The sequence below is a fragment of the Apodemus sylvaticus genome, chromosome 11 (genome assembly GCF_947179515.1).
Source record: "Apodemus sylvaticus chromosome 11, mApoSyl1.1, whole genome shotgun sequence".
In the NCBI taxonomy this organism is placed as follows: domain Eukaryota; kingdom Metazoa; phylum Chordata; class Mammalia; order Rodentia; family Muridae; genus Apodemus; species Apodemus sylvaticus.
Genome location: NC_067482.1, coordinates 72,866,471 through 73,153,739, shown reverse-complemented (window position 1 = coordinate 73,153,739; position 287,269 = coordinate 72,866,471). Strand labels below are relative to the sequence as shown.

Sequence of the window (287,269 nt, the reverse complement as noted above, 5' to 3'; positions counted from 1 at the left end):
TAGTGTTATTTTGGGGAGGGTCTACAATCTTTAGGACAAGAGTCCTAATTGGAAGAAGTAAATCATCGGAGACATGTTCTTGGACTTATATTGCCCTCTTTGGCTTCCTGTATGCTCTGAGGGGAGTTGTCTCTGCTGCATGCTTCTGCTGCCAGGATGTTGAGTCTCACGGTGTTCCCAGAATCAATAGAACCAAGGTGTCAGGTCTCTGAAACCTTGAAGATAAATAAGTCCTTTCCCCCTTGAGTTGTTAGCCTTTGGCATTTGGTCACAGTCACACACAAGCTCACACTACCCAGGGTCCCTTTGCCATTCCTGCCTTGTGTCTGTCCCAAGCTGCCCTTGACACTGCCTTGTTTCATCTCACAAATCTTCAATGAGGCAGGAAGGTGTGTTCAGGGTCCCACCCTTGTCTGGAATCTGCAGTTCTCCCTGGCAATCTAGACACTGGAAGAGGTGTAGTCAGAGGCAAGGGGACTTCAAAGGCAAGGTCTAGATTCTTACTAACTGGCCATGCAACTTTAAGAATGTAACTTGGCCACTCAGACATTAGAGGATGTCATTTCACAGGCTTTCTCCTTAAAACAAGACAAGAAATCACCTCAGTACTGGCCCAGCCTTGGGAAGCTTTATCGTTCCATGAGCTGAGGAAAGAAAACCAACACACCTCTCGGTAGCAGGGAGTGCTGCGTGGCAGGGCACCTCGGCAGCATTGAGGTATCCTTGTCCTGCAGTTATGGCGGCTTCTACAGCTTAAGCAGAATGGCTTACCACCCTAGAAGGACTGTTTTGGCCAGGTTAGAGCTGCAAGTGGCAGGCACACTGAGGGAAGACCCCAGGCCAAGGTCAGAGCTGCTGGGACGTGTGGAGGGATCCTATGTCATCCACACTGCACACTCCAGAGGCCATAGCAGTCTATACTCACACTAGTTGTGGGCCTTCCTCTCAGCTGTACAGGCTATTCTGACCCCACACAAAGAACAAAGTTTTAAGTGCCCATGAACAGGCACTCCAGAAGTGACCTTTTAACTGGTGAGAAACTTGAGGGCAACTGGAGGGCAAACACAGCCGGCTCCTGACTCCCATGAGGCAACCCCAATGTGCCTCACCTGCCCCAGATGCTTCTGGAAGACAACGCCCACTGTCCAGGAGCCAAGGGCTGCTTGTCTTCCCTTCTCCTGACTGCTTGTCTTCCCTTCTCCTTCCCCCACCAGGGGTTGTCACCATACCAATGCTTCAATCCCATCCTTGTCTCCAGATCATCTTTGAGCTGTCTGTATACCAAGAGTGGCAGGTGTCTCCAGTGAAGCCCAATACACGTGTACTCATCAACAGCTTAGATTCTGACTGTTCTCTTTGCTGCTTCCTGCCATGGATTCGCCCAGTTTACAGACCAATGATAATCCCGTCCTCAAACAGAACAGCAGTAAGACTCTGGGTTCCCTATGATCCAATCAAGTTGGCAAAGAGGACTGGCAGACAAGCTGAGGATGGAAATGGAGACACACCTCTAGGCAGGTACACACATGGTCAAGCTGCGGCAGTGCCCACCTTAGATATCACACTGACATACTGTGGGCTCTCCAAGTTCTCAGGCCCTTGTGCCTGGGCATCACTGCATCCTGCATCTCTGACCAACAGGAGGCATTTTGTGGGATGGCTCAGCCTCTGCACTGTGAAGCTTAGTCCATCACAGTAAATTTATGTGTTTGTGTGTATGTGTATATGTAGATATGTGTGTGTGCTTGCATGTTCAGTGTGTGTAGTATTTGTATGAATATATGTCTGTTATATGTGCATATGTGTGTGCATTTTATGTGATACATATGTGCATTTATTTATTTGAATCTGCGTGCATATGTGTGTGTGTGTACAGGATGTAATTATGTGTGCTGGTGTATGTATGTATGCTTATGTGTGTAATATTGTAGTATTCATGTTTGTGTATACATGTGTAAGTAGTGTGTGAAATGTGTATTTGTGTATATATGTGTGTGCCTGTGTATGTGTGTTATATGCATATGTATATGTGTGCTTATGTATACATAATATATATATATTGTGTGTGCACATGCATGTGTGTGTGTGCGCGCACGCGAGCGTGTGTGTATGTGTGTGTGTGTGTGTGTGTGTATGCATGCGTGCGTGCGTGCATGTGTGTGTGTGTGTGTGTGTGTGTGTGTGTGTGTAAGATGTGGTACGTACACCAACAGCCCACTGGGTCTGTTTCCCTGAAGAAACCTGGCTAACACACTTTCCCTAGAAATTAGACTTTGGAGGTGATTCCATGTCCCCTCCCCGAGTTTTGCCTAGAGTCTTTCAGATGGGTTCTGTTCCCTAGACCTGACCCAGGCTCCTGCTTCCTTGGGGGATAGCCTTTCTGAGATAGAAATATGGGTACTGTTCCAACTATCTCTCATGAGTGCTTTACAGAGTATCAGCCTAATAAACATGGGACAATAAGGACAGTGATGTTACGTCATCAGCAAGATACCCGGATGCTACGGAGTTTGAAGCATCCGAAGGGTGCTCCACTGTGGCTGACCCTTTAGCTACACACAGCAGGTGGCTCTTCCTAGACTGTATGAGAATACCCCCCCCCTAAAAATCTCCATAACAGGCCCAAATGTGAAAGCCACAGCATAGTTTCATGGATGTGGACCAAGAATTCTTAACTTCATGGCTTCTGAGAAGGTACCATCAAGAGGCCCTGAGTGAAGGAATCCACTCCTTCTGTTGTTGGTAGGACATGGCTCTCTGTACCTGTAGGCTGATGGCCTTGGACACCCCCAATGCTAGTTGGCTAGAGGCTACCTTCCATTTCTTGCAGCAGAGGCTTCCCACACACCACGGGGTTCCCCCACCTTCTGAGGAGGCTTGTGGAGAAATTGGTGATGAGTGTCAGCTCCAAGAAGCAGACTTCTAGAGCAGCCACAGGAGTGACAGCTGTCCCAGTCACATTCTGTGGTTGGATATGAGGCACCAGGTCAAGCACACCCTTGAGGGGAGTGGGAACTCGGGTGTGAAAACAACATCCCAGGCTGTGCAACATACATGCTAAGCAAACACTCTGGGCACTTCTGAGGGCAAAAGTGGCAGAGGAAAGGGAAGTGATGTATGTGTGGGGAGATGGGGGAACATTGTCCTCTCCCATGAAGATTCTGGAAGCCATGTGCCACAGTGGTATTTCTTATCTTAGTGTCCCCAGAGGTGACCAGGACAGGGGTGGCTGAAAGCAGCAGTGGAGTCCCTTCCAGGAACCTATGCATATCACACTCTGGAAACCCCTTCAGTGAGAGGAAGCTGTCTGGCCAGCTCCAGAGTCAGCCTTGGGCTTTTGTGGATGGGCCAATATCTCACGACTCCATTCGCCTCTCCTAAGTTTCCATCGTCTCTGTCTCTTGTATCCATGTTTTAGCATGAAATCCCACATGGTGAGAAGTTGACCGAGGTCATTCATGTTGGATACCCAAGATCTGTTCCAGGAATATGCTAGACAAGGAGATTCAGAAAATAGGAGACACACGGGGATCCAAGATCCCTGGGGAAGAGGCATGGGCTCACACTGGGCCGTGGGCCAGCTATGAAGGTGTGTTTTCAAGGCAGTGAGAAACCCTGTTTCAAAGGAGGTGGGTGGTGTTTTTATGATACCCAAGATTGTTGTCTGGTCTCCACACGCATTTGTACACATGTGCTTATATACCTGCACACACGTGTGAACCTGTGAGCACATGTACACACACACACACACTCGGGGGCAGGGGGAGAGAAAGAGAAAATTTTCACTCTAACACAAACTAGACCAGGGCATAAGGTATGAATGGATTATGGCTTTAATAAGGTCAGAATGAAGAATAGGAATAGTTAGAGTTTGTCTTGGGACCTTAAGCACCTGCTAACACCGTGAGGGACGCTGACCACTTCCCAGATTTGCCCACATGGACTCTGGACATTAAAATGTACAGTCCACTTCCAAGCTTTGCCCAGGTAGACTTTGGTCATTAGAATGCACAGCCTAGCTGGACATTGCATATTTCCTTCTTAGAAGCCACTAACATAAAACACCAGGTACCCATACAAGCTGTATATACAATAAAATGAGGAAAGGGCACAAATATAAATTATCTTTTTCTTAAGCGTGTGGCTAGAAGTACTTTTGGTAAAAGAAACAGACCTACTTTATGAAATATTTTTGGGAAAAATTTCCCCTCACAACACCCTATAACACTGTTTTGTGCAATGGGGTACCAATGCGCCCTCTTGTGAGGGAACCTCAAAACTGCAGGACCTTCATCACTGGCCAAATTCACCCCTAGCATGTTTTATACAAAGGAGTCCATACTTGGAAAGCACCCTTCTTAAAAGCTCTTTGCTTTCAGCCACAGGTATACAGTGTTGAAATGGCTGAAAACTGGCTTTAGCCACCGGATCTTCAGTGGTCCAAAAAAGTAGAGAGATTTTTTCAAAACACCATGCATCAATAATGCCCTATTGATACAAAGTCACATACAACTACAGGAAGGGTTAGCTAAGGCCCTTTCTGGAAAGCTCTGGAAATGCTCTGTTTAAGCAATGTCTCCTATATGGGGTCAAGGTAAGAGGGACGTTTTCCAGGCTCCAAACTCTGTACAATCAGTGACACTGACATGGCCCTAGAAATCCCACAATCACAGCACCTAACTGGTTGGTTATAAATGGAGGGGGAATAAGAATGGGAGGAGCAGAGGAGGAGGAAAATTAGGGGGAAAATGGTAGAGGAGGAAGAATGATGAACATGAAGAATGGGGAGGAAGAGGAAGAATGGGGAAGAGGGAGAATGGGGAGGAGGGAGAAGAGGGAGGAGGGAGAGGAGGGAGGAGGGAGAATGGGGAGGATGAAGAGTGTGGAGGAAGAGTGGGAGGGAGAGGAAAAATCTCTTAGATTTGGGGTATCATTTTGTGATGCTGAGAATAAATCCCAGGCTTCCTGGATAAGCCCTGCACTCCAATCTCTTTAGAGGCATGGGTGGTGGAGGGAGTCGGGAGAAAGGAGTGCTAGCATATAATAGACTCTTATGCTCAAGAGTCTAAATTCGGAAGAGATGCTACGTAAAGGCATTTTTGGAGCTAAGTAAAGGCATTTTGCACTCCCCCCCCCATTTTTGCTCTGGAAGTCTAACTTGTGATCACACTCTGGTGGATATATAGACTGGAACATCCCTGCCTTGCACCATTTCTGCAGACTCTAAGATCTGTGGCTTAGCAGGACTGATCTCTAATTGAAAGGACTTTACTGCAGTCACCATGGTGCTGTCAGTGCTTCATGCTTGAGGTAGACACAAGTCCTAAGCCCCTGGGGAGCCACCCGTATCCCAATACCTGTCTGTACCCCAAAGTCTCACCTGCTTACAGAGTCTGCAGAATAAGGATTCCTAGAGAGATGAAACAAAGGTGATTGTTCTTATCCAAGTCAGTTTCACTGAGTGTGAGGAAGGCAGGATTCTTGCGAAATAAAAACCAGATAGAGTCTGGTCTCACACATACAAAAGTCACAGTTTCCAATGATGATGTTTAAGACAGGGAAGTAAGAGAGGCAAAAAGAAGGATTTTTTTTTTTCAGGAAAGAAAGCAAACATTACAAAGAATAAGATATAGAAAAGGAGAGGAGAAGGTGAGAAGAGTAAACTAAAGAGTCCTGAGCAGAGGCCCCCAGGGGCTCTTGAGGTTGTCTCCTCTTCAGGAGGCTTCCGCTCCAGGTGAGGACAACAGGGACCAGGACACCCACGGAAGGACCTTCCATTTAGAATTGAAAAAGAATCTTGCTCCCCACCCCCCACTTCCCACCCCAAGAAGGAGCAGCTGAATTGTCCTCTGTAAGGTTGGACAAGGACCTCTCTAAGAAGTTCTAGACATGTTCCCCTGAAGCAGGCTCGTGCCTGCAGGGGCAGGGCAGGACTTGGCATGTCTGAATGCCCTCTTCTCTCTAAGTGTTATTACAGAGGAGAGGAATCCATTGGAGTTTATTCCAGCTCATGGAGCCTCACCCCAAGAGAACCCCAGGAAAGCTAGTACCAGGAGCACACTGAAAGTCCCCATTTTGTATTATTTTGAGATATTTCTAGGGAGTTAATAAAGACATACAATTTTAGCTATTTTCTGTTTTTCACCCCATAGTGCTGCCCCATCAAATAAACATATCACTGACACATTGCCACACCCATCTAAACCCCAAATCTTCCCTTGTCCATGGCTGTTGGGAACTGTTAATGGCTACAAATATCCCTCAGTTATCCTCAAAGCAGATCCAAATGCTGTATGAAAGACTTTGGAGTTCAGGAGCTCCTCCTCCAGAAATCTTCCCAAAGGCCAACAGGATCACAGAGAGCCCCATCTCTCCCTGCCTGCCCAGGAAACAACTAAAGCAGGGTGGCCCACTGGTAGACCTGAGACTTCACAATATCAATGGGAAACATTTTCTTAACACAGCACCCACTGTGGCAGAGAGGTTGGAGGGAGCACAATCCCTGTGAAAAGACTTAGCATAGAAGACTCCAAGAGCCAGAGTCTGGAGTGTAGACTAGAGGACAATATAGACATGGTAAAGTGCTGCCTGAAATGCCTCTGAAAGAATAGATGGGGCTGGGAGAGCAGAGAGAGGTTGACAGATATCCTTATCTTCTTTTTAAAGAATCATTTATTTATTTTATGTATGTGAGTACACTGTTTCTGTCTTCAGACACACCAGAAGAAGCCACCAGATCCCATTACAGATGGTTGTGAGTCACCCTGTGGTTGCTGGGAATTGAACTCAGGAGCTTAACGGCTGAGCCAGCTCTCCAGCCCCCCATCCTTACCTTTTCATTCTGCTGTATCACAAATAATGTGTGAGCGGCTCTTGGGAAAGTGAAACTAGAAGTCATAGAATGGTTAGATGGTATCTTAGGGTTTCTATTGCTGTGAAGTGACACCATGACCATGGTAACTCTTATCAAGGAAAGCATTTCATTGGGGCTTGCTTACATTCAGAGGTTTAGTCTGTTATCATCATGACAGGAAGTGTGGTGGCATACAGGCAGACATGGCGCTGGAGAATTAGCTCAGAGTTCACATTTGGATCAGCAGACAGCAGGAAGAAAGAGAGGCACTGAACATTTGAGACCTCAAAGTTCACCCCCCCAGTGACACACTTCCTCCAACAAAGTCACACCTACTACAGCAAAGCCATACCTTCTTTTTTTTTCTTTTTTTTTCTTTTTTCTTTCTTTTTTTTTTTTTTTTTTTTTTTTTTTTTTGGTTTTTTGGGTTTTTGGATTTGGTTTTTTCGAGACAGGGTTTCTCTGTATAGCCCTGGCTGTCCTGGAACTCACTTGGTAGACCAGGCTGGCCTCGAACTCAGAAATGCCGCCCAGAGTGCTGGGATTACAGGCGTGTGCCACCACCGCCCGGCCTAAGGCCATACCTTCTAATAGTGACAATCTCTGGTGACCAAGCATTTAAATTTATGAGACTATGGGGCCATTCCTATTCAAATTACCATAGATGGATAGATGGAAAGATAGATGGAAAGATGGGCCATTCCTATTCAAACTACCATAGATGGATAGATGGAAAGATATATGGTTGATGGATAGATGGATGGGTGGATGGATGGATAGATGGATGGATGGACAGATGGATGAATGGATGGGTGGATGGATGGATGGATGGATGGATGGATGGATGGATGGATGGATGAGTAGATTCGTGGGTAGATAGATGGGTAGATGGGTGGGTGGATGAATGGATGGGTGATTTGAATAGGTGAGTTTTATTGGATGGATAAATATATAAGTAGATGGAGGTATGGATAGTCAGGTAAACAGAGTGGATAGACCACCAGACAACTGGATGGGTAGACTTATAGGTGGACAGATAGGTCAACAGGTGCATGGGAGGTATGTGTGTGTATGTATGTAGGTAAGTAAGGCAGTGAGTGAAAGCAAGGTCTATGTATGTATATATGTACATGTGGATATGTAGATGGGTGAATGAGTAGATAAAAGTGTAGGTGGGTGGGTAGAGGGCAAACAGGAGGAAAGGTAGATGTGTGGGTAAAGGGAACACACTTTCCCCGTGTTCCCTGTTTTATCACAGCATTCCCCCTTCAATATTCATAAGTCAATAGTCAAGGGTCTCACATTTTCAAAATTGCTGTTAAACACTGGTGTCATTAAGGTTTCTATTGCTGTGATGAAACACCATGACCAAAGCAAGTCAGGAAGGAAATTGTTTATTTGTCTTATACTTCCACATCATTGTTCATCACTAAAGAAATGAGGATGTGAACTCAAATACAGAAGGAAGCTGGAGGTAGGAGCAGAAGCAGAAGCCATGGAGGGGTGCTGTTTCATGACTTCTTCAGCCTGCTTTCATATAAAATCCAGGACCATCAGCCAGGGACAATCCGACCCACAATGGGCTAGATCGTTCCCCATCAGTCACTAAGAAAATGCTCTACAGGCTTGCCTACAGACTGATCTCATGAAGGCATTCTTTCTTAATTGAAGTTCCCTCCTTCAGACTGTGTCAAGTTGACACAAAACTACCCAGCACGAGCACTAAATACAATAAACTTAACCCTCCTATACCCAGTACCAGGAGGAATAGTCATGGGAAGGAAATTCTGGAAAATGCTACAGTCTAGGCAAGCCTTGAGGACAGCCTGCTGAGCAAAAGAAAAATAAAGTTACAGAAAGAAAGGAGTCCCAGGGCCTGGGTCAGGGGAAGAAGTTAGTGTTTCCTAGGGATACATTTTCAGTTGGCAAGATATGTGTGCTGGGTGGGAGCTGGCTGCATAGCAAGGTGGATGTGCTTCATCCACGGACTGGTGCACTGAAAACACCAAAGCAGGTGACTTTCATGGTGCATGCATGGTGTATGTGTGTGTGTGTGTGTGTGTTCACAATAACAACAGAAGAAGAAAGGAGGTGTTTTCTAATACCCTGCAAATATGTACATCAGTCCACCCTCAGTGTGCACCCATTCCTGAGAGAGTACCATGACCTAGTTAGCTTTGGCTGTCAACCTGACATCAACTTAGAGTCATGGGGGAAGGGGGAAGGAAGTACAATTAAGAATTACCTCTATCAGCCTGGCCTGTGGGCAAGTCTGGTGGACATTTATTTTTAATGGTCAATGTGAGAGGACCAAGTTCATGGTGGGCAAAGCTAAAAGTGGGCTAGTATTGTATAAGAAAGCAAGCTGAGCCAGGCAACAGTGGTGCTCGCCTTTAATCCCAGCACTTGGGAGGCAGAGGCAGGGGGATTTCTGAGTTCAAGGCCAGCCTGGTCTTCAGAGTGAGTTTGACTTGAAAAACCAAATAAATAAATAAATAAATAAATAAATAAATAAATAAATAAATAAATAAATAAATAAATAAATAAAAGCTAAACAGGCCCAGAAAAGCAAGCGAGTAAGCAGCATTCTTCCATGGCTCCTGTTTCATTTCCTGCCTCCAGGTTCCTGATAGAGTTCCTGTCCTGACTTCCCTCATTGATGGGCGGTGACTTGGAAGTGCTAAGATGAACTAAACCTTTTGCTCCCCCAGGTTGTTCTTGGTCATGGTGTCTATCACAGCAGCAGGAAACCTAACTAGAGCAAACCAAAACATCCAGCCTGAGAACTGGGATGGGAGGATGCTTCCTTTATACAAAGAATGATCTGTCTTGTTTTGCTTGTAGACATAAGAAAGGACATTTATAGGACTGGGGTGTGTCTCTGAGGTAGAATGCTTGTGGAATTCTATCCCCAAACACTGCAAAAGTGGAAAGGAGGGAGAGGGGGAGAGAGGGGAGGGGTAGGAGAGGAAGAAGGAGAGAAGAGGGAGGGGAGGGAAAGGGTGAGGAGGTGAAGGAGGAGAGAGAGGAGAGAGGAGGGAGAGGAGGAGGGAGAGATGGGGAGACAGAATTTTTTAAAAAGAATTGAGTAGAATGGAGAGATGGCCCACTGGTTAAGAGCACTGGCTACTTCCAGACCTAAGTTTGGTTCCCAGCCCTCATATGGTAGTTTACCACCATCAGTAACTCCAGTTCCAGGGGATCTAGTGTACACAGATTACATATGCAAATTATTAACAAACTCAAAAGAAATGAATAGACCACTGGGAAAAGATCAAACTATAACTGCAAGTGTCTGCATAGTGGGGAATAAACAGTAGCTTTTCAAACATTCCTGGAATTCTCCATCCCATGAGTGTGCTCCTATGACTGGGCAGTTATGCAAGCATTGGAAGGAAGAAGAGTGGGAATCCACTGCCTCTTTGAGCAAAGTAATTTTGAAATCAAATTGGTGCCAAGGAGGTGTGGTCTGCATAGGCACTGGCTGCAACCAGAAGGCTTCCTGGAATATGGGCCCGGGAATCATGAGAGGACTGTAAAGGAGGAAGGACATGGGTGTGGTCAGGGAGAGATGGGCAGGTCATAAGGAGTGAATATGGCCTACCTAGGACTAATACCACTTGCTGCTTTAAAAATACTTTATTTAACTGGGGCAGTGGTGCACCTTTAATCCCAGTACTCTGGAGGCAGAGGCAGGTAGATTTCTGTGAGTTTGAGGCCAGCCTGGTCTACAGCAAAAGTTCCAAGACAGTCAGGGCTACATGGAAAAACTCTATCTCAAAAAAGAAAACAACACACACATACATGTATGTATGTATGTATGTATGTATGTATGTATGTATGTATATAATCTTGACCATATTTACCCCAGGCCTCCAACTTTGGATGCTATAAGTCTCTGAATCAATGACCACCCACTGCAAAATGAAGCTTCTCTGGTCCAAGGTTAGGCGCAGTACAACTATGAATACTTCTAAGGCAATCCAACAATATGACCATTTAGCAAAACATCCTCCGTAGTGCCCTGCCTGCTGGGGCTGCTGGCCCCTCCAGCTGGGGATTTTAGCCAGTTTTATTCTATCAGGCATGAATTCCCTCCTGTGAAGCAGGCCTTAAATCCAGCTCAGAAAGTGGTTGGCTACTTCCACAACAGTTAAGACACAATTGTGAGATTAAGTTAGGCTCCCAAAGGGGACATGTCTAAGGAGGTTCATAGCAGCCTCAGACCAGAGTTTATTCATACAGATTCCTTCTTCCTGTGATAAACAGGATGGTCAAAAAAGAGGACCCAATTAAGTGTAAGACAACTAAGTTTTTCAGAGCTGAGTGTTTCTGAAATAATTCACTCACCAGACAGGGCTGTGGAGACAGACAGACTGACAGGGTCGGGAGCAGCTGCAGGGAGAACCAGGCAAGTGTTTTCTCCTAAAGGTGCCTGTGCTACCAAATAACTGGATAGATCTGCATGGAGAGCCTGTGTGAGCTCTGACCCAGTCTCTACTCTGGAATGAAGCAGACAGCATTGCCTGCCCTAGGTGAACTCACGTGCTAGTAAGAAACAGGCCAATATTGTAATACACATGTCCAGAGAGAGCACACATTTGTTTCATGCCTAGTGTGGTTCCATTGTGGGTTACTGTTCCATCTGCTTATCAGTTAACAGTGTCCTCAGTAGAGTCGAAGAACAACATTCTAATAACAGAGAAAGAGCCAGATGCTTAGAACTCTGCCCTACCCTAGTGCTTCCTGCAACTTGGTGGTGAGGTTTAGACCCCACTCAGGGGCAGCTGATAAGAAAAGCTCCTCGTGCCCTGGAGTGGGTAGGGAGCTGGAGCCCATCAGCCTGGCCTTGAGGCCACCAGCCCCCACTTACCCTCTGACAGCAGGTATTTATGCCTGGAGACCTGGAGGCGCTATTCTACTTAGAGTGACCTCGAGGGCTGGCAGGCCAAGATGGTGTTTGGAGGAGGTTGTAAATTAAGCCTGGAATTCTAGGGATAAACATCTTCAGGATTTATTCCTGCAGCAGATCCCAGGAGGGCTGGCTACAGAGTAATCACAGGCCCAGACAAGGGTCTGTACTCTGTTCCTGAAGCCAGGGTGCTGGGAAGCCCTCCCCAACATACACACCAAGAGAGCTGAGTCTGAGGGAGGTGTTTTCAATGCCTTCACTCCGGGAGGGGGAGGGAGCCACTCAGACCCTGCAGGGCTCCTGAGGCCTCTGAGCTTCTACTGTCTCAGATACGCCTGCACTCTCCTGCATGCTCCTGCATTAGTACCTCCAGCCATTATGTTCTGTATAATGCAAAGACCCTGGGCTGCAGAAGCTAATGGTGGGGGTGGGGAGGTTCTCAGAACCAACTGTAGACTATGGAGCATACTTTGTCTCTACAGCTCCGGGTCTTCATTTATAAAACCGGCTAAGCAGGAAATCCTCACAATCATATTTAGTATCTGTATGCGTTTGATAGGCTCTCATAATCAAGTACTGTAGCTGGGGGTTCATTTCCCCCTCAGCTCCAGAGGCCCCCAAGCCTGTGATCCCTAGGGTCAGAAGGTTTAATTTCTCTAGTAAGCTCTGTCTTTATCTTCTCCCAGGGTCCTCACCTGGTCTCCCTGCCTCTTCCCATGAGGACAGCAGAATTTTCCAACTTGATCTGTTCTGAAGACCTCGTCCATTCCATGACCTCTGTAAGGGCCCTGTCTCCAAACTGTCACATTGTTATCTATAATTAGGTCTAGGGGAGGCTCAACTCAGCACCTGACCCACCTGAGGCTATAGAAAGTAAGTTTCTAGGAAACTTACTCTGGGAAAGGCTCACCCAGATACCACTGTATGCCATACGCATATATGTCAGAGTCCCCATCACCCACCAAGCCATGTTTCGTGAGAACCAATAAGGAGTTTGGGGAAGAGTAGCCTCAATGTTGGTTCATGGGGATTCCTTCACCTACAAGGTCTACAGCAGAATTTCTGCTGGTTTTACCCTGAGCTGCAGGCTTCGGGCTAGTGAGATGGACAGGCAGCAGGGCACTGCTGGGAGAAAACAGGCATCAGACTCATCAGATAAGGCAGGACAGGGAAGCAGCCCTCTTTATCAGCTACTAACATACTCAAAGGCAGGACCTGAGGCCTCCCGTCTCTGTAGAAAGAAAGTGGACAATCTCAAGGGGATCAGCTACAAGATGTCAGTTTCTAAACACAACCCAGGCCAGACGCCAGGCATGAGCCCTGGAGCCTGCCTGCCTGCTGTGCGGCTGAGACAGGCTTGGGAGAAGGAGTTAGTGTCTGCGTGGGCTCTGACTGCCAGATGACAACGGGAAGAGGTCCTGGTGGGTTGACACCGAGTGGCACTCAAACAGCCAACCTAGCTACCATCATTCATTTTACTGTTCGCTCATTCATCCTTCACTCCGCCTGGTATGTTCACCGAATGTGTGGGCACTGGGAAACAGTGGAGGGGGGGAACAAAAAGCAGAGTCTAGTCTCAGGACGCAGGCAAGCAGAGTCAGGCAGCAAGCATCTTAGCAGGGACACTGCCCACACAGTGGTTCCAAGTTAGTAAAGGAAAATTGAGCAGGAAGGGTAACAGGGATGGGGATGGGAGTAGTCATCTCCCACTGGGGGACAGGGGTCAATGCTAGGTGCTAAAGAGCGAAGAGAGACACCAGTCCCTGGGCTAGCTAATGGCAAGGGGAGTGCAACTGCAGTGAGGCCCAGAATCAGCCAAGGGCACCAAATAAAGCAGGCCTCCCTGCTGAGGGGCACTGAGATCTCTAAGAGTGATGGTCCATTGAGACTCAGGGTAAGGGTGAAGCCAGAGCAGTGGGGCCTGGGCCCAGAACTTCAGTTCACAAGAAGACTCTCCCAGGCCAAGCCTCCCTCAGAAAACACCTGAGAAGCCCAGGAAAGGAGGTTTCCTACTGGTTTCTTCTGGGGCTACTTTCTTAGCTAAAATGACAATGAGGCCTCAGAGGAAAATGGACCAACTCAGGGAAGTTCATCCTCCAGCATCCTTCCTCAGTGACAAGTTGTTTCTCCACTGCTGCTGAAATGATCCGATTCAAACCAGATTAGATTATATTAAAGGCAGGTTTATTGGGAAGCTGCTCTCGGGAGAGCTCACTGGCCCCAAGGATTGAGGCCTGGGGAGTCAACATGGTGGGGTGTGGGGTGGAGAGAAAGGGCACCCACACAGAGAAAGAAAAGAAGGAGAAAAGAGAGACCCAAATGTCTGGATTATATAGGGAAGAGCCTCTGGGGGAAGGGCACCCCAGCTCCTGGGCTGGAAAGCTCAGGGGTGGGGACTGGGTATCCCAGATAGAGACTGAGGGATGCTGGGAGGATGTGTGTGTGTGGAGGCCAGGTCTGCTTTGATGTGTAAAATATGTGCCTCAGTCCCCTCTCCCAAAACCAAACACTCAGAAGTGAACAGGTTCTCTAAATGCTTCTCATGGAAGGTGAGTGCTTGGCCTGCAGAGCTCACCATCTCTGCTAGATTGTTCTTCCTTCCTTCATTGGGTTTTCTGGAGGATTAGATGGCTTCCCTTGTGGAGAAACTGAGGCATTAAAGGCAATCAGTTATACCCGGGTCTTCTCATCATGACTTAGAAGGCTGATTTTCACCTGGGACTACGTGGAAGGGCAGACTCCATCTCAGATTAGTGATGAGGGAGAAACCTTTTAAAGAACCAGAAGAGAGGACACTAATGTCCTTCTACAAAGAATAATGACCTTGTGAGGAGACAGGAGGGGCTAAGAGTCTCCATCACTAAATGCTCTCTGGCTAGGGAACAAGCAAGATCCAGGATCAACAGCAGCTGGAATGCCTGGGGTCTCACCTCAACAAAGCCATTTCTGGGGCCTGGACAGAGGAGGCCCCACACAGGGCTGGGCTCTGTTCTCAGAGTCTTTCTGATTGAGGTAGAGGTCTGGACCAACTATTTCCAGGTTCTTGGCTCTTTATTTAAGAAACTGAAATATTGGCTCACAAATTAGAAAAGGTTTGAGGAGACTTCATTTGAAGCAAATTTAAGGAACAGGTCTGAAGGCACTGAAGGGGAACAGCAGGCTTCAGAGTGAAAAGAATCAAAGTCCCTGTTGGTTACTCAGAATTTCCTCCTACAGTGTTGGAGAGTTTGTTTACTAAAGGCATGGTGAGAGTGGTTCTGTTCGGATTGATAGAGTAGGTCACATTATAATTTTCTCTGTACTGTATGCTGTTCGGATTGATAGAGTAGGTCACATTATAATTTTCTCTGTACTGTATGTATTATTAGGTTTCAAACACTGAGACAAAGGGCTGAGCTGCCTAGTTTACATATCAAAGCAGACAAGGCTAACAGGTTCTCCCAGTATCTATCCCTCAGTCCCCCCCTGTTACAGGGTCTCTGTGGCTGGCATACCCTGCCCTCTACCCTAAGCTCTGTGGCCCAGGGGCCTGGGCCGCTCTTCCCTATATAATCCAACCATTCTGGTTACCTCTCTTTGCACCGTTTGCCCTCTTGGTTACTGCCCCTGGTTTACCTGTTCTCCAGTCTCCCTCCCCACTCCCCTCCCCCTCTCCCAACTGGTCTGGCTCAGGGTCACATCCACTCTGGACTCTCCCAGATGTCCCTGCGTCTGGTTATGCTCTCCCATAGATCTACAATAAACCTCCTTCTCCTGCACCACACTTAGGAGCAGTCATATCCTTTCCCTTTTATTCCTTTTTTTATTCACATATCCCTTTCCATAATGCATCTGATTTTAATCCAATTCTGCATAGGTATAAGATGATAAATAGGGAATTCTCCTCCTAAAAGTTCATTGGCGGACACAGCTTTGCCCTAATGCATACACATCCCAAACCAGCTCGGGCTGAATTGGTTCCCCCCCCCCACCACCACCACCCTGGTTCTAGACACAAGTGCGGTGTCTAAATAGAAACTGTCCAAGTTTGATAGTTGCTAAAGGAAGGAGAATTATGCCGGGCCGTGGTGGCACATACCTTTTAATCCCAGCACTTGGGAGGCAGAGGCAGGTGGATTTCTGAGTTTGAGGCCAGCCTGGTCTACAGAGTGAGTTCCAGGACAGCCAGGTCTGTACAGAGAAACCCTGTCTCGAAAAACAAACAAACAAACAAACAAACAAAAAAGGAAGGAGAAATATATTTGTTAGCATTCTGTGTAAGTTCAGCCCCACAGTTACCTGGCAACAGCAGGTAGGCCCGACTCACTATAAAAGGGGCTGCTTGCCCCGTCCTTGCTCTCTTGCTCTCTTGTTCTGGCTCTGTCCTCTAGTCCCTGCCCCCCACTTCTCTCTGCATGCTTATGGCCAGCCTCTACTCCTCTACTTCTCTCCTCTCTCTCTCCCCCCCACCCCCTACCCTCACCCCCCCACCCCACCTTCTGTCTCTCTGCCTCTACTACCCTCTTAACTCCCTCCTCATGCCCTGAATAAACTCTACTCTATACTATACCATCCTGTGGCTGGTCCCTCAGGCTGGTCCCGCATGGGCACAAGGAGGCACCCCCTTTCCCCATACCTGACCACACCTCCATAGAACATAACCCCCCCTTTATCTTTTTATAAACATATCAATATTTCCATGTTCAGCATGTGTGGGTATTCATGCAACTTTATCCAGCAGGGAAGGGGTCTTACATTGCTAATGGATTGCTAGGGGCATTATTCTGAACGGGGTGTGTGTGTATAGTTTGTGTAGGTAGAACCTCTGGTTGCAAGTGCATTACCATCAGAAAGGAAGCCCAAGCCAAGTGGAGTCCCAGGTTTCTCAGCCATACCCTATGCTGCCTGCCCACTTCCTATTGTCGGTGCACACAGGGGCCAGTATTGGGCTGAGTGCTGTTGGCTCTGGTTCTGATGCCTTCATCAGGGTGAAGGTAGAATGCTGCTAAGCCTTAATTGCCCCAGGGAAAATATTAGTTTCCAAATAATAGTTCAGAGAATGTCTTCTGCAACCAACAGCATCAGGAAGACCTGGGTACTCATGAACATTCTCAAGTGTCACCCCAGAGGCAGAACCAGACGGGGGGGGGGGGGGGGGGCAGTTGCCAGCTGCACCTGTGACTCTTGCTCTGGGCATCCGACCCCAGCAGTGTTAGAAATAGATTCTCAGGCCCCACCCTAGTCCTCAAATCGGTCTTCATTTAGCCAGAGCCCCAGGAGGTCCCTTGCACATTAACATCTGAAAAGCACAACTTAAAGCCCGGGGACACAGAGATTTTGAGTGACACCTTGCAGTCATAAAACTCTATCGGGAACTCTTGGGAAAAATCACCCAACCTTTCATTTCTCTTTCTGCAAAAACTCCCAAGCGGGAGGGAGGCCTGTCGGGCTCAATTAGGGCTGTGAGTCCCTTTGATCCACCCCAAACTCGCGATAAGGACTCGGGGCAAGGGGCGCTGGGGGCAGACTTCTCCCAGTAAGGGGTGAAGGGTTCCCTCCAGGGGGGCAGGAAGCCAAACCTGGCTCCTTCGAAAGCACCGCCAAAGAATGCCCCCTTCTCGGAGCCTCTGGAATTGGGAAGAAATTCCTTGCAAATTCCATGGCCACCCCTGGCCAGTGAGAAAATGAGAGTGCAGCCCAACTCGACGGCGCGGTGCAGCCTGGCTTCATTAAATGAGTTCAAAACAATTACCAGGGAACATGTGTTTCCTATGAAGGGAGCAAGTGTTAAAACGGATTTAATTTTCTTTTGTAAATAAAGAGGCCTATCCAGCCCGGCCTGTTTATCTCCCTGAGAAAGATGAAAGTGTTTCATCTGCCGGTAGCCTCTGCGCGCCTCCCCACCGAGGCGGGCCGCTATCTGTACTCCATGTGTTGTCTGTCTGTAAACCCTGCCATCGCAGCGGCCATGTGGAACTGTTTGAGCACCATGAGGTCTCTTCTCAAAGTCTGATTCTTAGTTATCTACAATGGCGCTCCTCTCCCCCCTCCCTTAAACATATTAGTGATTCATAAACAGTAAAATTAGTTGGCTGGGGAGGGGTTGGTGGAGGTATTCATTCTGGCGGCGCCTGCTTTCCTGGGTTGGTAGTTAAAATAAATCATGGCTGTCACAATGGAATTCAGGCCTAAAAATCACCTGTAGGAATCCCCACACACACCCTGCACCCACGTTCCCCACCCCCCCACCCCCAGCATGGATGATCAAAGCTACTTTACTCCAGCTGGAGAAGGGGAGTGAGAATAGGATGAGATTTGGAGGAGAAAGACATGAGGCAGTTTCAGCAGTCAGAAAGAAACATCCAGAAGTTATGAGGAAGGAATCAGGAAATTAACATCTCTGCTCTGGAACTGCACAAGAATGAAGTTGATTTAAGATCTTAGTTTTTCTAATACAAAATATGATTAATCACTTCGTTCTGTGAAGTTGTGTTTCCACTTGACCTATCCGTGCTGGCAGCCAGAACTCAGGTTTGGTTTTTGTGTGTTTTTCTCCCCAACTGCAAATTTAATAAATTCCAACATGCCCAAACTTCCTGACTTACACTGTCCACCACTGGTATCTCTGGAAACTTCAATAGCTGGAGATAACTCGCACAGTCTGCTTTGCCTACCTTCGCGGCGCTCACAGTAATCCGGGATCAGGCCACGAAGCTTTCATCTTGAGAGCACTTAAGTTAATTACACGAGGCCAGCGAGGGGCCCGAGGAGCCGATTCTGCGCAGCCCTCCTGAAGCCAGACATCATAGAATCCAGATGCAAACCCTTGGCAACTTAAGCCCAACAAATTTCCTTTGTCAAGAAATGCAAACAGCCCAACATTGAAGCCCAGGCTACTACGGTGAGTCGGCCTCCTTGGGGCTAGACTACAGCACCCAGAGCCACCATCCAGGCCAGACGCCATTGAAAGGTGCAAGTGCCCAGCTAGTGGCACCTTCTACCCTCCCAGCTAGGGGTAGGGATTACCAAGGGTGGCTCGTTTTATTTCAAATGGGTTGCTGATCAGATCATGGCTGCCTCTTGTCAGTTGACCCAATCTAAGGCATTTTCAGGAGAATGCATTTACTGAGAGAAAGCAAGAGACTGTCTCTACTTAGTTAGTAGGTTTCTCCCTCTGGCACCAATCACTGTGTCCAAGCTTAAAATGACCCTCCTCTTGGATATCCCTCAGATATCATGACAGGGTCATCTGCCCCTGTTCTCCATCCTTACTGCAACCAGTTCCCATCTCCTTTGTCATGGGCGGGCTTCTTTCTTCCTGTTCCATAACAGTGCTATTCCCCTCTTGCGAGGCAGGATGTGTTGGACTAGGCAGCAACCCTGACTGACTCTGAGGCCTCCTGGAACCATCAGCTCCACACTTTTTCTGGGGTTCTACGAACAGCAGAGCTCATAGCTCCATGCTGCCCACTGATCACAACAAGAGTTTGATGTGGTCACATGAGAGAATTCTAGGATCAGCCTCCTGTGGAGTCGATCTCTCACTTGCGGGTACCTGACTTGGGAAGTGCGGCCTTCACAGATGTAGTGAAGCTCTATGAGATCAGGGTGGCTCTAATCCTACGGCTGCTGTCTTTCAGGCAAGAGACGCATAGGGAGGAAAACTGTAGTAACCAGAGTGTCCGCGAGAAGCTGGAGAAGGCATGAAACAAGCCCCTACTCAAGACACAGTAACCACCTGCTTGCGTTTCTCTGGCTTGACTCTAAGCGTGCAGGGAGAGAAAAATTGTGTCTTCACCCATTGAAAGGGTCGTGGCTGACACCCTACAACTGAGCACAGATTAACAAGAAAGAAATGTATAACAAATTTATGTAATAAGTTCCACATGGTAGCCTTCAGGAATGGAGGCCAAAGAAAATAGGAGCACAATTGGAGGTTTGATGGCATAGGAACAGTCATTCAGAGGGCATTGGGGTTCATGGGTGAGGGACCTCACTGGCCTAGTTCAGTTCTTCATGAAACTCTTTGTCTTCCTTCCTTCCTTCTCTCCAGGTGTGACAGGGCAGGCTCCTGTCACACAGGGACTGTTGGCCTGCTTTCAGGAGCTTGCTCATGCACGTGAGTTCTAGGTTTCTCATAAAAAGGTGGGGAAATGTTAGCATACCCTTCTGCCTCTGCTTTTCCTTGGTTTCCAACATGTTTGGGGTTAGTGTGTCCTGTTCCCCCACCTGCACTGCAGAGAATGAAGTCAGCATCTTCCTAGGCGCTGCTCATTCTGTCACCGGGACGTGGCAGGGCTCAGGGAACAGGAATCATAGATGGGTGCAGCTGGATGTGTGTGTCCCTGACTCACAGAGGCCACCCCTGGATCCCTGGGCATCTTCTGTGCCTCAGCCACAGAGAATCTTTGCAGGACCCTTGCCAGGAGCTAAACCTGCCTTGCTGCCCCAGTCCCGAGTCCAGGCTCTTTGCCCATATAGGCTATGAGTCCATCGTTCTTTCCTCTCTGACCAACTCAGTAGGAGAGACACATCTTGGAGGTCTTTGTTCTAGGGTTCATTCAACCTGGCTCGGGATCTTTTCTGTGTCCCCAACACTGTCCTTGGCACCAGTTGGAGTTCGATGCTCTCTGTACCCATGGGCTCCTAATGCACAAATTCAACCAGCTGCAGAAGGAACTGTCATGTGACTCATGATGTATCTGTACTGAGCCTGTGCAGGCTTTTTCCTTGCCCTTGTTCCCAAATAAATCAGGCATGAGGCATGGGAAGAATTGTACACATTATATTAGGATTCATAAAGCACTCCAGAGGTGAAAACATGACAAGTGGGGATGGGATGAGATAACTCTATTTTAGGGCGTTATCATCAACAGACTTTGGCAGCCCTGAAGACCCTAGCACCACTTCTCCTCCACGGCAAAGTATAACCCTGAAACAGCCTGTAAAGTGCTGGTGTTGTACGCCTCTCACCTCTGGCATCCAGCTTTCTGCCAGCCCTCAAGGTTCAGATGGGTGTTGAATGAATAAATGACTTCCTGAGTAGGGGAGTAGATCTCAGTGTGGTAGATCTCAAAATATGGGCCTCACACGCAGATCCCCTTCCTTTCCCTCAGGGATCCCACCCACGCTAGAAAGCTTTATATCAACTTGACATAAGTTAGAGTCATTCGGGAAGAGGCACTCTCAATTGAGAAAATGGGTACTCCGTTAGACTGGCCCGTTGTCAAGTCTTTAATTCATTTCCTTACATAGTGACGTGGGAGGGACCAGCCCATTATGTATGGTACCACATCCCTGGGCTGCTGGTTCTGGATATTATAAGAAAGCAGACTGAGAAAGCCATTAAGAGCAGCAAGCCAGTAAAGTAAGCAGCACGCCTCCATGGCTTCTTCATCAATTCCTGCCTCCAGGTTCCTGCCTTGCTTGAGTTCCTGCTCTGAATTCCCTTAGTGATGGAGTGTTGCCCAGAAGTGTAAGGTCAAGTAAACTCTTTCCCCCTAAGTTGTTTTCTCACAGCAACAGAAACCCTAAGACACCAGCTCTGCCCCTGGAACAGAAAGAAGAAACTGCTTGGTGGAGATTAAGTAGAGGAAGGCTCCTAAATTCCTGAGCTGGCTTCCACTTGAGCCAGATGCTGGTTTCCTGGGCTATGCAAGAAGAACATTGCTATGGTTTGAATGTGGAATTGTCCCCAAGGGCTGCTGATACAGCAGGTGGTGCTTTTTAGAAAGGTTATAGAACCTTTAGGAGGTGGAGCCTCACTGGAGGAAGTGTGTCACAGGGGGCGGGGCCTGAAGACTTGAGATTTTATAACTTGGTCCCACTTCCTGTTCTCCCTCTGTTTCTGGACTGCCACCGCAGTTGGACACGCCAGTTTCCTGCTCCTGTTTTCCAGCCTTGTCCACAATGATGGACTCCATCCCCTGCGGAGCTGTGAGCCATCATCACTGAGCCCTGACATCAGTACAGGGACAGTGACCGTACAATGTGGGACTGTGGTGAAGAAAGTGTGGGGATTGTGCAGGAACTTTGCGGAGACAGTGCTGGGACAGTGCTGGGACATTGCAGGTAAAGAGCAAGAACATTGCTGGGACAGAGTGGACAGAATGTAGTTTTTCTCCCTCACATTGCTCTTGTCAAGGTATTTTATCTTCAGCAACAGGAAAAGGCACTAACAGAACTTCCAGAGGAAAAAGATGGGGTCTGTGCCCTGAGGATGGACAGGGAAGACCCCCTTTGCAGCCCTGACCTGGAGCAGGAGCAAGGTCAGTCAGCAGGGTGGGTCTCAGAAATAACCAATAAGGAAGCAGAAAGGCAGGTATCCAAGGCCCTGAGGTAAGAGAGGGGTTTCTTCCTGTAAGGAAGAGCAAAGAAAGTGTGTGTGTGCTGGGGGAGCAGCCTGAGGAGACAGGAGCCCAGCAGAAAGGCAAGCAGGCTCTAAAGCTGGTTCCAGAGTCCACAGCAGGTAGTCCGGCTGTTAGCTCAGAATGCTGTAGTAATGCAAGTTGGCGGGCACTGAAACTGAGTTCCCTGGGCCACCATAATTGATGGCCACTCCAAGAGTGATTTCTAAGGACAGAAATGTATTCTCTCAAGGATCTGGGAACATCAAAATGAAGGTGCTGGCTGGTTCTCTGTTTCTGGACGCTGTGAGGAGAGATCCCTTCCAGGCCATCTATGACTTCTGGGAATTCCCTGACACCCTGACTCCTCTCAGCTTGAAGACACATTCTCTGGTCTTGACTTTCTGTTGGCTCTGGGGCCCACCGAGTAGTTCACGAAGGCCCATCTAGACCTCCCTAATGTACTTGCATCTGCAAAGAGACTATATATATGGTCATATCCACGGGTTCAAAGTGTAGACACTGCAGAGTCACAGAGCATGAGGGTTTGGCCAGTTCTAAGGCCACCATTGTCATCCAGGTATGTGATGGAAGTGGCCTGGAAGGAGGAGTGGGCTTTGGGAAAGATTCAGAGACATCAACAGGTACAAAGACAGTCCCCAAATGCCCAGGCACAAAGCCAGGTAGGAGGGAGAAGCTGAGGATGACTGGCAGGTTTGCCTCAAGCAACTGGGTAAAGCACGGTATAAAAACACCTTTATGTTATCTTATTTCTTACAAAAAGCACCCTTCTCCCCAAACTCAATTAGCCCAGTTTCCATTATCAAGGAACAACCCAACCTCTTCAAAAGGTCTGGTTCTCTGCAGACATTCCTTATAGCTGAAGAGCTCCGGGCAACATGAGAAGACCCATCTGTGATTGCTAAGTAATTGCTTTTCAGCTATAAAAGTAATTAAGAAATGGCACCAATTTCCCTAAGTGTAATGTGATTAAATCCACTGGCTTGGAAAATCATTTGCGATAAACTGAAGAAGCAGAAAGAGTGAAGCTTGGGACCAGTGTGGTATGAGGGTCTGAGAGCGCTCCTAGGCTTTCCCCTAGATGCAGGGTCAGGGTGGCCTCGGTGGTCTTGGGCTGTGGTGGGTCATAGAGGACAGAAAAGCCACAGCTGAGCTGGCTCGATCAGGCCAAAGCAGAGCCTGGCCTGTGGGGTTCACCTGTCAGAACTCTGGTCAAGGGCAGAGACACAGTACTTGATTCCACAAGATGAAAGGTAGCTCAGGCTTTAATGGAGATGACAGCAGGGGTGGGGGTGGGGCTGGAGGTGGGGGACAGGTGGCCAGCAGGACCCGAAGGATGAAGCTAAGCTGAGCAAGGACGATGTCAGGCAAAGCCCGAGTGATCTGTTGTTGTTGCCAGCTGAGAAGGCCCTGTGAGACTAAAGCCAGAAGCCCTTTTTGATGTGGACCTAGATGTCTACATAGTCTGTTGGCTTAGGGGAGCCTTAAGGCCAAAGAGACTCAGTCCAGTGTTCTATCAAACAGAAGGAACCTTCCCTTCCCAGGTGGGCAGAGAAAGAAACTCGAGAGTAAGGCAGAGCTCTGGGTTCGCGCTGTTATCTTGAGCAAACTGCTCAACCTCTCCAAGCAAACAACGGCCGGTGTAGTTCTTCAGTTTTATCAGAAAATGTTTATAATTCCACTTTCAATCAACTCAGAATATTTTTATGCCTACCATTTTATCTGTGTAATTTTCCATGATAATCTTCCATTTTAACATGTTATTCTATATTTTTCTACAATTTTATCAGAAATAGTTTCCACGTAAATCTTCAATTCTATCATAAAATGTTTCTACTTCCTTTTTCAATTAATTTAGTGATGTTCTTTATGCCTACCATGTACTCTTTAATTTTCCATGAAAGTTGTCCATTTTAACGTGTTTTTCTTTATATATTTTAATTTTGTTAGAAATATTTTCCATGTAAATCTTCAATTTTATCAAAAAATGTTTTTACTTCCTTTTTCAACAAGAAAGAAAGAAAGAAAGAAAGAAAGAAAGAAAGAAAGAAAGAAAGAAAGAAAGAAAGAAGGAAGGAAAGGAAGGAAGGAAGGAAGGAAGGAAGGAAGGAAGGAAGGAAGGAAGGAAGGAAGGAAAGAAAAAAAACAAAAAAACGAAACCCCAGAAGCTCAGAGTTGATGTTGTTTTAGTTTTCAGGAGCTCGCTGTTTGGGGGACCTGGTTTCATCCTGCCTGGCACACGATCTGCCACCATGTAAGTCTTTGAGATTTGTTGTACATCTATATTTCAGATGCATAACATCTATCTGCTAAATCTGTGGGAACAGAGCCTCACTAGGCTGAGCTGCTACTCCGTGGACCACCGGATGGACCTGCTTCTAACTTCCTTCTCACTAAGATTTCCCTGCTGAACTCTAGTCCAGGTTTCCCCAACCGCAGCGCTGCTGCCTGCAGATCCCCACCCAGTGACGACTCTTCCGGTTGCCTTGTCCCTTATCCCAGCCTGCTTTTCTGTTGTGATAAACATCAGGACCCAAAGCCACTGGGGGAGCCAGGAACTGAAGCAGGGACCAATGGCTTATGGACTTGCTCTCTGTAGCTTGCTTTCTTAGACAGCTCAGTGCCCAGGGATGGCACTGCCCACGTGGGGCTGGACCCTCCCACATCCTTCACCGCGTTAGTCCCTTCTCTGCTGCTGCTGTGATTCTACAGCATGGCCAAGGTGACTTGGAGAAGGAAGCGTTTATTTTGGTTTATACCCCAGTCTACCATGGTGGGAGAGCATGGCAGCAGGTAGGCACGTTGGCCAGAGCAGGAAGCTGAGAGCGCCCGTCCTCATAAAGGGAAGTGAACTGGAGCTGGGAGAGTCTTTAAACTCTCAACACCCGCATCCAGTGACACTCGTCCTTCAACAAGGCCTCGCCTCCTAACCTCCTCAAACAGTGCCACCAACTGAAGCCCAGGTGTTCAAAAACCCAAGCAGCCTACAGAAGATGTTTATACTTTAGTCACTAAAATTGCTAATTATGAAATGCTTCCGCAAAATACCCACAGGCCAATCTAGTGGAGGTAATCCTCCAGTTGAGGCTCCCTCTTCTCAGATGACTCCAGTTTGTGCCAAGTTATCAAAAACTAAAAAGGTGATGGCCAGGACACATTGGCTGAGGTGGCCCTGTAGCCCCAGCAGATAATTATGTAGCCCTAAGAACCATTCCCTTAAGGTTGGGAGCTACAGGGCCACCTCAGCCAATGTGTCCTGGCCATCACCTTTTTGAACTTCAGCACTGGATGACCATCCTTTGGAGTTACCCTTGGCATCCCAAATCTCTTGGGGAGTTCATTCAAACACCTCCATGAGAGCCCTGGGAGATACAAAGTCAGCGATAGGACCGGAAAGACGCACAGAGACCCTGTAGTCTTTTACCCGAGCTTGCCAGTCCAGAGGAAAGGCCGTGTTTAGTTTGAAAACAACCAACTTTATCAGCATCAAGCCTGCCTGCAATCTTCTCCTACAGCTGAGTAAACAGCTCTGCTCCACAAGCACCTTGGCTCAGCGCTGGCAACCCACTGGGCTTATCTGTCTTCCCCCTCCCCAGGCCAGCCGGCATCCCCTTCTTTGAGGTGTACTCCTTCCCCAGAATGGCCCCACGGCTCCTGAAGGCCTGCCCTTGGCCCTGGTTCCTTTCCTAATCTGATGCTCTCTCCTCATCAGCAAAGTGAGGATAACACAGCCTGCTTGTCCACATCAGCTGCAGGATTAAAGCCAACTGCATTATGGGAAGAGGCAGGGCCCAGAGAGCCTGGCTTCATTGCAGAGAAATAGCAGGGGAGGATTAACAAGCTTGTGGCCACCACCATTGGTTCCTACAGTCAGCGTGTCCTTGGGCAAGCTCACTAACTTCTCTGAAGTTGAGCTTCTTCACTAGTGAACAATGGATGACGGAGACTAGTGAAATAGCTCAACCGCTTACTGCTCTTTCAGAGAACCAGGATTCACTTCCTAGCATGCACCATGTTGAGAAGCTTGTAACCACCAGTAACTCTAGCTCTGGGGGGATCCATCCCTTCTCCTGGTCTCAGTGAACACCTACCTGGACATTCATGCTCATCATATACATAAATAAAAAGAATATAAAGGTAATTTTTTTCTCAGTGGATACAGATTTTTTCTTTCTTTCTTTCTTTCTTTCTTTCTTTCTTTCTTTCTTTCTTTCTTTCTTTCTTTCTTTCTTCCTCTCTTTTTATTGAATATCATCTTCATTTACATTGCCAATGGTAGAACCTTTCCCAATTTCCCCCCTCCCCAAAGACCTCCAACCCCTCCTCCTACCCTGCCTCCACATATATGCCCCTCCACCCAATACACTCCCACCTCCCGCCCCTCGATTTCCCTTTGTTGGGACCTCTATTGAGCCTTTACCTGACCAAGGACCACTCCTCCCACTGTTGCCCAACAAAGCATTCCTCTGCCACATTTTTGGCTGGAACCATGTGTACCCCTTGGTTGAAAGTTTAGTCCCTGGGAGTCCTGGGGTGTCTGGGTGGCCAAAATAATTGTTCTTCCCATGAGGCTGTAAACCCCATAAAGGTAATTTTTAAAAGAAGTGATGTTGGAAGCATGGCATAAGCCTTTAATGCCAGCACTCTGTGAGTTGAGTTTGAGGCCAGCCCAGTCTACATATTGAGTTCCAGGACAGACAGCCAGAGCTACATAATGAGATCCTGTCTTTAAAACAACAACAACAACAATAGCAACAACAATAATAAAATGTTCTTAAGGCAACTGTGGGGATTGGTGTATGGGCACTTTATCTGTGATGGTCATTTATAGAGTATTTCAGGGATGATAACGAACTCACTGCATTCCTGTAAGGAGGGCTGGGAGACTGTGCTTTATAAAGCTTGTATTTCTACCCTGTCACATAGATACAATGAAGCTAGTCAGCATGTTCACATGTAGAACTGTACATTTATGTGTGTATATGTGTGTGTACCTGTCTATGTATATATTTTCACATTATTGCTAATTTTTTAATTGCTATTTGTTATAATTTGATCATGCAATGTCTCACAGGTTCATGTGTTGAAGGCTGGGTCCTCAGCTGGTGGCGCTGTTATGGGAGGTGTTGGGAACTTAAGGGGGTGTGGTTGGGTCTCCAGCTGATATCTGTAATAGTCAATCCTGACTAGACTGAGAGTCGCACATCTCTGGGTGTGTCTGTAGGGACCTTTCCAGAAGTGAATGGATCAAGGTGTTGATCTAATCATTGGCTCCATCTATTTATGAACTCAAGACCTGAAGACCTAATCATGAATATGGTACATGCCAGGACCTCCAGAACTCCAAAGACAGGCAGGAAATGAGGGGATCGAGGTTGTCCTCAGCTACACCTGAGCTATCTGAGACTCTCAGGTGGAGGAACAATGGGAGATGGCATCACATTGCCTCTGTCTCTACTAAGACATAGCAGAGTGACTCTTAGTGCCACCCAGCTGGAAAGTGGCAGAACTTGCCAGTCAGAAAGTCCTGTCTTTCTGTCTCTATCACATATATGCATGCACGCGCATACACACACACACACACACATACACACACACACACACACACACATACACACACACACAAAACTTGTGCATTCTCAGAATTTAACAAATCACAAGCTAAAGACTCCAAACAACATGGATCAAACCATGAAATGCACCTGCTCCCTTGGGGACAGTAGTATCTCATCATCCTGGTAGGATTTCCATCTTATTGTGCCTGGGTATACAAAACTTCTGATCTTGTGCTAGAATCTGTGGTTAAAATGGCATTTCTAAACAAACTCTTTTTCTCCCTCCTTCTTTCCCTCCTCTCTCCCTCCTTCCCTCCCAAGATCAAAGGAGGCATTTGGGCCTTTAAGATAACATTCACTTGGAGAGAGATGGTAATATATAAGATTAATGAAAATGAACATAATCCCTCTGGGTAGAAGAGCTTTTGTTCAGTCGTTTGTCCTGCTGTTAATTATGCGTTAGGTGGTGATAAATGCTTTAAATCAAAGATGCCTGGAAAACCATTTAAATGATTTTCACCTAATTAGGTTCCCTGCCTGTTCTCCCAAATCCCTCCCCAGTGCAGTCCCTGCTTTTGACATGAACTTTGTAAGAGTCAGGGACCCTGAGCCGCACATGGAGCAAGGAACTATTCCAGCTCCCGGGCTCTGACCCGCCAGCAGATTTATTTTTTCAAACTGTAGATGGAAGATCAAAAGAAAGTTTATCAGGTCCTGTCTCCCTTTAGCCTGTCCAGCCAGACTTGGACAAGACCCTATCAACCTTGAGGCTGAGAGAAGCTCAACTCTGGGAAGGGCAGGGGAAGACATGGGGGAGGGAAGGAAGAAGAAAGAGGGAGGGGAGAGGAGGGAGGAGGGGAGGGGAGGAAGGGAGGGCAAGAGGAAGGAAAGGGGGGAGATAGAGTGAATGGGGGGAGAAGAGAGTGGGGGTTGAGAGAGAATCCCCAACAGGATATTGTTAGGTTAGATCCAAGAACTACCATAAGGACATAGCCAGGTTGTGAGAGAGCCCGAGGTCAGAGGTGCAGAGGCTGCATAGCTAAGAGAGCTGCTTGGTATAATCCAGAGACCCAGCGGTCCAAGATTCATGGAGGTTCCCCTCATTTGTTAAACTCTTTGAAATTGAGAAACCTGCACATCTTTAAGGAACTGCTAGGGATGGAGTGTGCGGCAGGGGCCAGAGGATGACAACAAGATGGGGGGAGGATAAAAATAGCCCAAGGATGACAGGGGGATGGTGGGATGAGGAGCAGCAAACTTCCCAGGATCAAGAATCCGTCAGCCTGGGGCTAGGGCTATAGATAAGTCATTACCATTTGCCTAGCAAGAAGGAAAAACTGAGTTTGATACCCAGTGTCACAAAAACAGGGCACCCTAACACTCTGGGGTGGAGGCAGGAGGATAGAAATCACACAGCGAGTTGGAGTCATCTTCCTCAGAGCCTCTGGGATCAGAACTCAGTCCTTTCCAGACAAGAGGCCTGTGTCCTCAATTCTCTTCGGTCTCCACCTACTGAGCAGCCTCAAGCCAGTCGCTCAGAAACAAGCGATGTTTCTGAGGCTCTTGGAAAGTGTGATGTAGCACAGCCCTTTGCCCAGAGTCTAGGAGGAGTCCCAGGCAAGACGCAATGGCTGTGCCACCTGCAGAGTGCCACATGAAGCCTTTCTCTTAGACTTGACCTTCCTGCCACCCGCTTGAAGCCAGAAGAGACAAAACAGAGAATGAAGGAAAATTCCTCCAGCTTTAATAAAAGCCAAGCCCGTCAGCTCACGTGCAAACTGGAGTCTTCGTCACAGCTTTTCTCTTGGTAACAGTGCCACTCCCTCTGAGCCTTGGGATAGAATATCCCAGACAATCCGTCCACTGACAACAATGTGAGGTTTGCAGACACCCAGAGTCGCAATTATTTGGACATTTACGAAACACGTCTGTTAATGATTTGGGGATCCTAAGGACTTACTTTGAATTAATTCCTTTTTTAAAAGGCGGTTTGGCTTCCCATGAAGGGGCAGACCCTGGATGCCTAGCCTCCACCTCGCACTAAATGAACTTTTTACAGCTTCCAGATGATGCCTGGCACCTGGCAGGAGGGAGGCAGCTCCCAGGGTCAGTTGCAACCAGAGTTCCTTCAGCCACCCCTTCAGTCACAGGGCAGGAGGCAATACCCTCCCAGGAAGGTATTTCAGCAATGCCTTTGAGGAGCCTCTGGGAGCCTCAGCAGGAACCATTGGGAAACTGAGTCCCAAACCTCGAGTCCCACATAGTATACTCCTGCTCCCAAGGGAAGACCGGCCCTTCTAGAAGGCCCTCTTTCATTCTTCCTGTGTGTGTGTGTGTGTGTGTGTGTGTGTAACATGTATGTGTACTGTGTGTTAAGATAACTGGACCAGGGAGATACCTCTATAAGCACTTTGTCTTTGTGATGAGTGGAATAGAAATGGCTTCCATCGCCTCATAGGGAGTGGTGTTATTAGGAGGTGTGGCCTTGCTGAAGTAGGTGTGGCTTTGTTGGAGGCTTTGTCAATAGCACGTGGGCTTTGAGGTGGGTCTCAGAAGCTCATACCTGGCCATTGTGTCACTGTCACTTCCTGCTGCTTGCAGGTCCAGACGTAGATCTCTCCAGCACCATCGGCACACTAACGTGCTTCCTGCCAGGATGATAAGGGACTGAACCTCTGAACTGCAAACCAGTCCCAATTAAATGTTTCCTTATAAGAACTGCTGTGGTCATGGTGTCTCTTTACAGGAATAAAACCCTAAGACAGTGTATAAAGTCTATAAAGTGCATTGCATGCAAGTGTGAGGATCCATGGTCAACCCCCAGAACCCATATAAAAAGCAGGCATGGTAGCCATGTTTGCATCCCAAGCTGTGGGGAGTGTGAGGCAGGTGAATCTCTGAGGAGCACTGGCCAGGCAACCCACAGTAATTGGTGATAGGAAGACACTGGCATCACAATTCTTAGAAAACCTGGCAGCTTACCTTCGGAGAGCAGAGTCTGAGCTCTGGCTCTGACTGGCAGCTTTGGCTTCCCCAGCTATACTAATCTGCTGGCCGGAGGTGTGGTGTCAGGTATTTAGAAGGGCAATCCACTGCCTTCCCAGATTTCAGGATCTCGGAATAAAGCACAGTTTTAAGATTCGATTCCTGTCTCTGCTCATTGGCATCTGAGTGACAGTCAGGCCAGGAGCTCTGGCCTCCCCACTACATCCCCAACTCTTGGGTCTCAAACGATACTTCATTTCAGAATGTGGATGCACGTGTCTCTTTGAGCGAGCCCAAACAGGATTCTTGGATTACTCGGGGATTCCTTCTTGGCTTGCTTTTGACAAAAGGCCAGCGGGTTCCCACAGTGGCTGGGTGATTTCACATTTTCACCAGCCGGGCACAGGTTCTCAGCCTCTGACGCCTGCTGCTGTCTGTTACTGGCTCACACCCATCCTGATGGGTGCACGGAGGTGTCTCCCAATGGTTCCTTGACGGAGAGTGATGCGGGGCCGCTCACTGAGCTTGCTCGTGTGTGTTTCCTCCCTGGAGAAACATCTGTTCCAGGTCTCTGCCAACTTCTTACTTGTATTAAGCTGTAGGCGTTCACTGCTCTGGATACAGAATTCTTGTTGGATATTTGACTTGTATGTTCATCCCTGGGTTTCCACTTTACCCTTTGGTGCCCCCAAGCCTTTCCTTTGGATATGACTCGGGGCTGCCCAGTGCTCTCCCTCTAGTTCCTGCGCTTGGTTAGCATCCCTGCCTCTACATTTGCTCCCTGGCTCCATCTCACAGAATGTTCCTTCTTCTCCCAGGCTCTGGCTAAGTCCTTTTTGCTCCCAAAAGTTAATTTAAGTGCCACCTCTGCTTGGAAACCTTCTCTGATAGCTCTAAACTGGGATGTATGCACTTCCTCTGAGGTCTTAGAAAGGAAGGGCTTCCCTCTGTCAGGACACTTCTTCACAATTGTCTGTTTACATGTAGGTCACTCCCACCAATACACACAGACACCCCTGACTGTGGATTTTTTCGCTACAGGGAATTGGATTTTCTGACCCATTAACCAAGCACAGAGTCTGGCAGATGGAAAGCTCTCGAAGCGGATGGATACAAGCTAATCCTGTGACTCCAGACATTTTTCATTATGAGACTTCTCACATAAAGCAAGGCACACATCTTCACCTGATAGAAATTATGTTTCCATGTGTGTCAGTCCAGACTATCTGTGACGAGACAACCAGGCTTTAAAATGCATGTGTCTGGTCTTAGCCCGGTGGTGACAATACTTTTCCATCTCTAGTGCTGGAGGTTTAGCTGGGAATTCTAGACTGTCTCTCCACCTGCTAGCAGGATCCATGGCCCATGGCATAGAAGAACTATCCATTTTAACAATGGGAAAATTAAGTGTCAAAGGCGGTTGTAATTGGAATGTGAAACATCTGTCGTAGGCTGAGAGAGGAAAAGCAGGACAGACACTGAACTTGGAGAGCTACACACACTGGTTCCTCCCTTGGTCACTGAAACAACACACCCCAAGTCCCCAGCTTTCTGGGTCTTCATTCGTGACGCTGAGAACTCAAAATTACCAACAGTAGGAGCATACCTCATGTTTCTGGAAGAATCTGCTGGTGTTTGTGACATCAGCACATGTTCTGGAAGTCTGGGTATCATCTTTTTTTTTTTTTTTCCAGCTCTGAGTAGGGATGGTAGAACCACGGGGGGGGGGGGGGGGGTAAGGGATGTTTCCCCACCAGGAGGATGAAGATGTCTGCACACCATCCTGTGTTGCTGTAATTTGGCCTGTTTCTATTTCACACGAGTAATTGAGCCAGAGCGCCTCCATCATTCCCCAGACACCATCCCTTGTAAAGGAAGCCAGAAACCCAAAGCCAGTGCTCTTGCCACCAGCTTCAAGGCTTTCCAAGCGCCCATCTTCCAGGGAGGGAATGCTTCATGGTAATGAGTCCTATATCTGTGCTTCGGAATGCTTTCCCTGGTATTTGCTTGCTGCCTTCCAATACACCTGTGTCTGGTGTCCCAGGTGTATATCCACCCCAGGCCCTTTGCACTTACTGAATGGAATGTTTTTCCACCAGACAGCCCCAAGGCTGGCTATGTCCCTTCATTTCTGACTCTACTCAAATGTCACTCTCCAGAGAAGTGACCTGTCCTACAAGAGACCTTCACTTTGTTTATTTTAGTTGTCCCTATTAATTGCTGCCTGTGCCTGATGTGTGGCTGTGAACCGGGTCTGCTTTCTGCTTCCCTTTGATGAGTTCACCTCTGCAGCAGAGATGCTCAGATGTATTAACTGCTGTTTGTCTCACACCGAGGGCAGCTCCGCATGTCACAGTACTTTTGGGGTGAAGGAATGGATGGGTAGAAAGAAGCCCAAGAGAGACAATGTGAAGGCCTTGTCACTGTTGCTGGGAAGGTCCTTCGTTCTTCTCCCTGGTGAATGACAGAAAAGCAGGGCTGGCTAGGCTCCAGCACAGGCGAGTTTGAAAAGAAACAGAGGGACTCACCTCTTCCTGGGGAGGCTGCCTCAGATCAATGGGCAGTTCACTCCCTCTACTCTGATAATTGAGCTGGGACCTTAATTTACTGAGTCTTTCCCTAACTGAGTTAGTTGCTCAAGCCTTCCTTGTGACATAAAATTTATCTTCCAAACCAGCAAGCCCTAGAAACCAGGTGGGCCTTGCGTTTGGATTCGGACACTCTGGAGGGGCTCTGAAGGGGCAACAGCGTGGTGCTCTGATCTAAGATTAGCATGTTTGTTCTGTCCTTTCCGTTCCCTTTCCTTTCTTTGAAAGAAGCCTGGAGTTTGGGCTGAGTAGGCTAGACTGGCTGGCCAGCAGAGATCACAACACGTGCCACCAGGTTCCGCTCTGTTTCCACATGGGGATCGACCAAGACACACCCGCTAGGGGAGTCGGCACTTAACCAAGCAGCTTCAGTGCTCCCTAGGACACACTTCCCCGCAGTGGAAGCCCTCATGTGAGGCTGGTGAAGCTGCTCATCATGCAACTGGATGAGCAGCAGCCCCCGAGGCTTCGTGGACAACACAGAGACCAGGCTGAGGATAATGCCCTGAGCCCACCGGGAGGGATTCTGCCAGGATGGGTTCCAGTAGGAGAAGAACACTCGCTGTTTCTCCAGGAAGCTCCTGCTCCACCGCAGCAAAGAGAAACAAATGGCTTTCAATTCAGTTAAATTGGAGGCAGCTTTTACCCTCCTGTGCCTGGAAGGTCTGTGTCGTCTCTTGTCTGGGCCCTGTGGCCATGGAATGTCAACAGCCTCACCTTACCAGCAGGACACTGGGGGACTGTAAAGAGCTCACTGTGATCAAATTCTTCTGTCCCAGGTTTATCTAATTAAGTGGATTCTTTTTCATTTTAACCAGAGCTGCATCAAACTGTAGGTGTTCCGTGTGGAAATCAACCTATGGGAAGATCAGTCCCAGGGTAAGTAAGGAATGGGTGCCTGAATTGCCCTGATGAACGAGGCTCCCATTACAATGGCACATGGGGGCAAAATCCTATTAATCCCAGCCCTGTTGTTTCCTCGGGATTTGAACTGCAGCCCTGGAATATGCTCTCCTGCTTGAAGTTCCTGCACACCAAGGACGCAGAGCAGCCAGGAGGCAGCTCTGGTCTCTGTAAATATCCATTTAGTTTTACGTTGTTGACTAATCACATGCTGGATGATACCAGGTATCATCTCAGTCAGCCTCAGGCTGGCCAGGAAGAGATGCATGGAAAGACAGTGGGGCAGATCCAAGAGAGGAACGCTCCAGTCTGTTGGGTACCAGCATGTACAAGTGTCTTCCTACTGAACCCTGGTGGCAAGGTCATATGCAACTGAAGGTTGGGCAACCTCTGTTCGGATTCTAGAGCCCACTCTCTTCCTGGCTCTGCTGTTGCTTGTGATATTTGTGACGTAGTATGTGTGACCACCATGCTGACAGCTGGACCGTGCCGTTTTCTAAGGAGATGAGCAGATGTCTATTCACCTCCGATCAAAACCAATAAACCAAAGAAATGATTCCACTTAAGACTAGCAAAGTCTGGGGCTGGAGACATGGGGCTCAGCGGTTAAGAGCACTGGCTGCTCTTCCAGAAGTCCTGAGTTCAATTCCCAGCAACCACATGGTGGTTCACAGCCATCTGCAATGGAGTCTGGTGCCCTCTTCAGGTTTGTCTGAAGAGAGCAATGGTGAATACATAAAATAAATAAATTAAAAAAAAAAAAAAAAAAAAAAAAAAAAGAGCCAGGCGGTGGTGGTGCACATCTTTAATCCTAGCACTTGGGAGGCAGAGGCAGGCAGATTTCTCGAGGCTGGCCTGGTCTACAGGCATGAAGCAGAGAAATGACCTCTCCTAATTTTAAAACTTACTACAAACTCCAGCCGTCTGCCTGAGGTCATTAGAGCAACCAAATTCATAGGGACCAAAGAAGAAGGTGGTGGGTCCACACGGGAGGGAGAAGTAGGATTTACTGTTTAAAGGGCAGAGGCCCGGTTTTGCAGCACAGTAGAAGGCTTCTAAAGATGGATACAGGTGATGGCTATACAATGGTGTGCAAGCACTTAATGCCACTGAACTTTTTAGCCAAAAATGACAACTCATAATAAATGGAAAACTACAATAACTGAGACTGTTATGCAATGTTACGCAATGTCAGCATGAGGTAGAGACACAAATCTGTGGGACAAAATTGAAGGTTCACTTGTTAACTCTTACACTGGTAATCAGATTTACCTTTGAAGAAAGAATTGTCTTTTCAGCACAAGACAACTGGAAATCCATGTTAAAGAGAATGAATTGGCTCTGCCCCTACCTCACATGTAACAAAAATTAACTCAAGAAATATGTATGGGTCAAATGTAAGAACTAAAGTCAGGAACTGTATAGAAGAAAACATAGCTGTAAGTTTGTGTGGCCTCAGATTGTATTGGCCTTAGATGACATTTAACAAAGAATGAAAGAAAAAATTGGTAAGTTGTATGTCACCAAAATGTAAGCATTCCTGCTAAAAAGAAAGTAAAAACACCATCCACAAAATGGGAGAAAAAGTTTGCACATCACACATCTGATAAGGGCCTTGCCTCCAGAGTACATAACGCATTCTCATGAGTCAGAAATGAAAACAGATCTTACAGCTAGGAAAGGTCAGAGCAATCAGTTCTTTAAAGAAATGGAAAGGGATAATTATGTCAGATGGTGGTGGCTCACACCTCTAATCTCAGCATTTGGGTGTCAGAGGCAGGTGGATCTCCATGAGTTCAAGGCCAGCCTGGTCTATAGAGAATCTATAGAGTAAGTTCTAGACAGTCAAGGCTACACAGAGAAACCCTGCCACAAAAAAAAAAAAAAAAAAAAAGGAAAAGGAGGAGAAGGAGGAGGAGGAGGAAGAGGAAGAAGGAGAAAAGGGGGTAATTAACACAATAAAGAGTACTCAGCAAGGCTACTAACTAGGGAAGTGTAAAGCAGGAACTAGCTGGCCCAGTTACAGAGGAATGCCTATTATAAAGAAGGCATGCTGGTAAGGATATAGAGAAGTGAGCCTCAATACACTACTGCTGGAATGGCCCCTTTGGAGCAGATCCTTTTGGAAATGATTTGACATTTCTTCAAAATTCAACTTAACATCAGCCACATGACCACATATTCTTGGGTGTGGGGTGCACTGCTGGTTCTATTCCTGAGTGTGCACTACCCAAAACTGACAGCTCAGGTTCTGTAAAAAGACATCTCTGTAAACACTTACTGCAGAGTCCTTCCTACTAGGTGCTGTGCTTCGGGTCTGTCCTGTCCTCCACAGTGCCACGTTTCAACACCAGCTCCCAGCTGCTGGTTCTGTTTCGGGAGGCTATGGAAATGTCAGGAAGTGATTTCTAGCAGGAAGAAGCAGGTAATTGGGAGTAAAAGACTTTTGTGGGTATTTTGTCCATAGCTGCTTCCTGTCTCCTTCTTGGCTTCCCGAGCTACCAACATGTGAACAAGAACACCATGAGCTTCTACCACCATGGACAGAGCCATTCTAGCCACCATGCCTTCTCCCCCATGATGGGCCATACTACCTAAAACTGTGCTAGCAAAATAAATCCCCCTTCTCTATGGGAACATCTTTCAGATATTCTATCACAATAACAACAACAATGACAACAAAAGCAACTAATGCACTTGACAAAGAGTGGATGCAACTTAAATTCAATCAAAGGTGATGGATGGACAGGGAAATACAAGATAGATCACAGGGAAATTCAGGAGAAGTGATGTAACAGTCAGACATAAAAAAGAATGTGATCCCAATACTTGCCCCTATAACTTTAATTTCTTTCAAAACCTACTTTTAATGATGATTCTTAAATGCTTTAGCCTCCCTTTTAGTCTACCACTCACCAGAGATAGTGGAAAAGAAAGGATATGGGGGACGTGGACCTCTTTAGAAACAGTTCTCTGAAGCAACTCCCATCTGTGTTGTCAGGGAATCAACAGTTCAGTTCACAGGTCAGCAGTGGCAGCTCGATCCACTTGCAAACAGTTCATGGACACACCAGCAGCCCAGTTTGGCAGAGTTGGGATAGCAAACATGAATCAGCAGTGGTGGCACTACCTAGCAGAGACAGCCAGACCTCAGCCTTGGCACAAGTCAGCAGGAGGGAGCAGGGCCAACAGGAATGTCAGGAAAAGTTCTCAGCTGTCCCTTTCTCAGCAAAATGAAGATCAGTGAAGACCATCAAATGTTTAGCTATGCAAGCAAGCCACGCTCAGCTTTCATCACTATCTGTCGAGTCTTCTCACACTCCCTTTAAACATCACTTAGCCTCCACAGGTCTTGCCTCAGTACATGTCTTGTCTCGGCCTGGACATCTGTCTCAGCTGATATCACTCTGCCAATCGACCCAGGTCCACAGAAGCAGCAAGAAACCACAGCACACCCCCAAAAGTTTTTTTGTTGCATTTCTCTTTATGGAGTCCCAACAAATTCAGCTCAACTATGCAATGTAAGGTGGAAAAATGGCTAAATGTAGATGCAGGGGCACCAACACCAATCACCAAGTCACCTCTGTAAATGATTGTGCCCTGTGCCTACAGCTATATGAAGTATATCAGGAGATGCTTCCACAGTAGCAGAGCTTGCAGAACAGGCATGAGGATCTGAATTCAAATCCCTAGCACCCATGTGAAAGGAAAAGTATTAGGCATAGCTACACACATGCCTGTAACTCAGCTTTAGAAGTTCGGGAACAGGAGCATTGCTAGGGCTTGCTGGCTTGTAGTCCAAGGTTCAATGAAAGATCTTGCCTCAAGCAAATAAGGCAGTTAGTGACGCAGCAGGACACATGGCATTCTCCTCTGGCCTCCTCTGCGTACATGGATGCACAGACCTGTACGAATGTGCATATAACACACACACACACACATCTTTAAAATTTTTTTTTCTTTAAAAAGTCATGCTCAAGCATTATTAATAAGTTTTGGGTTAGTGCTGCAGATAAATAAGACATAAAAATAAATTAAAATCGTGTTTAAGACTTTTGCAAATCCTTTCGTTTTTGAGGAAGATTTAGAACACTCAATCTGGTTCTACATAATGTAGCTATTATCCGTGCATAATTTATAGACAAGCAAGCACGTGGCCTGCATACCACGTTGCTTTGTGGTGTAAACATTTTGTAATGGGAGCCAACGGCAACGGAGGGAGAATGACAGATGAGCAGGCGGGAGTCTAAGGTGGTGCTGAGTGACATATGATCTGTCCTCACTGACTCAACCCTGATATTTCTCTCCGGACATCCACACGCTTGCTAAGACTGAACATTCTCCAGCCTCCTCTGCAGTGACAGGTCACCGTTTGACCCTTCTGAACAGTGACCTACACCCTCCTTGCCTATCATTAATCCATTGCAGCAAGCAACTGAAACCAGGTGACTCCGCAGAGAGGCAGCCATTGCTCATGTCTGTTTACCATGGGAATGTGGGCAGGGGTGGCCCAGCCAGCTCTGCCACAGCAGCCCCTGAGAACAGCTCAGAGGGAGCTAGCAGCTCCACCTCCAGGATAATCCAGTCGCAGGCTGGGGGATTGGTGGTGCACATGATCTTCTGGGTTCCTGTTCCTTTCTATGGGGAGACTCAGGTTTCCTCAGCTTGATGGATATAGAACCAAGAGGTAGTAAAGGAAGCTGCCTCTTTCCTAAAGCTACAAGCTTAGGCTTGGGCTTAGGGTAGAGCTTTGGGAAACAGCTGTGGGCTTTTAAGAGACAGAGCCTAGAAGAAGGTCTTTGGGTCACTGGGCATAAGCCTTCAAAGCAGGGCAGACCACAGCATCCCTACCTCAGAGCTTCCTGGCTCTGAGCAGTTTGTTCCAAGATATTCTCTGCCATCCCACCCGGAGCCACACCCAATGCTTAATTCAGTGTGGCTACTTGATCTTAGGAAGCCTTTCTACTTTATAAGCTAACTGCCTCTGGCGTTTCAACACAGTAACATCAAGCCTCCTGGAAGAACAGCACACACTTGGTTAAGGCCCTCTGGTGACATTTCGGATCAACGAAGCCAGCCTGCAACTCCTCTTCCTGGCTGCACTCAAAATGCACAAGATGGAAAGATTTCATGGAGGGGGGATGCTTGAGCTCAGTCGTGGAAGAGGGGTGGTCAAAGTTCTCATGAGCAAGGGCACAGAGGGCACTCTTCTCCCTGCCTGCCAGGGCACACTCACCTGCCAGAGCACACCTGCCTTCCAGAAACAGGCCACACACCTGAGTCTCAGGCTACCTCAACAACCCATCACATTCCGATACTTGCACCTTGCCTGTCCCACTGTGCTGTGGCCCTGGCAACCTGACAAGGACAGTGAGTGTGCATGAAGAAAGGACAGACATGCAAACAGAGAAGCCGGGACCACGCAGGCTGTGCTCCCTTTGACAGAGCTGCTCTGCCTTGCAACAACCAGGAACTCCGACATGTGTATTCTGTACAGCACATGGGGCGGGGGTTGGGGGGAGTTGGCTTGTTTTGGTGAACGGTCTTTGTAGATAAGCGTTTTCAGGTTGGGGAAGAGGAAGTTGCCACAGTTAGTTAGTCCCTGTACACGCTGTCAACAGTCACACTCAGAGCAAAGAAAGGCTTTGACATTCACCTCACCCTGGGTTCTGGGGGATCAGGGAGGGTTTGCCACTCTCACGCGTCTGAGAAATTGGGTATTTGGCATGGTCTATGTCAACAGTACACATTCCCTCAAGGCTTCCCTACCATTCTACACCTCTGCTGCTGGGCCCTCCTCCCTCTCCCCCTCAGCCTCCTCCTCACCTGCTTCCTCACCTCAAGCTGATTTTAGCAGTGTATCCATGAGATAAAGCCCCAGGGATATGGGGTCTGGAGAAGGGACTCAGGGAGTGGCTAGGGCAAGAAAATGCCATGAAAAGCCCCCATGGCCTTAAGTCCCTATAAGAGGCCCCAGAGAATTGTCTCACCCCTTCGCTGTGTGAGGCAGTCGCAAGACAAGGCTGTGAACCAGGAAGGAGCCTCACTGAATCATCCTTCTGACTCCCTAGCCTCTGGCACAGTGAGAATTAACAGTTAACAGTTACTGCACATTTGCTAGGCAGTCTGTGGTGGTTTTGTTATAGCAGCCAGAATGTACTAAGACAGACACATTTCTCAGAACCTGGCTGTGGACTTCCTGTTCCACACTTGGTTTTTGATTCTTAGAAGCAAAGTCCTCCTGAGTGAGGACTCTCAGTCAGGTACCCCCCAGGAGCAAGGAAACTAGAGGTTGAGCAACATAACCAGGCCACACAATGGCAAGGGACAGAGGTTGGCATGGAGAGCGAGCCTGCCTGCACCCTTCTAAGCATGCCTGGGTTCCAGCCCCCACTGCTCCTTTCAGGAACCTGGAGTTCAACTCCCAGCTCAGACACTTCTGCTCTCTTTGTGTCTAATGAATCCGTTTAACCTCCTTTGAGGCACAATTTATAGTCTTTAATATGGAGATTCTGACAGCCAAGTGGGAACTTTCAAAGAAGGCTTCTCCCTTGCCCGCCTTTGATGCCAGGCAAGTTCAGAGGGCATCAAGCCTTTTTTTGAAAAACAAAGAATAAAGTTCCAAGCAACATAGGCCGGACCAGGGCTGTAAATCCACAGGATGTCAACTCCAAGATGAATACAGTTCACAAGACTACGGTTCAAAACATCACTAGGTCGGAACAGTCTGAGCTTCCCAGTATTTACAAACACAGCTCACTCCATAAAGTCCCCTGTTCACGCCACACTGCATACACCCGGGAGGGCCCATTTTAAAACCATCCCATCTAATTTGATGTGGCTGAAGTGAGCTTTGCTGGAAATATGCTACTCATTTTGGACTTTTGTGTTTGGGAGGAAATGTGATTGAAGCTTAATCCAATTTTCTAATGCCCAAAAGCAGCTACAAGGAAAACAGACAGGCTTGAACAGACAATGGCAGGAGTTGCCTCCCCCGAAGGCTTGCCACACTAGCTTGTTCTGCTGGAATGTCCCACTCCAATACAGCATTAGGCCTCAGGCATGAGAGAAAGTCCAGCCAGGATGGCTGTTCATGCCCAGCCAGGGAGTCCCAGACGCTGGTCAGCTTATCTTGTCCTGCGGGAAGACAGTCCAGCTCGGCCTGGCAGCCGGAGGACTCTCGGTGCTTGTGGATGTGCACTTGCTTTAAGTTCCAGGTGGCCATGATGGTGGCACAGGACTGTGGTTTACAACTTCTTCCAAGGCTACTGCCACTCTGATCAACCCAGACCGGCCTCTGACTGCAAGTTCCCTAAGCAGTTAGCCTGTGAGGCAGACTATTTTTAAAAAGAAGGAAAAAAAAAAGCCGGGTGGTGGTGGCACACGCCTGTAATCCCAGCACTCTGGGAGGCAGAGGCAGGTGGATTTCTGAGTTGAGTTCAGCCTGGTCTACAAAGTGAGTTCCATGACACCCAGGGCTATACAGAGAAACCCTGTCTCGAAAAAACAAAACCAAATCCAAAAACAAAAAACAAAAAACAAAAAAAGAAAGAAAGAAAAAATAATAGAAATGACACCCCATTCTATACTTTCTTTAGGCAGTTCACACTTGAGTAACTTTCAGGTGACTGCATGACGGTTTTCAGCAGAAACTACACAAGGAATTGTGAATGCAGATCTTTTCTACCTAGTAACACACGTCTCAGGATAGTTTCTTGAAGCACTGAGAAGTTGATCACAAGGTTGGTCTCGAATTTATGGAGATCTACCTGCGTCTGCCTCCCAAGTGCTGGGATTAAAGGCATATGTCCAATTTTGACTTACATATTTTCAACTTACTATGGCTTGATGGTTAGCTTTAATTGTCAACTTGGCACAACCTAAAATCACGTAGGAAAAAGAGGCTCAATGAGAGATTATCTGCATTGAGTTGGCCTATGAGAAAGTCTATGGGGGCATTGTGTTGATTAAGCTAATAGATTATTTAAGTTAATTGATGTCGGTAGACCCAGCCCACTGTGGGAGGCACCATTCCCTAAGTTTAGTGAGTCTTAGACTGTCCAGGCGTGGGGAACTTGGCTAAGCACAAGCAAGCATTCATATGTTCACTTCTCTCTGCTCTTGACCATGGACATCATGTGACCAGCTGTCTCAGTCTCCTGCTGCTGTGACTTCCTGACAGTGACAGACTGTCACTTGGACATGGGGGCTAAAAGAAGCCTTCCCGTCTCGTTAAGATAACAGACAAACTAGGCTAGTTAATTTTATGAGAACCTGACCTCATCATTTGTTATGTTCGTCTGTATGCAACTTTGAATTTGGGTGGACTGGGTGTATGGCGAAAGAATTCCTTACAACTTCTGAGAGTGAGGTCATAAAGGAATACAGGTTCCACCTGGTTCTTTGGAAATACTCTGGGTTAACACAGCCATCATATTGTGAGAAAGTTTACATATCCCAGGGAAAGGTCCACACAGGAAGACCCAGGCCCTAGGCTCCCAGCTCTGGCCAAGCCCTGAGCCATGTGAATGAGTCATTTTGAAATGAGATTTTTTTTCCTAGCTGCTAGTTAACTCACCCATCTTATCATGGAGTACAATAAACTTGTTTTTACTCATTCCTACCCAAACCACAGATTTACAAGCAAAATAAAGGACAGTAGTGTTTACAAGTCATTGAATTTAAGGATATCTTGCTATGGCTTGACAGCAGATACCCAGAACAGCATGTGGTCTATTCTAATACAAGAAGCATGGTGAGGAGACTAACTGGGCTTCCACAGACTTCTTTTTTCTTCCTCTTTAGAGGACATGCACAGAGAGAAATGTTGTCTATCTGCCTTTGGACACAGACGTGAGAATCTGAGGCCTGGAGCCACAGCAGTCATTTCACAACCATGAGGACAGCTAGTCAATGCTCTGAGGAAGAAAAGGAAGCAAGGCTGGAAGGCCTGAGCCTCTGTTGACACTTCTGGGTCAGCCGAGTTCTGAAGGTCTGTACCTCTCTTTTATGCCAGCTAGCAATGATCATGGGCAGCCAGAGAGGGAATATATTTTCCTTGTTACCAAACACATCCTGATTCATTTGGTCACTGCTATGCACCTTTTTATTTATTTGAAAAAAAAATTACTAAGAGATAATATCACTTGTCCCCCCTTTTTTTCCTTTTCTTTTTTTGAAATGCTGGGGATTGAACCCAGGGTCTTGTGCAAGCAAGGCAAGTACCCTGTCACCGAGCCCCAGCCCCAGCCCCAGCCCCAATGCCACAAAATTTTAACTGAAGGGGGCAGGGCGGGATGGAGTGGAGCTAGTCAAGTTAAGCAAATTTCCAAGGTTATTTAGAAGTAGTGGGAGAAGCAGAATTCACCCCTAAGTCTGGCTCCAGTAATTCTCATCCTAAACATTACCCCTTGCCTCCTGGTCATTATTGAGGGAAACGAAAATGACAGCGGAGTCAGACCCTAGGGCTGCCTTCAGACTGCTAGCTAATTCACTGTGTGACTTTGAAAAGTTACCTCGCCTCTGATTTTCAACCCTCACGGGGTTCCTGGGAGCTCCTGGGCCCCTTTAATTTGCGCTAGCAGGAATGATTTGGGGATACATTATGCAGGCATGGTTTTCTTGTGTTCCTTGGGAGCCATCCTGCCTTCAATCCCCAGAGCACAGAGGAACAAGAGAGCTTGACCTGGGAAGTCTTTGCCAGACAGGAAAGGGAGTTAAATAAAACTTACTGACTCTCCAAGGAGAGGGAGAAGGGCGAGACAAAGAGACAGTGTGAGCTCCCACCATGACCCAGCACTAAGCTCGTGACCTTGAGGTAGAATTATCTAAGAATTTGGGACCTGCAGAGCAACGACTTAATGATCTACTGTTATAGGAGATGCAGAGGAGGCCATGAGCCCCCAGGAGAAGCTGCACAGGGCATGTCCTATAGCATCTGCTATGGGGCCCAGAAACACCAGGGAACGTGCCAGGGAGAGAACCTTGCCTCCCGCATCATGGAGCAAACTCTGGGAATGGCTGGTTTTTGTTTTAGGTATGTGTATGTTTATGCATGTGCTAAAGTGTATGTGTGTGCGCATGCTCACATGTGTTGGACCTGCATATGGAGGTCAAAGGTTAACAGATGTCATTCTTTAGAGACCATCCACCTTGTTTTCCAGAACAGGGTCTCTCCTAGGGATCTAGGCTTACCAGTTAAGCTAGACCAGTTTGTAAGCAAGTTCTGTGGATCCTCCCATCTCTGACTCCTCAGTGATGCGATAACAAGCACACACCACCAGACCTGGATTTAAAAAACAAACAAACAAACAAATGTGGATAGTGAGGAATCAAACTCAGGTCCTCACACTTGTATGGTAGACAATTTACCCACTAAACTGTCGCCCCAGCTCCCAGAGCTGGTGTTTTCTCTCCATCAAAATAATTACATCCTCCAAGGGACTTGGCTCAAGCCAATCAGTTAGAGTAACCTTCAAATAAAGCCTTCAGTTTAAACAGACTCAGAGGTACAGGCTTGAGATTCCAAAGAGTCCAATAGATACATGTATCTACTTCACTGGGATTCCACATGCGTTAAATATGGTTGTGCTGAATAAAGCACATTGACAGCTTCTTCAATCCTCTAAGTGATACAAGCAGGGCCTTCTTTCCACCCCTCCCCCAAGCCACAAAAATACAGAGCATGTGCGTGCACACACACACACACATACACACACACACACATGCATGCACACACATACACACACACATGCATGCATGCGTGCACACACAGATTCTCTTCTAATAGGGCTCCACATAAATTCTCATTATTGTTCAACTCAAGTAGCCATATGCTTGTTTGTTTGTTCTATGTCAGGGCGTGTGCTCTGGATAATCACACAGAAATCTGGTTTGTAAAAGGCAGAGAGATAGTCCGCGAAGGCGCGTGTAAGTCTCCCAGCTTTCCCCACCCCTGCTCGTGTTCATATTGTTTCCAGCTTTGTTTCACCACAAGCCTTGTCAGTAAACATCCTGTTCCCTCGTCCCTACCTTCTGGGGTTTTCATTTCCGAAGGATAGGTTCCCACAAGTGTGGCTTGCTGGATCAAAGAAAATGTGTTTCTCTACATGTCAATAGAAACAGATTATGCACCCAAGGGGCTGGGCAATCCAAATGGCCCCAGGGATTAAGTCTGGACCCCTTCAAGCAAAACACAAGCCAGAATAAGGCTCCTCTCCCTACCATTCTCCAATCCAGGCTGGGCAGTCCTTGGAAGAGGATCCCTTCAGACACTGTGGAAGCAAGAAGACCAGGTTTGAGTCTCCAGTGAGGGATGTGGGCAGGTTACTTGACCTGGATTCTTCTCCACACAAGTACCCAACTTGGCACAAGTCACTTCACTAACAACACTTGACTGGAGAAAACACAGAGAGACCAGATGAGCTGGGGATGATTATCCTGTCAGATGAAACCTGGCCAGGATGTTGGAGGATATGGGGCAGGTCCATGCATCTGTCCTTAGCCTGAACTGTCACAACACATCCTGACCTTCCCACAAGCCAGGTCTTCAGCCTTCCGAAGACCCATACCCTTCTCTTCTTTCTCCTCCCATACTTTCCCACGGCATCCCTCCAAAGTCGATGCTGGAGACCTGGGCACCACTACTTATCTCTTTCCTCTAGTCTCAGAGCTGGTGAAGTCTTAGACCAGGAAGATGATAGGAACAGTAGCCAGTGTCTGCCTGGCTGGGTCGCCATCTGTGGTAACCTGCCAGTGACCACTGACACCCCACTGCATAGGTAAGGAAGACAGCTTGGTAGCAGACAGGGATTCCTTCTGTGCCTGCTCCTTTGTTGATCACTTGTAAATGCCCCAAAGCCAAGTCCCTGTCCATGCATGTGCCCTAAGGGAGAACTGGCAGAATACCAGCCTGAGGGATGGTATTCTGGGTACACATGGGGAAGCCACGGTGAGTTGAGGCCCAGCATCCTAAACAACTTCGGGGCTACCCTATCTGTCCAAGCTGCTTTTCCCTGGCTCCCAGGTTATTTCTCAGCTGCAGGTCCAGGCTTTTGGGAAATCTTTAGAAAACACCCCCAACACTCTACCCATTTATTCTGCTGCTGTCTAGAGCCAATCGGATGCTGAGTGCTGGGAGCTGGGAAATAGCATTAAGCCAGTGTCCACCTCACAGACCATCTTGGGAAAGATGAGATACTGCCATGTGCTCAGCACTTCAGGTCAAACTTGGCCTATGCTGGGGGCCCATGCTATTTGAGGGAGGCAGTCTGAAGTCTCCGGAAAAGACCTTGTCTCAGAGGCCATGCTCACACTGTGTCAGACGCGTTGCTGATGCCAAGAGATCTAAGAAATGGCCCGGATCCTCCCCCAGGACCCTGGGCTTCCCACCCTGAGCTGAATTAGAATTATGGTCACGGCTGCATCTGACATCTGCCCAGACCAATTCGTTATCATTAGGAAATGAATCCCTAATGAATTTCTGTAGCCATTAAGTCTGATTTACAGTAATGGTAATCACCCTTGGATGCATATGCTCTATCCCCTTAATTAATAATCCTCACTTATCAGTTAGCTTAACAGTCGAGGCATTGAAAGCAGAAGGAAGTACCCCAGCACCAGCCCGGGCTCCCCACCTTATCTTGGGTGATGGTGAGAAGTAAATAGGCTATGTGGGGCAGAGTCAGGTCCCAGGCTGTCACATGAGCACACTCACAAACACCTCTCCATGAAACAGTCAGATCCAAACAGGCCGTCCTCTGCTGGTCTCTGCAGCAGTGCAAGCTCGGCCTCTGGTTAGAGCTCCAGCCATCTACACCCCATCCACCCCAAACTAGTCCTTCCTCTTCCCCTATCAGCATCCTGTTCATCAGGCCTCCCTGACATCAGCCTGGCCAGGAGCACAGCCTCTTACCATGCAGGCCTTCTGTCCTCCCTTTACACATTTGTAGCCTCATCCGATCCTAGGCTGGAGGCCAAAGATATCTCTGTATCATGCCAGCCAGCCAGCCAGCCAGCCAGTCAGCCACACAGGACCAAACAGAGAAGGGAAAGAGCCACCATCACGTGTAAGACATAGAGGAGACCAAGCAGAGAGCCAGACAAAGGGCCACTTGAGCTGTGGGCTGAAGTGAACATTTTATATTAATATGCAAACCCGCCTAATACTCGATTGATACTGGTCACATTTTCTAGAGAGACTCACACGGATTGTACATGCATGCCGAGAGCAAAGTAACAATTACCTCCATTTTACAGATGAGAAGATCTAGATGTGACAAAATTAAATAAGCTTATGACTTGGTCCCAAGGCCATGTCACAACGACATTAGTCTAAAGTCCATAGGTTTAACAAAGCCCTTTATTCTGAAGCAAAGCACTGTAAGACATTGCTGAAGTCTTTCTCCCTCTCTCACAAACACAGCTGGTACCAAGTGGCTTACTGGGTCCCACCACAGAGGCTGCTCCACTAGCAATGCGTGTCTCTCCCACCCCTGAGAGCTGCCAGACACATCTCTCTGCTTGCCCTTCCTGAACAGCCTGGGTGGTTAAAGCAACAGAAACATTTCTCATGGTTCTGCAAGCCAGAAGTCCATAGTCAGAGGGTCGGCATGCTGAGGTCCTGCTGGGTCCTCTTCCCATCTTGACAAATGGCTGCCTTCATGCTGCATCTCCACACGGTGGAGAGAGAAAACAAGTACGCTGTCTTAAGTGTCTTCTTAAAGGGACATTAACCCCATCAAAAAGGGACCTGCTTCATGAGCTCATTTAACCCAATGGTCTCCCAGAGGCCCCAGCTGCAAATACTATCCCAGACTTGGGGGAACACAGCTCAGTCCTGGGACCCATGAAGACCACTGCTGATGATGCCTCAGGATGATGTAGCTACCCTGGGAACAGCAGAATAATGGTGTGGGGGTGGGGGCGGGGCGAGTGCTACCACCATTTATTAAATTCAAATCCTGGTAGACCAGTTCCAGATCCAGATGCTGGGGGGACCTCTCTATGGCTTCAATGTTCCTCCTGAAAAATGGAGAGGCCTCTAGTAGCGGAAGGCTTGCCATCTTGTTCAGAGACTTGAAGAAATTAACACGAAGAGCAAACTAGCAAGGGGTGTATTCAAGAGCAACCTGAAAGCACAGAAGAGGTAACTGCAGAAGAGCAACAGGCTGAGAGAGATTGCTCCGGAGCCCTGGGACTTCCTGAAGCTGGGTGCTAGGGGTGAGATATGGGTAGGTTTCTCATTTTTGGTTGACAAGCTTGAATTATGGAAGCCTTCACTCTTTGGGCATGTCCTTTCCCATGATGCATTTTACTCTAATCATATCCATGCCCTGTTATGCAAAGGCATAAGATGGTAAATACAAGGTTTTCCTCAAAGTGCAGTCAAACAACATAGCCCACCCTTCTGCTCCTGCACCTAAACACAGACCAGGCTGCATTCATATATTGCCCCTAGCTCTAGGATAGGCTCCAGGTCTGTTTGTCCATGTCAGATAGGATGCTAGGGGTTTGCTAAGGGGTGCTAGAGGATGGGAAGGACTGCTTAGGGATGCTAGAAGTTGCTAGCGAGCTTTTAGAACAGAAGCTGTGTTGGGAGAGGGGTGTGTGTCTGCGTGTGTGTGTGTGTGTGTGTGTGTGTGTGTGCGCGCGCGTGCGTGTGCATGCATGAGTGTGTGTGTGTGTGTATGTGTGTGTGTGTGTGTGTGTGTGTGAATTCAGGTGTGGTTCCAGTTGCTAAGATACCCCTGCAGGCTACCAGTCTCAGTGATTGAATGAGTTGATTGAGTTTAAATGTGTAAGCTCTAAATACCCGTAAGAGACACTCCAAAGTGGCTTTTTTGATATATTAGCAAGAACATCTGCTCTCAGCCAAAACAAACAAACAAGCTATAAACAGGCCTTGGGACTGGAAGATGGAGAAACACTGTGTTTAATGAGAGGAAACGTATTCTGAGATAATGACTGTGGGAAGGCAGAAGGATGTCTTTGGCTCACGGCTTTGGAGACTGAAGTCTGTGGTTGGCTGGCTCCATTAGGCCTGTGGCGATGCAAGAACATCACATCACGGATGGCAGAAGTAAGCAGTTACCTCAAGACAGCGAGGAAATGGAGACATACAGACAGCGCTTGGAATGAGATGTGTCTGCCCAGGGCACATCCCCAACGGCATACCTCCATCTAGGCTCACCTTCCCCTCCCCCACCCACCCAACAACAGCATCTTATGAATCCTTCAAGGGGCTCCACCATTGGTGGCAGCAAAACCCTCAAGATGCGATCATGGTCTGGAGACCAGTGTTTTACACATGAACTTTAGGGACAGCTATACTTCATATCCAAAACAGCAGAAGCATAGTCTTTCTCCTCCCCCTTCCTTTCCTTCCTACATCTTTGCCAAGAAGCAGTGGGTAGGCTTCGTCCAGCTATGTATGAGTGTGCTCCAACTACAACCAGGAGCCCAGCAGGCTCATAACCTGAGAATTCTAGGTTCTGGTGACTCCTGTGAGCTGTGTCCATGCTGGGCTTCACTCTAGACTCCTGCCAGCTTCTTTGGAGCCGTCTCGCCCTCCCCCCCTGCTTCTACCCATGCTACAAGATCCAGAAACGCTGAACCCAGGCCTGCACCCCACAAGCCTGCACAAATGCCATGCTGTCTCAGAGCATGGCCACGGACTCATTCTCTGTGTTACCTGTCCTGGTTACAGCTCCCGCGTGGTGTCACCCCGCCTCTGAAGCAATGACCTGTTTCTGGAGCAGCTCTGTTGAGGTAGCCTAGGATGCTGCGGAGGTCATGAACTCTGGACCCTGGCTGCTGGATTGGAACCTGGCTGTCTACTTTTTAGCTGCACAATGGTGGGTAGATTTCTTTGACCTTTCTGTGCCCCATCTGTAAATGGGGATGCAGACAGCAGGCTCCCTCCCCTGGGATCCCGTTAGGATTATAAGGCTTCAGGCATACAAAGGTCTTAGAAGAGTGCCCAGCATGAGCCCATTCAAGAGCTCATTATTATTTACGAAGCTGTACCCCCCACCAATTCTTTCTTTATATCCCCACTCCCTAGCGTGGGCGATTAGGACTTAGTAGGCGCTCAATAAATATTTGTTGTGTCGAATTATCCCCAGAAAATGGAAACAAGATTTGGCTCAGCGATCCAAGGGAGCGATCACTCATATTACATATTAGGCAGTTTTTCCAGAGTGCATCAGGCCAAATATTGTACATTCTTTATTGCAGCAAGGGTGGTGAGATTCATTAAAGGGTAGCACGGTTTCATTAGAAACCCTTATTTTCGGAATTTTATAACTCAGCCACAAAAATTCACTCCGGGCAAAATGCAAACTTATGTCTGGAAGTAAATGGGTTTATTTTATAAATTTTTATGCATTTTCCACGCATAAACAAATGGCCAGATAAACCATCTTTAATGGAAGGACCGAGAGAGGAAAACTTGATATTCTGGCGTATAAGACTTAAATACCCAGAAGTTGGGAAACAGGTTGGGGGTTGGGGTGGGGGCTTGCTTGACTGGGAGGTATGTTTACGTTTTTCACACATGGTCTATTCTCTGAGCCTTCTCTAAGGTCTCTAATGTAACAACCAGAGTGATCAGCACTCTTTTACAAAGTGTGATGTGTTTATGTGGGTGAACATGAGAGAGAAAGGGAAGGAAGGAGAAAGGAGGGAGGCAGAGAAGGAGAGGAGACCAGTTTAGACACACGGAGGGGGGGACAGCCATAGGACACAGAGGCAGAAACTGTAGTGATACCGCTGTGTGCCAGAGAAATCGAGCACCAGCAGTCAGATCTGGAAGAGGCATGAATAACTCCTTTATGGAGCCCTCAAAGGGCCTGGCCTCTGCAGACACCATGACCTTCCTCCTCCAGAGACACAAACCTGTGGTGACTGTGTTAAGCTCGATTTGAGGTCACCTGTGTCAGCAGCCACATAGGAAACTGAGACAAGCTGAGGCCAGAGATTCTTCAGTAAGGTTGCTGAGCCCTGGGCGTGTCCTGCCTCTGTCTTTCCATTCCTATGGCTGGCTCTTCTCTTCCTCCCCTCCCAGCCTGGCTTCCAGCTGCTCCTGTGGGTCTAATCATTGGTCCTGCTCCCTTGTGTGTGGCTCTGCGCTTTCCTAGTCAATTCCTATCTTGAGTTACCTTCAGCTTCAAGGGCAGTACTGAAAGGCAGGCACCCTTTCTCACGTGGTGAGAAGACACTGAATTAATTCTCTGTGACACACTCTACCTCAGCTCAGTGTGCCTTATGTGTGCTAGAGACACTATTAGCCTAGAGATGCCCAAGTCACCTAGCGCTCTGTCTTTCACCATAATAGTGTTGACTGTCACTGCAGATATCTGAGTATATGTGCCAAAAATGCCAAAGATACAAGACACTGGTGAGCACTGGTTGTGCATCTTCTCTTACTGTGTGGTCCATAGGTTGACCTGTCCAGCACTCAGAGAAAGGATACTGTGCGGTATCATCAGCCCAGGTTAAGATGCAAATCCAAAATGTAAAGTGTGTTCCCTGTGCATCGGGAACCACTCTACACTTTCCTAAAGTGCTGACATTGTAAGCGGAGCCACAGCAACTCTGAGTGCTTTCCCAAATATACTTCACAGCATGGCAGGTGGGCTCGCCAGAGCCTGTACAAAGGGCGATGTGGTCTCAGCTCCCCTCTCTGAGTCTTCACCATCTGGACCAGGAAGGTATGTATGCGCCGTCTTGTGGTTCCTTCAGTCCCTACTGTGGGCCTTTGTATTTCTTTTTATAGAGATTTATTTTTATATTTTACTTATTTGTTCTGTGTTTGCTCGGGGCTTACACTCGCACAGGAGTGCCACAGTGCTCAGACTGAAGGCCAGAGGACATCTTGCTGAAGTCAGTTCTCTCCTTCCACCATGTGGCTCACAAGCATCAAACTCAAGTTGTCAGGCTTGGTGGCAACCATGGTGCACATGCCAGGCCATCTCCCCAGATGCTTTCTTAGATGTCACCTTACACTATTATCCCACAAACATTTACTGAACAGCAGCTCCTATGAGCTGTGGCCTGAGGCTGAGTGTGGAAGGAAGAACACTTCAGATCTTTTTTAGTCAGGATGACCATACCAAGGCCCAAGATTTTAGAGTGTGGCGCTTCTGACCCTTAAAGAGCTCTTCACTAATTCAACAAATAGTTCCACTGAGTCCAACTACCCAGTCCAGTGCTGGTGCCAGCCACCACATTTTTTTTTTTTAAAAAATCCTTTTAAAATGTATTAATGAGTCTCTCTCTCTCTATCTTTCTCTGTGTGTGTGTGTGTGTCTGTCTCTCTGTGTCTCTCTCTGTCTCTCTGTGTGTGTGTCTCTGTCTCTCTGTCTCTCTCTCTCTCTCTCTCTCTCTCTCTCTCTCTCTCTCTCTCTCTCACACACACACACACACACACACACACACACGGGACACACCCTCTTGAAGTGGGTGAGCCTGTCTCAATGGAGCTTCAAGGAAACCAGCAGGAAGATTTTGTTCACTGATAGAAGTCAGCCCTGGCAGTAAAGCAGGGCCTTTTGATAAGCCTCAGACAAGAGTGAGTTAGAACCCGAGGGTCCCAAGGAAATAAAGCCCAGGCCTAAGCCAGCTCCCCTCCCCAGGAAGGCCCTGGGTGCCGACCTTCAGAGTCCTGGATTTGATCTGGTAAGACAGGAGAAGGGAACCTCCCAGAGGCTTGCAGGCTTAAAACGACAGCAAAGCCCCACAAGCTAAGTGAGCTAAATACCAGAGAAAGTGCTTCTACTGAGCAGAAACAGAGCCAGGGCCAGAGCCCTGGGGAGCCGCAGTAGGAAGGGAATCACTTTGAAAGTGAAACCAGAGAGAAGGTGAAGGAAAGAGGCTAAGAGAGGATAGTCAAGCCAGGGCCAGTCTGCAAAGCTAAGGGAAAGGGGCTCAGAGCATGGGGCTGGGAGAGGCATCATCTGTAAAGAACTCTTCTCTACAAGCACTAGGGCCTTCATTCAACTCCAGAACACACATTAAAAACCTGGATGTGCCGGGTGGTGGTGGTGCACGCCTGTAATCCCAGCACTCTGGGAGGCAGAGGTGGGCGGATTTCTGAGTTCGAGGCCAGCCTGGTCTACAGAGTGAGTTCTAGAATAGCCAAAGTTATACAGAGAAACCCTGTCTCGAAAAATATCAAATCCAAAAAAAAAAAAAAAAAAAAAAAAAAAAAAAAAAAAGGATGTGGTGTCACACATCAGTCCCAGCACTGGGAAGGCAATCCCTGAGCTCACTGGCTGGCCTAGCCAAGTGGATGAGTTCCAGGGATAAGTGAGAGACCCCACCTCAGAGAAACAGGAGAGACAGAGAGATGGAGAGGTGGCTCAGCAGTTAAGAGTGCTTTCTGTTCCATCACGGGACTATTCTGTTCCCAGCAGCCACGCCAGGTAGCTGACAACTAGCTAAAGCCTGCTCTGGCCTCTGTGGCAATAACACACACACACACACACAGAGAGAGAGAGAGAGAAAGAGAGAGAGAGACAGAGAGACAGAGACAGAGACAGAGACAGAGAGAAATCTTTAAAAATAAGAAAAGAAAGAGAAAACAATTATACACCAGTACATCATACATGTACCCAAAGACACATGTACAAATACACATACACACGTGTGCACACACTCAGTGTGCCAGACACCCGGAGGAAAGGAACTGGTTTACTGAAAAAGAAAAGGAACGTCTGAAGAACCAGGGAACAGAAAGACCAGCTCCACTCTCCCTGTTTACCCGTCTGGAACCACAATGTCCAGATGGCCACCACCAGCCATCTCGCAACACACATCTCCCTGTCAGAAAGTCACAGCCATCACCTCATCTGTCTCCTGGGTCCCAGTAAGGCCCATCTCTAGATGTTACTGAATTTGAAGCCTCTGCAGAAAGATGGCTTCTGTCGTCGGCCTCATTTTCCCTTCCCAACCTGATGCTGCCTTTTGTCCGTGGCACTTTGTCTGTGTGTGAACATCGAGCTCCTTTTGAATGCTCCCCAAAGATGGACTGCACAGCAGCTCGGCCCAGTGTGCTAAGATGTCCCCAAGGAAATGCACAGTCATCCTGAGAGAGTGGAGGACAATGGGGAGGTGTCTTATTACATAACTGAAGAGACAATGTCTTTTATACTCTGTCTGGTTCACTTTTCACACTAAATTAATCTTAATAAGCATCTGCTTTGAGTAAAGGAAGTTTCGTGATAATTCAACCGTGACCTCTGTCAAAACCCAGTGATTTCACTCAAGTCTCCCGGCCCCGGGTATCCAATTGAGACAGTCGTCTCTATCCCGTGGTCATCAGCATGTTAACATGAGCTGATTAATCCCATCAAGCTAACTACACAAATCGGACGCAGCCCAGGGCTATGACATCATTAGCTTTGGGACTCCAGCATGTAGGATCCCAGACTGGGCCAGCCAGCTGGTCCCGTGGGCCATTTGATCAGTGTCCTTGTTTCTGACAATTAAAAGCAGACTGACTCTCCCCACAACCCCCCAGCTTGTTGTCTGGCTAAAAGATCCAGGTAAAAATGTTCCAACAGTGTGCCGCTGGGACAAGTGCGAAGTCCTGAGCCTGCACCCCTCTGCAGGGGCCTCTGTGGCCTAGACCCTGTGCATTCCACCAGCACTTAGCACCTGTCACCTCCACCCCTCGGGACTAATACCCACCAGGGTCTCAGCCTTGCCAGCCTTCTCCTGGTCTTCTGTTAGCACTCCTCCTCCTAGATAGGGTGTGGCCTGTTTCCAGAACAGAAGTTCCAACTTCCTGGCCTCTGGTGTCAGCGCTGTCTGCAGTCCTTCCATCCATCTCTCTCAGCTGTGTGTCCCAAAGCTGACTCAGCTTTGTTCTCTCCCTGTACAAACAGACGGACAGATGAGCTTTGGGAAAGCCAGTGGAGGAACTCTGCTTTATCTTACATCGGTATGTCTTCAAAATAGGATTCCAAGGATTAAAAGATATACAATATATAACGTGAGTTCAGGCGCCCAGTACCACCATAAAAGCTGGAGGCAAGATGGAGGAGAGTCAAAAGCACTGTCGCGTAAGCCTGGCAACCCGAGCTTGGTTCCCGCAAGTCCACACTGGAAGGAGAGGACCGGCACTCCTTGTCCTGTGACTTTGTCACATGCGCTGTGATGAGTGCTCACACCCGTACGCCGTGCTACTACTACTGGCTACCACACGAAACAGATACGGCTTAAAAACTGGGCACAGCAGTGTGTAGTCCCAGTGATGGGAGGGGAAGACAGGCAGGTCCCTGGAGCTCGGTGGCAGCCAGCCTAGCCAAATCCATGAGCTCTGGGTTCAGTGTCGGACCGTGTCTCGGATAAATAAATAAATGAAAGAAAGTCAGATGGAGAGTGATTGGAAAATTGTGTGCGGGTTGACCTCTGTCTTCCACCTGTACACCAACATGTTTTATATACAAACACCACAGAGAGGGGGGAGGGGAGGGGAAGGAAAGGGGGAGGGAGAAAGAGGGGAAGGAGGAGGAGAGGAGGGGGAAGGAAAAGGAGAGGGAGAGAGGGGGGAGGGGGAGGAAAGGTAGAGGGACGGGGGATTCCAGAGCAAACATATTTCCATCAGAATTTGTAAGGAATGAGCTCAGGCTGCTTCTCAGACCTTCTAGATTGACAGTCTGGACCCAGAGCCCAGAAGCCTGTATTTGAATCTGCTCTCACTGATTTAAATCAAGTTCACTGCCGGTCATGGCCATGTAAACTAATGTGTTCAGTAGCCACTGCAGCCTGAACAATAGTGACTCCCCAAGAGACCCATCCTCATCCCAGGGACGAGCAAGTCGGTTCAATCACCCACAAGGCTTAGCTGGTATGGTTTTTATGTAAGGGCGTGTGTGTGTGTGTGTGTGTGTGTGTGTGTGGTTTGTACTCCACGTTCACTACATAGGCCCAGCATATCCCTGTTGCTTGACAGAGGCAGGAGTGCCAGAAACGGGGATGGAAGATCCGAAGGGGGAGGGGAGGTTAGGTTGGAGGAGAGACTCCGTTAGCTTCACAGATAGAGAAATGCAGCCATGGACCAAGAAGTGTGAGCAGCATCTCGAGCTGGAGGGAGGAAGGAGTGGATTGTCACCCTGGTGCCTCTGGTGCATGCTTCTTTGACAACAGTTTAGGGAGACAACCATCAGCTTCTGCCCTCAGATTCGGTAGGGCAAACATTGTGGGCCGGCTCTCTTTCTCTCTCTTCTCCGTTCCTTTCTCCTTTTTTCCCCTTCCTTTAAAATTGTTTTGGATAAGTTTTTGTTTTATTGCTCAATATGGCTCTGAACTCCTAGATCACTGGTCCAGCTCTGTGGTCTGAAGAGTAGGCAGCTATAGCAAAATTGGTTATATTCTCCTGTCCTGGGCTTCTATCTCAAAAACAAAGCGTACATATTTAAGGCAGGGTCTCATATAGCTCACGGTAGCCTCAAATTCTCTATATAGCTGAGGATGAACTTGAACCCCTGACCATGTGCCACAGGGTCTTTCCCAATCAAGCACTGTGATGAAAGGTGTGCACCAGCTTACGTTGGGCTTCATGAGTATGAGACAAGCACTCCAATTGATCCATTTATACAGAGCTCTGACCCTGTGGCACATTGCTCTAAACTCTGTCCCTAAAACAACTGCTTTCTTCTTAACATCTTTTTGTTTGCTTGCTTGCTTGCTTTTCCAGAGAGGGTTTCTCTATGAGCCCTGGTTGTCCTGGAACTTGCTTTGTAGTCCATGCTGGCCTCGAACTCAGATATCAGCCTACCTCTACCCCTCAAGAGCTGGAATTAAAAGCCTGTGCCACCACTGCCTGGCTCGTCTTAAAACCTTGAAGAATATGTTACTTTCATGCTCACTCACAATGTGAAGGTGGGTTCATTAAGTCTTTATGGCATTGGGGAACTGCTATTGGGAAACTCAGCATTGGGGAAAACACACACACACACACACACACACACACACACACGCCCATGTGCACACATGCACACATGCATGCAGGCACTCACACACACACACACACTCACACACATGCACACATGCATGTAAGCATACACACACACACACACATGCCCATGTGCACACATGCATGCAGGCACTCACACACACACACACACACACACACTCACACACATGCATACATGCATGTAAGCACACACACACACACGCCCATGTGCACACATGCACACATGCATGCAATGCAGGCACATACACACACACACACACACACACACATACACACACCATCACAAAATGAAGCTGGGTAGAAGGGAGGGGAACGTTGGGACACTACAAAGCTCAGGCTTCCCAGGGTCAACGCTGTCTAGCGGCCTCAGGACCATTACCTACCCAGGCCTTCCAGATGACTGGGAACCCACTGCACAACCTGACTTACTCCTTCATCCTGATACATAGATTTAGACACAAATAGCCTTCAGAGGGTTAACCTGATGCCCAGACTAGCTCCTTACCTGACTGTAGCAAGCTGTGTGGGGAACCCAAGCGGGGTACCCAGGAGGTCCCAGCAGATCATTTGTCTACCTGGACCTCAGGATTCCCAGACAAATATAGCACTAAGCAGGGACCCCGATAAGGAAACTCTCCTGCATGCTCACTGGGCACAAGCCCCAAAGCAAATGGGTCAGTGGATCTTGTAACAAAGACACCAAAACTATGAGCCATCATCAACGTTTCCTCTTTTTAAGTTGACAATCTCAGATATTTTGTTATCGTGAAGCTAACTGGCACATTTTTAAATATAACAATACACTTATAAAATAAAATAAAATACAACAGAACTTTTAAAATCTTTTTTTAAAGAATTATATATTTATTTTATGTATTTAAGTACACTATAGTTGTCTTCAGACACACCAGAAGAGAGCATCTGATCACTTTACAGATGGGTGTGAGCCACCATGTAGTTGCTGGGTATTGAACTCAGAAACTCTGGAAGAACAGTCAGTGTTCCTAACCTCTGAGTCATCTCTCCAGTCCCAACAGATAGAGTTTTTACAGTATATATGATAGTAAGACAATATGTCTTAAGGGACTATTTCATAATATTAAAACAATTTAATAAGATTCTTTTTAACTGTCTGAATTTTTATGCAGCTAAAAATGCAGCCTCAAAAATAAAGCAACTGGGGCTGAAGAGATGGCTCAGCTGTTAAGAGCACTGGCTGCTCTTCTAGAGAACCCAGGTTCAATTCCCAGCACCCACATGTCAGCTCCTACCTGTCTGTAACTCTAGTTCTGGGACTTCTGACACCCTCGTGCAGGCAAACTTCCAGGCAAAACACCAATGCACATAAAATAAAAGTTAATTACGTAAGGTAAAATAATATAAAATATGACAACCAGGGAAATCTAAGCGAAGCTCAGGGACTTCATGGAAGAGGCGTCAGAAAGCTTGCAGGACCCAGAGGCGGGTGACATCCGGAGAACAGCGTGGTCTGATTACCCGCATGGCAGTTGCACACACAGACTCAGCAGTTGTAACAGCTTGCACAGAGCCTCAGCGCAAGCTCAGGTCAGGCAAAATTCCAGCATGGATGGGGAGAGCAGGTGTGAAATCTCACTTAACTGAGGAGCCATTGGTCTTTGTCAGCTGCTCAGGGCCAGGAAGCCGCTTTCCTCACTGGCGGGATGGACCCCTGGCAAGCTGACCACACTCAAGGTAAGCCTCAGTTCCCAGAGTGCTTCAGCAACACACACTGGACCTCGTGAGCACGAGACAGGAGAAGAAAACTCAAAGTTGGGTGGGAAGAGAGGGAGGGTAGGGAAGGTGGTCATGGGAAAAGACGGGGGAGGGGTAAACATGATCTGATACACTGTATGAAATTATTTGAGAATGAATAAGGCTACCAAATAACAAGAGAGAGAGGAAGTGAGAAATAACAAAATCCCTGGTAATACTAGCAATTTTAACATACCTCTTTGTTACTGGGGGAAAAAAAAGGAGACCAAACTTTGGCCAAGATACAGGATATTTGACGATAATTGGCAAATAGCAACAACTCCAGGATGTGTCTTCTTCCCAGGAGCACATGGACTGTTTACACCGTTTGTGCCATAGGGAAGTCCCAACATATTTGGAAAGGTCCTCATCTAGAGATGCATTCTAGTGCTGGAATGCTGGAAACAGTTAAGTCATAACCAGGAACCTCTGACTGTGTGGCGGTCTAGACAGACCCAGAATCATTTGTGAATTAAAAGAGTAGGCATTTAAAGATATTTTGAGATAATAATAATAATAATGTAACCATGACACAAAATAACTTGCTGAGTATAGGCGATGTGAGCTTGCAGGAAAGCTTAGAACACAATTGTTTGAAGGTTTTCTTATTCTTTTTTTTTTTTTTTTTTTTTTTTTTTTTTTTTTTTTTTTTTTTTTTGAGACAGGGTTTCTCTGTATAGTCCTGGCTGTCCTGGAACACACTCTGTAGACCAGGCTGGCCTTGAACTCAGAAATCCGCCTGTCTCTGCCTCCCAGAGTGCTGGGATTACAGGCGTGTGCCACCACCGCCCAGCTGGTTTTCTTATTCTTAAATAGGTGTACTTGTGTGTTTATATGTGCACGTGAGTGCAGGTGCCCTCACAGGCCAGCAGAGGGCAGTGGATCCCCTGGAGCTAGAGGCACAGGAGGTTGTGAGTTGCATGGTTAGAGTGGATCCCAGATTTGCTGTGAATCAAACTCAGATCCTCTTCAAGAGAGCAGCAGTGCTCTTAACTGCTGTGCTGTCTCTCCAGTCCCACCATAACATACATTTAACTGTAAACATTAGAAGGGAAGAAAAGCTAAACATAAGCTATTTAAACCAGGAGGCAGCTAACTGCACCCGTCAGCCAAATCCAACCACCATCTGGTCTTATAAATAACCCTGAGTCGAGACAGAACCCCACCCATTCGTTTATATGTTTATTGTCTGTTGGTAATTATACTGTAATACTTAAATTGGACAGGAGAAACAGATTATATAGTCTGAGAAAGAAAGTATTTACTGACTGACTCATTATTGGAGAAGTTTACCAAACTTTTATCTGAGTTTTCAGACCCCAAACTAGGAGTGAGGATGGAGGGGCGGAGCCCTGGCCTAGCAGGAGGGAAGCCTTGAGCCACATCCCAGGCATAGCAGAGCAAAGCAAACCAGCTATGGGTTTTTGATTTTGCTTTTTGTTTTCATGGAAATTGGCTAGTTCTAAACTTCCAAATAGAGACATAATCAGCCAATAACAGTGAGGACGACTTGAGGAATAAGTATACTATCTCACACCCACAGTACCAGGTAGCAAGTGTTTTTTGATGAAACTGACATTAGAATATCTTAGTAATTGTATGAAGATAGAAATTCCAATGGAGGAAAAAAGAGAATTCAGAAATAGACTCTTGTATATTGAATCTCTTGATTTAAAACATGATTCCCACACTGATTCAGTGGGGGAAGGAAATGCTTTCTCTAGCTGTCTTGAGCTTAATCAAAATGCCATAGACAAAGACCTGAACTGTCTCACCCCTACCATACACCATCCACAGAAATGGATTCCAGAAAGATGGAGACCAAAATGAGAAAACTGGAAGTGTTTCCTTCTAGAACTCTCTAGTTTTATGGCTGACATTTATACCCATTGGACAGTAACCTTCCAAAACAGACAGACACACATATCACCATCACCAGCCCCAACAACCATTCTTCTTGCTGTTTTTCCAAGTTGACTGTAGATATTGCTTTTTTTATAGAACACTTTGAGTTCAGTTTGTGTTGCTCATATATTCATGGGTGTGGAGTCATCTACGGAGCATGGTTAACCTACCATGAACCACGCCCTTAAAACTGACGCTGCCTCCCTCACCAGCTGTCAATCATTTCTCACCTAGGAATGAGGGCTCTTGAAATGAATTTTTTAAAGAGCAAGAAATAAATTTTATGAACTAAGGGTAGGTGAGCATTTATCAATAGCCTCTTGGACATTTTTATCAGGAAAAATGAAAAAACGTCATACAACCACGAGTTCATGAATGTTTTCAGCATCACTATCCTCCATAGACAGCAATGAGAAATTCAGATGCCCTCTGTTGGATAGGATGCTATGTAATAGTATAATGGAGCTGCGATGCCTGTTCTTGGTTGTTGACTTGACCATATCGGGAACAAACTACAATCCAGAAGTGGAGGGCACACCTGTGAGAGATTTTCTGCTTGGTTTGAAGTGGGCAAACACACTTCTAGTTTGGAGCTTTGCGTCAGTAAGAAAATGACACATCTTTGATCTGGATCTTAAGGCTGAAAGACGAAGGTTTTTAACTTGGATCTTGAGGCAGAAAGACACACCTTTAATCTGGGCCATGCCTTCTGCTGGAGGTGTATATAAGGACATAGAAGGAGGAAGCTTTTGCTCTTTACCTGCTTGTCCCTACCTTGCTAGCACATCCATTCCCTCACAGGCCTTGGAGCCTTCTTCAGGATGCCAGCATACACAGAAGCCCAGCAGAGATTGTCAGCCTTATGGAACTGAATAACTACCAGATTCTTGGACTTTCTGTTCAGAGCTAGCTATTGTTGGATCAGCTGAACCGCAGCCTACAAGTTGTTCCAATAACTCCCCTTTTTATATGAAGAGAATTATTCTATAAGCTTTGTGACTCTACAGAACCCCGACTAATACAGGAGCAAATGGTAGGTTCTTGGGATTAGTAATCGCACAGAATGCATACTGAGCGGAAAAAGTCACTCTCCAAAGCACATGTACTTCTGCATGCTTCTGTTCACTGAACGTTCTTGAAATAACAAGATCATAGACACGTGGAATTGGTTTATTTGGTGGCTACAGGAAGGAAATGTGGAGGGAGAAGAGTAGAAGAACAGGAACAGGCTGAGGAGTAACCCAGTTACTCTGAATGTTGACTAGGGTTACATCAGTGTTACTCACACACACTCATAGATACAGGTACACCTATGGGAGCCTGAGTAAGATAGTGTGTTGTATCAGAAAAACTGCTCCAGTTGTAATATTGACGTATAGCCTTTCAAGATGTCCCAATGAGCTAGGCATATGCCTTTTATCCTAGCACTTGGGAGGCAGAGGCAGGCGAGTCTCTGTGATTTTGAGGCTAGTATGGTCTACAAAGCAAGTCCAGGACAGACAGACAGACAGACAGACAGACACACACACACACACACACACACACACACACACACAAAACCAGCCCTGATGAGGAAAGCTGGACACAGGGCATGAGATCTTTGTACTGCTTGTACAAGCGTGTAACCAGTGGGTTTCGGTGTGGGTCTACAGAAACCAGGTAGGGTCCTGACTCCAGCACCTACCCACAGGATGACCTTAGGCAGGTCGTCACCCCAAAGCCACATCTCTCCATCACTGTTGAGCAGAGTTATGGGTCTTGCTCTGTAGGGTGGTGGCAAGGATGTTGTCACTGAGCACAATGCCCCAGAGAATGTAAAACTTCCACAAATGTCACCTCAGGCCAACTTGTCATCTTTACAAAGGAGGAAAGATACAGTGACCCAGGCAGGTCACTCTAAGCCAAGCCCAAATGCTGGTCCCCGAAGCCATCTTCTGTTTGGTCAGAGGAGTAAAGATCAAAAGTGAGAAACCTGGGGGTGGATACGCTGGCTTTTTCCTCCTGACCCTGGTGTGTGTACTGGGGGAGGGTGTAGCCAAGAACAAGGAGGAGATATATTAGCAGACAAAAGAGAAGGAGTCAGGGGGCAGGCATCACAAAAGAGTCTAAGGAAATCAAAGAGCCACTAAGCAACAATAGTTCATGGGGCTATTGTGCTCCAGCCTGGATCTTCTGACGGTACTGAATGGATTCTCAGCCATGTCCGCTTTACCCAGCAGGGTACCTGGAGGGGTCATCTGGGTTCAAGGATGTGACAGCTGCTCTGGACAGCAAAAATCTCTACACACACTTGTGACTGCTCATGCTGAACACCAGGCTGGCTTGTAACTGGGGAGTCAAAGGAGCCGGCTGAAGCCTCGCCATATTTTGTTCATCTTAATTTTACTGGTCTAACCTGGGCAACTCTTGCTTTGTGCCCACAGTTCAGAGCCTACCTAGCCTAGCTGCTCAAACATGATTCAGAGAAGCAGGAAGAACTACCTCAGCTGAGACTTGTTACAACTCTGCAACTGCTGTCCCCAACAAGACCCCGGGAGCTACTGCATCTCATAAGATTGTTCCTGGCTTTGCCTGAGGAACTTTGCTTTGGCTGTTTGTGTGGAGTCAGGATCTTCTGTAACCCAGGCTAGCCCTTAACACTCACAATATAGTGATGACCCCTCCCTGTTTCTGCCTCCTCAGTGTTATGATTATAGGCGTGCCACATGCTGGACTTTGCCACAAGACTTCATGCACACTAAGAAAACACTCTGCCCATAGAGCTGAACTTCCTAGCCCCAGCCTTCTGGTCTCATAAGGAGCTTGGAAAGGCTAAGAAGCTGGCTTAGAGTCACCAGGCACATCCGTACCCTAGCCAGAGCTTGCTCCCCATCTCCCAAACTCCCAGACTGCTGCTTTAATCCAGAGGCTTTGAGAAAATGGGTAAGAGGGCGAGTCTGGATTTTCTAAGTCTTCAGGCTCTGTCCTCTAAAGTTCTGGCAAAAACAATAAAACAAAACAAACAAAAACCACTCCAGCATCCCTGGGTTACCTACCACTGGCAGCTCCTGGTTTGGCTGCAGGTGAGAAGAGAGCCATCCAACCCACAGACTGGAAATTTTTTCCTTGAGCCAGCAAGATGGCTCAGAGTACTTGCCACCAAGATGGTTCCTTTGAGTTTATTCTGGGAATCCACACAGTGGACCAATTCCTGAATAAGGTCCTCTGAGCTCTATGCACAAACTGCAGAATAGCTCTGAATGAAATTAGCAAATTAATTCTATTTAGAAAATAAAAATCTCTCCTTGATATTCAGAATGTCACAACATCTGGCTTCGTTCGTATTGATCCAAACCCCACCACGCCTCCATCTCTCTCCTAGAAAGGACATTCCCCACCTGATAATCATTCACTGGGTACCTACCTACTCTGGGACAGGTATAGTGCTCTGGGATCACTTGGGTCACAATGGCTAAATATTCAAGGAAAAGAGAAGGGGGTTGCTGAGACCTCGGCTGGAAATGTCACAATAACAAGCTGCCTCTTCTGGGGTATCTTTTTTGACCCATTTGCTAAAGCAGGCCTTTAGACATCGTTCCTTCTCAAAGTGCTCATCCCAAGGACCCACATCAGAGATCTGGCCCATCTTCAATATCCTGAAGTGGAAGCTAAGGCCCAGAGAGGGACAGAGATTTCCTCAAAGACTGCAGCATCAGAAGCTCCACCATCATGTGGACTGAAGGTGTCTGCCTTCAAATTCCTACTGTCCTGTCAAATGTCTCCATGTAGTGGCATTTGTAGGAGGGGCTTTGGAGGTTTAGATGGGCATCGTAGCATTCTGTGGCTGGGACCAGAGTCTTTACAAAAAAATCAAGGAAGTGGCTCTCTCTTAGCAGGGTGAGGCCACAAGAAAAAAGCCCTTTCAAACACAGAGTTGGCTGGGTCATTATTTCTAGGTCTCAGCCTCCAGAGCTACGAAACGTGTCCGTTGCCACCAGAGGATGATGTTTCATGTTAGCAGCCCGAGGCAGGCACACCAAGGCTCCATACCCTTTCTGGGGTATTTTGTGCCCAATTCCTGTACCCATGAGAAGGTACGCTGAGCCTGTACCAACAAGAATCCTCACTCTGAGTCAAAGATCAAGTTAAGTTTTAGTGTCTCTGGAGTGCTCAGTCGAGCAGTGCTAAGAAAGGAATTCAGCTCACAGCTCAAAAAAACCAGAGGCATCTCACCCCATCCCCAGTGGGCTGGGATTGGCCATGGTGGACAGAGGCCTGGGCCCAGACAAAGTCTGCCATCACCCAACCGCTAGCAGGACTCGCCAACAAAAATGTTGGAGAGCTGGAAGAGTATTTTTTGGCTCTACCAGGAGAAAAGAAATCTACAAAGTCAGACTCAATAAATGTTTAATTAAATGTCCACACAAGGTAGCACCATGTCAACGTATTAAATTGCCCAATTAATTACACCTAAGAAAAAATCTCATTATAGGTAAAAGACTTAGATTTTCTCACTTTGCAAGAATTTCCCAGTAAGTCTGTCACTCCTAAGAAATCACAGCTATTGTAAATTAATGTATGGGCAAAATTAAAGTATTTTTCTGAAAAATCTTTTCAGATATTTTAGATACTGTGATGACCAGGCTCTCCATAATGCAGAGATATTGCCATGTTTCACAGGGTTTGTTGGGGGTGGGGCTGGGGGCTGGGCCCTCAAAACAAAAGTATCCAAGGCTGGCACTTACCAGCATTCTGGATGTCTTCAGACATTTTACCCAACATCTTTGAGCTCTGGTTATGTCCCATCCTGAAATATGCAGGGTGTCACTAACCTGACTGAGACAGTCACACCATACCCTTTCGTGTGTATTTTGTACCTCATCTCTCTACCTATGAGAAGGGGTGTTGAACCTGTGTCAAGAGTCCTTGCTCTACTACGTCAGGTAAGGATCTGGTTAAGATATTTGTTGGGGTTGAAAGCCAGGGAGGGAGATTTGAAAGTCGGGATAGGCAGTATAAGAATAAGGGGTTATCAGTGACTGACTAAAGAACTATCCAATCTTTAGTCACGTAACCACCAGTGGCTGTTCTGAAGAAGGCACTGTTGGATGGCTTTGTCCTAAGGGCAACTTAGAATGTACCTATAATCAACCTCAAGTTCCTCACTGGAGAGGATGTCTGCCCACAGGGGAGACTAAGCCTGGCTGGCATCGCTAGTCACACACCGTCAACAGGACACAAGTCTACATAAGCCACGGGTCCATCAGAAAAGGCTACCATCAGAGAAGCAGACTGGATCAAGCCCAGGATAAAACAAAGTTAATGAGAGCTCATGAAAAAGGAGATGAGGTTCACTGCTAATATAAAATGTTGCCCGTTACAGAGAGCTTAGTTCTAAGAGAAGAATCCTATAAAATAACAGTAAGAAGTATAGTATGGCAGTGGGCTGCGGGGTCATGGCTGGTAGCAGGTATGCCAAGGATGCAGAAAGCCATGGGGTCCATGCCTCATTTACACAAGCTGGGCCTGGTGTTGTGCTCACCTATTATAATCCCAGTACTTGTGTGGTTGGGAGGCAGAAGGAATGAAGTTCAAAGTTATCTATGATGTGGGGTTCAAGATCCGACTGGGGGTTGGGGGATGGGGATATAGCAAGTACATCATCAACAAGGCTGTTTACTACTACTCTCCAGTGTGCCGAAGGCCAGTGCACAGGCTAGCTCTGCATCTTCATATGGGCTGCCTGTGCATCTTTGCACAGGTTAGCTATGCATCTTGGGCAGCACAGACCTACTTACATCAGAATCCCACAGTGGGTTTGGGACAGACACTGAGACATCACTTGTTGGCAATTTCTAGCTCCATTATGCTTTAATGCATAATGCTTTTATGGGATGTGACCCCTTTGGGACTCAATGACCTTTTTAGAGGGGTTGCTTATCAGATGTCCGATACATCAGATATTTACATTATGATTCATACCAGTAGCAAAATTACAGTTATAAAGTAGCAATGAAAATAATTTTATGGTTGGGGAACACTACAAGATGAGTAACTGTATTAAAGGGTTTCAGGATTAGGAAGGTTGAGAAACAGTGCTCTGCTGGAATTATCATCCAGCAAACACTGAGTGGAGAAGCCTGTAACATTTTCTTACCCAGAAAAGTAAATGTTCAAAAATGATGAGAACAATGCAGCAAAGCAGAGACATACCTGGACATTTCTGGAGATATAAACACACAGAGAACAGGAAACCAGGACATAGGGTGATAAATAGCTGAAAAATACAATCTGATGAGGAACAGAGTGGTTGCATAAGGATGATTATCCGTTTCAGACAGGAAGGCAGTAAAAATACTAACGTTCAGTGGAAAACCTGGTGAGCTGTCCTGGCCCATCCATGAGCATTGTTGGTAACAGGAAATAGTGTGCTGCCCAATAAGATACGAGAAGAACAAGCACGTGTGTGCGATATTTCTGCAACAGATGCATCTCCTAAATCCAACCAACGTGGAATGGCAACCAGAGCAAATGGAAAGATGTATTAATGTATTTTCTCATTGCTGTGACCAATATCTGACAAGAAAGAAGCTGGAGGGAGGGAAGGTTTGTGTGGCTCACAGTTTGAAAGGATACAGTTTAGTGAAGTGAGAGATGGCATGGCGGTGGAACAAGAGAAGGCTGGTCACGTTGTATTTGCAGTGGAGAAGCAGAGCAAGATGGACTCTGGTGCCCAGAGGCCTTTCTCCTTTGTACCCCATGCAGGACTCCAGACCATGGAATGGTGCCACCAACATTTATGGTGGGTTTTCTCTCCTTGATGAACCCAATCTAGAAGTTCTCTTACAGAGGTTATCAGAGGTTTGCTTCTATGGTGATTTCAAATCTTGTTAGTTTTCATCAACTCCTCCAATTGCAAACCAGCCCAGAGTCTCTTCTGGTTCCTCTCTGTCCATCTCACAGCTTCAGTCTATAATAGTGAGACACCTTTCTTCCCAGGGGAGAAGACTTAGGCTTCATTTGCTCCAAGCCCCACATGATACTATTGGTACTCAAAGGATCTCATTCCCAGAGCCCATTATCCATCACAAGGGACACTATTTAAAGTGCCACGCGATGTTTAGAAAGGCCAACGTCCTGAGCCACAAGGACAGAGTGAGGAATTCCAGATTAAAGGGCACTAGTGGGATCTGACTTGAAAGGCAAGGTGAGATTTTGAACAGGATCTTTCTGTGACAAAGAACTTCGCTAGGATATATGAACATGCGATGCGACATGATTTTGAGAGCTGACCTTTTACTTCTTAGATAAACATGCCAAATAAAGCATCTGGGGGCAGCAGGCATCATGCTAGCAAGTTACACTCAGGTAATTCAAGAAAAGAAAATTCTTTGTACAACATCTGAACTTTCTCTGTAGGTTTGAGATTGTGTTGAGCACAGGCGCACATATGAATAGGTGCTTATCCCTCAGGGGTTAGAACCACAGACTACTTCTCTGCCACTGTTAGGGTAACCATGTCCAGTACTGACTGGTCCATGAGAGCTGCATGATCCCATCCAGTCCCTCTTACTTTCCTCTCTTGTAGCCATTTTTGGCATCCTGGATGTTTCTGAACACGCCCAGCCCTCGTCCACCTCTGAGTCAGTGCACCGCTGTCCCTTTGCTTGGAGTGTGGAACCTGCGTTTCTACACATGACACTTCTCACTGCCTATAGACTGTCTGCCTTAATGTCCCCATGTGAACCTTCTAGAGCAGCTCCTCACCCAGGCCATGTGCTCAGCACCTGCTTTAACTTCATTCCTTCATAGTTATGATCTAGGAAGCTAGTCCCCTGATGTGACCCATCCACGGGCTGCTGTTTCTACCCCTTGCGATTTTAATTCAGTTTTCCTTAGTGTGTGCTTCTTACTAGAATCTCAGCTCCTATGGGTAAGGACTCTGTTTGATTTTCCCTTCCCCCCTATGGTCTAAAACTCCTGTGTGTATGGGGTTCAGTGACCATTCCTTAGTGAGGAGCATGTCCTACTACAGCTGCACAGAGGATAAGTGATTTACACACTTACAGGGAGTACTCCTCAAAGGCAGTGCATTTGGATTGTCAAAAGCTGTCCAAAACCAAAAGGTCCCTGGACACTTGTGAGTGGCAAGAAGGTAGTTCTCAAGCCAACTCCTGCAGAGTGGAGGGGAAGGAATGGGACCAAGACAGATCTCCCACTGACTCCTGCAGGGGACGGAGAAGAGGATCCAGACAGACTTAGCACTGCTTTAAGGAAGGCAAAGGGGACTGGGGATTTGGAAGAAGGATCTGCTTCCTTATATTATCCTCCCTCCATTGCTTCCTTCCCATTATCCTAGATCAGCCTAGGACTCAATAAATAGTCTAGGCTAGCTTCAAACTCAGAACCCTCCCACCACAGCCTCCTGAGTATTATACAGCCATCTAGTATTATAGGTATGTGCCACCACACAGTTAACGTGCTGCCTTCTTGAACCAATACTGGCTAGTGAACTGGAGTCACTGTTAAGAACCTGGTCTAGTCACAGCACAGAGTAGGGACATGTCCTTTGTGCCACAGGGCAGGCCAAGCCTTCAAGCTTTAGAGCAAGTGACAGGTAGGAGGATTCTGAAAATTGCTTTTAAAAGTATCTCGTTCTAAAGAAGAAGAAGAAGAAGAAGAAGAAGAAGAAGAAGAAGAAGAAGAAGAAGAAGAAGAAGAAGAAGAAGAAGAAGAAGAAGAAGAAGCTCATTCTCTTCCTCCAGCCTGAGGTGGTAAATTGCAGCAAGGAGAGTCACCCGTCACACTTCCATGCTCAGGGTCATTGGCAGCACTTAGCCACCAGAAAGACATGGGTGCTGGCTAGGACATAAAACCAGTCTAGGAATCAGGGACCCCCAGAATTGATGGTTAGGAAAACAAGACCAGCCTCTGCTTGATGACTGCAGAGGAAGCTGCAAGGATAGAGGCCAGGTTTCATAGCCTGGTTGCCAGTCCCTGACTGCTTCTCACTCCCCACTCAGGTTCAACCCTCTCTGCACCATGGAAACCAGCTTTCTGAACTGGCCAATGCGGCCACATCCACGAGGGCATGACTTAGACCCCAGGCTGCTGGCTCAATGGTAAGTAAGGAACACTGAACCATCCTGTGACTTTCCCAGCTCCTTGTTCATAACACACAACATAAGCACAATGCCAGTGCCTGCCAACCAAGCCCTTCTCTACTGATCCAAGCTTTTCTCTGCCACCCAAGCCTTCCTGTGTATTAGCATCAACCCTAAAAGATGGTCCCCCCCCCAACACACCCCAAGGTAGAGAGTGACTGGAACCCTCTGAAGCCCACAAGGCATTCATAACAGAAAGAAGGAGACTGCAGAATTCATATTTGGAAGGGGTGCGTTTTAAGACAAGGTCTCTCTGTGTAGCCCTGGCTGTCCTGAAACTCACTATGTAGACCAGGCTAGCCTTGAACTCACAGAGATCCATCTACCCCAGCCTCCTGAGTGCTGAGATCAAAGGCTTGTGCTACCATGCCTACCTTATTAAAATATGTTTTTAATTGAAATAGAATTATGTCACTTCTCCTCTGTCCTTTTCTCCCTTAATCCTCTCTCAGCTACTTTCACTACAACTCCTCCCTGGGTTCTCCCACCCCAACTTGATAGCCTCTTTTGATTATCATTGTTACACCTATTGTTATATGCATATGTATATGTATATATATATATATATATATATATATATATATATATATATATATATATATATATATATATATATATGTATGCACACACACACACACACAGTGCTGTCTTAGTTAGGGTTTTACTGCTGTGAACAGATACCTTGACCAAGGCAACTCTTTTTTTTTTTTTTTATGTTTTTCTTTTTTTTTTTTTATTCGATATAATTTCCAAGGCAACTCTTATAAGGACAACATTGAATTGGGACTGACTCACAGGTTCAGAGGTTCAGTCCAATATCATCAAGATGGGAGCATGGCAACATCCAGGAAGGCATGGTACAGGAGGAGCTGAGAGTTCAACATCTTCATCTGAAGGCTGCTAGCAGAATACTGGCTCCCAGGGAGCTAGGATGAGGGTCTTAAAGCCCACACCCACAGTGACACAGCTACTCCAACAAGGCCACACCTCCTAATACTGCCACTCCCTAGACCAAGAGTACAAACCATCAGATTCCACTCCCTGGCCCCCATAGGCTTGTTCAAACAGGAGTCTGTGGTGGCCACACCTAGCCATAGCATAATTAAAAAAAAATTGTAGTCCACCTTCCAAACTCCTCATAGTCAATAGCAGTCTTAACAATGTTAAAAGTCCAAATTTCAGTCTCTTCTGAGATGCATCCAATCACTTAACTGTAATTCCCAAAGCAAGACAGGAAACCAGCTGGGCAAACTCCAAACTCTGCATCTCCATGTCTGATGCCAACGTGGTCTTAAGAGCTCCAACTCCTTTTTCATCTTTGCTGACTGCAACAAACTTCTTTCTCTTGGGATGGTTTCACTCCATTAGCAGCTTTCCTCAGCAGATAGCCCATGGCTCTGGCATCTCCAACATCTTGAGGTCTCCAAGGCAAGACCTCTTTAGCTTTACAGCTTCTTGTTTCAGTGTCTAGGATCCACACATAATCATCTGTGCCCCTGTGCTCTTCCTACTTGCCTTCCTACTTTCCTTGCTTCTTTGCAGCAAGAGGACCAGGTTCTGATGCTTGAAACCTAAACAGAAATGGTCTCATAGAGTCCCAGGAAAGATCGCTTCTCAGCCTTTTGGCTAAGATCAAGTGTAGATTCCCAAGAAACCTTTCCATTCCCAGTCAGTGATGTCAGAGGTTGCCTGAGAAGACATTTCTTGTTATGTTAAACAAAGATGCAAAGGCTGGAGTTATGGTAGCCCTTTTGTATCGTGAGAGAATGACCAAAAAGCATTTCAGCAATATTAATCCTCACCTTCTTTGAGCTGCTAGACAAATATCTATAACACCCAATTCTAGACAGCCCTCCTCTGTCTAAGCTTTAGTCAAGAGGGCTTTGGTTGTGTGTGTGTGTGTATGTGTGTGTGTGTGTGTTGTGTTTATTAGTTAGTATCCTTAACCAATACAATAGCTAACAGTTATAGATGCTTGCTAGAAGCCTGGCATTGACTTAAACATTTCATACCTGTTATGGATTTGATTTCTCTTATAATCCTTTGAAAATGGTATTCTACTCAAAGTGTTTTCCCCCCAGAGGCCAGATCTCTAAAGATTCCATTAGCACCATGCTACCCAACTGTTGGCTCAGATCACAGAGAAGTCTCTGCCACACAGCACAGTATTCTGCTGGGTAGAGGCAGGAAAGAGACCTGAGCCATGGTCCTTCCTTCCTTCCTTCCCTCCAAAGGATACGAGAGGAAGTTACCAGTGGAAACCAATGACTTAAAGGTCTAGCTCAGTGGTTCTCAGGTTTCCTAATGCTGAGACCCTTTAATACCGTTCCTCATGTTGTGGTGGTCCCAAACCATGAAATTCTTTTTGTTGGTACTTCATAACTATAATCTTGCTGCTGTTAAGTATCACAAAGTAGATATCTGATATGCAGGTATCTGATAGGCAATCCCTGTTGAAGGGTCATTCGACCTCAAAGGGGTCACAACCCATGGGTTGAGAAACACTGGTCTAGGAGTTGTGAGGCTCCCATGACTTTTTTTGTGCTAAGTGTTATCCAGTGGACATTTAGAAGGATCAGAAGGTATGAGGAGGCCCTGGGTATTTCCAGGTCATAGGGTGAGCTAGTCTCCTTATAGGTCTCCTTCAGAGCTGGTTAAATGAGTACATTCACAACAGGCCTCTGTGAATGCCCAATACTGTCAATCACCAAGAAGTTTAAGAAGTGAGCACCCTTGGGGCCCTTTAAGAGTGGGTAAATATCCTCTATGATAAGTTTGTTTGCCTCAATTTTCTTTGTGGTCTCTAGGTTTTGCTTGGCAATATTGGGTAAATGGTACAAAATGAGTAAGTGTGTGTATGAGTGAGTCTAGCTCATGAAGGGCTGTTCAGTAATCCATTGGCAGGCTCTTTGGGGTGCATTCAAACACTCATGTGTAGCACAGTCTCCATGCCAATCCCCCTCCCATTCCCCCTTCTTCCGTCCTTTCCTCTCTTCTTCCCTTCCTCCCTCCCTCTTTCCCTTGCCTCTGCCTCCCCACAACTATCTGTGTCTGTGTATCTTGTAGGGCATGTGGGACCTTGTAACCAGGCAGGCAGGAGAAATGGGATCTGAGAAGTAAGAGCAGCAGGAGTGGAGCCATTCCCTAGCTGCCTCTACCTGCTCTGGAACATGTAACCAAGGTACCCGGCTGAGGACCATGGATACTGGATCACAGGGCATAAACACCTGGAGTTCTGTGTGCTAATGAAGCGTCTAGGTAGTGTTAGGCCAACGAGCTTCCTTTCTGGGCATTCCTTCCCCCAAAAGGTATTTAATGCCTGGTTCTCCCTGAGTAAGGTATATGTATTCACATCCACCATCACATAAACCAGTATGAAAAATCAAGGATCATCTCTTCATTAAGGACCACCTTGGGAAGGCCTTTGTCTTAAAGCACTGCTTCTAAGTCTCCCGAGGCCTTCTCTCTTCCAGCCCCTCAGAACTCTTGGCACTCACTCAGATTCAGACTGGTTCTGCCCCTGTCCAGGGGCTCAACGCCCTCAGTGTGGATGTCCTGAGGGGAAGCATCGGGGACCACCATTCCTGACTCCCAGCTGTATACTGGTAGTGCCCAGGTACTCAGGAGACTCAAAACCACAACAATCATCCCAGACTCTGCTGTTTCCCACCCAGGAAAAAACAGATTGAGGACCCCCCCCCATTACAGACTACATTCTGCCCTCCTTATCTGCATGCCAGCTAAGGCCAGACACCCCAGTGGCGAAACTGGGCACAGTACAGCAGTCCTGTCTTTGTCCTCTCTTTCTCAGAGGAAATATGAAATTACTAGGTCTTCTTAAGCTATATAAGCAAGAGTCAAAAGACCTGAGAAGCTAATATGGGCACTAATATCATAGCCATCCCAACACAGTACTCTGCCTGGTAGAATCTGGGGGGAACACCTTAAGAAACAAGTTCTCATCCATGGTTCTTCCTGACCCCTAAAGCAAGGTAAGAGGCTATGTGTTGGAGTAAAAGCTTGAGGGCCTTGGGGTTCTGAGCCCCAAGTGGCATTTTTGAGCTGGTTATCAAGGGCAGGTGTTAGACTCTGAACATCATTGAAAGTTGTCTCAAGTGAGAGACAGAGAGATGAGAGAATGTTTCCTAAATACGTACCTGTATAGCGGCACCAGGTAGGCATACTGGTGCATGCCTTCAATCCCAGCGCTCAGGAGGCAGAGGCAGGTGGATCTTCTGAGTTTGATACCAGCCTAGTCTACATAGCTAATTTCAGGACAGCAGGGCTACAGAGAAACCCTGTCTTGGGTGGGTAGGTGGGGGGAGGATGTGTGAAGAATGGGAGGAGGATCTGTGGGTGTCAACCCTGTGCCTTGCTCGGGAATGAGGCTGCCAAAACCATTAACAGCTCCTAGAGCCTCGTTATATGAACACAGTTTTTAATAATGGGCCCACAGGAATAGGAGTCAGACCACACTTGAAGCCCGGGCTCAGCTCTGGAAAGGCATGGTCCCTGCCTGACTGGTAATCCCACTGAGAACCGCTCAAGAAGAAAAGGTATAGCACAGAAAAATGAGATAAGAGGTGGCCTCTAAGGAGAAGGACCTCTGGAGAAGCTGTGTCAGATTTGCCTGGGATTCATGATGTACGGACCTGCTCGCAGCTTTGTAAGGATTTGCTGAGCCAAATAATTGGGGGCATACAGATGTTTAAAAAGCTTTCTATGAAGGAGTGAGTCCCTGCTAGGTCAGGCCTATGATTCTAGCACCTGGGAACTAAGGTCCTAGGCAGGAAGGAATATCATGAGTTCTAGCCCAGCCAGGGGAAGTTTCCCATCTGTGGGTGTTAAGAAACCCTTGTGTCCAACTAGAGCTTGAGTTTTGTTCCACACGAGCCTTCGTTTGGTGTTTATTCGTTGTTTCCAAAGAAAAAGGAGGTAAGAAGAATGAAGAGAAGAAAAGGGGTAGGATGAGTGGATGGGGCCAGGGCTCTTAGCCTTGAAGCTGCTCCCCACCCCGCAACCCAACTGAGAGGACTTCTACTTCAGGCATTCATTCATTAGGGTGTTCCGTTCCTGGAGTCACGTCTGCACCGGTTGCTTGCCCTTTGCCATCTAGTCCCTAACACACAGTGTTTGCTGGACCTGTTACAGGGCAGTTGTTGGCAGATGGATGGGTGGGTGGCAGGATGGTTGGAGAGATGGCAGATGGATGCTGCCCTCTCTCAGGGTGTTGTTGTTGTTGTTGTTGTTGTTTTTAAACTGTATTTTCCAAGCTGGGCACATGGCTCATGAAACATTTTTAGGTAGAGTTTGTGCGTACTGTTTCACTGGAAAGCAGTCAGATAGTCAGGGAGGTGGAGCCGCACTGCAGAAGTGGGTTTCGCTGATGTCTGGGATCCTGCGCCTGGAGCTGAAGCATCAGGTCACATTTCCTTCTTTCCGTAAACAGCTTATGGGTTGCATACAAAATGAACCCTCCAAACAAGCAACGAAGCTTCTCTCTGTTTCTGTGTTGCCTCTTTCCGTGCTCGGGGGAAGGGGCAATGAAGTCCCGTGAGCCCCTGCCCCTGAGATTCTGGCCTTCCTGTATTTTCTTTTATTCAGTTTGGCTCTCTACAGTTTAGACAAATTGCGTAGTGCTCTTGTATCCACATAAATATTTTAGTGAAAGAAAGGACTTCACTGATGCCAGACGCCTCCCTCCATTTTCTTCAAGCTCCTGCAGCCAGAACAGTGTCTACACATAGTAGGGGTTCAGAAACATCTTAGCATGAATGACATCTTGTCACGGGAATGTTACTCATAATCACTCGTCAGTCCACCAACAACCCTAGCATCAAGTGTGATTCTGATCTCACAAAGAAGAGGCCAGTCAGCAGTGACAGCTAAATGAATTGGAATTCAAAATCTGCTGAACCAGGACATGGCGCTGCATGCATAGAATCCTAGCACTTGGGAGATGGAAGCAGAAGCTTCAGAAGTTCGAAGTCCTTCGCAGCTGCACAGGGAGTTTGAGCCTAGCCTGGTGTAACGTGAGAGACTTTGCCTCGACAACAAAGAAACAAAGGCAGTTGCTGCCTGACTCCGGAGCCAGGGCATCTTGGTCAGTCAACCTCTGACAACCTGCTTCCTCTGCCCCTGGGAACAAGGAAGGGACAAGCAGCAGATAGATGGCTGGTAGATACCAGGGTACATTAAAGGGCAGAGGATGATGTCCACCACATCCAATGGGGGACAGAGATAGCTCACCGCTGCCCACACCCACACTCTCAGCCTGCCCACTTCTGTTTGCCAGCACATGGAAACTCAGATCAGTCCCAAGTTTTCCTCGTCTGTCTTGCCCCAGCCAGGATGACAAAAGCCCTGAAGACTTGAATATGGTGCACATTCTGGGCTCCAGCCTCTGCCAGACCTCATTATTTCAGGAAGATGATACCCCAGCCAGTGGAAAGACACTGAGTGCGCAAAACTCCTTAATTGTGGGTTTCCTTTCCATGTCTGCTCCCCTAATACGGTTGGAAACTATTTTATGTAAATTATATTCCTTGAGGGGGATGGTTTCTGGAGCTGGGGAGGAAGTAGGAAGGTCAGACCCAGGGAAGCCGCTGCCTCTTGCTCAGGAGACAGTCCTGGTACCTGATCAGTTTTTCTGTTCTGAGTCAGATCCTAGGAGATCTCGGGTGTGAACGTGAGCTCCCAGGATGGTCCACAAGTGCACAGTAGGAAGGCAGGAATCTTCCCACTGAAGGTAACTCTGGAGCAGGAAGTGTACACCAGACCTGGAGGTGCCTGTGGGTGGGACAGGAGGTTTAATAGGGACATGAGAGAGAGGTATGGGGGCGAGGGGGACCCTGACTGAACTGGGCAAGCACCCTCACAGGGAGGTGTGTGCGCTCGGGGTGGGGGTTGTCTAGTCACACAGGAGTCTAGAGGACAGATGTCAGAATCCCTCTAGCTCCTCTATATTTCTGCCTGGGTGACCCTCATAGATGCTGTCCTGATAGTTCCTCTTGAAGCGTCTTTTAGACCTTGGAGTTGAGCTGGTCGTTTTCTGTTTCTGATCTTTTACTTCCTAACTGTGTGACCTTAAGCAAGTATCTTAACTATTCTGTCTCAGTTTCTCATACCTATATGGGAATGACAAGAAGGGCCACATAACGGGGATGGACTGAAGACTGTGTTTGTAACCTGGGAAGGATTGCCTAAGGATTGGCTACTACCCTCATTACCCTCTTTCTGCTCCTTTTGCTATAAAGAAAGAACTTTGTGTTGTACTCTGTCCCTTAACTCCCTGGAACCTGCACTTCCCAAGGCCAGGACAAATAAATGACAAACTGGGAGGAAAGGAGCCCTGCTGTCACAGTTGTAAGGGGACGGAGGCCCTGGCTGTGGCTGACTAGTGGCAGTAGGTAGTGGGACAGAGAAAAGTCCACTTGCATCCTCCCAGAAGCCATAGAAGCAGACAGTGATAAGGAAGGAAGGTAGGAGAGCTTCTAGGGGAGAGCTGACCAAGAAGAAGAGGTAGGACGAAGGCTGCGGGAGGGCTCTCTCTGTAGGCTGAGGTTCCTGCTGGCTGCTGAGTGCTGGAGGAGGTGGGTTCTAGAGCCACAGCTGGTTCTAGAGTGTCTGCCCTTCCACCCCCAAACCCCACACTTTGTTGGCCCAGTGCAGAAGTGAACCTGAAGAAAAGGAATGCTCTCACCTTTCCCTGACTGCAGGGTTTGAGAGCCATCACTAATCAGTTGTCTCCCCCCCCCACACACACACTCCCCAGGAACTATAGAGTGCATGTGTGAGGTGAGGGTAGGGATGGTCTATTGCTATCTGAACTCATCTGTGGTCAGCAAGTGTCCTGTGCATCACCAGGAAACAGTCGACACGGGAAAAATCTATTAGTGATGAAGGGGTGCTTTGTAAATGCAAAAATAAATGAAAGTCCTTGGGCAAAACAACACAGGCACATTGGGAATGCAAATGCTATCAGCCAGCTCTTGAGCTCTTCCTTAAAAGCCTTCTCCGGAGTGGAAGCTGCTGAATGTACAATAAATGCAGCCTGCCATGACCTACTTGCTTGTTGGGTAGGTGGATAGAACTCTTCCCAAGGAAGCTCACAGCAGCAGCCTTTTGGAAGAACAGTTATGGAAATAGGTAGCTCTCTTAAGAGCATCCTAAATGAGTGGCTAGAAAGTTGCTTTCCTGGGAGGCCCGGGAGAAGCCCAGTAGGTGCTCACGACCTGGTTGTCCAAAGCCTCTGAAGTCTTGCTGTGCTGACCCGCCCAGAGCTTACAAAGCAAAGTGAGGCCCAGCAATAACCGAGGCCTAAAAATATATCAACTAAATAAGTGTGTTGTGAGGAAATTCCAAGCTTTATTAAATGCACTTTTGGTGAAAGAGGCCCTACAGAGAATTTCTTAATAAATTTCAAAGAGAGATGTTGGTCACTGGAGGAGCCTACATAAGCAACCCTGGCATCTGTGGAATGTCAGGCTGGAGATGGCCCGAGGCAATGATCTGGCCTGCACCACAGTCAGTCTCCTTAGAGTGGATCCAGGTCTGGAACCATAGGGCAGACTCAAACAGGCACAAGCAGAGAGTTCTAAGAGTACCTAGGATCCCCCAGTTTAGGAGGAGCATGAGAGCAAAGCCACCCCAAGGGCTCCCAGGCCACAGCCAGAAGAAACACTGCCCTTATTTCAAACACCTTGCTAACTCGTTCCAAAGCCCAACAACACCCACATTCAGGAAATTCTTCTTAATGTTTAGCCTAAATCCTTCATGCTTCAGTGTAAACTCATTACCTCTCATTGTGTTTAAAGCAGAAATGGGGAACAGCTGCTCTCTCCCACGGGCTCCACCGCTCAGGCTCTTTCCTTTCACCCGTCCCCTGAATCTTCTGCTCTGCAGAATAACACTCCAAATCTCAGAATGTTCTCCGCAGCTTACCAGACCACAGAGGCTGAGCATGTTCCCAAGAGCTTCCTTTAATTCAAGACAGTGACCCAGTGTGCCAGTCTTGAGTGCCACCCTTTGGTTGGGGGAGATGGAAGCCTGGAAGTAACACAAACATCTTTCTGGAAGGATGTTTTTGGCCACCGCCAGTAGCTGCCCCAGCATCACCCATCAAACTTCTTTGCTACACAGCTGCACAGTATCCTTTACTAGTAATTCTAGAGCAGAGCCTGTGGCATCCTCTTTATGTGTCGAGGCATCTCATTTAACACAACAACTCCATTGAATAGATATTTTTTGTAGGTTTTTGGTTGGTTGGTTTTTGTTTTGTTTCGTTTTGGGGTGCTTTGTTTTACAAGACAGGGCTTCTCTGTGCAGGGCTTGCTGTCCTGGAACTCCCTCTGTAGACCAAGCTGGCCTCCAACTCTGCTGGGATTAAAGGCATGCAACGCCACACTTGACAGTTTTATCTGGGTGAAGATGTGGCTCGAAGAGTTCAGGACTAACAAATGAGTGAGATTTGAATCTAGAGCTGTCTGACACAGAATTCCTGTGACTCAGAGCTTCTGCTCCAATATCAGGCTAAGATCTGCTTCCGGTGCCACCAAGTTCCACCTAGCCTGGGATGCCTGAGACAGCCCTTTCCCACAGTTCTATTGCTGGAGTGAGGCTTCTAAGGCACATGTAATTGCACGCACATGTATGTGTTCTTGTGGGATCAGAGGACAGCCTCAGGTGTGGGTCTTGCCTTCTAAGTTGTGAGACAGGTTATCTCTGCTGTTTATCCTGACTTACGCCAGAAGAGCTGGCCTTCAAGATTCCAGGGCCTCTCCTGTCTCCACCTCCACTGGGATGACAGACATATGTTACTACTCCCAGCTTTATATGAGTTCTGGGGACTCAGACACTGAGCTATCTTCCCACCCTCTAATTCCTGCTCACAGGTTTCCTTCCCCTTCAGAGCAGGCTAAGATCACAGAACTCTTAAAATTTTTCTTTTCTTTTTTTTAGAGATGCCATTAAAAAACAACTCAAGCTGGGTATGGGGAGGTGCCCTTGTAATGCTAGCACCCTAAGGCATGATATAGGATGATTCTGACTTTGAGGCTAACCTGAGCTACACAGACTAGGGAAGAAAGGAACAGAGTAAGTAGGGAGAGTGAGCTGCCTAAGATGACAGCTTCTTGTTCCTGGAGGACATTTGGGCAGAGAGGTGTAGAAGGAAGTATCCCCCAGGGGCAGACAAACAGAATCAAGAAGGGAGGAGAAGATCCAGGGTCCCAGAGGACCCACCCCCTATGACAGACTCCCAGTTTTGGGCCCCTCCCTTTCTGAAGGGGGGGGACTATTCTCTTGTTCCAATTAAGTTGGTGCTTTACACTTATACCCTCTCCCTCTGAGGGCCTTCTTTCTTCCATGACAGTCAATTCTTCCTTGTATCACAGAATGAACTTGGCAAACCCCTAGACGAACACCCAAAGACCTGCATCTCAAAACAAACAAAGACTCAAACAAAATTAAAAAAAAAAACCAATGAAAACCTGTAGGCTTTGATTTTTCAAAACCCTTACATTTAATACGGGTTTTAAAAATGCTTTAACTTTCTTTTTAGCCTGCTTCCCCATCAGACATAGTGGAAAGGAAAGGTTAATAGAGCAAAGTAGGATGTGGACCTGTTTAGAAATAGTTCTTCAGAGCAAATCCAATTGTGTTGTCAGGATATCAGCAGTTCAGTTCACATGAATCAGCAGCAGCAGCAGCTCGATTCTCTCACAAACACAATTCATGAATCAGCACGAATTAGCAAATGGCTAGTTAATCCAAAAGAAATGGAGAGGCTCTGCTATATGCTGTTTAGAAGTAGTTCCTTGGGGGCAATTCCAGTCTCTATTTGTCAGGATACGGATACCAGCAGTTCAGTTCAGCAGTCTTAGGAGAGCAAGTATGAAACAGCAGCAGTGGCAGGATCCAGCAGAAACAGCTAGGCCTCCACTGAATTTACATGAGTCAGCAGGAGCAACCAGGACCAGCCAGGATACTAGAAGATGTCTGTCATGTGTCTCTCAATGAAGTGAATATCAGCACAGGAAGACATGAGACCAGTGAAGTGTTGCAAAGCTAGCTATGGAATGCACCAGTCACTGTCCGTTGAGCTCTATTTATACTCCCTCTAAACATCATATGTCCTCTCACAGGTCTTGCCTCAGCAAAACTCCCTGTGAGTCTGTATCAGCTGACATATCCAGAAACTTCCACTTTACTCTGCTAATCAGCCTCAGAAACAGCAAGAAGCTGCCAGAACACCACCAGAAGCTTTTTGGTGTGTTTCTTTAGAGTCACAACAGACGATGACCAGCAAGGAATGGTAAGGTATGCCAATGCCACCTAGCATTGCTCACTGGCTCACTGTCTATCAGGTTTAATTTATTTCCTTCTAAACATCATTTGTCCTTTCACCTGGGTGCCCCAGCAGAACATCATTTGACAAAACTAACTTTGCAAAGAAACCAGAAGCTTCTACTTCGAAACCAGTGTTAGATTTTAACATCCATTGTGAGGTATTAAGGAGTGGGAATAGGCATGGTCTTCAGGACAGGAGTGGGTCAGAAGGCTCCACTCTCACAAAGGGGTTAACCCATTACCGGTTAATGAGTTACCTGTAGAAGGTGTGTTAAAAATGCCAGCAGGGCTTTTCCTTGTACAAACTGCTCTCATACCTGACTTAGCACTGCCCCAGGATTCTGCAGACTCCTCTGTAGGAAGAAGACTATATCATCTGATGTAGCCCCTTTGGACTTTGGACCTCAAAGCATCCAGGACTGTGAAAACTGTGATGGTTAGTTTTAAATGTCAACTTGCTATAACCCAGAATCTCCTGGGCAAAAAGCCTGAATGGGAATTGCCTAGATCAGGCTGACCTATGGGCATGCCTCTGGAGACTGTCTTGATGGCCTTACTCGAGGTAGAAAGGGTCAGCCCATTGTAGGCAGCACTGTTTCAAAGACTAGGCCTTGACCTGTGTAAGAGTGAAGATGGCTGAACAAAAGCAGCAAGCAAGTGGGCACATGAGGGCATCTCCTCTCTGCTCTAGACTGTGGATGTTAAAAAAGCTGCTGTTTGATTCTTCCTTGACTTCCTCTCAGTGATGGACGGTGACCTGGAATTGTAAGCCACATAAATCCTTCCCTCCCCAAAGTTGCTTTCTTATCAGGGTATTTTGTCACAGTGACAAAAAATGAAGCTGGGATAAGAACAAACCTTTATTCTTTATAAATTATTCAGTCTCAGACATTCTATTATAGCAACAGAAAAAGGACTAAGGGATGTTTTGTGATCACATTTAGTGATAATTACCTCTGTATGCATTCTTCTGTTAGTTCTTGACCTGTTACAATGCAGAAACTTAATTTTTGTTTTATACTTTCTGAACCCTGTCTAGTGCTGTGTATTAGATAGACAATGGAGACATTTTAATGTCTCACTAACCAGATATAGAGTTAGACACAACAAGCGTGTGCACATCCACACTTACCAAGTATTCCAGTTCCCAAATTAAAAAGGTTTCAAAGATAAACAGGTCTTTTTGTATAAAAGCTATGCTAGTTACCCCTACTTCCAGCATACAGCTGGTTCCAGGTTATTCAATAGTCGGGCCACCAAGAATCACACTACCTTAACATGTGACCTTGGACGAGTCACTTGTGTTCTCATCTGAGAAGGGAATAGTGTTGGTCTAGCTAATATTTAATCCCTTTCCAGTCCCAAGTTTCCATAATTCTGTGGCTATCTATAGACTTATCTAAATAATCACAAAGACTACTTCATGCAAGAGAAACACAGTCATAATAAACTAAAGCAAAACCAAATGCCCTTCAGTATCCTGTTGTGAACTATAAAATGTCCCTAAAATCACATTTTCTCCTTGAAACAGGATGTAGGAAAAAATATTTTCCTATTAAATCCTTTTAAAGTGCAAGGGAAAGCATTTATTCTGTGATTCGCCATCCAACTCAATAAAAACAAGATGATTTGGCTGTCTTAATTACAGAAGACACCGTCCAAAGGCAGAGCACAGAAACTCAGGCAGGAGACCCTGGTACCACACCAGCAGCACAGTTCTCAAGTTTTCTGGGGGGACTCTTCAAGGGTGTCTTGAGCAGTTTATTCTGCTATTATGTCAGGGGAACCAGTAAATACGTTTTTATGAGGTGATTTATGAAGCTCCTGGGGTGGAGAAAGCAAGCGTCGGGAAGAGGTCACATCAACTTCCAAGCCTGTGGGGGTAAGGAGAGGGGGACTTGAGTTTCAGTGACTTGATTACATCATCGTTGGGAGCTATGTCCTCTGACACGGAGCAAGCAAAGCAGGGTGAGATTGTGAAGTGAGGGAGAAAGGAGCAGAAACTTTAGAATGTTCCCGTGAAGTTTGGGTACCTAAACGTTTCTGGATTAAGCCTTTCAAGGACAGAGTTACTTGTTTCCTCATTTCTGCAGAATTAGAATGCTATGTACATGGGGGATGGGAGGGGCAGATAGGGATGCTTTCAAATTGTATTATAAAGACACCATACCTTGATTTGTACAGAGGAAACAGCACAGGCGTGTTTCAAAGGCACACACTTCCCAAGTTAGTTTGTTCTGTGCTAACTCCTTCCCAGCCCAGATGCCCTGAAAGGGGCACAAGCCCAACATCAGGAGCAACTATCAGACTCAGCATTCCTGTCAGTGTCTGATCCGGACACCCACTGAGGGACGGATGCAAGGGATCACCATGAGACTCAGACACAGATAATATCAGCGTGGCTGACCACCCCACAGAAGGATGAGCCTGTGCTCCGGGGAGACTAGTATCTTTGCCTCTCCCCAATTCTCCCTCATAACCTCCTAGAAGATGAGAAGGGAAATATTTTTAAGATAATCTTTAATCTAAGCAAGTATCTTAGACTTCTGCTACTGTAACAAACATCTGAGGAAATCATCTTTGAGAGAAAACAAGGTTTATTTGGGTTTGCATTTGGAAGATTCAGTTTACAATAAACTAGTCTATCGTTTTGGGGGCTTTGTGGAAATGTATGTCACAGCAAAACTGCTTACCTTAATAGAGAGCAAAGTGATAAAAAAAAAGAGACTGGGGTTCCCTTTGAAGGCACACCCCCAATGACCTATACACTAGAGCCTTTTGCTTAAAGATTCCATTACCTCCTAGTAGTGCCAAAAGAGAAGGCTAAGCCTTTACATTATGGGCCTCTGGAAGAAGTCTATAGAATGCACCCCTTTTAAGGCCAAGACAAAAAGTTCCAAGTTCAGTCGATTAGAAGTGATGATCTGTCAGATCCCACAGGTTTGAAAATAAGAACCTGCATATGTGGCCCAGCAACCCAACGACAGCTTCCAGAAAGGGTGAAGAACATTGAGGGGTGCTCCTTGCTCAGAGAAGTCACACTGGTAGGCATGTCCCTGAGGGGGAACTGGGGAAATCTCTTGCCTGAGGTCAAACAGCTAATGGCTCAGTAGGGATGCAGATCTAAGTCTTTCAGTTTCTGCTGTTTTGTGTGTGTTTCCTGGTGCCCTCTGGCAATTGTTTCTTGTACTTCTGAGGTTGTTTAGATGTCCCAGAAAAGTTTGCTAGGTATTAAAATCCTTGAGGTTCCTGCTGTCCAGAAAGACAGAAAGCAAGTATGGGATCCTGTGTCAGCGAGCTGGCTAAGATTTCAGAGTCTGGGCACCACAGACTTGGCAGAGGATGCTAGCTACAGCAGTGCTTCTCTTGGGTTCTTCTGAAACTTTTTGTTGATCAGGATCCACACATAAATGTGCCTAGAAGTGGACTCCATCAGACAGCGTGTGTTCAGTAGCCCTTGGACACTAGCTAGTCACTCCCCCAACTCAAGATGTGACTCTCAGCATTAACACTTATGGAATTCAAGAAGTCACAGTAAAGACTTGTGAGTCCAAACTTCTGACCACTTCTGAAAGATGAACATCTTCAGGGCTGAATTCCAAGCTGGTTAGGTTGTATGTGTGTGTGTGTGTGTGTGTGTGTTCCACAGAATCCTATCCTTGCAGGGCCTGTACTCCTGACAACTTTCCTGTAGTAGGAGACTACAGGAGTCCCCTGAGAAGGAAAGGGAACTTTCCTCCAGGGCCAATGCTAATGACAGGAGCACCGTGCTAAGAACCAGTTAGTGGGCCTGTGTCACCTTATATCCTCCTTGTCTTCCTACATGAAAATAATAGAAGACAAGGCTTAGTTGGAGTAACTTTTGAGATAAGCCAATATCCCCATAACGATTGCCTAACATATGACTGGCAGAATTCAGATCACAGGTAATGCTCCACCATATACGCTGTTTGTAACTCTATTTAAAACCTATCCATATAGCCCTGGGGTGACAAATGAAGTATACCCCAAAACACAGAACCCATTTTGCCCCTGTGATGAGACTCTTGTGGAATGCTGCTTTGGTATTGTCTCACCTCCAGTTCTAGGGGAAGTTTGTCACTGACTGACCTCTGGAGTACTTGTGAATATGTGGCAAGCATTTCTTCTTTCTTTGAATGCTTATGGAACTCTCATCTTTCCAGAGTGAGAAAGCCATAGCCTGGATAATGCAGGCAGTTGAAGAACTTCTAAACATACCCTCCTCCATCCAAGAAATTCCTTAAGGGAGAAGCTGGGAACCAGAGCTGTGACACATTGCCAGTAGCACATGGGCCCTGTGCTGTTGGCCGCTGGATGTGCTATCCACTGCACACTGGGTGACCGGCGCCCTTGCTGGCATCCTCCTCACAAGATCAGGCTTCGTTCTTTCTCTATCTTCCCCTTGAGGGTGGGGGTCCTGGTCACCTGCAATTCTCTGAGATCAGAATGTAAAGTCAAGAAAAGACACAGACCCAGGGCAGCTGGGGATGGCTTGTCTGCAGGAGATGTGTGCCCAAACAGGGACAGAGGATTCAAAAGGAGAGTCTCAAACTAAGTGAGACAGGCATAGGAGAGCCCAGAAAATGAAGCCTGGGGGTCAGGGGTGAGGAGGGAATTATGGTGTGTATTTGTTTCCTGGGGTTGCAGTAACAGGCAACAACAAATTTTGTGATTTAAGACAACAGATATCTATTTCCCACAGTGCTGGAGGGAGAACAAACTGTTTGAAGACCCACCCATCCTTCTGAGGCTCTTAGGAAAGAATAGCTCCTTGTTTCTTCAGCTTCTAGTGACTATCAGCATTTCCAGGCATGCGGCTACATCTGCCCGTCTCTTCACATTCTTTTGTTGGCATCTTTATATAGGCACTGTTACTGACTTTAGGTCCTATGTGGTCATCCACACATGTAACTGTAACTTGGCTATATTTAAAGTTCTGCTTGCAAGTAAATTTTGGGTTCTAAGAGCCACTAGATATAGGGTCTGAATATAAGGTGTAAAACGAAAATCTAGACATGGACATAGTTCTTGAACACACATCATTTAAGTCATTACAGTGTGGGAGAAATCCAAAGGAGAGTGAAACCAGCAATAAGGTGAGGGCAGGCAGCCTTTTCTTTGGAACGTGTCAAAGTCCATGTGTTCATTCATCTGCCAGCATGTGAGGCTGCATGGCCTGAATGGAGTTCACTTGGGTCTCATCTACCCCGCAGCTTTCTCTGCATTTACGGAGCTGTACAGAAAACTTGAAGGCGGGTGCCCAACCTTCCGCCCTCTCCCAATTGCACTGAGTACCTGGCTCACACAAGGCACCGCCCACCACTACCATATTTTAAGGAGCTCAGCATTCCTCCCACACAAAACCCCTTCCCACTTACCTACTTTCTAATTTCCTGGACCCCACCAAGGTTTGGCTTTCTCTTTTGTTCCCCTAATTCAACTCCTCCACTTTGTTATGCAATTGAATTTTCTTTCCATTTACTCTGCCCCAGGCTTACCTTTGCCAAAGACTCATTAATGTCTGCATAAAACAAAATGCCATTTATGCAAGATGCAAGGCAGAATCACTGGTATAGATTTTGTTCTCTTCCCCTCCCTCTCTCCTTCTACTCAACTTATATGGATAGTGTTCTTCAGGAAGGGTAAAGTGCTATACGCTGGATGTCAAATAATCGTTTCCTTCTTTTCTGTTAAATGAATATTTCCTTGACATGTACTTCTTTTAAACATGTCCTTAACACTGTGGTTCTCAAACATTTGATTTCAGAAAACATTTACATCCCTACAAAATTATGTAGGACCTTAAACAATGGTTGCTTGCTTGGATTTTATCTATTGATAGTTACTATATTAGAAATAAAATGGGAAACTTAAGAAATATTTATCCACCTAAAGTAATCGGGATACATCTATTACATATTAACATAAACATCTTCATAGGGAAAATAGTTTTCAAAACCATAAAAGACTCGGTAAGAAGAACTGGCACTTGCATCTTTGCAATTCTCTTTTAAGTCTGGCTTAATGGAAGACAGCTGCTCTGCATTTAGCCTATTGTAAGATCAGTGTCTCTTGGAAAACTCAACCCTACAGCTGATTAGAACATGCAAGTGTAAAGGCAAATATGATCCTGGGATTATAATGAAACTAGCTTTTCATCTTGATGACTGTTAAAAGCCAATTTTAGCACACATCATAGTGTGCTTCCTTTTATAAGGAAAACAAAACCCAGAAAAGTTGATATTGAATTAAAACTAAACCATGGGGGGTCACACTCCTGGACAAGAAACTAGAGGCAGCTATAGCTGCTGAGAGAGGGAAAATTAGCCTATCCCAGGGAAGAACCCTCTAATTGGTTGTTCGATACATGATTATCCCTGAAACCATATACACATAAACAGTAACAACAGTTTTAGCAGATTGTGCTTCCATATCCATGGATACTTACACATATATGCAACACTGATAACTAAGGAAGAAGAGGCTATCAATTGGAGACTGAATGGGGAGACAGGGAAGAAATTGGAGTGAGAGGACTTGAGGTGGCTGGAGGGAGAAAAGGGAAGGAGGGAAAGTGGCATACTTGTGTTTTTAATTAAAGGTGTAAAAAAAAAATAAAATAAAATGAACCATGAACCAAGCACTCAGAGACATTTTATTAGCTGAGTTTAGGAGACAGCTTACTCTCTTCTTCTCCATTTCCTTCTTTCTCTATGATAACTATGATTCAAGAGAGCGCTCTTCAAAACTATGTATTGAGGAGGAACATAACATGGTATCATCAAGCTCAGGATGCTTCACTCTTGACTGGCTCTGTTAAGTTCCTGCTCTCCACATCACCGCTCAGAGAACTCAGCTCTAAGTCTCTTCTACATTATAAAGAGATGAGGACAATCATATTATCAACAGCGGCAGCATCTACTGGCTGCACACTAAGAGTTAAACAGCATGAGAACGTTTTATATACACGTTCTGTTTAACTCTCTGTGCATTCCAAGGAAGGCGCTGGTTTCACTTTACCGAACTGACTGAAGGTTGAGAAGGAAGGCCTCTGGCCTCTACCTCTGTACACTTACCCTTTCCTAGCTCCTGCACTATCCCAGATGGTCATAGTTCATTGCTGCTCCCTTGCCGACAAAGGTCAAAGGTGTTACACCCCCCCACCTGTCAACCAAATCGCCCGCCCGTCCCCTAAAGAATCATAAGGGGGGCGATCTTTCTAGCTTCCGATGCTTTCGTTCCTGAAGCCCAGACTGGGAAATTTCCAAGCGTCTGATCCTGCTGAAGTTTGCAGCGAGGAGACTGTCTGGAACGGAGATTCCCTTCTCTGGGTTGAGGACGGAACCTTTCTCCACTCGCCGGGTTACCCGGGCGGAAAGCGGAACCTCTCTTTTCTGCTCACAGTTTCCGGGCGGAGGAGTGCGAGTCGGAACATCCCTCAGCAACCGAGTTTTTGCCGGGGTCGCTTGCTGCTGACGTGTGCCTGACCGGCTTCAGGCCGAGGTGCTGGTCGCTATGGCGGTGGACATCACACTGCTCTTCCGGGCTAGCGTCAAGACAGTGAAGACGCGGAATAAGGCTCTGGGAGTGGCCGTGGGTGGTGGGGCCGATGGCAGCCGGGACGAGCTGTTCCGCAGAAGCCCTCGGCCCAAGGGAGACTTCTCGAGCCGGGCCCGTGAAGTGGTAAGCTGGTTGCTATGGGAACGGCGGGCGGGAGATAGGGGCGGATCTGCTCCGCGGACCCTGGACCCCAAACTGGGCCCTGCCTTGTTAGCTGTCGGTGAAGAGAGGGAGTCTCTAGCAAGGCAGAAGAGTCTGTCTCACGGAGCTCACAGCTGGTTCGGGGTGGCGACAGGTTTATTCTCACGAAAGGTGACGCGTGTCTGGGCACTGAAGGCAGCAAGTTTTGAAGAGATGCTTGGATATCCTTGAAATCAAGCTAACCTCTAGAGGCAGTGAGTTTGCCGTCGCTGATGACTTGAGTGCCTTGGAAGAGTTCCTACAGTTTTACACTTCCTGTCGCAAAGCTCACCTCTCTCTCCCCTCGCTCTTTCATGTATTTGTATCCCTTCTTGCGCATAGGGTTTAATAAAATCCCCGCCCAGCTGAACTCTCCTTTATCCTTGCCTCCAGTAATAGGTAGGACTCAGTACTTCCTGAGATTGGTTTAGGACATCACCGGTGTAGGGTAAAAACTTTTCCCCTCAGAGCTGCAACACTTAAGCAACACCTAGTGTTGTGATTGTCCTCTAAACTGCTTTCTGTTCTCTGGGCACAACTGGCTTCTGTGTCCCCAACATAGAAACCTTTTCCATAAGGGTAGGAACATGTTGACAGTATTTCTGTATGTGTGACCGACAATATTGCTTAGTAAATATTCATCCATTGAATGAATGAATGAATGGATGGATGAACAGATGAACAGATATTGTTTCCACGAAAACAGGAAAAAAAAGAGATTGTTTGCATTATATCCCTTTGTATCTGTGACACTAAGAGTAAATGTTACTTTTGTAGTACTAGGGGGCGTATGCAGTTTCTCTGTCCTTTTAAAGAAACACACACACACACACACACACACACAGACGAGACACACACACACACACACAGACGAGACACACACACACACACACACACACACACAGACACCACTGGTCCAAAGCATTGAAAGGTATAAGTCAGAAGGACCTAAACTTTAAGTTTCATTGGTTTTCCAGTAGCTCACCTCTGCTTGGCATATAATCCATTGCTTGATACTTCTCTTTTTGAGACAGTGTCTTTCCATGTAGACCAAGCTGGTCTTGAAGTCACAGAAAGGTGGCTGCTTCTGTCTCTCAAGTGCTGAGATTAAAGGCATGGGCCCCCATACCAGATGGCATTCAAATATCATTGAATTAAATATATGTATGTATATATATATATATATATATATATATATATATATGCACAAGTTAATGAATGGCTGTTTACAGATATGTCCAAACACAGAAGGTGGTATGGACCAGATAAATGCCCCTCCCTCCAACAAAAAACCTCTATTTAGCATTTACCTTCAGTACTTAACAGCACTGTTTGAGAGCAACAGAATTCTACTGTTGATAGAGTTACAATGGTGGAGGAGATAAAATATAAGCAACCTCCCTGCCATGAGTCCTGCAGATGTTCTGTAGGGCACAAGGGAAACTGGTTAGTTCCACTTGGGAGACAGGCTTCATGGGACAATCATGTCAAAAACCCATTCTAAGGAAGGGCATCACAGCTAAGACCATGGCATGCTGGCCATACTCTTGGATGGCCACACACCCAGGAGTACGTGGACAGTGCAATTAGACTTGATGGGCCTTAAAAAAAAATAGGTGTGTGTGTGGGAGAAGGGAACATGAAATTAGAGGAGGTAAAGAGGTAGGAGTGGATTTGAGAGGAGTTAGAGGGGGGATGGGTGAATATGATCAGAACACATACAGAATTTGCAATGAATTAAGGAAATATCTCTTTTGAAAAGAGACCAACGTGCACAAAGGCATGAGATAGTACCAGCTTAACTTAAGTTGGGTTTGGTTAACATAAGAACGTGGGACACTCAGAAAAATAATAAGACTGGTATGGTAGCCAGAGGGAAATATAGAAGGATCTTGCAGATCACACTACAGAATTTGAATCTTGTCTTCTAGACCAATGGTTCTCAATTTTCCTAATGCTTTGACCCTTTAATACAGTTCCTCATGTTGTGGTGACTCCACCCCTACCATCATAAAATTATTTTTGTTGAGATTGCATAAATATAGTTTTATTACTGTTATGAATTATAATGTAAGTATCTGATATTCAGGCTATTTAGATGTAACCCCTGTGAAAGGGTCATTTAACTCTCCCCAAAGGGGTCACAATGCACAGGTTGAGAACCACGGCTCTAGATAGTTCAATATTACGTAGACAGTGAATCCCTGAAGAAGATCCAGGAAACTACATTGTTGTCTTAACCATGTTAGCTATTAGCCAGACTCATGCTGTTAGGCAAGGTTTATTTTCCTATAAAAACAGTTCATCTTTATCCAAAACAAACTTTAAAACTGATATATATATATATATATATATATATGTCTCATGTCTTATCATACCATGTATCATGTTGAAGGAGGCATGTCTCAGGTTGAAATAAGAGGACAGGAAAATAAGGTGTCTTCCCAGCTCTATTCTGAGTCTGGCCAAGCTTGTTGTCACATGTGTGGATGTCACAGTTTTGGTGTGTGGAGGCCCTTCCTGAGTGGTTTATTAATGCTGCACAGATTTTCAGTCCTCAGAAATAGAGGGTTTGGGAACAGTAGAGTTAAGATGCACAGTCCAGCTAGCAACCCTGTGAGGAGAGAGCCTGTGGTCAATTGGACTGTTCCCCAAGTACTGAAAATACATTTTTGACTGTTTTCTTTTAAGGGCCTCACAGATGAAGGTCCCTGGAAGGTTCAGGCAGCCCCAGTAGTGGAAAGACAGTGGCACTTGTGAGTTAAAGGTGAGATATCAGCTATGGCAGACACATGAAACCCGTTCTCACATGCTGCCTCTGACCACAGAAGCCAGCACTCATTTCTCAGTAATTCTGTAGCTCAGAGCCTCTCACCTCTGTCCCCTACGAGCCATCACTAACTATAGGGCCTGACATTAAGTTGAAATCTGCTTGATATTCTACTGGGCAATTGGCTAAAAATCAATTGTTTACTTAAATGGTACCATAGACTTTTCAGAGTGTACTTTTAAAGGTCCTGTAATTCATCTTATTTAGACTAATTATTTTAATAGATATGAAGACTGAAAACTCAGACTAGTGTAGTGATTGGCCCCATGTATTTGCAGCTAAGGTCATGATCTAAAGCCAGAGGTAGAAATATTTTTATTCCTCTGTTCCTGTATCTTAAGTATCCACCTAAATTTTAAAAAAGATTCATTTTTATTTATGTATGCATTGCATATGCCTGTGTGTCCTTGTGACTGTGGGCTATGTATGTGTGGGTGCCCTCAGGAGGCCAGCAGAGGACATCAGACTCCATACACTAGAATTACAGGTGGTTGTAAGCCGACTGACATGGGTGTTGGGAACTGAACTCAGATGTCTGCAAGACATCCCAATGTTAAAATGTTTTCTTCTTCAGTTCATAGTGCCTGGGACTTGGAGCAGAAAGGCTTGGGTTTGAATCTCTTTCCAGCTTCATGAAATCAGGAAGTTACTTAACCTCTTTTACCTTTATTTTCTAAGAAAACCACTTCAGAACACCACATGACTGGTGAATTGTGAAATGGCGTGCAAGTGCCTTTGGGTCTGAATTTTTTGGTTACAAGTAAAAGTTACTTTTGAACCACCCACAACAAAATATGTATGGTGGCTCACATAATGTCTTGATGTGTCTCCCTGTAGTTCCCATCCCTAAAACCCCAGGAATGGGCCTGATCCTGCTTGGACCTCAAAACCTTTGTTGTGGTCTTAGGAATAAGGTTCTTTAATTGGCTAAGTTATGTGTCTGCTCTAATCTGTGGCCAGTATGACCTTAAGAGGGGAGTGCTGTGTCCAGGAGTTGGAGCAAAGGGTGGTAGACAAATAATTTCTCATGGTACCTGCCATGCCTGATAATCACCAGCACACTGAGTATCCACCCATTACTTATCTAGTAGGATAGATGCTTCCACCTTACTTGCCTGTTGTCTTGAATGGCTTTGGGAATGGACTGAGCCTGGAGATGCCATATGGGGACAGCTACTCATCCTCACGAATTTATAGAGTTTCAGAGCCAAAGGAGCTACCACACAGGTACTTGGAGCTGAGCTGCATGTCCAGAGTAGAAGGGGCTCCTGAATAGCTTGGAACAGGAAGCCAGGAAACCTTGGTTAGTGCTAGGTCTTCCAGGAAGTCACTACAACCTCTCAGGTCCAGTTACCACATTTAACAAGACTGAGAACTTAGATTAGATGGTAATGGAGCATAAATCACAGATGTTCTGATTCCAAGTCAGGTTATAGTGATTCTGAGTTGGCAAAGAGTGATGTTTTATTCTTTATTATACCTTGACTTTGTGAAAATTGAATGTATTTGTTGGTATATTGTTCATCTATTTATCCTTAGGAATTCATTAGCTTCAGTTCTTGGCTGAAATCCAAAGTTCTCTTAAAAATGCTTATTTTTCTAAGAGTAGGGTGTGTGTGTGTGTCTGTGTGTGTGTCTAAGGAGGCCAGAAGTCGGTGTGAGATCCCCAGGACTGGAGTTACAGGTGTTTGTGAGCTGCCTGATGTGGGTGCTGGGAACCAAACTCAGGTATTCTGAATGAACAGCAAGTGCCTTTCACTGCAAAGCCATCTCTTTGCCCCCTAAATTCCTAGAATGGCCCTAAGCCAAGTACTGGTCTCACCTCTCACCATCCTCACTCTGTGCTCCCCTTGCATTCTGCTGCTGCCATCCCGTCGTCACGCTGTTCTCTCACATTCCTACCTCTGCATCTTTGCGTCTGTCGATCCTTTACATGGAACACTTCTCCCAGAATCCACATGGCTTGATCTCCGTTAACTTACGTGGATCAGAGGTTTTCTATGTAAGAAAACTGTTTTTGTACAATGTGGCAACAACCTATTTCTCTTCCTTGTAACATTTTGTTGTCATTGCTAATGTATTGTGTATAGTTTAGTTAGCATCTCTACTTGACTATGTGCTCCCTAGAAAAGAGATTATGGTCTGTACTGAAACCATAGCTTCTAGAACTTTGCAGGCACATAGATTCACGGTGTCCATCTCTTGAATTAGTAAGTACTAATTGGCTGTATCTCTTTGCTTTCCCTTTTGAGCTATACAGGCTTCCTTCTCAATCTAAAAATTGCAGCTTAATAGGACCCTTGACTGTTTCAGATGTTGATTTATACTTAGCCCAGCATCTGTTATAAATAGTAGCTTTAGCTTTATTAATGAGGCTCAGGCCTTCTCTTAAAGAGAAGCAGACACAGTGTAAGTTGCGGGTGACTGACAAGTGTAACTGTCCAGCATCAAATCCTCAGGTCCTCTTTGGCTTCCCTGTTAGGAGCTCTGATATTATGGCCTAGTAAGTGAGTTGGAACCACCTGGATTATTATCTGGAGGGGCTGGAAATAGATTTTACCCAGAAATTGGCTGCAATCCTAGTTGAAAACACATTTCAGAAGCAGCATCTGGTAGCAGAGGTGCAAAAAGCCAGAGAGAAACGGAGGAGGCAGGAGATGGGGCCGGACTCCAGGAGCAGAGGGAAAAATGGCAGCTTATAGCCAGCAGGAGCAGAGCAGGAGTGTGTTGAATCATACTGACTTTAAAAAGTACAGGGCAGAAGCTGTTTTGCAAAGTGAGGAGTGGTTTGAGTAGAGCTGGGATGGGAAGGGGGCATGAGAAAGAGATATTCATTAGCTTCTTTTATGTCTTTTCCCCTTCTTCTTTAGGACCCTCAGGAAACCAACAAGAGGGCCCAGGGACGCTAACTGGCCTTTTAACTTCACATCGCTGTCCTTAGTTTACAATAACTGATGTTTCCTGTATGTAGAACTCAGTGCCAGAGACTCTCATGATATCAACTGTGAGCTCTTTCTGTGGATTGCCCTTGTGGATTTTTTCCCAGGACTTAGGAAGACTACAGCTTTTGAAATTTTGTTTTTTAGTAGTTTATTCTATTACCTGATTGAACATCTGATTGTATGGGCACAAAGGACTTCAAAAATACAAGTAAAGGATACCTAAGTCTCCTGGGGGAGAATTAGTGGAACCCTCAGAAAGTAGTAATTTAATTGGGCCATCAAGGTTGAGAACCTTCATATCAAACTTAGGAAGGGCACCTATTGTGTCAGCTAAGACAATGAGGCATAGCAAGGCCAGCAGAGCAGAAGCAAGACAGGGATGAGAAGGACCATGTACTGGGGAGGCCTGAGTGATGGAGTGTCCCTAGATATGAGGATGTTCTGGATTGCATGGATGAGGATACAGCCTTTGGTCTGTAGGCCAGATCCAGCCTACTCTTTGTGGTTAGTGAAGCAATAGTGTTAATTTCTTTCAAACAGGCTTAGAATGCTTTTATGCCATAGAAACAGCCCTGTAGCCTGCAAAAGCCTGTAGAGCCGGAAGGCTGTGTTTGCTGTCAGGCCTCCCTGAGGAGTGTGCCAGCTCTAGGGCACACACAAGGCTTTTTAAGCCTGTAACTAACTAACTCTCTCTCTCTCTCTCTCTCTCTCTCTCTCTCTCTCTCCCTCTCTCCCTCCCTCCCTCTCTCCCCTCTCTCCCTCTCTCCCTCTCTCCCTCTCTCCCTCTCCTCCTCTCCCTCCCTCTCCTCCCTCCTCTCTCCCTCCCTCCCTCTCATCCCTCTCTCTCCCTCCCTCCCTCTCTCTCGTCTCTCTCTCTCTCTCTCTCTCTCTCTCTTCTTTCTTTCTTTCTTTTCTTTCTTTCTTTCTTTCTTTTCTTTCTAAGATTAAATCTCTATCTGCATTTATAAAGAAAAGCACATCTTAGGGTTTTACTGCTGTGAACAGATACCATGACCAAGGCAAGTCTTATAAATGACAACATTTAATTGGGGCTGGCTTACAGCTTCAGAGGTTCAGTCCAGTATCATCAAGGTTGTAACATGGCAGCATCCCAGGCAGGCATGGTGTAAGAGGAGCTGAGAGTTCTACATCTTCATCTGAAGGCTGCTAGCAGAATACTGATTTCTGAGCTGGACGTAGGTGGCGCATGCCTGTAATCCCAGCATTTGGGAGGCAGAGGTAGGCAGATTTCTGAGTTCGAGGCCAGCCTGGTCTATAGAGTGAGTTCCAGGACAGCCAGAACTACACAGAGAAACCCTGTCTTGAACCCCCCCCCCCCAAAAAAAAAGGAAGAAAAGAAAAAGGAAAAGAAAAAAGAATTCTTACTTCCAGGCAGCTAGGGTGAAGATCTTAAACCCATGCCCACAGTGACACACCTACTCAAACAGAAGAGACTTTGAACTTTGGACTTTTAATATTGTTGATACTGCTATAAACTACAGAGACTTTGGCAGTTGGAACTCTTTTCTTAAAATTGTATGTGAGTATGTGTGTATGTATGTGTGTGTGTGTGTGTGTACACGCGCGCATGTGCATGCATACGGTGGCCAGAAGAGGCTGTGTGTGTGAGGTATCTCTTTTATCATTGCCTGGTCTCTTGAGGCATAGTTTCTCTTTGAACTTGGAGCTTGCATTTTCTCAACTAGTCTGGAAGCCAGGAAGCCCCCAGGATCCTCCTCCTGCTATCCTTGGAGCCAGGGCCACAGGCATGCATTAGACTCCGTGCTTGTTACAGAGGTGCTGCGATCTGAACATCATTTCCCAATTATACAGCAAGTTCCTTAACCACTGAGCTATCACCGTAGCCCTTGTGACCCTCTTCTGCCTAGAAATCTTTTACACAGCTTCAGGTAAATAGGTTATAAATTAGACACACAAAGTAAATGTTCACTGATAATCATACATTTTGAAAAAAGTTATTTGGAATACATATTAACTATCAATTACTGGAAATGAAAGCAAGTTTTCATACTAATGTGAATGTTTATTTTTGTATAAATGAACTCTTGGCTAAGTATTTCATACTGAAAGATATTGAACATTTTCAGCTTTTCTCAGTTAATTGATATTTTGATTTTTAAATTGTCAATGTGGAAAATGCTGCTTTACTACAAATGTATAGTACAAAAAATGTGGCAGAAAAAAGTATGCTTTGGGCATTTTCAGAAATTGTTGCAAATTAAATTCTAACCTAAAGCCAAAAATGCATTGAATGACTTTTTAAAAGTGAAACTTAATTTGGTAATTCAAACAGGATTTACCAAAAACAAACATTCTAACAAGATACATTCTCCAAAGATAAACTAATCCAATATTTCCATGCTAAGCAGTGATGGTATTGGAAGTCTTTGTTTTCTGTATTGAAGCCATGGCTCCTGTAGAAGAAAACTTTGTTCTGTAGAATCGCTACAGTTCATAACATGCCTTGCCTCTAAGCCTAAAAGGTGTTCAGGCAGTGCTGGCTAGCATCACAGGATGTGACAGCATGCCCAGTGCTGTGCGTTTAGAACCAAGGCTGCAGTGACATTGCACACCGTTATGAAGTAGGGGGGTGAGTACTGCCAGAACACTTTATTACGAGTTAGAGTTTGAGTCAAGTTTTGTCCACTTTGCATTCAGAAACTGTTCATTGTTACCACATTTTTGGTCTCCTCCGTTTCTAGTTTTTTGACTAGGAATTTGTTTTTGCTTGGATATGAAATGCTTCCTTCCTCCCACAGGCTCATATCTGGGAAACTTAGTCCACAGTTGGTGGTGCTGTTTGGAGACATTGCACAGCCTTTGGGAGGTGAAGCTTAGTTGGAGGAAGTTGGCCACTGGAGGGCAGACCCTGGGTTTATCCCTGCCCTGTCCTGGCCTCAGTGTGTTGCTTCCTTATCCACCAAGATGTAGGCAGACAGCTTTATGCTCCCGCTGTCCTAGCTGGAGCTGCCCTACATCAGACCTTCTTCTCGGATGCTCAGCAGCCTCTCAGTCTGTGAACTGAAGTAAGCTTTCCTTCTCTAAGTTGTGTTGTCAAGGCTTTTGTTCCCAGTGATAGGAATGTAATATAGGGGTACTCACCTGTGTTTAGTTTGCTGTTGGTGATCCCAGCACACTTTGTAATCAGTTCTCGAGAAAAGGGAAGGAGACAGGGGAGCAAGTAGGGGAGAGTGAGAGAATACCCTAGCTTTCTGGGTAGGAAATTAAGCAATGCTAGTTTACCTTAGCAATCCTTCAGATCTAAGAAAAGGTGCTGGTCACTCATGTCTTAATTCCACACAGGAGAGAATAAATCCAAGAGATACATGGTCTTTAGACTTAATTAAGATTACAAGTGGTAGATGTCTCCTGGTGGTATGTTTCCTGGTAAACCTTGATTGAATATTGCAGCTGGGACCAGATCCTCCAACCTTTCTGTGCTTAGATCTCAGAGACTAATGAGTACTAGATAGATACTTAGTTCACACATCCAGCTAACAGAACAGGCTAAGATCTGTCTTACTAATCCAGAACAAATACAGAACCAGAACTGGGCTGGTCCTTATATCCAGTCAGCCTCACTGGGGTGCAGACAGGGACTAAGGCTTAGGAGCTCTGTTTGCCTCATTGTTTTGGTAGTGATGGTTGTGTTCCATGCCTCCATGGCCAGTGCGTTGGTGATACTCCTCAGCATGATAAGAACAGTATGAGTGGAGAGGTCCCTCTTTCCTCATCTTTAACTTGCAGAGTGCCAACAATTCATGTCACCTACTAACTTAGACCTAAAGTCATTCCTTCCCCTATGACAATTTTCCTGTCATAAGATTCTTCCTGTCTAGACCCTGGTTTCACCTTGGAGAACCAAGAATCAGTTTTGTTTGCACACTACAAATATAATCATGTCTGTTGGAACAGATAATGAGCCAGCCTTGTGCCAAGTTGTTAAGTCAGAATATAGTTGGACTTCTATTTTGTAGGGTTCTTTTACAGAAACTGGGTATTCATTCAACTGTGGATTGAAAATTTAACTGAACATGCACTGATATTTCTTCTTGTCACTCTTCTCTGAGTTATCCAGCCTAACAACTGTTTACCTAGCAGTGAGCTGTATTGTGTTATAAGCATTAAAGTATGTAATATGGCATATTTTGTGCCATTTAATGTAAGAGACTCAAGCTTCTGTGAACTGCGTGCATAGGGACTCTAAAACTTGTCCCCTGTGTCACTGAGAAGGTGACTGTGCCAGGTTGTTGATTTATTGCAAACACTGTAACATATACTCAGGAGAGCCCACATTTTCAAAATGTAGTCAATTTTGAGTGGCTTCTCTAGGCAGGAGGTCTTTGATCTCAGTGTTTCACTTTTTAAGGGTTAGACCTATGATGCCAAATGTATAATGCTGATTATGTTGTGAGTAATAAATATAGTTTTAGGATTTTCAATCTTGATGTTTGAGGTTTCTTGTCATGTGGAAATCCATATGGGCTCCCTCTGGTGGGTGAAAGATCAATGAGGTCTATGAATGCCTGTCATTCCTACAATAGGAACGCCTTCCAATTAAAACACAGATCAGGTGTTGTGGTACACATCTTCAATATCAGCGCTCAAAAGGCAGAGGCAAGTGGATCTCTGAGGGCAAGGCCAACCTGGTTTATATATCCAGTTCCAGGCCAGCCAGGGCTTTGTAGTGAGACCGTGTCTTAAAAAAACAAAACAGAATAACAAACAACACCCCACCAAAACACAAAATAAATAAGTAAAGTCATCTTAAAAAGAAACTCCTTGAAAATTCCTCTTAGAGAGTTCATAAACCCCAAGGAATAAGAGGTGAACTTGTTGAATGAAACCTGGTAACTTACACACAGAAAGCTTGCAAGATAGTCAACATGGTAAATGCTGAGAGCTTTTTCTGTCCTGGCTTTCAAGTTATCTAAGTCTGGAGATTCTTGCGTGTGTTTCTTCCTATATATTGTGGTCTAGCACATGTCTTTGTCAAAATGTTCTCATCCTGGAACTGGCAAGCCAGGCTCACCTAGTCAGTTTTTCCTTCCTTTTACAAGATGTTTCTACCTACTTAGAGACAGTGATAAGAAGGCTACTAAAACAATCTGCTGCCTTTTAAGGGGCACTGTCTTCAGCTCTGATTTTATAATCTAAGTAGAAGAGACAAGCAACAAGGCATTGTGACTCATGAGAAATGAGAAAGGAATTAAAAGTGTATGTTTTGAGTTAGAAGTCCGTTTGGCCCTAGGCAGTAATTAGCTGTCTGGTCCTGCAGACCCCTACTCTGCACTCACTGTTCTTAATGAAAGGCTGTGAGTAGATGGTCCTTGGGAGCCTTTGCAGTAGGAGAGTCCCATGGTTTGTTCACTTTCTGTCCTGAAGTTCTAGAGTGTATTTTAACATTCTTCACGATGATAACCGTTCATTGCCTTGAGATATTTTCCCCAAGTCCCTCTATGCTTAGAAAATTTCATCCAGATTTAAAAAAAAAAAAAGATTCTTTCCGAGTTGGCATTTTGCAAGTTTTTTTTAATAAATGAGTTGAAATAATGGTATGTAATCTCAATGAACTACTTACTGTCAGTAACATACATAATTGAAGCTGGTTGTTTTATCATAAAGGTAGAATATGGTCATTAAACACAAAGACAAACAAGAATGGGCATTATGTATAACTTTTTAGACCCTTTTATTTAAATGAGTATAGATTCTCCTACAGTACATCCCGGGTGTTGTTTTGCCTTTCCTGTATTTTCTCTATTCCACTGTGTTGCCCATGATTTTTCTATGTCAGTATGCATTGCTATATTTCATTAATTTATTTGGCTACTTGCCTATTAGAAATGTCTCATAACTGATTTAACTGACTACCTGTTGAAATATTGAAACTAACTTCTTCCAGCTTGGCACTGTTTTAAACAAAAGGAACATTTTTACTAAATTTGTTTCAGATTTAACTTCTTAAAAGACAGCAATTAGAAATTTAGTCTGTTTTATATTTAATTTTTTTTCTCACATTAAAAGTTTGTAGTCCTGATATTGATAAGAAGAAAATGATTACTGGATCATTTGATAGTATGAAGTTACATTAGAACTTCTTATGAGAGAATATGGAAAAGGTGGTAACTAGTAACTAGGCCTGGACACTCAAGCCCATAATTCCAACTCCTGGGCAACTCTGACAGGAGAACTGCCACAAGTTTGATGCTGCCTGGGCCATGTAAGTCCGTGGGTGATAACAAGTACAGAGGCAGGGGTGGCCAGGGTGACAGTGGCTGGACTTCCTAGGCCGGAGGGTGCTTGGAGCTAGTGCTGTAAACAAGTAGGGGTGGGTGGGTGGGTAAGGTTTATGGCCTGATCATGGAAGTGTACAGACACTTGAGGTAACCCTGAATCTATTTAATGGCCACTTAAAATAGAACAGAAGCATTTAAAGTGTGAAAGGACTAGAGATTTAGTTAGGAAAGGAAAATAGAAGAAAATGGGAAGCAAGTGTCAACAAACCTTGCTTCTAGAGGTGGAGAGGTATTCTTGAGTCTTCGAGTTAGCAGCACCATAATGATACTAATGATCCTGGCCCTGATGATAGAGCATAGGGGAATTATTAGTCAAACATGTCATGCTAAAGAGTGTATCAGGGTCCAGGAAGAATTCCTTCACTGTCAGGTTAGGTTTAAAGGTCAGTGTCTAAAGTCCTTACAGTTAAAACTGTGGGGACAAAACTCCACACTTTAAGCATGGAGATACCCACTAGCTGGAGAAACCATAGCAACTAGGCTGTTGCTGCTTGGGTGATGAACTGTCTGCAACCTTGTTTCTGCTTTTGTCATTCAGAATTTCTTTAATGTGCACATGCTACTTTTCTATAAAAAGCAGAATAGAAGTGAAGTGTCTAGAAGATGAGATTTTACTTGCAGTAGGAATTGAGGAAGAATTAAAAGCTTTTTATTAGAAAAATGTATAGTAAGTAGTATGTATGTATGTATGTATGTATGTATGTATTAAATGTGCTATGGAGGGACCCCTAGTTAAAGGATGTCTGTCTGTGGTAAAGCCTTTTGTAAAGGGAGTAATTTTCCTGTAGCTCAGCTAGAGTTTCAATTCAAATTCTTTTAACAAGAAATGTTGTACTGACCTCTTAGCTTCCTGGCTGTCACTGTAAAAATAAGCTTTAACAATAGCCACTATCACTGAGCACCTACCATACCTGGCCTTGTGTAGCAACTGTCATTGACTGCCCTGAAAGCTAAAGGCCTATTCTGTGAAGAGGATGAGGTTTACCTCCCTGGCTGGTGTCCTTAGCACTGGAGCTGTGAAGAGTGGTGAGAGGGTCCCTGGCCCTGGCTGGCCTGCTGTACCTGAAAGCTCCCAGGTAGACATTTTCTCCTGAGGTAGCTGCACTCCATGGCCCTCCATGAGCCGGGTGGGCCTCTTGGCTCTGCTCCTGGATGTATTGCCACATCAGTTGTCCTTACGAACATAATTTGGCCTATAAGTCACATAAATTTGAAAGTACTTGACAGTTTGGGAGAAATAAAACTACTACTGCTGAACTAAGCTTTTTGGGGGGTATCTTTAAATCCCTCCTTCCCTTTCCTTCTTCTGTTTTCCTTGCTGGCTCTTTTTTGAAATAGTTGTCTAGCAATGGCTTATATCTTATAGATAATGTTGCTGTTGATATATGTTCTGGGAGAATAGGAAAAAAAATTGCTAAGAGTATCCAGTAGTTGAAGCAAAGGATCCCCAATCCTGAAGGCTCAAGTTTCCACACTAGCATTGTGTTCTGGGATCAGATTAAGAAAACCACCAATTTCCTGGCATCTGAAAGGAGACATTTATTTAGCCTGTGATTGTGCCATGCTCATGTATTTGGTCTTGAGAACCCAGCAAAGAGAAGAGGTGAATTCTCATGAACTTCTAACCTAATGGGAACTTAAAGTACGCAAATACCCACGAGACTTTGGCAGGAACTCAGAGTTGTCTCAGGTACTCTCAAGGTGCCTGTAAATGATGAGGCAAAGTGACAGGGAAACTTTGGGGGTTCAGGGGACAAGAGATAACTTCTGGGAGAAATTGAAAGGCAGTTTTGGGGAACAGGTGATGAGTAGGTCTTAAAGGCTCATACATTTTCCATGTGTGGGAATGAAGAGGAGAGACAAGCTAGGAGTGAATGGTAGACTCCAAGGTGGGCACTCAGGATGATTAACCAGGGCGAGGATGAGGAGGCTGTGGATGTGCTGTGTACCCCTTGGCCCCCGAGATCCACTCTGTGTAGGCCCCCTCCCTTTGTCCGGGATGCTTATCTTAATGGAGAACATGCTAGGATACCCTTGCTTCTGCTGTGGGATAATAGAAGGCTGAATGACAGGAGATGGCTTGGCACTTGGAGCCCAGCTTTGTATCCACATCCATGATTCCATTTGGTGTCTGCTCACCACCTAGAGCCTTCCTTGTGTATGTCAAACATCTCTATATCAGGATGGGCTTAGCTGATGGCATGATAGCAGCCAGCCATTCTCAGGGCTGCATTACAGTCCCACTCAAGGTGACAAGGGGGAAACCCCGTGGTGACTAGCGCTTTGGACAATTCATCTCTGTCTCTCTTTTTAAGGTGAGTTTTGTTTGATCTCTGTTTTGCTCCCTTCCTTTCTAGCTCAGCATTGCAGAGGAAAAGTCAAGTACTTTGAGCTTCAGCGTGCTTTTTCTCAGTGATATGGCCATTTATACTTTCCTTCCAAATACGACCTGAAAGGTTAGAGGTGGTAAATGGCTCTGCAGCACACTGTCTGTAAATTTGAGCTGAAATGGAATCTGTAAGCCATTATCAGATTCCAAATCAAGCTGCTGTGGCCTTCTCCAGTTTTTGTTTCAGTGAAAGTGTGTTTTCATTCTGTCAGTGGACAGTTCACACACCTACTATTAAAGGAGCATTCACAGTGAATACTTGATGTGAAAGAGACTAGTTAAATACTTCAGTTCCAAGGGATTCCATTAAAGTAATAAGGAAATTACATTTAATTTTGAATGGAAGAAAGATTTTTTAATGTCATTGCCATTAAGCATTTATCATCTACATGCCATGCTGGGTTTTGTGAGTGAATTCCTAAAGCACAGTTGGTCTCTATATAGGTGTAAGGAAATATTCCTGCTGAATGCATAGTTTGATGTCGCCTTTGTAACTGTGGAGGAAAGCATACTTCTTCAAAGAATAGAATGTGATGGTTGATTGGAAACTTTTGGAGCTGCAGTTTTTAGTTCTACCTCCTGAAATAAGAAAAAAATATAGAAATGACTCCCCAGATGAAGGCGTGGTGGGGTACTTCACAGCCCTAATTGACTCCAGACACAGGCCGTGATTTGTTAGCAAGCTGTGACAAGAGGAAGTAAAACTAAATTAAGAGTAGGAAGGGGAGAAAGATATGGAGGAGAGGTGATGAATTTTTTGAAAGCTTCTAAATGTGTGTCTTTGAGTAAGTGATCGGAAGTCTGAAGCCGTGTGTCAGTTATGTTAGAAGGGGAAACTTGGAAACATCTCAGTCCAAAAAATAGACCCTCTCTCTTGTTTAAGAATCTGTCTTGATCTCATTGCTTGATACAGTCTAGAGAGTTCAGGTGCTTGCTTCTGGACCATTTCATCAGCGGTGAAGCAGAGGACGAGGTGCCTTGGAGGACAGCCTTTTCTGCTTACACTTTGACATTGTGACATTGTTGTAGATCATGTAAATAAATGTCCAGGAATCAGCTGTCCTTAGTGACTACAGCTATCCTCAGTGACCCACATCTGTAGTTTTCTCAATTATTTTTCCCTTTCCTGGTCATCCCTGTCGGCTTAGTAACCTGGGCCCAGGGGACAGGCAGGCCCTTTGTCCCACTTCTGTTACAGCATAGAGCACATGGTTCAGTGTATACCTGGAAGCAAAAGAAGTTCATTAGCCACAGCTCGTTTTTCCTCATGTCCATTTCCCTGTGGCTGTATGAGTTCAGGCCCTGGCCACCTACAGCTCGAGCTTGTGGAAAGCAGCAGGCTTTCCTCTCTGTAGCCAGTCCACTATGCAGAAATGCAATTTTCATCATCTTTCTTTTAACGCAAAGCCCTCCATTATTGCCCATTTCCCACAGGACAAGCTCTCAGTTACTTGGCTGGCATCTAGGAGGCTTTATAAAACTAGCTATGTCCTTCCAGGGTGAGTTCCATGCTTCCCTGATGGCTCCATCAGCTTCAGCCAAGCTTCCCGTTCATAATCCCACCTGCCTTCCTGCCTTCCTGCTTGACTGCCACTCTTTCTCCTGTCTGGACCACTCTTTCTCCTTTACTTTCTCAAATTTGGCTTACCTGTAAGACTAGCCATACTCTAAGCTACACTGAAGTGGAGCCCATTGCTGTCTGCTTTATTTATTAAGTGAGGGACTCTTTCTGGCCTGAAACACCTCTTTAATTATTGCTATATGTAATTTGTTGATGACACAAAAGTTAACTTTTAAGATGAAACTGGACAACTCCATTAACCAGAGTAACTGTTGTATGAGTTACTCTGGTTAATGGAGATGCAAGGAGAAGTCAGGACTCTGCCTTCATGTTTCTCTTTCCTTTCAGAGGCTGTAAACATCGAATGGTCCTTATACCTCCTTATACAGCCATAGCCTAGCATAGTCTGGCCTATAATATGGTCTTATTACATGGCTATAATTATCAATGAATCAAAGGCTCTCCCTGGATATTTGTTTACTGTTTGGTCAACAGGGATAAGTTCCCCTCTTCAGAGCCATACAAGCTCCTTTTCATTTTGCTTTTCTATCCTCAGCAGTTCTTCCTGCAACATGGCCCCATCTATTGGCTTGGGTTCAGACTGAAATTTAAATCAGTCTTCTGTCCTCCTCTCAGGGAGGCTGGCGAGCATCTCAGTCCTGTCCTCACTGGAAGCCCTCCAGCATATCAAACTGCCTCCAGGAGGAGCTCCTCAGATTAAGTTAGCTCAAAGCCTTTCCTGGGCTTCATAAAACCATTTTGTTGTTAAAGAAGCAAGCATTTGTGTTTGTTTTTAACTCCTTCCAACTCTTCATAAAACTTAGTTCTTTTCATAATACCACTAAAGGGTAACTCTACAGGGGCCTGATAGACATTGTCAGGAATGGAAGGCATTCTTTTTAAATCTCTTCTATTTGTAGTATGCTGTTAGCTGCCTGCCTTTAATCTTGTCAGGTGTAACCTGGGATCTACTCTGACCTCTCAGTGTTGTTATCTCTACACCCCCACTTCAGTGTAGGTTCCAATATGGCTGGCCTTATAGATAAGTCAAATTTGAGAGAGCTGAGGAGAGGGAGTGGCCTAACAGAAGAAAGAGCAGCAACCGAGCAGGGGGAACAGGAAGGCAGGTAGATTATGATGTTCTTTAACACATACCTTGATTCTTTTCTCACAAAATAGCTTATATTATCAAGAGTCTTATGGTTATAAATTACAAAGACCTCAACACAAATCAAATTGGCTTAGATGATTATTTTATGGATTTATATTACCGACTGGCTGGATTCAATTGACCTAACAATGCCACTGCATGGTGAGTTTCCTTTGTTCCCTCTAGTCAGCCTTTCAGTGGTGATACTTCTCTGTAACAGTTTTTGTTTGTTTCTGTACTCCTTTTTCAGGTCACATGCGCCTTTTGTTTGTTTTGTGTTTGTTTGTTTGTTTGTTTTTGAGACAGGGTCTTTTTATGTAGTCCTAGCTGTTCTGGAACTCACTATGTAGACCAGGCTAGCTTTAAATATACAGAGGTGGACCTGCATCTGCTTTCTGGTGCTAGGATTAGAGGCATACTCCTTCGTGCCTGGCACCGTGGGCCTTTTTAATCCTGCCATAAAAACACAAACATTAGCTTGGCCACCCTCCTTAAAGACCCCCATAAGCCCTTGCTTTGTGGTAGCTAAACAAGAGCTGCTCTGTCCGTGTAGCACCCACACAGATGCTAGGGGCTCAACTAGTCGAATCAAAGGCCTGTCCTAAAAGACTCCCTAGGAAATGGAGAGTATGTGTGCCTACCATTTAGCTCACATTTAGCTTCAGCTGCAGTCTGTCACTGCTCAATGCTGGGGAGGTTTCCAAAGGAAATGTGAGAGCTCCTCTGAAGGAACCTGCATTACATTCAAAGTTGTGCCTCCTCACTCCTAGTCAGACACATTGTTACTTCACTCTGGCCTGAGAGTTATCTCTGAGAACTAGGTCTGTTGTTTCTCACCTCTGAGCTCTTCCTTTTGAGCATCCACTATGGCTAACAGGCTAACACTAGCAGTATCACTTCTGATCTTGACAATTCTGAGTCTTATGAAAGGACAGACAGGCATTAAAGTACATAAGAAACCCTGTTGTGGTAAATGCTGTCACCACAGTAGCAGGTGGCAGAATGGGAAGTGAAGCACTCACACAGAGGAGCTGACTTCTTAGCTTGACCTTACAGGGTACTATGGGATTCCAATTGTGAAAGGAACAGCTTTCTCCTGAAAACTGATGTGAACCATCAACCATTTCTGTCAGGGGACTGACATGGGCATATATAGTTCGAGAGCACATTCTGCTGCCTCTTGTGGGTCAGGCTAGTGCAAGGATGATGACCTGGTCAGCCACCACAGTAACAAATTTAGCTAAACCCCATAGAGGCCTGAACTAAGTCAATAACTCTAGGGACAGAAGATTGAGTCAGGACATGTTTGACAGGAAGTGAGCTCCATTGGATAGAAGACATGACTTTAAAGATGCCATTGAGGTTTGGTTGGAGTTGGAAGTGACTCAATGGGTGCTATTACATTTTGTGCCTTTTTCTGAGGTACATGGCCAACAATCAGGTGACACATTGGTCAGGTAGCTGCCAAGACAAATGTGTACTTCAAGACTGGTTTCTATGCTGGGGACAAAGACCCAAGTGACATGAATATAAGTGGAGATTAGACTTTGTAGAGTGAAGAAAGGACTTGGAGTAAATTGTAGGAAAAGACATTTGAAAGATCATCAGTGCATATGATACCCGAGGCATCGGCATCTGGATCAGGAAGGCATGCTGGACCCTCCACATAATACACAGGTTAGTTCTTATTGAAGGTGGTGTCTCCTAAGATGGCTTATAGCATGAGGATAATGGCAGGGACCCTGGAGTCCTCTGTTCCTGAAGAGTGATTTGTGGCCAAATTACTTATTAGCCCTGCTTTCCTCCTTAGTGATAGGTGAAGAAAGTAGTTTTTAATTGAGGGAATTAAAATGAATAAAGGCTTTGAAAGCGCTCAGCCTAGACAACAGGTGTGTGTGCACACTCCTTTCTCTGCATTGGATTACCAATCTAAGTACAGAAATAGCTTATTTGGACTTAAATGTATTTGTTGCTCTGAAAACTGGGGTTTCCTGTGCAACTATGCAAGCACCTGATGCCTTGAAGGCTTTTCAGATCATGTATTGGTTTTTTTTCTGCTTGTTATCAGTTTGACCACCGATGTAGATGTGATCATCTTTTGTTTCTTCTACATTTTATGTGTATTTTTTTTGTTCCTAATGCTTCATAGTGTACAGTTTCCTGTCTTTCCTTCCTGCCCCCCTTCTTTCTCCCCCTCCCTTTTCAATTTCCTTCCTCAGAATCTTTCCTAAAACTGGCATGCTCCATTAGTTGCCCACATTGGGCAGTTTGTGGTGTATTACTTCAATCAGGCTACTTTCCTCATCCATCTGTAGAAATTGGCAATAGTTTTGAGTTTTCTCCATCAGGGTCCAGAATCTGAACTTTCTGTCTTTTCTTCCTCTTCCGTTTTCACAAATCGATGTCTTAAACCACTGCCTGGATCTGTGTGCCATAGCAACCTAAGCAGCGCGAAGCTGGGATCCAATTTAAAGGAGACTCTTGCACCAAGTCCATCACGTTCTGGTCTTTTTTTGAGCCTAGATTAAAATAGAATGGTATTCAGAGTGTGACTATGTTGCCGAATCCCTAACACTCATTGAGCCTGGCATCGTGTGTGTTCATTTTTCAGTAACTGGGTGGGTCACTTTTTTATTTATTATGAACACAAACACTGATGCTAACAGCTGACATGTGAAAGGAAAGACGGCGCTGGTGATGAAAACCATTTAATGATTAGTGAAGAAACAAATATTGTTTAATGAAAATAAAAACCATGTCGAAAGGGCCTAATGCTGACTTTTGGAAATATAAGCATGTTGCGGTCTTTTGTGTACCCTCTGTCCTGTACAGTAGATATTGTTTAAAATTGCTTGGGAACTGGAGCTTGCAATTGTGAGCCTGGAATGTCCTGCAGATAATTAAGTTGTGGTCAGGCTTTGGAAAAATAAAAAGTTCTCGAACTATGATTTTATAAACATGCTACAATAACATTTCTTTATATTTAACAGTTTCTTATAGAAAGTTGATACTCTCATGAGGCATTGATTAAAGGTAAAACATCAAGAAAGAAAAAATATTAAATTAAAACTTCACTTAGGATGTTGACAGTTGGCTTGTAATATTAAACAGATGTGTGTGTCCCTGGGATAGTCTTCTTTCTGAACTGAATTGCTAAGTTGTACTTTTTTTTAATGACAACTACAAATTTTTGATCAGTTAATAATTTTAAATACCCGTTCTACAATCTTCAGTATCTAACTTCATCTGTACTTTGAGCCTTCTCAATGTAATGACTGGCGAGACCTTTGAGCCTCTTCTAAAGCCTTTCATTTTCTCCACCCCACCCCCAGCCCTGAAGCTTAGCCCGGCTCTTCTGATTTCATGATGTAGTTTTGGAGATTGATTCCTTGAAATAATTTTAGGATCATTGGGTGGAATTCTACCCTGGCAGATTTATGTCTGTAGTTTCCTCCCATGTAAGCTTTGCCTTGGCATTTGAGCACACAAGCTGACCTACATTGTGGTATTGTGTTTGTGTGGCCAATTGTAAAGGCTTCATAATATGTCTGTAGAAGCAGCCATGCAGATCAGCCCATACCCCACACTGGGGCCGGAGAAATGCCAGTGAGGGGACCTAGAGGAGACCTGGCCAGGAGTGAAAGAACTGCAGTTACCTGGCTTAGGAGGGCTTTGCCTTTGCACTCGCCAAGGCCAGGGTCTAGTAAGGACAGTGAGCTTGGGAGGAAAAAATGTGGTGGTGAGGGGTTGCCTTCGATGGCATGAGGTGAAAAAATACTTGGTGACATCATAGAGTCTTCAAATTTTTTTGTCTGACTAGAAAACTCTGTATTGTTGTGTTTAGGCCAATACAAATTTTAAATGTATACATTTTTGTTGTGTAGTCCTTAATATGCAAGCATCTTAAGTTTTCTGAAAGGTGTCTGGTTACACTGGACACAGCTTTGGAGCCGTGGATACACTTATTTATCTTGGAACCATATATTGTTCTCACAGTCTTCTTTGGGGATCAGAGCTTTGTTTTGTTTTGTTTTGTTTTTTGTCTTTTGTTTTTTTGTTTTTCTTTCTTTCTCTCTATAGATTGCATTTGGGGCCTTAAGTATATGGGAGACATTTTTAGTAAACAAAGGCTTGCTAGATTACTTTTGAAAAATCTATTTTATAATACAAAAGTGTATCTTGCTCCAAGAATAATGAGTTCTCCTTAAGAGCTTGCTTCTACAGTGTGACTCTTCTTTGTTTATATGAGTATGTACATGTATGTGATGTATGTGTTATCTATATGTGTGTATTCATGTGTGTGTTTATGTATATGGTATGTATGAAGAATGAACTTTTGTGTCTGTTGTTTTCACAATTTAATTCAATCTGTCAGTTCTCCTGAAAGTGAGACCCACTGGTTAACTGCACCCTTTTGGAAAGACTTGGAACTTTGAGCTTTGTACAAAAATAAATTCAGAATAATTTGTTGCTCGAGAAAGAGCCACCCTGTCTTAACTTAAGACTCTGAAAGGCAATAAAATATATCATTAGGGAGTTGTATGTATTGGTTTTTCCCCCAGTCTTTATTCTGCTGCATTCCAATTTTCTTCCAGTGTTTTGCTATTAAGGACTAATGCAAATATTTTGGATAGTTCTCTCTAACCAGGATTCATAATTATTAACAGATTTAAGTAGGAAATTCTGTTCACTTTGCTATTCTTACTGCATCATACGATAACTCTGTAAATGATATTCACTTATAGATCTGTTGGCTAGCTCACAGATCCTAATTTTGGTATTACGCTTGACTGAGCAACAAGCTGCTGCGATCAGTAAGGGAACTGCATTAGGCAGGCTGTAGTTTCTGTGTCTGTAGTTTGTGGTGTCTTCCACTCCACAGAGAAGCACAGCTTTAAAAGATAGTTTTTCTGTTTTCAAATTTACTAAGGGCAGGGGAAAGCGAGGAGTTTGTTGGAGCAGGTGATGACAGCGTGCTTGTACTGTGAGAGTCACACACTGCCATCCCTCTAACACCTCATTTGGTCCTCACTTTTCTTCATATAGTGTTTGCCTTTTCTTAGCTGTTTTTCAGATAGTGAAGTTGGTATGTTAAGGAAGAAGGAATACAATGTTCCTTCCCCAGGATGTGAGTTCTTGAGTCTCTTCCCCTCTCAGTTACAACTTGGGAAGGTGTTTATTGGTCTCTAGTGGTCTGAAATGGAAACTGCATCTCTTGAATTTTCATTAGCCTTCTTGAATTTTCTTGAACCCTTCATGATTTTGATCAGAAAGAAAGATGTTAATAATAGTAGCCAGGTTATCTTATTTGAAAATGCTCTTTAGGGCCCAGCTTCGACACTTTTCGTGCTTGGGCCTAGGTCTTCCCTCTGAGGTCCTGGGTGCTAGATTTGCACCTGTATCTTAAGCCACCTAGGAAGGAAGGACAGACAGCCTGAATATCCATGTATGCTAAGAAGGTTGAGGAGCTCTGTCTGGGACTTGCTTTTGTCATCTTTTTGTCAGGTTTATCTTACTTAATTTTCATGAAAATGATGTGTTTGTTACTGTGGTCACAGTGTGATTAAGCTTTGGCTGATGTAGGATATTTTATTGTCCCTGTCCTGGAAAATTATAGCAGTTTTTATGAGGAGTGGTTTGTGGGTTCACACAGCCCACTCGGAGTGCCACTTACTGTAATTCTCTTCTAAAAGAACCATAAAACTCATGTAAATTGTTTAAAAAGGGAAAGGTCTTTTCTGAGAAAGACACGACATCTCTCCAAGCTTCAGGGCTTTGCCCGTTTATCTGGGGCAGGAGAGTTAGCAAATAGAGTGCGTGCGACTGAGGCCAGAGAGGCTGTGAGCTGTAGCTGCTCAGTTCTAAACTAGGCATTGATGGAGTATAAAGATATGCATTCTGGGACTTTGGATGAAGTTAAGGAAAGGGGGAAAGCAGAAGTTAGAAAGGAATTAAAAACATCTTTTTTTACAAGTCCTCAGCACTCATATAAGGAAGCTATGTGCTTATAATCTGTATTAAGACATGATTTTTGATGGCCAGTCTTGTAAAGCTTGTATTGAAATTCACATGTAGACTGACCTAAAGAAGCTCCGTTCCCTTGGCAGTTTCTCTATGCCAGTTGGCTTGCTATGCTCAGTTTATGTGCAGCGCATGAAGAAAACATAAAACAGCACAATCACAAGGCCAAAGTTCTGTCATGGTTTTGTACAAATGCCTTATTCTGATCCTATCTCGGATTGAGCATGAGCCTTACAGAGAGCAAGGGCGGAAATTGGGAATGATTTTCTACAGTACTTACATGCTGCTCTGCTTCTGGTCATTCTATACAGGTCAGTCTTAAGCTGAGAAAATCGGTATAAGAAAATCTGTATACATGTGAAGTGGGAAATCGGGTAGCTGTTCATTTTCCTTGAAGATATAACTTATGGTAGATTTAATTTTAGAGACACTTCCTGGGTCCTATAACTTACAGTAGGCTTAATTTTAGAGCTACTTTCTGGATCTGTGCAAGATCATACATATTTGCAATGACTTCTTTTAGAGGCAAGAATGACCAACCATCTGTAGTGACAGTAACAGTCGCTTCTGTAAAATGTGCCTCTGTTCAAATTAGTGCTGTTAAAACATCATTATCTTTGTGCCTTAGAAACTGTCTGATTTTGTGACAAGAGGTGACTATTAATCACGTTTGCGTGTCTTACTAGGAGTGTTCGTAAAACTGCCAACTGTGACTGTGAAAACAATCTGTTTTCAGCCAAAAAACTTCTTACATGCATGTGATTTCAAGAATAGCAACTTAGGTTTTATTCTGTGACCATAAAATCCCCTTTGTTGTAAAATCTGAACATGCACAAAAGCAGCTTTGGAAAATGGAGACCTTGAGACGATTCTACATTGTGTGCTTTCTGTTTTCACTCTTCTGGAGTTAGGGCATTTCTACTCTATCAGTGTGACAGCAAAAGGGAGTTTAGGGAATAGAAAATGAAGCTAGAATTGGAATGGAGATTGAACAAAAAGGGTGTTCCTAATGTCATGATATGGTGGGAAAGCTATGAGGAATGCACAGACTGGCTACAAGGCAGCCCTCATCTCGAGCTGTTTTCCCCAGGGTCGTCTGACAGGGTTGGGGCCCCTGGTCCAAAACGTTAGACTGAGAAGTGTCTGCCTGTGTATCTAGCACACCAAGCAAAGGCAGTGGCACTTAAGCAAGGGCTGGGCATCCGTGCAGAGTTCCACAGGGATCTGGAGCCATGCATCAGGGAGTGTGCTCTGGGGATTTATGTGGTGCTGTGTGGTGATGTCATGGTTGTCCTGCTGGATAAAGAGTGCAGTGTTTGTGGGGGGATGGCTTCCTTTTTAGGTTAGGAAGTAGTTTTACTTGTTTTGTTTTAGCACAGACAAAATTCCTGGTCATTTGCAATTCTTAAAAAACCATATGCAAGGGTTTAGTCAAGACTTTGCTTTATTAGTTATCGGGCTGGAAGATAACCACATCACTGTTGCTAAGGACTTGTGTCCAGAAGAATGTTCGCTTTTTCTGTTTTTCACTTGAGCCCTTTAGGAAGTATTTTTCATGGACTTTGAGAGATACCAACTCATTTATCAAACAGTAACATTTGTATGTGAAAATCTTCATCGTAAGGCAATTTCTGCCAGAAGAGAGACAGGGTCTTTGCATTTCCCCCCAAAACTGCAACTTCAGAAAATATGTAAGAGATGTAGCAATTAACCTACATGCAGGTTTCTAATACTAGAAAATGGGCAGCTAGTTACATTCAAAGACGGGATCTGATGGGCCCAAATTGCTTAAAACAGCACAGTTACTGAAGATCTTCCCTAGGGAGCTTGAGAAACCATTTAACAGATGAAAGTACATTCTGAAAAGTCTGACCTTACAGGCAATCATAAAATGAATCAAAACAGTGCTTTTTTTCCCCCTGAAATGTACAGAGCCCATCTGTGTCTAATCCAGTAATTATAGACTGTGTTCAATTACCTTTTCAAACTTGGAGCAGACTGGAGACTAGGCAGTGAACAAACATAGGGTTTTGTCTAGACCTCAATTGACCACAGTCTAAAACGTGAATTTATATCTAATTTTATTTTTTGTTTGGTTTGATAGTTCTTAGAGGATTCATTTTTGCTACTTGGTATTTCAGCCTCTTGATCTCAGACACTGCCTTCTCTCATCACAAAAGCTTTTGTATCTGCTGTGGCTTAAGCTTTAAGGAGAAGTTTAGTTTTGTGAGTAGTCACTGTTGCCTGCAAATCAATAATTTGTGCTAGAGAAAAGGCTGCACTGGGCTGGGGGGGGGGATTTTGCCAGTGAGTAGCATTTTTTAAAATAGCCCTTTAAATGTGTGGCTGCTGACTGTAACTCTTCGTTATATGGTAAGGAAAAACAAAGCATAAAAATCTCTTGATAATTTTAAGTTGCTATGCTCATTTACCATTTTAAAAAATACACGGAGATGACCAGAAGAAGTCTGTCTTTCCCTGTTCTATCAGTGGTACAGGTTCAGTGTATATTCATTTTTATTGCGTTTGCTGACTTTGTTATAAGATACAAACTGACTTAAATAAGTCAGTTTATGCTCTGATGAATCAGATTGTTACATTTTGTCCAAGAGCCTCTTCAGTTCAAGTGTTTTTGTTTTTTGTTTTCCAAATGCAACACAAAAGATTACCATAACTTGGCAGTGGGATAGCCTTTTTGTTGATGGTGTTAAGTACCACTTATCTCATGCCAGTCCTGTTGCAAACACATGTTTTGGTGAAGTATTATTGCATACCATCCAAGAATTTTTCTAGAAATTTTCGGACCATTTTTAGTATATGATGTTTAGGTAGCTGTGTTCCTTTAGATTGTTTCCTCCTTTGGAAGCCTTAAGGCTGACAGGAGGGATAGACTAATTTATTTGGTCATATAGATGCCCTTTCTGGGAGTCACCTGAAAAAAATGAAACTTACAACAGGTCATGTACACCCTCTCTGCAGAGTAGGGTGAGCTCTGTGCTAAGAACATATGGCACTGGGCTTCCTCTGTCTCCTTTGTTGGCACAGTATTACTGTAGGCTTCCCTGTAGGAACTGGAGACACTGAATCTTCTGCCATCTATCCCTCTTTTCTTAGAGAGAGCTTTCTCTGCCCATCTGTTTACTGGGGCAGCTCCTTTCTAGCTCCTACTCATTGCCCAATGTGGGAACTTCTGTGGTTGTGTGGGTTTCATATTAGTTGATTAACCGTACTCACACAGCTCCCATTCAAATATAAGTGCTTTCAGATCAAGGCTGTGTGGGTATATGTTCTCCCATTGTATCCCAGCTTTGTGTAGGTAGTCTGCTCTTGCTGACTGAGTAAGGAAAACGTGGATCTTCCATTGAATTCTTAGTATTGAAAGGTCAAAGTGAACGACTCTTAAAGTTAATAGAACTTATATCTGAATGACACGTAAGTACACACTCTTTCTCTGTAGCTTTATTTTTGTATACACTCTTAATTTTTAAGTGATGGTCATAAAATGAGTTTTATCAGTGGAGTCTGTTTTTTCTTGAAGCTTCCTTGCTTTGCTGACTCTCTGATGGCTAATGGCAGGTTTTATGCAATCGCTTACCCCACCTGCAGTGAGAAAATTGAGAAACCGTTCTCTGGTTTGCACATCTGTAAGTCTTCATGATTCCTATGGAAACTTTACAGGGATAATCACCTAATAGAATTGAGACTTACTACTTGAAAGATGCTGCTAAATGTGGTGCTGTCATAATGGAGGAGTCCTGGCCTTTGTGATTTTGAAGGGTGAGATGAATGGTGATGTCTCCTTTAGGACTACCCCACAGCTCCCTCCTTGCATAGTCTCCCTCACCCTCAGTCCACAGTGTCCTGACACTCTTTCTCTCAGGGAATGAAAGCATGTTCATATATAGGCGGTGATGTTTAGTTTAAACAGTCCACAGTTCTCCAGATACACCTCAGACCACTGGCTCTTCCTATTCTTTTCTGTTTGGTTTCAATTTAAAATGTAGAATGTGATTCTTTTTGGGGGGGGGGAACAACTTTGGAGTTTAGAGACATACAATGTGTCACATTTAAATAATCCACTTAAGTACTGAAAATACTACTTTTTTGTGATCTGCATACTGGTGAGTGTGGCCCCTAAAACTAACTAATACGTCTTTAAACCTAGAAGTAGAGAGGACCATAATCATTAGACCCAAGAGAGGTGGAGGTGAGGGGAGGTGGGTCTGGAGATCACAGGGAAGGTTGAGATCTTCAGCAGTTGGCTTCATGTCCTCAAACCACCCACTTTGTGCTTTGAGCTTGACTCTTCTCTGACTAGAGGAAGAAGGGCTGTTTCTGTGATAAAGGAGGTTTATTGAAAATTAGAGACTCAGGCATGGGGGGGTGGGCACAGCTGAGAGTGGCCTGCACCGCGCCTGATCCACAGAACTTAGTTCCCAGGTCTGTTGGTGAGTGTTCTGGACATCCTGGCTCTCAGCTACTCTTATCCTTGGGGAGTCTTGAGCCTTTTTTTTTTTTTAACTTTGCTTCTCTTAGCATTCTGATTTGGGTGCTTTCATGTCCATTTGATATGTATATTATCATAATCTTGAATTTTATTTTTGAACCAAGTTGGAAAGTTTCAAGGCAAACATTTGGTTTTCTTTTAGCCCACAAATTGGGCCATGGTTGTTCAATGATGGCCTTGTGTTAACTGAGGCAGTATCGCATGTTAAGTGTATTTTGTTAGGAGCCCACAGAGCACACCAAATGTCAGCCCTTTGTCATGTCTGACTGTGAACAATATTCACCAAGTTTTATCTTCATGTACCTAATATATCATCTAGAAATGTAGAGTCTTGTTGAGAAGCCCTGAAAATGTAGCTGCAGTGTACCCTGCTGGCCTCGTGTCCCAAAGTTAATGGTAGTTTTCAAATGCACCTCGGAGGACTCCACCTGTAAGCTTGTCTCAGATGGAAAGCTGTTCCAGTGTTGTGAGCTGCTAGACTGCAGGCTGCTTGCTGAATGTGGTGCTTGTTAGTCAGTCAGCAAAAAAGAGATGTATGTGGTGGGTTCTTGTGTTTCCTTGCTGTCAAAGAACCCTCTGTCAACCACAGGGCCACCCTCCTTTTGGAAGCTCAATCTACCTGTGACCGTAGCCAGGAACCTACTGCAGATCTGCTCCATTCCCAAGTGACTTGTGTGCCTATCAGGTCACAGACCGACGGTAGTTTCAGGTTGTTTAGAAGCCTTCTTAGGATCTTTTTTCTATGAAATTAGAAAGGAGTGCTTCTTTGTGTGGAAGTCTGGGTCTCACACACAGCTTAGGTGCTAGAGGATGAGTCTCACTGCAGTGCTGCAGTGAGAGACTGACAGCTGAAATGCAGAGAAAACACTGACTAGGAGTCGGCAGTTCTGGAGATTTTAGTGTTTGGCTGCAGTTGCCTCAGAGGGCTGGGCGAATCGGCATCTTTCCTGTGGTTGGATCATGTAAGCCAGGGATGCTAACTGGGGAAATGCTGCCTCCACAGAGCTTTTGCCAGCATTTGGATATGTCTCTCTCTGCTTGCTTTAAGTGCTGATAGTGGATCTTGTAGGTAGCAGGGATGCTGTTAAATATGTTCTGCTATGTAAGTTTTTCCCATAAACACTACCTCCTCCTGACCCCAGGCAAATTATAATGAAACTCCAAATTTTAGCAGAAATGAGGTGGATAAACCTGAATATTGACCCACCCTTTATTTGTGATATTTATGGTGTATACTAACATCATCTTCCCTTCTCTTTTCAGAAGCTAATTACAATTTATGTCTGTTCAGGGGGCGTAGCTGATCTAGGGATATACATAAACTAGTTGTAAGTGTTGTTTAGTGAGTGGTACACACTCTAATCTCATACTTCTGATCTTCCAGCATATAGCTACTGCTTTGGAAAGCTGGATTCCTTTTCTCTCTGGGTCAGACTTGCAGGCTGTCTTAAGCACTTGGACACCAAAATCAAAAGCACTAGAGTGATGCCTGTTTATAACTTGTCGCTAACACTGCTTCAGAGTTATGCCACTCACCCCCAGATTTTTTCTGAGAGTAACATTCAACTACATAGGAAGGAGACAGTCACCATTTAAAGAACAAGTGTCATTTTTAAAAAAAGCCAAATGTACTACATGAAACAGCAACAACAAAAATAGCTTTCAGGGTCTGCTGAGTGGGCCGGCAGACAATGGGCCTCCTTGAGTCTTTTCCGAGCACACAGTGCTCATGATTCACCTGCCAGCTCCCCTTCAGACACGGAGAGGGTTGTCCTAGTAGAAAGCTTGTAAGTGAATGGAGGAGGACTGGAGCAGGGGCAGGGGCAGGGGCAGGGGCAGGGGCTGCTGTTCCCCACTTAGACGAAGAGCTATCCCCAAATCAGCACAGTTTATACAAAAGCTTGAGGATTCTTTTAGATCTTTTTCTCTAACAGTTTTTATTTTTAAACCATGACCTGTGGTTATCTCTTTGGTTTCCCGCCCCCCCCCCCTTTCTGGAACTCCCTTATTGTTCCGAGTAATCTAGACTTAAACTACAGGATTTTGTGAGGATGCATGAGAAGCCTTCTCCCCCTTAGCACACAGTTGATATTTAGTACCCATCCCTTGTTGGAACAATAAACAGTGATTTCCTCCAACTCTGGAGATCTAGATATTGTCTCTAGCCCAGAAACTCTCAAGTTTGTGCTTGTACTCTAGAAAACAGTAAGTGCTTGTTGTCTGTCACATACACTAGGCACATGTCTGACTCAGGGAGCATGCACTGGTTGTCCCTTCTGCTTGGAATGCTTTACCCAGGTGTCTACATAGAGATGTGCATGTGCCTGACTCTGAGCTCTGCTTCAAACCTGCCCTCATTCTCAGAGGTCTTCATGACCACGGTGTTTTAGTGTAACTCAGCTCTTCTTCCAGGCTCTACCTCAGTTCCCCTAGCTTGCTGGGCATGTGTTCCTCTATGCCTATGCTCATGCAGAATGTTAGTAACCAGTTTCTTCATTGCTGTTATTTTGTTTCCTCAAGAATTGTGTAACTGTGATTGCATTTGTGACCTTTTGAAACCATTCTGTTGAGTCTGACTAAAGGAGTGTGCTCTTGGGACTGACTCAGGGATGAACCTGTGGCTGTTTCCTTCCTGCCTTATCACACAACAGACTCTTTTTTCTTTTATTCGATATAATTTATTTACATTTCAAATGATTTCCCCTTTTCTAGCCCCCCCCCCTCACTCCCCGAAAGTCCCGTAAGCCCCCTTCTCTTCCCCTGTCCTCCCTCCCACCCCTTCCCAGTTCCCCGTTCTGGTTTTGCCAAATACTGTTTCACTGAGTCTTTCCAGAACCAGGGACCACTCCTGCTTTCTTCTTGTATCTCATTTGATGTGTGGATTATGTTTTGGGTATTCCAGTTTTCTAGGTTAATAACCACTTATTAGTGAGTGCATACCATGATTCACCTTTTGAGTCTGGGTTACCTCACTTAGTATGATGTTCTCTAGCTCCATCCATTTGCCTAAGAATTTCATGAATTCATTGTTTCTAATGGCTGAATAGTACTCCATTGTGTAGATATACCACATTTTCTGTATCCGCTCTTCTGTTGAGGGATACCTGGGTTCTTTCCAGCATCTGGCAATTATAAATAGGGCTGCTATGAACATAGTAGAGCATGTATCCTTATTACATGGTGGGGAATCCTCTGGGTATATGCCCAGGAGTGGTATAGCAGGATCTTCTGGAAGTGAGGTGCCCAGTTTCACAACAGACTCTTGTTATGTGGAGCACTATAGTTACCTGTCACCTATGGATTAGGTGCACATATGCTTTTTGGTAATTTTGAATTGAGCTACCATAAATATTTGTATGTAGGTGTTTGTGTCAGCATAAAGTTTTCATTTTTCTAGAGTAATACTTAGGAATGGCATTGTTAGATCATATGGTATTTGTTAACTTTCTAAGAAACTGCCTATAAACAAATATTCAAAGCCACATTTTTTATGGTGATAATATATCCAGGGTCCATTAGCACTGACTCCTTTGATTGAATTTTGGGTTTTAGACTGTGATGGGAGTTCTCTCTCAGTTTTACCTCCTCATTCCTTCTCGTATTGCTCTGGTTAAACTAGACTTGGAGGATTTTGGAAAGATACAAAGATACATAATACATACATGCATGCATACATACATACATATATACATACATACATACATATATACATACATTAATTATGTAGCAGTAAGAGGAAATGAAGAATTGATACCTGCTATACCCTGGCTGTACCTTGAAAACATGGTCCTAGCTGTCAGTCACTAAGGACCACACAGCATAAGAATCCATCTATATGGACTGTCTAGGGAAATACATAGGGAATCAGAAGTTAGAGAAAGATGTGTGGAGTTACTGATCATGGGGTTTTAGGAATAATGCAAAGGCAATGGATAAGAACAATGCTGGCATAATTTGTAAATATGGTAAAAACATTAAAATAAGTACTTTAAAATGAGTAAATTGTGTACTGTGTAAAATAAATCTCAAGATACTCTTTAATTTGACTTGCTTTTCAATATACCTGTCTCATTCTGTATTCCAGCAGCAATGAATTTAAATTATGTCTGTCAAACATCTCATTGACACTTGCTATTGTTGTCAGTTCTTTTTGTCTGTCTATCTACCTATCTATCGATCTATCTATCTATCTATCTATCTATCTATCTCTGTGTTTAGGATTGAGCATATCAGGCAGTACTGTCCTACCAGGCTCTCCATGGCTCTGTGTCAGTGGTCTGTTGGGAAGTTGGTACCATCTATGCTAATGCCCACAGTTCCAGTGATGCTGACACCTTTCACACACTTCTTTGTCATCTTTGTAAGCATTCTGTTCCAGTCTTTTGCTCACTTTTAAATCAAACTGTTATTCTTGGCTTGAGTGAAAATCTTTCATATATCCTGGATATAAGCACCTTGTCATATATACGATATGAAATACTTTCATAGTCTCAATATGTGCTTGTCTTCTTGGCTCTTAAAGATACTTGTTGATCACTTTTAGGGTTCATCTGTTGACTGAATGCATAAGTGGGGTGTCTGGTACAAAAAGAGGAGAAACTCAGTGTTTAATGACTGGATGGATGGACTCCTTTTATCATGTAGCAGTAGATTTTTTTTTCTTCCTGACAGACAGTATGCTGGAAAATTAGAAAAAGAGATTAGGTCATTTTCTGATTGCAATATTTCTTTCATCTTACTACCTCAGAAGGGTTAGCAATCTTTGGAGATTAGAGAACTGGTGTGATGCTGGCTGACTTTTAGATCCTTCCTCTTCTGCCTCCTAGTTTCCTGTTCTCTCTGTTGACCCACCTTCCCTAACCAACTGTCTTTGCTGGGCCATCTTCATCTTAACTTCATGTTTTAGTTCAAGAATCAGACACATGCATTTGTTCTGTGTCCTGAGTGTACAGGAAGAGGTAGCTGTGCTCCTGACCTCTTGGACTTCGCATCAGTGCTATAAACTCTGTCCTCTTCCCCAAACTAGGTTTGATGCCTCCATTTTATGTTCTTTTACCTGTGGCTTTGCTTCAGAGGATTTAATTTATTTGTAAATTCTATTAGTGTTTTTCTCTTTGGCTCACTGTAAGCCAGTGACTTTAAATATTTTTGTTCATATATTTCACAAAAGAATTTTGAAACAACTAGGTAACCTCTCTCACTTGCAAAGGATATCATTTCCAGCATGCTGTAAAACAGTATAGTGCACCTTGCTCACCTGTCGGTGCACTTGGGCACCTCTGCTGTGTATCAAGTCCAGCTTTGACAGCCCTTACCAGTTCCAGCCTTGCTTCTCCCTGATAAACTCAAACTTCTGCCTCATATGCCATCTGTGTTTGCGCCTGATTTTGCACTGGTCATGCTGTTGGGAGGGTCTGTCAAGCAAAGATGAACATGTGAGTTGAAATGAAAGTCTGACAGTCCATTTTTTGGTCAGTGTTGGGATCAAAACTAGGGCCCCATGCATGCTGGTGAACGTGAGATTTAAAGTGTTCCAGTGGTGACCAGCAGTCTTTCAGTGCTCTGTGTTGTTTCCTCTGTGGTTATTATTGACATATGGATTAGAAAAAACATGCAGGTTTCACTGGAGGGGCCTGTCAAGGTCTGGGAAGGGCCCCCGTTGTCTTCCTAAGTAGCTGTGCACAAGCTGATGACAGCATAAGCTGGTGGTGAGCCAGTGTTCAGGACCTGTTCCAGTCTTAGGTTGCATGGCTTAAAGACAGGAAAAGAAGACAGTGGAACTTCTTGGAATTATGAGCCCAAACTGTCATTTTTTTTTAAATCTGTCAGATAACAATTCATTTTTCATTCCTTTTGTTGAATGGGGGGGGGGGGGGGGAAGTCCCTGAATTGTGCAAATGTGGTTGATAGGTCCTTAGGACCACTCCTGCTGCTAGGTGTCTCTTTGATGACACTAGTTTGATCCAGTGTTGTCTGAGACTGGTATGATCTGCCCTTGTGTCTGTGGGAGGCCAGCTGGTGTGCGGCCTGTTGGGATGGAGCCCAGTGGTGTGGTGTTGGGAAGAGGGTAGAGGAAAGATGGGAACAAGTGTGGATCCTAACTGTCAAAACCACAGTTGGTTTTGCTTTGCTTTGTTTTTATACCAGTTTCTACAACTGGTATAAAGGCACGGATGGAGTAAGACCTCAGTTAAAAAAAAAAAAAAAAAGAATCGGTTGATACTGAATGTTGGAAAAACTTTGATGTAAAATTGGATTTCAAGATTATAAATATTTTCAGTTTTCTTTGAAAATATTTAAAAGAGACAATACTTTTATTCCTGAAAATTCTTTATGTTGTTAATTACTTTTGTTGAATAGAGGGGAAAAGAGGGAGTCCCTGAATTGTGCAAGTGTGGTTGGTCTGTCATTAGGGCCACTCCTTGCCCAGCTTTAGCCTGCTGCTGGGTGTCTCTTAGATGGAGAAAAATACTCTATGCAGCAATTCTTTCACTGATGTGGTAGCTTCCATTCACTGACTGTCTTAATGTCCCTTCGGAGAGCCTTTATTGCCTTTGAATAACAAAATTCTTTGCAAGTGCTCTGTTCTGACAACATGTAGGTATCTTTGATGCTAAAACATCAGTTTATACTAATATGGTATTCACACAATTAGTGATGTTGGCATTTCTTGTGCTTTAGAGGCATCTGATAAGATGGTATGGGGTATTTCATATCCCGAGGAGTCTTGGTGTGCACCAGATGAATTATATGGTGCTATGGTAAGGAATCTGGCTGCAGATGGCAGCTTCCCCTTCTGCAAATGTGTGGACTCTGGTGCTGAGGAATATCCTGGATGTCTTTGTTTTGCTGCAGAAAATCTAACACAGATTTTTGATTGCCTTTTAAAACTACACTTCTCAAGGAAACCTTATCTTTACTTTGGCATCTGGTTTTCTGTGAAGTCATAATTTTGGATCAGAATTTCCAGCTGTGGCATCTAGTTTTATGGAGCCCGAACTGAGAATTAAAAACTAGGCTATGTGTTTCAGTATGTGAAGTGAATGTTATCTCTGTGTAAAACAGTGTACGCTCACTGTGTTTGAGGATTTTAATTTGCAATATTATGCTAAGAGAAGCAGCTTGCACAACAGTGGACATCTCAGAGGAATGGGCTGGGTTTGCCCTTCCTCCAGTGTCCCATGACATAATGTGATGTGCACATCACCTTAAGGGGGGGGGAGCATAAGAGGGCAAACTGCCAGCAGCTAAGGTGAGGAAACTGACATCTTCACTTCGTTCTGAGTGAGTGAGACAATGCTCACTAATTGGAGGTGAAAGGAGTTAGGGTTAATCTTGTTAGGGGAAATCACATGGCCTGCTGTTTGAAAATGCATGGGTCCTGTGCAGAGGAAGAGCCCTCTTCCACGGTTGCTCAGAGGTTGCCTGTGCCTAGGACTAGGAGGGCTACAAGGCTAATGAAACAGGAGATAGGTTGGCAAAACTTTTCAGTATTCAAAAATGTTTTCACTCTCTACTCTCTAAATCTGCTCTTCAATTTTTGTCCTAATGAATTTCAAAAATCAACAGTTTGGAATATAAGAATGCTTTCAGGTAGCAAATTGGTGCTTGTTATAGCAGGCTTTGTCTTGCTGAGTTAGATGCCTGGTGTCTAGCTATGGAGATATGATTCCATTGTCGTCAGTGTAACAGATGGGTATTAGGCCTCTATTAGAAGCTTTAAGAAGTTTTGTGCCAAGTGAAATAAGTAGGCTATAGCATATGATCTCATTAGTGTGGAGGATGTAGATATACACAGAACAGTGTGTTTCAGAGTGCTGGCGGTGTGGCTTGATTTTACTTTCTAACTCTGCATAATTCGTAAACTGTCTACCATAAGCAGAAAATAAGCCCATACAATTTTAAGGCAACCAAATAGACAATTATTTTTATAATATAAAGTTATAAAGTCATATAGAGTCTCACTGAAAGTGGGCTTCCAGATACAGCAAATGTGAAGATGGTGCTTGGCTGTACTCTCACACACTGCTCTGTCTCTACCCCAAGCTGGGGACCCCACTGGGAAGGGATAGCACATCCAAAACAGAGGCAGGAAGGCACAAGGACCGGTCTTAAAGAGCACTCAGGGTATTTGACCCAAAACAAAAGAGCACATACATTAGAAGAGCTGTTGTCCAGTACTGAAAGACCATTGCTTTATTCTTTGAGAGTGCCTTCTTACTAGTTAGTTCCACTGACTGGAAGGTGATATTCTGCCACTTGTAATGCTTTGGTTGGTGACTGGAAATTTTCATAAATCTGCTTCCCAGAACATTCTATTATATGGGTAACTTGACCCAATTCCTCTTCTTACCTTGTTCTGGTTTAATAATTAAATTGAGTTAGCCATTAAGTAACAAATGGCTGTGTAGAAGCCAGTAGTGAATACCTGGGAGTCTGAAAACATACCTTTCATCAGGCCAGGCAGAGTACTGTGTTCTCGGACTACAGCACTGGTCAAGCAGCTGTGCAAATGAAGCTGTTTTTCTAAAAGGTAAGCTTTCCCAGAGCATACTGTGGTTTTCTTTACTCTAAGAATTCTTTGAAAAAAAAAGCTAAAAATATTTTGAAGCCCTCAATTCCACTTTATAATTTTGAATTAATAACTTCTTACTACTGTAATTTCATACGTTTTATACTACCCCCAGGAAAAAAGTATTTACTTACTTCACATTTCTTATATTGATTTCAGTTGGTCTCATTTTGCATTACAATTATGGCTTTCCATTCCATGAAGTATGGCTTAGAGTTGTGTTTCAAATTTGAAATGGCTCATGCATTAATAAAGCTACTGTTTTTAATTTGAAAGAAATGTTCTCTTAAGAAAAGTTGTTAGGCCCTGGGATGCAGTTTTAAAATATTTGTCTCGTGATTGTCTCAAGTCATTATTCCCCCAAGAAAAGTGGCATCTTTAGCCCCTCGCTTGCCTGTTAGGCCAACTACATTGATGTCTTTGCAGTCTCCAAGGGGACACAGAACAAGAGGGCAGTGCTATGTAGATGAGCCTTCTATACAAGGCCTTGGGACAAAGGTGATATCTTATGCAAAGGAAGTTTCGAGTGGATCCAGTGCCCAGGCAGCCAGCCTCTTTCCACACTCCCTCCCTCCCTCTGCCTCTGATGGAAAACCTCGGCGGTTCCTTAAAGCTCAAGCTGCTTCTACTTGCCTAATCTGGGGTTGTGAATGGATGCCATGTGGATATAAAGTGGTTTTATGGTACTCTTAAACAGCATGACTTCCTGTATTTGCTGATAATTTTGTTCTGACAGTGAATTGATTTTTGGGGGCTTTTGTTTTGTTTTGTTTCTCACAAACAGAACTGTTTTCTTTGGAAAACTTACAAAATCTTTTATTTTGAGTCGGAGCAATAGTGTAAACAGTTCAAACTCATGCTTTATTATCTACTTAATGAATATTCTTAAAGCCCCGTCTTCACTGATGATTGAAGGTACACTGGAGACATTACCACCATTTTTGGCCTAATGACACAGTACTCTTTTTGCAAGAAGTGAAACATCCAATATTGAAAATGTTGCTTCATTTTGTTGGTAGTGCACCCCACGAGTGGTGGTGGTGGGACAATAACAAACATTTTCAAATTTAGCAAAGACATGTGAATTACTTACAAATTTCTGATTACAGTATGTACCAAGAATTCTCCTTTTTACAAAAGAATTATTCTCTTTATTTCTTCATTAGTTCATTAGTATTTGTGAAACTCATCTGAGCTTGTGTGTGTGTGTGAGTGAGTGTGTGTGTGAGTGTGTGTGAGCACATTTGTGTATAGTAATTAGTGATCTCTTTGACAGAGCTGGCGACTTTCATATGTAAACACTTGCAAGTACATCTGTCTGGCCCAAAACCCGTTATCTCTTTATGTTTTTATGCTTAGATGATAAAGTTGATATTAGTAAAATAATAACAACACCTCATCCCAGGCACCTTTGATGTATCATCTCAAGAGAAGGCAAGGGTGATGGAGGCGCTGTGAGCACACTTGAATTTTATTTGTTTGGGCTGGTGCAGCATAATAGGCAGTCCCAGCAGAGTAGGGGCAAAGGCTGTGTAGCCACATCAGCTCCATTTGAATCCAGTTCTAGAACTTAGAAGCTGAGTGCATCAAACAGCTTCTGCGCCTTCTTGAGCCTTGGCTTCCTGTGTGTGAACAGGGATAATGTATCTCCTCATGTGCAGTAACAGCATCTAAGGTCACTAATCAGGATCAAGATGAAACTATACCCAGTTTACAATGTTCTGTGAGTACAAGTGATAGATTTGATATTAATCATAGAATAGTAAAGCCGTTGTTATGCCTATCTCCCAAGCTTGGTCAGTCAATGCCAATTAAGTTAAATGATTATTTTTTCTTCTAGTTCCCCCACCCCCAGAGGCATGTTGTAAATACATTAGCAACTGGAATACGTTTTTCCTCTTGGTGGGTTTACAGTGTTCCTAGGAATTAAGCTTGAGCTCTAAGAAGGAAACTGGGTCCAAATGGGCAGAGTGGAGGTGTTCATTATCTCTGCATGCCTACATCTGCGTCAGGCCATGCCCTCTCTAATGCCAATCCAGTACCTAAATTCTGGACCTTTGTCCCCAGAAACTGTTCTGATTGACATGCTTGTTTTTGTGGAATTTGATTCTGTGAGCAACATAAAGAAGCCTGTGATCTTGTGCTGGGTACACTGGGGGATCCTACCTAGTACAGGGTATTTGGACGCCTGAAGAGTTCTGCTTCCTCAATGGCTGCAAAATTACTCTTTAATTTAGCTTCTTGAGACATTTGTTCTATTTTGCATCTTAAGTTCTTAAGACCTTAGCCTCCTTACATAACACTGCAGCAAAATATGACTGTTAGTAATTTCTGTTAGACCTGTACCCAGGCTCTGGTTCAGTGTTCTTTAGCAAGGGCAGAGGTCTGGATAACATATATCTTTCTACCCACATGTAAGTAGGCAGCCTTCTGAGTCAGCTTGGGAAGGGTATGCAAAAGCCATTGGTTTAAAAATTGTCAACATAAGTATCCTAGGCTTCAACTCTACCAGGAAGGTCTGAGCAAGTCCAGTGAGACTGGAGGAATGTGGACATTGTCCTGGAAGGAGAGAACAGATGAGACTGGAGAGTCACTAGGCGGGGGCACTAGTAAGGATCAGAGCCTAAGCCTAGCAAATGAGCCAGGAAAATTATGGAGGACCTGTAGAGCTGAGTGTCCAACCGGCTGTCGCAGTTTAGTAGGAGACAGTGATCAGCTATGAGGCCTGAACCTGAGCAGGCAGCAGTAACCTCACAGCGTAGGCGGCCTGACATGGGAACGCTAAAGACAAGGTTGTAAGGTTGCCCTGGGCACAAGACAGAGATAAAGATGTGAGAGTCCCAGCAAGAGACAGGGATGAAGGATGAGGATGGAAAATCCCAGCAAGATACCTGGATGAGGGCAGGAGAGCCCAATGTAGTTTTGGATGAGGATTGATTTTGCATGTGTACCTTTTCCCTCTCTTACCTTATTGGCTACCCATGTTGCTGTTTAAGGAGTCAGAGCATTTTTTATGTTCATGGGGCAAGTCTCTCTGATTCTTAGTGCCTTCCAGTTTCAGCAGAAGATAATAGATTGTTCTACCTTTCTCTTAGGAATGTAGAGAAAAGGTGAAGGGGAAAACAATCTTGATTTTGCAATTGTATATAGCAAAAAACTTTAGAGGAAGGTTCCTTGTGTAAGAAGTGTGATATAGCCACAGGGGCCTTGTTCTGTGCTATCTAACCATCAGTTGTTCTTGTTCACATTCCCAGCACAGTACTTGTAGTGCAAACCCTGACTGGAGTCAGAGCACCAAAGGGCTCTGCTGTCCACCTTAAATTCTCATGTGCACTTTGACTTGTGCTTCTTTGTGAGAGTCATGGGACACCCTTGGAGAGAAAGTACTATCTTCACATTATTCCCAAGTTTCACTATATTTACCTTGTGCCAGGCACTTTTCTAGTTCTTTGCATCTCACCCTCCGTGAAGTACGTGCCAATATTGCCCCATTATACAAATGGAGAAACTGAGGCAAAAGTGGGCTAAGTCTTTGGGAAGAGCCATGTACTTCATGAGTATAAGCACTGTCTTGGATGCAGATCTGGCCCCAAAACGATTCCTTAGCCTCATTCTTGTGCTGCCTGTGGTTCTTAGCTCTGGTGAAGCCATTACCCAAGAGCTTGTAGACACCAGCCATCTTCCTTCTTCTGCCTCAAGGTCGATGCCTCCTTATTTGCTAGTTCACTAGTAAGGCTCCTTCCTCTGATCTTACGGCACATGTGAGACTCCTAATGGCTTTTTGCAATTAAGGACCTAGTGGCTTTAGCCCTGTAAGATAGGCACTGTGGACACAAGAACATGCCTCCTACCTGCACACCCAGCATGGCCTATGCTTGCTGACATCTCTGAAGGTTCCATGTGTTGTTGTTAGTTTGCATTCTTGAAGCTTCCAGAGGTCTGGAAGTAGTATGGAGGGTTAATTGGTTGGGTCTCTGTTTGAATACCAGCTCTAGTCTCTGAGCCAGCAGTAGACACTGTGGATAATGTTCACTGAAAAGCTTATGCGAACATCAGGAATGTGCTTCATGATGGACAGGCATGAGGGCTGGGTCCTTCCCCTTAAACTGGCTTTGTATTCCAAGACTGGCTGTGAAGAACCACCTGAATATGCTGTAATTTTCAGTCAAATGCAGAAGCTGGACTGGACTTTAGGGATCAGGGAGTGTAATCTGTGTTCATAGCTCTCTGCTGCCTCTCTGCTTGTGAGGGTTAAGATTGGGCAAGTTTAAGCTCAGCAGCGATATGTCCAGAGGTATTCTGTAAAGGATTTACTCTGTACCATGTGCAAATAAGCTAAATACTTCCTTAACTAGGTATGGCAGCACCAGCCTGTAGTCCCAGAACTTGAAGCTGAGGCAGGAGGCTTGCTTGAGACTAGCATAGACCTGTCTCAAAAACCAAAAAAAAAAGCAAAAGACCATCCTTGCTCCTGCACTGATGGCTGCTTTTGCCTACATGGTGTTGGTCACCTAGGGCATATTCTGTATGGTATGATCCTCAGAAGAACTGCCCCTAAGCCGAGTATAAGGTTTTATTGCTTTGTAACTGTGACCACCATATTGGCAGGGTTAGGAGAGGCTGTGGAGGAAGCATACAGACTCTACTTACTGTCTGTGTGAGAGGAAGAAGTAAGAACACACTAGGGTAAAAGCCAGTGAAGCTCTCCTATTCTTGTTTCCCTTGGAAATGGGGGTATTAGCTCTTTGCTGCCTTGCTGCCTGTGAGGGTTGGGAACGGTGGGCAAGTTGAACAGTGACAACCCTGCTGCCACAACACTGGTTCTGAGCTGTGCTGAACTCATACTGGGAAACTATAATGTGCATTATGTTTAGAGATGATTTCTAGATAGTTAAAGTGCTGTTTTTATCAACACTTTATAATAGATTTTTTATGTTACTACCATTTGTAACTATTACAATTTGAATGAAAAGTGAAATCTCATTTACACACAGTGAGCATTACTTATCTGGAGAGATCGCCTGTGGAAGGCTCAGACTGCAGTTGAGACTGGAGGAAGCAGCCCTTCCGAGAACCTCACTGCTGTCTCCCCATTCCAGTTAAAAAGATTCTTTCTCTTTTTGCTACCACAGAGGATTAACTTTAGCACAGCAGAGGTGAACATGCTGTGGTGTTGGCTGAATCCCAGGGGGACTGCCTGCTTTTAATATTTAGAATGCCTCAGTGTAGTCTGTCTCTTGTTGTACAGATCAATTCATTACAGACACATAGAGGACTTTTCTTAATCGTTTGTTAAAGTTTCCCTTGCAGGATGCGAAGTGGAGTGGGAAGCAAATGCACTCTGCCTGCCGTGAGGCTACTTACAGAATGAATGAGTGTTAAGCTCTCCTAGCAGCTCACAGACTTAAGCAAAGAAGCATCTTTCTGGCTTCCTCAGTTTTGATGATGGAGAAGCTCAAGGATTTGTTGCCTGAAGGTTCTGGTGTTTACACTCTACTGTGTGGCCACTTCACATATATTTAATATCTAATTTATGACACGATCAGCAATATCTTTGTTTCCAAATGGCAAGTTTAAAAGTAGTAATGAGAATCAGAATGTGGCTGACTTTCAAAATTATGTATTATACAGAGAAAAACTTGAAACTACAAATTTTAAATCTCATAAAAGCTAATCAAATTTTGTAGTATATATACTCCCTCTGCATCTGAGTTTCATAAGCCCTAAGCGCTGACAGTGCCTGAGGAATCTGTTTCCCACCCTCAAGCATACTTTCCTTCGCCCACTCGGGAAGAGACTTCCAGAGGAGCCTGGAGATTGCCCCAGCCATCTCCGGCTTCCCAGTCAATAACCAGCTTGTCTTACTCTCAGTGACCAAAGAGTCCACAGCATGCGTCATTGTTCTATGTGTGAAATAGAAATGGCAGAGTGAAAGTTGACTGGTGACACGTGGATGGGCCTTGTGTTAAGAAAAAGTGAATGATGTTTTCCCAAGAGAAACAAAGTGACTTCTGCCAGGAGGGATTCTCTCCCCCATCCCCATACTGTTAGTGCTGACTTAAGGGTTGAGTTCTTCAATCTTCAATCTTCAGTTTTTTCTGCTGTCTTACTCTCACATTTTTTTGGATGTTACCTGTTTCACTTTCTCTTCTGTAACCATGGTCCTGTCCTGGTCCCTGGCAGAGCCTTCCGACACAGTTTGACTCATGGTGCACACAAGTTCAAGAGTTAATGAAATGTGTTTGATTAATTTATTACAGAGCGCTGCCTCAAGTTAAAACAGTTTTGCTCTGTGGAAAATTCTTTCTGTTCAAAAGAAGGTCCTTATTTCTAAGAGCAGAGCTCTGATTTTAATTAAATAACATTTTCTGCAATTTTTTTTCTAAAAGCTTAAGACTAATTTCTATGGTTACTAGGGATATAAATCTCTAGATTGCTTTAAAACAAAGATTTGTGTTCAGGAGAGAGTTGACAGCTCCCTTTAAGAGAAGCTATTACTTAATTTTACTTTCCTAAGTTTAAACACATAAAAATATTTGTAATGATACCCCAAAGGCATCATAAAAATGTAAAATAATTGTACTCTAAAATATCTAAAATTACAGGAAATAGGCCTCATTTTAAAAAATGAACTAGAATTCATGGCTAGGGAACTAGGGTGTGACACACTTCAAAACCAGGTCTCTTATTAGAAGTTTTTTTTTAATTATTAAAAAATATTTTGTTAATTGTACAGACCTTAAAATATGTCTGTTCAGTTGGGAAATAATTCTTTTTAGTTTTGTTACTTTCAATTTGTTCTACTGTGTGGATGCCTTAGTCTTCTGTGAGATAAGTCATCTGTGTATAGAATTATGGGGAGCCCTGGGTTTGTGTCTGATTCTGAATTAGCCTATTCTAAGTATTGTTGACAAAGGGCCCATGCTACGGGCACCAACCCTGCTGCCGCATTTCTCTCCCAAGGCGTCCTTTCTCTTTCAGTGCATAGTGGGAGCTAATAAACAGCTCTGCTTAGAGGTGTGTTATATTTTAATAAGCACTCTATGAAATGTTTGGTAGAAAGACTGCAAAAATATTTTCCACTCTTTAATAAATAAAGCTAATCCTTTCCTTCTTTCCCATATGATATTGTGTTTTTTCTCTTACTGTTTTTGTTTACCAAAATGTTAGCTGGGCCATATATAATAAAACAGCCCCATTTCATTAAGAAAGCGACATATGACTTGTACAGTGCTTATGCTGAAGACTGGGTATTCTACGCAAGACGCTCCGGGCCGGGAATGCTTTGCATTAGTTCCCATTTATATTTTCACAGCAAAATGGGGGAAAGAAACTCAGTACCTTCTTTTTTTTTTTTTTTTTTTTTTAAGAGACAAGAAAATGAAGTTGACTGTGGGTATTGAAATGCTGTGAGCTGCATATTTGAACCGACATAAACATCAATCTTTGCAAATGTACAAGGAATCAGCTTTTATCTTTCAAGCAAAGCATTTCCCATAGTTTTTGTGGGTTTTTATTTAAGATGGGAAAACTTTGGAAGTTTGTGTGAAAGTATAAATAAATTTAGGAAAGTCATGATTAGAGTTTGATAGTAAACACTCAGCAGCAAATTGGGAAAGTCTATTAAAGTCAGATGTAGCTTTTAATAATGTTTGCTCAAAAAGTTACTCTAAAGAAGAGAGAAACAGTGACTTATGCGGGTTTGGAACAAAGGCTTGGCCGTGGTTCAGAATAAAAGTTGAATTCAAATTTTCTACATGAGGTTTCTGGTGTTTTAAAGAGCCTTAATGATTGTTACAGGATCTCCACAATGCCCTTTCCTAATTTTAATAAGTACCGAAATCACTTGTATATCCATACGTGTGTGTGTGTGTGTGTGTGTGTGTGTGTGTGTGTGTGTTCCAGTTTAAAGACAAAACAATTTCCAATAAAATTTAACTTTTTTCCCCCTGAAATAAGCCTGTGTGGAGGTTCGCAATTTTGAGATGAGGGAAAAAGTAAATGTGTTTTGTTTAGTTATTAAAATGTCCTAAATAAAATACAGATATATAGATATAAATAAAAATAAAATTTTAAACTTCGGATTTGTTTCAAGTTCCAAATTTGCTGCGAGCTTGATCTGGAAGCCAGTCCACCTTCTGCCCCTTGCTTGTGCTCTCAGGCTGGGGAAGCTGCTGCATTTCCCCAGGGTAACTCCACAGAGTAGGACCCGCAGCATGCCGTGCCAGTCGGCACACGGGGCGTGAGATAGTGCTCAGGCTAGCATCCGGTCAGAGCCGGTTGACGGGGCTTAAAAACCGTGTGGCTCTTCTTTCTCTGAAACAGGAGTGTGATCCTTAAAGTGTGTGTGCTTATTGTTGAGGGCTTATTGTTGGTGCTACATTTTGATAAGTTTTATTGCTAACAAATTGAGACATGATTTTAAAGTGAAATTCTTTGTTATAAGAATAGAAATGTTTGCATTTGTATTCTTTTAAACATCTTAGTCATCTGAAAAAAATTGCTCAAGAAAGTACAAACTTGTCTTTACTCAGTTTACTGTGAAAGCTTTTACGCATAAGTTTAAATATTAAAAAATCTAAGTAGAGACTTTAAATAGTTTGTGTTCCAGTAAAATCATTCTTGAAAGTACAGGATTTGAGTCTCGTAGTTAAGGTCTAGTGTATACCTTTACTTTCTTAGCTGTTCTACTCCACCCTAGAAAGCTATGTCAGGAGCCAAGTAGTCTATACTGTTTGAACATTTAAGTAAACTCATTTTTATCAGGCAAGTCTTCACTTTGTAACATTTAGCAGTTGTTAGTTTGCCGTAGTTACTTAAGTTCTAGAAACCATGGGTTTGTTTTTGTTTTTACATTTCCACTTTTTCAAAGAAAATGTATTAGAACGTTTTGTAACTTATCCCTTGAAACAGAACTTACTGCAATGTGTGTGAGAGAGACCATAACAGGGAAAGGAATCTTTTTTTTTTTTTTTTTTAGGACAGAGAATGATTAGGCAAGGCCCTGGATTTCCATGGAATGCCGGCATCGGTGCTGTTGGCAGAGGCCAGCATACTCGGCATTTCATTTCCATTCACTCAGCTGAATGAGGACCGTGGAGCCAGGCTGTGGATCTTGTTACCAAACCCTCTCTCCAGAGAGAAAGTGCTTGCTCCTCCTTTGCTTGCATTTTGCTAAAGAAGTAGGCTAGTGCAGAGCAGAGCTCTTCTGTTATCAGAACAGGGTTTCTGTTGAGTGTGAATGATTGGCATCTGTCAGGCAGCAGAGACAGTGCATGCCTGTCCCCCCTCTGCACTGCTCACAGTTGCTTTTGCTGGTCCCTTGCTGATGTGAAGCAGAAACTGAACAAGGTAACAGTTTTGATGGTGAGATTAGAGGTAGCCAGGCAGACTGTCTCCTGGCTTTTAGAGACCCTCATAAGCTCAGGCCACCCCCTCCCCTTGTTTAGATATTATTTGCTCTTTTGAGTTTCGGATTACAGGAGCAATTGATCTGCATGACCTATCTTGAGAACTTTAACTTTGCAGTGGAAACTTAAACCAAATGTGTATCCTCAAGAGACAAATCATCTTAGGACCAGGCTGCTGTCACTTTGATGTACTGTGCTGCTTGTAGCGACCCATGCGGTAGAGAGCGCCACCTAGTGAATGCAACTTGTAGTTGCTACTGTGGGTGATGAAAGGCTAGAAAATTGGTCTAATGCTTGTTCTTGGCTCATAAAGGAATGAGTTTTTATGTTGTTCTTAGCAAATAAATTTAACTTGTGGCCAGAATTCTAAGAGAATGAGATGGAGAGTATTTGAATCTTATCTGTGGTTTTCCCACTTAGATTTTAATAATTTAATAATGTTTATTATTGCTGTTTACACATAGTTCCTCCCCTACTATTGTGATCTATGTTTGGTGTGTGTGTGTGTGTGTGTGTGTGTGTGTGTGTGTGTGTGTGTGCGTAGCAGTCTTTAGTCTTCAAGGACTTCATGGACCAGATAAACCCATTCTGTTGCTGCAGATTCCCTTTGTCCCGAGGATGAGGATGAACTATTGATCACAAGTTGGCTCTGAGGTCATGTGCCTCTGGTGTATGCTAATATGTTTACAGTAACCATGAAAAAGTCATATTTTTAAAACCCATTTATACGTTGTAACTGCCAATTAACTTTTTAATGCTTTTTTTTTTAATGGCAAGTTCTTGATAAAATAGCTCTCTCTCTGATTTGTTGAATAATTATAGACATTTGTTGAGCTGAAACTATGCTAGGCTTTCATAATTCAAAGTGAACAAGGCACTGTTCTTCTGAGCTTTTTAATCCTTGACACCATGTAGGATGAGCTGTAATGGATATTGGATGCTTATCTGCTAAGTATTTTCTACTGTGGATAGGAAAAATACCTTTAGCAAATGTTTTTGAAGAAACTATTTTACTGGTTAAGTAAAACCAGTGACTGGTTTTTATGAACTTGGTGCAGGGCAGTAGTAGTAGGCAACATAGCAGCTTCTTTCTGCCTTGTCTTTTGGGCTCAAGTTTATTCCACAGAGTCCAAGCTTGGAAATACATGGCAAAGAATTCAAAACAGCAAGATGTTCATTCTGGGCTTGATTCTGGAGTCTGGATCCTGGCTTTCCCATTCACTAGCTATATAACCTTGACAGGTCTCCTCATCTGTGCCGGGTAGTAAATGTGATCATCAGTGCAGGGTCTCTTTCACAAGAGCAGGGCAAGTAATGACTATGCATGGAGGTCAGGATGAGCAATGAGCCCCGGGACAAGTGTGTGGGCAGTCTAGAGGGGATGCAGCAGGAAGAGAGAGGCCTTGAGGGCAGAGGAAAGATTCTCAGGAGATTGTACTGGGCAGGACAGGCTGGTTGGTGTGTGCAGCCCGTAGAAATTTGCCTGGCAAAAGCCCGTTGTCTACTTGCTGTGGAGGGTCTTGAACTATGGGGCTGTTGGTTTGGTTTCTCAGGGCCTCATCAGGAAGGGTTTCTTACCTCATCACTTGCAACACTACCATGAAGTGTACAAGGCTATCCTTAGCATGACTCCCAAGGCTAGTATCCATAGTAACCAGGGCCTCTGCTCCATGCCTGAAGGGGCCAATCTGTGCCTTTACTTAGAATGGCTAAGCTGCTCTGAGGTTCATGTCATTGTAGTTGTGTGTTCTGGTCATCTTATACTCTGTTCAGTAGAATTACAAGAGACAATTGTTTTTACTGAACTTCTGCATTTGGCTCAACTGACAGAACAAACCAAAATGGAGTCATTCATGCTAAATGCTGCTGAATCAAACGAACATTTTAGTGAAGATAAGTGTTTGTTTCTTTGGATGCAGGAGATACTAGTTTATCTGAGTTAGCATGACAAGGTGACTCCAAAAGCAGTGCCAAAAGGCTCAGTGTTGGTTGACCCAGACCTATAGCTCAGGCTTCTGTTGCTGCCCTGCCAAAGCCCATTGTCTTACTGAGGAGAGTAGAGGCCAGCTCTCCTTGAATAGCAGGCCAAACCAATGGAATCTGGGGCATGCACATGGGTTTTGTGTGTGCATGTGTGCATGTGTTTGCGAACAGTTTCCTTTTCCCTTTTCCCAGTCCTGGGCACTGAACCCAGGGTCTTGTACTTGTGAGGCAGATGCTTTGCCACTGAACTAAATTGCTGCCTGGGTCTCTGGAGTGCCAGGATCACAGGTATGTGTGGCCATGATGAGCCCCCAAGTTCTTTGTTGATTTTTTTGTTAAAATATAATTACAACATTGATACTTTTTAATTATAGTTGTTTTCAGTGGCAAAGTGGTCAGAATTACAAATGGCAAGAGGCCAGGAAAAAGCATGAATGTAATGAAGACAGAATTTATCAGCAACACTCTTGGGAAAGTCATCTTAGCTGATATAAGGTCAGCCTGACTCAGTGGCTCAGGGGAGGGCGTTCCGAAGTGTCATCAGTAGGAACACTAAGCCCAGACATGGAAGGCGGAAGTTCCTGCAACACAAGTTTTCCAGTCTATTCTGGATGTTACAGTGATTTGTGAGGCTCCTGATCTATATATTTAAGATAATAAATGTGGCCAGAATCCACATATATTATGTCAGGTAAATAATCATGAGAATTCTGAGAGTGTTTAGCCTAGAGAAAGGGAATACAATACCCATTTTTTTTCCAGCCCTGAACATTGAGCATGGGACCTACTATATGCTAGGTATCTATCTGCCACCTAGCCGTGCTTCAGCTCACTGAACTTGATTGAGAGGAAAAATTATGTTTTCTGTTTGAAATGGAATAACTTCCCAAGAGGAACTAGACTCCTTATGTGCTGTTCTTCACAATTAGGTCTCTCCCAGCACTTTCTAGGCCTGAGGATCCAGGCAGTGGACAGTCAGTGTCTTCTTTATGCTTTGGTACTATGCAGCTTCTGCTAAGCAAATAGAAAGGTCTAGCAAAGTAGCAGTGCCTGAGCTTTGGAGGACCCAGAGTGCACTAACCGTCACCAGAGAGATGCAGTGGGGGTCTTTAGAGAATGGAGGTGAAACTCCTCTGTCCTGAGAGCATGTGGGGAGTGGAGGTAGTCTGCAGTTTGCCTTATGGCAGGTACTGCCTCAGATCCGTATGGCTGATGCTGGGGGTGGGGGGGTTGCCCTCTGTCTCTGCTATATAGCACTAAGGCCTTTTGTTTGGTGTTCACACTAAGAACACAGCATGTTTGTTTTCTGGGGGCTGTTTGTTTTGTTTGGGGGTCAAGAACTTACTAATAGGAAGGAAGCTTAACAACTTTTCAGGTTGTTAAGTCAGCCGCTAGTTCCCTGAGCTCTAGGTCACCTCCCACAGAACACACTACTCATCTTTGTTCAGTTTCAGCCAGCCCTACTGTCTGCCATTCAAGACTCTGGGAAGGTACAAGGGTGAGACTAGAAAAAGTAATCTCTGGTATACATTCTGTCTGTTTCATAGAAGATGCATTGAATTCTGGGAGCCATTCTCTAGTTAGAACAAACTGGTTCTCAGTCAGAGTCCAGACCAAAGCTCCCAGACCAACAGCACTTTACACACAGCCCATGAGGATCAGGTTCAGTCAGCTGGCACCAGGAAGACTTTCGAAGACACAGAGGGAGGAGAATCACAGTGCCACACGTAGAGCCCTGTGGACCCAGGAACTTTGAGTAGTCAGTGATGAGAAAGACAAGGCTATGAGCAGGAGCCTGCTGAGAGTCAGGCACTGAGGTGTAGGAAGGGGCCAGCTCCTATAGCAGATGCTTAGCAAGGTGAGTGGGCAGAACTCACAGGTATGGTTTACTGGTGGGCATAATGGAAGCCTGTGATTTTCTGATTTGGGACTTGAAAGCGAGGGAAAGGGTATCAAGTCTTTAGGGTGATGGGACAACTAACTGTGAGTGAGCCACGAGCCAGAATAGAGTGGAGTGGTTGCTCTAGCGTCTCTCCAGGGCGTGCTTCTTTTGATGCAGTAGTGAAGTGTCCAGAAGACAACTGGAACGTAGAGAGAGGTGGGTCTGAGTGGATGCTTTATGGACTTGTGAATAAAGTTGTGATCGGAATGGGTAGACCCAATGGAAAGTGTCCAGCCAAGTGCTGACCTCTGGAAGCAGATTCTACAGCTTAGTGCAAGCAGAGGGGCAGCCCTCGATGGTAGCCATGCTGAGACTGGACCTGAGGGCAGGAGGTGTGCTGTGAGGACTGTAATGGAACCACCCAGAAGCCTCTAGTGCAGTAGTTCTCAACCTTGTTAATTTTGTGACCCTTTAACACAATTCCTCATGCTATGGTAACCCCAGCCATAAAATGTTTTTCATTTCAACTTTATAACTCTAATTTTGCTACTGTTATGAATTGCAATACACAGAATATCTGATATGTGACCCCTGTTGAAAGGGTTGTTTGACCCCCAAAGGGGCAAGTCACAGGTTGAGAACTGCTGCTCTAGAGACTGCCACCCCTCCAGACTCTGCCTAGTGAGCTTACTAGGAGAAAGTGGAAGGAGGTAGGCCAAGGCCAGAATACTTGCTTACTCAATAGTTGTTGGAAGAAAAAAACCTGTTATAGACTGCTCCTAATGAGCCAGCTATCAGAGCACAGTGGACAGGCAGGGCAGAGCCAGACTCTATAGGTGACTTGTCTCCGAGCTGGAAGCTTCTCTCCTGGGATCTAATCTCCCAAGGTGACTTCAGCAGGGTCCATGCACTCCAAAGGCATTTAGTAATTGGTGGTGATTTCCTTTTCAGTTAAGACTGACATTAGACCAGGGAACCAATCCTAGTGAAAATCACTCTAGTTTCTCAGAAGCTGGCAAGCTCTCATACACAGCATCAGCCCTTCTGGCCATGCTGCACACTAACTGACAAGGCAAGCTGTGTTCACTGGTGGAATGAAAAATAAATAACTAATGCTTTTGTGCTAAGGGGACTTTTTACAATATGCCAGGGGATCCTACTGGAATCTTTTTAATCTTGAACAATGCTGGCTTCTTTCAGAGGCAGATTATGCAGATCGCTACTTAGCTTTCTGAGCTCCATCAAGTCTTTGTTGGTAGTATTGTGTGTGCCTGCACAGCAGAGTTCCTACCTTCTTGGGCAGGGAGAAAGCTATCCGGAAAGACTCTGTCTACTGCTTTGAACTGCCCAGCAGCAGCAGCAGAGCCGCCACTCTGATGAATCCCACTATTTGGCTTTTCTTTTAGTTTATCTTGCTTTCGGTGATTTGCAGAGTACAGAGCAGCAGATAGCCAGGCTGTTCAGGAGGTGACACGTAAACAAAGCTGGGGCTGCCCAGTGTCAGATGGCAGCCACCGGCCTCTAAGCACCTTCTAAGCACCTTCTGTGTCCACTCTGCCCAATGCCATATTGTAAGAACTTTCTAAACTCACCCAGAGTCCATGTGTAGGTGTTAAACAGTGTCCTTTAAATTTCAACCAGTGCATAAAAGTTAACTTGAAGGAATTCTTTGATCCCAAACTAAAAGAATGAACCAGAAAAGTTTAAAAGCCCTTGGGGGCAAACTGGTACTTTTGGATGAACTTCTGGTATTGCTGCTGCTTTAAGGCTCATGCTGCCATCTAGTGGATGGGGGAAAGTGTGCAGTGACTCCCTGAGAATTTTCCTACTCTGTCTTCTTGAATAAAAATAAAAGTCAGTGTGTTCCTCTTTCTCCACATCCTCGCCAACACCTGCTGTCTCCTGAGTTTTTAACCTTAGCCATTCTGACTGGTGTGAGGTGAAATCTCAGGGTTGTTTTGATTTGCATTTCCCTAATGGCTAATGATGTTGAACATTTCTTAAGCTGCTTCTCAGCCATCCGAATTTCTTCTGGTGAAAATTCTTTGTTTAGGTCTGTACTCCATTTTTTAGTAGGGTTATTTGGTTCCCTGGGGTCTAACTTGAGTTCTTTGTATATATTGGATATTAGCCCTCTATCAGATATAGGATTGGTGAAGATCTTTTCCCAATTTGTTGGTTGCCCTTTTGTCCTTTTGACTGTGTCCTTTGCCTTACAGAAACTTTGTAATTTTATGAGATCCCATTTGTCAATTCTTGATCTTAGAGCATAAGCTATTGGTGTTCTGTTCAGGAACTTTTCCCCTGTGCCTATGTCCTCAAGGATTTTCCCCAGTTTCTTTTCTATTAGTTTCAGTGTGATTGGTTTTATGTGGAAGTCCTTGTTCCACTTGGAGTTGAGCTTAGTACAAGGAGATAAGAACGGATCAATTTGCATTCTTCTGCATGCTGACCTCTAGTTGAACCAGCACCATTTGTTGAAAAGGCTATCTTTTTTCCACTGGATGTTTCCAGCTCCTTTGTCGAAGATCAAGTGACCATAGGTGTGTGGATTCATTTCTGGGTCTTCAATTCTATTCCATTGGTCCACTTGCCTGTCCCTGTGCCAATACCATGCAGTTTTTAACACTATTGCTCTGTAGTATTGCTTGAGGTCTGGTATACTAATTCCCCCAGAAGTTCTTTTACTGTGGAGAATAGTTTTAGCTATCCTGGGTTTTTTTTTTGTTATTTCAGATAAATTTGAGAATCGCTTTTTCTAACTCTGTGAAGAACTGATTTGGGATTTTGATGGGGATTGCATTGAATCTATATATGCTGGTGGGATTGTAAGATGGTACAACCACTATGGAAATCAGTCTGGCGGTTCCTAAGAAAACTGGACATGACACTTCCAGAGGACCCTGCTATACCTCTCCTGGGCATATACCCAGAGGATTCCCCACCATGCAATAAGGACACATGCTCCACTATGTTCATAGCAGCCTTATTTATAATATCCAGAAGCTGGAAAGAACCCAGATATCCCTCAATGGAGGAATGGATACTGAAAATGTGGTATATATACACAATGGAGTACTATTCAGCAATTAAAAACAATGAATTCATGAATTTTTTTAGACAAATGGATGGAACTGGAAAATATCATCCTAAGCGAGGTAACACAATCACAAAAGAATACACATGGAATGCGATCATTGATAAGTGGATATTAATTAGCCCTGAAGCTCTGAATACTGAAGATACAATTAACATATCAAATGATCCCCATGAAGAAGGAAGAAGAGGGCCCTAATCCTGGAAAGGCTTGATCCAGCATTGTAGGGGAGTACCAGGACAGAGAAAAGGGAGGGGGAAAGATAGGAGAATGGATGGAGAGAAGAGGACTTATGGGACATGTGGGAAGGGAGGAACTGGGAAAGAGGAAAGCTTTTTGATTGTAAACAAAGAATATAGAAAATAAAAATATATATTAAAAAAATGTTAAAATAAACGAGAAAAAAAACAAAAAGTCAGTGTGAAGGACTAAATTGAAGAGCTGGGAATGATGGCCATACCTTTAATCCTTCTTGGGAGGAAAGACAAGCATATTCCTCCTGTCACAGGCTAATCAAAAGAATCACTTCATCAAATCTTATATGTTGTGTGATAGACCATGCTTGTGCAGCTTATAATTTTTCCCCAACAGACTTAACAGTGAGGTTTTATGATACAACTTGGATAAGAAATAGGAAGAAAATGAGAAATCAGCTGTGGTAACTAGGAACCATGCCCAGTATAGACTCAGACCTGATCTTGAGCCTGAGCTCTGTATACTGAGTATCTGACCTGAAATGTGTTATCGGAACAGTGGCAATCAGCGCAAATGGCAGGGCCCTTGGAACAAGAAAGAGACTGTGTTTGAAGGTGGATGCCAAGTAGGTGCCACTGCTCAGTGTTGGACAGACTCCATCAGTGTTTGTTAAACTCACTTGTTTATCTTTGTGCTTTATAAGTGACCTAGAGCACCTTTCTCACCTGCATTTGTAGGATAGTCAGGACTGTATGGGAAGCTGAACTAACCTTTCCACACATCTCCAGACAGATGTGATATGTTGTCAGTGAGTGTGCTGGTCATCTGTAGTGCCTCCTGTGCATAGAAATGTGAGAACTACTGTGCAGGCCTCCTGGGCAGCTCATGATGAATCTGAAAAGAGAAGTGTATAAAAGCTAAGTCAGCATTTACCAGCATGCCCATGGGAGGTGTACAGAACAAAGTGAAATCCTCCTGAGTTGGTCTTTACAGAAAACCTTACAGAGAAATGAAAGCTCAGCAGATCTGTCAGCAGGAGCACAAAGGCAAAAGTCAAGGTCTGCGTAAGCAGTAATCACAGGGCCCAAGCAAGCCACTGCCAGCTAGTCACTCTTCCTCTCAGAACACTCGTCCCAAAGGACATACATTGGTGCTCTCAAATGGTTTGGTGTGGCTTCTGGTACCGTCAATAGAACCAGGGCCTGAAGGATCCTAGATGAAGGCTCGCATGCCTAGGCCACACTATATGGTATAAAAAGTTGAGGGTGAAGCTGAAAGGGGGATGGGTAGAATCAGGAAGCACTTCATCTGACCATGCCCTGCAGCTAGGAGGAGCCTGGAGCCTTCCAGCAAGCAGTTCCAGAGTAGGCCTTTAAAAAAAATCTTGAAGTCATCCATCTCACAGTAAGAGTTACACAGCCCCTTGCTTCTTGCTCATCTGTGAGGTACCTGTGAAGAGGGTAGGCATCCATTGTCCAAATCTCATCGTTAGATCTCTAACTATACTGCTCCCACAAGCCCTGATTCTATATCTACAACTTCAGCCTCTCAGGATCCATCCCCTACAACACCCGAGAAAAGAAACTATTGTCTGGGAATACACTCAAAAAGATACTATTTCTTATTGGGCTCATGGTGTGTACTTTTTGGTGTAGTCTGTACTTCCCTCAGCATCTTTACCTAGCGTCGTAAGTCGCCATAGTCAGAGGAAGAAGCAGCCATCGGTAGGAGAACAAGACCCATGAGAGGCAGCACGACAGTGACTGAGGTCATAAACTCCAAGTTGGGTGCGGTGGCTCATGCCTGCCATCCCAGTGCTCCATATGAAAACAGGAGGACCGTGAGCTCAAGGCTGTCCTGAGCTACACAGCAAGACCTTGTTTTATCATACACCCTTCCCAGCAAAATTAGAAGCTAAGTTTCTGAGTTTGCAGCTTCAGAAACTCCTTGAAGCTATGCTCTGTTGTGTGGAAAATAGTGTGCTCGCTCAGTCTCCACCTGTCTATATAAAGTGTTTGGTGTCTTTTCAATTGTAGATTTCTCACATCGGGAAGCTGAGAGACTTTCTCCTGGAACACAGGAAGGAGTATATTAATGCCTACAGGTAAGTGGGTTCTTATTTCCATGACTTTGGTGGCTGTGCTGCTTTCTGTTGTACAGTCTGCTCCTTTTTTGTCCCCACTCTTAAGTCAGACTAAGTCAGTGTCCTTGTTTTCTCTCTGTTGCTGTGATATACCATGACCAAAGCAACTTGGGAAGGAAAGGGTTTATTGCATCTCACACTTCCATATCAAGGTCTGTGGTTAAGGGAAATCAAGATCCTGGAGGCAGGAAATGATGCACAAGCCACAGAGGAGCACAGGTCACTGGCTTGTTTCTGCTCATCCTACTTTCTTATGCACTCTGGACTACCTACCAGGGGACACCACATCAGTCACTAATGAAGAAAGTGGCCTATAGCCTTGCCTGCAGACAGTCTGATGGTGGCATCTTCTAAGTTAACAGTCTCTTCCCAAGTGACTCCAACTTCTGTCACATTGATAAATGCTCACTAGCACTTCAACTAGGCACTGGGAGGATATCTGCAGAGTAAAGCAGAGCACCACGGCATGTCTGTGCCAGCACACTAACTCTAGTCACATGGCACCAGCGGGCTCTCCCAGTCTCTGTGCCTCCGGGTTTTCTGCTTTGGAGCATTCTTGTGAACCTATTTCTAGCCCTTACCACTATGTCTGTCACTGGGTCATGCTTTCTTCTTCTCCTCCTCCTCTTCCTCCTCCTCCTCCTTTTTTTTTTTTTTTTTTTTTTTTTTTTTTTTTTTGCCAGTTCTCTTCCTGATGGCAGTCTATCTCCCTGACTTGCCCTTTGTTTCTATGGCACATCTCATGAGTGCTTTCCTCAGCCCCTCATATATTTATGGTTGCATTCCTGCTGGTGCTGAAGTTTCTAGTCAGTAGCCATTTGCTTACGTCACCATCTGAGTAGATCCACTGTGAAGATCCACTGCACTGGTACTGGCTCCTCTTCTCTTAAATCAAGCCTCCGAGATTCCTTTTACCATGCTGTGCCAGCCTTGCCAGCCTTGCTAGAAGGCTCCAGGTTCCTCCTAGCTGCAGGGCATGGTCAGATGAAGTGCTTCCTGATTCTACCCATCCCCCTTTCAGCTTCACCCTCAACTTTTTATATCATATAGTATCTGGACGGCAGAGAAGAGTCCAGGCACTGCTGAGGCTTTAAACTGTGTCCTCTCGTATCTCCCGCCCCACACAGATCTCTCCTATTAGTGTTTATTTTTCCATCATGAATCTTTATAACCCGAATCACAGTATGTGATTATTTAATCAGTCAATAGGTTTTTGTCACTTTGTAACTTTTGTGAGGTCAGAGACCTTATCAACCTCTCATTTATATTTCTATAATGCTTCAGCAGTGTGTTGCACTCCTCATCATTTCTCAGATAGCACGTGAGTGATCCCTCATATTTATGAGGCCCGTGACTAGCTCACTCACCGTGGGGGAGGGGGGCTGGCAGCGTCTTAAGAGACTTTGTTGTAGCAGTAGGAGGAGTGCTGCTGGCACTAGCAGGTGTGAGACAAAGGCATGCCAAGCATCATTCTGTGTACATCTCCTTCTATAGCTGCAGGGCAGCTGACATCAACCCTGAAGGGGCTGCCTCATCCCTGCTGGCTGTCCACATGTATGGGGCTCTGGGAGCACCTGCCCAGGGTCTTCTGAAATTGTAGATGCTTAGAGCACATCAGGAAATAAGGTAGAAATCTGTCTCTTCCTTATAAAGTCTGTATGCTGGAGGGTTGGCAAAGACTTTCTGGTGACAGGCAAAGGCACAGCAAGCCACGGGGTGGGTGTGCTAGGGATATTACCAGTTTTTATGTAGTGTGGTTAGGAGAGGCCCCTTGAGGCATCCTCCTAGTAGACTCCTCTGAAGCCTGAAATCCCTGGCAAGATCATGTCTGTCCTGCCTTGCCTCATTGTCCTTCCTTTCCATCAACTGCAGAGATGACAGTCCTACTTGTGCCCTCTACCCACCGCCGCCCCATCCCCAATCTTCTGAAATGAAGCAACGCACAAGATTCCCAGTGGTTTTAATGATATAACTCTCTCCTTCCCTTCCATTCACATATGTACCTGCTTCCTCCCTAAGCCACAGTTTTATGTCACTGCCTACTCTGGAATGAGGGTTAGCACCTCAGACTTTGTGGGCCATGTGTGCTTTCCGTCACATGTATTATTTGTGTGTTTTGCTTATTATCTTTGAAACACAGGAAACATTCTTAGCTTTTAGATCACACGAAACTGGACCTGAGGGCTGGATTTGGCTGTAGCTTGCCGGCCACTGGTGCATGCCCATCATCCTCACCATTTACTGTGCCAGACTCCTCTGAGAAGAGCTCTGCTGCCTTCTCTGTTCTCTCAGGTTTATACTCTGACTTGCTCATCATCAAATCCAGTGGCTTCTCTTGAGTTGTGTGCAAATGGTATAACAGAGAGCACACCTTCTAGTACACAAAACACTCATTTATTCTACTCTTTCTCTTTTATATTCTGTTATGCTGAATTATCATAATTCAGTTATCCATTTGTATAAGAAATAGATGTTTCCAGGAGCTGCTGTGACTGAACACCTTCTAAAGTCCTTGTAAACATAAATGTTCGTAAATAGCTAGGAGAGAGATTTCTAGGTCCTTCACATGGCAAATGTGTGTTTAGCCTTAAAACAAACTCCCAAGGCTGGGCTGAAGAGCTCAGTGGGCAATATTTCTGACTGTGGACTTGAATATTCAAAATCAGCTATGACGCAGTTTTGCAAGGCGATTTCACACAGCCTGCCACAACAGAGTTGTCAGTGGTCCACAGCCACGCCAGTGTCTGGTGTGGGCAGTCTTTCATTACAACCATTATTAGTATGAAATAGCATCTCATCATGCTTTAAATTAGCTCCTAAAATGTCTTACACCCTTGTCTTCATTACCGTGGGGTTGTCCACAGGACACTGATCCCACATCATAAAGGTGTTCAAGAGCCTCACAAAATGGCATAGTGTTCATATGCTGTGTGTGCTTACTGAAATCATCTCAGATGGCTAATGACATCCGGCCTGGGGCCAGTGCTCTTAAAATACTTCCTGCTGGAGCATATGGGAGGACAGAGCCCATGTACTGTCAGTGAGCACAGTCATTGCTCTGAAGTTCCAGTCTATGGAACCTTCCATTAGAATGCACTGCAAATGCATAGGACTAACTGTGTTTTCCCTTCCTCTGACTAGTCCAGGTTTTGTTTCTTTATCCTTAACTCATACCATAGAACTTTGCATGTTTTTTTGTCTCTGTTGTCTTATTTGTCTTTATTTTATATCTGAAAAGTACCATAAATATTGTGTTAGTCTGATTTTCATACCTGAGAAAGCAACTTAAACATAGAGATGATTTGTTCCTGATTGCATGTTTCAGGTCGAGTTCAGTTTGGTTTATTACTGTAGGCCTGGTATGGTAGAAAGTCATGGTAGAGAGTGTAGTGGGGCCAAGTTGTACACCTCTCAGCAGCCAAAAACTGAGGGAAATGGGACAGCTACCCCCTTCAAAGACATGTCTACTGACATGCTCCCTCCAGACAGGTGCCACTTGCCAGTAGCTCCTCGAAGCTGCTGTGGACTGACTCAGGACTCAGTAATAATCAGCTGGGGACCAGGCCTCCAAGAGAGGCCCTCGGGGGCCATGTCATAGTCAATTCTCTCCCCACACTGCCCTTGCTTGTCCGTCTGTGAGGTGCACTCCGCCTCCTAAGTACTCATGCATATTTTTCTCCTTTAGTCCTTGAATTCCCTCTCTCCGTTTTTACTGAGTGCCTGCCATGTGTCGCATTCTGTGCAAAGCCAAAGACAGACATTTGCTCCTTGTCACACAGGCAAGCAGGACTGTAAATAGGAGGGGTACTACAAAAAAGGGGGGGGGGGGAAGCAGGGATTTGGAAGACCCTGGTCTTGTCAGGGAACATGTCCTTGGAGAAGTGACATTTGAGCTGAGGCATAAAGGCAAAGGAGTTACTTAGTGACCAGAAGAGAAGGAATTGGTGTGTGAGGATCTGTACTAGCTGGCTCCTGGGAATAGTGTCTGTCCTGCTGTGAAAGAGTAGCAGTGCTGAGAGGAGCCTCCACTCAGTGTTGACCCCATAGCTAAGAGGCACTGGGCCTCCTAGAAAGAGAAGAATGTGTTTGGCCAGAATACCCAGAAGGGCTTCTGGCCTGGAGTCTTGTCATCAGCACACAGGAGCACTGTGGTGCAGGCATCTGGACCAGGTACAGGCATCTGGCCGCAGCGTGGTTTACTGTGAACTCACTATATCATCAGAATTTGGCCATGACATCACCAGGAGCCTCTGTCTTAGGCTGTGGCTCTGTCTCTACGAAACAAGTGTCTACACTTCAGTACTCTACTTTAAAAAAAAAAAAAAAAAAAGTCCTCTATACAAAATGGCAATAGTGCAATAGTTTACAAACATTCCTCAACAAAGAAACTCACATCCCAGGTGAATATAAGCAGTCCTAAACACTTCCCAAATTTAACAAGCAATTTTATACTTTTAAATGTCTTTCATTTTGGTGTTTCAAAATATCCTGAGACATCATCCTGATGCATAGTTCTGTTTTAAAGTCTGCTGTTAACTGGCTGATGAACACTAGATGGCAGTATAAAATTTTGTTTCTGAAGGTGTGCCCCTGTCTGTATCAGGTACTAATTCAATAGGTCACTCTCACAACTGAGGCTGCAGTCGCAGTTTTATAGACCTTTCATGAAAGCCTCTTGTCCTGCCATTGAGCCTCACACAGGCATGATGATCATTCCTGAGGCCTTCCAGACTTCCTAGATGTACATGGAGCACTGTGATTGTGTTGCCAACTGATGGAACCCTGAATCACCTAGGAAATAAGCCTCTGGGTACCTGTTGGGAGCTATCTGGATTAGGTTAACTGGGATTGTGAACTGGGCAAAATAGAAGGAGCTGAGCACCGGCTCTCATTGCTCCCCGAGTCCTGATTGTAGACACGGCATGGTCATCTGCTTCAGGCGTTTGCTGCCTTCCCTTCCCTTTCATAATGGAACCTTGAACTGAGACTTTCACTCTTGTGCTGCTTTTGTCACAGCAACAGGAAAAGAACTGAAGACAGGCTCCCCATAAAGCATCCCAGTACAAGAAGAGCAAGGATTCTTATATGCCCAGAGTAAGCCCATTTTCCAGGAAAAACTAAAACTATAAAGAGCATTGTGCTGAGGCTTGACTGTGTTGAGTGTAACTGCAAACGGGAAAACATGTTAACTGTTAATGCAAGATTCTGAAAGAGTAAAAAGAAGAGAAAGGACGGAGAGGTCCAGTTACAAGCCACTTTCGTTAGAAAGACAATAAAATCCTGAGGTTTCGTTCACACTAAACCATAAAGGCTCCTTGTTAATACTCCCATTGTCTGGAAAGCATCTGGTCAGGTAGATGATGAGTGCTATGGAAGGTGGCCTGGCTCAAGCCACCCCTAGCAAACGGTAAGAGTCTACAAAAAGCCATCTTATCTCTAAACTTCAGTGTCTCACTCCAGGCTGGGTCCTGCCCACTGCCTGTTTCTATACAGGCTATTAGCTAAGGTCAGTGTCAGATGTTTAAATGGTTGGAGATGAGACAAAAGAAGATAACGTTTGCCACATTTGAAGTGATGTGAAATTCCAGTTTCAGTGCTGTTGGGAGAATGGTTCTGTTATAGCGGAGTTTGAAGTCGATCATGACAAAGGAAGGGACATAGCAAGTTTCCAGGGTTCCCAGAACCGCACAACTGTTTGGCAATTTAGTTCAGCCAGCCACAGTTGGCAGAGCTTAACTTTAAGACTGTAGGTGAGTTGGTGTGTGATATTATGGTCCTAAGCTAGGCTCAGTCAGGTTAGTGCCACTGATCAATCATAGTCCCTGGCCCCCAGCTAGCACAACCTGGTCCCTTTGCTGGGAGAGAGTGGAACAGAGGGAGCCTCTGCTGTCTGTGGGCAGCCAGTCTAGGAATGAGGGTAAGATAGGCATCGGGGCTCGCTACATGCCCAGTTCCTTTGGCTGGAGTACCCACTCATCAGGGAAATTCCTACTCCTCTCTTGGGATGCAGGAGGGGGATTCCAGGGTTCACTCTGGGGAAGCCAATACACAGAGAAATGCCAGGACAGAGGAATAGGTGTCACCATACTGTGCTGTCCATGAAGATGGGGTACTCCATCTTCCCACCTACCCATCATCACTCCCACCAAGTTCTCCTTCCCTAACATTGTAGACCATTGCCAGCCTTTCAGCTTTACAGCCCTCCCTCCCAATGCAACGTACTGGCCTTGGCCTGCTTCTAGGAACAGTTTATAAGCAGTGTAATCACAGAATTGAAAGAGTATGGGTTGAAATACTGCCTTCAGACCATGAGGCTTTGTTAGGTTGACATAATTAGGAAGCTATAATTTTTTCCAGAATGTAGAGCTCAGACTTTATTGACCCATTTAATTTTTTTAATAATGGCATTTTACTAGAGCAGAACAGCATGCAGCCTAGTCAGCCTCTGGCTGGATCCTAGAATGACCTTAATTAAAATAATTTCTCTACTCTGTACCTTTTTCATAATACCCTGGCAAGAAAACAATGCCACTTGGGAAAACAACTTTGTTGGTTTCTGTTATTGTTACTAAAAGAGTAACAACACTGTCAGTTTCCAGTATCCAAGGTCATGGGGCTCTGTATAATGTATCTGAGGACTCCCCTCCTCCCTGAGTAATCAGTATTCTCAGATTAGCCTTTAGACCTTTGCTCTTACTGAGCTGGGCTCCTTAACTGGGAATATGGAGCCAGAGGATGTTAATCCAATGTTTGTGGAATCAGTGTTGTACAGGTCCACCTGGTAGCTGGTTGCATGTTCTTTGAGAAGCCAGCACCTTTCTGACTTGGGAATGGGAATGTTTGACCCTTTCACCTCACTACTCCCGGAAGAGCCATTCAGACTGCAGAGGAGGGACATGTGACAGAGCTTGCCCCTCATCACCTGGAAATAAGGAGTCACTTATTCAGACACCTGGGAACAAACTTTCCAGGAGAACCAGGGCTTGTAAGGTCCATGTGCAGCATGTATGGACAGTGAAGGAGCAGAAAAAGGCTGCTGAGCCTGGGTCAAGGGCCGGGGGTGAGATGGGCTGAGATGAGCCCAGAGAGCTCCTCAAGAACAGCCTTATTTATCCGAACAGGCTTTGCTCTTAGATGCCTTTGGAAGGCTTGGCAGGATCCAAATCTGTGAGAGCATCCATGTGGCTGGCGTGCCAGAGCAGATGAGGGGAGGGAGGATGGAGTCAGCTCCAGTCACAGACTGGGTGGGAGATGGTAGTGGATAGATTCTGAGGAATGTTTGAAGGTAACGCCTACAGGATATGTAGATAGATCTATACAAACTGAGGGAGGCAGTGGGAGCTAGGGGTGATGTCAGGGTTTGGGCCTGAGCAACAGGAAGGAATAGAGTCACTCCCAGCACAGCCTGGGGAAAGCTGCTGGAGAGCGTGTTTGAAGAGAGAAGTCAGGGGCTTGGTTTTCGACCCAAGTGCACTACAAGAAAGATGTGAGTAGGGCTGCCAAGGGGTCATTAGATGTCTCTGTCCAAGTTTAGTGACTTGTTCCTTGCACTGACTTGTAGCACTTCAGACTACCCATCATTCTTGAAGACCTTGTATTCTTCAGGATCGTAACTGCATAGTGAAGAGCCCTTGCCCTGGTCAGTCCTTCAGAGCACTGTGATGGTCCGAGGTCTGTCTTCACAGCATTGCTTTCTTTCTGCTGAGTCATTTGCCCTCAGTTCCCAATGCCTCCTGTGTTCCTTGTGTGTTCTGTTTCTTCTTGAGCACACAGGCCCAGATCTCAGGGTCTGAAGTATTGTCTACAATAGCCATTCTGTTCCAGGCACTTCTGCATCCCTGGTTCTTCCTTTTCGAACCTCCTGCCATCACCTAAACCTTGCCATTCTTCTCCCTCCTTTATGTCTGCCTCATTGAAACAGGAGCCTTCCTATGTAGCCCAGGCTAGCCTTGAGCTCTTAGTCCTCCTTCCTCCCTGGTCCTGGGTTCCAGGGGGTACTCTGCCACACCCAGCAGCTCCTTTCTGAAATGTAAGTTCTATAAAATTTTATCCTACCTCTACCCTTTATAGGTGCTAGGGAACAGAGAGATGAGAGAGGCTGGGCATGCAGCTAGCTCAGTAGAAAAACACTTTGTTGCCATACCTGAGGCTGTGGGTTCAGGCCCAGCATTAACTGGGGAAGAGGTGGTAACAATCAAATAAATAATACAAACAAATGGATGTGGAGATGAATAAGGCCCGATTCTTAGCTTAAGGTCAGTAGCCCCAGGCCTGACCGACCTTCTACCACTGTTCCATGTGACATGTCACCTCATCTCCCCTTTATCACACTTAGCCACGTAGGGACATTGGCTACAGAGTCCCTGAGCAGCTCTGGCAGTCACTAAGGGCAGCATTCCTACCTGTCGTGCGTTCCGGCCAGTTTGAAGTCCTCACCCTTCTCTTCTGCCTCCATTGTTATTCTTGCTTCCTTCAGCCATGCCCGCCTCTCAAGAATGAGTTTGTAGAGTCCTCTGTCCCCATCCACTGTACACACACATGCATGTGCACACACATGTACACACCTTAGTCTGAAGCCTCCAGCCTCACTGGCCATGGTGACACACACCTGTAACCCCAGCACTTGGGAGGGGGAACCAGGAGGTTCAGAATTCCAAGGCCATCTTCAGCTACCTAGTAAGACTGAGGCAAGGTTGACATACATGAGACCTGGATCCAAAAAACAAAAACAAAAAAGTATTCTAGGTATTGATGAAGTCTGAGACTCCGGAGCAGGCTGCCTTGGTCAGACCTCATCTCTGCTAATGACTGGCTATATGACCTTGACAAGTTAGAGGGCCTCTCTGTGCCTCAGTTGCTTCATTTGCAAAATGGCAATAAAATAGCACCTATTAGAAGAATGGTCAGTATCAGTGCTAATCAGTAGCCTGTATTGGGTGATAGAACATATCTATATACACAGCCCTGTCATTGTCTCCTGCTTGATAGTTTATTGAAAGCTGGATCTATATTCAGCTCCTGTGTGTAGCCTAGGCATTAACAATTTAATTTCATAATGTATATTCACCATGCATATTATATGCCCAGTATATCTCTAAAGTTGCTGTGAATCTAACATTCCTAGCAAAAACAAGGTTATAATCCAACTTTCCACATCCTTCAGCACATGACACAGTAAAGCATTTGCTATGGTTTTTGACTCTTTTTTACCCTCAGCTTGTGTCTGCTTATAAATAAAACTAATCAAGACAAGGTCATTCCTGTTTTGACTCTGAACTAGCTATTTCTTAATGTACCAGGCAACCAAGTCAGAAGGAGAAACATAGTCATTTAAACTTCTGAGCCAGGCAATAAATGTGCCTTTTTCACTTCCTCCACCTTTCTTCTGAAGTAAATTGACCAGTTCAAACTTGTACTGCATGTAGTCTTCACTAACTGAATCTACTATTTAGATGTCGTGACATCCATAACACAAGTATTTCTTTATATAGTCAAGGAAATAAAACTTGATATTTATATATGCAGATCCCATGAGAATAGTTTGGAATTATTTACAAGATGTTTAATCTGTTCAGAATAGTAATGATTTTGTTACTGTAACTTCAGTTGTGGCCTTGATAACTTAAGCCTGCTCTGCTTCAGATGCACACTGTGTGTCTCATGCTCTTTACACACAGTGGAGCAGCAGTGTGGGGAGTACGCTAGCTCCCCACATTGTAAGGCCCTAACTTTGGCCTGGCAGCTTTGGCTCAGTACCATTGTCTCCTTCCCCTCAGCCTGGGCTATTGAGATGTCTGTCTGTACACCAGATCCGCATCCTAGACATCTCCATTGCCTCCATACCCAGAAAGGCTGTATTGCCTGTCCAAACCTCTCCCATCTGTCACCTTCAACCCTCCACGGACACTGTACCTGGCCTTTCTAGTTCTCTTGGACAATGTCAATGGTTTCTCCATTGTGATTGAAATGCCTGGGTTAGGATTCTTCAGTCTTGAGGCAGTATGCTATGGAGAAACCATGCAAAGTACAAATGGCTTTGTCTATAGTCCTTCTGGAGTCATCCTGTTGGAGAAGCCAGCACTGGAAATGGAGGGGGGTGTCTGTGTTTGCGTTTAAGTAAGTGCCCACTGTAACACTATCTTAGGAGGAATGGTGCACCATGTGCCAGGCACATCAGTGTGGAGACACAGTGAGTGTGTGCCATGTGCTGCCTTCCCTGGGTGCCTGGTTGACACAGGACCAGCATAGCTGTCCCTTTCCTTACTTCATCTGCATGTGCCCAGGTGGGCAGTTGATGTTATATGTTCACTCAAATCATCACCCACAGGGTGGGGAATGTATCTGGCCTTCGTCTCCATCCGCTGTCAGGACATGCCTTATATTCTGTCTGTCCATCCCGGCACCTCATCTCACACTAACTGACCATGCTCCACTCTGAGCCCTACTGTCCACTCTGCTTCTTTGCTGATCTCTCCTGTAGCTGAATGCCTTTTGTGGAGATCAGAAACAAGCCTTGCTTGGTTTTGAACCCTAGCCTAGTACTTGTCCTAAGAGAGAATGAATGACTTGTGAGAGTCACATAAAGGAATCAGATGCATATAAAGCACTGAGCCTATGCCTGGCATATGCTCAGGGCTAGTCAGGCACTCTACTCTCTGCTACGTGCTTTTCCTGGGGAAGCAGACACAGGCACACAGTCCTTATTTCCATATAGCTTCAGAGGAGAAAAACAGACTTTTTGTTGTTGTTTGGGGGGAACAATAAATGCAGTGGAGAAAAGCAAAACAGGGTCAGAAGCAGATAGCCGCACGGCAGAAGCAGATAGCCGCATGGCAGAAGGAGGGTCAGAGGTGGGCGCAGTTCTGTCCCAAAGCAGAGAACAGAGGGCAGCTTTGGAGTGCAGGCACAATCATCTCCTGACCAGCATGGAAAAGTAATGTTGGCTGAGGACCATGGAGGCCATTGTTTCTGGAGTGAAGTCAGAGCCGCTTACCATAACAGTAGAAACCCTGTGGCCTGGGTCGCAGGTGGAAATAGCATGGCCAGGACTTTGTCTTCGGTCCTCATGGCTAGATGAACTGAGTGGAGATGGGGTGGTTTGCGCATCTGCATTACATGAGTGCCCTTTCAGGCCGCAGCATGTGAGCCTGCAGTTCAGCTATACAGTGCAGAGTATTGACCTAGGCTGAGAGGTGCTACTGTTGCTAATTCTGCTATTCTTCCTCCTGCCCTCTGGAAGGTGAGCGCGGTGCTCTGTACTGTGCTATATAGTCCTGGGCTACTGAAAATGGATGCCCTTACCAGCCTGGTCACTTCAGGAGGTTTAACTTAACATTGGGGATGTGGAATTTGTTTCTGCAGGCTTTTTATTGTGAGGTTTGAAAACTGCTTTTCAGCATTACAAACAAACAAACAGAACAACCCACAAACGTTTCTCATGATTCAAGATGATGTCACTACAGCATGTAGGGTGAGTGACTTGCTACACTAATGGAGTGATGCAGTCCTCAATCAGAGCCTCTGTTCCTAGCAAAGCTGTGCACTGAGGCCTGCTTCCATGGAAACCAGGTAGAAGACTGTACCTCACGGCCTTCTGCTCTACTCTCCAGACCATTCTCACACCTGTTGGTCTGGCTGCTCCACTCAAAGCCTTATTTTCAGTGTCACTTGGTCAGGGAAACCTTTTTTTTTTTTTTTTTTTTTTTGGTTTTTTGGATTTGTCTTTTTCAAGACAGGGTTTCTCTGTATAACCCTGGCTGTCCTGGAGCTCACTCTGTAGACCTGGCCTTGAACTCAGAAATCTGCCTGCCTCTGCTTCCCAGAGTGCTGGGATTACTGGCGTGCGCCACCATCACCCGGCGGAACCTTTCTTCTTGACACTCTACCCAGACTGCATTATGTTCTCACTGATACCACTCTCACACTTTCCTCCTCTTTTTTAGCCACACCATGTCTGAATATGGGAGGATGACAGACACAGAGCGAGACCAGATAGACCAGGATGCTCAGATATTCATGAGGACCTGTTCAGATGCAATTCAGCAACTCAGAACAGAAGGTGAAGTGCTCTGAAAGATGCCAACAGATCCTATGAATGTGCCAACCAGTTCAGTAGCTCATTGTGCAGCCACGTACCATTTCTTCTTTCTTTCTGAATGACATTTAAGACTTAAAATTTTATAATCCTTCTGGGCTAAAGTGATTGAAGCCCTAAAAAGACCATCACTCAAGTTTTTAAAAAAAATGGAAGGCAGGAATGGAAAGGCCCTCTCTAAATAGACTCCATAACCTCCCAAAGGCCAAGGTCAGGGGGAGCAGACTGTGTGTATAAGCATTTGCATCTGTCGAATGTGTGTGCATGGCTGTGTTCTGTGGAACACAGGACGAATGCATGTGACTAAGGGCGGAGCAGTATTCCCTAGGATCTGCTTGTCCTGTTAAAGTCAGCTCCCACCTTACATCATGACTGAACGAAGGCTCTGCAGCCATGACTATAAGCTATGTACCAGAGCTCTGCCACATGCTAGCTCTGTGGCCTTGCTCAAATCATTTCATCTCCCTGGGCTCAACTTTTACATTGAAACAGTACAGACGATAATTAGGCATATCTCTTAAGGTTCACTTAAATTCTTACAGTGTGCCTAGAACCCTGCCTGACACTAGGAGCCTCGTACTATCTCCCCTACATGGGATTTCATCCCTGTTGAGGAGCTAGATGGCTTTCCAGTCTTATGTCTTCCTTTATTCTTAAGCATATACATCAATACACAGAGGGCAAAGTTACCAGGTGCCATTGAGCCCATGGCAGAGACTGGTCGAGAAGGTTCTGAGAGACCACTGATCAGCCACTGGGGAAGTCTGGTGAAAGCTTGCCAGAAAAAATATGCAGCATACAAAACTCAAAATTTCTGTGTCCAGCATTGCAGAGCCTCTGGATGATTGTGTGAGTCCCAGGTTATGTAGTCCTCTGGTAAAAACATAACCTGTGCCCCATACTCTTAAGGACACTAGTCATGTCCTTAAGCGTTTATGTGGCTGTAGGCTACTCATTGACTCTGAACCTCAGCTGGCTCCTCCGAGGTAGCTCTGTGAAGTTCTGTCATCATGCCTGCACACAGGGCACCCAGCCCCTCCACCAGCAGCAGTATCTGACTATAGGAACTGCCACAGGCTTCTTTGTGGTAACTTGTCCTTGTAACTCATTAACGTGAAAGAGCAGCATAATATGGGTAGTGCACTCCGCGTCTAAAAAGCAGCCACTGTAAGCTGAAAAGCAACGCAGGCGGAGGCTGTCTGGGTTTCTAGCATGTGTGATTTAAGCATGTCACTTGAAGGTGAGCCTGAGTACTGGATGCTGTTATTACAGCCAGGTCAGCATTCCGGAAGGCGCTGGATCAGCTCGGCTCCCCCGGTGCTGTAATAAGCTATAAATTATTTGACTGCATTTTCTATGGGTTTAATCTCTCACCTGGTGAACCCTAATAAATCTTACTCTTAAAAATGTAGTCTCACTTGACATGAGGCTGTTTTATAGCTGTGCTTTTGAACATGCTTTCAATGAAGCGCTCTGGGGAAGCTGACTGTTCTGTAGGGTCCTTGAGCCCAGACCTGAGTGCTGTCCTTTTCTCTTACAGCCCACAAGGAGATACATTCCCAGCAAGTGAAGGAACACAGGACTGCAGTTTTGGATTTCGTTGAAGATTACTTAAAAAGTATTTCATTTTCTTGTAAAGGTCAAATGCGGTATTTTCTAAGAGATGCAATTTAGAATGGAGCTTTTCCTAGCTGAAGACCATAGTGTCTCATTAGTTTTAATGATACCTTTGCCTGAGAAGCCATTTTAAATGGTCTCTATTCTGTTTTCTTCTGCATCAACAGGAGTGTGTAAGCTTTACTCTGAACAAAGAGCCATCCGGGTGAAGCGCGTGGTGGATAAGAAAAGACTGTGAGTATCGCCACCTCTGCTCCTCCTCAGTTAGAACAGGGCCGACAGCAATGGCACCCAGGGCTCCTAAAGCTCCAGCTCTGTGGGCTGCTCTGTGCGAGTTCTCAGCGAATGCTGTCAGAGGAGCAGAGGACACACGCTGTACCGGGCGGTGTTGGCCAACTCTGTAGCCCACAGCAGCCCACAGTGAGGCAGACTCTCTCCTTCATTTCTGATGACCTGAGGTTCAGTGGGTTATCAGCCCCCCCACCCCCACCCCCGGTCTCAGGACAGCTGAACTGGTGTTGAGCACTCACCAATTTCTCTGTCTGTGTTGTTGTGAGTAGTAAGGAGACAAGTGGCTCTGTAGTCCACAGGCTTTCAACTGCCATCAAACCCATAGTTTTGTGCTTCCTCATTCAGAGTGCAGGGGTTCCAGGTGTGTGCCACCTACCTAGCTTTCCATCCTGTTCCTTAATATCCCTATGAAGTGGGACACTTGGAGCTGTTTGACCTTGGTCTCTGCCCCCATACCTCCATCTTTGGAAGTTTTTCCAAAAAAAGGATTTCACAGTGCCCATTGTTTCCCTGTGTGACAGTATGACAGAATGTATTCAGGATGCCATGTGTACTGAACCCACCCCTCCTTCTACTCCAGCACCCTTTTAACCATGGTGGCTGCCAGTTTGCCCAGGCAGGACCCAGGGGAGCAGGCCTGACTCTGATGATGTATGTCCGTCATCTGTCAGAATGGTAAGGTGACCAGTCACTGGCTCTCACAGCCCCCTTGTGAGAGGGAGGAGAGGCATTTCTGCCGTGCTGTTGCAGGTACAGACAAAAAGAGGCCTTAGTCTTGCTTTTAAGGAGAAGTTTCCTCTGAAGTCCACACTGGTGTCAGTCAGATGAGAAGGGGGAACAGCCCTCTGCTCTTAGGATTTTTGAGACAGTCTCTGTATCTCAGGTAGACCCTGAACTCAGATCGTACCACTGCAGCCTCCCAGATGTGGGGACTGTGGGGGTTGTAGGCATTTGTCACCACTCTGACTTCTTTCTAGTTTCTTACTCATCTTTAGACACAAGACATCTGCTTAAAACATGCATGCAGTTGTATATATAATTTTATGCCCCCTTACACTCTGTCTCACAAAGGTCAAATATGGCAGAGTCAAGGTCATAGTGGTTATATCATAGCTTTTGTTTCTAAATCAGTTCCCAGTTCATCTACTCTGGCAGGCCTATGAGCGACTTTGTTCTAAAGAAGCTTTGCTTTTCCTGTGCCTAATTCTCGCTGAGTTCTCTTCCCATGGAACCTTTTATACAGCCTGTCTTGTCTTCTTGTGAACAAAATTGTACTCATCCTTCTAGCCCAACTCAAATGTCACCTGTCCTGTGAAGTGTTCCAGCTACTGCCAGGAGTGTTGTGCCTCCCTTCTTAGTAGGTTTCCATTGTGTTGGTGACAGTCAGGCTACACACACACACACATACATGGGGCGGGGGGCAGCCACCGTTGTGTTTCAGCCCATGGTGCCATCCCTGTCCTTTGAGGAGGTCAATGGGCAGAGTGTGTGCCATTGTCACAAGGGGGTGGTTGTTTCTCTCTACTGTTGTGCTTGGGTTGCTGGAGGCTGTTGTTGAAGTTGATCTGAGGAGTCCAGCTGCTGCTGTTCTGCAGCCTCATTGTCACTATCCTGTTTGGATGTTGAGGAAAACATACCTGCTGAGGTGCACTTGGTTGCCCACTGTAATGCTTAAAAGTATAGATAGTATTATGTGGTAGCTTTTGTTCTCACAGAGTAGAAATGCCACATCTCTTAAGGGCTCTTATTTCACATTGCTGAAAATACTTTGCTCATTAAGCCAGAAGTATTCCCAGCAGACCACTCTGCACTTCCCTACAGTGACTATATTGTCTGTAAATGATAGCACTGTTATTAGAAGTACCTGTTTCCATCTACCCGGATGGCATTTTTCATTCTGAGCTGACATTGGTAACTGTTCCATGTTGCCTCAAGCTAGAGAGGGATAACTGCCCTTGATATCCCATCTCTCTGCTTTTTTCTTATAAGAATATAAGTTCTTTAGAGGTGGAAACCACTCTCTTTTGTCTTTTGTTTGTTTGTTTGTTTGTTTGTCTGTCAGTGCATTGATCAGAGCCTGCTACAAAATAGATTCTCAGCCATGGGTTCCTGACTGAGGAGACATCCCAGAGAGCATGGCTGCTCACTCCTGGCTCATTGATTCTACAGAGTGAAAGCTTACAAACTAGAAAAAGTGCAACAATATTGGATGTAGCGTTGGCACAAGTGGCTCCATCATCCATCCTCAGTGGGTTGTAAATCCACCTCTTTTCCTCCTTAAATCTCTGGTATTTGGGGTGATTAAGGCTAAAATGGCCATCACGCACTCTGGTGGCATGTACTCTCATGAAACATCTGAGCTATCAGAACCGTGTTCTCTCCAGAAAAACAGCTTGTGAATCATGAGAATCAAGACTAGGCTGATACTCTTGTCTTTTCGTGCAGAGGTGCCTGTCATATGGGCCAGCAAGTGTGAGATGCTCTTTGTGCTTTCCAGCTGACCTGGCTCTGAGGTTTGCATGGTCCAGACCATCATTGAAACCCTTTGCTTCTCTGGGACAGTGTTCCTATGAGTAGAAACTTTTGGGGGCATTCTGTGTCTCTAGGGAGGTCTAAGAATGAAAGCTATTTGTTAAAGATTATAGCTTCTTCAGATACTGAGCTGATTACAAAATAAGGGCAAGAGTGAATAACTCCGTAGACCCTGCTAACTTGAAGCTATGATATTAACATGTCTCACCAGCATTGATGCTGAAGATGACTTCCCTAAGGTATTCAGAAGATGTGTTAGTGGCCCAAGTACAGCTTGCTCAACCAGTGCAGTCTACTGTTGGACTGGAGGGATGCTTTCTTTCCAGATTTCTATTTACATGAGCTCTGTGCCATGAGGATACCTTCCTACAGGAAGCACCAGGCCCTTCTCCAGTCCAGGCCAACACATACCAAAAAGCAGGGCCATGGTCTGCAGCCACACAGGCCCCTTGCATCCTCTGCTATGTGTTCCCTGTTATCAGTAAAAGGAGGAAGACCAGGCTACCTTTCTTGTCTTTTATCAAAGATGGCAGTTCTCATGTGATACATGGCCTCATGTACTGAACTAAGATTTAAAGAGTCTGTCATTTATGACTCCACCCTCTCTCCTCAGCAGGATTGTTAGCCTGCTGCCAGCCCCTGTCTGTATTTTTTGCAGTCCACCAGAGACTGATGTATAGTCTCCTGTGCATGACACAGTCACAGCTGTGCCCCAGGTGGCCTGCCACAGCAGTCAAATGACACCAAGCTACTCTATACCCTGGTCAGTGAGACAAAGGCACTGTTGGAGTCCTGTGCATCCTTGCTCCTTGTTTTGTGCTTAACCCTGTGGCAAGCCAGCAGTAAGTGGCATCTGGCTCTATCTGTGGGTCACACCGTGGAGCGCCTACTTAAGAAAGAACTTCCCTAGACTGTGGCGGATGCCCAGTAAGTGCTATCAGGTGAGTATGGAGGTGCTTCAGGTAGAGTGAGCTGACGCTGCTCTCCTGTGACTCAGAGGGCGCTGTCACTCCTAGGCACTGGGCTGCTATAGCTAGTGTCTCTGCCCTCTGTGTTGGTGCATAAAAGACAGAGAGCAGCCCTTCTGGAATGACTTTTCTGTTTACAAAGTGTGCTTTCACACTTTTTTTTTTTTTTTTTGGCTTCAAAACTAAGAAAATCTGTCTCTTTCTTTCTTGTTCTTTTACAGTTTCAAAGCCAGGGACCTGTGTTGATCACAGTTAGACAATGTATGGCCTTTAGTTTGAAAAGTTCACTAAAGTGAATCAGGCATAAATGGATCTTTGTGGCAACTTTTTTTTCTTTTTTACAAAAAATTGCTTCCCCTCCCAGGTTGCCTTTAGCTAACTAATTTGTAATTTTCCTGAGGATTTCAATAAACATTCTGTGTATAATTAGAATCTGTTTTTATCACCTTCAAAAAGTGTTCAACTTTGTCTCTGTCTGCTTCTCTGCAGCCCTTTATTTATTTTACATTAAAAGCTGGCACTGCCATACTCCAGAGTGATGCGCATTAAATCAAAGGTTCAGTCAAGAGGCAGTGCAGCCATCCCCTTCCTGAACCAAGCAGTCCTGAAACGAGGCGATGGGTAGGGTAAGGTGCGAGTCTGTACTGGTGAGGAGCCTGCTGCCCAGGGCGAGGTATCCGAGAGGGCGTGTGGTCAGAGAGGCAGTGAGAGGTGTGAAGATGAGTTATCCTCTCCAGGAGGAGGAGTGCTGCTAGAGCTGATACACAAGGTGCAGAAAGCCAGGTTCTCATGGTATTGAAAAGAGAAAAGGCCAGGGCGCTTATAATAGGGGTTAGAATAGTTTTCAGTTCCCGTAGTTCAGTGTGGAAGTCAGTGTGGTGTGTGTCTGTGTGACCATGCACAATATGGGTTTTCTAGATCTGTCCACTGGGAAGACCTCTCTCTCTCTCTCTCTCTCTCTCTCTCTCTCTCTCACACACACACACACACACACACACACACACACACACACATTGGTTTCCAAGTACAACTTCTAGGTTAAAGGGACCAGGCTTTGTGGAGAAGTGGCCTATTCTTAGGCTAGATTAAGGAAACTGAAATGAGCCAAGGACATTTCTGTACTGTATCAGGAAACAAGGGAAGGATTACAGAATGGCAGGACGTGTCTGGAGGTGACAGCAGCTGCTCTGAAGGGCTTTCTACGGCCACACTGAAGACAGCGGAGCGAGAGCTGGAGGAGGGAAGCAGGCTGTAGCCCAGTGAGTGGTGATAGCTGCTGCTGTTATTTAATCTTTGCAACAAAGTCTGAGTGATAGGAGTGATCGCAAGGCTGTTAGGAACCAGGTTGCTCACTGTTCCAAAAGCTGAAGGGGAAAAAGAAGCCAGAATGAGCCCTGGGTTGGGGATTGGGGTGAAAAACAGGGTAAAAAAGTAGTTTTATCAATGAGGAGCCAGGTAGGAGCTGGGTCCTAGGGACTTCCTACTGGGAGATCTCATTTCATCCTTAGAAGTTTCTTAAAGGCAGGGTTTTCCCCATTTTCTAGATGCTAAGAATGAAATATGTATCCACAGTCACACACAGCAAGTACGGGGCAGTCCACACCTCATTTCCCAATGTCTTTTTCATGGTTATTCAGCTTATGACTTCAGGACCCAGACTCTTAAACTAGGATTTGTGGTATTGTGTTACAGATTGCCATCTCCAGAGGTCCATGGATTCAGCATCTGCTTAGCAATTAGTAAGACTAATTTGACACAGAATGTTAATCAGTATTTCATTTTATAATTTGCTAATACACTTAATGTTAAATACAGACTAATCCCTGTCTGTTTCTAAAAGGTCTCCTTTGAGTTTGTTTTGCAGTACTGGGATCAAGCCCGGGACTGTAGGCATGCCCACTCGGTGAGCACTGCTTCCTGCCCTCAGTGGTTTTATGTGGCCTTCCTTTTTCTTAACATGTCTTACAAGCTTAACCATGCTCAGTGTTTGTGGGTTGCCCTCTGCTGCTGAGGACACTGCCCTGTGTGCACACCCCATCGATTTCCCCATGGTGTTGGTCTGCGTGGGTTGTCCTGAGTGAGTCTTTTCTGTAGAGTAAGGCTGCTGTGACTGCTGACAGACAGTTCCATGTGGACAGACCTTCCCTTTCTCTCTGGGAAGCTCCTCCACATTGGTTTACTGCGTTACAGTGGAGACACTCTAGGATTCAGTCAGAAATGGAGCCAAGCTTTCCACGGTGGCAGCAGTGTTTGCCATCCCATCGAGTTCTGCGAGGCTCTGATTTACTCTCACCCTCCTGAGGACTGGTGGGGATCGAACATACTTTACCTCTGGCTGTGGGCATGCAGGACCATCTCACGGTGGCTTTGGGTTGTGTTAAGCAGCTGTTCACATGTGCTTAGAGATGATTTCTATATTTTCTTCAGAATATCTATTAAAGTCTTTCCCACACTTTGTTATTCGTCATTTGTTGTTTGCTGATTTGTGTAGGAGTTCCTTCTGTGTCCTGACACTGGTCCTTTATAGGGTTTCTGCTGTTGACAGTTGTCTCCTTCCTTGTGCTTTGTCTAGTCAGAATCTGGAGGGCATTAATGAGCGAGCATCTGTTCTATGGAAATATCCACTTGTTCTGTTAATGTTGGTTAAAGAGACTGTCTTCGTGGAATTTACACAACATGGACTCTGGAGCTGGGACCCTGAGGCCTTGTTTCAGCCTGGCTACATGTGGCCTCAGTTGCCTTCTTTAGAAAAAGGTCATTTAATACTAGTACCTTAGAGAGAGAGGTTTGGAATTGAATAAATTTGTCTACATTTACCCTCAATAAGGTAAGGTGCTTAGAGAAGAACTTGGTGCATCCTACACGCTCAGCAAATACTACGTGGTGAGCGTGAGCCAGGCCCAGTCAGCAAGCCTTGACTTCATCCTTTCACTCACAGGCCACCTGGCCTAGAGGTGAAGACCAGGTCAGAGATCTTTTCAGCACTCTGCCTATAATTTTTATATTTTCATATAAGTTTTGGTAAAGGTGTTATGATGCCTATTGTTTTATTTTGGTGATTGACTGATTGATTCTTTTGAGAAGGGCTGTACACTGTAACTGGTTGTCACATAACTCCTACCTGCAATCCTCCTGTGTCTGTTTCCTGATTGTTTGGATTATACTCATGCACTGCTTTGCTTGGCTCTAGAGTACCTTATTTTATAATCATTTTTCTCCTCTCTTAGCCTTTTATTCATATTTATAAAGTATTCATTCATTCAACATATGCTTATTGAACTGTGTTAGATTCCCATCTCTCTAACAAAATTCCCCTGACAGTCAACTTAAAAGGAGGACAGTCGCGGTACGCCTGCCATTAATCTAGCACTCAGATGGCAGGAGCAGACAGGTCTCTGTGAATTCAAGGCTATCCTAGTCCCATAGCAAGTTATAGGCTAACCAGGACTACATAGTGAAACCCTGGCTCCAGAAATTAAAATAAAATAAAAACAAAAAATAGAAGTCAGAAGGGGAAATTCCATTGGGGTCAAAGTTTCAGAGGTTTCTGCTTATACTTTGCTTGGCCCTGGTGATACAGTGCATGGCAAACGAAGCCTGTTTTTCTTGTGGCTACACAGTTGGAGAATAAAGAGAAGGGACGGACCAAAGTCCCCATGGCCACTTCAAGAGCCTTCCTCACACTAGCCCTACCAAAAAGGTTTACTCGTTAAAGCCATATACTCAGTAAATGTATGGCCCCTTTAGGGGTCTCTTTGTAGATCTCAGCAAGCACTGCGTGCAGGCACTAATCTAGCTAAGCAGCACCCAACTCACACAGACAGACCTGCTCTCAGGAGGAATATACATGCAGAAGAACAGGGGAGTGCTTGTTATGTAAGCTGGGGCCTGGATAGATGGCTTGGAGGTAAAGTGTTTGCTGTGCAAGTATAAGGACAGAGTTCAGGGGCTGGAGAGATGACTCAGTGGTTACGAACACTGACCGCTCCTCTGAAGGTCTTGAGTTCAAATCCCAGTGTCCACATGGTAGCTCACAACCCTCTGTAAAGAGATCTGACGCCCTCTTCTTGGAGTGTCTGAAGACTGAAGACAGATACAGTATGTTTACATATAATAAATAAATCTTAAAAGAAAAAAAGGACAGAGTTGAGTTCCTTAACACTCATCTATGACCCAGGCTGCTGCTCACGGGCCATCCAGGAAACAGTGAACTCAGAAAATAAATGGGAGTCAGGTGTGGTGACACCTTTAATCCAAGTACTCAGGGAGCAGGGGCAGGCAGATCTGGCCAACACAATGAGTTCCAGAACAACCTGAGCTACATAATGAAAACAAGCTAACAACAATAAACATATGGTGGAGAATTCTAAAGGAAAATTCCTAACATTATTATCTGGCCGCTAGACATGCACATATGGGTGAATCCACCTGTGTGCAACACACACACACACACACACACACACTCTCACTCTCTCACACACACACACAGGAATGGGGCAACAAGATGGTTTAGTAGGTAAAAGCACTTTCTGCATCAGCCTAAGAGTTTGATCCTCAGAATCCATGTTTTAAGAAAAGAAAGAAAAAGAAGAGACTGTAGCACACATGTCGTCTCAGCACTCCTGCGGTGAGATGGGAGGTGGAGACAGGAACACACCTGGAAGTTCCCAGAGAAATGAGAGGGACCATTGCCTCAACAAAGTGGGAAGAGAAGAAGTATATACAAAAGTTGCCTTCTGGTCTCTGCAGGTGCAGGGCGTGCCTGCAGACACACATGTGCACATACTAATGTTAAATAAAAAATAAAACTTAAGTTTAAATTTTTAAAACGTTAAGAAAGCCTGTGAAGATCTCTAAGTAGCAGGGGTGAATATGCCCCCTATGGGTGGAAAAGGAGGCTTGTGGGCAGAGGAGCATGGCAAGAGGTGAGAAGAAAACTAAATGCAGAGCTTCCTGGCTCAACTAGCTGTTAAAGACTTGTACTTTCATAGTGTGTGTGTGTGTGTGTGTGTGTGTGTGTGTGTGTGTGTGTGTGTGTGTGTGTGTTGGCAGTATTTTTGCATTGGTGTAGAGCTATTGGATTACTGTACACTCACTTCCTGGTGTGGTGTCCTTCTCCAGGGCAACCTCAGTGCATGCAGACACTAAGCTCTGCGCTGTGGCTGGAATGCAGAAGGCCATGTACTGTCAGCATGGGTCCTTCACACTAAGGTCTGATGGATCTGTGTGACTTTTAGACCCCAGGAGAGGGGCCAGAGCAAAAGTGCACAAGTCACACTCGACCCTCTCTGTTGTCTGACAGGGATCCTGTTCGGGAGGTAAAATAAATAACTTCAAGTGTTTGTCTTTAGCTCTAAGCTGGAACCTGAGCCACATCCAAAGAGGAAAGATTCCGCAGCTGAGAAAGCCTCTCGGAATGCTTCCCAGGACTCTGAAGAAAAGCCTGCTGCTGAGGAGTTGCCAGGTAGGAATCAAGATAAAAAATCCTGCTTTGCACTTATTTCTCCTGACCTGTTGGCAGGAATACAGGGCGGGGGAGGCAGCAGTTCCTGCCCCGTGGTGGTAAGCATGGCTGCCCAAAGCAAAAGAAGCTTAGAGGTGGCCGTGCTTAGGACGTCTGAGGGTCACAATCCACATGACTCTGAAGAGGGCTGCTTTTCTCTGTACCTTCTGGGTGGAAATTGAGGAGGCACCATTGCACCTGCCTGCTAAAGAGTGGTGTAGCCACTGCACTTCACAGTGCAGGTTTGCCCTGGCGGCAGGCAGCTACACTACCCCAGGGTGGAGCAGGCTTTCTCAGGGGTCTCCACCCACAGCCAGGCAGGCCGTTGGGAGAAGATGCAAGTATGGGTTTATATTTCTTGTCATCACAGACACAGTGATGTTCCTGACAGTACATGCCAAGGAAATGCAGAGTCTGCATCAGATCAGAATGTCATGGACTACTTCATTATGTGTACAGCCCATGGACCTCTGCTAGGAATGCACTGCATCCCCGCATACAGTGGAGCAAACGAGCCAGTTTCTTGTGGCAAAACTCACTGCCTAGCAGCTCACTAAAGCTGTGAGCCCTGACCCTTTCCTCTGCCGTGTCTGTGACTTTGCCAGCACCAGAGGGTCATAGCCTCTTTTCTTTAAAAGACCCTGAAAGGCTCAGAGCCCAGGCTTTTCCAAGGTGAAAGCTCATAAATACTAGAGGCAAGACTCACCGGTACGTGATCTGGCTCTCAAGCCCACCTCTCTCTCGTGATTCCCTGCATTTCATAAGTGTTCCACGTGTATCATGGCTCACACCCTGGAAGATGCCGAGGCCCCATGTGCAGTGGGAACAGCACTTTTGGAGCCTTTCATTGCTCCATGCATCCTGACTGAGTGACAGGCCTGACTTGCGTTGGGAGTGTGCACTATTGTGAGTATTTTAATAGGTGAGGAAGCTAAGGGTCAGAGAAGTTATATAACAGCTCAAAGTCCAGCGCTGAAGAAGTGCAGCAGCCTTCCTTGTGGGCGGTTCTGTTTGCACAGCCTCAGCCTATTCCTGGCGCCTAGCTGCCGAGGTGCAGTATGCAGGGGCTCTGCTTATCTCCCGTGCCTGCCCAGGGATTCCCCACAATGCCATGGGCAGCTCCTGGGAGGACAAGATGGGCATCATAACTACATTTCCTGAAGCTGGATGCAGCATCCACAGTCAGCAGACTGGTGACAGCAGGGAAAGCCAGTGCTAACTGAGGGCCTAGAGGTAATGCATCTCGTGAAAAGGTACCCTGTTGTACTGCTGACTTCAAACCTACATTGCATGTTGTGCCAGGCTGTGGGCTGGGTGGTAGGAACTCCATAGTTAGTGGAAATGGCTCTTCTTTGGGCTCACAGGGAAACAAGCGAGGTCGATCTGCCAGCGCCCCTCCACTGTGGTGCCTGTGAGGTGAGGTGAGGAGAGCAGTGGTGTTTCTGTGCTCTGCCTTAGAGTCCACGTGATCAAAACGTTGTCTTCTGACTGGTTGAGCTGTGCAGTAGTGTGCTGTGTCAGGAGGCGGAGCTCATATGGACAGGAGTACCTGGGCCCTACACCCACCCAGGCCCACTGAGCAGCACTTCGACTGCTTAAACTCGGGGAGGGGGGTGGGCAGGGGGGCAGCACGAGTCACTGGGGCTTACTTTCAAAGGAGAACACCAAGAGACTGCAAAGACTGCCCACAGAATAGAAAACTATTTACATGGCACTGCATGTCTGATAAGGCACAGCTATCCATGTGGGCGGACACACAGACTTTTCAACTGAAAGCTAAAAACACACCCAACTGGAAAATGGGCAAAGGATCGGAATGTTTTTTTTAATTGAAAAAAATTCTAATGCAGTATATTCTGATCACGGCTCCTCTCCTCTAATTCCTCCAAGCTCCTGCTCGCCTACGCAACACCACATCCTTCCTCTCTGCATGTCTGTAGAAAACAACCAGGCAAAGAAACAAACAAACCAAAGTTGATTTGAAAAAGTTAAGAAAACACACACACACACAAATGCAAACTCCCTAAAACCAGAGTGAATGGCAGTTTCTTAAGGACATCTGTGTGTGACAAATAAGCATCCTAAAGGACCTAGCATCACCAGTGTCCAGGGGACGCATGAAGCCTCAAGATGCCTCTCACCTCAGAGGGGTCAGTGTGGAACAGGCAACATGGTGCTGGGGAAGAGAGGTGAGGAGGCATCCGTATGAAGCTCACAGCCGAGGCATGGTTTGCCTTCGGACCTCACATGGTAGGATCCACTGGGCATTCCAAAGCTGCAGTGTGCCAGGGCATGGCTTATATCTGAGAAGTGCTGACACTGCTGAGAGGTAGCACGGAAGCTGGCAGATGGGACAGGAATCTCTTGCCACAACCCAGACACAGACCCCAGCCTCTGGTGACCGCCTCCCACAGGCACACTCAGTCACCCAAAGAGCAGAGTGATGAGTGTTCCGGCACACTCTGGACTCTGCAGTCATTGGAGTGTGTGGGATGGGAGCTTGGTAGAACCTACAGCCTTGAGGCTGGAGAGCTGGTGGAAGGGGCCTTGCTGCCTGAGGTGGATGCAGCCCCACATACAGTCTGACAGCAAGGGCGTCCACACACGTAAAGGTGTGGGGCTTTTGGTGCTGGCTTGCTAGGTGTTGAGGTGGAAAGAGGGTGTTGATGGGTGACAGGAAGAGCTTAGGCCTAGGAGTTGGCAGGTCTCAGGAAACAGGCAATGCAGAGCCTTGGCCTGGGTACACCTCTGTAGGACGTGGAGGGGAGAGGAGGGGAGAAGCAGGCCAGGCAGGCCAGGGAGAGACCTGCACCCAGCTTTCATGTGCTGTCTGTTTCCCGGCTACGCTCTTCTTTCTACCTCAGGTTTGTTGTTGACAGGGAAAATCCTCCTCTCCAGGCAGCTGCTCTCCTTCACATGGTGTGTCTGCCCTTCCCACCATGCCAGGAGAAAGTGTTTCTTCCTGTGCGTGAACACCTGTTAAGTTTTCTGCCAGTGACAGTTTTCAGGCCTGGCCTGTGTGCATGTGTCTTTTGCTTACTTTGCCTTTCAGTATTTATTTTCTTTTGAAACCTGAGATGTCGCCCACATAAGCATGTTCTGGCACCAAACAAGGTGGTAGGATCTAGGCAAGGGATGGTCTCCTGTCTGTCGTGCTCCTTCTGCCACTTGGCACTTGTCATTTAGTCAGCAAGTTCGCACATCTGCTCCTGGTTGGCCCACCTCCTCCAGCATTGAGGCCTTTCCTTTAAACACCCTGCCTGGCAAGGCTGCATTCCTCATGTCTGCAGTAATTGTTTTCCATCTTGGTTTCTGGGTATTCGGATGTGTTCCTCTAGTGAGTCAGGCCTCCGGCCCCTGCGAAGCTCAGTGTGGCCAGGGGAGTGTCCTAGGAAAGAAGTGGGACAGAGGGCAGCAGAGTGTCCTGGGGACCTCAGGAAGGAGTAGCTTGAGCGAGTTAGTCAGCACCTAAAAAAGAAGCTTGGACCGCTTTAGGCAGAAGGAATAGTTAGAACACATAAACCACTAAAGCCAGAGTGATGGAGACCCGTGTGGAATGTAGTCAGTAGGCCCTGGGGGTTAGTGAGGAGCACAAATTACAAGAAAGAAGGTTGTGGAGGCTGGCTGCGGCAAGACCACAGACAGCCTGGGATGCAGGAGGGCATCTGGGTCTGACTGGTTGGCTCAGGATGCTGTGAGCACTGCTTCAGGCTGAGTCCTCAGGCCCAGATCAGAAGAGAGCACAGACCTTCTCCGTGCTGATGTAGCTAGTTCATGGTTGGATCTGTGTTCATGATGGGCTTTATGGTTCTGGTTTTGTTTTGTATTCAAAGGGGAAGGGAAGAGAAATCTGAGATGAGGCCCATACTGAAGCCAAGTAGGAGACAGACGTCACAGGGGTGTGAGTGGGCTGGGTTCACACCCAGAGTGTGGCTCAGAACAGTGCCACTCTGCCTGAGCATGCTTTGTGATGTGGGTGTTTTCTCATGTCTGAGGCTCTGGGTCACCTGCTCTCAAGTATAGGTCCCTGTTGGATGAAGCTGTGTTTCTAATAGTAGAAACTTCCATGCAGATTGGGCCTATTCCACCTCCTCTAGACTCTGCTGTGGCAATGTGTTTTCCCAAACAAAACCCCTTGAACTCTGACCACCCCACAGGCCTAAGCTCAATAGGAAATTCATTGAGGCTAAGGAAAGGAAAAGGATGTAGCATTTGCCTTTGAGTCCCTGTCAAAACAGTGATGGAGCCCAGGGACAGACACTACAGCACATAGGGACCTAGAATCACCTTTGGAATCAGGCTTGTCATGGTCTCCACTGAGCAGCCCTTCCTTTCCCCCAGACAGCCCTACTTCTATGTATAGACAACACCCATCATGCTGGGCAACAGTTCTCTAGGCACCTGTGCTGTTGAAGGGGTGTTGTGTGCTTGCCTTGTCATGAGCAGGTTTTCTAGATGAAAATGTCCATGTTTTACTATGTGTGGCTATTCTGGAGGACTTACTAGGCCATGGGCTGGGGCATGAGCTGTTGCTGTGCACTAGCTAGTTCGATACGGACCATGCCGCTGAACGCCACTCTCCTAGGGGTCTTCATTTGCCTGTTTCTCCAGCTCCTATTCTGAGTAATTAGCTGGCTTTCTAGTTTTGTCCACTTTACTGTTTCCTTTCTTAACAGAAAAGACTTTGGCTGAATCACAGCCCGAACTGGGAACCTGGGGCGACGGCAAGGGTGAAGATGAGCTGTCTCCAGAAGAGATACAGATGGTAATCCTAACTGCTTCTTTTTAGCTGTCTGTCTCAGACTTTGAGTAAGTGGGAGCTTGTGCAAATGTCCTTTCCCTAATTTGGTACTGAGCTTTAAAAGCATAAACACATTTTAGATACACTTACCCACTTAATATCCTACTTCCTGTTAGGCTTTTCACGATGTCAGTTCACAGTAGCAGAATTTCAACAGAAGTTAGCTTGGATGGTCTTGCTAAGTGTCTTTACCAGCAGGATGGTAAGCATGCATTTTAAATGTGGCTTTTACGTGTGCAAAGATGGTGCCTATACTCTGTTGAGTCTCTGGTATTACAGAAATGAAAGGAAGCATGTTGATGGCTGGAGGGTGACAGGACAACTATAAGGACAATGATGATCTCCTGGTGCCCCCCCCCCCCCCCCCCCCGCTTGTGCTAAGTGCTATTATTTGTCTTTTCTGAGTGGTTTCAGGGGACAACGTTTTGGTGATAGCTTCCCAAATGGCAGCCTCCTGGCTTAGCAGTATTGACAATGAGCTTTTTAAGGTTCATCTCCCTGGACCTTCTTCAGGCCTGCAGTATTCGTCATCTCCCTGTCCTTGGCAAAGGGCAGAAAAGGCCTTGCCGGCTTCCTCAGGACTACCTTCCACAGTGCCAATGGTGACACACAGCATGATTTTAAGACACTCCTGTCATTATTAGTTGTCAGAGGGAATACAGTCTGTGTTGAAACTCATTTGTTATTTTCTGCCTCTAATGTAGCATTCCCGGGTAACACATGACCCTGCCTCATCCCTGTCTACAGTATTTCTAGAGGACCTCCTCTTAGCCCTAAGGTGCCTCTAGCCCAAGCCTTAAACCCTATGGCAGTCTATATCTTCCACCATGTCCATGGCACTTTCAAGATGTCTGATATGGAATTGTCAACTCCTGCTCTCAGTGCCCCAGTACCCAGATCCATGACTGCCCCCATCAGAAATCTCCTAAGTGTCTGGTCCTCTCACATCTGTCCTTAAAGGGATAGCTCTCCATCATCAACCCTATGCAGCATCCTTATTGCCTTACTAAGAGCAGTCAGTCAGAGTGCATAGAAGTTCCGGATGAAGGCAGCTGTGGGCTGCGGTGGGCTGAGTCCATAGCCCTTTCTTTGGCCTTGAGGTAGTGACTCCTTAAGCTTCCCAAATCTTGGTTTTCACCTGTTTATGCTGCTTTCTAGAAGAAAAACTTTTTGTTTCAAGCAAGGTGAAACAGGAAGTTGAGTAAGAGACTCTGAGCCCGGGCCGGGCAGCTAATTCCGAGGAAGCAGAAATGTGAACTGGCCTTCTGTACCGTTGACAAGAACCTGAAGCATTTACACTACACTCATCAGTCACTTACCAACTTAGCAGCCATATGCAGTCACTGACCTGGGGCTAAGGCAATGATAGTGAGCCACGATTCAACTCACTGATGACAGCATAGTAGAGAAGGGGACAGAATACAGTAGGACACAGGGGCAGCTGGCTGGTCAGAGAGGACAAGAGGTTACACTGGAGACATGATAGGAGTCAGACAGCAGTGGGGAGAAGAGCCTTTTCCAGGGATATAGCCAGTAGCACAAGCAGCTTTCTGAAAGGCTGAAGGCTATGCTAAGGCCAGAGCCTATTCTTACTAGATGGGAGGGCTTCTGTTTACCACAGGCTCTCCTGTCTCAGAGGCTGGGAAGCAGACAGCAGGGTGTCGGCCATTTATGTCATAGTCTTCTGAGACGGTGGAGAACTAGAGCTGGGGACCAGGCCGTCAGCTGTGAGCCCTCCCCTCACTAACCGTGGAACTTGGGAAGCAAACGAGCCTCCGTGGGAATGAAGCTTGTCAGAATGGATGCCCTGCAGAACTAGAGAGTCATAATTGAGATCCACTCAACACAGCTTGCCACACAACTGAAGACAAGCATTAGGATGAGTCTCTCTCCCAAGTCTGTGGTCTTTCATGTCCTGCTGTCCCAACCAGACCATTCACCAAAAGACTGGTATTGTAGCCTGCGGTACTGGCGCCATATAACCAATGTCAGGGGCAGAAGGATGTCACAAACTTTCTATAACCAGCTACTTAGTGTTCGCCTAATGACGTTCTTGTTGGGGAGTAATTGCTGAGAATCATATTGTAAAATCTGACTAGCTAAGATTCAAAGGCCCAATCCTGAAAATGATAGGCAGGAGTACTATATTATTGGTTTTATGATGAAAGTAGTTTAGCAAATTGTGGTCATAATTCATAATGAGTTTTGGAGCTTTTCCTCAGGGTGGAATAATGAATTAAGCCCTATACTGGCAATTTAATTGTTTAATTGAAACAAAAAAGCTGTTTCTAGGTGTTGCAGAATGGCTGCCGGATGTCGTTTGCATACACGATCACTCTCCAGGTGGACGTTATAGTACAGGTGGATGGGACCTTGAGCCAGCAGAGGTTTATGGCAGGCTCAGTGAGACTCAGTTGTTTTCTAATGTCAACATCAAGAAGATTGCTCTCCTCCAGAGCCCACATTACTCTTACAAGTGCCCCATTCATTGTACTCAAGCAAACTCACCTTTATTTATTGATGTGTTCATTGAGGTAACTTTGAAAGACACAACTGTGACCTCTTTCTTAAAACTGTATAAGATGAGTCTGCAGCAGGTGTCCCCGGAGGCAGCTCATGGCCCCCAGGCAGTCAGCTGGCACGGATTTCATACTGAGGCCCAGCACAATTCATATATCAAGAACGGAGGTAGTGGTAGAGTCTGAGTCCTCCCTTTCCTCTCTGGACACCTTGAGGTGGGAGCACTTCATCCTGCCTTATTTTTTAGTCAAAGGCCTTGGCAGTAGTGACTTTCTTTGTAAAACTTAGCAAAGGGGTAGATTGAAAACAGGGTTTCAATAGAAAGATATTACTAATGGACTTGTGTCTTTTAAACCAGATGAGAAGCCCTTTCTAGAGGCCAAGTAGAAAGTCTAGTTGACCACTGAGTCAGATAGTAAAGGGAGCTTTTGCTTAGCGCACTGTGTTTGCACCATGGCTGCCCTGAGTACTTCCACCTGGGGTATGTTACTTAGCCTCATCCAGGAGGGCGTATTGCAGATCCCACTGTGTGGGGAACCATAGACACCTGTTTGGGGGCACCTGAATCTCAGGTCCTAGATCCTTAGGTGATGCTGATAAACCAGTGGTAGGGGGTGCATCTGAAATCTGAGCACGTACAGGAAGATCCTCAGATACATAGTTATAAGGCAGCCTGGGACAAGTGTGAGGCCGTTTAAGAGAAAAAGACTGCTGCTGCTTAGCCGTTCTTGACCATAACAGATCCCTGAGAACAGCTCCTCAAGGGAGGAAAGCTTTACTCAAGTGCTCGGTGTCAGAGGCTGTGTGCTGGGTCTGTGATGAGACAGTAGCATGGCAGAAGGGCATGGTGCTAATCTCCCAGCTACCCCAAGGATAAGCCCCTAAAGGACCTACCTCTGCCAACTGGACCCACCCTCAGGTACTTCCTTCATCATTCTGAATCAGTCACTGAATAATTCAGTGACTCGGCCAGAGCCTTAATGATCTGATAATCTCTCATTGGCTGGATGCGCCAGCTGGAAACCAACACCAAACCAGCCATGAGCATTTTTCAGGAAAGAACTCATATCTAAACATAGCACATTAATTGATAAATATCTCTTAGACTGTGGTCATGTTGTATCTCTGGGCATACAGACATCCTGCTGTGGTGTTGACCTCGGAGACCAAGGCTTGGTTCAGCCCTGTGCCTGGCAAAGTCTCACCTATGTGAGGCAACATTGCTGCACAGTCAGAATGACCTTAGAAGGACTGTCCATACATTTTCCAGAGCCTGACAGAGTGAAACAGCAAAGGGCCACAGCTGCTCCATGAATCTGAGGTGAAAGGGACCGCCAAGCATCTCCCTGCTCACTTTAAAAACCTGTTTGGAATCTGTCCCAGAGAGTACTCAAGTAGACAACATACATATCTTAAAAACCTCACTGCCTAAGTCCTACTCTTCCCATTTTGGTGACAAAGGCAGAAGGACAGCAATTGAATTACTCAAAAAACCTGCCCAAAGACATACAGTTTCAAAGATGAAAGGACTAGGATTCCAGCTGCAATGTCATTCCTCAGGGTCAAGGAATGATAAGGCTCACCACTGTCCACAAGGAAACTGATGGCCACCCAAAGGTGCCCTAGCTAGGGACCGCCTAACCACGGTCATGGGCTCTCTCACCTGGCTTCCATGCCAGGAGGAAGATGGCCATCATGGCAACCCTGCCACTCAAACTTTGGGGCAGGCCTGCCAGTGAATGTCCATGCCTGGGCCGTGGGAGACTTCAGTAAATGGTGACCTTACACTTGCTTAAAGCAGTGGTTCTCAACCTATGGCTCATGACGCCTCTGGGCCTCTAACAATCCTTTTACAATCCATCAGAAAACACAGGCATTTACATTTTTTTTTTCTGAAACAGGGTTTCTCTGTGTAGCCTTGGCTGTCCTGGAACTCACTCTGTAGACCAGGCTGGCCTTGAACTCAGAAATCTGCCTGCCTCTGCCTCCCAAGTGCTGGGATTAAAGGCATGCACCACCACTGCCCAGCTACATTAAAATTCTTGACACTAGCAAAATTTGTTATGAAGTAGCAACAAACTAATTTTATGGTCTGGAGTCACAACATGAAGAACTGTATTAGAGGGTTGCAGCATTAGGAAGACTGAGAACCACTGGTTCAGGGTTTGGTCTGTCTGTCTGCTTTTATTCCATTCCCTTTTAACCGGCCCTGTAGTGGGAGCTGCTCGACTGAAACTCCTGAGCATGTCCGAGCCCTCGCTTCACCCCTTACCACATGGGATGGCTTGCGCAGCTACTTCTGTGCCTTGATGGGCTGGGTATTTCTGAGATGGCATACAGAAGTCCTGGGGTCAGGAAACCTGTGCCTTTGCCTGACTGCTGAGGCCGGTGTGATGCTTTCAGAAGTGTCAGCTGCTAAGGCTTAGAAAGGCAGCACAGCCCTGTATCTCATGCATGGGTGTGAGGAAACTAAAGGGCTTTGTTCCAGTAGTAAGTCACCTAGACTGATAGTTAATCATGTTTAGGAACAGTTTCAAAGCATCTAAGGACAAGATTTAAAAGGGCAGGACCATATTTTATCATTAGGGGAAAAAAGAAAGAAAGGAAATGCCTCCCTGGAAAACAAACCTGAGCATACCTGAGGGAATTGGCGCATGTAAATTAGCACCTACAACTGAAGTAATTACACATGCTCAGGAAATACTGGCCTCCTAAGTCACTGCTGAGCGGACAGTTAAGAGCTGATGCCTTCAGACTCAAAGTGAAGTTTTTCTTCTTTTAGCTGCTCTCTGTGAGGCCTAATGACAAGCCATTAGTAATCCTGTCTCCACAGTCTGCAGGGCAGCCTGCTGTGACTCCAGCCACCCCATCCATCTTCCAGTCCCATTTTCTGAGCTGATGAGTCGAGGGGAGAATGAGGCCTCTTTGTGTTCTGATGGGCAGCAGGGTTTGTGCAGGACTTAAGGATAAAGAAGAAAAGTGGCTCTGCCCCTTGAAGAAGATGGGCCTTCAACAAGTTAAGAAATGTCACAGTGAAGCTGATGCAGGGGGATCCAGAGAAGGCGCTTCCATCTGCTATGACCAGGCCTTAACATGGCACCTGTGCTGGAGTCCCCAGCCAGTCAGAAGAGATGGGATGTGACATGCTCCTGTGTCCTGTGGAAGTGGCTGAGGCTGCTACCACAGAGGTGAACATCGGCTGGATCACAGATCTATGTACCTGAGGCCTCTTCTGCTGGGCCAGGTAGAGCCAGCAGGGAAGCAGGGAAGCCACCAGGAAGACTGGTGTCATGGGCAGTGGGGTACTGAGCCCAACATGAGGAGCCATGTGTTGCCTGAGTTCTTTTCAGACTTTATTCCATAGAAAGAATGTTAGGATGAGTCAGTATAAAGTGGGGTAAGGTTTACTCTAAAAAGGCAGTGTTGCTATCTCTGGGCAGTGGGCAGCCCTGGTGCTGTAACACAAGACTCTTGGGGTCACAGGTCTGTCCCTGTCACAGGCCAAGGAGCCTGCCAACCTCTGCCCCACAGTCTTCCCCACACCAAGTTCTCTGCCTAAACTGCTGCACCTGGAGAGAGGTGGCAGCAGGGAATGTGAGCAGAGAGCGAGTGTGAAACTGCACAGGCATGTCCCTCTGCCCAGCCGCTAGTCCAGGTGTCCGCTGCTCTGTGTTAGACCCAGGAGGACTCGGAAGCCAACATAGCACAGCTGGTCTTTGGGCTGGCTAGCATTTTCTTCCCAGAGTATGGTATTTTTCAGACAATCTGCAGGCAATACCCTGTGCTGGCCAATGGGGCTGGGCAGTGATCCTTAGACGGTGGGTGGAGGGTCAAAGGTTCCTTCTTGCCCCTTTCTTGAGCCCCATCTGATATCATGCTGTGTGTGCTTCTTTGCAGTTTGAACAAGAAAATCAACGGCTCATTGGTGAAATGAACAGCTTGTTTGATGAAGTGAGGTATGTATGGAGCTGGTTGCTTGATGACAGCTTTCCCAGATACTGGGGGCTTTTCCCTCTTGCTTTGCCATCCATGCACCCACGTGCAACAGGGCAGGGCTGGTCCTGTGGGAGGAGACTGGCTGCGACAGTAAACAGCATGCAGAAAGAGCACACACAAAAGACAGTCTGCCCCAAATGTGGAACCATACCACTAGCACAGGGCTGCTTGGGTGGGGTGGCTGTGAATGTGAATGCAGGGCGGGCCTTGTTCCAGGAGCGCCTCTTCCAGGTGACCAGGCTCATATCCACTTGTCAGTGAGCCTCAAGGGCCTGTGTTCCACAGGAGTGTTGCTGTGCTGTGGAAGCAACAGCTGAGTCTTTGCACAGCCCTACTCCATCCAGGGCGTGGTCCCTCAGGGTAGGGGTACTCCTTGGGACAGCCCCAGGGGTATTTTGTCACAGAGGTGGCTCTCTTAGGCCTCCTCTGCCCACCCACCTTGCTGTTCTTCTCCATGCCCTGATACTGTGCCTTCCATGTCTCCGGTCTGCCCTTTCCATTTGTGTGCTACAGGGAACCCCAGCTCCCCTCACACCTTTCTCCTCCAGGCCACTCCCTCATCCCCAGCTGTGCTGGAGTAGAGAAGGTCAGCCTAAGCCAGCTTCCACTCTAGACCCTCAGCCCAGCCCTCCCCCTGGTGGAAAGGGCTCACCCCATGTTTCAGGTCAGACAAGCACTTAGTTGCTAAACCAGATGGGGTGATCCCAGACTGAACTGGAGCATTTTCTTGCCCCGAAGAGCTGGCTTGAGTGGCAAATGTACTTGTTTAAAGATGGGCTTCGGAGTGACTGTGCCTGTGGCTCTCCAGCATGTAGCACATGGAGACCAGGCTATGCAGAGGACTTACCGTGCCTGCCCAGCTCCTCCCCGTCTGGCATGCCTGCCCTTCCTCTCGTGCCATCACTTCAATGTTTCCTTCAGAAATGTGTACCATTCATCTTAGATTACCAGGAGCTAACAGCTAACATGTCACCTGTCAACTCTTTTTTGAAGGCAAATCGAAGGGAAAGTCGTTGAAATTTCCAGACTCCAAGAGATATTCACCGAAAAGGTTTTGCAACAGGTAAAAGGACCCAGAAGAGGCCTAGCAGTTTTGAGTTTTGTCTTAGGACTGACAGAGAGCTCGGAGCCCTCTTCCAGAAGCCTCTGAGTGATGCATATTAGACAGTGCCATGTTCTATTAACCCCACTCAGAGCACCCTGGCATAGCTTCCAGTCTCCCCACAGCAGTCCTCTGGGGTACAGCTGGGAGCTCTGTGTGTGGCACAGCTTAGGAGCAGTGGCCCCTCGAGCTAGAGCATGTGGAGAAAGTAGGGTGCAGTCCAGGACTGGGAGCCAGGCAGCCCCCCCCCCCCACACCATCATTACCCATCTGTAGAAAGGTTTGAGACCACGGGACTGCTATTCTGCCCACGGGTAAGCACAGAAAGGAGGCCTGCACGGTGCAGAATGGAGAGCTGCTTTTCAATCCACTGTGCTCCAGAAATTAGGCACAGCCTCTCAGTCAGCCCATGCTGCCTGCTGGAGCACAACTAATAGGGGTAGGATTGCTCCCGAGTGAACTTAGGACTGAAAAATCCCTTGCTCTTCTCTCTGGCATATTGGCTCACTCACACCTGCCTAAACCTCACAGCAGAGGTGAGTCAGCATGGAGTGGGTAGAAGCTAACAACAGTTGGGAGTTCGAGGTTATAAAAGTAAGATTCACAGGGATCTTTTCTAACAGAAAAAAAAAAAGATATCAGTACACTGTAGCTGTCTTCAGACACACCAGAAGAGGGCATTGGATCCCATGACAGATGATTGTGAGCCACCATGTGGTTGCTGGGAATTGAACTCAGAACCTCTGGAAGAACAGTCTGTCCTCTTAACCTCTGAGGCAACTCTCCAGCCCTATTCATAAGTATCTTAAAGATCTAGCCAAGTCACGTGTGCGAAGACCATGAGCCCTGGAGATAGACTTTGCACAGACCCTTGGCCTAATGGCCGTGTTGCTGCATAACAGATGAAGCCATCAAAGCAAGCTCCTGGCACAGCAGCTTCCTTTGGGGAGAGTTGCCTTGGCTGAAGCATACAGCTTTTAGGGTGACCAGGCTGCAGTCTGGGCAATCCACCGTGTGCTGTGGCCAGTACTTTTCCTAAGCCCGTTATGTGAAGTACAGCTGGTGCTCCAGGCCTCACTCTCAGAGCCAACAAGTAGTACCACTGATCTACCTGGCCAATGGCAGGCCTTTCCGTGGGACTCTGACCAAGCCAGATGGTGCCCTCTAGTAACATCACATGTGTCACCAGAATATGTCCTCTACATGGTACTCCAGTGACATATCCTGGCTAGCCATACAGGAAAGGGAATCACAGTGTTTTAGGTTCCAGTACTCTGCCTTCTACCAAGCGACATCAGCTGCCGCTGCAGTGACTGCCCCAGAGGCCTAGGCAGACAGCCCCACTGAGAAAGAAGAGAGCTGCCCTAGGGGAGGTGTGGTGTGTTAGGAGGTTGGTGTCTCTCTGAGTCCACCAAGGGCCCCTTGAACTGTGAGGCCTTGAAAACCATGTTTATGTTGATGCTTTGGGCTGTTTATGGTAAACTCCTCAGCTCCTGCTCTGATGCTCTCTACAGTGTCACTGCCCACATGCTATGTGCACTCTAGTGATGTCTCTACTGGGAGCTGGGTGATTGAAGCCTGCCTTCCATTCCAAAGCATTATACCAGAAAGGGCTCCCCTTGGCAGGAAGTTCAAAACAATATCACATGGCTGGTATGGTAGGGTCTTCAATAGCATTGTCTCATGAATAGAGACCAGACCCCCTACTTCCAAGTTCTCAGCATCTACACAGGGCATTTGCGGCCAGCAGGTCATGTCTTGTTCTAACTCTTACCCATTTAGCAATGTGTTCAAATACGCTGCTTGGATGGCTAATGTGTTTCAAAGCCTGTAACATCATGAATCTGGCTTCTAGACCTTATAAAGAATAAACAATGCTGGAGGGGAGTCCAGAATCAGCAGTTCATATTTGTCCTTGTCACTTGCTGAGTAACACAGGAGAGATAGCAGATAGTGTGAGTTGTACAACCTGAGAAGAGCCTTATCCTAGTCCTGCCACTCAGACAGTATGTGACCCTCTCTCTGTAAGCTAGTAAACATCTCTGAGCCGTAAATTTCCCTCTCTTTGTATTGGGTGAGGCCCACCTCCCAGGCTGTGTGGGTGCAGCCTCTAGACCTTAGAACTTGGCAGCCAGTACTTGCAGAAAAATGTCTTCTTTATGGAGGAAAGAATGGCTGAGTTTCCCTGATAATCTTTCCTTCCACAGGAAACAGAGATTGACAGCATTCACCAGTTAGTCGTGGGGGCAACTGAAAATATTAAGGAAGGCAATGAAGACATTCGAGAGGTGGGTACCTGGTGCTTTCCGGCCTGGTGTGGCCCATCACTGCATCCCAGCAGCCTGAATCTCACTAGTGAGGCTGTCCAAGAGTACTGCGTAGTATTCTGGGCCCAGCTTACAGCTGTCGCCATGGGTTTATAGTCAGGACCAGCCTAGGAGCATGTGTTCATAAGACCTGCTGGCTAACTCCAGCTGCAAGGACAGTGGGTGGGGGAACATCAAGTAGGGTCATGACAATCTGAAACCAAGGATGAGGCCACAGAGAGTAGGAGCCCAGAAACTAACTGTGGAGGGCAACTAGCCTTATGAGCCAGCTGTCTCTAAATCCCAGACCTCCTGGTTGTCCCTGTGTGACCAGACAGACATCACTGGAAAACCCAAGCCCTGGTTCAAATGGGAGTAGTCCCTGGGGATTGAGTCCTGGGAAGTGAAACTTTGCCCAACAGAAGAGCTTGAAAGACAGAGTAGGCAAAATGGCTCAGTGGATAGAGGTGCTTGCTGCTAGGCGGGTCAACCTGATTTTAATGTCTGAACTCCACATGCTAGAAGCAGAGAATTAACTCTACATTTTCCTCTGACCCTGTCCCCACATACACTATGGCATGCATTCCCACGTACCTACCATCGAGACAAATGTAATTTTAAATGAAATGCAAGGCTTTTCTTCTCTGTCAGGTGCTATGCACAGTGGCTTTTTGTTCTACCCATCTAAGGAGAGCGTGGGAGTCAGAGGTGTGTGCGGACACCTAGGGCTTCTGCAAGCAGTCCAGGGTGGTGCTGACACCTGTGCTTCCCCGCCAGGCCATCAAAAACAACGCAGGCTTCCGAGTGTGGATCCTCTTCTTCCTCGTCATGTGCTCCTTTTCCTTGCTCTTCCTCGACTGGTATGACAGCTAGCCCACCAGGGCCAGGCCTGCGCCATGCCTGGACACACCATGTGCCAGCATGTGTCTCATCTGCCGAGGAGCTGTGAAAGCTTGTGGTCCAAGGGCTGGGAAAACATGGCCCCCAAGCCAACCTTTGGAACCTCTCAGGACCTGGAAATACATGGAGTGCAAGTGCCCTGTATGGTCTTCAGGGTGGAAGATCAAGGCAGCCAGAAGCTGCACCTTCAGGACAGGCCACAAGCATGGTGGGGGCTGGGCAGAGCAAGGATATGGCAGGCCTCCTGCCCCTGATACAGGCTCGGGGCCCCATCTCCTGCCCTTCCCACACCAGTAGCTTCAGGGGAGAACATGCCTAATGTTGCTAAAGTTATCAGGTCTTGGTTCCTTGTGGCATCTAATGTGTGCTGATACATGGCCATTTTGTCATAGAAAATACTTCACCTCTGCCTTGACAAGCTAATAAACACAATTACAGCCACTTACTGCAGTCAGTGAGTCTCCACTGAGGCCCTTTGGCCACCACCTGGCTGGACAGGCAGGCTCTGGTGTCCTCTACTAGGCCTCTCCTGACCTGGCTCCCCAGCCTGGTAACAGCAAAGCTAGGGCCTAGGGGCATGTGAAGCCTCATTTCCTGCCACTGGGTCCCTGATATTTGTGTCCTCAGAAGAGCGGGGTGTCTGCCTTTGTTCCTGCATACTTGCCACAGGCTAGCCTGTTGAGAACTAGAAGTGTATGGCACATGGCCTACATCTGTGTACAGATGTATCCTGGGTCGCACAATTCCCGTTGAAGCACTTGAGTCCAGATAGTCAGCGTGCGGCTCAGGTCCCACCAGCTCTTTATTTGTCGAGTGAACATGAGAAGTTACATTGGGAGAGTTCACAGTGGGTAAAGGGCTACGTTAGAAAACATAACGGGGCCTGCCCACTGCACGCACACGGTCCGCGGTCAGGCCCCTCTACAGACAAGTTTGGCACATGTTTATTGCTCTGTATCATTCCTCGCAGCTTCCCAGTGCACTTGAAGCTCGTGACTGTGTGCCCCCTCCCCATGCTGGGCTCCTGGTCTTTGTTTCAGAACACCTCAACAATAAATAATTTTCTCTCGGTAGCACACCTCAGGAAACAACAGTGGAGCTGACAGTGGTCACCGTGCTTGTTCACAAAGGTCTCAGACTATTTGCCATTTATTTCTGACCTACTAAAGAACTGAGACTTCTGACATGCCCACCAGAAACAGCACATTCTGAGAACATGGAAGAAAGCAATCAGGAATGGCTTTTTCTATTTAATTGTCTTATACATTTAGTTTACCTACTGGTGATTTTGTAAACATATACTTTAATGTCAAGATTCAGATTGAAACATAAACGTACTTTTCTTACAAAGATTGTGGACTTAGATATTCTATTTGCAAGGTGCCACATCAGCCCTCCCACCAGCCATCCTGCCCCTTCCCACAGCACAGCAGTTACATCTGTTCACAGAAGAAAAGCTAAAGTAGCCCTGGCTTACCCAAAATTACATTTCACTTTGCCCACTGGCTAATAAAACAAAAAACCAAAACTCCAAACCGCACCTGCATTCAGGGTTGTACGTGCAAATATATTCCTAACAGGAAAGAAAAGAGCCAGTGGGCTTTCTTCCTATCTAGCACATTACCAACAGACAGCCCACCCACAGAAACACAGGCTCGGCAACCCCTGGGCCAGAGCCAGCTCCTCCCCACCCCATCCTTGTGCTCTGCTCAGGGGACACACCAAAGAGAACCCCCAGGATTGCCTGGCAGGGCTGCGTCGTGGCGCCCACCTTCCCTTCTCTGCGCTGCTCAACAGTGCATCTTGGCAGTCAGCACTGCCACCAGCAAAGCACGGGATCACTCTAGATATGGCTATGGAGTAAGGTCTGCAGATAGCAAAGGGGCAGAAAAGAAAACAGGAAACCACCAAATGTACTTGTTCTGATGGCCAGACCCCTGGCATAGCCAGCATAAATTACCTTTTGACAGTATCCAGTGAACCCCAGTGTCGGAGCTAAATGAAGACTCCTCAGCGTGGGCAGTGGCATCAAGCTCTCTAAGCAATGCTGAGATGCACTTGTTCTTAGGCCTGGGGGTGGTCCGCAGCAAGTTTTATTTGCAAAGCAGCATTAGCAAACAGAAGCAATTGCACCGTAAATGAGTAATCTCTAAATTATCGGTAATAATATTTAATGAAATGTCCCTCAAAGTCCCCTTGTTGCCTTCAAGTGACACATTGTAAGGAACCTGCCCCGCTCGCTAAGCTGACTTCTCTGCAGCTTCAGTTTCCTGTTCCGACAGCTTCTCTTCTGACAGAACTGACATCCATGGCGAGACTGAGCGGGTGATGCTCTGCTTGGCCAGGTTGTAGTGGTTTATGACAGTGTAAAATTTCTCCCGGGCACTGGAGTCTTGCTCCGTGTAGTAGCTCTCCAAGCCTTCTGGGATGCACTGGGTGTTCTGTAAGACAGGAGGCCATAGAGATGCGGTAGACACAAGGACACGCCCGTGTGTGTGTGTGTGTGTGTGTGTGTGTGTGTGTGTGTGTGTGTGTGTGTGCAGTTACTGTGCCCCAGCAGCTCCTAAGCATCTCCCCTGAGCTTGCAGGAACAGAGACAGAGGGGTGGGGCCTGCCCTTAGAGGGGCAGCTTTGTAGAAGATGGCTGTGCTACATTGGGCCCCGAGCTCCCAGGACAGGGAACAGGCAGTGTGCTTCCCTTCGCACTCATCTATTAGAAGCAAGACCACTTTTGACACGCCTGCAAACAATCCAACCAGAGAGGAAGAGCACTGAGAAGGGCTTTCTTTGGGGGCAGTGAGATGGCTCAGTGGGTAGAGATGCTTGCTGGCAACCCTAGTTCAATGCTCAGGAGCTCCCTGGAAGGAGGAGAAAACTAGCTCCTTCCACAGGTTAGCCTCTGAGCCGAGCCATGCAATTAGCAGAGCAGCCAGGGACTGCATTTCTGACCTACCTTATAGCCCTGTAAGGTCATGTAACTAATGCCAAGCCAAGAGAATCTGAATGGTTGTAACAAGTGGCTTTGGGGCTGGCTCCCAAAGAACAGCTGTCCCCACCAGTGTCCGCATCTCCCCTTCTCAGCCCCCTGGCTGTCCAGAGGACAAAAGCCACAAAGCAGTAAAAGATGGGCCTGGAATTCCAGATGACAGACTCCCTGTACTGCCTTCCATTTGGACTTCTGAGACCAGTAATAAGTATCCCATCCTATTGAAGACATTATTCCTCATGTCCATCCAAAACTTGTCACACCAAGCCTGCACAGATAGGAATCTAAGACTCCACAGTTGAGTCAGAGGTGGAAAACTCAGCTACCACTCACTGGTCATTTGGGAGTTTTAGACCCAGGTATAAAACTCATCTTTTTAAGCCTAGAGTAGCTTAGCAGATCTGTGCTGAGGCCATCTATGTTCCTAGTGTCTCACCGTGGAGTCTGAGTTCAGCATCTAAGCCAAGGCCACAGCCTAGGCAGAAGAAAGCCCTTCTGGTTTTTACCCATTACACACAATGCTGAGTTTCTCTCCACTCAGATGACCTGGTTCCTGAGACAACCCAATTGCATGTCCTGCAGATCTCAAGCCTTCTTTCCTTCCTCTTGCAGCGAAGGAAGGGACTGCAGCGTGCACCCACACACAGGTTTCCTTTTTGCTCCACCTAGGTCTTTAGAGTACTTTTAGGCCAATTCTCTCACTGCAGGGTTCATGCCACTTAGTCCATTTTATAGGTGGAAAAGTGGAGCCTAGAGAGGTAAAGAGGCTTCATGAAGCAGAGATGAGACCCACATAAGCAGATATGGGAACAGCTCCAGCTGGGACCTCCTGTCATCATTGTCCACCAATATAAGTGGGCCACCCATCCAGGGTGTTACAGAATCAACTCAAGGCCATATAGAATATGAAACAGACCTATCATCTCTACCCAAGTGGGTCCAACCTGTTTTCCAGAATCTGCCACCGGCATCTTCAGTCCAACCAACGTCTGTGAGTTCCTGTCTTGATGCACATGACCTCATGTGTGCAGACCACTATACTTCCTGGTGCAGCAGCCCCTGTACTGGCAACCCCTCACAACCCTCAGAGGTAGATAAAGCACTCAGGGTGGCTCATTCCTCCTCAGTGGGAGCATGAGATGACACACCTCAAATCCCCAACTGCCAGGTTCAGTGAGACACCCTATCCTAAAAGAGGACAGGGCAAGCCAACTGAGATATAAGATGCAAGACTTTGACATGGCCTCAAGTGTGTGCACATGCACTCGTGCATGTGTGCCATGTGTGGGTGTGAATAGAACCGGGATGCAGGGCGCTGTCTGCAGCGTGGTCCCTGCTCAGCAAGAGGCCACTGGAGCTGGAATGTAATATCACCCTCTGAATCCAGATTTCCTTGACATCACTCTGCTACTGCTTGGTGTCACAGGGCTGAGCCTGAAGGACATTGATGGAGAAATGATGCCATGGCCATGGAGAGCAGCCATCTGGGCAGATCTGGAAGCTACTGATGGAGGGAGGGTTCTGTTCTCTAGAGTGAGCTCTCTCCTAAGGACCTCTTCCACACAGCCCTGGGACTGTGGGGAGTGGTCAGCAGGTGGCTAAGAACCTGGCACAGCCTAATCCACAGGCAATGATTAACTTAACCCTGCTGGCCACTCACCAAAGTCCGACTGGCCGCCTCCTCAGGAAGTGTAGAGGGTGGAATGGAAAGAATCCTGGTGCTGCTGCCAGCATGCAGGACTTGCAGGCCATCAATGTGGGGTCTAGAAAGATTATGAATGGTAATGGTGCAGGGCCCAGTGAGCACTCAGGATCCTCTGAAAATACAACCGTGGTTCCAGCCTCAAGGCTATCCCTAACAACTCAGACTGCCCTGGGTGTCCTTTCTGAGCTGTCATTCCTGGAGCCTCTCTCCTCAGAAGTGTTTCCACCCCTGGTGAGGTAGCTAATGATATAAAGGATCAGCCCTTGCCTGTGGAGAGCGGGTCTCAGTAGCTCACTAGACCCTAAAGTATAAAGCTTAGAATTGCCTGCAGGCTCCTGGGAGCGCTGAGAGCTGGTTCAAGAGACCACAAAGCACTAGAGGGTACAGCACCCCAGGGGCTAGCACTGCTACAGTGCTGAGGCTGAATGCTACAGACAAAACCTAGCTGTGGGGTCAGACCACAGTCCCAGCTGAGATCTCAAGTGGTCTTTCCAAGCCCTTCATCTTAAAAATAGGGCTAATGGGCCCTACAGCCTGGCTGCTTCTCCTGTAAGGATGAAAGTCAGAGTGGGACAGCACCGAAGCCAGGGTGTGGCCAAAGATGATAAAGAGAAAAGATCAAACACTCCAAGCACCCTCCAGAATAGTCTAGAGTGTCGTGATCCTAGCCTAGCACAAGAAAGCCCCTACGCTGCAAAAGAAAATGCAACGTAGGCCAGCTAGGAGTCTACAGCTGACTAAGCTCCTCCAGCTGCAGCGCCACCCTCAGCCTGTCCTGACACACCCTGTCCAGTCCTTGGAGAAGAGGGAGAAAGGCTGCAGGAAGGACCCCTGCCCAGTCTGGCACACACACACAGCACAGGACCCTGCTAAAACTTTGCAGTCATCCAAGACCTAAGAAGCAAGGCGTCGGGGGCGGGCATGGGCATCCAGGGGCATCTGGGAAATGGCCCTGCCATCCAGGTGCCTGGCTGAGAGAACAGCAGGTATTGTCTGACACCTCTCACATAATGTAGCTACCAAAAGATACTGAGAGGCCCTCTGAGGGGCTGATGGTGTCCAGAACCTCAAAAGGAGCTGGGGACACAGGTCAGTCAGTACCAATGTGGAGAAAGGTTTTCACACACCCTTTTGGTCAAAGAAATCAATTGCAAAGCCTCAGTCACCGATGTGGGTGTCTTGGAAGGAGCACAACTGTCACATGGCCTGGGCAGGGATTACTCTGGAGTAAAGGTCTCACTATGGCCCAGGTTGCTTCCATCTGAGTGCTGCTAGACCAAAGGCACACACACACACACACACACACACACACACACACCACGACCCTGGCTCTGTCTGCCTTTTAGCTGCCCCTGCACACCTCTCAGCATGGCCATTTGGCTGCTTGGTTAGGACTCAGGCTTCTGGGGTTCCCCCGCCCCCAGGCATCCTGTCTAGGCAGATTCCCAGATCTCAGCTGGTAGCCTCACAGAGGCCCCTAGATAATACAGTAAGGGCATGGCCTTGAGCATGACAAACAGCCTCTGAAGCCTGTTTCCCATTGGTAAAATGGAAGAGGCAGCCCCCCCTTGGGGTCTCTAGGTGGCCATCTAGGGCGAGTGTGGCTCACAGACCTTGTGACCAGCCCTCGACCCCAGGTAGATGTGGAATGTATGTGTACCTGAATGCAGGGAAGGAGGAAAGCTTCCCCCAACCACCTAGCTGTAACATCCAGACCACCACTACCCCCTGCCACCATTAAAACACTGGTGGAAAACGTACACACCCACAGCAGTGCACTTCCAGAACTGCCTGTGTGTGGTGGATTCCCGAGGGCATGTGGATAGCCATCCCTGGAGGGCCTTTTATCCATGAAGATCCCCAGTCTCCTCCCACACTGCTAGGGATCTGATCCACAGTCAGCCTGGGACCAGACCTCCATCTTCTTCATCGTCTCTCTTCTGCAGCAGCTTCTCCCGCAGAACTTGGGTTTGCTGAGTGGGACCAACAGTTTTAGCTTCCCTCTGTGCTGGGCAAGGAGCCTGCCCCAGACCAGAGACAATGGGCCAGGCAGAAAACCCAGGGCAGCTCTGTGGTTGGTGAAATGCTGGCCTGTCATCTGTGATGGTGGATACAGTAGGGAGCTATCTATCTCCTACCCATCCTATTTCCCAGAGAGGTGCCACTGCCCCCTGTGATGTCACCTGAGTCACCCAGGTGGTGCTGGTCTGTCCCTCCTGGCTTCCCTAATTCGGTCTTCCTGTCTTTGCATGGTCACACTGCTGCCTCTCCATTTCCCTTGTGTCAGCCATCCAGACCCTCTCTTCCCTGCCCGACTTCAGCAGCCTCTTTTGTCAGCACAGTCTGCCTCTCGCAGTGTCCAGGTGACCCAAGCGAGCATCCTCATCACACCCCCTCTTTTGGGGCTTTTGCTAGGAACTCAGGGTGCCAAGCAGTGTGCCATCTTGCTGTCCTTTGGCCACTCTCCCAAATGCCACTAAGCATACCCCAGTCCACCCGCTACTCTCTCCATCTCCTACTTTGCCCTGTGTGGACATGTTCCAGAAAGGGCAGACTCCCCATATCCCATGCCAGATCCTCCTCACTCAGTATACACATGCCTGCCCACCTGCCTGTCTCATGAGTCTTGACCCAGAAGGCGTTGGGAAGGTGGGACCTGTGCTCCTGGGTGTAGCTTAGCACCCTGAGCAACCAGAGTTGTCGTGCGGCAGGTTTCCTACAATCGCTGCCCGAGGAAGGAAGGGAGGGAGGGAGGTAGGAGGGAGGGAGGGAGGGAGGGAGGGAGGGAAGGAAGAGCTGAGAGGCGGAAGAGGCAGAGGAGGTCCTGTCTGCAGACTTGAACTCTCAGCTCTTCTGCCTTGCTCTGCCAGGGCACTGCAGTTTCATCTCAGCAGAACCCAGACACATGCGTCCAGCAAGGATCCAGCAAGCAGTGCAGGCTAGCACACACTCTCAGTGCCCGCTCTGTTCACATCTCGGCAGTGCCAGAGCCTGCACAGGACCATTTCCCATCTGCTCTGGAAAGTTCAGAACCGGAGTGAGTGAGTCATGGAAGCCTCTAGCAAGTGGGTTTCCCCTCCGCTCTGCTCCATCTCCCACCTCTGCCCTCCCCTCCCTTCAGTTTTGCTTCCTTAGGCTTCTGTGTAAATGCATCCGTGCCAACAGCAGGCTCATGGGAAGGAGACAGAAACAGAGCATTTCCATGTGTGTGAGTGCCAACATGGCCCCTACAGCAGAACCCACAGGGGAACCCAAAAACAACCTGTAGGCAGGTGGTCCCCTGTGTGTGGCTTGGGGCAGTGTTTCTTGGTTCTTGCACCCTACTCCCGCCTGGTACTGGTGCCAAGCTGGCACTTTCTGACCCGCCCCAGGGGGGCACTCTTCCCCAGGGACAAGACAGAGGTTTCCTTTGCCTCCTTGCCTAGCTGCCCAGGGAGGATCTTCAACAAGGACCCTCCCACTGAAGGTGCACAGCCTGCCCTAGGATTGGGGGTCGGGGAGAGGTTCAAAGGTATCCTGGGCACCAGGACTGGGGTGGATTTGCAAGGCCTTACCTTCAAGACAAACCCATCAGGGCAGGCGCGGTCATACTTGTACACTTTGTAGACAACCAGGAAGACGACACAGGTGAGGAAGGCCAGGGCAAAGAGGACCAGCACGGAGACCTGGGAAGAAGCAGGGAGAACATGCTGGGACTGGGAAGACGGTTGACTGACAGGTGCAGGCAGTCATACACACAGAGGTATGTGCACTGCGCAAAGAGCCTGGGGAAACGTCTGCCTTTTCAACACATCCGCATGTCGGCATGTGTTCCCAGCATCCCAGGCTACACAGCGAGCTCTGTGCAGACTCAGGGAAGCCCATGCCACTTGGGTCCTTGGCCGAGAAGTGGGGCTGGAGCAGGATCTCAACCCAGACCACCTTGCCCAGAAAGGCTGCCTGGCAGGAATCCACCCTACCAGGGAGCCGGCCGCCTGCCTCTCCTCTCACTGTCCCTGCCCATAGGGCTGAGTCCTGGAGGTGCTGCACACCTGTAACCCTTCAGGAAGATCAGAAGTTCAAGGTCATTCCCAACTACAGAGCAAATTCAAGGCCAGTCTGAACTTCTTGAGATCCTGCCTCAAAATAAAATAAGATAAAAATCTTTAAAAATACAGCAGGGCTGGGAAGGTGGCTCCGTGGGTCAAGGTGCTTGTCACCAAGCTTGGTGGCCTGAGTTCAGTCCCAGGAACCCACAGAGTAGGAGAAAACTGACTCCTGAAAGCTGTCTCTCTGTCTCTGTCTCTCTCTGTCTCTGTCTCTCTATCTCTGTCTCTCATCTGTTTCTGTCTTTCTGTCTCTGTCTATCTCTCTATCTCTGTCTCTCACAACACACAGGTAATTAATATTGTACTAATTTTTTATTTTTAATAATCTTAATGTTTTAATATTAAAAAAATTATAAAGCCAGGGGACAATGGCTGTCAGTCTTACAGGTATGGGAAACAAGACAGAGGACTTGGAAACATGCTCCCAAGCCCACAGGGAAACACAGTGTGTCCATCACACGTGTCTGTGTCTGGAGCCTCATTTGGAAATGAGCCTTTTCATATGGATTGTGTTCAGATGAGGTCATTAGCTTGTCAAGTCTGAAGTGTCCTTACCAGAGAGGGAACCGTGACAGAGAGACACACTGGAGGGAAGGTTGTGTGAAGGTGGGATCTGGAATAAGGCATCTCTACCACGTAGCAGCCCCGGAGATGGTGGTGACTCCACAGTGGGACTCTGAGACAGCTTTTCCCACAGTCTCTTTAACTTCAGGCTTCTCTTGCCTTCAGACCTGAGATCATCTGGGGTTCCCCCCCACTTTGGGGTGGTTTGTTGAGGCAGCCCCAGGATTTGTGCTAAGGAGCACAGGCCTGGGTCACCTTCCTTGAAGACAGGTCCCACACACATTTCTTCTACAGATTCCCCAACCTTTTTCAAAACTCATTTTGTGTCTTCTCATTTTCCTACCCTTCAAAGCCCTGGCCAGTCTCCGGACCCCGGAGGGGGGGGGGCGGGTTGGAACACCCCAGCCTCGTGCTGAACACCAGTTATATGGGCAGGCACCAAATTACAAATCACAAGCTCCTTCCTGACTCTAGAGAATAAAGTGTGTCCCAGTTTGAAGACCTTCATGACCTCCTCCCCTCCCCCACATATGCATACCCATGAGACAACTGGTAATATTCTAGAACGCAGAATAAAATGACTGAGTCAGTGTACTGGCTTGTTTTGTGTGTCAACGTGACACAGGCTGGAGTTATCACAGAGAAAGGAGCTTCAGTTGGGGAAATGCCTCCATGAGATCCAGCTGTGGGGCATTTTCTCAATTAGTGATCAAGTGGGGAGGGCCCCTTGTGGGTGGTACCACCTTTGGGCTGGTGCTCTTGGGTTCTATAAGAGAACAGGCTGAGCAAGCCAGGGGAAGCAAGCCAGTAAGGAACATCTCTCCATGGCCTCTGCATCAGCTCCTGCTTCCTAACCTGCTTGAGTTCCAGTCCTGACTTCCTTTTGTGATGAACAGCAATGTGGAAGTATAAGCTGAATAAACCCTTTCCTCCCCAACTTGCTTCTTGGTCATGATGTTTGTGCAGGAATAGAAACCCTGACTAAGACAGTCAGACATCTGTAATTCCTCCAGGTTTGGGGAGTCTCCCTGAGGCCTTCTCTACAAGGACAGACAGACAGTCCACCTCCAGGAGAGTTAGACCATTCAGTCACCTGCAGGAGAGAGGAACCAAAAGACACGGGTGAGCCAGCCCTTCACAGCAGGGGCTGGATGAGAGACGGCCCGAGAAGGGCACCCTTACGATCCTCAGTCTCTCATCTATGAAAGAGATGCTCCAGCCTCCATGCTATTGTTTATGATGAGATCTGTAAGAACTCACAGGCAGGCACACACTGGGCCCACCAAGCCCTTTTACCTAGTGTTATGGCCTCCCTGCAGAAGCTGAAAAACCATCATGTCACACTTGGTTCATGACCTCGATAGCAAAGCAGAAGCACCTTCATTTGGGCCATCAGGACACCGGGGAGCTAGGGACCTGGGAAGAACCATGAAGGAAGATGGAAGCTTCTCACAGTGACCCCACCCAGGCACACACCAGCCTCAATCACGTCTGTGTGTTAACATCATGGAAGCCCCCCCCCCCAAAGCAATGACAGCGACTCTCGGGGATGAGAAATGGCCATCAGGATTGCTGAATGGTGCCCAAGCATTCCCTGGGTTGGCCTTAGTAGAAGCCATGGGCACAAACAGAAGGTCCCACCTATGGGCAGAATTCCTGTAACCTGGGGCTACTGAGCCGCCATTTAGGTTTGAATATTAAAGTGTTCTTCTAAAACACTTATTATTGAAGACTTGGCCAGCAGCTGGTAGAGCTACTGAGGCTAATGGGTGCCAACTTTATCAGTGAGTTATTCCGTGGACAGGTTCATAGCTGAATAGACTCTCAGGAGGTGGGGCCTGGGTAAAACAAGTGAGCGCTGGGGGGAGGGGATTTGAAGGGGCATCTGTCCCTGGCCGCTTGCCCCACCCCAACTTCCTGGCTGCCGTGAGTGAGCAGCGAGGCCTCACCTGACCCTCCATTGCGATGCTTTGCCTCTGCACAGCAATAAAGGTTTTCCACATTAAAACAAACAAACAGAAGCAGTGCTTGTAATGCCAGCACTGGGAAGACAGAGACAGGAGAATACAGCCACCCAACCTAGCATAGTCAGTGACTTCCCAAGGCAGAGAGAAACCTGCTCTCAAGAAAAGTGTGGCCAGGCCTGAGGAATGCCACACAAGGTTGCCCTGTTACCCTCACACATGCGCAAGAAACAAATGACAGCCAGATCCCTGGGGTTGTTTGAGGAACACAAACTGACTGAGAACCTTGGAACCTACCAAGGATCTTGGGATGGGAAGGCAACCTGGGTTATCCAGGTGAACTTTCATCACCTCATGGGAGTCTTCCTGAGAGTGTCGGGATGATTCAGGGACAGAGCAGAAATGGGGACGTGGGGGAGAGTGGAGTGAAGGGACAGAAACAGAAAGACACGGAACAGATCCCTGGTGCCCACCATAGCCTAGGCTGGCACACAGCCCACCTCCAAATGAGTAATTCCTAGGTAGGCCTCTGGCACCGAGAACCAACCCAAGAATTGTCCACTCAGCAGACACAGCTTGAACATGGCTTGCAGGGGTCCAGGTATTCATTCAATTAATATTTAATTAAATATTCTCACACCCAGGACGAAGCCTTAGCCAGGATAGCTTTTTCCTTCACATCCTGAGGAGGCCTAGAGAGCCACAGGTTTCCAGGCCAGGCTGACCCCTACCCTTCTCAGCCAGGGACAAAACCCAGAGATTCCCTTGACAAGAAAGGAGTTAACTCACAAAGAGCTGCCCTCTGAGCCACTTCTCTCCCAGGAACAGGGGATATAGGGCCTGGGTCCACTTTTTATTTTGAGACAAGGCCTCATTAAGTAGCCCAGGCTGGCTATGAACTGGCACTCCCCTTACCCCAGCCTCGCAACTGACTGGAATTTCAGGCCTTTCCATGAAGTTCACTTACTGCAATAATTTTCAAATTAGACAAGTGTGTGTAAAATCAGAAGGAAACAAATTACTACTACAAGGAGTACATGACAGACTGACTAGACTTGTCTCTAGACCAAGCCTGCAACCATTTGGTTTTCTCTTCTCTTTATGAAGGGGCCTGTGAGACCAACATGCCTTCAGCCCAGAAGGTCCTACCTTCTCCCACCTTAGAAATTCCCAAGTAGTCCGGGAACATCCTCAGGTGATCTGACATGAGCTGCCCAAACTGTCTATCTCAAGAGTTGTCGGAACAGCCCACAGGCTCCACGGCATCACCCTGGTGTCGACTGAGCACAGGCAAATAAGAAGTGTCACCAGAGAGGCAGGACACAGAGGCAGCTCTGACTACTCTGGAGACCTCCTTGAGAAGCGTAGGTCTCAAGGGATAAAGAGTTCATTGGGAGGTGAGAGAAATGGAAGGTGAAGATCAGAGAGGCCTGCGGTATCAAAAACATGGTGACTAGTTGCGTTATGACCCGCCAGGAGTAGGGAGGTGAGGCAGCTGACTGAGCTGCCCACTGACTGAGCTTAGACAAGTCCTCAGTGTGGCAAGACCCCAGGAAGCAGGTTGATGTGGCTAGGCATCAGGGAAACACAAATCACACCACAAGGAGATGCCACACCACACAGGCTGTAATGGCGTACCAAGAGCTTTCTATGTACAGAGGAGACCCTGGAATCCTGATAGTAATGAAAAATGATGGCTCTGATATAAGAAACAGTGGCAGTTCCACAGCACATAAACTGCAAAATTACCATGGCAACCAGCAATCCTACTACTCTTGGGTATTCACCTACAAGAATGAAAAACAGGCCTTCAAGCAAAAGTTTATACAAAGAAACACTATGGCTGAGTGGATAAATAAAATGTGGTATGTCTACAGAAAAGCACATTACTTGGCCTTCAAAAGTTGTAATTCACAATATAACAGATGAACCTTGACCTTGTGATGCCCAGTCAAGTCAGACATGAAAGTGTATGGTCCCACTTCTGGGATGGGTCCCAACAAAGGAAACTATGGGAGCAGAAAACTGATCTGTGGCTGTTGGGGGGCTATAGGGAGGCTCACTGCTTCACATGTCTGGGTCAGCTTCCAAGATAAGGAAATGTTCTGAAACTTGACAGTATTGGTAACCGTCCAATGTCACTGTTGAGATGGTAAGTTTTGCATCTGTATTTTACCACTATTTTTAATGGACCAGAGGAAGAAAGCAAAAGTCTGAGAGTGTCCCTGGATGCTAGTTCCCCAAGTCAGAGCAGCCCGTGTAGGAGGCCAGCAGGATCTGAGGGGCGTTTCCTGGAAAGGAACAGTGAGGAACAGACCGTGTCCCTTGGCAAAACTAAGTAGGAGATAGGGCTTAGGGTGTGATCCAGTGAGGATGAGGAGGAGAGGAGGCTCAGGGTGATCCCAGTGAAACAGGGAAAGGTGCTCAAACCCAGCGTGGTGGCCAAGTCCTGCTCAGCATCTCCCCCACTTAGCTTTCTGCCTTTCAGCCAAGTATCAGTCTATGCATGGGTTACAGTCCTCCAACTGCCAAGGCACTGGCTCTCGAAGCACTTCCCACCAGGCAAAATCCAGCAGAATCCCAGCCAAGAACAGCAGGAGAGACCCTCCTGACCACACTGACACGGGGTGGGTGTCCTAGGATGTGGGTCTGAGTCCTGTGTTCATCCCTGTTACAGCTGACCTTCGGACAACTCCTTAACAAGAAGATCAAGGGCAAGAAAAACAAGGCTCACGAAGGGCCCAGGACGAGCAGGTTGATGGTGTTAGGTCACTTACGGTCTCTGTCCTCCATCCCTCAGGGGGAAGGGAAAGGAAGGAAACCTTTTGCTGACTAATGCACTACAGGAACGGGAAGAAAAAAATCTCTCAGAGAATGAATCTTGAAACCTCCAAGTGCTTATAGAACTAAATATTTTAGGTATCACAGACAAGAGAACACAGACACATACCCCAGGGTGATTCAACCTATGTCTTATTAAAGTTGGGAAGAAGCTCCCCCCCCCCCCAACTCCATCGCTAGACCCAGAATCTGTGGATTCTGCAGCTGCAAGTCTGAGTGGTCTCAGCTGCAGGTCATCAGGGCATTTAAACAAGTTCCTAAGGTCTCTCTTGCTACTCTGAGTGAAGACCACACACACCCCCACACGCACACACTACTGGATGTAGAAAAATTGCATCACCGGTTTATAAGCAGGTAATAAGTGTGACTTAGAACCTGCCATGGGGATTATTAGAGAGTGTGCAGAGCAGGCACACAGGAAGCTCAAGGTCATTAAGGACGAGAGAGAAAGAAACAAACCACCCACAGCATCATTTACAACAACATGCCCAGGGACGCCTGCACTGCAGCATTGGCTGCCAGTTTTGAGGACCATCCTTGAGTGGCCTCTCCTAAGGTATCTGTCCGGCTCTTCACTGACCTTGAAGGGCGGCCATGTGCAAGGCTGGCCTTAGAGTTTCTCAAGGTGGTGCCAGAGAGGGCTGTGGCTCCATCCCAAAACCCTTAACTGGATGGGAAAGGATGTGGCCCTCAGAAGACTCAGCCACAAAGCACAGGGAGCAGAAGAGAACCTGGCGGACCCTTCCCTGAGTCTGCCTCATCGTGGAACACCCATCTTCCAGGACATTAAGAAGCAGCCCAACAGCCCATTACACACTGCCTGCACACGTGGGAAAGCACAGTGCTGTTGTGTTTTTAATGTTTAGGTTTAGCTCATTTGAGCAACATCCTAGCCTACATTTACGCTCAGTGTAAAAACACCTCTGATTAATTAAATGGCTGCTTTCCCCGTTGACTCAAGCCTCACTGGAAGCCTAGGCTTTTGGCTGCCACGGGGTGATTCATCCTGCTATCCCTGTGTAGCAATCTTAGGAAGCCTATTCCCCCCTTCCCCTGCACCTGCTGTTACCTAGCAACCAACCTAGCAACCGTGCAGCCAAGAGATTAAATCACCTCCAGTGATAACCACAGTATAATATCCAAAAAGACACTTGGTTTCAAGAGTGTCCTCTGAAATTGACATGGGCACACCTTAACCCATAACCTTATACAAATAAAGGACAAAGAGGCTCACACGTGCACACAACTTATCTGCTGCTTCAAGGTCTAAAAGGCAGGATCTCCTTCCCTGGATTTGCACACACAAGAAGAAAAGATCCAAACTATCACCGTCAAGATGGTAGGCTGTTCTCCTGGTGGGAGACTAAGAGGGTAGGTCCCTGATTCCAGATATCCTGTTTCTTCCCCAAGCCCCCATGTTCCAAAAAGGCCCCCAGCTGATGCCATCATACACAGCAGGCACGTGACCTATTGTATGTGTGCACTCGGGGGACATGGAAAATATCACTATGTCTTAAAGGCCAAGAGAACTTTCCAGAAGGGTGGACAATCTTAGCATCTCTAAAGGGCTCCGGCCCTCCAAATGTCTCTGCTGCTGTGCCAGACTGTGCCCCCCATTAGGAAAAGTGCAGAACCTCAGGAGCCATTAATCCGGCTGTAGAGCAGACTAAAATGTATGTCAGCTGGGTCGAACCTTAGGGAACTCCCATGGTCCTAACGGACCCCTAGTGGCCCATGTAAGGAACTAGCTTTCTGGTTTCGAAGCATCTCAGAGCTGACAAAAGCAAGAGATAGCCTAAGAACACAGGTCAGTCCCCTAAGTCAGCCCTCAGTGCCTCAGGACACTGCTCACCTCAGTGTGCTCAGAGGAACCAGCCCTCTCAGCTGAGTTGCTGGGATCCTACCCTGCATCTGCCATTTCCTGACTAAGACTGGTCATCTGCTGGCCCTGTGACAAGTGTCCAAGTGTCCCCCACAGAGAGCACATACCTACCCATATCCCAGTAACAAGGCTAGATCGGGAGAGCTACCTGGTTGTTAAGGAGCCCACAGGGACACCCTAGAAATCATGCCAAACCCCTTCCTCGGGACTCTACCACAACGATGGATGAGTCACTCACTTAGCCAGCTCTTACTGAGAGTGCAGTAAGCGCCAGAGAGATGGTATCGAGGACTCTGACAGTGCTGGCACAGGCCACTCGGAAGGCCTGTCTGCACACACAGGCCCTACACTTTCATTTTTGGCCAGTATTCCTATCTCAGGGGGCCTATGGCCTGGTTTCCTTTTTCAAGGTCATAAGCCAGGTCAAGAGGACTCTGCTTCATGAAACCAACTCTTTAGTGCCTGCTTGGGATATCAGATCACAGGGCGCATGCCCAGAGAGAGGTATAGACTAGTCCAGCTTCTTAAAAGAGGACAGCTGGAGGGGGTGGGGCTGGGAGTTATGGCACAGAAACAAGACATCAGAGGAAAAAGGACACTTGTGTGTGTGTGTGGGGGGGGCATCTGGCTCAGGAAGGAGACCCGGGTTCTGTGGGGTGCAAGGCCACAGTAGTAGTAGGACAGGGTCTAAGTCAGCAGAGGAAAGGGTGTGGTGAATGACACTCTTGCAAACCTGTGCCCTCCAATGCCACAGCCCAAGAGCAGGCTTCCTGAGCACAGGCTCTGTTTCAAGTTCTCCCTGATTAACGTGGGGAGAGAGAGAGAGATAGCATCCTACTTCCTGACTCATTTGTGGCAGCAACAAGATAAAAAGCTTGCTTCTGTAAGCACTACCTCCTGGCAGAGGGCAATAGGAACTTGGGGTAAGCTCATCTCTGGGAGCCTCAGTATGAAAGGACAGAGAGGGGGACAGATTTCTGCCTGGGGCTGGATGGAGCTTAGAATCATGGGCGTTCATAATGGAAGTACTGGTTTTAGGACCCAAGATGAGGGGAGTCCCAGCCATCCTGGGGTGAGTCATAAAGAAGACACGGGAAACACTGACGGCCATGTGTGAGACCAGGCCATCCTGCAGTGCAGAGCAATCCTCTAGTGGGTCCCCGCTGGATCCAGTATCTTCCCAGACACCCGGGAGAAAGCAAGAGAAGTAAGGAAGGCCTCCCGAGACCAGCAGCCTGCCACGGGGATGGTGGAGACCGTCTGAGGCCTTCCTGGGTCTTCTGAGCCCTAAGGTTCTGGGCAACAGAAGCCAGGCAACCATGCAGAGGCCCAGCCATGACTGCCTAGAGCCCTGGGGCCAAATCTGCGTCACTTGTGCCTTAGGCAAGGGACCTAGGGACCAGTCTCAGGTGAGCATGTGAGAAAAACACAAACCACGAGCACCAAAGGGGACAGAGCCTGGCACACAGAGACACTCAACAGACGGAGGAGAGGACATTTGGCTACCATACTACTCTCTGACATGAAGTGTGATGGGGACAAAAATCCAATCAGACACAAGAAACCAGGACGTGTTCAGGCAAGATGACATTCAGACAGTACAGCTTTGACATTCAGGACTGCTCCTGTACCTGATCCCAAGTACCCATGATGCTAATGGGCAAAAAATATGTCAACAGATGGCAACAATGCTGATCCCATAGTTAGGACAGTGACACTGACCTCAACCAATTCTTCTTAATACTGGCCATGAACATCAAACATGTTAAGAGCCACCCCCTGATCCAGGAAGAACTGCTCAGCATACATGACACCCTTCCATACCCACAGGGATGCAGACACAGACCTCTGCACCTCTGTGTCTCAGCCCCTATTAGAAAAGCATACCTGTTACTAGCAGGGAAGAGGAAGGAGGCTGGAAAAGTCAAATGCATCACCTGTGACTTAGGCAAGGGGCCTAGGGACCTGCCTCAAGCATGTGAGAAAAACACAAACCAAGAACGCCAGAGGGAACAGAGCCTATCACACAGAGACACTCAACATATGGAGCGACTACCCAGGTACCATACTACTCACTGACCAGCATCACCAGGGACACAGAGGATAATGATACTCGTGGAACCCACTGTACCAGGAAGACCCAGGCAGCAGTGAGAAGCAACAGGAAGCAGAAGGGACTTTGTATTACAAAATCCATGAGAACACTCTGCTTTTCTGGACTCCCTTGCAGCTATGAACTAGGTTGGTACCCAAGCCTGTCTTCTGTAGCTCCCATGATCACCCAAAAACTAAACAAGAGATAATATAGATACTCTACAGTGTGCCAAGAGCATGGCTCTGCATGGGCACACCCATGAATAAACTGCTCATGCATCCTAGTGGATGGCCATCCATTCATCCAAGACTACTTTTATTAAAGTCTGAGGATGGCTTCCAACTCACTGCTCTGAATCTGGGTCTCGGGCACCATTTTTATTTTCTCTTACATTTTTTCTGAAGAGTGAGGTCATCAGAAAACCAACATCCCAGCTTGTTCCTCAGCAGATAGCAATTTAGAGGACACCACCCATGCTGGGAGGAAGGATCCTCCCACCAGAGCTCACTGACCCTTCAGCCCTTTCAGCAGCCATCGTTGGAGGTAGCAGAAGGGGAAGAAGGATTGGAGGTTGAACACACGGGCTCTACAGCCAGGCAGACTCTGGTCATGGCTCTGCCCTAGAGAGCTGGGACCAATGAGCCTACAGGCCCCATCCCCCCCCCCCATGAGGTGGGAGGAAGGAGAGCCTAGCACCCAAGAACTACAGAAGACAGGCTTGGAGAGCAACCCTAGTTCATATGGGAGGCCAACCCGATGAGCAGTACCTGCCCCACCCTCCTGAGGTGGGGTGTAGGAGAGTACCCTGTTCCTGTGGCAGCCTCTGGAGAAGTTCGCATAGGTACAGAGCCCTGCCTGGATAGGTAGGTATCCAGCCCAGTCTAGGGCTGTCTGCTTCCTTCCTGCAACTGTCAGGCAAATATTTCCATGTTTAGCAAATGTTTGTTCAAGTTTATTGCCCTTGCCTAAAGGGAAGTCATGGGTAGGTTTTTCCTGTTGTAAAAATAAACAATATCTGATTATTTTGGAGGATGAAGCAAAGAAAAAAGGAAAACTTTAAAAAAAAAAAAAAAAGGCATGGAAAGCCACCGGGTTGGGACTGGAAACCGGTGGGTCTGCAGAACCTGGAATCACATCCTGTTCCTGCTCCTCTAAAAGCCCTCCTGCAGCTGGACCACTCACCTTAAACCTCTCAGTGACACCCTCGGTGATGCTGACGGTGAACTCAGCTATCTTGGGAGCACGCGCTTTTCCTTTCTTGCGGTCAGGTTCATATTCAGTCTTAGTTTTCACAACAACCTTAGCCAGGAAACAGAGAGGTATATGGTCAGCAGTAAGCCAGATAGCCAGATGTGTTCAGACACATCTGCCCTGAGCAGGTGGGTCTGGGACTGTCAAGTTCAGAGATACCCACCGTTCCTCCAGGCAGTGAGAACAGCTTCCGCTGAGAACTCTCACGCAGGCGCTTTCCCGAGACTTTGCCTGTTCATGGTCCTTTAGCAGCCCCGGGAGAAATACAGAACTGGGGGCCGGAGAAGTGACTCTTACTGGTCAAAGCCACAGGAACAATGGCTGCCACACTGAGTGCCCACGGTTGAAGAGCCCTGGCCCAGGGTGTGGAGAGGACATCTCTACTCTCCTACTGGCGGTTCTGTGCTGCCCACATGCTGGATATGTGTGTCACTGGGGGAGACCTGAACACAACCACCTAGCATCCAAGAACTAGGGTCCAGAAATAAACTCTGGGGGCCTCTTGGACTGCAGAGCACTGAAGGGTCTCTTTCTATCTTCCCCCTCCACTCTCTCCTGTGAACCTGGGAACCCATTCGTCTGCCCTGCACAAACTTCCCTGCAGTCCTGCCAACTCGATACCGACCTGGGAACCCATGCGACAGGGATATTCCCATCTTGGTCTTCCCAGCTCTGCCTCTGTTGGAGACCCATTGCCTTTCTGTCTCCCTTGGACAGGGAGAGTGAAGTCAAGGGGTTACCAACCTCTAATTCCCAAACTCACTCCTCAGAGTGGGTGCCCAGGAGCGGCCACGGGCTAGGAGAGAACCAACCACCCCCTACACTTCTCCTGGAGGGACAATGTCCTTTGTTGGTCCATGGTTTAGGAGACACCCACTAGCCCTGACAATAGGACAAGGAAAGCTGAGTGACTTGGGATAGGCCCCAAGCAAGTGACTGGGGGGACTCTCCATTCCAGCCACGACCTGTGGAACCACCCTCAAGAGCAGTCTCAGCGAAAGCAGCCTATACCTGTCATTGAGGCAGAGAGCCCTGAGCTTCAGTGTAGACTGTCACGCCACTCTCCTGAAGTAGAGAGAGGGGTATCCACCCCTTCAAGGTATCACATTCCAAGACAACACTGGGCACTGCCCTGCCATCCTCACATGCCAGCTGCACCCACGTAGCCTTGTGACCTTGAGCACATTTTTGGATCTACTTCATTTGACCATGAGTACAGAAGGCTTCTTCATGTCTTATTCATACCTGGAGGCCATAGGGCCCGGGTCATCCGGAACTGTAAGTGTGAGGACATCTGTGGCTACTTGGCCCACCTAAATTCAAACCGTACTTACCACTACCTGACAGGTGACCTTGGACAGGTCTGCTAAAACTCTCTAGCCTAGCCTTTCATTGCTGTGCCTGTCAAATGAGGGCAATGGTAGTGGTTTCCTCCCAGCGATGTGGGCATGTTGAAGTGCACAGGACAGAGCCTGGTGTGGCGAGGGCACCTGACTGATGTCAGGAAGGCTCTGTCTGCAATGTGAGTGGCAGCCCTCAGCAGCAGTGCATAGTCTCAGGTGGGTGCAACCTGGCTCTCAGAAGTCACATCCCCCACCTCCCTGAATCATGTCAAGTGTGAGAGGTGTCTAGTTATAAGCAGAGTGGACAAGGCAGCAAGGCTAGAAACTTCTAGGAGGCCGGTGACCTTCAGTATGATGACCTTGGGTGCATTTGGTGAACTCTGAGACTCTGTCACCTCTTCGGTGACTTTGGAAGCCTTCAAGCTCAAGGACCTGTTCCCACAGGAACGCCCTTTACCGGAGCATCCCCATCAGTTACCTCAAGAGAGGAGAGAGTCGGTACCTTCCAGAGCCACCTGGCCTACTCCTGAGCAACAGGGCTGACTGGCAGGCTGTGGAAGCTGCCAGGCTGTGGAAGCTGCCGGAAGCCTGGCTCCTTGCAGCCGACCGTGCCAGGCAGTTCTGGAACGGAACACACTGAAGAGGGCAAAAGAGGCTAAAAGAGGCTGCTTGGGCCGCGCAGAGGGAATGGCCCGAGAGAGTTGCTGCTTCAGGACACAGAGTTCCTGGCACAGGCTTCTGGTGCTCCTTTGGCTGTGCATATCAAAGCAGGAGGGGTTGGGAGAGAGGGGCCAAGCCCTGACACCCCACCATAGGATGGAGGTCAAAGACTCAGCAGCTCCATTCCTCCTACTAAGGCCAGTCTGGACCAAAAGCTGTGGCCTAGGGTACACAGGTTCATGCCACTCAGTGTGTGAACAACTGATCTTCCTTTCCCAAAGGAAGCCCCTTCCCTGCTCCCATGTTGCCGTCTCCCCAACCCCGCCCTCCAAAAAAGCAAAAACCAGACAATAGAATTAGGGGGGATGAAACCCCTTTGGGAAGCTAAGCTTAGGAAAGACGCCCCCACCCCACCCTGCCAGCCACCATGGAAGCCCCACTGCAGGTCCCTTCTATGCCCCATTCTACTGCTGTCCAATGAACGCAGAGCCTGGAGCCAGAGCCTCTTTATCGGGAAAGAAATGAAGACAATAAATGTAAAGCCTTCAGGAATAGTGTACAAGCTCCTTTGTGTGTTGGGACTGTAGATGCAGGGCGTGTGGCTTTACATCAGCGTGCGGTGATGCTATCTTCTACTTTAAGGGTAGAATTTGCTTTTAAACGTTATGGCTAGAAAATGGCTTTGTGGAGTAATGATACTCCACTGGATGCAGTGTTTAAAGGGGAGACTTTAAGTCAGGGGAAAAAAATATACCATCAGGATAAAGATGGTCCTGGTTACACTAGCACTGATGAACGTGAGCTCAGATCTGGAGATGTCACAAAAGGAACAAAGAGGACCGAGCACACACCCAGTGGGCACACGGAAAGCCCAAGGACCAGCTCGCCGAGCTCACTCCTGAACCCCCAGACTACCATACCAACAGGCAACGCTTTCACAAGACTCCCCCAAATCAAGAGGGGGACTTGCACTGAGGAAGGAGTCTTGCTGAGACAAAGGTGTCATCTAAGGCGGGGGGGCCTCCAGCATCACCAAACCCATAATCACGAGGGTACATTGTGCTCGCCCACCCTGCCTTCCTCCTCCTGGCTGAGCCCGCCTCCACCTCTTAACGCGCACAAGGCGTTTCTTTTGTTTCAGTTGCAGTCACAGATTTAGGGGTGCACACTCAGCAGCGCGGGAATGTCGGGGGGGGCTCATACCTTATCTGGGGGTGGGAACTGCAGCTGGTTGACATCGAGGGGCGTCATCAGAGGAATGGTGTCGAAGCCATCCTCCAGCAGTGGCTGCTTGGTGCCCTTCTCTGCGAAATTGTTCCCCAACTTCACCATGGTTGCGAAAGACAGGAGGCTGCAGCCTGCGGAAGGAGGGCCGCGCGGGGGTCAGGGCGAGCGGTAGCCCGACCGGGGCGGGGCACAGCCAGGAGGACTCCGCACACCCACCCGCTGTCCCCGCGGCCGCGGTCCCTGCCTGATCTCCTCAGAGAGGTAGCAGGGACGCGGCGATCGCAGCCAGATCAGAGTCTCAGCCTGTGTATTGACTGACATTTCTAGACTCCCATCCCGCAGGGCGCATTACGGCCGGGTGAGGGGACGTCACCCGTGCCCAGCCTTTCTGGACGCGTCCCCTGTCGGGTGGCTCTGGCCTCCTGCGGGTCTCCCATGGCTCTCTGCTCGAGAGATGCTCCGCTGCCCACCCCGCTCGCCACCCGCACTCACCCCACGCCCGGCTCCGGCAGATCTGGGCTCCAAGCGCGCTCCGAGGCTCCGCGTCGCCCGCTCCCGCGCACAGCAATGGCGGAGGCGGCGCCGCGGCCGGGGGATCAGCGATTGGGTTCTGTGCCTCCCGCCTCCGCGCGCCGCCTCCTTCCTGCCGTTCCCGGGGGCCGCGCGCGGGAGTGCGCGTGGGGCCGCGCCGATGCGCCTCCGCCTTGACGCAGCGCCGCCCGCGCGCGGATCGGTCGCACAAAGGAGCACGCGGCTGCGGTGGGGGTCCCCCGGGGACCCCGCGCGCGCCGCGACCGGAGGAAGGAGAACCTGAGACTCCCGATGCCTGATTAAAGGAATACCCGGGCGGGCTGAGCAACCCTGGGGCGGCGGCCAGCCGAGCGCGGGGTGATCAGGAGGAAGGAAGGGAAGGGAAGGGAAGGGAGGGGGAGATGCTGGGAAGCCAGGGAGCCCCAAAGGTGGATGAAGACAAGGTGCCGGCCCTCTGTCGATCAGATCTGAGAATTCTGAAAGATGACAAAGATTTTCGGAGGACAGTGTGGGTGATAGACCTCGGTAGTCCTTAGTGTAAGGTTGGGTGGGAGAGGGAAGGAAAATGAGGGCGGGTCCCTATAAAAAGAGGGAGGTTGCAGGATGTGAGGTAGTGCTGCCCCACTAGGGATGCATGCCTAGAGTGTGGGAACAAGAGGTTAAGCTTAAGCTTCTGCGTAGGAGAGGCAGGCAAGCCATAGCTGTCTGTGGTGAGGGCAGAAGGGAAGGTGGGAATCTCCCGACCACTGCTGCAGCCCGCCTGGATAGCACAGACACCCAGAAGGAAAAATGAGGTTCTAAGGTGACAGGTACCCCCAGGTAGCTGTCACGGCCATCCTGATGAAGGCCACTGCACTTTATAGACCCCTTGCAAGCCTTGCTTGAAGGATGCAGAGAGGAAGCACTACTTGGATGTGGAAGCGAAGCTACAAAAGAAGGGCAGTGGGCCGGCGCGGGAGGAGCAGCGCCTCACCATCCTCGACCATCATTCTGTTCCCCGGAGGGCTTTAAATATCCCCCAGAGGACCCTGGGGAATAACAGAAACCTTCGCCTATAGGTCCAGATTCCAAACTCTGCAGGAAGGCTCCTTCTTTAAAAGGGAGGGATGGTGAGGGTGATGCCCCCGTCCCCAGCCAACTTCCCCCTCCTCCCCCGCGCGCGCTTCTCGGCCCAGGCATCGCCAGGGTCCTCCAGGCTGCCTTTGAGTCAAGTCAGGTCGGCTTGGCTAGGGCCCAGAGTCTCTAGGATGCCTTTCTATTCTTCCCCACGCAGAGGGAAGGGCTTGAAGACACCTGTCTGACATCAGGTTGTCATCTTGGCAGCTGAGAAAGGAGCTAGAAACCAGCCAGGCACTAGCCTGTGGGCATCAGGGGGCCTGCCTCAGACTGTCTGGTTTGTGTAAAGGAATGGCCTTGTCTCCATCTCAGTCTCCAGCCATTTCACAGCACCAACCTGCTCTGGAGTCAGGATCCGCCCAAGCAGCACCCTCTCCTTCCAAGACAGCAAAGGATCAGGCTATCCCAGAGACAGCCGGGGCCATGCTGTGACTTGCTGGCCTGGGGATTGCCCTTTACTTCTGTGTGGTTTTCTTTGCTTGTATCTGAACCCCACAAAGGGCATCAGAAACAAAGTGTGCAAGACACACTGGCACCTTCCAAGGACAAAGCCTCAGCTCCTACCAGGAGATGTGACTGAGAGTCAGCAGGGAGCGTGCTCAAGGAGAGGAAGGAAGAATGCAGAGACAGCATCTTCACTTCCTGTCACTCCTGGGACAAATGACCCACAAACTAGCAACTCTAAAAGAATGGAAATGTATTCACAGCACTGGGAGCCAGAGGTCCTCAGTCAAGATGGGGACAGGGCCCTACTCCCTCTGGAGGCTCCCAGGAAGAACCTCTTCCTTTTGTGGCTTTGGCGAAACAGGCAGTTCTTGGCGTGTGGCCACATCACTCCAACCTATGTCCACATTACTCCCAGCGCAGCCCTTCCCTCTACCTTGTCAGTCTCCCCTCATTGCTGAGTTGACTGCTCGCTCTGGGGTCTTAAATGAATCCTATCTGGCTGGGTGTGGTAGCAGCTGAACCATATAAAGTCAGGCTCTCAGATTTCCAGGCTCAGGACACGACACGGGCAGATCTTTAGGGGACCATTACTCAACTCACTCCAGACATCAAGGATGCAGTGGTTTGGGTGCCCAAGTAATTTCCAGAGGAGATGAAGAGATCTCTGGGGAAATCAGGGGATGAGTGAAGTACTATGTTGAAAAAGTAGGGGTCAGAAGTGCCACATATGGGACCAGCCAACGTAAGTGACATTGGCTCCATTCTAGCACCCACAGTCTGATTCCCAGGGCCACGAAGGATTGTTGACCGAATGTGTGATTTATCTAGATGAGTCTTAGAAGTATACATCAGCATCTGTGACCCTGTTGGTCATTACCTAAGCAAAGTCATCCCATCCCTAGCAGCCAGACTCAACCCACCATTTCCAAGCCCTATGTTCTCTGTCTCTTCCCCTGGCTGACTGTCAGACTGTCACAGCTCTGCCTATTTATAAGCTGGTTTTCTGTTACGGAGGCTGAGTACTATTTAAAAGTTCAGTTAGCTCACAGTTCTGTGGTTTAAAGGTATGGCCTAAGTCATCATTGGCCCTGGTGAAGTGAGTGGTCAGAGAGCCGGCAGTGTGACCGTTTCCACTGACTGTCAGTTTGACAGGATCTCGAATGGCTGAGAAGACACACATCTGGGAGGGAGACTGTAGGCCGCTGATGAGATGGAAAGACCCACCCCGACTGCCTGAGTGACAAGTTGCACCTCACAAAGGCAACTTAAGAAGGGGGGGTTTGCTTTGGCTGTCAGTGTGTGCAGCCCATCGCAGTGGAGAGGAGATGCGGCGGTGCAGCTGGTCACACTGCATCTGCAGTCAGAAAGCAGAGAGACGCGTGCACGCTGTTGTTCTGCCTTCTCCATTTTGTTCAGTCTGGGCCACCAGCGGTGGGAGGGTGCTGGTACAGCAGGGTGTGACCTTTGGGGACAAACCACACCTAATCCATAGAACTGTGGCCTGATTGGAATCATGTCTCTCTTTTAGGATCTTGGGCAAGTAGGCTAACTTCTCTGTGCCTCAGTTTCCCCATCTATAAGATGGAAGCTGTGATAAAACCTCTGTGGTGGTGTTCTGAGACTAAGGGTGCCGTCGTTCTATAGTTTCTGTTGTACCTGTTATTCATGCTTTGTCTTCTAATTCTGCGCCCTTGGGATTGTAGGTTTCACTTGTCTCTGCTGGACAAGGAAGGTGAGGGATGCTTTTTATGGTTATATTGCTAGCCTTTAGGCTGGCTAAGGGAACTCATCCCTTGGAGTGTGCATTTGCAACTTAGAAAAGCCCAGTTCCTGGCTGCACAGTGCCTCTGAAGCCTTGGGCTTCAGGCTCTGAACAACTTCCCGAGAAGTCTGTGCCTTCTTGGACAGGAACATGGGAGACTTCAAGGCATAGCTTAGCGAAGCCTTCCACTCCTGGGCCACATCAACCTGGAGATCCTTCATTATTGTTATTTGTTTGGGAATGATATTGACAGTTACCTGGTGCTCTCCTCTCTCTGCTCCTGCCATATCCTGCTCTCCTTGATGTGTCTTCCCTACTTGGTACCCACCCTCGCCTCGCTGCTGGAGGTACTCTGAATGCAGCCTCACTCACGATTTGCAGCCCACCTGTCAACTGTCAGTCAGCACACAGATGTGGTGTAGGGAGGCAGCTCTTGGCGGGTGTGAGGAATCGGGTGTGCCCCAACCCCGTCCCAACCCCACAGCACTTTCCCAGATGCTTCTCCTCCAGCCAGAATTGCTCCTCACAGATTTGTCAAAATGGTTAGGCATTATCCTTCAAAGTCCTTCTCCAATATTACTTCTCTTTGTAACTGGCCTCATTCTATACTCTTCTATGTTTCCATGAGATTCTAGAACACAAGTAAATCTGGGCAGAACAACTTCACTTTTTCCAATGCCCCCTGTGTCTAGAATGGGGATATTGTGCTCCAGAAACCCACCCCAACCCCACCATCAGGCTCCACCTCTTAAAGGTCCCAGTATGTCAAAATGTCCCACTGGGAACCAAGTTCCAAAACCTGAAATATGCTCTGAGCAGTCCATCTGATGGGCATCTGCTTAGCGCGCACCCAGTCCCCGTCCATTCAGAAACTGTGAAAGCCACATTCCAAGGCACAGCAAGGGAATTCAAATCCAGTGTTGTGACATCCCGCCTCCTAGGTGTGTCCTCTCTGCAAAAACACTCATCCATGGCAAAGTCCAAGCATTACCAAAGTACATAACATGTGCACAAAAATTTGAACACAATTTGCAGGGGCCCCTAGCATTTTATCTGCCCCCATGTTTCCCGGCACCTAGCCACAAGAAGCAGCCGGAAACGGGCAGGAAACAAAGGGGCTGTCTCTGATTCTTAGCTTATGCTCACAGAGATGGAGTAAATATTACTGTGGGGCTCAGAGGAATATACATGTGTTTTGCCATGGGTTGAGGGGGAGACTGGTTTCAAGATTTAATTAACATTGCTAATTTTTCCTAAATGTTAAGATCCAATTCACTCTGGCGAGTGAGCCTCTTGAAAGGCTGTTGTGAGGGTCCTCTCTGGGCCTCAACTTCCTCTTCTGTGGATGGATAGAAATGGTCACAAAGGTTCTCTTTTTCAGTTTCAATATCTAATGTGAGACTTGTCAAGTGCTCCCCACTTGATGCTCCATTTGGGATTTCACGTTCCAGCGCTTCAGGGTTTTGTTTGTTTGTTTGTTTGTTTGTTTGTTTTAATGGACTCTGACTTGACTTAGCAGGACAGACAGAGGTAGCAGTTGGAATAGAGATGGGGGAGGGGAGAGAGCACTTCTTTTTTCGTGTGAGGAAAAAGAGGATTTTATTCATTTATCTACCTTCAACTCAGAATAAAGGAAAGAAACTAGTAAACCTCATTTGAAAAGATAATCTTCCTCCTGCTTTATGAACAACATAGAGTACACACATAATCAAATATCCAGCTGAATCTTTGTTGATTACACAAATTCTTTCTCAGCAACATAAGCATCACTCACTTAATAGGGACCCCAAGGTTAGTTGTACTTTAGTCTTGGCAGCCAATGAATGCTGGCTCTTAGGTACATAAAGTATGTCCTTGCTCTTGCTGCTGTTAACACTCATCTGCTGAGATGTGGTGATATTTATGAAGAGAGGGCACTTCTTAATGGAACTGACAGTGGCTGTGGAAGCAGAGTAGTTCCCTGAGCAGCCAACTGCAGGATGCTGGTAGTATAGCTCAGGCCAAGTCCTCAGGCCTTCAACCCAGGAAGTCGATAGTACGAGTCTCAGTCAGAGTCCAAGGTCCTAAGGACCTGTAGAGGGCGCCAGTGAGTCCAGGGGCCGCATCCAGACACCCCTGAACTCTGATGGCCAAGACCAATGGGAACAGATAGAGTTCTTTGTCATTTTAGGTTGATCTGACTGAACTGGCCGATGGTCCCCACTAGGTCAAGGACAGACCCTACCCACATTGTCTACCAATGCACCCAGAAACAGGGCTTCGCCAGTCTTTATGCACTGCTAAGGCACCAGGCTGACCCTAGAGTCACCTGTCATGCACAAACTAACTTCAGGCACTGCATTGTGGTTGGCCTGGCAGGGATATGCAGGTGACAGGTCCCCAGACCTCTCAGAAACAGGAGCTCCCTGGTAGAATCGTGGCCTTCTTCAGTGGACTTGAGGCTGGTCACACTCCTCCCAAACAATCCTCATTCTTCCAGGTGCCCGCCCTCCCGTCCCTCTCCACAGGATGATGATGGTTCACGTACTTGTGCCTCAGCCAAGATCCCTCCAGAGGCTTCTCAGACCCCACACCCTGCTGCAACTTTGCACACTACCCTGGGAAGCAGGAAGGTCTCTTCAATTTCTGAGCTCTGCTTAGAGTGCAGGCCCTTCTCAGAATCCTCGCTGGTACAGATGCCACCCCCACCTGGAAACTTCCTGGAGCAGAGGTTTTTCAACCTGTGGGTTGCTACCCTCTGAGTGGGGCATTGAACGACCCTTTCGAAAGAGGTCTTCTAAGACCATTGGAAAGCACAGATATTTACATTATGATTCATAACAGTAGCAAAATTACAGCTATGAAGTAGCAATGAAATTAATTTAATGGCTGGGGGGGGTCACCACAACACGAGGAGCTGTATTAATGGGTCGCAGCGTCAGGAAGGTTGAGAACCACTGTTCTAGAGCCTCAAGGGAGAAGCCCAATGGTCTACTACAGGGCAAGAGTTCAGTAGCGAGGGTGATGATGTCATGGCCAAGGAACCCTTTCACCTCCATTCTTTCTTTTCTCTTTCTTTCTTTTGTAGTTTCAGATTCACAAAACTTAAGCAGCGAGGAGACCAGATATGCTTGCACCCATTTTGCAGATGAAGGAGAAGCAACAATCATTTGAAATGACTGTGGTGATGACTGCCACACTCCAGGGGGTGTGGCCACCCAGGCAGGCAGTAGCTCGGTGTGGTGATTGACACTGCTTGTCAACTTGACAAGATCTAGAGTCACTTAAGAGACACTCCTGTGGACATGCCTGTGAGATCATCTCTAGCTGGGTCCATTGAGGTGGGCTGGCCCAAGATGAATGTGAATGGCATCATGTCATGGTCTGGGGTCCTGGACTGAACAGAAAGGGGAGATGGAGCCCGTTGGGAGCCTTCGTCTCAGCTCCCCAGCTGCAGATGGGACATGACCGGCTGCCTCAAATTCCTGCCGCCATGACTTCTGAGCCTCAAACCCTAAGCTGAACTGAAGCTCCCTCTCTGTTGTCATTTCGCATCTGAAAGAGAAATAACTAAGATGTATGGGGAAGGCGTTGGCCAAAGAAGGGAGAAACGTAGACACCGGAAAAGCTCCTTCTGGCCTGCCTGAGCCACAGCCCTTCCCAGCCTTTTGCTCGGGCTGCCCACCCCAACCCTGGACTCCAGTGCGGATGGCCGGTCCCTGTACCTGATAGTGCCCCTGCACCAGCTGTGTCAGTCACACACACCCAACCCTCTGCTCCATCGGGGTAGCAGAGTCGTGAGCTATGAGGACTCAAGCAGAGCATGCATCCCAGGCCTCAGTTTCCCCTTCCATAAAGAAAGGAGGCGGGGCAAGGATGGAATTCACTCCTTCCAGCCTAATGTGCTCCCATGTTGCTGGCCGCCAATGTGTTGAGAATCAGAAGCCAGCTGGGGGCAGCTGAGGTCGAGCAAGGCAGTGCGTGAACCTGGAGACAGATGACCAGCTCGTATAATCGCGTTTGGCCCTCTGTGCTTTTCCCTCAAAGCGCTCCAGGATGGGCCAGCACCAGCGAGGCCTCTGGCTCGTAGAAACAGCTCGTATTAAATTATTTAGCCAACAAATGACTATCGAAGCACCATTCCAGAGGCAGTGCCACAGAGAGGCCGGATTCGAGTAACAACAGCACTGTCTGCTTCAATTAATTATTGAGGTTTTTTTTTTTAAGGGCCCACGATGGATACACACAATTCACTGCTTGCTCTGGGGAGCTGGGGTCCCCGGGGGCTTTCACAAAGCACATGAGCTTCCTGGAGCAGAGCAGACGGTGTGGAGATGGGAGCCAAGAGGTAGGGTGCACTGCAGTTGGCCTTTTGGGGCTCAGTGGGCCTCTGTTCAGCATCCCTGGGAAATTAAACACTTGCCCCTCTGGCCAGTTCTGGCCTGCGAGCCCTTAGCTGCCCTTGACCATCTGACCATTGCTTGACTTCTTTTTTTCCCCTTTTATCAGCCATAGCTTACACTGGCTCTCTCCTGTACTCCTTCCTCTTGTTTCTCTGACCCACCGCAGAGGCCGGGTGGAAATCTTTGCGTGCAGATTCCCTGGCAATTGAATTCTGATCCACTTAACTCAGCTTGCTTCCTTCTGAACCAGAGTTCTTCTAACATGCAAGACACACCGTTCAATTCCAAGGCAGGTCCTTGAAAAGAATGTAGTGTTTCTAGAAGAAACAATGTCGGCCTCGTGAACACACAGCTGTGACGCTAAAGCTGCGTAGGCATCAATGCCCTGGGCTCCTTACCCAGCACGGAATGTCCCTGGGCTGTTGTCACTTGTGCTCGCCATGCCCACAGGGGTTACCAGCAGGACAGTCTTCACCACACACACACACACACACTGCCACCCTTTGCCAGTGTGCTGCTTCTATGCTGCTGGGTATAAACCAAACTCCCAAACAGAAAGCGGAGTTCACTAGAAGCTAAGGAGCTGCAGTGGGTGACACGCTGTCCTCTCAAAATTAGTGTTGCCTGCAACCCTAGAAATATGACCACCTTTGCAATTAGGGTCGTAGGTGAGACTCTTACGAAGAGGTCACTCTGGGTTTAGGGATTCTTATGGGAAGAAGAACTATCCACATGGAACATAAAAGGAGGCAGAGATGGACTGACACGGCCCCACGCCAGAGTGCCGAGTGTTGCCAGCAAAGGTGGCAGCAGATCCCGCCCAGGGCCTTGGAGGGCGTGTGGGCCTGTGGACAGCGTAACGGGCACTGTAGCTTTGAGGTTGTGTGCCATGGTTCATGTGGACACTTGGGACATTTCTAAGAAACTACTGCAGAGGGACAGACTATAGTTCAAGGAGTGGTCTGGACTCCTTTAATGTTTTTACATGTTACATGCTAATTTTGTGGGGGACAGTTCTCTTTTTCCACCTTGTAAGTCCAGGGATTGGACTCAAGTCCTCAAACTTGGTGCCAAGTACCCTTACCCTCTAGGCTATCTCCTCAGACCCTTAAATAGCTCCTTGTCAGACAGAGTGACTCACACAGTGGCTAAGGGGCATGTAAGTGCAGCTCTGGTTGCCTAGGGAGATACGAAAAGTGTTGAACTTCTGGCCACAGGGCCTGTATGACCAGCTAGCTCTCCCTTCAGTCTGCCTCAGCTAGTCCTGGGGGCAGGGAAGCCCTGTTCCTGCCCCTATGGCGCGGGCTCAGGAGGAAATGGACACCTCTAAAAGGCTCTGTTTGGCTCGAGGCTTCCACACCCAGTATCTGTGAGAGCTCTGGGATGGTGGACAGAGGACTCGTTCACTGCGCACTCTGGGGTCTCCTGCGCGTGTGTGGCAGGGTGTGCCCCACACACCGGCATGCATCAGATGGAAGCAACTTGAGAAATGCAGAAACTAAAGGGGACGGGGCGGTGCCCTTTGCTTCTTTCTCTGCGTCCTGTGGCTTCCAATGGCAGATTTTAAACCTCAACACTGAGCCTTGAATGTGAATGGAAAACATTTTCCCAGCAGAAGACTCATCCATTCCCTTGAAACCTGGAGGCGGTACCGAAGACTGGGCTCGTTGTGTTCCCTGCTTCACCCTGTGTGGAAGGAGATGAGATGCAGAGATGACACTGCTAATTGTGTTTTTCCAGGAGATTAATTTTACCGCATCTGTATCTGCTCCTCCAGCGTCCGCTCTGGGCTGGATCATGCCTTGGCGCTTGTTAATAATTAGGTCACCTTTTACACAAGTGCTCTGCCTGCCACAGGCCAGAAGCTTCTAGCTGCAGCAGCCCTGAAGAAGCCAGGCAGCACCTCCGTGCTGAAGTAGAATCCCCGAGGTAGTGAGTGCTTTGCCACAGCTGATATCAGCAGGGGGAGAGGCAGCATGTTCCTGGTGTTCCACAAAACCCCAGGACTATACTGGGACTACATTGTGAACTCACACTACACACCCTATAGTGTGGGACTCATTGTCCCTGCTCTGCACCTGAAGAGGCTGGTTTTCACCTAAGCACAATAATAAGGCATGTTGCCACCTCATCCCACAGCTGGACTCAGGACAATTTCCCCCAAAGCCAGGGCTGGCCACCTTGTTAGGCAAGCCCCAGGCCATTGAACCCCTTACCTGACCAAGCTGTTTGCAGTGTATACGGAACACACCAACACTGGGAAGTTTTCCTGTCTGATGGGAGACAGGACAGGTAGAGGAAGGCTGGAGGCTTGGGTACACTATCAGCCCCAGTATCCCCTAAGAGCATCCCAGTCATAGCATCCCCTAAGAGCATCCCCGCCACAGCATCCCCTAACAACCAGGCAGGCTCTCATCCTCTGTGATGCTCACATCCTTCTATAGGGCCAGCTATGTGGCCAGGTTCTCCAGCCAGATGATGTTGCTGAGCTGCTGGGACCAGACACAGAGCAGCAGCCCACAGCTTAGGCTGTGGCCCATGCTGTTGACAATACAAGGTGGTTTTTGCCCATCACAAGAGTAAGCCATACTATGTTGAGTATCAGGCATGTGAGTGTCTGTGTGACAATAGACACACAGGGATTCCTAGAAATCCTTGGCTCATACAGGTGACAAGTGGCAGATATGCTGTATCTCCTAGCATTCATTCTCCCATTCTCCCATGAAATTACAGTGTTTGTTTTCAAGCCTGCGTCCATCAAGAGTAAAAGCTCCACTGTAGTGAGCCAGGGGTGTGTGGGGGGCGGAGCTCAGCATGTGCTGGTCAGGCTAAGAATGGGGTCAATACCAGAGACACACTGTCGGAAAAAAAGCAACATCACTTTGTCCTGTGACCTCCACATGAATGCTATGCCACGTGTGCCTACAAGCATAAACACCCACGCACATGCACACACACACACACACACACACACACACACACTACATGAACATAATACATATATTTCTAATTGTCTCACTTCTCCAATGGCAATTAAGTCCTGGCAAGAAGATGTGAACAGAAGTCAGTGGTTGCATCTGGTACCAGGTCTCACTCCCAGCCTGTGTGTGCTGCATATACAGTGGGAAGGAAGGAGCCTGAGGGAGCAGAGCTTGGAGGCGTGGTCCCCATCCCCAGCTCTGAACCACATCCCTCCACACTCTGAGACCAGTCTCCCAGTGATGCCACTGTTATTCTGCATTTGCTGATACCAGAGTCAAACCTAATCTAAGCTGCATTTCCTTCCTGTGGATCATACTCTAAGGATCTCACTGAGTGGCCCCATATAACTCAGATTGGCTATGTTTCAGGTTGGGGGTCAGAAGCTGGAAACTAACATCCTAGACTGGGGTCTCCTCTTTCCCTTTCCAAGGGTCATGACCTGTGTTCCTCAATTTGCCTTCTACACTGACAAAAAGTGTTTCTGCAGCCTGTTTACCTCTCCCAGTGTCCTTCCTCTGTCCTTGTCTCCGCTTGGGATGACACTGGGCTGTGTGGATGACCAGAAATCTCCACATCCGGGATCTTTCCCTTCTTCATACTTCTAAAGCCCCTTCTCCTATGGCAAGGGCCATCAAGGACTCGGGCCATCATGCTTAGCTGGCTGAATATCATCCAATCTCTATGGGCTCTGCCTTTGGTTGTCCCCACAGTGTCCATTGAAAACTCATATTTGGAAACCCTTGCTCCATTTGGAGAGAGAGCCTCTGAGGGAGACATAAGAGTGACAGGACCCTGAAAGGAAGCTTGATGAAGGAGTATAAACATGGCCCCACAGGCAGTGGGAGATGAGCACTGGGCCTTGGTTTGGTTTGCTCTGCCTTGCTATTCTTCACTAAAGACATGCATGTATTTGTTCGCCTTACATCGTGTTATTGAGCTCAACCTGGGGTAACGCTGCCACTGAGAGAAACTCACCAAGGTCATGAGGTCCCTGCAGCAACTTGCTGCTGCTGAACCCTCACCTTATGCCAGTTGGTGAGCCTGGGTTTCTTCAGGACTGAACTACAACTCCCTGGTGTCTGCTGGCTAAAAGAACTGGACTGCAGCTGCTGGTTCGTGCCTGGTGTCTGCCTGCCTAGAGAACTGGTCTACAGCTACTGAATGGTATGGTGTTTGCTATGGGACTGAACTGCTGCCCAAGAAGATAGAGCTTAAAGAATTATTGCTGAATGGGTCCATTGCTTCTCCCCCCTAGCCTCATAACTTTTTTCTTCCACTACCTCTGCTGGGTGGTGGGCTAGAGGAAAGGTTGAACCCTTATTAAAAGGAAGCTGAAAAAAAAATGTGTGCCTATAGTACCAGCCATGCTACAGTCTAGAGCTCAGATCTTCTGCTGTTACCTATGCTGCTGGTATCTATTCCGTGGGTATGGCAGGCCTATGCTCCACCCACTGGGTGACAATGCTCTCTCTCTTTCTGGTGGTGAGCAGAGAACTCTTGTGGATGCAGGCTCTCATCTGTGTGAGAACCGCAGTGGTGACATTAGGTAGGCCAGCCCAGTGTGGGTCAGGACCTGGCACTCAACAGGCTCAGAGCAAAGATTTATAAGGGTCAGCATTTGGGAGTTCAGAGGCAGGAGTCACAGCACCCCAGAAAGGTGTTCCCTTGGACTTTCAGGGATGTCATCTCAGGCCAAATGTGGATTCATGGCATTGGTGTAGAAATGAATTTCAGGACTAAGCAGTTTATGAGGAAGGGGTGGGGCTTAATAAAGATCCTTTAATCATATCTTTATTAGTATAAGGATACAGCATACCTGAGAGCATGGGTGTGGACTTCTCAAAGAGACCAACCCATCTCTCTGTTGTTTTGTTTTGTTTTATTTTAACAATCGCCATATACAAGATTTTGGTGGGCTTCGTTACTGTGTTTAAAGGGTTACTAAGACAACTAAATGGGACCCCGCCCCCAAATATTCCCAAGGTATGCAATTGACAATGTCAAAGTCGAGGCTGAAAAGATGGCTCCACAGTTAAGAGCACGTATTGACTGCAGGGGACCCGGGCTCAGTGGCCAGCCCCCACATGGTGTCTCACAACTGCCCCAAACTCCAGGAGGCCTCTTCTGGCTTCCTCGGGTGCTCCAGCATATGCATAATTAAAACTATAATAAATAAATAAACCTCTGGGGGGCTGGAAAGATGGCTTAGCAGTTAGCACCCACAGAGTGGCTCACTCCCACCTATAACTCCACTTCCAAGGGATCCAATACCACCTCTGACCTCTGCAAGTACCAGGCATGCATGGAGATACATGAAGGCAAATACTCAATTATGTGTTTTTAATTTAAAAGTCTCATCCATAGGGGTGTAGACAATGTCCTCTGTAAATATAGTTCTTGATTTTGTTGGAGATGTAGGGAAAAGGATGGATATGTGTGTGTGTGTGTGTGTATATATATGTATATATATACATATATATACATATGTATACATATATATATATATATATATATTTAAGCCTTCTGTTACTTTAAATGGAAGGAGGAGACAGGAGAATCCCTGGATTCTCACAGCTGCTTGGCTACTCTGGGTACATAATACATAGCACATAGCAGCAAATAGCAAAGGGACCATGTCTCAAATGACGTGTAAGACAAAGGCCAACATAAGAGGTTGTCCTCTGACTTCTCTATGTGTGCTCTAGTGCACACACACACACACACACACACTTGGATATATGTATATGTAAAAATTAAGTGTGTTAAATACATCACGCTTAAGAGGAGAAAAAATATTTTGAGAGGTTTGTAGATATACACAGAATCTCCCAAGAAATTATTCATACAGCTTCGGCCTGCCCTCAGCAATTTGCCCTATCTAAAATGTATTATTACACACACACACACACACACTCGCTTGCCTTCTTATTCAGCGTGTGGAGGGCCTATCTTAGGAGCCAGGCTGGGTACATAGCGTGAGGAGCACGAGGAAGCAGACACAGCTCTGCTCCCCAGAGCCTGACGTAGGTGGGGGGATGTCTCAGGTTCCAGCCAGCGCCTTGCTCAGCACCTTGCTGCTGGAGCCGGGCGCTGTGCTCCTCATGCAGGAATGAGAAGCCCCGCAGCACCTTGGCCAACGGGCACGGCCACTAATAGTCCTGTCAGAAACTTTGTTCCTGCAATGAGATGGGAACTCAGGCAGCTTGAGACCCGCAGTGCCACGGACCCGGCGCTGTCCATGGTACCTGTTTCTATTCTCCTCTCCTCCTGCAAGGCAAGGCTGTTATTAGTGCTGCCAATCTATAGATGAGGATTCCTTTGTGGAAAGTAGTATTGGTCCCAACTGGTTCAGAGAGGCTTGGTAGCTTGGCCACAGCCACCCAAAAGGACATGATGACAATGAATTTGAATGATACACCTTCGTCTTGTCACACTGAGGGCTGGAAGGAGAGGGTGCAGGTACGGAAGACAGTGGAGAAGGCTGCAACTCTCTAGAGCGTCAAAGTTCAGGCTGCAGCACCAGGCAAAGCTGGAGGGTGTGGATCGGCCCTAGCTCCAGAAGTGGGCTCCAGGCTCTGCAGGCTGAGGCTGCCCCCTTTCCTACTGTGAATCCAGTGCTGCCCCAGCAGGTCCTCCCTACGTCGTCCACAGCACCCTGCAGTGTGCCTGCACTGCGCACAATAAATTAAGATCTCGAGCTGTAAAATCGGCATTTGGACTCAAGTCACATGCAAGGGGGCTCAGCCCGCCTGTGTGAACTGTGAAACAAAGCAATTTTGGGCAGAAATGGCTACTCTCCTTCCCCTGCAGGCAGCTGGAGAGACAGGTACATCCCTCTGTGTGGGTGTGACAAGGCTATCAGTGATGAAAGTTGCGGGCACAGCATCACCTGGGCACACTGACCTGCCAGCACATTTACTGGATAACACCCAGGCAGGGACGCTTCCAACCTCACGGCTTCGTACTGTCTAACACAGGAGTGGCTGCTGGCCCTCTAGCACCCAAGAAGACACAGTCACCCCCAGACTCCTGAAGCACAGCATGGTGAGGGGAACTAGGCAAGCCTTGAGCCCCTCTCTCCCTGATGCCCAGCAGTTGTGGGCAGCATTTGGTGGGCCCAGAAGATGCTCTAGTCACTGTGTGGAGAGATGCCATTGCCTGCTGTGCCTGGCTCAGACTCCAGCACCGTCTCTGTGATCAGGATTACAGAACAACAAACGATGAGGCATGGGGTGGAGGGATTTAAACAATCTCTCCCCTTGGGGGTGGGGAGATTGCTCAGTAGTGAAGATCACTTGCTGCTCTTGTAAACGAGCCAGATTTGAGGACCCAGCACCCACACGGCACTTAACAACTGCCCATAACTCCAATTCCAAGAGATCCCATGCCCTCTCCTGACCCATGTCTGAGCTCTTCTGGCACCAGGCACACTCATGGTTCACAGACATACACGCAGGCAAAGCACGCATAGGCATCAAATACGGCAAATCTAAAACACAAACAAGAAAGAAAAAACAAAGCAGCGAGCAGCTCCGTGTGCCTGGCTCAGTCCCTGTAGTTGATGTTAATGAGTGCCTAGTGTTTCCAGCGAGACACAAGGTATGGTGACCCAGGAAAGCCCTACATTCCAGGAGCTCACAGTCAGGGACGGAAGTACAGGACCCCACTCCAGAGAGCATGGCAGGCCGGTAGAGCTATTTGGGAATATTAGACTAGATCCTGCCCCGGAAGGACTCAAAGGACAGTGTGATGGCTATTCTGGGATTCCCTAGGGTGAAGAAATGCTAGGGCTCCAGGACTCAGGAGTGCTGGAGCAGCACAGCCAGAAAGGACAATAGTCACATGCCTGAAGACCCCCACCACACATACTCTCCTCAGTTCAGGGCTGGCCTTGACATAGATACAGGGGACTCCCTTATGGGCTTAGGCAAGCATGCAGCCTCCCTTTATGTCCCGGAACCCCTGAATGTCTCAGTTGCAGCCAGCCTAGTTTTCAGCAGGGCTATTTCTGGCCTGCCTCAGGACAGTGAGCTCTGGGCTGAAAATGATTGGTACCTGAAGTGCTTCTAAGGGCACCTTGCAAGGTGCCTTACTTACAAGGTAGACTGCTCAGTGACCAGGCAAATTACAGAACTGACAGAAGTAGTCACCTTGTGGCCTCCCAGCAAGATGGCCCTGACTGCCGGGTCTGCTTGGATAAGCCAAGAGGCTTGGACAGTGAAGAGGAGAGGTTTGCTTTGGCTCATCATGGCAGGAAGGCGTGGCAGCGGGAGTTTGGGGCAGCGGGTCACGCGGCATCCACGGGTAGGAAGCAGAGAGAGGTGAATGTGGACGCTCAGCTTGCTTTCTTCTCCCTTAGTCAGACCGCAGCCTGTGGAACGGTGTAGGATGTCCCACCCAATCTGGAAAGTCCCTCACAGACATGGTCAGAGGTGTGTCTCCCAGTTGATTCCAGAGCCTGTCAAGTGGACAGTCAAGATTAGCCCATACAGAAGGACTTCCTCTGCAAATGGCCAGGGAACGGCCAGCTGCACACAGCTGTGCTGCAGGTGTCCCTGCCTTGTGATCGGGGAGACTTTGGAGTGGATAGAAAGATGGTTTCACAGCATCAGGCCAAGCTGTCAGTAAGTTAGACCCCTCCAATGGCTAAAGGGCAAATTTTACAAGAGGCATGTAAATTGTATATATGTGGGCAACTATGGGTACTAGCTTTCTTCAGTGTTTAAAATGCTGTGCTCCTGGGGTGCTAGCTCAGTGAGTGGAATAAATGCTATACAAGCATGAGGAGCTGACTTGGGATCCTCAGGATGCGCACAAAACTTCACGTGGTGGCCAGTGTCCCTACAGTGAGATGGAATGTGGAGACCAGAGAATCCCTCGGAGTCTCAGGAGCCAGCTATCCCAGTGCACACAGCAGTGAACAGCACGAGCCCTTGTTTCAAACAAACTAGAAAGGGAGAGTCAACACCCAAGGTTGTCCTGTGACCGCAGTACATATGCCCACATACACACACACACACATACACACCACACACACACAACCCACACCCACACCCACACACACTATAGCACACATATGCCTGCACTCACACATACACACATGAACACATATGCAAGTACAAGGGTTAAATAAGATTAAATAAATTAATTAAATAGACAAACAAACAAACAAACCCCATGGGGCAAAATTAATTTTTCTGTTCAGTTTGCAAATGCATCCAAGGAGGGTGAAGGTGAGAGGTATCCAGGACATATGACATCCTGCAGAACACACCATCTCTCTTAGAGAGGTTTTTGCAGCACTTGAGGTGCAGGGGGCCTAGGCCTGGGGATGAGGGGACTGAGCAGGGGAAGCCAGGAGAGAGCAGGAAACAGGCAAAGCCTCTGAATGCACAGGAGGCTCCTCTCCACTCCAGCACTGCCCCCCACGCTGCGAGCCTCAGACTCCAGCCCTGGTGCTCACAGATCTGGACTTTGAGGATGACTTGAAAGGCTGAGATCTCCTGGAAAGGTGGGAAGAGGTTCTAACGCCCTGGCCTCATCTGTGTGACGGAGCCATTTCTGACGCTCAAGAGCTCTGGGAGGGGAGGGCCCAGGGGGATGGCTGGCTGCAACCTTGGAAAGAGCTTTCAAGAAAGCCCCGTGCAGCCACATCCAAGCCCTCCCTTAACTCCCTGGCTGTGCGGCTGAGCCTGGGCAGCTGCTTTCCTCCCATCTATAGACAGAGCCCATCCTTGGCCCAGCCTAGGGGAAGGTGTCACCAAGCAGCCACTTCAGAGGAGAGCTCCCAACAGCATTCCTGGCACTTCTCCTAGCATTCCTTGGGGCAGGCTGGCCATAGTGCCGTGCTGCTGAGGGGTAGCCCATTCCTAGCAGCTGCCTCTTCCCCATCTGCCAGCTACACTGTGACAACCTTTCATGGAAGGCACAAAGGCCCACAGGAAGAGGTACTCCACGTGCCACCTCACTAAAACAAAATTCTTTGAAGCAGAAACCGTGCCTATCACCCCTGGGGCCTTATCAGGCCTGGAGCATAGAGAGTGGAAAGTCAATATTGATCAAGTGAATTGGATTAAGAGAAAACACGCTGAAAAATGAAATGAATTGAGAAAAATCAAACAGGGTCCAGGCATCTAGAATGAGCTGAAAGGTGACTTCCAAATGAGATGCCTACGTGGTGATCACTGAGACCATGAAGGTGACCTTATTTGAAATCTACACCCTTTTGCGTGTGTGTGTGTGTGTGTGTGTGTGTGTGTGTGTGTGTGTGTGTGGCAACTAGAGACCAACCTCAAGTGTCTCCACTCTGTTTTTGGAGGCAGGGTCTTTCATTTTATCTGATTCTACTAGATTGCCTGGCCAGCAAACCCCAGGGGTTCTTCTGCCTCTGCCTCTCCAATGATAGAATTATAATCTCATGACACGCTGCTTGGCCTTTTAAAATGTGGGTTCTGGGGATGGAAATCAGCTCCTTCTGCCAGTATAGCCAAGCACTTTACTAACTGAACCATCTCCCCAGCCAGGCATGTATGTGCCATGTGTGTGTCTATGTGTGCCATGTGTGTGTATGTGTGTGTGTACATGTGTGTCTGTCTGTGTGTGCCATGTGTGTGCAATGTGTGTGCCGTGTATATGTATGTGTATGTGTGTGTCTGTCTGTGTATGCCTGTATGTGTGTGTGTGTGTGTGTGTGCCATGTGTGTGTGTGCCGTGTATATGTGTATGTGTGTGTCTGTCTGTGTGTGTTATGAGTGTGCCCATGCCAGAGTGCGCAGCATTCTGTACATGTCACAGTGTAGCTGATGAGAACAACTTGAGCCAGTCAGTTCTCTCCTTCCACCATTAGGGGTCCAGGAATAAAACTCAGGTCATCAGGCTTGGCGGCAAGCTCCTTCTCCCAAGAGCCAGCCCACCTATCCACCTATCCAAGTTAAGGGTCTTGAGGTCAGAACATCCTGGATTGTGCACCTGGACCCCAGATCCATGACAGTGCCCTTAAAGAATTGCACTCAAGACCCACAGAGAGAGAAGGCCTCGTGCCCTCATGCCAGGGAGGCAGAAATGGGGCCTCAGGTGTGCGAGTTATATTACAGACACACCCATTTGCACTGGGCTCTCCAACTTCACATTTTGATAGGTTGTGGTTTTTCTGTAGTGGTCTCAGCCTGTTACAAAGAGACGTTTCCTTGGTGAGAGGTGAAGACTGTACTTAGCTCTGGGTATAAGGACAGATATTATAATGCAATTAGGGATTGTGCTGGTTTAGTAAAGTGCTAGTTGTAGGTTCTCCTCCAAGAGCCATGGCTTCACTAGCCCCGGAGAGTTGGTTAGGTTTTCGGTGCTAGGTATGATTTTCCTTTGGTTGAGCAGGTCTTAAGCTCAAGAGAGCTGTTGTTTACCTCCAAGATATGTAAGCCACTACTGCATCCTTAGGGTTATTGGACCATAGTGGTCCTTGTTGTGGCTCAGAGGCTCCATAGCTGGGTGAGACTGTTGGCCGAGTCCCTCCTCTGGATGCATGCACAGCACCTTCTGGTACCATGAAATCTAATCCCCAGAGAGGAAGCCGTTAGGTCAGTTTCAGCTCAGGGGCCTCTGGGTCCTGAAACCATTTTTGGGGGTGTGCATCAGTGAGGCAGAATGGTTCTGCCTGATTTTTATTGTTGTTTTTGTTTGTTTGGTGGTTGCTGTTGTTTGGTGTTGGGGAGAATTGAAGACAGGGTTTCTTTGTGTAGCCATGGCTGTCCTAGAACTTTCTGTGTAGACCAGGCTGGCTTCAAACTCATGAGTTCCACCTGCCTCTGCCTCCTCAGTGCTGGGATTAAAGGTGTGCTCCACCACTATACGGTGAAACACATTTTTTATATTAATTTTTTTTATTTTGTGTGCATGTGCACGGGATGAGTGCATGTAAATGCCAGTATGTGTGTGTGTGTGCATGCATGTACACACAAGAGAGAGAGAGAGAGAGAGAGAGAGAGAGAGTGCATGCATGTATACGTTTTATGTGTGAGAACATGTGTGTACCTACATGCATACATGCATGTGTGAGTATGTGCCTGTGTGTGTGTGTGTGTGTGTGTGTGTATGTGTGTGTGTGTGTAGTCTGAGTAGAACTTGAAAGATTCAGTCTTCTCCTTCTACCATGTAGGTCCTGTAAACCAAACTCAAGTTTTCAGGTTTGATGGCAAGCAAGCTGGCCCTATGTGAGTGAGCCAGTACGCAGCATTTCTCCAAGGTTTCTGCTTCAAGTTCCTTCACGTTCCTGCCCTGACTTCCTTCATGATGGACTGTGACATGGAAGTGTTTAAAGTGAAGTAAGCCCTTCCCTCTCCTAAGCTGGTCAGAGTATTTTATGACATCCACAGAAAACAAACCAGAACAGCTACTAATGTCTCAGCCTTCCTGGACACCCACTCCATCCCGAGTCCATAAGGCTCCACCTTGAACCAACTCAAATGCAGACTGACTTTGGGCTCTGTGTGAAGAACTGATGGCCCATTGCTCAGGAAATTCCAAGGCTTTTAAGTAGCTCCAGGAGACCCCAATGCCAAAGAGGTGGCACAACTTATATTTGAACAGTGCCCACATCTGTCCCAGAGAGTCCCTCTGTCATCCTAGGAGATGACACATCCTTTGATGAGGTTCATTCTAATGAGCATCTCAAGTTCTTCCTTCTTTGCTTGGTTTTGTGCACATTTGTGGTCCTGCTGGGCATTCAATTCTGTATCATTTTTCACAGCATAAGCATTCTTTCGAGTTATTAGGAGCCCTTTGAACATGTTCCTGCCCTGCCAATATGCCATTGTTTATTTAAGCAATCACTTATGGTTAGTCATCTAAGCTATCTCTAATTTGTTTTTAACCACTATTTTTTAGATGCTGGAATAACATCATTATGTGGAAACCTTGGCCATGTCTCTGATTATTTCCTTTGGAGAGATTTTATAAGTGAATCATGGAATCAAATAGGAGCAGCCTTTTGGAAGCACTTGAGAAACATGATCAAATTACTTCCCCCAAATAGACCACAGCAATGGAAAAGGATGGCTATTTGTTTATATTTTAGGTTTTGAGTCAGGGTTCAACTGTGTGGCTCAGGTTTTCCTGGAACTTGTAATCCTCCTGCCTCAGACTCTTGACTGCTTAGATGGCTCAAGGGCATGACCTGTCAGAGCATTTCCAGCATTGACGTGACCACCGCTTTACTGAAAACAGTAACTTTCTGAACTAGAGAGATGACTCAGCTATTGAGAATGCTTACTTCTCTTGTAGAGGATCCCAGTTCATTCCCGGCACCCATATTGGATGACTCACAAGTGCCTATAACTCCAGCGTCAGGAGATCTCACTGTCTGGTTTCCAAAGACACCTGCACATAACCCTACACACATAATTAAAAACAATAAAAATAAATATTAAAAAGAGTAACTTACACTCATTTTAAGGGCAGGAAATGATTTTTAGTTTGTTTGTTTGTTTGTGTCTGTATGCCAGTGTTCATGGGTGTGATGCACACCTGTGTGGAGGCCAAAGGTCATCTTCAAGTATCATTCTTCAGAGGCACCATCCACCTAATTTTTTGGGGGGGGGGGGACAAAATCTCTCATTGTGGCCTGAAGGTAGCTAATGAGCCCAGATGTCCTCCTGTCTCTGCCTCCCCAGCACTAGAACAAACATACATCACCATGACTGGCTTTGAATGTAGATTCTGCAGATGCAACTCAAGTCCTCACAATTACACAACACAGGCTCTATCAGCTGAGCCATCCCCCAGCCCTAAGAGGTATCGGTGGTATCCGCTGTATCGGCTGACAACCGCAAGCTGATTGGGGCCTGAAATACTGCAGTCTGTTCAACCAGTAGTCTGTCTGCCCGTGGGCCATGCCCACAGCCTGCCCGCCCCCTCCCAAAAGCACTGCTTCAGCTTGGGGAGTCCCAACACCAGCAGGTTAAAGTGCTCACTGGAGGAAAGACAGGAAACCAACCGAGAGCACAAGTCTCTGCTTTGTGAGCTCACAGCGGATGCTACTTGAAACAGAGTGACAGGCACCTCGGGGCCTGCAGGCCTTCCCTGTCTGCTTCTTTGGTGCTCAGAGCATATGGTGTAGATAGAGAGTGGGACGTCCTTGCAGCTGTAACTCAATGACTGCCAGGAGCCCCACAAGACAGCAGACAGGAAAGAGATCTCTGTAGGGCCATTAGCAGGAGCATAGCCCCATTGACACCTTGTTTTTGGGACTTCTGGCCTTATGGACTAAGGGAAAAGAATGTTGCTATTTTAAGTCACCCGTTGATGGTGATTTGGTCTAATAGCCTCATTGCTCCGGCAGGGAGAATTGGCCACTAAGGTAAAGGCCCTGGGATACTCCAGCCCTGTGCATCTGAATGTCAGGGTGCACAGCTTCATCTGAACTCTGCTGTTCCGTGCTGATGAGCTGTGCCAGTTATGCCATCTCTCAGTGCCTCAGTTTCCCCTTCTGTAAGTTAATGATAGTACCAAGTGCCCCAAAGGACTGGTACATAGTGGCCACCTGATATTGATTGTTTTAGTTTCCTATTGCTGGGATAAAATGCCCGGGCCAAAAAGCAACTCTAAGGAAGAATGGCTTATTTGTTTAAAATTCTAGATTACAATCTAACACTCTGCGAGGTCAGGCAGGAACTTGAAGCAAGTTGAAGTCAAGTGCAGGAGGATGTCTGCATGCTTGTTGGTACTCAGCTGTCTCTTTCCTTATACAGTTCAGGAACTGTAGCGAATGGTGCTGCCCACAGTGAGCCGAGTCTTCTCACGTCAATGAACACAATCAAGGCAACTCCTCAAGACATGCTCACGGGCCAACCTGATCTAGCAAGCCCTCGTCGAGATTTTCTTCCTGGGTGACTGGAGAGCTCCTGAGACTGGTGTGTTGGTTGGCAGTGGCAATGCCCTCAAATCTCTCTGCTTCCGTCCCTGTGACACCTTTGATAGAAACAGAACATGTCTCTGCAGATGCATCCACTTGACGTAGATCATGTTGATCTCAAGGCAATGGAAGATTATCAAGAAGAGCGAGGTCTTCGGCTGGCTCCTGGGTGTGTCCTTCTGGAAGGCTTTGCCTCTAGAAGCTGCAGCTTCTCCTTGCCCCATTCATTCTTTAAAGTGTATTTCCTGCTCTTTGTTAAGAAGCCAGACATCCAGGCCATGCCCCTAGTTGGTTGCTTTTTCCTGTACTGTATGTGATTATGTGAAGCCTTCAACATGGCTAACAAATCGCTTTGCTCTTGTTAATCTTATTTTGCTCAAAGTATCTAAACTTTGGGATTTGAGGGGAAATGGTTTTCTTGTCCTCTCTGTGTCAAACTTCCCCTTCTGCTGCTTATGTATAAGGACATTCTCATCAGCATCACTTTGAGGTCCCTGTTGCTCTGGAAGGTCAGGACCGGGAAACCCAGGAGCTCCCAGAGGCTTCTGGGTGACCAAGAAGCCTGCTGCAGGAGATGTGAAGGGAGATGCCCACCAGAACAGTGGGGACAAAGTCGGCTGCCACCCATGGAAGGATGGAGAGGAGGATAGGCTGTGGCCAGGGGCACTTTACAGGCAAGAGCAAATGTGAGTCCTGGCAACTATGGAGGACCATTTTTCCCCTTTATAGCAGAGCCCACCCTGTCCTCTGCCCCCTGCACATGATGGGACAGGCACATAGACAAGGCATGGGACAGGATGCAGAAATGGAAGAGGCAGAAAGAACCCATCCAGGTTCCTCTGTGGGCTCGGAGGTAATGTGGAAGCAAAGGCTTAAGAGCAGGTTAGACCAGAATTTCACACCAGGATACCAATTACGTGTGCTTTGAACATAAGTGGCAAGGCTAGCCTACAGGGTCTATAAAGGCCTTACATAGGCTCTGCTCAAAGAAGCAGAGGCGAGAGTTATGGAGGTGGTCCAGTGGATAAAATAGCTTGCTATAAGATTCCTGAGTTCAAATCCCTAGCAACCACCTAAGCTTTAGACATGGCCACATGTAACTGTAACCTCAGATTTGAACGGTAGAGACAGGCAGATCCTGGGACCCACATTAGGAGGAGGAAGAGGAAAAGGAGAAAAAAAGAAGGAAGAAGAGGAGGAAGGAAGGAAGGAAGGAAGGAAGGAAGGAAGGAAGGAAGGAAGGAAGGAAGGAAGGAAGAAAGGAAAGAAGGAAGGAAGGAAGGAAGGAAGGAGCAGCTGCTGAGCATGGCCGTATGAAGGTGTCATCCAAAACTAAGGAGGCAGAGAGAGGTCAATCCTGAGATTCCAGAGTCAACCAGCCTGGTCAATCTGAAAAGTTGTAAGCCAGTGAAGGACGCTGTCTGTCTTAGTTGTTTGTTGCTGTGATGAAGCACCATGACCAAGGAAACTTATAAAATGAAGGGTTTCTTTGAGGTTTACAGTTCCAGAGGGTTAGGGCCCGTCACCATCAGAGTGAGGAGCACGGTAGCCGGCAAGTGTGGTGCTGCAGCAGCAGCTGAGAGCTCACAGATGGGAAGCAGAGAGCTCGCTGGGAGTAGCATTGGCTTCTGAAGCCTCAAAGCCCACCCCAGTGGCACACTTCCTCCAATGAAGCCACGCCTCCTGATCCTTCCCATACAGTTCCACCAACTAGGGACCAGTTATTCAAACACATGAGCCAAGGAGGCCATTCTCACTCAAACCATCACACAGCCAACAAAACAGAGGCCAGCACCTGAGGAACGATACGTGAGGATGCCCTCAGGCCTCCACATGCATACACATATGTGTGCATCAGGACCTGTACACACAGAGACACATGCACACACATATATGTAGACATGTATGCACACATACCAAATAATGATAAATAGTTCTCATTTTTGCCTGAGAAAAACCATAAGTTGGTATGAAAACCAAATCTGGGGGCCTGCCGTAGGTTAGGTATTCCAGTCCATTCCCACAAGGTGACTGTGGGGCAATTTAGCATGGAGATGTCCAGGCCCTTCTTTGGTGCAGTCAATCGGGCTGTAAAAGGCTACCAAATGGGGGTGTGTATGTTCAGGAAGGTCTTGAAACCCACCACAGCTCAGTGAGGAAACACTGTAACTGAAGCCACAGATCTGCTTGCAGCACCAGTCACATGCGCCCAGGAAGCCTTCAGAGAGAAAGCCAGCCAGGATTAGTGAGGGCAGGCGCTTTCCCAGGACTCCCATTACCAGATGGAGGGAAAAGAACGCTGGTGTGTGTGTGTGTGTGTGTGTGTGTGTGTGTGTGTGTGTGTGTTGGGGGTGGGGACTTCCTCTTAGTCAAGGTCAACCCATAGCCAAGAATGGCTTCTCCCTGGTCTGTGACCAGCACTGGCGATAGTTCCCATAGCACATGCCTGGAAACAGGGCTGCCTGGTCTGTGGCTGGGCTGGAGTCCACAGCCCATGCATTCCCCTATTAGTGATTTCTCTGCCATGAAAGTGGACACCAACTTCTGGAAGAAGGTTGTAAGAGTCTAAAACCACAGGGCTGGAGGGGCAGATATCTCTGGCCTACTGGTTTTCAAGATGATGATTTTACAGGGGAAAAAAATCATAGCTGTGAAAGTTCAAAACAAAAATACTAGGTGAGGTTATTTCGAAGCACTGCCTGGATCTCCATCACCGCGCTAAACACATGAATCTGTCGAGTCTGTGGAAACGGCTGGCTCAGCCTGCATGAACTGCGGAGCCTGGTAACAGGTTCCCTTGTTGCTTTGGCCCCCAGGAATCTCGCAGCTGGAGACAGAGCTCCTGTGTGTGAGTGGCAAGACCATCTGTGTATTAGTTTGCTGGGATGTCGTAACACCATTCCACAAACCAAAGAGACTTGTCGACAGCAATCGGCTGTCCCGTAGTGCTAGAGGCTGGAAGTTAGATCTGGGTGTCAGCAGGGCTGTGTTCCCTTTGAGGGCCTAGGGAAAGATATGCCCCAGGTCTTTCTCCTCACCTGTGGATTTAAAACTCCAATATTTATGAGTCATATACGCTGTCCCCTCCCCCACTGCGTATTTCCACGTGGGAACAGTGCCTCCTGCCTCACCTTATTGAGTTTTCTCTTTGTCTCAGCCAGTGGCTCTTTTACAAATGCACAGCTTTGTATGCGTAGCTACATCTGAATGCCCAGTCTTCTTAGAGCAAGGCGATCTTTATAAATAACCAAACAGGGGCCCTGGGAAAGGCCTCAGTTGTGCCACTGTACAAGCATGAAGACCTGAGTTCGGATCCCCAGCTCCCAAGAAAAAAGCTAGGTGTAGCTGTGTACATGTGTCTCCCTGTGTTGAAGAGGCCAACACAGAAGGATCACAGAAGCTTACAGGCCAGCTACTCCGGCTGGGTTTATGAGTGAACTATAGGTTCACTCAGAGACTCTGTCTCAAATAATGTAAAAAGCAGTTGAGGACAACATCTGAGGTTGACCCCTGCCCCCGCCATGCATCTGCACAACATATACAAGCATGTATACACACACACACAGAACCACACAGAAACTGCAGGGTGCAGTCCTGGAGTCCATGTGGCAGACATAACTAACCAGTCATTTCTAGCATTCTCTCCTTCCACAGCTCAGTGGTCTTCGTTGGAGCTGTTAAGGGTCTTAACGGGTCTCACGGAGGCCCTGGGTGTGGGAGGCTGGAGTCAGGAATCTCAAGTGTACACCCTGGACCCAAGGCTGCAATAAGGGCCTCATCATGTCTTTGGCTCAGTGGTCGATCAGGTGTCCATGCATTCAGACTCCACAGTTAAGCCTGTGGGATACCTGCAAGAAAGAAACCACACGACAGCTCATCAGTACTCGCCTCTCTAATGCTGGTCAGGGTCCACAACGGGGTAAAACCATGGGTAAAAGAATCTGCTGCACTGAGAGTCCCAGGGACAAAATAAAATGACCCCTTTCTTCTGACCTTGCCTGCCCTTAGCTTTTTAATATGGGAGTTTGAAATTATTGGCAGACACAAGCATGTGGTCCCTAGCACACACTAATTATTCATGATAAGCACTGTACTCCGGCCAACCCTGAAGGCTTCTGACACCCGTCTACCTGGCTATGGTGCACCAGGTCTCTCCACACCACAGACTCTAACACTGCCTGCTTCTTGTTCCATCTTGGAGACCAATTCGTGTCCCTTGCCAAAATGAGGTCTTCATTTGCAGAACCTCAGGATGCAGCTGTGTGTGGAGACTGAGCCCCTGAAGAGATAATTAAAGTGAAATAAGGTCACACGGTTGGGTCTGAATCAATCTAAGCAGCGGCCTTCTGAGACGAGGAGATGGGGACACAGACACACAGAGGAGCTTGTGGCACACAGGAAGCAGACACCTGCAGGCTAAGGAGGGAAGCCCCAGGAAGAACCAGTCCTTGTCCCTCCTTCATTTGGGCCATCAGCCTTCAATGTCGTGAGATAATACACACCCGCTGATTATGCACCCAGCCTCTGGGCCTTGTTCCGTCAGCCAAGTAGACACTCTCTATTTGAGAAGCCGCCAAATTCAGGCATAAATTAAATAGAAAGCAAGAGAAAAAAAAGTGCCAACATATAGGCAAAACTTCACTTTCAGAAGTCAGCTAAGAAATCTTTTCCTAACAGGCGAGACCATGGTTTTCATGTGTAATGAGAAGAACATGTGAAGGTTTGCACTCTGCTGATTGACTGGGGAGGAAGGGGGGAGAATATAGAGTCCACGGCCGGAACGCACACGGAAGCAGAGAGGTGTAGGCAAGCCTCTGAGTGAACCTACAGCTCGCTTGTCAACCCAGCTGGACGAGCTGGCCTGTAAGCTTCCGTGACCCTTCTGTGTCGGCCTCTTCAACACAGGGATGACGCATATATGCAGCTAGCTTTTTTTTCCTTGAGAGTTGGTTTACATTGATTACCTATATGAGCCGGTGGGGAATGGCACTGTGGCTCTTACAGACGAGGACCTGAGGCAGACTCCAGGTCAAGGTCCCAGCATAGAGGCTCCTGCCCCGCTGGCCGGGTCAGGCTCATGCAAGCATCAGTATTGACGAATGTTAAGGGCATCCCTTTGTAAGCTATCAGTTTCTGTTTCCCTGTGGCTGTTGAGGTCATCGTCTTTCTACAGCGCACTCACTGCATCCATCTGCCTCAGACAGGTACATGTGAAGTCACACCATCGGTGGTGTGCAAACAAGAGCAACACCCCAGGCCTGTTTTGACCTGGGAGGTGTCTCTTGCAGAAGTCAGGATGCTCAAAAGAGCCATAGCTTGGTTCAGGAAAGGGGATTTTCAAAACTTCCTTTATTTTGTGCTTTTGTACCTCACAGGTCAGGCTCTGGCAGGTGTAGATCCAGCATGTGGGACAGGACAACAGGACTTGGGACAGGAAAGGATGGGCTGAACCCCTGAGGGTGGCGTGGCTCACAGACGCTCCTTCCTCATCTCCTGTCTTGTTGCTGTGACAAAATGCCCAGCGAGTGCTACTTAAAGAAGGAAGAACCTTTGCTTTGACTTGTAGTCGCAGGACTCGCTGTCCATCACGGCAGAGGAGGCAAGGCAGCAGGAGCAGAAGGGCGCTGGTCACATTACATCCGGTCAGGAAGCGCAGAGGTGACTACTGGCGCTCAGCTGACTCTCACCTTATCCACTCTGGGACTCTAGCCACGGAATTGCTTGTATTTAGGATAGGCCTCTTCCACTTCAATTAGCCCTTATTGGATAATCCCCTATGCCTGGGAGTCTGTTTCCATGGTGATTCTAAATCCCATCCAGTTGACAATCAAGATGAACTGCCACACTCCCTGACTTTTAGGGACTGGACAGGGAGGCTCCAGTGGTCTTTCCCCATGGGGATGGAGCAGGAATCACTCAAGATGCAGCCAGGTCAGGCTCACAGAGGACACTCTGGCCTCCCTGCCTGGCTTAGGTTAAGGCCCTGGCGGTGTCCAAATGACAGTAGGCTGCACACAGTGCACATGCATTCAGGGTCACCATAGGCAAAGGGTTGGCCAATATGGCAGCTCCAGGGGCTACGGGTGGGGTTGAGGGGCGACCCTGTATTGTCCTCAGATACTGAGTGTCTGAGGTCCCCTGAGCAAGGGTCCCCAGTTGCAGAAGACATAGGGCAGCAGCTTCCCGAGGTTCAGGCACATTCCAGGGACCTGATTCCTTGCCCCGTCATGGACAAGCCCAGGTATCAGACCTCCAAGTTCATGTTAGGGCAACAGCCAAGTGCTGGTCCTGGGAGAGCAAATGACTCCTTAGACTCTCTCCTGAGCCTAAGACTGGGCCAGACAGTTTGCTTTCTCTGCATTCCCCTGATTCAGGAAGAATTAAGCAATAACCTGCACACCCGTGTGTGCTGCGACTAGTGTGAGACTCCAACACTTGGGGTTCAAATCTCTGGAACACCAGGAACTTAATTAGTTTGCTGCAACCAAGAGGCCCAGATTTGGTGGTTTAAACAATAGAAAAGCCCAATCGATCGCCAACCCGGGGCTGGAGGTTGGAGACTTGGCCAAGGCCAGGGCTGACTGGTTCTTTGTGAAGGCTCTGACGGCCGACTGGGAGGTCAGGCTTATGGGGGAGGCATCACGCCCATCCTAGGATGAAGTTCTGTCGTGTGCATGTCCCTATGTCCCAAATGTTCTTCTAAGACATCAGTCACTAGAGCACAGGCCTTCCTCCAGTACGGCCTCATTTTTTACTAATGACATCTGCAGTGACCCAGTTTCCAAGCAAGGTCACGTCCTGATGTGCTGGGGGTTAGAACTTCAGTGTAGTAACGGCAGTGTGTGTGTGTTTCCAACTCATGGTTGTAACTGATTTTTGTTTGGATTTCATGTTAGAAATACCATTTCTAACATTTGAAGAACTGTCATGGAGGGAATGTCACTTATCACAAATACCATCCATTTCCATTTCCAATGACTACTCCATACCTGCTATGGACTGGGTACCACTGCAGGGCGAGGGAGGACATCAGAGAGCAAAAAGGTGAGAGTGACACTCTCCTGCCACGCCCTCAAAAGAGCAGTGGCAAGGAGCACCTTAGCCCTCCACTTGCCCTGCAGGCTGCACTCTTGGCCTCCTGACTCATTACTTCTAGCAGGGCAGCAAACCCCATGAGGTGGGCATGGTCACTCCATTGGCATCAGCATTGTGCGGAGGAGGAAAGCGAGGCAGTCAAGGTGGTGGCAACAGCACCAGGCTGGACAAACGGTATCTGACCTCAAGTAAGTCAGTTCTCTGTAAGGCCTGTACTGCACAATCCAAACCCAGGTATCAGGAGAGAGAGGCAAGGAAGGGAGGGGTGGGAGGATGGATACCACGGGTGTCTCTTACTAGGACACCAATCACATTAGGCCTACCCGTACGACCTGTTCAAACCTACTTTCCTCAGTAAGGGCCTTGTCTCCAAAGTTTGTAGGGGGAGGGGCATAAATTAGGGCATCAGCACACCTGGGTCCTAAATAAACACTAGGTAATTCTAGAATGTCTTAATCATCCTAAAATGAACCCTGGGCCCATTAAGCATTCACTTTTCCCTTCTTCCCTGTACCTGGCAGCTGGCTATCTGCTGTCTGTCTTTCTGGATCTGTCTAGACTAGATGACTCACACAGAATCACATAGTCACGTGGTACATGCACTATGTGACCTTTTCTGTCTGGTATTGTTCACAGAGACATGTCTTCCTCCGTGTTGGAGATTGGACCCAGGAATCTGGGTACACTAGAATGCTAGGCCCATACTCTCTCAATAGGCAGAGTCACAAATACCCAGGACCCCTGGGACTTTGTACTAGGTCAGACTGCTGCTGTTGTGTGGATGTTCCCATGTGCATCTACTGGCCAAGTTAAGTATAAGGACAGAGCATATGAAGTGCCAGGCGCTGCTAGGAATATCCCCAGTCTGAGCCGTCCATAGGGAGATCTCAGTGTGGATGCTAGACCCAGAGTTGTAGACAGATACCCAGGAAGCTTGAAAAATAACCAAGCAAGTGATTTCCCTTTTGGGGTGGGGAGCAGAACTGTTCTTTCCACACAGGCCTGCAAGAGGGCTTGCAGCGGCTAAGGTGCAAATGTGCTTGGTTCTCTAGAGACAAACTCCACAGCAGCGACAGGCACTCGCCACCAGGCCAGGCCATGTTTCTGAGCTTGTGAATGGTGATGCTACCATCTGCTGGCGAAACGGAAACTTGCAGAAAGCAGCCAAGGCAGAAGAGCACCCCCTTCATCATGGACACTGTCAAGCTGAAAGGATGTTGGGCCAGGCATTCCACGGGCATTCAGGACACTGGTGCCGACAGCACTTTTTGGCTCCTTTTTCATAATTTATCTTTTTTTCAGCATCATTTACGCATCATAAAACATATGGCAAGTACACAACTAGCGATTTTTTAAAAATAAACTTGCTATTTCGCGGTGATAGCAGAAAGTTGTACGGTGGACCCTAAGAGTCTCACCCCTGGCACACCTGTCCTTCTACAGATGTTTTGACAGGGAACAATGTCACTGACAATTTATGGCAGAATAAGGTCACTGTGTACCACTTAGATGTGACTAAATGTGTTTAGTATCTGAGAAAAAGTATCTGGAAGAAGCTAAACCCACTATGAAAACAGTGCTCCCTTGCTGGGGTGCTGGAGAAATTGAAAAGACAATACAGGGCACAGTAGAAGGTCTCACCAAGTCCTAGTTATTGGACCTCTTTAACGTTATCTTTATGTGTACACGTGAGTGCTGTGCCTGCAGAGGCCATAAGGGGGCATTAGATACCCCAGAGCTAGAGTTAAAGGTGGTTTTGAACATCTCACTGGAGACCTCAACTGAACTGGGGTCATATAACTTTAGAGTTCTGAGAAGTCCAGGATAGGGGGTCTTGGGCTAACAGACCTGTAGTCAGTAGTCCCGGGATCTAGGGAGTAGACAAGGAAGAAGAGGGGAGACCCAGGGCCTGGACTCTGGGACATCTAATATTCAGATGAAGGATGAATTCTGAGCCTGAGCCAGTCACTGGAGAAAGGAGCAGACCTAGAAAGATGGCCACGCTGCTCAGGTCTACCTAAGAGTTGCCTGAGTTGGAGATTGAGAATCTGTTTGTGAATTGCAATGGAGAGGTTACTGGTGACCTGAGGAAAAACATCTCAGTGAAGTACTGGGACTAAGGTCTGAATGACTGGGGCTCAAAGAAAAATCAGAGGATCTATCTAGGGGGCCATATTCTAATGAGAAAGCCTTCTAAAGCGCCCGCTGGTCAAGTACGTGCTGAGTGCCTGCCAGGCACTTCTTGGACCATTCCCCAGGCTTACATTCCTGCAAGGAGACCAAAGGCCTGAACGGCAGCTTACTGCATTCTATAGCGATGACGCGGGGCCGGTGGGGTGGGGGAGTGGGCAGGGAAGGGGGCTGCCACTGAACTGGGTGCAGTCAGCAGGTGTAGACACGGGAGTGGGAGCTGGAGTAAAGTTCCTGTTTGCTCCTACCTTCTCGGGACCACAGCAAGGCCACAGGCTGGGTGAGGGAAGGGCTGCAAGAGCCCAAGGCGCTGGGGGAGACTAGCAGGAAGGGCAGCACACCGTGGCTCTGAGAGGGGAAGGGCTCACGGAAGTGTTGTCTAAAACCAAAGGGCCACTTGTTACTGGCTGGCCGAGTGGGTACACAGAGGCAGAGATGGGTCCATCAGTGTGATGGACGACCTGTTGGGGGAGCTGTGATCCTCGCACCATGGGATGTAGCCTGGCTAACAGGGATGTAAGGATGAGAAGCCTGTGGGAGATGGGAGGAGAGGGAAGTAAGGGGCTAACATTCACCGGCCACCATTACATCCAATCCAAGTTCTATCCAGGCACTGGTTACTTAAGGCGCCCACACGCTGGCACACCCTGAGACAGGATGCTCGCTGGCACACCTTGGGACAGGATGCTCGCTGGCACATCCTTGGACAGGATGCTCAGCCCTCATGAAGGTCTGGTTCTGCCTGCTGTGCTGGCCTTGGGGGATGGACCATGGTGTGGGGAGTGGCTAGGAAACTGGGAGGGGAACTTGATGTCACTCATAGTCGACAGTTCTTTTGGCCAGGCTGTGTTCTCTGTGGAATCCTCCTGTCCTTGGCAGGTTCTCGCATCAGATACACTGCTTTTCTGAGTTAGAGCTGGTTGTTCTCAAAGATTCCAGAAGGTAATCTACAGTGTGCTACAAGGCCACCATTCTCCTGTTTGTTTAGACATCCCAGAGGCAGTACTGTAGACATCATAGGAGCCCTCAGGCCTGAGGGACTGAGTGAGTTCAGCCAGGGGGCTCCATTAAGGGCAGAAGGTGCCTGGGACTCCCCAGGGGGTGCTAGATTACTTCAGGAATGCAAAGGGTTCATCTTATTCTGCAGCCGTCAGTCTAGAGGAAATCCTGGGTGGACAAGTAGTTGGCTAAGACCTACCCAGAAGTGGCTGCCAGCTCAGGCTGTTCATAAGACTGCAGTCTGCGGTCCCCACTGCAGGCTGGTAACATGACTGCACTCCAGGCTTACAGCCAGGGCAGCGACACTTATTTCATTTTGGGGTGGTGCTGAGGCTCAAACCCAGGTTCTTCTGCATTGATATGTATTTTTATAGTATTAAGGTCTTAAGATTAATAAGAATGCTTAGAAACTGGGCATGGTGGCACATGACTTTAATTCCAGCACTTGAGAGGCAGACACAGATGGATCTTTACAGTTCAAGGCCAGCCTGGTCTACTTACACAGTTCAAGGCTAGCTAGGGCTACATGATGAGACCCTGAATTAAAAAAAAAAAAGTACTAGAAAATTTATAAAATATAAAACATTATATGGAAAAGCTAGACTGTTTATTTAAATTATAAGTTTAATATACAAATAGAATCTGCATAAATATTTTAAAATATAAGACACTAAAAATTTTTATCATATAAAAATGTAAAAATAATCTATATTTTTATGTATACATAAGTCATTTAACAGGTCCAAAATGTCCAGTAGCTGACAGGAGGTACACTGTCACCCTGGTGTGAATCAGCTCTTCTCATACCCTAGACTGCTGTGGAGACAGACAGCTCTATGCAGACTGCCTCCCTGGGACCAGCGGAGGACTGGGGGGTGAGCAGGCCTTTCTCCTAATTCCTGGGTTCGTGGTGTAATCACTAGGACGGAAACCATCTAAGCATTCTCCAGAGGTGAGGGAGCTGGCTGGGCAGGATGGCCAGCTCACCCCAGGGTGACAAGCGGGCACATCACTGTTCCAGCTCATGTTCATTCTGCAGAGTCTTCATTGCCAGCCCCCAGAGAGTCATACTAGAGAAAAACTGTCCCTCAGAGTTCCTGTAAGTCACCGAAGGTGCCCGGCTGCCCGGTGGCTCAGTGCAGTGGTTGTCCAGCGTGGCCAGGGAAGAGCGGGACACCACCATGCCATCAGCCTGTGGCTGCTCCATCCCTGCTGAGGTCTCCGCCGCTGAGTAAGCGTAGGCCTGCGGCTGGCTCTGCAACTCTGGTGGCTTGGCCGGCTTAGTCGGTCCCAAGCTCAGTTTGTCCTGGTCTCTCATGCTGGGAGGGTGAAGCATGGAGCGTAACTTAGAGTAGGAGCCAATACAGTGGCCATCAAATCCTGCCACAGAACTTTCCGTGGGCTGCACAGGGAGCTTGACAGACACAGGCATCAGCGTGACAGACACATCCTGGGAGAAGGAGTCCGAGCTCTGAGACCGGTCCAGGTCCGAGGGCTCAGCGGGCCGGCTCAGCTCACCCAGCACGGGGCTCCTGGCATCAGCTCTGCCGTGCATCCTCTTGTGCCGCCGCAGCACGGCAGAGCGTGTGAAGCACTTGCTGCAGATCTCACAGCTGTACGGCTTTTCCCCAGTGTGAGTACGGACGTGCCTGCGCAGGTCTCCTGAGCCCCCGAAGCTCTTCCCTGCAGAGAAGGGCTAGCTTAGAAGCAGAAGGAGCCCCCCTCTGAACGCCTAATCTAAGGGAAGCTGGTGGTGATGGCACCCTTACTCCCCAGTGGGCCCTTGCGGTTTGAGACTCAGCACAGTCCCCTCGGCCTCAGTGCTAAGGCCTGCCCAGGCAGCCAGCAGCTGCCCCCACACCAGGCTGAGATCGAGCCCTCCTCAGCAACGGCACTCCTGGGCAATGTTGCTGCCATCTAGCCTGTGATGTCCCCTCATGCTCCTCACGTAAGGACGGTATTTAGAGAGGATGTGGAACCATTAGGAAAGAGGGCCCAGCTGGTGAAAGTGACTAGGGTTAGACCTTTGAAGGAAACCATAAGCCCAAACAAATCTTTCCCCTCTAGTTTCTGACTAGAACTGCGGGGTGTTGGTAGCGGCCATCTACTACAGCAGTGCGGCACCGCCAGCCTAGGGCTAGAAACACCCTTTCCTGACGTCTGTGCAGTAAGCTTGTACCTTAGACACACACGTACTTGTCTGTTCTTGAGCCTGATGCCCTGTGAGAAGCAGGCATTCAGTAGGTACCTGCAAAGGCTAGCGGTTGGAGCTCCCTGATAGGAAACGCCAGTGCACACCGGATGCTCTGATAATGCCCCCGACTGAATGCCGACCACCACTGCCTTCCATTCCTCAGCCATGCAGGCCTTGGGCAGCAACAGGAGCGTGTGGAAGGGGGTACAGAGAACACCACGGAACAAACTAGATGGGGCTCTCCGAGAAAGAAAACTCTGACTACCTCCATATAAAACCTGAACCAGCACCCACTAATAGCTCATAATGTGTAGCCCACTGTCAGGTCCAGGTTTTCACATCATAGCCAGGCATCTTCACAGCTTCATGTGTCATCTTGGGAATGTGTTTGTGGTGGTCTAGCTGCGTTCTGCTCCCTACCATCTCTGGGCATTAGCAGATGCCTTGTCTTTCACTGTACCATTAACTTAACTCTCACCCGGGACTTCTGGGAAGCTGCCACCACCATCTGTAGTGTCCCTGGTACATATAGCCTTTAACCATCAGGACAGTGTGCAGTTGGCTAGGTCTGTCAGAACAGAAATGGGAGGGAAATCCTAGCTGCACTCCTGAGGCCCTGAGCTGTCAGATGCCAACTGCAGCCCCAGCCCTCAGCAGAACCTAATCTGGGTGTGCCCTGAGCACCCCAACTGCTCTGAACAGACCACCATAGACTGTTCACTCAGTCCCCACAGCTCCATCAGCATCGTCAAGCCAACACACACAGTGGGCACATGGGCACATGCCTTCCTCAGGAGCCTGCGGGTGTGTGACTCCTGATTCCATGTAGTCACAAGCTACAGGTGCCCAGTTCTTGGTCTTCATATGTGCAGCAGGGCACCTGAGGTGGAGAGCTACCTACTCTTCATTCAGCATCAATGGCCTCGCTGAGGCCTGTATAGGCCCTTTGCTTTCTAATCTGTGACCCTGAGAAGCATGCCCTCAGTTCCCAAAGTGTGCTCCCACACTCTACCCCTTCCCATTGGGGCTGCCAGCGCTGGGTGATAGGGCTTGGAGTCACTTTGTATCTGGGCATCAGGGTCACATCCTGATGCCTACAGATGCAGAGTCTAGTATGTGGCATGATTCCCAAGAGGAAGCAAAGGAACGACCACTTTCACCTGCCCTGTGAGAGAGCAGAGACTCATGGCGGCCAGCAGCAGGGTGGGCACCTCCAGCTCACACAGGATGAGGCCAGACTCACCACAGGCAGGGCAGCTGTACGGCCGCTCTCCCGTGTGTCGCACGCGGTGCTTCACCAGCTTCCGCTGCATGTTGAAGGACTTCCCACACTCATCACAGGTGAACACCTTGTCAGCAGTGTGCGTCTTTTTGTGCTCTTTTAAATTGCTGAAATTGCTGAACCCTAGACAGAGCACAGCAGGGGTTAGGCTGGCAGACAGGACCTGGAGCAGTGGCCCTGAGAACAGAGGAAGCGCTCACTCAGTACCTCGGCCGCACGTGTCACACAAGTGTGGCTTCTCTCCAGAGTGAATGATGATGTGGCGCTGGACGTCACCAGAGGCCGCAAACCTGCAAGGAAGTGGAAAGTCCTATCAGGAACCTAGTGACACTGACAACTGGGGTCATTCAGAGGAGAGAGGCTGCTCCACTTGCTTTGAATAGCTGGATGTGGCCTGCTTATGTGTAAAAGCAGTTCCATTTGTTTCAGAGAGAGCAGAACATGGCGCCAACACCTTGGTTTTCAGGCATGTGCTGCTCACTTCCTCACATTCTACAGTTCCCAACAGCACAAGACCACAAGCCGGCAGTTCAGTGGGACCGACTCTCACCTTCAACAAATCCATTGATTAACTTAGTGCATGTGTATGTACACTGCAGCATGCAAGTGGAGATCAGAGGACAGCCCGGGTGGTCAACTCTCTCCTTCCACCATGCGGCTCCCAGGAACTAACTCAGGTCACCAGGCTTGGCTGCCAAGTGCCTTTACTCTGAGCCACCTCACTGGCAGCTCACAGTTCAGAGGCATGTGAAGCCCTGCAGTGCCGACATCCTGCTGGGATTATTGGGTTTGTGGGAAATGCCCCATGTGGTATGCTGGCTCAAGGCACAGGGTGAGCTCTGCATGGTCTTGGCACTGAAGCCAGCACTGTGCATCATCCCAGGGTGAAATACTTAGACTTCAGGTTCCCCTGCACCCACCCTAGAAAATGAGCTGGCTCACCTTGAGCCCAAACGGAAGACCAAACACATCCATCCTAAGACAGAGGGACAGAGATGGGGATGGAAAAGGAGCCAGTGTGTGCCGAGAGCTACCCCAGACTACGACATGTCGGGTGCCTGATGACTGTCACCTTCCATAACTGTCTTCAGATCCCAGGAAACCCTTTCACCCTGTCACCTGAGTTTCTGGACGGGAAACACAGTGAGTGAGAGATGTTCATGATATTAGGCAGGCGGTAAGTACCTCCTAACCCATGAGGCGAAGCCTACTCTTTCCTGGTTGCTCCGGCACCACCCCATGATGGCTGGTGGGTTGTTCCAAGACAGGAGAGGCACAGAAGAGATTTTACATGGAATCCCAAGGTCCTAATTTTAAACACTGCAAACTACACTCAGGAGCGCATGGGAAGTGACAGTGTGTGGGGCCATTGTGTCTGTGCTGCTGGCCCCTGCCATGAGCAGATGAGTACCACCCAGAGCTTGGGAGCTCAGGGAGCTGCAACAGAAGGGAGCCATGGTCAGCAGAGCAGCCTTCGGCGATGTGTTCCATTTTCCCTCAATGCAGAGGCAGGCCATGCTCCCAAAACCTATTTGAGGCTTGCTTCTCCCTCTGCTGTGCTCACTGCATGCACTATGGGATGTGTTTGAAGACTCCAACTTCTGAATAATCCTGTGTCCATCTCTAACCTCCAGACACTGCACAGGGACTTGTGAAGGGTAGAGAATCTGAGCGACTGACGTTTCTGTTCCCCTCACAGCACTGAGCAGATGGTAGGAGTGAGAGGCAGATGCTGGGTGAATGAGTAACTAAATGAGGGAAGACAGACGTGGAGCAATGGACATGCCTACGGCTTGTGAGGCTTCTGGTCAAGGCCTGCAGTTCTAACACAGTGGCAGCTGGTGATAAGAAGCTCTTGGCCTGCTCTCAAGCAAGGGGATAGAGGGCTGAGGCTGTGGTCTTTACACAGGAGGGATGGACAAGCTCCTTGCTTAGCCCGCGTCCTGTGAAGGAATCATCGCATATGTGGCAACCCATCCAAAGAGACTGATTCTCTGTTGCCATGCCAACATTCACTTTTCAGGTCAAGACTTACCCAGTAAGGCTGAGTGTCATCAATTCTGTCCTGAAGCCAACAGCCTGGTTTGATAACACAGCTCAGTACCTTCTGTTGCCTTCTCTAGAGGTCTAGCTACTCAGGCCGCAGGCACTGTTTCCCCTGACTAGACAGTCTCCTCCTCGGAGATGCTTTTAGAATGAAGCATAAGACTTTGGCATAAGCTAATCTGTTTCCTGTAAGCCGCTTTCCTTCCCGGGGCCTTGGCCTAGATTGTCCATGCTTCCCGTTAACTTTTCTTCTTATTCCCTCCCTGTTGCAGAGTGAATGCACTTGTGCTCTGCCATGGCTGTGGGAGCCCTGGTGGCCAATGACATGACCCTGGACAAAGACATTTGGACCACCCACAGTCCTCACACTTGGTGCCCCCAGCCCAGCACTGACCTCTTTCCACAGATTTCACAGATGTATGGCTTCTCCCCAGAGTGCCGGCGTAAGTGAGTCTGAAGGTTGCCTGCCTACAAGAGAGCAAGAAACACATCAATAATGAAGGACCAAAAAAAAAAAAAATTAAAGAAGCTCAAAGAATAACTGACAGGCTTAGCAGGTCACACCCACCATAATTCCAATAAAAGGCAGACAGAAAGCTGTGTCCAAAGCCAAGGGCAGCCACCTGCTGTACAAGGGGCCCAGCTGTGACCTCACACTGGGCTCCACTTGGTGACGCCTCCTGGTAGAGGGCAGGCTACCCTGGGAAGGTACTTGGGTTTCCAGGCCTAGTTTTAAGCAGGCCTTGTTAGAGTTAATTAGGCCCATCCACATGCAAGGCCATCTGTAGAATCTAGCACCTATCTCAATATCCACAACTTCTTTCAAAAACATGCATTTGTACAAAAAAGTAAAAGCCGCTTCCAGAAAGTATATCCTCTCACAGTAAGATTGGCTCTGCCTGGCTGGCTTTTCATTTTTACTGTATCTCAGGAGAACCACAGCAGCACTGCAGGGTCTTTGCATCCTACTCTGTTAAGCTAGCATCATATAGATTTCCATACATTTATCAGTATGAAGTGAGAAAATTACCTAGTACAGTGAAAGCAGAGCTGCAAATGCCACTTGGGAATGTTCCAAACTAGGGTTGAGAGGCAAAGCCTTCCCTCACTACACCTGAACAGCTCAAGCTGTTAGTGTTCTCCTGACAACTAAGCCCTCAGTGACAAAGATGCTCAAGGGCCATACTGCAGTCAGTGCACAACAGAGCCAGAGGGAGACCGAGAACAGCTAGCTGGTAAACTCACTCTTTACCTCCCAGGCAGCTGTAAGCAAAACACAGAGGCAGTTTTGGTTGTAGTCCATCTGTGAATTAAAGCTCACAAATACAAAAGACACTGCCTGTGGAATCTGATTCCGGGAAGCCTCGTTACACACTATATTCAGGACTGTGATAAACACAGCTGAGAGAAAACTGAGACTTTTAATAATCAGACAGATTTTGGCAGAACACTGGTAAACAGCCTGCTTTTAATATAGAATCCTTTAATAACAAGATCACAGCAAATATCAAGAGCAAAATCCAAATGCTAAAATTCTAACCAGGCCCTTATACCCAGTGGCAACTGGTATTCTACTTTCCATCTGAAAAGCTGAGATCTGGCAGCCAGAACAGCAGCCCAGGGCCACAGCTGGCCTGGTTAGTACTAGTCTTGTGAGTGCAAGTCTTCTCTGCTTTGCAAATCACAAGAAATTGTCCTGAACAGTCAACACAATGCCCGTGCTGGGACACCGTTCCTCAGAGAGCAGGATTTCAAATACTAATTCTTTAGTCAGCAACATCCACACTTCAAAAAAGCCAACATCATACACCAACACACTAATCAGATGCCTCCTGCTCTCTTACTCATGTAGCTCAATAGAATGTATTGTGATGAAAAAGTTTGAGCTGTTTATAAGTAGGACACCCCCCCACACACACACACACACATGTCATACAGCAAAGCAAATATAACCCAATGCTCCTCTGATGTACTGTGTGACAAGCAGTACTGTGTGAATGTGGTAGGACAGGCCTGAAGGCTGCTATGAGTGTGAGGTAAGCTAGTGATACTAACAAATACCAGGGCAGCCAGAACCACAAAGGGGGACTGTCTCAGAAGAAAAAAACAAAAAAATAAAAATAAAACAAACAACAAAAGAAAGCAACAAAAACCTTAATATGTCTTTACCAATTGACATGGAAATAGATATTGAAATGAGAATCTTTTCCCATATACACTAGCACATACTGAGGTGACAAACTCTTCAGAGTAAATAAAACTGATAGATTTGAACAACATCAAACAAACTCAAACTGTATGTATTTAAATAATTTGTACAGATGATCCAGAAGACTGGGCCCTATTATTTTAGGCATCAATCCATACTTTTTATTTTTAATAGACTGCAGCCACACTATTGGGATCCAAAATGCACAGACCACATCTTAAAATAATCTGCAATTCTGTTTACAGAAATGGTGCCAAGCAGTGATGATAATGTTATGAGCAGAGCCCTGTGCACTGGCTGCACACAGTGCTTAACTCAAGGCTTATAGAGCTGTACTGTATTTTACAGAGAAGTCAGCTGATGCGCTGAAAGACCTTGGGTCACAAGACTGGGACTGAGAGCTAATTCACCTGGTGCTGACGCTGTTTGTTTCCTGAGACTGGGTCTCACTATGTTGCCCTGGTTGTCCTGAAACTTACTCTGTAGACAAGGTTGGCCTTAAATTCACAGAGATCTGCCTGCCTCGGCCTTAGTCTCCTGAGTGCTGGGATTAAAGACATGCATTACCATGCTTGGCCTAATTCAGGTTTATCTGCTGAGACTTCAAAGCCTGTGCAATAAAACTCTGCTGAAGATATTAGCAAAAAATAATTTTGTTTCCAATCACTTTTAAGTTAAATTAGATTTTTTAACAGAAAAATCTCACCAGAAAAAGTAACAACATCTGGGGCCATGGCTCAACAGATAAAGGCACTTGTCCCCAAGCCTGATGCACTCAATTCAATCCCCAGACCCTACATTCATGGTGGAAGGAGAGAACTGACTTCCAGAGGTATCTTCTGACATCCACACATGCACTGAGGCCCCCAGGAAATAAATACATAAAGTATTTTTACAAGTATCATCTGAGTTTAATTATTCTAACAACTTTCTGAGGTGGACCCAAACTCAGTACTGAACCATAAAGAAAGCTGGCCTCCCTTGGGTGGACGGCAACTGAGTAGGAGCGAGGGCCTCTTCTGGGAATGACTGGAGTGAATGGTGGTGTTCACAGTGGATTGGGATGTCCTTCCTGATCTGCCAGAGTACACTGGAGTACTAAGTTCCTAAGGGTTTTTTCTTTGGAGAATTTGAAAGTGTGAACACATTTACCGGTAGGAATCTCTGATCTTATTTCCTAAGGATTGGCTCTCTAGAAGGGTTAGCTCTCTAGAAGGGTTAACCACAGCTTTACTAATGAGCCAGATGGCTCTGTAGCACATCAGCTAGCATCATCTTGGATTGTGGTGATAATACACTCAGATGTTTATAGCATTACATTCTCTTAGAGAGCAGCCCTGGCTTGTACTCTGTGTTGCCTGACACACAAGGGGACTAATACATACACAACAGTGGAAGAGGGAGAGCCTGGTGACTCTGCCATCATTGGAGAGGAGTAAAGCTGTTTATTCTTCCCCTGGCCTAGCAGGGGCGGGTGGAAGAGGGAAGAAAAGCTTTAATCAGGTGGTACAATTCCAAGAGGTAGAGGACAGTCTTGGGTAAGAGACCCTGTTTTCTGGTAGTGCTGTCTAGATGGGAGCGACTTCCCTTGTTGCTGTATGTCAAGTAAGCCCTTTTGGGCAGTTCAGAAGCAGGGCCCTGAGTGCTGGGCCAATGCCAGAGCACCTACTCAGCCCATCCTTGGTGAAAATGCAGGAATCAGGGACACTGCCATGACCATGTCCGAAAGCACTAACACGGGGCCCAGACTGGTGGATCTAGTCACATCGTTTCTAAACGTTAACGGGGAAAGCATGTGTGCTTGTCTTTAGTGTCTTTTTTATTTTACTATTATCTGAAATTCTAAAGACCTGGAAGTCAACTAGACAATCTGAGACACCTTTCTGTCTCCAAGTTTGTGAGGCCCTCGCTCCTACTCAGTTGCCGTCCACCCAAGGGAGGCCAGCTTTCTTAATGGTTCAGTACTGAGTTTGGGTCCACCTCAAAGTTGTTAGAATAATTAAACTCAGATGATACTTGTAAAAATACTTTATGTATTCTGAGTGTTCTGGTCTCTTGTATTCTGGTTACCAAGTGGAGCCACAAAAGGGCTCTGAGCAGGAAGATACTCCACATGAAAGGTACTTCATCTTCCCACCAGCTCCACAGGTAGTATTCTAAGAAAAAGAATGGGGCCTGGAGAAGTGTGGTGATTGCTTATTATCAATGGTCATCATCTGTTTTCCACTTTCCTTTTCTTAATTTTTACCTGGGGGTTGGGGAGGAGCATGCAAAACCCATGTTTTTTGTTTAGTGGACAACTTGCAGTAGCTGGTTCCTTCCTTCCACCGCTTGGATCCTAGGTGTTGGAATCAGTTTGTCAGGCTTAGCAGCGACATCCCTACCTGCTAAGCTATGCCACTGGCCCCAGTCCTAGGTAACTAGGATGAAAATGGTAATGGGGAGGAGCAAAGGACCAGGATGCAGAGCCATGAAAGAGGCACATGCTGTTCTAAGAACCTGGTCTCATCAACTCCTTTGTCCCGCACACTCTCTAGGGCAGGTGCTCCTCAACCCTGTCTAATAAGACACTGTCCCACCCAAGGTTACAGGACAGTAAGTCTGACAGATGCAGGTTCAAATCCAGACCTTTAAGCACTCTAGGTGCCCAAGTAAAAGGCAGTGACAATCTCTCAGGGAATGGTGACAGAGGGATGTACACTTGGCTGGGGGCTGCTGTTGGTACTGTGACATGAGGCTGCCCCAAAGTCATCATCCAGGGCCACCCAAAAGAGGATGCAGGGAGTCACAGGGAGGCAAGAGTGAATAGTAAAGTACCCAGTGAGGGTGAGTACACAGGAAGAGGGGACTGACACACTCAGTGGACCCTGGAAGAGACAAGAAGGGTGTAACAAAATGGCACTCACCAGGACTTCCTTCCTCATCCTGCCTCATCGCAGTCTCCTGCACTATGGCAAGACAAGCCCAAAGCCCAAAGCTGAGCAGAAGCTCACACAGCACCACTCTGGAGCTACTACTGCACTGAGCAGGAGAGCAGTGTTGGCTGTTGAGTCCCACCCCCTGACCGTGACCATGAACAGAGGGATGCTCTGTTCCTACTTTAGAGGGAACACCAACTGCTCAGAGTCAGATTATGCTGGTCACTTTCTGTGGAGGGAACATCTCCAAATGCCAACATAGCACTTGCCACAGGAAGGCACAATAAATATGAGATAACTCCATCTGCCCAAAAGTCAGCTCAAAGGCTGTAGTCAAAGTAGGGAATAAAAATGGCCTGGTCTTCTCCTGCCTAAGATCCTGCCTATAGTCCCAAAGAGAGTAAACATTTGGCTTGGACCCAGCCCAGCAAACGGTGCGGCAGCAGGGAAGCTCACTGTGGACCACTAGGCCCTTCAAGACACATCAAAGGCAAGGACCAGTGTGAGTGGAGAAAAGAAAAGGTGTGTGAGAACTCTCACTCACGATCGAGGCACCTTCTAATGCACCGGAAATGCGTGTTCTGACCCAGCCCCAACTCTAAACTGCAGCTGCCACCACCGGTTTCTCTTCTGAGGACAAAAGTGAGTCTTATTGGTAATAAAGTCAGCAATGGGGTTCAGGCTTCCAGTTATCAACAGTAAATAAGAGAATTCCCACCTGCGAGAAGTGTTTCCCACAAATGTTACATTCAAAAGGTTTCTCACCTAAAACAAAGCAAAACACAACAAGCTGTCATCAGTACAGGCATTTTGCACGATCATTTCTGTTTAAAATACTTGATCTCCTGCATCTTTCCTTTCTAAGCAACCATTTCACCTTTCTGTGTTTTATTTTAGAACAAAGTCTCCCTCTGTAGCCCAGGCTGACCTGGAACTCTCAGCATTTCCTGCCTCAGCCTCCTGAGTGCTGGGATTGCATGTGAGAACCACCACACCCAGTCCATGACATTGTTTACCTCCAAAGTGGGGCACAGGGCATCTCTACTTCTAAATACTTCTAAACACTCCAGAAAGATGATAAAAATCAAGTCTATATCCTTCATCAGAAAGTCAAGCTGTTCTCTCAATACAAACCTATAGTGAATTAAAAAGACTGTCTAGCTTCCTTTCAGCACAAAACCAAGTGAGAGTTTTCCTGATGCACGACTCTGCTTGACCTTTGACTCCTACCAGAGTGGACAATCCCGTCACACCATGGATCTACAGACTGGAGCCCAAAGGGTAGGCACAAGCAGCCTGAGGAGCAGCCCTCTGCATGACCTCCCTGCCTTTGCTGAGACACAGAAGTGGACTTCCCAGTGGAGAGGAGCCGTGTGGCCTGCTGTCCTGTCCACACCGAGCAAAGCAACTCAGTTATCGCAGCCTGGGACAGGACAGACAGACAGACAGGAGGACACAGATTACTACAAGATGCTGCAGGGATGGGGACCTGCTGGAAGGTGCACTTTAAGGTGCCACTTTCGGTCTGCATGAGCTTAATAAACACACGGTGAACCACCAAAACTGTCATTCCCCACTCTCCCCAATTACATTAAGACCCTCTAAATATAACAACACTGTTCTTCTGCATCCAGGGAATAAGACCTTGGCAATGCCAGCTTGTAGCCTTCTGAGTTTGTACTAAGCTAGATTCAGCCCTAGATGATCATGACCATGTAAGCCTATATTCTGCCTTCTTTCTGCAATTACTGGGGTTCAAGCCCCCACAAGAGAGATGAGTTTAAAAAAGGAGAAGTCATGGGTCATAAGAGACCAGGGTTTTAACAATGGGTCTTGGGAGCCCTTTTCACTGTTAATACTGAGGCTCTAAAGAGCTTCTGTCCTATCAGCTGTGACTCTCAACATATATATATATTAGAAATGAAACAAGGCATTCTGAAGACAGAGAAACACACGTCTCATTGGCTATGGGGGGGGACATCATCACACACCATGTGGCCACTGGCAGCGTCCACAGCACGCCGAGGAGGAAGGAAGTGGCATCTGCACCATTCTGAGACAGCTCTGGCCTCTCACAGGTCCCTGGCGTCCAGGCCACGCTCTGCTGCCATCTCAATGCAGCACTTATGTCCGAGGAAGTGTCTCTGCCCTATCTGTCACTCACAGATGTTCTCCACAATTAGCAATTTAATTTTGCTCCTTTAAAGCTACAACAGGTAAGTTTCTAAAAGAAAAATGAAATAAAACTGATAGTATTCCTCAGGCTGTAGGAAATTAAGCAAACAGAATGATTTAAATCAAGTTGTTTTCATAGCAAGACTGAATTAAGGACTGTCTTTGCCTGATCTTATTTTGAACTACTACTACTAATAGGAGTGTGTGTGTGTGTGTGTTTTATAAAAATATTGACAAGCTTTACATATGAATACACTGACATCTATAAAGGACTTTTTACCAAGCAAACCATAAGTCCAAAGTGGCAAGAGAACAGCCTGTCAGGGAAGGAGCTGACAGCCCACAAAGAGGCCATCCGGAAGCATGCTGCCGGGTGCCACTGCTCATGCTATCTCTTTTGGGGTAGGGTGAGGTATTTTCAAGAGTCTCATGCCATAGCTTGTCCTGGAATTCACTATGTAGACCAGGCTATCCTCAGACCCACAACAAAGCTGCCTACCTCCACCTGAGTACTGGGATTTAAGGCACGTGCCATTACACCTGGTTCATGGCTAGGCCTTAACTGTCACTAATTCATAATGTACTAATAATTCTACCTCAGCCAGGGGGAGAGTGAGGCATGCTATTACAGTGTGATGTATATCATATTATACCTTTAAAAATGTTTAGGGAAGACAATAATATGAATTAATGAACATTTGGAAGTTCAATGTCTGAGGAAAATATCAGGTGGAGAGTAGGGCTGTGGACAGACACAGCTCAGTGGCAGAGTTGTCCAGCATCCCTGCACCATTAAAACAAAAATTAACAAAAAAAAAAAAAAATCAAGTAGTTGATTTTTATGTAGTTTACTTCCTGCCTCCAAAATCCTAACTTCTCAAATTAAAATTACTTCTGAGTGAAGTTTCAGAATGGCTCAAATTTAACTGCTACAGTTCACTATCCGTCAACAATCTGCTGAGAAAGCAAACTCAAGAACCCTGCAGAGGCACCTGAGCACGGTGTGTCTGCTTTAGAGTTGGCAATCTGAGTGCATTACAGCAGCTGACTGCAGACAGATGGAACTGATCATGAAGAAGCCATCTTTTGACAGCACCTTGATGATGCTCTCTGCAGAGAACATATGCATACGTCACCAAGAAGTGCCACAGAGCCTCGCTCCAGACATCACTGGCTCCACCCAGCAGTCCAGTGTCTTACAGCCAAGGCCTGGCCAGGGGCCGAGCAGCACTGCTACCTCCTCTCTGCCTGTGGGCTCCTGGCAGTGTACCTGTATGAGACCGTTTGTGCAGCTCCAGATTGCTTGGGTGTTTAAAAGGCTTCCCACACAATTCACACGCATACTGTCTCTGGGCCTGGAGGGCCTGGCTCGGGTCTTCCCATGAAGCTGGGGCTCCTGGCAGCTCCTCCTCACGGCTGCTCTCTGGACCCAGTTCTTCTCTCTCTTTTTCCTCAGTAGTCTGGCTTCCGGCTCTCTCCACTGCATCTTCCTTAGCAGCAGGTTCCTCCCTCCTGACCAACCCATTATCTGACTCAGGACGTGAAGTGCACTCAGCTGACTGCTGTGACTTGAGAAAGTTTAGTTTCTTCAGGTGCATGGCCTTCTTCAGCCTCATCTGCTTGGCCGGAGGCTCAGAAAGGGTGTCTGCCTCGGAGTCAACGCCAGAGTTCCTGACAGGGGGAGTCACAAAGGTGGAAGGCAAGTGCTCTGGAGACTCCGGGACACCAGGACGGCCCTCCACAGGAGGCTGTGAGTCTGCTACAGCCTGGTGTGTGGAGGCACTTAGAGTGGGCGGCTGCTGTTCTGTGGCAGGCACCTGACTGGGGCAGGCAGTCTGTTTGTAATACTGCTTGCTGTACAATGTTCTGAGTTTGTAATAGTAGTTGGGCTGTCTGCAGGGCACCTCTGGGCAGCTGCCACCTGGAGCATCTGGTTTTGACACTTGTCCTGTGGGACGACTGAAATCTGCTGATGGTGCACGAGGATTCACTTCGGCAGGAGCTTTAGCCTGCGGGCCTTCCACAGGACACTCCTGCAGTGAGTGAGGAGGGTAGTGCTCACTTCCCGCACAGGTGCCATCCAGAGGCACACTCCGCAGGGAGAAGCCACCAGCACAAGGCACACCTGGCAGCTGTGGCGCAGAGGCCGACTTCAGAAACGTGTGGCACAGATTGAGAACGTTCTGCACTTGCAGACACTGCGCGGTGTCCAGCATCACCTGAATGTTGTCCTGGTTAAGGTCGAGGCGAGATGTGTACATGAAGTCCAGGATCTGCCCTATGCCGCTGACGTTTTTAACGTCCAGGTGGAAAACGTCGTTCTTCTGGCTGGAAGAGTTCTGAAAGAGGCTCCTGACAAAGAAAAAGGCTTTAGCTACTTTCACATTCTGCTAACTTTTTCTTCTAAAGTTCACACAGAAATCTTCAAAAGATTATGCCTCTGAACACTAAGGCTTTTGTTATGCGCATTTTTTAATGTTTTATTTTTAAAGCTATGTCACTTTTACTGGTTTTATTTTAGTTGTTTTGGACTTGTTTGTGTGTTATGTGCACAGGAGCACACATGTGGAGGCTGGACGAAAGCTCTGGGTGCTGCTTCTCAGGCACCAGCACTCCGTTTTAAGAAAATGAAGTCTTGGGCTGGAGAGATAGCTTAACAGTTAAGAGCAATGACTGCTCTTCCAAAGGTCCTGAGTTCAAATCCCAGCAACCACATGATGGCTCACAACTATCAGTACAGATACAGTGTACTCATATTGATAAAATAAATAAATAAATCTTTCAAAAAAAAAAAAGAAAAAAAAAACAAAGTCTGTAATTGGCCCAGAGCTTGCAAAGCAGGTGAGGCTGGCTGGCCATGGGGCCTGAGGGATCCGTGGGTTTCCATCTCCCAGCTTTGGAATTATAAGCAGGTACCACCATGCCTGGATTTTTCATGTGAGTCCTGAGGATAAGACTCTTGTCTTCATGCAGGAACTCTACAGAAAATGATCTATATACACTGCTTGAAATATAACCAACTACATGCTCCAATAATACATAGTACAGCAAAAATGACATAGTACAGCAAAAACAAAACAAAACAAAAACAAAAAACCTTCAGGTTAAGTCTGGCATGATCCATTTCACACCATATGACATAAAAATATTTATACACCCAAGTGCCTTAAAACCTTCTACAGGTCAAACACACACATGTTAACCAAGTAAAGTATATATTCACTATGTACCTATAATTTGTCTACTAAGGTTTTTTTTTTTTTTTTTTTTTTTTGGTTTGGTTTCTGGTTTTTTTGTAGACTTAGCTGGGTTGGCACTTGCTATATAGACCATGCTGGCCTAGAACTCACAGAGATTCACCTGCCTCTGTCTCGCCAGTGCTTGGAGTACTACCATGCCCTTCTGGCTGCTTAGTTTTGCAGAGACTCAAAGGTCCATAAACCAATAGGAAGAAATGCACCTTGACTTAATGAAGAAAAAGACCCATGAAGCCCAGGCTCCTTGTTCCAGTATGAGTTTGGTTCACAGATGAGGGGACTGTATCGACTACAGCTTGATACTTTTATGACTTGAGTAAAATGTCTTACGAACCTGCTGCAGACATTTGCCAACAGTCACCTGCTTCCCCAACAGCCTTCAGGCTTATGCCAGCTCAGAAGGGCCAACATTATCATACCTGGGAAGAGAACTAACTGTCCTGGGAACACAGAGAAATGGGACAGCAAAGCCCAAGAGTCTAGGATCGTTCTGCTCAGGGACAAAAATTACCACCTATCCTACTGAACTGAGTTGTTACAGTGTGTGGAACAGTGCACACAAGAGCTTAATGCCATGATGCAGTGTTATCAGGGCAAGCACAGGCCACTTTCCACACTCTGCTGACCATAACAGGTAAATGTGTACCAAGGAGAGACTTATTAACCAGAGAAGGAACATACTTCTCAAGAACAGGCTTGTATGAAGGTTTAGCTATACTGCAGCCCAACTGCCTGGTGTTATTCAGTGTATATAAATAAATCATATAGCCAAAATAATGACCGAGTAACTAAGATGAGGTTAAACCAAAGATTTTCTTACAATATTCAAATGAAAGACAAAAACTGAACCACTTTCATTTAGAAAGGAAGGGGAGTGGGTAGAGAGGGAGGGCGGAGCATACAGAACACTTTCTCCATGCTGATTTCTCTCTTTCCAGACAGAATCATCGCTGGGCCCTGCCTGGCCTGGAACTCTCCAGCCTATTGCTATGGCCTCCCAAATGCTGGGATGTAAGATGCACACAGTAACAGCCAGCATCCTCCACTCTAATGTATTATGACGGCAAAATTCCTACCTCAGATTCAATTCCTCAATCATTTTATCTGGAAAGGAAGTGAAATACAGAAAGAATACTGAAATTAATTCTTTCCAGTCATCCCCAATATACTTTGGCTAAGTGTCTCTTTTCTTTCAAGTTACTCTAAACACAAAAGTGATTCTAATTAAAGAAAAAGAAAACCCATCAACTGCCATTTTGTTTAAACTTCAAAGATGAAGACAGAAGAGCCCTCTCCCTAGAAAGCAGGTTCTCCTCAGCGGCAGAGGAGGACAGCGTGAGGTACTCACCTGAAATACTGGCTGAAAGCTGCCAGCACATTCTTGTGTGCTTTGAAGCAGACTCCCCTCACCACCAGCATGCAGTCGCAGAGCAGGCCCTGGATGCGCTGTTCGCGAAGCTGCTGGAGGAGGTGGCAGCTGTGAACAGCAACAGGGTCCATGCTGGACCATGAGACCTAGAGTAGGAAATACAAGTGAAGGCTACAGTTTAAGACACACATCCGCACACTCAACTGTTTGGCAGCACCTAGCCCAGAGATGTTCAGCTCAAATCTCTGGAATACGGGAATGTCTCCTCTTAGCAATCCATTATGGAAGCCATTAACTATGTGAAACCCAAAGCTTGTGAGTGTGCTAATATAGACCGCAGTGGTGATAATACTGTATGTATTTTTCTGGCCAACTATGACTATGCAAATTAAAAATGAAAATCAATACATATACACAAACAAGCATAGGAAAAAGCCAACCAGCTAAGATCAAACCTGTGTTTATCAAACACTTCGTGGTGCTTAATCTTTTTTTTTTTTTTTTTTTTTTTGAGACAGGGTTTCTCTGTGTAGCCCTGGCTGTCCTGGAACTCACTCACTCTGTAGACCAGGCTGGCCTCGAACTCAGAAATCCGCCTGCCTCTGCCTCCCAAGTGCTGGGATTACAGGCGTGAGCCACCGCCCAGCTGTGGTGCTTAATCTTGACATGACTTAATGGAGCTGTGAACCCTCGGGATGCACCCTCTCAGCGCCTGAGGGCTTAAGTGAACAGGGAAGACCCATGCTGAATGTGAGTGATACCATCCATGGGCTGTGGTCCCAGAATGAATAAACAGCAGGGAGTGGCTGAACAGCAGCATGCAGCCTGCTGACTCCTGGCTGCACATGTAATATGACCACCAGTTTCTCACTCCTCCCACCAAACCTTTCTTGCCATGATGGACCTTAGACTATTAGCCAAAATAAACTCTTCCTTAATTTGCTAGTATCAGATATTTGGTTGTAGCAGCAATGAAAGTAACAAATACAGCCAGGCGGTGGTGGCGCACGCCTTTAATCCCAGAACTTGGGAGGCAGAGGCAGGCAGATTTCTGAGTTTGAGGCCAGCCTGGTCTACAGAGTGAGTTCCAGGACAGCCAAGGTTATACAGAGAAACCCCGTCTTGATAAAAAAAAAAAGAAAGAAAGAAAGAAAGAAAGAAAGTAAGTAAGTAACAAATACACATGTATACATAGGTCAGTGAATTCAAAACTAGAGAAAATGAAGCGCCTATTTGGGCCGGTAAGGTACAAACTAAGATAACTACCATCACCAGACAGAGAGCAAAGCAATCAGACCTGCACCATGTCTGTTTAGGTGTGCTTTGTGCTTCTCACAGACAGAGGAAGCAAGAGAATGGAGATTGCAGGATCCTGGGGTCTGTGGCCAGTAGGTGTGGGGACCTCCAGGCAGGAACTTGCTGGGTTCCAGAGTATGGCTGAATAGCAGGTGGCATACCATGGAGGCAGGGGGCAGGGCACACTGAGCTTCATGCCATCTGACAACTCTGCCTCTGACTGGGAAGGAGACAAGAAACTCCTGTGTGGATACAGAAAACCTGTTCTCTCCTCACCCACCTCCTGAGTAACTACTGCGAGCTATCCTCTATGGCAATAACAGTGGACGCAGCACACCATTCAGGAAGCTTCAGTCCCAGGGAGGGACGCACACCCTAGTGGAACAATTATAGCTGGGGGTGTGGGGGGACAGACAGACAAAGCTGAGTCAGGTGTGGCCTCTGGCATCCAAACCGTGGAAGAGGAATGGGAGGACGCTGAGGATCTAAGTAACAGGCTGGTGCAATAATCTGCAGAGGGCCAAAAAGGCCTCTACAAAGTTAAGACTGGAGAAGCCAGAAAAGTTAAACACACAGCTTATCTCTTCAATTGAATGAGGTGCTTGGTTTTCTTGGAATGCTGGGGAAATGAGGTTTACAACTGGTGATCCTTTGCTACCTGTTGAGCAGGCCCTGCCCATATCTTCCAGAACTCATGTTTAACTTATTCCATCTTTGTGAGAGTTGTCATTTGTACAAAACCAACAGCTTAGTGACTTCCGTGTTATCTTAGGGCCAGGCCAACCCTGACTCCCACAGACATTCTGTTCACCTCATTATGCTTCAGTGCCCTAGACCCTAAATCTTGGGCATTGTTTCTAAATCTACAGTCCCCATTCTTGTGAAAGAAGCCAGATATACTTTGTAAAGAATCTCAATGTAAACATGTCTTAAAGTTGTTGTGCACTTGGAATGACATAATTGATATCAAGCCCCCCACCCCCTTAAAATGATCTGGGTCAGACTCCAGATGTCCTGGCCTGGCCCAGCTCTGGTTACAAATTGAGCTGATAGGATTTTATTCTTACCTCACCAGCACTGCTTTCCCCTCCGTCTATAAAGCCTGTGGGGACCCTCCCACACTAACTTGTAGTTTGGATATGAAGTATTTCCAAAAGACCATAGAGTCAAGACTTAGTCCTTAGTGCAGCAGAGTACAAATGTGAGATGGCTGGATCACAAGGGCGTGACTGTCCTCACTGGGACGATCCACTGACAGGTTCAGAGCTCAGTGAACTATGAGGGGGCTCAGCCCAGCCAGCAAATGCAACAGTCTCGCATCCCCTTCGCTGATTGCTGTGGCTCTGACACCTGCAAGTGTCTGGAGCATCACAGGCGCTCAGCGTGTCGTTTGAGAATGGAGTGTCCCCATGGAACTAGAGAACTGGAGGGTTCCTTCTAGTTCAACAAGCTAAAACTGAAACCAAGAATAGGAGAGTAGAAAGATCAGTGTGAGACATCAAACAATGCAAATGCCAGGGTGAGAAAGGCAAGAATCAGGAAGAAAAAAAAAAGCCTGGATGATGTGACTGAAGTGGGGCTTCTCAAAGGAAGAGGGGCCACACCAGAACGTTAACCCAAGAGGCTCCCACGGCAAAGTCCGTTCTGTTTGGTGGGGGTAATTCTGCCAAGTAGTTAACACCCTGGCTGATTTGTGGGAGTTTTGCCACAGAGCGGTTTTATTGAGCTTTAGAGGGGTCCTCAGGAGGTGTTAACCACTGTGCCTATCTTTACACCTTTTTCTGAATGTATGTGAAGACATATGTGTGTGTTTTGTGTATACATGGCTGCATATATGTGGAGGCCAGAAGCCAAACTCAGGCATTGTCCCTCAGGAGCTGTCCACCTTGGATTTTTGAGGAAGGGTCTCTTACTGAGATGTGAGGCTCACTTATTCCAGGAATCCTCCTATCTCCATCTCCCCAGTGCTGACGTTACAGGGGCATACCATCAAAATGGGCTCTTTATGAATTCCATTGCATTCCCTAAAACCTCAGAATTCGATTATCTGGAGCAATTAGACCTTCCAGAAGGCAACTGTATTTTTAAAAGAGCCTATTAGGATGGCTTCTGTAGCAGAAACGCCAGTGCTGCGGTGGCACAGAGGGAAGATTGTGTGGGGATACAGCAAGAGTGACCACCTGTAAGCCAGGACAGTCCTCTAAAGCAAGCAAACCTGATGACACCACATTCGTGACCGTCCATCCTCTAGAAGTGTGACAACGGAAATCTCTCTCATCTGAAGCACCTCATCTATTGTACCTTGCTTTAGGAGACACAGGAAACAGCAGGAAACCTCCCAGTCACCAAAAATGCCCAAGCCTGGTTGGATGTTTCCCACAATACCATTCGTAGCCTGTTTGACGTTCAGTCATTTAAGCAATAGTGACCACTAACGTATACCAGATGCTGTCTTTCGGGCTGAGAACAGCTAACGTTTAGTGAGCATTTACTGAACCGGAGATGCCCGCCCAGCACCTGACATGAAGCGAATCTTGTAGTCCTATAAGGTCCCGAGGGGTAGGCGCTGCAGTAATAGCATTCTACAGATGGGACAACAAGGCACGTACGGTCGCGCGGTGAATGAGGCAGGGCGCGGCTTAGAGGCCCGGGGTCATAAGGGCGACGCAGGCACCAAGAGCGGTGCAGACCGCAGCAAGGGTGACAGCACGGCAGGAAGCAGGAGGCCCAGCTCCTGGGCACAAGCTTAGCTTTGTGCTCGGCCGAGCCCCCATCAAACGGCGCTGTGAGTAAGCCGCGCGCACCCTAGCCGCGCCAACCCGCAGCCCACGCGGGTCGAGTGTCCCGGGCCACCTTACCCCCGGAGGCCGCTCTGCCCGGCCGCCTCCTTGACACTCGTTCTCGTCAGACTCTCCGTGTCAACTGCAGGACTCCAACCGCCTCGGAACCATTCCGACAACGCCCCCTCTGCAGCTCGGCGGCAACTTCCGCCGCCGTCACTTCCGTCTGGGGCGTGGTCTCTATGCGCCTGCGCGTTGGCGCGTGCCGGCCGGGATTGAGTTCTGCGCGGGGTAGCTTGGCGAGCCGGTGGCGGTGCTGCGTTTGGCGGCTGCAGCTCCACGTGCTCCCGGCGGCCGGTTGAGACCGTTGGCGGGGTCGGCTGAGAGGTGAGAGGTGCTTGGAGTCCGGGGCCTGGAGGGAGGGCGATGGCGGCATGGCCGCCTTCCTTGCAGACTCGCTCGCGGGCAAAACCTGGAGTTCTGAGCTGGAGACATTGCATCCCGGTTTTTAGTCCGGCCCCCGGGGCCGGCCAGATGGCTTGGTTAGTCCTCACCACACGGGGCTTTAGACCTGCTGGCTGATGGGCAGAGGACTTTTCTCCGATTCTCGAGAATTAGGTCCGGAGGAAGGGCCTAATGGCTCCTGGAGCTCAGAGGACCCAAGATCTAAGTAGCTGCGAATTCCCAAATATTGATCTAGATACAAGCTACTTAACCCAGTGGTGCCCAGCTCCACGTCTGTCCAAAAGGGATACCAGAGAACCTAACTTGGGGTGTGCATGAAGTTTACAGGGATAAAAAGCTTGCCGTATAGAGTAGTTGGTCAAGTGTCAGGATTTTCCTGCAGCACCTACCTCCCAGGAGATAGAGGTAAGAGAGATGAGAGGGTCTGTGTGCCCGTGAGCTTAGCTTCTGGCCATTGAGGCCTGGGACTTGCGGCCTGCTCAAATTGTGTCAAGAATCTAGTGTCTACCATAGTGCCTAACACCTGCAATTTATTCAGATGAGGCTGCGGTGAGGAGACTATTAACTATCTCCCCCAAGGCAGGGGCATGGCTTGGATTCTTTAAGCTTCAGTGGAAACGTGTGTCCCACTCATGGTCTTCCCCCCACGTCCCAAGAGGGTGAAGATATGTGCTTGCCTTCTCTTTCAGTGTACCTGTGATTTCTAGGATTTCTGGAATGGGCTTGTGTTTAGTTATACTGCGCTGACTCCCTATTTCAGAGATGGAGAGAAATTGAAGTTTAAATTGCCAGCCTGGCCTTTCAGATGTGCTGTTTTAGGGCAAATGTATCCAGTGCGTGTGCATGAGTTAAAAAGTGATAGTCTAGTCTGTAAAGTGCTTTCATGAACCCAGATTAAAAAGCAAGGTGTGGTGACGGACGGATCCCTGTGGCTCCCTAGACAGCTCGCCTGGTCTAATCAGCAAGCCTTCCAAGTCCCAGTGAGAGAGAGAGACAAGGTAGGGGGCTGGAGACATGGCTCAGTGATTAAGAGTATTTGCTGCTCTTCCAGCGGACCTGAGTTCAATTCCCAGCACCCAAGAGCTAAGAGATCTATATTAGTGAGGGTTCTCTAAGGGAATTTATTGTAATGACTTATAATCTATAGTCCAACTAACCCAACAATGGGCAGCTACGAATGGGAAGTTGAAGAATCTAGTAGTTTCTCAGTCCCACAAGACTAGTTGTTTCATCTGGTCTTCTGTATAAGCTGGAATCCTGAAGAAGTAGGTTCTAACAGATGTCCTGGCCAAGTAAGTGGAAACAGTAAAAGAGGAGTGAGTCTTCTACCAATGTCCTTATGTGGGCCTCCAGCTGGTGTGGCCCAGATTAAAGGTGTGTACCATCATGCCTAGATTTGGAACTTCCTCTGTCCCAATCTGGGCTTGAACTCAAGAGATCTGCTTGCCTCAGTTTCCTGGGTTTAAAGGCGTGTACTACCTTTTTATGGCCACTATACCTCAAGATCTCCATGTCAAAATCCAGGTCAGAAGCCTGGACCTTAGATGAGCCCTCCATTTCTGGATTGTAGTTCATTCCAGATGTAGTCAAGTTGACAACCAGGAATAGTTTTCACAAGATCCGATGCTTCCTTCTGTCCTCTGAGTACTAGGCGCATACATAGAGGCAAAAACCCTTATAGTTGTAATAAAATAAATCTTTAGAAACGAGAAGGTAGGCAACTCCTGAATTTGACCTTTGGCCTCCCCAAGTTGCTCTTGGTTTTTGTTTATCATAGTAATGGAACATTGCTGTCTTCACTTAGCCCAGGATTCTGTTTCATAGTTTGTGGCCTTCACACTTCTGATGCTCCTAAGCCTGGACTAAGACTTGGACCCTGCTGGGTGGTCAGTTGAGCTGGCTTTCTGATTCTGAGCCTGGCTGTTCTTTGTAGTATGTACTGCATACTTCTCATAAATGAAAGGTATTTTCTCTGGCTTGGATATGCTGCACAGCCAAGGTGACCCTGGGCTCCCTCCTTCCTCCCTCGACCTGAATAATCTCCTTACAAATCTTATCTCATTAGCTGTGCTGGTAGACACACTGATTCCCATTTCATGTCCAGTAAATAGGTAGGAAGCCAGTTGAGCATGGCTCCAAATTGATGTTTCAGTTGACCATACAACCTGATTCCAACGTCTCCTGAGTTACTGTTCACTCTGTGCCATGACTATGGGGACCTGGTTTTCATAGATGCTACAAGCATGTTTTTAGCATATCACTTCTGTAGCTTGCTGTATCTCCTTTCCAGTGTCCTTGGACTTTAATTCTGGTCTTTCCCAACAACACACCCGTGGATCACAAGGCTTACTCAAGTCTGCCCTCTCCTCTTGAGCTTGACCAGAAACAGTAGTCCTCAGTGGCAGAGGTTGAAGGCTCTAAGCCATCTCTAAGTTGGCGGGGTGTTTTTTGTCATTGTCCTCGTTGCAGAAGCGCTTCCTGGTTTTTCAGTTTATCCTTTAGCTAATCATAGCAGCTGTTCCCTGGCAGTCCATTTCTTGGTATCTGTTTGGCTGACTTTTCTCTTGTTCTTACATAAATGTGTAAGGATGTCCAGACTAGGTGGCAGTAGGCTCTTGTTCTTGTTTGTGCAGCAGGACTGCTATCCTACTTTTTTTTTTACCTCTGTCTGCCTCGTGCAAAATGATAGTAAGAGTCTTAGAAGCCAGGCTGTGGTAATCATTAAACACAGTCCCAGATCCTCATCTGCCTTTGGTGTTAGGCTGTAGCTGTCCACATGTGTGCACTTGCTAATCAGCTCTGTTCACAAGTTGAGGAGGAGAAGGAGAGTATCGAGGACCTGTGGTTTATATCTAAGGTGAACCAGTGTCCAACAGTACCCTAAAGGACAGAAGGCCTTTGTACACAAGAATGGACATTTCCATTCAGGACTTGATGGAAGAAAACCATCCTGATCTTGCTTTGGTTTGGCGTGACCTCACTGGCATGTCTCAGGGAAGAATGATGGTTTATGCTTGAATTCACTCTCAACAAAGCACAGCCCTTTGGTGTTGAGTTCTTACATGAAGTAGAGAAGCAAGTCCTATATGTTTATTTAATCCTCAACCTCATTTCATACTGAGGAAAGGGGTTCGGGGCTAAGTGGACGTCAGTATTTGGGCTGAATGAAGCCCATTTTTATAAGAAGAGGGCTCTCTTAGAGTTTGGTGACTAAAAGGCTATGTAAGCATGGAAAGCTACAATGGTATTTGTAGCACTTTAGGTAGCAGAGTATAGTAGCATGCGTTGTGTGTATGTGTTTGCGTTTGTGTTTGCGTTTGCGTGTGCGTACCTTCCATGCTGGGTGCACTTGGTGAGGCTGGCACACCTGGGTTTGGGAGCTCCTGTGATAAGTTCCTTTTCTTCCTCCCTGATGTGCATAGGCCCTAATGAAACATGTTTGCTGGTCCTTGTCCACTGAGGCCAAGGGGATGTCTTCATTCTAACGCCTGTGACTCCATTGTGCATGTAGGAATCATTTTTAGTCTAAACTGGAATTGTTCTTTAGCTTTTCCTTGCTTACCTATGCTGCCTGTCCCTTGGTTTATTGCTGCCATGCTCACAGTGACAATCTATAGAGCACACCTGCATTGTGGTGCACGTTACTGCTTGATTTCAAGTATTTTAGCAGGGGGAGGAGCTTGGGGCCATTGGGGAAAACTTCACCTGTGCTGCCAGTCTGCCAGGTTTAGATCCTTTCTACACTCTCGTGGGCATGTTCTTTACTCTATGCCTCTGCAGCCTCATAGAAATGTCAAGCCGTGACATTGTTCTCAAGTGAGCTTATTGCGAGGGCTTAGTTGGTTAGCACCAGTGCATATTCCCGTCTGGTGCTGAGAACGCTGCTGGGTTTTCTGCATTGGTATAGTATGTTGCTTCTCAGAGATGGCTGAAGAGCTGTGAGCTTGCTCTTTTATTGTGGAATTCACTTATTGGGAGGAGTTTCAGCTTATTATAATAATCTTTATCTTGTTTTTTAGGACAAGAGTTCGAACCTATATCAGAAAATATTTAATCATTTAACCAAAAATGGTATTTTTTACATGCAATGCATGTGGTGAGTCTGTGAAGAAAGTACAGGTGGAAAAGCACGTGTCTGTCTGCAGAAACTGTGAATGTCTTTCCTGCATTGACTGTGGGAAAGATTTCTGGTAAGTTCTGATAATTCCTGAAGATCCAGGTATAGAAGTCCAGACCCCACAAAGCTTGGGGAAATAACTGGAGCACAGTGAAAGCAGACACTAAGAAGGAAACTGGTAAAATAATTAAATCTGCTTTCCTTTCCCAGCCCTGCTCCCAGATTTGTAACTCCGAGACTAATAATTTATTATTAAATGTCTAGGCCATAAGCTTTGGCTTATTCCCTGACAAGCTTGTAACTATTCTGTGTCTATCATTTGGTTGGTTACCTCTTTTTGGAAAACCTTATGGTCTGTTGATGAAACTTGGTGTGATTCTTCAGGGAGTGCCTTTTAATGTTAAGGACTTGTTAAAGAGAAGACCAAGGGGACAGGATCCTGTTGGTCAGTAATTTGGGGCTTGCAAGCACCTGCCCCAGTAGCTTGACTACCTAAGTTCCATCCTCAGGACAAGGTGGAAGAGAGCTGACTCCCCAAATTGTCCTCTGCCCTCCACGTGTACTCTGGCACCTAGAACACACACACACACACATACACACATGAGGGCCATCTAGCTGAAGGGAATCGGTTCGGTGGCAGAGCTCTTGCCTGGTGAGCATGAGGCCGTGGGTTCGCTCTCAGTACCATTAAAAAAGTGTTTTTAGAGAAAATGTGGCCATTGGCTTGTGCTTCCTCCATTGTCCAGTGTGAGGCAGGAATCGCTCAGGATAAGAGGAGGGTGGAATTCCATTGTTTTGACAGCCCATTGCTCTGAAGAAAGAAACATAATCAGGAAAAAAATAGGTTAAGAGTTAGGCTGTTTGTGCAGTTGGCCAGTGTGGGAAGTCTTTGAGCGCCATTAGCATGCTGTCAGCCTAGTGACCAGACTTGGGTCCCTCTGCAGGGGTGATGACTACAAAAGCCACGTGAAGTGCATCAGTGAAGGTCAGAAGTACGGGGGCAAAGGCTATGAAGCCAAGACACACAAAGGTGATGCAAAACAGCAGGCATGGATTCAGGTAAGGGTCTCCCATCCTACTGCTCACCCACACCTGCTTCCTTCTGGGGGCTCAGCGATAAGTGTGTTACCAGTGCAGAAAGTCCCAGAGACAGCACGTGAGAAGTGTGGAAATATCTTGAGAAAGATAAAATTGTGTTTGCTCTCAAAATCTTTAAGGGTTCCTGCTAACTTTCTTTTGGCTGTAAAACTAAATCACAGCGTGTACAGGTGCACTCCTGGTGGTAGAGGCCGCACAGCTCAGCCATGTCAGTCTGTCAGCCCAACAAAGTCAACATTTTCACATAAGTTAAGGAATTGTCTACAAAAGCAGCAAGCTCTGGTTTGCAGCCAGGGAAGATGGGTGGACAGATGTCACCTTTGTTGAGACTGCACTCTCCTGAAAATCAGATTAGTTGTTCCCCCACTGAATGGCACAGCGTGAGTGTGGACTTGGGGTGGTGACTCTCTCTGAAGGGGCATACTACCCAAATGACCCTCATTAGGGACTTGCAGTAGCTGCCTGGTTGAGTGCCACTTGGGGAGCTGCTGAAACCTTATCTTTAAGTTGTGCCAAGCTAGGGTGCAGGTGCTCTTAACCACCACACAAATACCTTCCCCACTGAGCCATCCTGCTGACCTCTACTTAATATTGTCTGTCATGTGTTAGAAACCATTGCTAGATTACAAGGCTCCTCCTCCAAGGTTTTATAGTTTTATCTTTTTAAATGTAGGTCCTTGATTCATTTTGAGATTTTTTTTTTTTTTTGTGTAACATAAGGTAAACATCCAATTTCCCTGTGAGGATCTACTATTCCTGGCATTATCTGTTGAAAAGGGGGTCTCTTCTCCCATAGACTGTTCTTGACGTCCTTGTCAAAAATCCTTTGACCATATTCTTGGGGATTTTCTGTTCTTATCCACTGGTCTTTGTGGCAGTACCACACTCTATAGATTATTGTAGCTTTGTAGTACATTTTGAAATTACATGTATTAAAAAACAAAACTATTACTTTTCAAGATTTTGTTTGGAGTCTCTGGGGTGTCATGAACTGGAGCACACATGTGCTGGGCTTTGCCAGGGCTTTCAGGTTGGCATCCGAATGTTGTCCCAGCCCATGAGGTTAACGCCCTCTCTCATTCTTGTAATTGTTCATTCACACGTCACCGCTTTGGTTGTGGTTCTTTATGCTGTGTTGCAGATGGAATTCTCCTAATGTTCACGTCTGAATTTTTTCTTGGTGGTGGTGTATAAAAAAGCAGCTTCCTTTTTAAGAGGTGATTGTGTGTTCTGCAGCTCTGGAATGAGTTGTTAATTCTAACTGGTTGTGCCCTGTAACGCTTTCTACATGCAAGACTCCATTGTCCCTCAAATACTCCCTGTGACCTGATTTTGTTCCTTGTGTTAGGGAGGCTTAGGCTTCTTTTTCTTGCTTAACCACATTGGCCAGGACTCCAGTGCTTTGTTGACTAGGAGAACGTCTGTCATTATGCATAGATGTAAACAGAGTCTCAGTTTAAAATGTGAGAGCCCTTTGGCCATGCCACGGTCTTGAGTTTGGCTTCATGTAATTATGACATTTGTTTATTTTCTTCTGTCTTAAATAGAAAATTAATGAGTTAATAAAGAAACCCAACGTCAGCCCCAAAGTGCGAGAACTTCTGCAGCAAATTAGTGCTTTTGACAATGTCCCCAGAAAAAAGGCAAAGTTTCAGGTATGGATTTAAATGGCTTTCCTAAATCATGGTGTGACCTTCAGTGACCTTCAGAGGGACAGTGGCTCTTTCTCTTGTGTCCACAGAACTGGATGAGAAACAGCCTAAAAGTGCACAGCGACTCTGTTCTGGAGCAGGTGTGGAACATCTTCTCCGAAGCATCCAGCAGTGTGAGTCCACTCCACTTTGCTATTGCAATATGGCAGACAACTGGGAATAAGGAAATGGGGTACCATGTGTGGGGGGTCAAGGCGGCATTTCCAGAGACTCTCTGTGCTCTCTCCTTGACAGGCAGCAATGAGCTGGGAGCACTTGGTGTGCAAACACAGCTTTTCACCCTACATGCTTAGCTGTGGGACCTGTGTTTGTAATGATTGGCACAGCAGTCAGGCTGAGTGCAGGGGAGTGGTCCAGGACTCGATGTCTGGCTGACCTGTTTCTAGCCCCTGTTGTGGTTTTTGTGTGATAGATCATGGCCACATCATTTAGCCTCTTAGCCTCAGCTTCCCAATCTAAAACATCAGGCTACTATACTCTTTTTATTTATTCCTTCCTTATTGCAGACCTTAAGTATTTCTGGAGTGGCTTGATGCTATGAAAGAAATTTAAACAGGCTGAGAGCATCATATCTGAGTGGTCTTTCAGCCTAGAATGGGGGGCCCCAGATTCCCTGCATGTTGTAATGTTGTGGTTAGCCAGTCTGAGTCTGTTTCTAAGAACATTTGAACTATCAACCTTCTTTTTTTTTGGGGGGGGGGGGGCTACTTGAGACAGGGTTTCTCTGTGTAGCCTTGACTGTCCTGGAACTCACTCTGTAAACCAGGCTGGTCTCGAACTCTGAAATCTGCCTGCCTCTGCCTCCCGAGTGCTGAGATCAAAGGCATGTGCCACCACCTCCGGCTAAACCATCAACCTTCTGCTGGTGAAAGCAATTGGAGAGCCAGTGTGGACTCCAGGACCAGGATCTGGCTTGCCATTCTTTACCCAAATTGTTGGTTTCATTTGGGAACAATTTACAACTGTTCACTCATATCCTGTCTGGGGACTTTGAGAAGGAGGATGTTCTGCGTGGTCCTGCCATAGTCAGGATTTTAGAACGTGCTGTACAGCATGAGGGACCCGAGTGTGGGCTCCTGGTATTCTCATACAAACTCTGCTTGGCATGGCAGGACTTGTGTGTAACCCCAGCAATGAGGAGCAGAAGTGGGTGGGACCCAAGGACTGCTTAGCCAACCGGTAAAGCCTGGATCAAAAGCTCTAGGTTCTATGTCTCAAAAAATAAGGTGGAGAGAGCCGAAAAAGACCCCTGGTGTTGACCTCTGGCTTCTACACATGTACACAGGAGCAAGTGTACCTATGGACACAAAAAAGAAAAGTTAGCTTGAGCAGCAAAATGAAATCAGAAGGAAACTTACCTTTGTGATATATCTTGTATTTGTCTCTCCACGATAGACAGATTGGACCACTGAAATCTTAAAACAATTTATCATTTAATTGACATGCATATTTTATATATTTGTATGTATTACATTTATATAATTTGAAAGATTATTTCTATTTTCACAAAAAAAAAATTCAAAGATTTTAAGTTGCTTAGTTCACCTGCAGGGTTTTGATTTTTTTCTAGTTCTTTTGAATTTATGAACTCATTAAAAAATAGAGGAAAATGAGCAGTCAGCTTCTGCTGTGCTCTCTCTGACAGCTACAACACAGCTGCAGTGAGTCAGTCATAAACAGTGGATAGCACCAGGCCCCTTACCTCTGCCCAGGGACCAGCTGCAGAGCAAAAGGGCCTCAGGCTGCATTTAGCCTTGGCTTGGGTATAGCCTCATGTAGCTGCAGATGTGGCAAGGGCGGGATTTTATTTCTGATGTCCAACTTCTCCCCATGTCAGAGTTACAAGGGCCGTGGGGCACAGCCGTCATCCGGTGACATGCCTGCCCTAGTGCAGCTGAGTGGTGGGAACAGACAACAGTGGGTGTGGTTACATGAGGCCAGGTCTAAGAACAGAAGGCAGTGGGCAGAGAGGAAAGGGCTGGGGTGTTCTCTGGGGAATGCTCGGGTGAGGTATGGGTCAGGAGCAGGAACGGAGTGGGAGGGCAGTGGTAAAGAACCAAGTCTCTAAGAGCTGCTATGTCCTCCCTCCTGCAGCCTTGAGCTGCGTGCACACCATGGAGACTGGGTTTCAGCTTAGTAGAGTGGGCACCGAAGGCTCCGGCTCAGTGTACTACTGTCGGGGCACTGAAGGTCTCCAGAGGCCCACATGGAAGGCTGATCATTAGCCTCTGGCACTGTTGGGGGGTGTGGCGCTTTTAGCAAATGGGTCCTGATTGGATGAAGTTAGGACCTTGAGGACATGCCTTTAAGGGGGTGCTGAGACCTCAATCCCTACCTTGTTCTCTTTGTATCTGATCCGTTAGCCATATGTCAGCTGTGCATGCAGGTTACACATGATCTGTCCTGGCAGGTGACTCAGTCACACACAGTAGTCACACATGCTGTTCTACAGCTGACACAATAGCCCGAGTTCCTCCTGGACCTGGAGCCCAGCTCTGCAGACACACAGCTCCCTGACTTAGCCCATACCTGACCGCTCCGCCCCCATACAGGTAGAGGGTGGCAGTGAGCCACATCACAGAGTGGCTTCATCTCATCCTTCTGTACCATGAAAACAGGTTCCAGAATGGGGTATGAACTTGGGGGCCAGGGGTGTTTGTTGTTCATTTGTATTTGTATTGCTAAATTTTAGCTGTTGGACATTATAGTTAGAAACAGTGTAGTGTGGACAGTGGGCCTGGCCAGACTAGGTGCTTAGATGATTCCTGTCTGTGCTTCATAAGGAGCAAGACCAGCAGCCGCCCAGCCACCTGGCCAAGCCACATGCAGAGATCCCCCCCGCTAAGGTGCCATCTGCAAAAACGAATGGCACCACAGAGGAGCAGACAGAGGCAAAGAAGAATAAAAGAGAAAGGAAGGAGGAGCGACAGAAGAACAGGAAGAAAGAGAAGAAAGAGCTGAAGCTAGAAAACCACCAGGAAAGCCAGAAGGGCCAGAAGCCAAAGAAGCGCAAAAAGGGCCAGGAGGCCGGACATGAGGCTGGTGGGGAGGCTGCCGCCCAGGCCAACGGCCCCCCGGAGAAGAAGAGAGCCCGGGATGGACAGGCTCCTGAAGAGGGCGCAGACAGAAATGGGGGCCCTGGGGAGGATGCTGAGGAGGGGCAGACCAAGGCTACAGCAGGAAAACGGAAGCGGCAGAAGCACTCAGAAGGTGTGTGCCAGCCTGCGCGGTGGGTTGTGAACCTGGGTGTGTTAGGGAAATGTGTTAGGCCTCACATGATGGGACAAGTAAGAGCAGACGCTTGCACGCCTGGGGGGTGGGGGGTGCCCATGGCTAGCTGGGCTTTTGGGTGTGCTAGCAGCTGACCCTCTTTGCTTTTATAATAGTTGATTCTGATTCCAAGAAGAAAAAGATGAAGTTGCCAGAGCAGCCTGAGGAGGGAGAGCCCGAGGACCATGAGGCTCCATCGAAAGGTAGCGCTGCCTGTGCTTGCTCCAAGGGGGTCGGGAGGGTGCTCCTGGCCAGAGGCAGGCCAGGCACTTCCTTCCAGGGTCATGCCCATCAGAGGCCCAGCTAAGAATTTTGAAGTTAATCCGGTATCCCAGGCCTGTATGTTGATGCCACGGTGCCTCAATCCTCTCTTAAGAAAGGGGGAGGCGGTCTTGATTAAAAATATTTAGAGATGTTGGCTAGCATTTCAATACTGTAACAAATAGCAAACTATAAAATCAATTAATTTTGGCTCATGGTCACTAAGCCCTGTTGACTTGGGGTCTGTGGTAAGGCTCTGCTATGCAAAAGGCCAGGAAGGAAAAGAGAAGAGGCTCGGGTCCCTCAGCCTCTTAACAGTCACATCCGCTGGTGTCCTACCATGACAAGGTTTCTGTACTTGTCAGTGGTAGGTACCAAGCTAGGTCTCAGCCTCCAGGGTCACTCCAGCCCCACACCATAGCAGTATGTTGCCTGTGGGACTGGCAGTGAATTCACTGAGGTTTTTAACCTTCTTCCCTTCCCACCTTCCCCATCTGTCTTGTCTGATTGTCCTCCTGTAGTGATGTCCTGAGGTCCAGACAGTTGCTGTCCCCTCTGTCTGGGTCTGTCCCTGGTGTCTCCTTAGCTGCTGCTGCCCCCCTCTGTCTGGGTCTGTCCCTGGTGTTTCCTTACACGAAGCTCCATAGCCTCGCAGTCCCTTCCATGGGTGCGATCAGAACCCAGGACCGCGACTCCTCTTAACACCTCCTCTCACAGCGCTCCTGGTCACGAAAGCTGGACGTTATTGTGATTTAGATTTTTTTTTATCATATTTGTGTTATATGTAAGTATTTGTTTTGATTTGAAGACAGGATTTCTCTATATCCCTGGCTGTTCTGTTTATAAACCAGGCTGACTTTGAACTCTGTGATCCCCCTGCCTCTGCCTCCCAAGTACTGGGATTAAAGATGTGCACCACTACACCCAGCTAGTTTTCCCCCCCCCCTGAGCCTGTGTAAACAATCAGTCTATTACTAAGCTTCATCCGTGACCTCTTGCATTATTTTGGGACAGAAACATCACTAAGGTTTTCTGGGTCGGCCTTGACCTTATTTCATACACAGAACCCACAAGTAGCCTCGAGTAGTTGGGATTACAGGCCTGCTCCTGTCTACCTGGCTTTCTCTCCAGACCGTAAGGTAGTGGGTGTTCCTGCTGCCAGGTAGAAGTGAAGGAAGTCCCGGTCCCTGCTCCTTGTCACTGCCAGGCTGGGTTTCCCCTTGTGGATTCTGTTGCCACCACAGCCGGGCAGATTCTCACTCATTACCCCCCAGGGAAGAAAGTTCAGATTGCTTGTTCTTGTTTGCCATGGTCTCTGCCACAGCCCTTTTCAGGATTCTGCCCCCAACTCAACCTTGGCCAGCAGTGGCCAGGGGTTAAACACAGGCTGTGGCACTAGCCTGGGTTAATGGTTGTGCTGTCTGTTGGGGACTGGTTAGACTCCCCTTTCTTTGCTCCTTTGCTGAATCTGCAGATGTAGGTTGGGCTGGCTTGTACCTGTAGACCTTTCAGTCACTGACTTTCTTGATTCCAAATCTATACAATGAAACAGAAGAGCCTGTCTCATGGCAAGCCCTGCGATGCTGCTGGTCTGTCTCTCACAACCGTCCCACATTGTCCTGGGTTTGTGGAGCCTGGCATTCGGTTAGAGAGTGGGGCTTAGCAGGAAAAACAGGAGCAGGCTGAGCTGCTCAGGTGCGTCTTCTATGCCCCATGGGCTCTGGATGCCCAGCTCAGGATGTCTTCGGCCCTTTTTCCCAGGAGGCTGTCCCAGCTGTGATGCTTATGAGGCCCTTGTGTCCTCTGAACACAGTGAAGTGTGTTGCCTGGAAGCCCCTGTCACTGGGCTGGTGAAGGATGTGGGATCTTGTTCATGGGAAAGTCATGTCATTTCCTAGGAAGCAAAAAACTATGCAGACATTTTTCTTTGCCCTTGGGATGACAAGATAAATCAAACGGCCTTATGCATCATTCTTTGTATTGTAGGTAAATTCAACTGGAAGGGGACCATTAAAGCTGTTCTGAAACAAGCTCCAGACAATGAGATATCAGTCAAGAAGTTAAAGAAAAAGGTACTTTCTGCAACAAAATGAGGCATGGACAGTGGGGAGAGGGGGTATTTTTATGTCTGTGTTGTTTAACCTGAGAGAGAGAGAGAGAGATTTCCAGAGCTGCTCACATGGCCCCTTAGGGTGTTGCAACTGGAACAAGCCCAGCCTTTTGCCAAGCCAGGGTGCCTTTCCGACTCTGGACCTGACTGAAGACTCTGCGGTGGGCTGTGCTGGAAGTGATCGGAAGTGATCGTTCCAGGCACTTTGTTCTCCTTTGCCGATATAAATGACTGCTGATGCTTTCTCCAGAAAAGTTTTGTGTGTGTGTGTGTGTGTGTGTGTGTACATGGAGGTCAGAACAGCTTGTGTGAGTCTATTCTTTCCTTCTACCATGTGGGCCCTGGGGACTGAACTGGAGACTTCAGGCTTGCAAGGCAGGCCCCTTCACACCCCAGCCATCTTGCCAGCCCTTTTTTTCCTTGTTGATGCTGTAGCTCTGCTGGCATGCAGCTGTGTGCGCTCTGAGGCAGCTGCTTATCTTCATGAGTAGAGCTCACTTGTGTGACTGGCATCTGAATGTCATTTCTTTTGTAATGTTGGTCCCCATCTAGGCCTTTTCCCATGTACTTCATCCACTTGACGTCTCTTTCTCTTTGTCAAGGTTATAGCTCAGTACCATGCGGTGATGAGTGACCACCACATGTCAGAGGAGGAGCTCCTGGCCATCTTTAACAAGAAGATCAGCAGGAACCCCACCTTTAAGGTTCTAAAGGACAGAGTCAAGCTCCTGAAGTGAGGGCTCTGTTGCTTCAGACTCTTAGCCTATTAGCTGCCTCCCTCTACTATTTGTAAAATGTGTAATGAATTATAACAACCTAAATATTGCTTTCTGAAACTTTTTAAGTTAAGGGAAAATATATTTTTGTTAAAACTTTTATGAAAAAATAAAATATATCCTTATCGAATTCTGTATCTATGGTAACAAATTGTTGTACTTTAAGAAAACACTGCAGGAAACTTTAGACCATATTGTAAAGACAAATGAAAATGGATTTCCCCATTTGATGATGTGGGGGTGTTGGTTTAGGCCTCCAGCTAAGTGCTGTCAGCTGGAACTCCAGTGCGGACCCCTGAACGGTGCTGACTGGGATTTTGCCTGTGGTGATCCTTGTTTAAGCAGGGGTGACAATCTGTGGAGGAGGCATAACTGTGACAGGTTGTAGATGCAGCCAGGTTGTCAGGACGACATAGAGAGGGGTGGCTGTAAGCACAAGAAAGCTGATCTGCGTGTCACCCCTACCGACACCCTGTGCTACCTCTGACAGCTGACATTTTGCCCACAAATCCTTACCTTCAGCAAGAATTATCCCTTGGACAGTGTCATCATTCACTCCTGCCTGGGCTAAAAGCAAAATGGCAAACAAGTGTTGCAAGGATAGGCTGTGTGGCCAAGCAGGTAGGGAGAAGCCAGGCAGAGTGACTGTAGAGGTCTCCACTTATTGCTGGGCTTGTGGTTAGGGACATGGTACTATGAAGGATGAGTTGAGTGGCTCCATGTCCTGGCTTGGGCCCTTACCAATAACTCCTGGACCTCACCTTACTCGTCTGGGCAGTTTACATGTAAAGATCCCTTTAGGGTTGGAATGAATGTACTAAGTTATTACCTCATGCTAGACCTACAGCCCGTGGCTACTTTGATTATTTTTGGAGGCAACTATTGAACTGGGAGCAGCAGGGGACCCCATTGTTCACAAGTGATGGACTTATGTAATGCAACCCTAGGGGAGTCTCAAAAACTTGATGCTACTGTGTTTGACAATGTGCGATCTCATCTACTGTCCCTTTCACTGGGCTGCCTTCAAGGTAGTAGTGGACTATGACAAAATTAAACTATGCTATGTTCCAGTGGACTTCCAGGTGGGACTGCTATCCCAGCGCCACTCCACAAGGATGAGAAAGCAAAGCTTCTGGTGTCATTCTGACAGCTGGCATCATGGTGGGTGTCTGCTGGTCACTGCAGTGGGTGGAGAAGGGCTGGCCATGCAGGGGCCTCTGGGGTCTGGCCTTGCATATCATCCCATGGTTCTTGCACAGAAGCTGTCCCCAGCTTGGCAGTCGCCTGCCTGACTGGACTGTTACACACACTTGACTTTGCAGGGGCTTTAGAAACTGGAGCATCTATTCTCGAAGGTCTCAAGCGTCCTGCCCAGGTTCCCTGTCAAGCCCAGTGCTGCCCCCTGCTGACCATGCTCAGGCTCATCGGCGCGGTCTGGCAACCAGGTCTCCCCTAGCCTGGCAAAGCTTGGTACCTTCTGATTTGTTGTATGTGCATGTATTTTGTGTCTGGATGTTTCACATGTATTAAGTCTGTGTACCACATGCATGCCTGGCTCCTGTAAAGGTTAGAGGATTTTTGGATCTTCCAGAACTAGAATTAGAGATGGTTGTAAGTTCCCAAAATGTATGAAAATTAAACCTGGGTTTTCTGGAGGAGCAGCCAGTAGTTTTCTTTTTGTTTGTTTGGTTTGGCTTTTGAGACAGGGTTTCTCTGTCTCAATAGACCGAGCTAGTTCTCCAATCTGCCTCGTGATTTTTATATTCCTGGAATTAGTATCTTGTAATTTTCCATGATGCCACCTAAGAGGGATTTGGGGGTAGATGGGCTTCATCAACCCACAGGACTGTTTCATGCTGGGCCCTCTTTAGGATTGAACACATGTGACATCTAGGGAGAAACAGGCTCAAAAAACGGGAGTGGAGACTGTCGAGGGTCAAGCTGCCTTCACCTCTACGGCCAGACTACAATATTCAGGCTCAGGCTGATGCAGAAGTCAGAACATGAGCAGTCGACAGCCATGTATGGGGAGGAAGCTGAGAATTACTCATTTGCTTAACTACAGGCTCCGTGGAAACTTCAGAGGAGACAGCCTTCCCAGAGCCCCACCCCTCGCTCTCTATTTAAATTAACCCTGCAGTATAGTGACTAGAACAAGCTCCTAACTGTCCAGATGAATAGCAACTTTACAGATTTATGGACTTTATTGATACCTTTGTAAAGCTCCTTTATTGTGTGGTAAGCTTCTCATGGCCTGGTCCTAAATGGTTCCTTTGCTACCTTTACTAGCCTAGAACTGCCTCTTTGCCACAGTAGATATCCAGGAATACAGTTTTCTTTCAAGATATAGATACACATATATAGAGAAGATAGTACATGTTAATATATATTGATAAGAATTTCTAAACGTTTTTGGCACTGGGCGGGGGGGAGGTCAAACCTAGGCTTCCACATGCCTTCTTTTTACTGTTATTTAAAAGGTTCATGTTTATGTGTTTTGAGTGCTTACATGTATGCATGTGTGCTTGGCACCCAAGAAAGCCATCATAGGACATCAGAAGATCTTGAACTGAATTACAGACAATTGTGAACTTCCACATGGGTTGAAGGTCTGAACCCAGGTCCTCTAGAAGAGTAGCAAGTGCTCTTAATTGCTGTGCCATCTCTCGAGCTCGCGCGCACACACACACACACACACACACACACACACACACATTTTCTTAAAGACTTTATATGTAAGTGTCAATATCTTTGGGTATGTGCGGTGAGTGCAGTACTCATGGAGGACAGAAAAAGTATTAGATCTGCCTGTGAGCTGCCCAGTGTGGATACTGGGAATTGAACTCAGGTCCTCTGAAGCAGCCAGTGATCTTGATCACAGAGCCATCTCTTCAGCAACTACATATCTTTTATTATTTTATGTATGAGTGCTTTTCCTATTTATGTGTCTGTGCACCACCTGCATGCAATGCCCACAGAGACCAGAAGAGAGCAACAGATCCCCTAGAACTGGAGTTGAACAGCTAGATGGTTGTGAACTGCCAAGTGGGTTCTGGGAATTGAACCTTGGTCCTCTGGTAGAACAGCCAGTATGACTAGCCACTGAGCCAACAGTCTGTCTAGCCCCATCTTTTGAAAGCTTTTATTGTTTTTTTTTAATTATGTGTATGTATGTAGGGTGTTGCACAGGGATACATGTGCCTGCGGAGGCTAGAAGGGAGCATCAGATCCTGGAGCTGAGTAACGGGCAGTTTCGAGGCGCTGAGTATGGATGCTAGGAACTGATCTCCGTCCCCTGCAAGGGCAGCAGGCACTCTTAGGCACTGAGCCGCCCTTCCTGCTCACAAACAAGTATTATATATATTGAAACAAACACTCAGCAGCCTAATACAGAGAGTTGTAAAAGACCCGTGTTGTATTTGATTCACTTCCATAGCAATGGCAGTGGATGGTGTGCCTTGGTAAAGCTCACCCTCCTCACTGGCTTTGTGTTCTTTTGTGTCCGTGATGAACATGGACTCCAGCATAGATAATTACATGTTGCTGACTTATACCTGGGTGCAGCCATGACAGTGGCAGAACCCACTGTAGCGCCTTCCCTCGCAGAAGGAAACTGGAGAGGAATTACTACCTTCAGTAAGGTAAGGAGAAAGGCACGTTCTCCATTTCAGAGCTACTGATGGTGGTCCAGCCCCTGCTATCATGCTCCGAGCTTATGTTAATGCTCAGTTCTTGGGTACCTTTTGCGGAAGCCTCTTGTCATTGAGAATGCTCTAAGTCACATGGCTAACTGCAGCATCCCAGGTTGCTTGCCCTGGGTAGAGCTGTGTGCAAAGGTACCAGGATATAGAGGCTTCAGGAAGGAGAGAGAAAGGTCAAGTTTAACTCAGGGAAAATCACGTGTTATGATGCAGTTCTGCCAGGTCAGGATGGATGGCACTAGCTTGGTGGAGCTCCTGGGACTCCCCTGTCCTTTGCTCTTTCTTACATGCTAGGGATGGAACCTAGCATGTTCTAGACAAGTGTCCTCCACTGAGCCACATCCTCTGCTTCCACTGCATTCTTGAGTAGTGTGTGGTCATCTTGGTTGGGGTTTTTATTGCTGTGATAGAATGGCCATGACCAAAAAGCAAGTTGGGGAGGAAAGGGATATTCAGCTTACACTTCTACAGGACTGTTTATCATCAAAAAAGTCAGGACAGGCACTCAAACTGGGCAGAATTCCTGGAGGCAGGAACTGGTGAAGAGACCATAAAGGGATGCTGATTATTGCCTTGCTTCCTCTGGCTTGCTCAGCCTGCTTTCTTATAGAACCCAGGACCACCAACTCAGGAATGGCACCACCCTCAATGGACTGGGCTCTCCTGTTAATCACTAATGGAGAAAATGCTCTACCACTGGATATTAGGGAGGTGTTTTCTCAACCGAGGATCCTCCTTTCCGATAGCACTAGTTTGTGTGTCAAGTTGACATAAAACTAGCCAGCACAGTAGTTATTTACTCACTAAATAAGTGAGGCCACTAAATAAGTGGCCTCACTTATTTAGTGAGTAAATGAGTGATAAGTGAGCCCACCTTTTTCACAATCCTAACTCTTCATCTGCACATGTGTGCAGGATACAGTAACAGTTTCCACCCAGATGGGACGGGAGTATGAGTCTTGTGTCTTTCTGGCCAGCAGCCTTGATGAGCATCTCTGGAGCCCAGACTCTTGTCTGTCATACTGACTCCTGGCGCAGATAAAGTGAACGCTGTGCACATGACACATTAGGTGTCCGAAAACAATCTAAAACAGACTGAGTCGAAGGCTCAGTCATTATGTAATGGGGACCAGGTTCAGATCCCTGGATCCCATGGAAATGCCAAGTAGGTATGATGGCATCCCTGTAATTCCAGTCTGGAAAGGCAGAGATGGGATTCTTCTAGCAAGCTCACTAGTGAGATTCAGTAGTGTTAGTAAGTTCTGAGTGATGCTCAAATTGGGAGATGCTGCCTTAAAGAATAAGGTGGGAGAGAGATGATTCCCAATATCAGCCTTAGGCATGTTCCTGCACAAGCATCATGCATGCATGCACGTGTGTGCACACACATACACACACACACACACACACAGAGAGAGAGAGAGAGAGAGAGAGAGAGAGAAATGGTAGGAAAATCCTAACAGATATGCTATGTATGCTTCCTTGGCAAGGTCTGCCACTGATGAAGGCCCTGGCTCTAGGCAGAGTCTCCAACACCTCATTCTCCCTGCATGAAGCCTTGATAATGCTGCTAACTGCAGCAGGTAGGACCTTGTAGCAGTGTGGGCATCGTTACAAGATGATGATTGCCGGAGTTTGAAATGATACTCCACAAGGGACAGCCATTTCTCAGGACAAGCAGGGGCCAGGCAGATCTACCCGGTGTACCATTTTAATCCAAACCTCCATTTGAGGTATTTGCATGGAAACAGAACAGTGCTAGGACCATGTGCTGCCCAGTGAGTTTTGCACAATGCATACATCTGTGTCCCAAATTATGAAATAACCTGGTCCTGTATCCCGAGTGCACCCACAGCCTTACTTACATCCACCTGGCTAGCTTTAAATTTGATGTAAATGGTATCACCTAGCAGGCGTGCACAGTTGTCTTAAGCGATGTCAAATATAAAGACAGCAAGGAGCTAGGGTTGGTAACATGCTGCCTTTGCAAGCATGCTGGGCCAGCTTCCATCCCCAGAACCTATCGATTCTGTCTATGGGTCTGGACTGGGTTTGTTTTCTCTGCCAGTTAGAGAATTCAAAGTGGAGAAAACTCAAGCAGAAGTAGTAGCAACAGGAGAAATCTCAGACACTACAGACAGAATCAGCTGGTGGCTTGCAGGCACGCACACACACACACACACACACACACACACACACACACACACACACACACGGCAAGCACACAGAGAAAGACCCTCTGTGCTGGGTGGGGGCTGTGGGGGGGGTTAGAAACTGAAGCTGAGGGTTTTAAGATTCTGTGAGGGATCTCCATCCCCTAAATTAGAGTTGATCAGTTTGAACAAAGACAGAGAGGATGATAGGCCAATAACTTTAGTGTAAATATGTCCTGAGCTTCTGTCTCTGCTCAAGAGTATGAGGAAGAAGCTAGCCATCTTTATTTATCTAATCATGGCTCCTGTCTTGCCTATCCAAGATGTGCCCAACTCCTAGTGTCTCCCCATCACCATGGTAATAAGAAACAAAAGTTGAACCTGGAGATGTAGCTTGTGATCTTAGTGCTGGGGAGGCAGAGGCAAATCTCTGAGATCCAGGCCAGTGAGATAGAAAGACTCTGTCTCAAGAGAGAGAGAGAGAGAGAGAGAGAGAGAGAGAGAGAGATGAGAATGGCAGGAAGGGTTGGTGACTGATTTGCAACACTTAAGCTTGTTCTTTGGCCTCCTGTGTGCACATGTGCATGGGTACCTAACACATGTGCATGGGCATGTCCACACACAACACAAAGCCATAAGTGAGTCCTCCCTTGCCTGAAGAATGGCATTAGTCACATCGCCCTAGTCTTTCTCATGAGACAACCTCCAATCTCATCCAGGTCTGCAGATTTCTGCTTCTGCTATAGGGGGGTTGGGTGGGGGGTTGAGCCTGACCTTTGTGTCTTAGTCACAAAACAGACAGGATTTCTGAGGGAAAGTATGCACTGGGGAGAGACCCCTGTGTTTTCTTAGGAGTGCCAGTGTTGTTCTGCCCTCTCTTGTTATGGGATCCTTGCCAGCTTTAATTTATTCCTTTGGTACAAGGGTTTACACAGCCCTGTTGGTGGTTTAAAAGGTAATTGCTGAGCAAATACATATGTTTGTGGGAGTTTAAAGGTCAGACATCACTCAGAAGGGCAGGCCTTTGTTGGGCCACAGAGTGGCCATTGTGAGCTGCTCTAAGAGCTTACTGCTCCTCCCTAGCCTTCCCAGTGCCCTCAGGCTGACTTCTGTCTGAGGCCCCCCAGTCACCCACATATTAGATTTCTCCACTGCAGATCAAAGGGAGGTAAGATACAGTTTTAACAGTGTTGCTCTAGGGATTTGCCAGTGAACTTGAATGCGGAGACTAATAGTCCTGTCACAGGACCTCTGCTCTCAGCCTCCTTGCATGGGGTGGTATTAGGCAGCTGAACCTGAATCAGCAGTCTCTTGAAGGATTCAGGAGAAGGATTCAGGAAAATGCTAAGATCATAAGACTTTTCATTCTCTCTCTCTCTCTCTCTCTCTCTCTCTCTCTCTCTCTCTCTGTGTGTGTGTGTGTGTGTGTGTGTGTGTGTGTGTGTGTGTATAAAGGGAAGAAAGCAGGTTCATGTGGGTGCATGGTGTGTATGTATGCATGCATGTGTGTGTGCCTCATATGTTCCGTAGGAGCTATCTGCCTTGTTTTATGAGACAGGGTCCCCCACCGGGGGCTGGGGCTCATCCCGGCAGTAAGGCTGATCTAATTGGCCAGCAAGCCCAGGCATCCCCTGTGTCTGTGTCTGTGTCTGCCTCTGCAATCCAAAATTACCAGTTGTCACCATATCCAGCCTCTTTGTATGGATTTTAGGGACTGAATTAGGGACCTCATACTTACGCAGAAAGTACTTTACTGACTGAGCTATGTCCCCAGTCTGGGACACTTTATTTTATTAATTTTTTTTCCCCGAGACAGGGTTTCTCTGTGTAGCCCTGGCTGTTCTGAAACTCACTCTGTAGACCAGGTTGACCTCGAACTCAGAAATCTGCCTGCCTCGGCCTTCCAAGTGCTGGGATTAAAGGCGTGCGCCGCTGCCGCTGGCTGCCGCCACCACCACCACGACCACCACCGCCCGGCTAGGCTATTTTATTAATTTTTAATGTTAGAATTTTTAATGTTAAGTGGTTTAAATGTCTTTGATGTTCTCAGATACAGAAATACTTGGTTCCCCATTGGTGACACTATTGGGGAAGTTAGGAGGTGTGGCCTTTCTGGAAGAAGTACGTCACTGGGGGAGGGCTTTCAAAGTTTGTGGACTTTGACCCTTTCCTTTGTGCTCCCTCTGCTTCCTGTTTACGGTTTAAGATGTAAGTTCTATTTCCAGCCACCAGCTGTCCTGATTCCCCACTGTGATGGTGGTAGTTTCTAATCCCTCCAGAAGTCTAAACCCCAAATAAGCCCTTTCTTGGGTAAGGAAGCCTTAGCCACGGTGTTTTATCAATGCAACAGAAAAGCAAACTAATGCAGGGCGTGGTGGCAGATATACCTTTAGTCCCAACACTCGGGTGCGCCCTAGCACAGAGGCAGGTGGATCTGTGAGTTCAAGGCCAGCCTACAAGGGAGGTCCACAATAGCCAGGGCTATATAGAGAAACTCTGTCTCAAAAAATAGAAGCAAAGCAAAACAAGAAAAAGAAAAAAAGAGAGGGGGGAGAAGGAAAGGAAAGGGAAGGGAAGGGAAGGGAAAAAAAGAAAAGAAAAGAAAAGTAAGCTAAGACAGAATGGAAAGTTGTTTTTATTTCATTGAGATTCAGGAGTCTTATTACAAGTTTATGTTGATGTGATGGTAAAGACTGGAGCAACAATTTATAAAAGAAAGGTTTGTGTGATGAGCTCATGGTTACAGAGGGTCTCAGTCCATCATAGGCCCTGCCCTAATGACATACAACGCCAAGCAAGCCCCCTTTCCATGGCTTAAGATACTGTCACCTATTGGAGAGCAAACACTTCAACATGCACTTTGTGGGAAACACTCTGGATTCAGCCCGAAACACTGAGATTCAGATGCAGTTGACTTTGGGGGGAGGGGGCGGGGGGGGGCTCCTCCTCCAGTGCTGACTTGGACTAATTGAGTTTCCTAAGCTTGGTGGGAGACTTCCTTTTTTTTTTTTTTTTTTTTTTAATTTATATGAGCACACAGTAGCTGTCTTCAGACACACCAGAAGAGGGAATCAGATCCCATTACGGATAGTTGTGAGCCACCATGTGGTTGCTGGGAATTGAACTCAGGACCTCTGGAAGAGCAGTCAGTGCTCTTAACCTCTGAGCCATCTCTCCAGCCCCGGGAGACTTCCTTTTTAGAATTCATTTATGTATTCAACCCCTGTGGGTTTGGGCACATGTGAAATTCAGGCCTCAAGTGTCTTAGAGAATGATGCACAGATTCTCACTGGCGCAGAAGCAAACTTGTGTAAATCTCTGAGCTCTGGACTCTCCAATCAGCGAAGCAAACCAATTCCCTCTGACTTACTGATTCCCACCAGGTTGGAATGATGATCAGTGCTTTGCAGGGTGCCGAGGCCCTGACTGGGCTCCAGGGAGGAAATGCTGTGACTAGTGTGTGTCATTCACCATGTGCAAACGGGAGAAGGTAATGACCAGGCTGCCACACACAGTTGGCTCTTAGTATCTGCCAGCTTTCAGTGTGGGATTGAAAACATACGGGAATGTGCAGTTTCCTGTTCAAGGAATCAGCGCCCTGTGGATCTCAGCTTGTATCCCCTTGGTGTTTTCTAATCTGATGGCACTAGCCCCGTCTTTCATGGAGCTGTCAGGGGGCTAATGTTCAGCAAGGACATGCCCAGCCTTTGTAGCTTTCTTGAAACTCTTGCCCTGGGACACGTTGAATCCTAAGACACCATGCATCTGAGAACTCAGGCTCAGGTCTCAGCTGTTCCTCTTCACCAGAAGGAATACTGTGGCCCAAAGACCTTCAAACTCTGACCTACCCTGTGCTCAGTCAGTAGTTACAACTAGATCCCAAAAGAAGTGGACCCTCAGGTCAGAAGAGCAAGTGAAAACTTGTGCATCTCATGACAGCACATGAATTTCTTAGTTTCCTCACACAGACAATGAGAATGATAGCAGTAGAACTGCCGTAGGGACGCTGTGAGGATTTACTACCACTGTGTTCTGTCTCCGCCTTTCTGCACACACCAGCTTCAGCCCTTAAAGGCTGTCCTGTCTCTTCCCACTGCACCATGGAACTGACAGTCTGCTATTCCCCGGATGTCTTTTATCATGGCTTCGACTTTGCCTTAGTCAGTCACAGCTGCTCCCTGTCGTGGGATATCTTCGGTATGCCCTGTATAAGTATCAAGACATTGTGGTTTGTTTTATGCTTCTCCTAGGGGGGGTGGGGTAAGGGAGCCCATGAAACAGATGAGGGTCAGAGAGCTTGAAAGCCCTGTCAGGGATCATACAGCAAACAGCAGGATCTGGACTGATCAGGAGTTTTCTCACAGACCTTGTTTTCACATGATTTATCTTAGCACAGAGGGCTCATGTTTTAATCATAGAGATGTTCTATGTTGATAGCTTTGTTTGTTTGTTTGCCCGAGACAGGGTCTCACTATATAGCCTTGGCTAGCCAGGAGCTTGCTACATAGACCAGGATGGCCTCGAACTCAAAAAGATCTGCTTCCCTCTGCTTCCTGAATGCTGGGATTGATGGTGAGAGCCACCAAGTTCTACATGAGTTGGTTTTTGTCTGTGTTTTAAGAAGACAACCAACCTGGGGATTTCTGGGTCACATGATCGGGAAAGCTCTTTTTGTTTTGTTGTTAGGTGGTGACCTGGGGTGCGACTCGGGGCCTGAACATTTGCCCATTCACTCCCTACCACAATGCTTTCGTGGATGACAGTCATTCAAAAGTCTAGAGGTGTATGTTACTCTGAGTGTGTTGTTTTATGCGGGTTATGTTGTGTGTGCGATGTTAGTATATTAGCTTGTCAGTGTATTACATAGGTATGTATATATGTGCTCATAGATGGACATGCAAGAGAAGCTGACTAGACTTGGGTATTAGGTAGCTTCCCTCAGTGGCTTTCCACCTTTAATCAATTTACCTTTTTATATTAAAATTAAATTACATCTTAAAATTACCTTTTCGAGTAGTTGTCATCCATGAGAATTGTCCATGCCTGTTTAATTTTGTCTGCCTTTATTATTTGAGGCAGGGTTCCTCACTGAACTGGAAGCTCCCTAATTTAGCAAGGTTGACTGGCCATTGAGCTTCAGGCATCAACCAGCTAACCTCCATCCCTTCCCCTCAGCTCTGGTTTACCAGTGCATGCCGCCATGTCTACCTGGGCTCTGGGGACCTACATACAGGCCCACGCTTGCACAGCAGAGATTTGATCAACTGAGGTATTTTCAAACCCTGAGAATCTCTTTTTTCTGAGAGGGAAAATGGTTTGGTCCCATGTACACAAGTGACAAAGACTAGCATCTACAGTCTAATTCTAAGTATGCGGGGAAGGCACCTCCATCTCCTCAGGGTTTGCCAGTATGATGGTAGCTTATAACTCAAACAGAGAAATTTAAACACAGACACTGTCCTTTCACAGAACCAGAGTCCTAGATTGGGACAGTAATCTCCAGGAGCACTCGGGGACACATACAGTTAAGGGTGCGGGCCTACCATGTGACTCAGTCCCCAGCCAGCTCCCTGATTCTCTGTGCTACTTCTCTTGCAGTCTTAGGAATGCACTTTCCTGCCCAGGTTTGTTCCAAAAGTGACCGACACCTTTTTGAAACAGCCAGCTAGGTGGGGGATGCCCTGTTTTCCCCATGGGATGTGTGACCTTGGGAGTTAGAGACTATCCATGCAGTTGGTGTCCACCAGACTTATGGTGACTCTCTAGCCTACCACTGAAGTCAGGCTCACCCAGAGACTCCCCTCCCACTCCTGCCTAAAATCAGCAGCAAGGCTGTTGGGACTTGAGATGGGCACCAGTGGAAGAAGATGGTGGCCACAAACATAATACCTTCTCAGAATGATCTTGCTGTCTCCCCGTGGCTGGCATAAGGGCTGGCGGACTCTCACACCAGCCTTGATTGAAGCTATTTTTTCTTCCAACCTTAAGGAACTCGCCAGAGAAACTCCAGTGTTTCTTTTTAAAGTCACACATGGATTTTGTGATCACAATGTTGATTTCGGCTGGGAATCTTGTTGTTTGATGATTGGGGTCTGTTTCATTTGTTAGTCAAAGAATTTCTTCCAGGATAGTTAAGTGACTATTTGTAAGTTAAGTGACTATTTGACTCATAGATGTGTGCAAGTTGTATTTACAATGTTCTCTGGGTGACAGGTCTGATCTGAGGCTGATGTTCTAATAACTCAGCAGTCCTTGAAGCTACAGTGGCTTTGAAGCCCACAGACATTCTGTTTTCTGGTAAATATGTGGCCATGTTAACATTCGTTTGTGTTAGACCAAAGAAGGCATTAACAATAACTTTGAGTAAATCAGAACAGTCATAATGAATGTATTGTAATAAAAGTTGTATAAATCTCTGTCTCTGTGTGTGCCCCTGGCTGGCTGGCTGCCCCCTCCCCATAGGGTGGCTGGTACATACAGTGCAGATATTCTAGACAAAGGGGGCAATTCATGTGTCCTGGGCAGGAGAAAGTGGGAGGGCGCTTCTCAAAAGGACAATTTCAAACTTACACATCATTTAGTATCAGAATTGTCTGTTAATGTGGTTGGGTTTCTGTTGGCATCAGTGACATCTCAGAAAGCATGGCCCTTTGCATCACCCTTATCCAGGTAGACACTTCCGGTGAGCAAAGCCCTTTCAGAGCTGCTTGTCACAGCTCTAAGAGGTGAAGCACGGGAGGAGATGCATGGTATGAGGTCGATAAGACAAACCAGAAACGTAGATCTGAGACTCAAAAACATCCATGGAAAACAAGCAAGGAAAAAATGCTCCTTACAGAGGTTACACGTGTGTGTATCAACAGTTAACATGTGAAAAGTATGAAGACAAAGAAAAGCATATTAAAAGCATATTAAAAGCACAATTTCCCCCAACTATCTGATGGGAAACAGTTATCAAATTGGTCGAGTTCAGTGCTGGTGGAAATGCTGAAGATGGATGGCTTTGTCTGCCCCCTGCTGGTGGGAATGTAAAGTAAGCCCCCTTTTATTGATAACATTAGAAAATACTGCATGCCTCACTTCCAGACGATCCTGCTATACCACTCCTGGGCATATACCCAGAGGATTCCCCACCATGTAATAAGGATACATGCTCTACTATGTTCATAGCAGCCCTATTTATAATTGCCAGATGCTGGAATGAACCCAGGTATCCCTCAACAGAAGAGTAGATGCAAAAAATGTGGTATATCTACACAATGGAGTACTATTCAGCCATTAGAAACAATGAATTCATGAAATTCTTAGGCAAATGGATGGAGCTAGAGAACATCATACTAAGTGAGGTAACCCAGACTCAAAAGGTGAATCATGGTGTG

The 287,269-nt window shown here is 47.0% G+C and overlaps 4 protein-coding genes across 8 annotated transcripts; 2 read left to right on the top strand and 2 right to left on the bottom strand.

Moving 5' to 3' along the window:
* Window positions 1-88,716: 88,716 nt before the first annotated feature.
* On the top strand, window positions 88,717-183,127 carry Stx18 (syntaxin 18). Of its 2 annotated transcripts, XM_052198146.1 has the most exons (12): window positions 88,913-88,997; window positions 91,746-91,821; window positions 143,950-144,017; window positions 155,999-156,114; window positions 157,691-157,768; window positions 157,935-158,001; window positions 166,910-167,022; window positions 171,738-171,826; window positions 178,280-178,338; window positions 179,372-179,441; window positions 181,688-181,768; window positions 182,564-183,127. In XM_052198146.1, exons 4-12 carry the CDS (start codon window positions 156,006-156,008, stop codon window positions 182,657-182,659), a joined length of 762 nt encoding a protein of 253 aa, XP_052054106.1. In that variant the 5' UTR covers window positions 88,913-88,997; window positions 91,746-91,821; window positions 143,950-144,017; window positions 155,999-156,005; the 3' UTR covers window positions 182,660-183,127. The 2 variants fall into 2 exon arrangements, with proteins under 2 accessions (XP_052054105.1, XP_052054106.1); XM_052198145.1 differs by lacking the exon at window positions 91,746-91,821 and having other exon boundaries at window positions 88,717-88,997.
* A 337-nt stretch (window positions 183,128-183,464) lies between these two features.
* Window positions 183,465-205,982, bottom strand: Nsg1 (neuronal vesicle trafficking associated 1). Its single transcript, XM_052198148.1, has 5 exons — window positions 205,785-205,982; window positions 205,269-205,423; window positions 201,994-202,110; window positions 190,932-191,042; window positions 183,465-185,127 (listed from the first exon to the last, which is right to left on the bottom strand). The coding sequence occupies exons 2-5, from the start codon at window positions 205,395-205,397 to the stop codon at window positions 184,927-184,929; spliced, it is 558 nt and encodes a 185-aa protein (XP_052054108.1). The 5' UTR covers window positions 205,398-205,423; window positions 205,785-205,982; the 3' UTR covers window positions 183,465-184,926.
* A 33,134-nt stretch (window positions 205,983-239,116) lies between these two features.
* Window positions 239,117-260,426, bottom strand: Zbtb49 (zinc finger and BTB domain containing 49). 3 transcript variants are annotated; one of them, XM_052198290.1, is made up of 8 exons: window positions 260,306-260,426; window positions 256,131-256,297; window positions 252,796-253,877; window positions 250,069-250,115; window positions 244,618-244,691; window positions 242,385-242,467; window positions 242,139-242,300; window positions 239,117-240,384 (listed from the first exon to the last, which is right to left on the bottom strand). In XM_052198290.1, exons 2-8 carry the CDS (start codon window positions 256,280-256,282, stop codon window positions 239,711-239,713), a joined length of 2,274 nt encoding a protein of 757 aa, XP_052054250.1. In that variant the 5' UTR covers window positions 256,283-256,297; window positions 260,306-260,426; the 3' UTR covers window positions 239,117-239,710. The 3 variants fall into 3 exon arrangements, with proteins under 3 accessions (XP_052054250.1, XP_052054252.1, XP_052054251.1); XM_052198292.1 differs by lacking the exons at window positions 244,618-244,691; window positions 256,131-256,297; window positions 260,306-260,426 and having other exon boundaries at window positions 252,796-253,131; XM_052198291.1 differs by lacking the exons at window positions 250,069-250,115; window positions 256,131-256,297; window positions 260,306-260,426 and having other exon boundaries at window positions 252,796-253,131.
* A 38-nt stretch (window positions 260,427-260,464) lies between these two features.
* Lyar (Ly1 antibody reactive) lies at window positions 260,465-274,166 on the top strand. Of its 2 annotated transcripts, XM_052198294.1 has the most exons (10): window positions 260,465-260,614; window positions 264,115-264,199; window positions 264,712-264,882; window positions 265,754-265,868; window positions 267,455-267,562; window positions 267,649-267,732; window positions 270,403-270,829; window positions 271,006-271,092; window positions 273,137-273,222; window positions 273,863-274,166. In XM_052198294.1, the coding sequence occupies exons 3-10, from the start codon at window positions 264,761-264,763 to the stop codon at window positions 273,995-273,997; spliced, it is 1,164 nt and encodes a 387-aa protein (XP_052054254.1). In that variant the 5' UTR covers window positions 260,465-260,614; window positions 264,115-264,199; window positions 264,712-264,760; the 3' UTR covers window positions 273,998-274,166. The 2 variants fall into 2 exon arrangements, with proteins under 2 accessions (XP_052054254.1, XP_052054253.1); XM_052198293.1 differs by lacking the exon at window positions 264,115-264,199 and having other exon boundaries at window positions 260,466-260,614.
* The last annotated feature ends 13,103 nt before the right edge of the window (window positions 274,167-287,269 follow it).

What these genes read in the sequence shown, in the direction of transcription:
- Stx18 (XM_052198145.1), top strand. Translation starts at nt 88,830, where the DNA reads ATGGCGGTGGACATCACACTGCTCTTCCGGGCTAGCGTCAAGACAGTG. An exon ending in TGCTGCTGAGGAGTTGCCAG is followed by an intron (nt 167,023 to 171,737) that starts GTAGGAATCAAG and finishes CTTTCTTAACAG; the next exon opens with AAAAGACTTTGGCTGAATCA. An exon ending in CCGAAAAGGTTTTGCAACAG is followed by an intron (nt 179,442 to 181,687) that starts GTAAAAGGACCC and finishes TTCCTTCCACAG; the next exon opens with GAAACAGAGATTGACAGCAT.
- Zbtb49 (XM_052198290.1), bottom strand. Translation starts at nt 256,282, where the DNA reads ATGGACCCTGTTGCTGTTCACAGCTGCCACCTCCTCCAGCAGCTTCGC. An exon ending in GCTTTCAGCCAGTATTTCAG is followed by an intron (nt 253,878 to 256,130) that starts GTGAGTACCTCA and finishes TTTCTTTGTCAG; the next exon opens with GAGCCTCTTTCAGAACTCTT. An exon ending in GTGTGACACGTGCGGCCGAG is followed by an intron (nt 242,301 to 242,384) that starts GTACTGAGTGAG and finishes TGCTCTGTCTAG; the next exon opens with GGTTCAGCAATTTCAGCAAT.
- Lyar (XM_052198294.1), top strand. Translation starts at nt 264,761, where the DNA reads ATGGTATTTTTTACATGCAATGCATGTGGTGAGTCTGTGAAGAAAGTA. An exon ending in TCTCCGAAGCATCCAGCAGT is followed by an intron (nt 267,733 to 270,402) that starts GTGAGTCCACTC and finishes GTGCTTCATAAG; the next exon opens with GAGCAAGACCAGCAGCCGCC. An exon ending in TCAAGAAGTTAAAGAAAAAG is followed by an intron (nt 273,223 to 273,862) that starts GTACTTTCTGCA and finishes CTCTTTGTCAAG; the next exon opens with GTTATAGCTCAGTACCATGC.
- Nsg1 (XM_052198148.1), bottom strand. Translation starts at nt 205,397, where the DNA reads ATGGTGAAGTTGGGGAACAATTTCGCAGAGAAGGGCACCAAGCAGCCA. An exon ending in AGTTCCCACCCCCAGATAAG is followed by an intron (nt 202,111 to 205,268) that starts GTATGAGCCCCC and finishes TTCCTGGCTAAG; the next exon opens with GTTGTTGTGAAAACTAAGAC. An exon ending in GTGTCACTGAGAGGTTTAAG is followed by an intron (nt 191,043 to 201,993) that starts GTGAGTGGTCCA and finishes GCTTCTTCCCAG; the next exon opens with GTCTCCGTGCTGGTCCTCTT.